Below are 247,837 nucleotides of genomic sequence, written 5' to 3' on the forward strand. Positions count from 1 at the left end.
TGACTAACTGCTTTAACAAACAGAGCATCTTGTCCGGCTGGCGTGCCTCAGTGGTTGAGCATCGACCTATGAACCAGGAGGTCACGGTTCGATTCCCAATCAGGGCACATGCCCAGGTCGCAGGCTCAATCCCCAGTGGGGGGCATGCAGGAGGCAGCCGATCAATGATTCTCTCTCATCATTGGTGTTTCAATCTCTCTCTCCCTCTCCCTTCCTCTCTGAAATCAATAAAAATATGTTTTTTTAAAAAACAGAGCATCTTGGTAACTTTACACAATGACATTTATTTCTTGTTTGAGTCACAGTTCAGCATAGGTTGATGGTGCTGGAAGGACTCTCAGTTCTACACAGCCATTCAGGAACCCAGGACCTGTCTTCTTGTGTTTCCTCTCTCTTCTAGGTTCTTTGAGTTCCCTTTATTTATGTTGCAGGTGGAAAGGAAAGGAGAGAGACATACATGAGAGGGTTTGATGGGGGCAGGTCTAAAAGAGGCACATAACACTTCCACTTTTATTCCACTGGCCAGAACACGGACAAGAAGACTGGGAAATGCAGTCTAGCCGTGTGCCCCACGAAGAGAAGAAAACACAGAGATTGGAAAGGATACATGGGCACTGCCACAGGCAGAGTGTGTGTTTCCAGCGTCTAGCACCACACCTGTTAATATAGATACGTCATAAGTACTTGTGGAACGAATGAGTGAATGAAATATTCCTTGACGCTGCAGTGCCTTGTTTAGGATAAGGCCTGAGAATTATGCATGAAGGAACATTTGTGTCATCCAGGTGCATCTTCTCCTGAATCTTGGAAGCACTAATTTCATGATAGAGACTCACCAATGTAGGAACCAAGGCAAGAAATGGATGTTGATGCTTTACTCTGGCTGGTTTCCTAATACTGAGGTGATGGCATGTAGCTTTTTTCTTATCCTGAAATTTGTAAGACTGTAAAATTTAAAAGAACAAATTGAAAGTGTACTTAAAGTGGTGCCTGAGTCTCCAAGTCTTTACACATGTGTGTGGGCATACACACATATGTATTGTATCAATTAGTATAAGTACTATTCAACCAAGTTAGCAGTTACCAAATTTAAGCACTTCTACATGAAATATGTTAAAAGTAAGTAATATAGTAGAAAATTCATACAACATAATTTTCACTGCTATGTATGATATGAAGTAAGCACACTGAATTGAAACGCTAAAAAGACTTGTGTTCTAGCCCTAGCCAGTTTGGCTCAGTGGATAGAGCGTCGGCCTGTGGACCAGAGGGTCCTGGGTTCAGTTCCAGTCAAGGGCACATACTTTGGTTGCAGGCTCCTCTCCGGCCCAGGCCCTGGTCAGGGCTGTGCAGGAGGCAGCCAATCAATGTGTTTCTCTCACATCGATGCTTCTCTCTGTCTTTCCCTCTGTCTTCTACTCTCCCTAAAAATCAGTGGAAAAATATCCTCGGGTGAGGATTAACGAAAACAAAACAATAAAACAAAGACTTGGGTTCTAGTCTTCATTCTGTTATTAATCATTTCAATTTCTCTGGATTTAATTCCTTTAGTTCCCTACCAGCTATGAAATTTTAGAATTCTCTAATTCTCTATCATAACATATATGTTAGAGGTATCTTTTATTTTTCTCTACCTATTAGTCAAATCAAATCAATATAGCTCAAGCTTCTTTAATTAAACTCCAAAATATTGACCCTTATTTAACCTGAGAAACAGGAATGTGAGTCACCATACTGTACGGTATAATCTCCAAACACCAAGCATTCAGGTAGAGAAGACTAAATGGGCTCCAGGCAGCACTTAGCAGATCATTAGGGCAGCTACTCAGCTATGGAGTTAGAAACGGAATAAGAGGTGGCCTTTCTTTGCTACCTAATATCATCGTCGTTGTTTGCCAGTTGCAATTCATTAATGAGTTTCAAGACATGACCTCGCCAAGCATTCTATTTTGAAGTGAGTATGAGAGAGTTTGAATCCCTCGTTTTCACCTGGCCCTGACAGAATATTTTTAGATCATCAAGTCCACTCCCAGGAGCTTGAGACACGAATAGCCAAGTAGGAAGGTTTTAATGAAGAAGAGTGATAGGAATCTGCCTTGCAGGTCAGGTCCCTGAAGGGCCCTCAAAGCGCAGAGGAAGATCCTGGGCACCAAAACAACGGTGCCAGGACCCCCGTGCTCCTGGCTATGCCATCCTTCAAAGAAAGTTAAACAGTAAGGACCATTGCAGCAAGCGGGGAGGCCACACAGATCCCAGGGAAACCAATGGGCAAGAGGAGGGCTGGCTGTGGAGACCATGGTGGGAAGAAGGCCGGTGTGGAATAAACCAAAAGGAAACAAAGAGTGGTCCAAAGTATGAGTGGGGTTGGTGAGACTCATCCATGGGTGCAACTTGTCATTTGTGCATAGCCTACACATTTTGTCTTCAGCGTTGCCCTTAAATTGTTTTAGGGAGTACTATCTCAGCTTAATTTTAGACCATATCTATGAATTAACCTGCCGATTCAGTGAAGGGAACGCAACCCAGTTAATTCAGAGGAAAGAATAATTTACAGCACGGATATGTGATCTGTGTAAAGTCTTGCCTTTGCTTGGTTACTTTGATGTTGTGAGAGACAGTGAAAGTTCTCTCCTAGAAGCATTGTGATTAGGAACTGTTTTGATGATACTGGCTTCCTCGCTACTCAGTTCCTTTTTAAAAGAACTCTACAGAGCAGATTGACAGTACATTGTTCCCCTGTAATGCTCTGGTTCTTTAACAGAGTCGGGGTAAATTTGAAGAGAAGAAATGCAAACCAGCTTGAGGCAGCACTGCACAATTTGATCAAAACGAAATGCAAGCATCGTGGGTTCGAGTTTGGTGGTCCAAAACACTGGAATGTTTCAAAGACATCTAAAATGCAACGCCAGTGTTGTTTTATTTGGTTTGGGGTTTGCTATCCCTTTATGTTAAGCAGGAGTTTGGAAAATGGCACAAAAGACTCACTGTCTGTTTTCATGGATGCCTACATGCTAAGTAGCCAGTATTACTGATAAAGAAAAACATCAAATATACATGAATGAAGTCTCCACTCGTCTGCCTCATGAACTTAGAGGAAGCGGAGGATGAATCACATCTGACCTTTATTTAGCATCCCACCTCACAGCGGCAATTCTTTCTGAGCAAGCAGATGCTGGGCTCCAGCACTGCACACAAAACAGATGTTTACCTGGATCCTCCTCGGCAACCCATGTGACACCTGTGTTGGGTCCTTTGTGCATCTTTGAGCCTGGACCAAGGTTTGAATTGAATTGCATCCAGACCCTTAGAAAGAACCAGGAACCAAGAGCTGCCTTTCAACCCTGGAGAAATGACACACAATCATCCAGGTTTGGAGAGAGGGGAGTTAAGTTCAGAATCCACAGCTGCAAATTATACCTTTGTGATTCGGCAAAACATACCCTAATATACGATTTTAAAATGTTTTGTTTGGTTTGTTTAGCCCAGATAGCAAAATACAGTCTTGTCAGTCAAGGCAGACTTCAAACTGCCTGGGCCCGTTAGAAACGTTTCATTAATAACATGTGTTTACCATTGAGAGGGCTAGACTTCGTGTGCTAAGATTTTGTTTGTCAGTCATTCATTGGAACCCCACTGTTAATAGCATACAATGGTTTGTGGTTATGCCACAATTTAACCCAGGTTTAAAAATACAAACTAGAGCCCTGGTGGTCTAGAAGGAACAGGGAGTGAGTGAAGGTATTGGCTCAACCTGCTTTGTGGGCTGGTGGCTTGGAATGCTTTACAAACTAATCAAATTTATTGACTATGATCCTGAGGGGGGAAACAATCCCATGCTGGGGTGTGCATCCTGGTTGGACTGCAGTTTGGTGAGGTTCTGAATGTATGAAGGGGGAAACAAGGCAACTATTTGGCATTCCTTTCCCCAAAGACAAATTAGAAACAGATATCACGGAATATGAGATTTCTTTTCAACAGTCCAATAACAGAAAGAGATTTTCCTCTATAGTTTTAATTCTACTGTATGGTAAGGATAAGTAAACGGAATTAATATTGCGCTGGGCTAAACAGGCAATGCAAATTCTATTAATTCAATAGTGTGGGCAGCAAACGTTCTAAATGCAACACACAAAAAAGGATTGATTCTGAAGGTGAAAAATGATTCTTTTTACCTTCACAGGGCTGCCTGAAGGTTAGTTGGGATTAAAGACTGCAAGCTACATATGCACTTACAGCAAATACACAGCCTTATAAAATTTACTTTTTGCTCAGACCTGTGTAAAATGTTCACTTAAAATACAAAACATTGCTATCTGCAGTAATGGATAGAAAATGCCTTTGTGTTCAATAAGCCACCTCAGTTATGCAGAAGGGTACTGAACCATAAATGGTTGCTATATGCCGTGTTTATGAAATCTCATAGTCATGGAAATAACAACAGGACCCTAAACATTTGTGAAATCTTATATCACATGTGCTTAAACCCAATTTTCCAGTTGCTTACAATGTATGCGTTTGAAATATGTGTATTTCAAAATGAAACAAGGTCACATTTAGAGGAAATTTAACCCATAAGGAAATTATGGTGGGCTGCCCTTAAGTTATCTCTACACATTCCTAGAAGAGAGATCCAGTACTTTAAGAGTTTTTTAATGGTTCCAGTTAGTTTTCCTTTCTTTCTATTCCATCTTTAAAGAAAAAAAGAGTTTTATCTAGAGAGAAAAGTCTACTGCTAAAAGATCCACTTTCCAAGTTCTAAGTAGTTAGAAAATGAAGAATGAGACAACATTCGTTAAACTCACACTTTACATTTTCAAAGGTTCAAGGTGACCTTCCATTAGTCCACCAGCATAAATTGGGCACGTGCTACATATGCAGCAATCTGCTAGGCACAGAGCCAGCCATAGAGGTGAATAAAACTGCATCGACCTTTAAGGAGTTGATGATTTAGCAAAATGCACAAATATCTGCCCAGCTGGCGTGGCTCAGTGGTTGAGTGTCAACCTATGAACCAGGAGGTCACAGTTCGATTCCTGGTCAGGGGCACATACCTGGGTTGTGGGCTGGATCCCCTGTAGGGGACATGCAGAAGGCAGCCAATCAATGATTTTCTCTCATCATTGATGTTTCTATCTCTCTCTCCCTCTCCCTTCCTCTCTGAAATCTATTTTTTTTAAAAAAATTTAATGCACTAATACTTAACGGTTCATAAACAAATTGTATAATGTCTGAGGAATAATATTTCAATCTCTTATTTCTACTTATCTGTACTTCTTGGAGGTGTTTCCGGTGACAATTTTGCTTGTTTATTCATTTTGACTAGGGCTTTGTGCTCAACAAAGATTTCTGTAATTAATTATGATGAAAACATAAAAGGCGCACAAAAGCATTTAGGATGACTGGGAGTAGCACAGAGAATAGAACAGGCAGCACACGTAAACAATGAGCCTGAGGCCTGCTCAAGGCAAAAAACAGCTGAACAAGCCTGGACATTCAGAATGAAGGAGAATTTCTAGAAATTGTGTCCTCTGCTTAAACCCTGACCAGATCACGATGCAGTCAGCTTTAATCCTAACTCCTCGCTGGTCCACTAAATAGCATTTTGAGGTTGTAAAATGTTTAATAATATGACAAGAATTTATTTGGTTTTATGAGGGAAATATTCATTTCACCAAATCACTTTAAAGGTTTTTTTAAAAAAAAATATGCCCTATTTATGAGATTTCACATAGTAAATGCCATTTTCCATGGACTATGTCCATTCATTAATGCTATTGCATAGAGAGCTGTAATCTGCTTTGTTTGTTGTTTAAACATGAATGTTGGCTATAAACCAATGCTAAGCATTAAAATAATACTATCTCATGTCCTGATTTTCTTTAACTTAAAATATCACTGATTATAGAACTTAACAACTGAGGGCCTGAAAAAAATCTTATAGATATAATTTTGGACTTAAAATAGTACATCTTACTGTGCTATCAAAAACTAAAATTAATTTTCTGATTTATTATTTTCAGAAGACTAACAGTTTCCTGAAGGAGTCTGTGACTAGTATCAACTTGACAATGGAAAATGCAGTCTAGTGCCCTTACTGTTCTAACCATCTTTGCTAAGATATTCCCATTGCTTAAATCTTTAGATGGGAATACTCTGATGGGAATACAGTTTCAAAACTCTGCCCATTTTTCCCAGGACTCCCAGGAGGTAGGGGGTGGGGGTGCAACTGCTGCTTTTCCAACATTATGATTGGATACAGCAAGTTGCACAAAGATGACATGTGAGTTCTGGGAGTTTGATACACGGCCCAGTAATGCTGGGAATCCTAACCCCTCTTATATCAATGACATTATACCACCTCTTTTTAAAGCTTAACATAATACTATTGTTGCTTTATAATTTTTTCTCATTAAATTCAGAACTTCTGTTCATCAAAACACATTAAGAGAAGAAAAGGGCAACCCACAGAGTAGAAATATATATATATATATATATATCTCACAAAGAATTATTTTCTAGCTAGACTATAAAAAAACAAACAAACTCCTACAACTCAGTAGGAAGAATGCAGAAAACTCAATAGAGAAATAGGTTAAAAGACTTGAATAGGCACTTCATAAAAGAGAATATCCAAATGGCCACTAGACAAATGGAAATATTCTCAAGTTTATTAGTCATCAAGAAAATGCAAATTAAACCACACTTTAATATCACTAAAAACCCACCAGGCTGGCTAAAACAATAAAGACAAAAATTCTAAGTATTGGCAAACATATGAAGCAACTCACATCTTTATACACTGCTGGTAGCACTGTGAACTGGATACAACGACTTTGTAAAACTGTTTAGTGGTATCCCAAATTCTTCTCTAAGTATATATATATTTCTCAACAAATATACATACTAATTGTTTTTAAAGACTTAACTGGAATATTCCTACCAGTACTCTTTGTAATAGCCCCAAACCAAACTGGATACTATCTAGATGTCTATCAGCTGTAGAGTATATAAATAAATTGTGGCATGTTTACTCAATGGAATTTTTATACAGCATTGAGAAGGAATGGTGTACATGCAACAATTGGGTAAATCTTGCAAAAAAATATTCAGTGAAAGAAGTGGGACACAAGAGTACCCACTGTAGGATTCCATTTGCATGAATTATATAAAGAGATAACGCTGAACTATGTGCTAGAAGTCAGGATAGTGTTTTATCTCATGACTGGAAAAGAACATGGAGGGTTTCTGGGGTGCTGGTTATATTTGTTTATTTTATCTGGGTGCTAGTTTCATAGGTCTGTCTGTTCTGTTTGTGAAAAATTCATTAGGTGTACACTTAAAATAAATACACAATTTGCCCGGCTGGCGTGGCTCAATGGTTGAGCGTCAACCTATGAACCAGGAGATCACAGTTCGATTTCTGGTCAGGGTGCATGCCCAGGTTGCAGGGTAAATGCCCAGTGTGCAGCCATCACACTGGGAGGCAGCTGATCAATGATTATGTCTCACCATTGATGTTTCTCTCCCTCTCTCCCTTCCCTTCCTCTCTGAGATCAATAAAAAATATTTTAAATAAATAACTAAATAAATACCACAATTTAACATACATATTTTAGAGCAATAAGTTGTTGTTTTTTTAAAGCATTGTCTGTTCAGGTCTATTGCTTAGGAAAACAGCTGTGATATAGCTTTCATTTCATCAAAGTAATAATCATGAAAGGTGAATTTGATTATAGCTGACAAAATCAAACATTGATTTCTGGCTCATTTCTTCTTTAACCAGCTTTTTTCTTTGCTTCCTGTTTTCCTTCCTTCCTGTTTTCCTTCCTTACTTCCTCCCTTCTTTCCTTCCTATTTTATTTGTTTACTTAGGGAAAGAGCAATATTAAACAAATTTTGTCTAATCCTGGAAAACAACATTGTACCAACTCTCCTACCTAGATTAATTCAATTAGTTAATCATTCATATACTAGCTGCTGTTTCAAGCCAGGGAGGAAACGCAGGTTAATGCTTGTGATGAGGGGTATGACAAAGAAGCAGAGCTGCAATAGAAATTTTTCTGCGTCTCTACAACTAATAAGGAGAATACCTTTGTTCCATAAAGAGCCCCTGACATCTTAACACAAGGAATCTACCAAATTAATGCTTTCTTTCTCAATGAACCTAATTAATCCACACAAAGATGAATAATACTTCCTTTCACCGAAAGGCAAGGCATGGGTATCAGAAAATTAATATATACTTCTTTTCAAGGTTAGCAACAGAAGTTGCAGCAAAGCAAATGTGCAGAGCACCTCCTACACTATCATTATAGCCTGACTACCAGGTTCTGGGGGCCCTGTAAAGGGGGGCTCCCAAACAGCTGAGTCCAGGGACGCCAATGTCACGGGAAAGCACACATGTGTCCTTAATTCCTGGAAGCACCAGGCATAATATCATGGAAACAAGAATCGGTTTGGCCAGATTAGAGATGGAGAGGGGGAGCGGGGAGTGACCAGTTGTTCTAAAAGGAGATATGCTTTGTTGATTCACACTAGTGGTCACCTCCATCCTGGACCCCTCCTTTACAATTCTTGCCATGTCTACACATTTAAGAATTTTGGTTTGGAGAAGCCAGAAGTTTATGGCTATGAACCACAGTCTGAAGGTAGGCCTCCTTCCCATATTGCTCTATCTGTGCTCATTATTCATTCATTATTTACTTTCATTTAATTTAATTTAATTAAGCTCTGGGCAGGCTGTTGTACTTTGGAGAATTGTTAGAGAAAGTGGAATCAGCGGGTTATTCTTTTCTTCTCAGACAAACCTTCATGGTTTGTTCTCCATTTGCCCTGTGACTTGACCATGGCCAAAGCATTTCTGCATTCGTTGGCACACTGAATTGGTTTGATTTAGTACAAACGCGTAGCGAAAGGCCCCACTAGGCTTCCATTGGGACAAATCTGTCTTAGCACACGAACTGGATCCTAAATAAAGTGCGCGTTGCCTTACGTGCCATTTTGAGAGTACGGTCCCCCCTTCTTGTAGAATGTATTCATTATCACAGTGCATACACATAGTCCCAAATTTGTCTCTTTGACTTAGTAGTTTGAGAGTAATACCCACAAGTCATTGCTCGCTCTCTAGTAACTCCTCAGCTTCCGAGAGCAGAACTCAGTGCTTCCTGCCTTCAAGAGAGTAACTAGTCACGCTCCAGAGTCCAGTCACCACAGATTAGTAAACACTTAACTATTGATTCACACTAGCAGTCACCTACATCCTGGTTGCCTGGTTGCAAATTCCTCTCTCACAGTGGCAATAGCTTTATCATATGAGTAGCACGTCAAGAAGTGTTTAAAGTCCTTTTGACTAGATTTTATCATCACTCATTCACGTTACTTTCTTGGAGTTAAATCAGGTCTTTCTTTCTCCTTGGACCTACAATTCCTATCTCCAGGTCTCCTGTATCTCAGAAACATTTTAGTAATTTCACTTTTAAAACACTAATTAAAACAGATTGAATTGTAATCTTGGGCCCTCGGTGACGAAAACAAAACATCCAAGATTGTTATCATAATGAGTCTATTTGGATACTGAAAATTCAAAAGAGGACCAGACATCTCTGCCATCACAGCAGGAACCTGTTCTCTTTATTAAAAAATAGGAGGGGGCGGGGGAGGAGGCTGTTTTCTAGAGAAGAGCTTATGTTAGCACAGCCTGGAAAGCCCTGCCCCGCTGCCTCCCTCTCTCCGGTCCCAACAGCACCCTTTGAGTTCTCCCCCTTTTCTCAGCATCTTGCTTCAAGTCAATCCGCGCGAAGATGCTTTCAGGAACATCTGCACTCTCTCATGCGGGAAGACAAGCAGAGCGGATATCCTGCAGAGGAAATGCCAGTAAACATTAACACACCAGGAAAGCCCTTTGTTGGGGAATCTGCAGACACTCCTCAGGACTAAGGAAGTCCACAAATAGTCCTCAGTCCATGCAGCGAGCTGCCGAAACTCCATAAAACTTCCCATTGCTTTTTAAATCTCCAAATGTCAACCTCTGGTGTGTTGGGGCAGGGCCTAGATTTCATGGTGCAAGTAAAAAATAAACATTTGCATCAAATTTTCATTCCAAAAACACCTTCTGATTCCTCATGATTCTTGGACGACGGTACAGTTGACTGAGAAAGCACTCTATACCTTGTACTTTGTATGTATTTAATAAAAATCAATGGATTTTAGAAGTGTCCTTAGTGATTATCTAGCCTAGTCACATTGCACTTTTGATAAAGTAGGCAAACTAAAAAGCAAAAACATCTTAATGGGCATCAATGTAGGAGCCTACCTATTGCATTTGAATTTCTGTAAAATACTGGCTGTGGGAAGTATATTGGACTTATTCAATAAGAAATCAAAGTGTAATTTCTTGATCCATAGTTGAAAAGATGTGTCTTTTACATTGAGGCTGTTTCTATTTAGATTAGTGTAACTATTATATGGAGAGATTAATACATTAGTGTAACTATTATATGAAGAGACATTCAAAGAACCTATTAAAAAAAGATTTTTTAAAAAAGATTCGCAATTTGTTTGGTTCTTTTTATCTAAGCAGTCGCTTTTCACTCTCAGTTAAAATTAGCACAGAACATTCTTCAGGACAACCCCTGCATTCCTAACATAATTCCCCAAAGGGCCTTGGTTGGAGGCCCCTGTCCTCATGCTAGGGCATTTTATTCATAATATTACTCGTGATCATAGCTAATTATTTCTTGGATACAGTGCTCAAATCTTTACACACATTTTCTCATTTAATCCTCACACCACTGCTTCAAGGTATCTATTATTATTTCTGTCTTCTAGATAAAGAAATTGAAGCTCATAGTGTGAGCAAGCTGGCCAAAGTCACAATGTCCAGGGCAACAACAGGCTGGTTTCACTCCGAAGCAAGTTCTCTTCATTTAGATGCTGTTTATTCGCTCATGGCTCAGTGCCATATCAGATTGACTTACGACCTTCATTCTTCCAAGGTATCTTGTAAGACTTTGGAAAAAACCACTGTACATTAGGACCTTGATTAATGCAGAAACATCCCCTTAGAGCAGTGGTTCTCAACCTTGGCTGCACATTAGAATCACCTGGGAATCTTTTTAAAATCCTGATTTCTGGGCCTCATCCTCTGGAAATTGTGTTTCTTTGTTATGGGGTGGGGCCACAACATTAGTAACAAAGAAACAGAATTTTCTTCACCCCATAACAAAGAAACAGAATTTCCAGAGAATGAGGCCCAGAAATCAGGATTTTAAAAAGATTCCCAGGTGATTCTAATGTGCAGCCAAGGTTGAGAACCACTGCCTTAGAGTATTAACTTGGATTTAACAAATTCCAATTGCTTCCTGCTCACAGGAGAAACCTGTATATATTCTGTACTGTCCTATTTAGTGATATTTATCTAATTATAGATTCTAAAAAAAATGTCTTTCAAAATAAACTACATTTTAAAATGATCTTTCATTCCTTTAAGTAATTAGGATCACATCCCATATTCAATCATCCACATGGTAGTATTAGCACACTCCAGTTTTTCTTCTTTCCTTTCTTTCTCTTGCCCTCCCCCACCCTGCCCTCTGCATTTTTTTACCTACCTTCAGAGCCTTTTGAAGAAGAAAGATGGTAGTTACTCCAAATACTAAAATTTGTTCTTTGTAGTTATCATATGATTTTTCTTGAAAGGAAATGGACACTCTTCGATTTGCCTTCAGATTCTCTGGTAGAATTTCCATGTCAGTTCTAAGCTATCTATTTTGTTGCCTCAAGTTTCCCAAAAGAACTAAGTTATGTACCAAATACAGGTTAAAAAGAATATTAATATTGACTGATATTTGATTAACACTTTGTAGTTTATAAAACTTTTACAAATACTGTCATTTAATCCCACAGCAATTTTCTGTGAAAGAAAACAAACTTGTGTGTCTTTTTAAAGAACAGTTTTTTAAAACACTTTTTAAAAATTGATTTAAGAGAGAGGGAGAGAGAGAGAAATCAGTGATGAGAGAGAATCATCAATAGGCTGTCTCCAGCATGCACCCCACTGGGGATCAAGCCTGGAAACTCAGGCATGTACCCTGATTGGGAATTAAACCGTGACCTCCTGGTTCATAGGTCAATGCTCAGCCCCTGAGTCACATAGGCCAGGCAACAAGCTTGTATTAAACATTTATTTTGAGCTACACATTATGTTACTGCTTTACATTTAAACTCTCCCTTAATCTTCACAACAGTCCTTCAAAGCACATGTTATTTCCATTTCACAGGTAACTGAGGAAATTAAGGTGTAAAGAGATTAAGCATCTTGTCCAGTCTGACACTGCTTTAGGATTCTAGTTGAGACTATTGACACCCAAAATCCAGTGCCTGCTCCTGCATCTGACATCCCAGTCCACTGGGGTGGTTCCCAGCGTCATCCCAAAGGACATGATCAAAACCGTGGGAGCCTCAGCGTCTAACATAGATCTCACTCTATGGTAACAATTTTCATCTAGGAGAAGAGGAAGAGAAGCTGACGCGTTTTTATCCAAATCACCATTATGCCTCTACATTCTCTTCTTTAAAGTTTCATCCCTGAACTTCTCAACTATAAACAAGTAAATAAATTCCTTTCTGGCTTTCCCCTGGATGTCCATGGGAAGGTAAAGAGCTGGTGAGGGAATCAGGCCTCTTGTTTCCAGATATATGAAGAGTGTTTATTCCATCCCAAAATGTTTCTCAAACCCCTGGATAACTCAACAGTATCAAGTTCAATGTGCATCACTGTTCAGATTCTGCTAAGGACCTAGTATAACATAAATTTGATGTTTTCTTTAATAGAAGGACATTCCACTTTGCAGATTTAGACAAAGGAGGATGGGTGAGTGAGGTGTCACAGAGAGATAAATGGTACCTGGGTGGGATGAACTTTAAAACCTCTCAAGAAAAAAGATTTTTCTCACTTAATACTCTTAAGACAGATTTTATAAACAATACATAACTGATTCTATTTTTGTGTCAATTTATAATTTCATGCACATACACACATGCACATATGTGTGTGATTGTGTATATGTACTTCATTATTAAATGAAATTACCTTTATGATAATAAGAAAAATAGTCCCATTTATCTGAAGCATAATTAGAATGAAATAAAGTTAATAAGTGTTTGATATGTGGGTCTGAATCACTTTATGAATAAATACAAATGCAAATCCAAGTTTCTAGTAGACTTTGGAATACACAGTCTGTAAAATTCCATAAAAGGGCCAATTTTCAGATATATCTCCAATATTAGAATTCCTATATAAATATTTCCTCTAAGTTAACAACTATTTGGTGGCAATAGTTTTTAGGTCATCATTTACAACATTCTGTTGTTTAGCATTTAACTAAACTTTTCATACAACAGGTTCCCAACAACCTGTTTCCCAATGTCTCTTCTAAGATACAGAGGAATAGGTGACTTTTATTTACAACTTAATAAATAACTCAGTGATGTGAAGTGTTTTAAGTACAGCAATGCGCTACCTTAAACAAAGCAGTGAAAACATATAACTGACTGTATCTACTTGTTTTCATTTCTTTTGAGGTTTAGATTTCCTTTGCCTACCTATCTGATTTAACTTAAAAAACACACACACACACAACTCTATGGAAAGTGGGAACCTTGACTACTTCAAAGTTAACCAAGGTCAAAGTCAAATAGAGTCCACTGAATAAGGAGCAAGTCCAAATGCAAAACGTGTCACATTGATATTGGCTTGAAATCTCTTAGTTTATGGCTTGTACTAAAGTCTTTACCTTGGATTTGTCAGGTATCTAAGCACCGGGAATTGTTATGGAAAAGAATGATTTGCTTTGTTTCTTCGGAAGACAGATTCAAACACAGGCTCAGCTACATGGCCAGGTAACTCATTATCTATTGGTGTTTGAAACATTGAAAAGATGAGTCTACTCACCTATTGTGTCTTTGCCCTTGGCTTATGTTGAATTCTTTGACCTAACAAATGACACCTTCCACACGCTGTATCTTGTTTAATTACAGCAACCTCATCTTATAACATAAATACACCTCCCTAAAGCATGAGCATTGAAATTATTATATACTAGAGGCCCGATGCACAAAATTCATGCAAGTGGCTCAGCCATTGCAGCCCCAGCTTCATCCGGAAGGTCGTCCGGAAGGACGTCCAGAAGGTCGTCAGGCTGTCAGGCCTAATTAGCATATTATGCTTTTATTATTATAGATTTCTTTCTCTGCTTGATGAACCCTTTGGAGTGAGATCGTTTCTTTGAATATTTGCAGGATTCCAATCTAGTTTTTTAATCTTCCCTGCCTCTCCCTAATTTTAGGGTCTGGGATCTTGGCTTCTGTTGAATTCTAAAAATGCAGAATTATTATTCACATACGAAAAGGTAGTGTGGCCTGTTATTCAGAAGATGCAATGGGTGTTCTTGAATGTTCTGCTTCACTGAAGCCCTCATACACCACACATGTTACCAGGAAAGGCGCGGCGTTTTTTCCTTGAAATGGTCCATGCTGTTTCATTTGAAACGGTGTGTGCTGCTGCTGGGTGTTCTGTGGTTCTGTCTCAACAACTTCACTCAGAACTCACATTCACCGGGTATCGGCCAATAAGGCTCTTTGGTATCAGAGGAGGAAATAAATCACATTCTCCAGAAACACCCATCTGTTTTGAATAGTCCCATAGATAGATGGCTGCCTGTTCCAGGGAATATTTAATGTTAGAAAAAAAACTAGTCCAAACAGTTTACTCCCCTTAAGACGAAGCAGCAAGCAGTCTTCCCGTAACTGCTTCAAAACTGCCTAGAGAGGGGCCAGAAACATCCCTCTGTGACTCAAAGTAAGACCATAGAAAAATTACTAATAATTTTTATGACTTTGGTGACCTCTAGTGATCAAAACTGAGAACAAACTTACCACATTTTGTTTGTTTTGTTTTGTTTTTCTAGAAGAGAGGAATCTTCCAAAGTCAGAAATTATAGACTTGTTTAGGTAATTTTCTACCCAGCTTCTAAATGACTGTAATTGAATTCTCTTATTAATAAACACCAATGTAGTATCATAGTAGAATATTCAATAAGCAAAAGAAGGACAAAATATCATTATTTTAGAGTATACTCTTTCAGGTCTTGTTTTCATGCACTTACATGCAGGTGCCCAACATGACAAAAAGTATTTCTCCACAAAAAAAATCACCCAGGACACTTATTTTTGCTACTTGTACTTTTAATAGCATATTAAACTAATACACTATTTTGCAACTTGTACTTTTTAACAGTATATTGTGAGTATCTTTTCATGTTCTTCTACCATATTATTTTAACTGGCCATTTACTATTTCATTATAGTTTATTTTAAACATTTCCCTGTCATTGGCTGTTGAGATTGTTTTTACTTTTTTCTATTATCCTTGAAGCTACATCTTTAAGCCCTTCCGGTATGATGGCATTAAGATAAAGTCTTAGAAATAAAATTTCAGGTTCAAAAAATATGCACAACAATTTGGTTTTCAATACATAGTCTCAAATTCCCGAGTAATTCTGGAAGAGAGAGATGTTCACCTAGACACATTTATAGTGTCGTCCAAAGGGAGCATGGGGTGAGCTGGGAGCTCTGTGACAAGCTGTGTACACAGTCAAACCTCAATGCTCTCGAAGGGCCAGTGGCTGAAGAGGGAACCAAGAATAATCCAAAATGTTGTGCATGAGCTGCATGACAGCCCTTGTCCACTAATTCCAGGTTATGCCGCTTGAAAAAAAATATAAATTTATAGGGAGCTATCAGAGGCCAAGGAGCTCTGTTTTGTAAACACATGTAGCTATATGGTTCCCCCATCAGCAGCTAGTACCAATCTTACATAAAGTATCCATTCACTAGCTATCAGCTGAAGGTCGTATACGGAGAGTGTTTGTTGAAGACAATTTTATTTTTATGGCTTCTGCATTCAACAGAAAAATATGCAGTTCTCTTTTTCTTCTTTTTATAAGATAAATAATGCGCAGGTAAAGTTTGCAATGTAGGGATAAGCAGGGCCATCTGTTTTCGCAGTTATCAGAGTAAGGGTAGCACATTCTGAAATGCTTTCCGACTGTATACATTAATTTCCTGGCTATGCTGCTTTCTGGGTTCACGCTGTCTAACAGATGTACTGTATTCAGCAACCACTCTGCACACTCAGCCCCCTCCCAGGAAGATGTATTAAATCAATGCTGGCTATCATGAGACTGTCATTTTTTAAAAACATGTCCACATACCCTTTGTTTCTTAATACCAAATACAGAAAGTAAAAATCAGTCATCTTTTGGGTTTATTAAAACTAAGGAAAGATGGAAGGGATGAGTGACATGAGCTAAATAGATTGAAAGAGCCCGGCCGACGTGGTTCAGTGGTTGAGCACTGACCTATGAACCAGGGGGTCACGGTTTGATTCCAGGTCAGAGCACATAACCCAGCTGCAGGCTCCCTCCCCAGTAAGGTGTGCAGGAGGCAGCTGATCAATGATTCTCATCATTGATGTTTCTATCTCTCTCTCCCTCCCTCTCCCTTCCTTTCTGAAACCAATAAAAATATATATCTTTAAAAAAAAAAGATTGAAAGACACTGCAATGCATGCATGCCGGGTCTTTGCAGTTGGGGCATCATTTGGTGACTTCGAAGAATGTGTCACAAGGTTCAGACCCTTGCCTTGCTCTCAAGTCACACACTCAAGGCACTGCTGGCCTCTATAGCTCCAATAGACACTGGGGCATTGCCCCAAAGTGAGGTGGCTAAAGCAGAAGCACGGCCTCCAGAAAGAGAGGGGCTGCCCAGCCTGGCTCCTTCGCCTTCCCCCAGCACAAAGACCCAGATGCCACAGCTACCCAGGCTCGGGTTGCAGCAGTTCTCAACCTGTGGGTCGTGACCCCTTTGGTGGTCAAACGACCCTTTCACAGGGGTCGCCTACTACCATTCTGCATATCAGATATTTACATTACAATTCATAACAGTAGCAACATTACAGTTATGAAGTAGCAACGAAAATAATTTTATGGTTGGGCCACAACATGAGGAACTGTATTTAAAGGGCCAGAAGGTTGAGAACCACTGGTTAGGCAGCCGTGGGCAAACTACGCCCCGCGGGCCGGATCCGGTCCGTTTGAAATGAATAAAACTAAAAAAAAAAAAGACCGTACCCTTTTATGTAATGATGTTTACTTTGAATTTATATTAGTTCACACAAACACTCCATCCATGCTTTTGTTCCGGCCCTCCGGTCCAGTTTAAGAACCCATTGTGGCCCTCGAGTCAAAAAGTTTGCCCACCCCTGGGTTAGAGGATGCAGGCTGAAGCTGTGCATCCTGGTCCTCAGGTGTGGCATCAACTCAGATGGTGAACCCCGGGCTACTTCTCTCTGCTTCGTGCCTTCTATTGTCTTAGGTAGGATTATGTGGTTGCAAGCAAAATGAATCAATGCTAGCTAACGGGGGCCAAAAGATAAAAATGAATAAATAAATAAATAAATCTATAGTAATAAAAGTGTAATATGCTAGTTAGACTGTACGTCCTTCCAGATGACCTTCGGGACAAAGTCGGGGCTGCGAGGGAAGCCCGGGTCCCAGGTGCCAGAGGGAAGCCGGTGCCTGCAGCAGGGGAAGGAAGGCCTACTCCTGCACGAATTTCGTGCATTGGGCCTCTAGTAAATAAATAAAGTAGCTTGAGGGATCCAGGAAAGGGGTTTTAAAGGACTGTCTCTCCAGGGGCTGGTTAAGAAGAACCAGCTCAAACCATGTTTTGTGTTTGAGTCCCTCCACATTAAATCCCCTGTGGCAGATGCATGGGTATCTCTTCAGCCCTGCTCACCCAGGGCAAAGACTGTGTAGAGAATCAAAGTCATATTTCTTTACTAAATGAGACATTTATGTTGTACTTCCATGTTCTCCCCAGATAAATAATGACGTCCATTAGGTGTCTCTTTTTTTAATGTATTTTATTGATTTTTTACAGAGAGGAAGGGAGAGGAACAGAGAGTTAGAAACACTGATGAGAGAGAAACATCAATCAGCTGCCTCCTGAAGATGTGCCCGCAACCAAGGTACATGCCCTTGACCGGAATTGAACCTGGCACTCTTCAGTCCGCAGGCCAATGCTCTATCCACTGAGCCAAACTGGTTAGGGCTAGGTGTCTCTTTTTAAGAAATAACTATAAGGTTATGTCTAGGTTCTCATTTTTTACTAGCTATGGCCTTTTACAGAATCATCATAATACAGCATGTCTCCGCCCAAAAATGCATATATACTTTAACAGTTGATAGCTCAATTTTGAAAATGAAATGTATTTTGATAAACACTGCCTTTATAATTATTCAAAGAGTGTGTATACTTTTGGGGGGACACTCTATATATAAAATTTAAACAAATAAATCCCTCAGTTCTCTGTATTACATTCCAGAACGCTTGTTTACCTTATTAGGGCATAGTATTTTCTTTCATATTCTTTTAAACTCTATCTCACATCTGTCACAATTTTTTATTGAAGGCAGTGCATTAGAAACATCACCATAAGACTCATTTAGGGAATCACACCAGCTAATAGAATGTGAGTCTAGTAACAGAAATTAATTGGGTATTTGAAAATGCCTTCTTCCATCATTATTTATTCTGAGAGCTTCTGTCCTATAAAGACAGACATCAAAAAATTTCCAGTAATGTCTTATATTCCCCTCTATGCTCAGGATCTGCGTGGAATGCCCAATAAAAAGGATGCCAGCCTTCTGTGCTGTCACATTCGATGGGGAGAAAAACAACCCTGGTGATTTGGCTGAACCACATAAACGAGAAACAGATTTGTGCAATATAAGTTAGTTCCAAGCCACAGAAGGCCAGCACCATCCTTTGGCATATTTTTTAAGGCTAAAGGGGTAATTGAATCCCTTATCCACTAGACAGATAGTAAAACATACACACACACACACACACACACACACACACACACACACACGCGCACGCGCGCGCGCGCGCACATACACACATAGCAAGGTTTGTCTGGAAGAGACAGTGCAGGCTCACATCTCACTTATGGAGTGCCATGGCAGGACCAAGGGGCATACTGGATTGTGCTAAACATCCCCACATGATTAGCCATGCACAAAAGGGCCCTTTAGTCATTTGATGCCAAATGATCTGCAATGACTTAGGGAGCACAGTCACCACACTCTTCGCTCTTGTCATGGAGACTTGTAAAGCTGCCTGTCTTGGTTCCTGGCCAGTTCAGCTCAGCCTCAGTCTTTGCTTCATGCTGTTAATGATCCCCTAATTAGACACATCAAGGCCCATCCTAATTAAGACTCTTTTGGTTACAATATCCCAAACCCACTTCAAAATAGCTTCATAGGACAAGAGATTTAATGAAAAGGCACAGGGTACCTCATGGATTCCAGGCATCTAAAAGGGTGGGAACCCAGGCAGTTCCACGGAGCTCAGGAATTTTTTGTTGAGATTCACCCAAGAACTCCATCATTTGTAGAGTTTAACTCCTAGTTCCCCATCATCTGTATTTCTCAATAAAGCATTCCCCAGATAGGCTCAGATTGTATCAGGTATCCATGTAGGAGCTAATCAGGCATGGTCAAAATTAATGGTCACATAACATAGGTCTACTGTGGGCCACCTCTGAAAAGGAGAGAGACACTCTAAGAAAAGGTGAATTCCAGGCAAAAGGTATCTACACTAATAAAAGACAAACATGCAAATTGGCCATACCATTGCTACACCTTAAGCCATGCCCACCAGCCAATCAGAGTGACTATATGCAAATTAACCCAACCAAGATGGCAGACAGCAGCCACTGAGCTGGAGCAAGCAGGAGGCTTGGTTGCCCCAATGATGGAGGAAGCCAAGCTTCCCAACTACCGCAGCAGCTCTGAGCTCCACTCAAAGCAACAAAGTTTCAATTATAGAAGGTAAATAAACCCCAGATACCTGCTTTCAGCCAGCTGTGACCACGGAGCTGGAGCGAACAGGAGGCTTCCCTCCCGCCTGCCATGGCCGGCTCTGAGCTCCTCTCAAGGCTACAAAATTTCAATTATAGAAGGTAAATAAATCCCAGAATAAAAAAAAGAAAAAAGGAAAAAAGGAGAGGCTGTGAGCTTCCGTCGCTGGGGGGCTTGGCCAGCCTGAAAATGGCCCTCAGCCCCTCACCCAGGCTAGCCAAACCTCCATGGGGTGAGGATCCCCACTGGGGAGGGGGCTTGACCAGGCTGCAAACAGCCATCAGCCCCTCACCCAGACTTGCCAGGCACCCAGTGGGGACCCCCCACCCTGAAGGGGGTGTGACCAGCCTGCAAACACCCATCAGCCCCTCACCTAGACTGGCCAGGCACCCCAGCGGGACCCCCACCTGATCCGGGATACCCTTCAGGGCAAACCAGCCAGCCCCCACCTGTGCACCAGGCCTCAATCCTATATAATAAAAGGGTAATATGCAATTGACCCTAATAGCAGAACAACTGGAATGACTGGTCACTATGACACACAATGACCACCAGGGGGCAGACGCTCAATGCAGGAGCTGCTCCCTGGTGGTCAGTACACTCCCACAGGGGAAGCTCTGCTCAGCCACAAGCCAGGCTGACGGCTGCCAGTACAATGGTGGTGGTGAGAGCCTCTCCTGCCTTCTCAGAAGCACTAAGGATATCAGACTGCAGCTTAGGTCTGCTCCCCGCTGGCAAGTGGACATCCCCCAAGGGCTGCCAGGCTGCCAGAGGGATGTCTGACTGCCAGCTTGGGCCCAATCCCCCAGGGAGTGGGCCTAAGCCAGCAGGTGGACATCCTCCGAGGGGTCACAGACTGCAAGAGGGCATAGGCTGGGTTGAGGGACCCCTCCCCCCGAGTGCACAAATTTTTGTGCACCAGGCTACTAGTCTTTAATAAGGCTCCAGATGGATGCTTCAGGAACCTACAACTTACCAGTAGTTGAGACAATAGACTTGGGTCTCCTCTGAGTCTCCAGTTCCCAGGGTGAGGCTAGACATATTCTGGGGCTTGTCCATCAAGCTTGAAGACAGTATTGACCTGCCCTTGTCTCCTGTCCATCACTATCTCCTATGTATAGGCTCACAACTGCCTCATCTCTATCTCCAGTCCAGATACCTCTTCTAAGTGCCAAGTTCAATCTTCCATCTTCCTACTTTACCTCTCCACTGGAATCTTCCAGAGAAATCTCAGATTCAACAAATCCTTCTGAAACTCGTGATCTTCAACAGCGTTAGAAGTTAGAGTAGCTGTTACCTCTATGCAGGATAGGTATTGACTGGGAAGGAGCAAGAAAGAAATTACTGGCAGTGTTAAAAATGTTCTGCATACTGATCTGAGTGGTGGTTACACACACACACACACACACACACACGTGTGTGTGTGTGTATATGCATGTGGTGTGTGCAACTGACTCAACAAGTTGCACACTTAAAATGTGTGTACATTACATCTCAATAAAAACTAAATATAAGAAATTACTATAGATTAGTCCCTTATCTTTTACTGATATCTACCTAAATTGGATTTGCAAACCCAATGCAGAAAGGAGCCAGACAGAAAGTATAAATGAATGTGGCCAGTTATATTCTTGTTCTCAATTATTCACTGCCCTTCCCATAAGTGCTTTCTATATTCTCACCGTGGCCATATGACTTGCAGGACTTCCCTTTGGAGGAAGTAGACTTCCTTGCCCCACTGATGTCAGCTTGGCCCATGATTTGCTTTGGCCAATAGAATGTGAACAGAAACAACATTTACCATGTGTGAGCAGAAGCACGAAGCCTTGGCTCCGTGTGACCATTTTTCTTTTCCCTCTGCAGCAAGGACAGCATATTCCAAACGGGGGCTGCTCCTTCATTCAGGACCCCGAAACCTATATCCACCACGGGCAATGGCATTTAAGCACTGTAAGACACTGTAAGTTGCTGTAAGACACTGCGGTTTTTAGGTTTTAGGAGAGTTTAATGTAATCTCAGCTGACTGCTGCAGACATCGGGTGGAAGATTTAGCTTATTCAAGAAAGCCGCAAGGGACAGCCGGTCTTCAGCTCCAGTGACCGTCATTATGTGGGAACCCAAGCTCTCTTCACAGGTCTTCGTGTTGTTTAAGAGGGACTAGATTTCAATTAAATACCCCCTGATTTTTAATTAATATACACGTTTTTAAAATATTGGCAACTAAATAAACATGTTTTTAAAAACCACTTGGGGAAAAATGATGGTGATCCTGAACATATGTTTCAGTAAGAATCTAAAGAAGATAGAGGAAATGCCTGAAGCAGAAACCTGTCATCTGATGTGTTTTGTTTTGTTTTCTGTTGTATTTTCAGGCCTCACAGTTTTCTTTCCATTATGCAGATACGCCACTAGAGGTCACTGTAGAGTTCTGCATCCACACCCTGTGTGTAACCTGACTTCCAATTTCTACACTGAGAACCCCACAGGTTTTGAATAAATTAAGCCTGAAACATCGCTGGAAGCAGAAATGACAAAACTGAAGCTGTCTTACTTCGGGCACATCATGAGAAGACAGGGTTCTTTGGAAGAAACAATAATGCCCGGCAAAACAGAAGGCAGCAGGAAGAGGAAGACGAAATATAAGGTAAATTGGCTCCATCGAACAGTGATGGCGAACCTATGACACAGGTGTCAGAGGTGACACGCGAGCTCATTTTTTGGTTGATTTTTCTTTGTTAAATGGCATTTAAATATATAAAATAAGTATCAAAAATATAAGTCTTTGTTTTACTATGGTTGCAAATATCAAAAAATTTCTATATGTGACACGGCACCAGAGTTAAGTTAGGGTTTTTCAAAATGCTGACACGCCGAGCTCAAAAGGTTCGCCATCACTGCCCTAGAAGAAGGCGTAGGTGTGAGTCTGCAGGAGCTGAGCAGGGCTGTTGAGACAGGACATGGTGAACATCACTCATCACAAAGTCGCCAGGAACTGGAGCCGACTCAACAGTGTGTAATACCGACCATGAGGTCCAAATGTCTGCCTGAGGGAAACCCCAAACCCATATTCGACCCCAGGTCAGTCCCCACTTGCCTCGTTAGTAGATCTGACTAGCCCTTCTAGGTGACCAAGAGCAACGCGCCCATTCCTTTCCTGTGGCCTCGCGTTCATGAAGGTGGCTACTGAGTCATCTGGCTGCCAGCACAGATGGCAAGTTGCTAACTGCCCCTCGGCCTCTGTAGGGCATTCCGCCTGTTGCTGAAACAGACCAAGGAAGACAGGACCCGCACATACAAGGACCAGGACCATGCAGGACAGTCAGTGAACGAGTGCATGTGGCTGCCACAGGAGTCCCAAGAAGGATTCAGGAAGTGATTCCGTAGGAAAGCAGGGGCCACGGGAAGAATGTGTGCTCACAGTCCAGTCACTCCAGGCGGAAGCAGGCATTCAAGCTGGGTTTTAGGCTGATTTTCCTTCTCTCCCTCCTGCCTTAGCAAGATACCTCCATTCCAGCGTAACCTGACACTGAGCAGATCAGCCTCCGCTCCCCTCCCAAGACTGCCCAAGAGAAGTTGCTTTCCTCTATATTGAAATATTCATTTGTCATTTATTGACCTGACAAATATTTATTGTTAACTGCGCCCCAAGCACTCGCGGCCAAGTAAGATAGTCACCAGCAGGGCGCGCTCACTTAGAACTTACAGTCCAGTGGGGACTCAAAGATGAGTGCAATGCAGTGCGACAAGTGCTATGATGAGGGAAGAACAGGGTGCAATGTGAGTACAGAGCAGGGGTCCCTGATGAAGACGTAGGAAGTCAGGGAAGGCCTCCTGAGAAGTTATTAAATTGAGACCCTAAGCAGAATGGAAGTAGCCATATAAGAAGAGAATAAGAGTGTTTTAGGCAGAGATAGCACAGCCTGAAAGAAAAAATAATCAAATAGGTATTTATTTTTGTATAGACAGTTTTGTATTTTGCTGCTTTCCACTTACCTATTTTATCCTGAGTCACCATATCATTAACTATTATTGAAAACATGATTTTTTTAAATATATTTTTATTGATTTCAGAGAGGAAGAGATAGAGAGAGAGAGAGAGAAACATCAATGATGAAGGAGAATCATTGGTCCTGCACGCCCCCTACTGGGGATCGAGCTGAGGCATGTGCCCTTGACCAGAATCAAACCCGGGACCCTTCACTCCACAGGCCGATGCTCTATCCACTGAGCCAAACCAGCTAGGGCAAAAACATGATTTTAATGGCTGCCTGATGGTCCATTGGGAGGATAGTGACTAATTTATTTACCCATTTTCAAAGGGAAATAACATTTTTAAGGCTCATGCTAATTGCTCACCCCTTATCAATATAAAATCATGTAAAATGATTATATTCATATCCACAAAATCTCCTTTACTTGGCTGTCTGTTGAGAACAATTTCTGAACCCAACTGATTGACATCCACCCACAACAACACTGAATTTAAGCAAAGTATTGGTTCAATTTAACTATTTGTAAATTTGGCTGCACTGTTTTGCATAAATTGTCAGGGTCTTAAGAGGGGCTCAAGGCTTCTGGGGCTTTAAGATCCTCCCACCCTCCCTCAGAGTCCCTGTGCCCCTCAGTCTTAATCTCCCCCAATCTCAGCTCCCCATCTCCTCCTCAGCCTCAGGCACCTCCTCTTAGGATGTTAGTTGATATTTACCTCCATCCTTTCCCCTAAGTGATTTTTCAGTCTGTGACTCAATTTCCAAAGTTGCAAACATCATTTCATAATTTTTAAAAACCATATTTCAGGGTAAAAATGTAAATACAACATATTTGACAACTTTCACAAACACTCTTAAGGAAGTAGGACAATTCAGGTGAAGGGTCCACTCCCCTTCTTTTGAGCTGTTTCAGATCTAATTCCTGTTGCTTTTGGTCTGTCTGCCTTTAAAACTGATCTTCCTCAGCTGGCCCTGCCCCTCATTTTAACCCTCTTTGCAACAAGGGCTTTGGTTTGCCTGTTTGTTTTCGGTGTTGAGCACTTGAATTTATTGTTTGGGCATTAACTTACCCTTGCCCGGTGGGGCATGTTTTAGAGAGAAAGTCTCACTGGTTGTGCACCTATTTGGGCAGCTGTTCAGTTCAAACTCTGTTTTGAATCAGAGATTTCCTGTGTCTCCTGTATTCTTCTGTAGCTGTGTAGCCTGTCGTGAGAGTTTGTTCAAACCTCAGAGCACTCAAATAATCACTGAAGTTCTCAAATTCATTTATTCTACAGGTAAAGAGTCCCTTTCCTCCTGGCACCCAAGAATCTCCACATTAAACATGTACAGGTTGCTAACTCCCTAACAGTCACCACAGCCTGCTGGTGTCCTGGCTTCAGGCCTCCACAGTCCAGTTCTTGTTTGTCCAGTGGGGCGGCTCCTGCCTTCTGCTACCTTGCCATGCCCACTTCATTTATGTAAAGTAAAATGAACATGGAGCAGCCAGTTCCTCGAAGTGGGAGATTTTACTTAACACTTTAATAATCCCAATTCAGCACATACCCACGCACCTTTATTGACAGGCGTTTGACAACTTTGCATAATTTAAAATGCCACCCCAGCCTATCAGCGATGCCGGCGGGAAGGTGGGCCTGGCAGATAACAGGGTGCAGGCTGGGGCTGGAGGCTGACACTCCACCGTCCCAGCTGCTCCTCGTGCCCTGACTTCTGTGAGCCAGCTCATGATCTCAGGATGTACGAAAAAATAATAATTGCATTACTCTTGTCAGGTAAGTGGAATTTTTTTTTTAGCCTAAGGCTGTTATATTGGATATAAGGTTATAGATTAAAATATAAACTATCCCACTTTAGTTCTGTCTTATTCAAATGAATAAATAAATGAGTACCATCTCAGATCCCAGTTTGCTGGAGGGATTTTATTGGGACTCGGCTGTCAAAGTGGAGGAAATAGCATGAGGGAGCCAGTAACTGTGGCCGGAGCACCGTTTTCCAGTGTGAGACGCGTGCTTTGATTCTCAGCCTCGCTGGGTTAAAAGAATTCTATCAACGAGTATGAGAACTATTTCTGTGCAAATACATTAGTTGCTTTGTTTACGTTTTAATGAGGTGAACTTCTAAATAAAAGAGTCATTAATGAGGACGAGGATAGATACCTGGTCCTCCATTTTTAACAAGTTTCCCAGAATATTATAATTTCCTCCTCCTCCTGTCAGAAAGGTACAAGCCACACGCATGGACTCAGTAACTACAGGCGTCACTCTGTGGGTCCGTTACTGAGGTGTGAGGTGGAAAAAAGAAATAACAACTGTCTTGGCTTGGGTGTTACTCGGTTTGGGGACACAACTAAATCAATTTATTAAAATAAAGAAATCCACATGATCTCACTCATTTGTGGATTATAGGGAACAACATAGACTGATGAAAAGGGACAGACCCAAAGACTGAGAAACAGCGATCAGGCTATCAATCCCCAGAAGGAAAGTAGGGGAGGGCGGGGGTAAGGGGAAGAGATCAACCAAAGGACTTGTATACATGTATATAAGCCAAACCAATGGACATGGACAACAGGGGGATGAGAGCATGAGTTTGTGTGTGTGGGGGGGGGGGAGGTTGGGGGTTAATGGGGGGGGATGTGGACACATTTGTAATACCTTAACTAATAATAAAAAAAAGGAAAAATAAAATAAAATAAAGAAATAATGTAAGGGTAAATTCTCATTATTTTTGGCCTCTTCCTGAGAATGTTATGGTGATCATCTTCTCGAAAGGCAGTGTTTGTGTGTTAGAAATACTAGCGCCCAGCCCATAGAGAAGGAGAAGCAGTGATATTTAGCCCAACAGACATTTCTCTAACTGGAGTCAGAGCAAGAAGCAGGTGCCTCCTGGGCACCCTGTGGGAGGCAGGGAAGAGAGCCAGCATTTGCTAAGGGACTTCAGGGGGGGAAATTGTGTAACAGTCAAAGCGCTGACCTGAGGGTCAGGGGGAACTGGGTTCAAATCTGGTTCCACGTCTGAAAGGTTGGAGAACAATGAAGTCAGATTGCTTACCTCTTTTTGTTTCAACACCCTCATCTATGAAACGTAGACAGTGTTAGTATCTGCTCCATAGTAATCACGTGAGGACTTTGAGAAAGTAACCAATGTACTGCCTCCAGTGCCTAGCACATAATAAAGTACTAAATACGTATGTAAGAACGATAATAATTATAGACCAGGGAACAAACCTAGATATGTAGTGGTGATTTCTGAGAAGAGGAAAACCAAAGACTAATGAAGTTGCTCCAAAGTTTTTTAAGAAGCAAAGTGTGAAAACATTCCTCTTGAAAAAAACAAATGGAGGGTACAGGGTGTGATATTTAAATATATGCAAATATTTGTAGAGTTTTACAAGAAGAGAGGAGAGGTCTCCTTTGTGTTGTCCCAGAGGGCCAGGTAGGGTCACTCCAAGTAGACACCACCCTTTCCTTTGGGTGGGGCCCAAGATCTGGAAAAACTGGATGCATCTTCAAGCTGCCCCCAATTCAGGAAGGATGCCTGGAAAAGAAGTAAATTCTGCATGTCTACACCTGCTCAAGCAGACAGTGGAGTCATGCCTTAAATGATACTTCACGGGAGCTCAGCGAGGCCACATGACTCGGAAGGCTCCCTTGGCCTTCAAGGCTAGCGCTCTTACAATCTTTGCATCTTCCGAAGCCCTTCACGGAAAGTCTCTTAATGTGACTACTTTACAGAATCACAGACAGGTATGGAAACAGCCCCCCTTGACTCTTTAGTTGAAGAGGAAACCTAAAAAATGTGAGGAAGGGTAAACATCATTGGCAAGGGAAAAAGAAAGGATGGTTTTGCTTTCTCCAGTAATCTTAAGGCTAAAGCCAGTATTTCTAACCTCAAGTATCATCTGCCTCATGGAGAGTTAGTTTTTTGCAAATGATTTTCTTTCCAATCATTCCCTCATTGGTTCATTCAGTAATTCTATGTCAGGTGCCCAACACTGAGGCCAGAGTAGTAAGATGAATGAGCTCCCGGGAAGGGTACATTCAGTGAGGGGGACGGAGGAAACAGTGGCAAGGTCCACAGACAATTAGCAGAACAAGCAAACTGTTAAAATAACTGACGACAAAAAATAAGACAAAGAAAATGAAACCAGGTAAGGTCGTAAACATAAGCAGAGGCTGCTTTGGAAATGGGGAGCAGGAAGTTTTTCTCCAGGAGGTGACATTTGTGCTGAGAGGTGAACAGTGAGAAAAAGCCAACCTTGCAAAAGCTGGGGAAACGGCACTGGAAGGTAGAGGGCGGAAGTTCTGAGATAGGAGAGAACTTAGTGTGTTCAAGGGAAGGCCAAGCTTTTGTTTGAAAATCAGCTTCTGATGCTAAGAATTTGAGAATACAGTATTATATCACTTCAACTAAGAAATTATACCCTAAGCCAGCACCCTCTAAAGTTTCCTGATTTTACTTTAAAAATCATGCAAAATTTGAATTCTAGGTCATAATATGCTGATTTAATTGGAAAATCCAAAGGGACAGGTATTATCACTCCTGAATTATTCGTTGGCATAGCCCCAGAATCTAGCCCAGCTCATGACCTGTAGTAGAATATTGGTTGAACCAGCAAGGAAGGAAGTAGAGGGAGGGAAGAGAAGGCAAAAAGAGAATGTTGTTTTTATGTAGGAAGAGAATGATCACCTGTGCATCTGATTACACACACCGCAGGCACACCAGTGTGAATGACAAGCGCGTGCTACGGATGACCTAAAGAAACAAGGCAGCTCTTTTTCTTCAGTGACCCAAGAAACGCGCCTTTCTGCCCATTTAATTCTTTAGGAAAGAGTTCTAAGTCGGATTTCAGGGACCACAAGACTTTATACATTTTTTAAAATTAAAACTTGGGTCTTCATTTCTGTATCCCACACATTGCTAGGCACACAGAAGGCACTCAATAAATAATAGTGGCACAAATGACAAATAACCAGAATTTTGCTGTGGACTACTTTAATTGTGCAAAATCAATGAGCCTCCATGGGCCTCAGTTTCCTTATGTACATTAAATAAAGCACAGAATAGATGGCATCTAAAATCCTTTTCATCTCTAAACTTCAATGAGTCCTCAAAGGTCAGCCTGAGAGGACTGGAGTCTGGTTCTCACACCTATACATCCCTTTAGCTTGGTGTGAAATTGGGTTTTTGGAAAGAAATAGTCATTCTACTATGAATTTCTTTGAAGGAGGAATCCTAAGAGAGGGAAAAGAATGGATGGTATCTTGAAGTTAACTTACACTAATTTTAAATTGCAAAATTAGCATACTTGTGATAAATTTCTTTCTACTTTGTTTTCTGGAGGATTATTGAAAACATCAATGAACCTACTTGGGAAGCACATTTTAAGTAATTTTCCCAACTTGTCGTTATAGGTTATATTTTGACATCAACTGCCACCTCTGCACCTCCGACGGACAGCGTTGATCAAACATCAGTGGGTAATAGATTTCCCAAGTTTTAATTTTAAACCTACAAGTGGGTAATAGATTTCCAGCCTTTATCATCATATCCATACATTTAATAAGTACCTATCTGTGTAGTTTTCTGTGATAAATGAACTAAACTAAAACTAAAGAAAAACTCAGAAAAGAAACATCCCAGGGCTATCTCTGGGTGTGGAGAATGTGTTTTTTTTCTGCTTTTTAATACTTTCTAAATTTTCTGCCAGGAGAGTCATAATTTGTAATCAGGACAAGTTTAAAATATTTTTACAAGTGAACTGAACAAATACAATCTCTGCTTTCTAAGAGGTCTCCTTCTTAGAAAGAATGCCAACAAACATTGGTGGAGGAAAACCAAGATACCAGCGTTCATTTCATCACGGTTTACTGCTACTCGAACACTTGGTTATGGTGTATGCTGAAACTGATTTCAGGGATTTGGTAGAGAAAAGAGCAACAACTGACGGTGAACATGTGATAACCCACCATTAATATGTATCCCATCTTCTGTTTTTTTATATGGCTTGTTCCTGGTATAATTTCCCAAGTCCCCAAAGACCATGCTTCAGTAGCTAAGAGTATCGGAAAAGTGACCACATATAGGACCTTTAGTCACTTCAGTCACTGGGAGACTTCTATCACATCGTGGGAGTCAGGCAGTGTTCGAGCCCATCCCTCTCCCAGAAAAGTTAATGAGTTCAAAAGCATTGTAAGCCCCAAAGCATTAAATGTGGTAGTTCTCTCAGCCCCCTAGCACCCCCAGTGCACAGAGCAGGAGGAGGGGTCTGACCCTCAGGGCGTGGAGGACCTGCTCCCCTTGACATTTTAGGTCAGACTCCAACTCAGCAGTTTGCTTTGAAGGTCCGACGCAAAAGGGTCTGGGTTTCTCCCCACTGAGGTGTGCATAAATCCACAGAGGTGTTCTTAAATTTCATCAGTGAATTAGGTAGAACAAGAAAAACAAATGCTCTTGCCTCGGGGAAGGGAAGTTTAGATCCCTGGTAGTAAATGCGAAGGGATCAAGTTAAAGGTGATCGGCTGAGTTTCTTCCAGTCCAATCTGAAAGGAGACCTCTTGCCCAAGCTGGTTTGATTCAATGGATAGAACTTTGGCCTGTGGACTGAAGGGTCCTGGGGGTCAAATCCGGTCAAGGGCACTTGCCTGGGTTGCAGGCTCAGTCCCCAGTAGGGGACAGCTGATCAATGATTCTCTCTCATCATTGATGTTTCTGTTTCTCTCTCCCTCTCCCTTCCTCTCTTAAATCAATAAAAAAATATTTTTAAAAAGTTTAATATGAAGCAGAAACAGCCTATGTAATCAAAAGCATGACAGGGGTTAAGTAAACCATGATTTATGCATCAAATGTAACATTATGAAGCCATTAAAATGTTTTACAAGTGTTTCCCCTAATATGGACAAAAATGCTCTTTGAATGAGGAAAAGGCAGGTTTCAGAATATGACACAGAGTAATTTTTAAGTATATATTTATAAACATATCTAGAAAAAGTATCTGAAAGATTTGCACAAAAATGTCAACAGTGCAGATTTCTGGAGAGCAGAGTGGGGGATGAATTGTTATCCTCTCCTGGGGAAGGAAGTAAAAAATATTGGTTAAGGACGAGGGCCCTACAGTCAAACCTCCTGGGTTGGCATCTAGCTTCACTGCCCACTGACTATATTTTTAAATTGTGTGAATCTCTGTTTTTCTGTCTGTGCAATGGGGATAATACCTACTCCGTATTGAAGTTATCAGGATAAAATGAAATAATCTATGTAAAGAGCTTGGCATGGTGCCTGGTACATAGAAAATATTCAGTAAGAACTATTAACATCGTCAAATTCTCATTTTTCTTTAATGAAGATGTGAAAACAAAATAAATGCCATGACCCTCTCTTTACGTATGGTCTTTTGGAAGTACAGAACTCCTTTTCTTTATTACTGGATAAATGTTTGTGTCACTGGATTCACAGCGCCTAAGGACATAGGTGGTACAAAGGTAAAGTGGAAAATCTGTAATTGGAATGGAAACTGCCATAAGTTACGGTAACAGGAGGTTAAGAGTACAAAGGCCAAATGTGACCCATAAAGAGCTCTCCTTTCTTTTTCTTTTAATATATTTTTATTGATTTCAGAGAGGAAGGGAGAGGGAGAGAGAGATAGAAACATCAATGATGAGAGGGAGAGAGAGATAGAAACATCAATGATGAGAGAGAATCATTGATCGGCTACTCCTGCACGCCCCCTACTGGGGATCGAGGCTACAATCCAGCCATGTGCCCTGACAGGGAAATGAACCATGACCTCCTGGTTCATAGGTCAATGCTCAACCACTGAGCTATGCTGGCTGGGCCAGGAACACTTTTTAAGCTTGTGTTTCCTTTCTTTAGGAATGTCTGTTAATCCTATTAGTTTCTCTTCATGTGAATGTATTTTTATTCTTTAATATGTTGAAATGATGATTCATATCAATGAACATTATGATATTGCATTACTTCCATCCTGGCATAAACCACTCCAGTGATGGCGAGCCTATGACACGTGTGTCAGAGGTGACACGCGAACTCATTTTTCTGGTTGATTTTTCTTTGTTAAATGGCATTTAAATATATAAGATAAATATCAAAAATATAAATCTTTGTTTTACTATGGTTGCAAATATCAAAGACGTTCTATATGTGACACAGCACCAGAGTTAAGTTAGGGTTTTTCAAAATGCTGACACTCCGAGCTCAAAAGGTTCTCCATCACTGCACTAAGCTATTGCAGAATACTCTTTTAATATTGTACTGCACTTAATATTTGTGTTAAGAATTTTATATCTATATTTGTGATACATAAAATTTTTCTGCAATCTATTTGTGTATATACATGTGCATTGGCTACCAAAAAGCTAAATAAATGTTTGCCCACTTTATTTTTTAAAATGTATTAATCACTACTACTACATGCCAATTTTAAGCATGGAAGATATTTTGAAGAAGTAGCCATCTGTTCCAATTATAGTAGAAAAGATGTTTAAAAACGCACACACACACACAAGAATAAGTGAAAAAGCCCTAGCCAGTTTGGCTCAATGGATAGACTGTCTCAGGTGACTGAAGGTTTGATTCTGGTCAAGGGCATGTACCTTGGTGCAGGTTCCCGGGCCCTGGTCGGGGTGCATGCAGGAGGCAACCAATCAATGTGTCTCTCTCACATTGATGTTTCTCTCTGTCTCTCTCTCTCCCTTCTACTCTCTCTAAAAAATCAATGGAAAAATATCCTTGGGTGAGGATTAACCAAATAGTAATAATAATAGAATAGGTAAAACAAATATTTTCTTTGTGTATACATGAATATAATACACTATATTACTGCATTTCTTTTCCCAAATTTTTATTTGGAAATATTTTAAACCCATGGGGAAAAGTCAACAAAGACTAGGTTCAAATGTTATCACACCAAACACTTAATCCATTAGAAAGTTCCATTGTTCTAAATTTTAAGTGGCTACTTTAGCTTATTAAAACCTTTCCAAGAATGCACAGTGAATGACAACAGATGGACATATGATTCTATTATCACACCTTGACCTGGGCTGAGTTTTTCAGCCTTTGGTTCAACAGCAAAACTGAATGTTTTCCTTAAAATATTACTTCACAGCCCTCGCTGGATTGCTCAGTGGTTAAAGCATCAGCCTGTGGACTGAAGAGTCCCAGGTTCAATTCCGGTCGAGGGCACATGCCTGGGTTTCAGACTCGATCCCCAGTAGGGGGCATGCAGGAGGCAGCCAATCGATGATTCTCTCTCATCATTGATGTTTCTATCTCTCTCTCTCCCTCTCCTTTCCTCTCTGAAACCATTAAAAATATATTTTAAAAAAATATTACTTCCAGCAATAGCCTTCTCCAAACACTCTCTGGAACAGGCAAGACCCCCATTCACACATGCATTCTGTGTAACACAGTACAGTTCAGTAGAAAAAAGCACTGACTGAGAATCAGCAGATGTGAGTTCTTGCCCCAGGTTTTACCACAAATTAACCGTGCAGAACTTCCACAAATAAATTCATCTATCAGGTTTCACGATCATCACAATGCCCAAAACTATAACACTCAGAATATTAGGTTTCTGACTTGGAAACCATTGAAGTCAAATATTTCATAGGCAGGGTGTATCCTTGTAAGAGTTTGTTTTTGCAAGATAACACTTCTATCAACTGCAAGTCAGGAGGGAACCAAAACCAAGCCAGCTGCTGCATGAACTGACTTATCACTTTGTAACAGGAGCCCAGGTACTGGAAGTTTTGGCACAGAGCAAAATGCAGGGTCCTCGCCCAACATTGCATTTTACTGCTGTTCTTTCTAATAACATCCCGCATTAGAAGTGCCCACTGCTGGGGTGAGCGGGGGTTTCATGGGTAGAGCATGGAGCAGCATGTTGGGAGGCTAGCCTCCTATTCCCAATTATATCCCTTGTGTTCTGGGCCCACAAGTCGCCCAACCTCCTTGGTGCAAGAGGAGCAGTGGCAGGGCCCTCCCCCAACACACAGACCTCCCAGGCTGGTGGAGTGTTCCAGAGCAACTGCGAGGTCAGGGCGGTGAGGATGAGAGGAAAGAGGTGAATGTTTTGAAAAAATTTAAATGTTAATGCAAATGTAAACTGTAAACCATGCACATTTGGAATATTTCCTATTCTGGGTGGTATAGTCATTCATTCATCCATTCGTTCATTCATTCATTCCACCCTTCCCAAACTTAAAATGTTGGTATTCAGTTCAGGTCACAAATACGTACTTTGTACAAAGCACCACAGCAAATGGCATTTTGGTGTCTAGGGAATGAAAACAGATTTTTAAACTAGGGGTCTGAGGCCTTGCCCAACCTTCCCTTCTATTTTATTTTACACTAATTTTCCACGTGAACATTAAACTCTTGTCAACCTGAGAGGTTTGCCTCCCTTTTCCTGCACACTGCCCCCTGGCCTCCGCTTGAACGCACACGTCCTCTCCCTTCTCCCTGTTAGCCCAGCCCATGCCCTTTCTTTACCTCAATTCCCCCTCCTCCCCATTTCCACTTAAAACTCTACCCTCCCTTCAAGGTCCAGCCAGTTGCAAATAGCATAGAGTAAGTTGTCCGGCGCCCAGAGCAGCTTAGGAAATGTGAAGTGCTGCCCCACAGCCCACCTGTTGCTGGGTAGCCAGATGCTGGACACATCTGCTATCATACCTCAAGGTCAACATACCTCTCTTGGAGAGAGAGGTGGCATTTTTCAGGTATAGAATGGATGTGTTAGAAGTGGTGAAGGGAGTAAGAAAATGACCCACATGTCAATAGCGCTAGGGCAGAAAACAGTTTCTCTTAGTAGCAAGAGGACACTGAGGGCTAAGAGATGTGATGTAAATAGCACAATAAATTGGTGTGAAAAAATCGTCAAAATGAAAACTACCTAATCGTTAAAATTCTAGAACCTCTCAAGAAATTTACTTGTCTTGTTTTGTGTACAACGCACCCGAGTGTTCACCAGTCGGTGAGCTAAAACATCAAAGGCATCTTGCTGACAAGATCTCAGTCAGGCAGCGATCTGGGAGGCGGGAAGAACAGTGGGACTCAGCAGAACTAGGTCACTGTTGCTGTCCTTACCAGCTGTGCTAACCTGAGCTAATCATTTAATTTGGATGGCATCAGATTTCTTATTTGTATGGTAAGGAAGTTGGATTTAAAGTTCCAAGTGTCCTTTTAATATAAAACATAAAAATGCATTGTGAATGAAATAGGACAATACTTAAATTAACCTGTAATCTAAAAACAATGCAAACAGACAGTGAAAGCTGATCTAGATACAGAAAGCTATGGGCTCAGAGCACAGGAGAGGAGAGAGAGAGAGAGAGAGAGAGAGAGAGAGAGAGAGAGAGAGAGAGAGAGAGAAAGGGTTGACCCTTCACATAATCTAGTCCTTAAGAGGTTTAGGCAAACCACACCTGTTGTTTAATGATTACAAGTTCATTTGGATCTTTTCTACCAAGTAGACCCAACTAAGGAGTCTATTGTAAAAAGCCCTGTTTAAAATCCACTTATTCAAGAGAAATTTCACAGCTTTGCATAACTATATCCACAGATGTCTGTTAGCTGATAAGGGCCTGGGAAACCTGGGAGGCCCAGATAGCTCTGAGCGCTCTGGCTATGAACGGTAGTATTAGAACTCTCTTGGTGGCTGTTGGGGGTACATATTGTGGAATTTTCATTTCCTTACCTTGAAATTTGAAAGTAGCTTAAGTCCCTGAGGAGTATAAAGAAAGAAAAGAAGTGTGGGTAAGGAACCTTAGAACTGATTTACCTCCTATGAGGCCAGAAGAAAATTGAATTTAAAGTGTCTTTGTTTTAATTTTTACCGAGGAAATAGGACTGTATCTGGGAAATGGAGCAAGGGAGGCACGGAACAGACAATTTCCCTGAGTTTTGTAAAATGCTATGCATGTGGGAGAGACATGGGATAAATCTGTCTTTTGTGATGTGCTCTGTGCTCTACGCCATCACCTCACTCTTAATGCCTTTCTCAACTTCTATTTCACACAGCTGGGACTCCCTTACCAGTTGAACATACTCCTGCTAATCAAAGACCAACGGAACTTCCAGTTACAACACGTAAAGCCACCCCACAAGGTTTGTCCATATTTTTAAATAGTTGCCCTGGAGTTATTGTTATGACACAACACTATTTCATGGGACCTGTTGGTGCGAGAAAACAGTGGCTAAGTCTAAGAAACGGAAGCTAATAACTAGACAGTCCCTAAACTTCCAAAAGGTCTCACTTCTGGACTATCTCACAGAAACAATACTTTGGGTTAAAGGCATGAAGCCACCCAGCAAAAGAACCTGAAGGATGCCTGTGTCTGTGAAATGGGGCCACATGGAGGGAGCCAAAGATGTGGGGGAGAGGAGGGGATGTGGGGGAGAGGAGGGGCTGTGGGGGAGAGGAGGGATTGTGGGGGAGAGGAGGGGCTGTGGGGGAGAAGAGGGATTGTGGGGGAGAGGAGGGATTGTGGGGGAGAAGAGGGATTGTGGGGGAGAGGAGGGGCTGTGGGGGAGAGGAGGGGCTGTGGGGGAGAGGAGGGGCTGTGGGGGAGAAGAGGGATTGTGGGGGAGAGGAGGGATTGTGGGGGAGAAGAGGGATTGTGGGGGAGAGGAGGGATTGTGGGGGAGAGGAGGGGCTGTGGGGGAGAGGAGGGGCTGTGGGGGAGAGGAGGGGTTGTGGGGGAGAGGAGGGATTGTGGGGGAGAGGAGGGATTGTGGGGGAGAGGAGGGGTTGTGGGGGAGAGGAGGGGCTGTGGGGGAGAGGAGGGGTTGTGGGGGAGAGGAGGGGCTGTGGGGGAGAGGAGGGGTTGTGGGGGAGAAGAGGGATTGTGGGGGAGAGGAGGGATTGTGGGGGAGAGGAGGGATTGTGGGGGAGAGGAGGGGCTGTGGGGGAGAGGAGGGGCTGTGGGGGAGAGGAGGGATTGTGGGGGAGAAGAGGGATTGTGGGGGAGAGGAGGGATTGTGGGGGAGAGGAGGGGTTGTGGGGGAGAGGAGGGGCTGTGGTGGAGAGGAGGGGTTGTGGGGGAGAGGAGGGGCTGTGGGGGAGAGGAGGGGTTGTGGGGGAGAGGAGGGGCTGTGGGGGAGAGGAGGGGTTGTGGGGGAGAGGAGGGGCTGTGGGGGAGAGGAGGGATTGTGGGGGAGAGGAGGGATTGTGGGGGAGAGGAGGGATTGTGGGGGAGAGGAGGGGCTGTGGGGGAGAGGAGGGGCTGTGGGGGAGAGGAGGGGCTGTGGGGGAGAGGAGGGATTGTGGGGGAGAGGAGGGGCTGTGGGGGAGAGGAGGGATTGTGGTGGAGAGGAGGGATTGTGGGGGAGAAGAGGGATTGTGGGGGAGAGGAGGGATTGTGGGGGAGAGGAGGGGCTGTGGGGGAGAGGAGGGATTGTGGGGGAGAGGAGGGACTGTGGGGGAGAAGAGGGATTGTGGGGGAGAGGAGGGATTGTGGGGGAGAAGAGGGATTGTGGGGGAGAGGAGGGGTTGTGGGGGAGAGGAGGGGCTGTGGGGGAGAGGAGGGATTGTGGGGGAGAAGAGGGATTGTGGGGGAGAGGAGGGATTGTGGGGGAGAGGAGGGGCTGTGGGGGAGAGGAGGGATTGTGGGGGAGAGGAGGGGCTGTGGGGGAGAGGGGGGGCTGTGGGGGAGAGGGGGGATTGTGGGGGAGAGGAGGGGCTGTGGGGGAGAGGAGGGATTGTGGGGGAGAGGAGGGGCTGTGGGGGAGAGGGGGCGCTGTGGGGGAGAGGGGGGATTGTGGGGGAGAGGAGGGATTGTGGGGGAGAGGAGGGGTTGTGGGGGAGAGGAGGGATTGTGGGGGAGAGGAGGGGATTGTGGGGGAGAGGAGGGATTGTGGGGGAGAGGAGGGGCTGTGGGGGAGAGGGGGGGTTGTGGGGGAGAGGAGGGGCTGTGGGGGAGAGGGGGGGCTGTGGGGGAGAGGAGGGGCTGTGGGGGAGAGGAGGGGCTGTGGGGGAGAGGAGGGGCTGTGGTGAATCCGCGTCTGCCTAGGCTGTGCGCGCTGCTGACCATGGGAGACTCTTCCCCAAGGGGTCTCTGTCCCCTAAATTTTTTAATGGGGCCCATCATAGTTATCTCGTGGTGTTTCTCTGAAGATGAAGAAGGTGTGTGTAAAATTGCTCAGCGCGGAGTCTGACACATAGAAGTGCCTAATCACCATCACTATGAGCCAAGCTGGTTGCTGAGATAAGGGTGGTTTGGTGGCTTCCACTCTCCGGCGATTTCTCTGGGGAGAAGATGACTTTGCAAGAGCAGGTTGAATGAAAGAGGGTCCTTGTAGATGGGTTCGAAGCAGGACGCTCCAGGTTTAAAATCAAGCCCCAGAGAAGACTTACAGTGGCTACGGGATCGTTGGCTAATAGAATCACCGAGAAAATAGAGCAAGATCAATGGAAGAAGCACATTTTAACAGTGACCAAGAGAGGAAAATTATGCTAAGGGCTTGGAACTAATTATTGGGCTTCTGAGTCTAATTAAACAACCCAGTTTTCAAACGTGAAGTCGATGTGGTGGTGTCAAACCAGAACACATTTCAAGGCCAACTGCGGACAGTTGTGAATCCGATAAATAACAGCCGGCGCGGTGGGCGTTGTGCTGAGAGTGTTCATGCACTCCCTGATTTGATCCCTGTAGGAACCCAAAGAGATAGGTGTTACAGTCTTCATTTGCTCAAGAGAAAACTAAAGCACAAAGAGATGACATAACAGGTCCAAGGCCGTCCAGCCAGTGGGAGGCTGAAACCCCATCTGTTCTTCGCCAGAGCTCGTCCACCACCACAGCTGTACCTGCCACAGAGAAGACAAGCCCCCCTTAACCTTTGTAAATGACTGCTCCAGAGTGAGCGGACATACCGAGACCTGGGCGGTGTGACGTGATACAGAGCAATATGTTATTGGTAACACTTAAATGCAGGAAAATCGTGTGGTTGTAGTAGGAAGAGGGCTTCATGACATAAAGTGGTATTTGGAGACAGCAGAAAAAGAAATGTAAACTGTGGACTGATAAGGGGGAGGTAACTGGCGAAGCATTAGGGCAACTGTGCTGGGAACTTCTGCAGACAAAGCATTTAGGGGGACTGTGGACAGAAGCTCAGAGGAGACACAACAGGAGTTTGGATTCAACTAGTGGCTGTGGCATAAATCTGGAAAATAGATAGCAATGTACCTCTTTTGGGTTCGACTGAAGTCCATGTGGGGTGATGGCTCAATGCATCTCCTTTCTGCTCACCATTTTTACATTTAAAATAAAATTTTTTTATTGTTTTATTTTTACATTATTTTTATCCTCACCCGAGGATGTGTTTTTATTGATTTGAGAGAGAAAACATCAATCAGTTGCCTCTCGTTCAAGTCCCACATGGGAATTGCACCCGTCACCTTTTGGCTTACGGGACGACACTCCAACCAACCGAGCCACCTGGCCAGGGCTATTTTTACTTTTTTTTTATGCCCTGTTTCTTGTGGAAATCAATAGATAGTTCTTTCAGTATTTTGTAATACTCTGCACTTCAATCAATAAGACTGCTTGCTAATTTCTGACCCTTGAAAGCTTGTTGGGTAGTTGAAAGTAGATATGGGATTATTAATAGTAAGACAGTATCTCATAAGTTTTAGCAGCTGTTGAAATTTGAACAATAGCTCCCTAAACACAATTTTTTTAAAAAAGAAATCCACTAAATAATCTAATTCCAAAATGGTATATTTTAGACATGGTAACGTATGCATTCTGACTTATTTTGAAATTTTGTCTTTTTAGGAAAAAATGCACAAATTAAGCACAAGTTCTCAGAACCAGGTATGTTAATATTTACATGGTCTAACAATCTGTCCAGTTTAGTTATGTGTTGCTAGTTCCAAATGCCTAAGAAAATAAGAAGCGTCACATTTAAAAACAAAAGCATATGTTATTAATCTTAATTACACGATATTGTAAAGGCAAACAAAATATGCTCTTTTTAAAATTAAAATAGGCATGTCTTATTTTCTTAAACATTTTGGAAATAGCAATACATAACTTGATAATTTTTTTTCTATTTTTATATATACTTTCATTGATTTCAGAGAGGAAGGGAGAGGGAGAGAATCATTGATCGGCTGCCTCCTGCACGCCCCCTACTGGGGATCGAGCCCACCACCCAGGCATATTCCCTTGACTGGAATTGAATCTGGGACCTTTCAGTCCGCAGGCCGATGCTCTATCCACTGAGAAAACTGGCTAGCGCAACAATAATTTTTCTTTTAAGTTAGACCTTTTTAGCTTTCTAACCACCGTAGTTACTAGAGAAAAGTCTCTTTAAGAGCTTATAAAACAATTGAACTTCTCTTATCCCTACCATGAAGAAAGCAAAGAGTAATAAGTCACGTCACTAATTGACCCCTTATCAAGCATAAATACAGACCCTTCATGTCTCAATCTCTGTTCATGTCTGGCCCTATGCTACCACTGTGGGGCTGTCTTCCACACCCTCTCCTCCTGGGGACTGACACTTTCTCCCTCAGCAGCTGCTGTGGATCTGACATTAGTCATTTATGTGCTTACTTACTAGTCTGCATTTCTGAGCTGCCCTTCACGCGTGACCTGTGTCCAAACCTCACACACACACACACACACACACACACACAACGAATTGTGGAACTGAATCACTATTGCATTACAGCTAGGTGGACAGAAAGGCTGGGCTTTTACTTTGTTTTCTTTTAATCAATAATAAGACTTTTAAGTGTAAATTAGCCAAATAAATAAGCCATTCACCTATACGTTTTGCCTTCTACTTACTTAACTTGGAATCTCTACAAATATGCTATGAATGTGCGGGAGTACCACTAGCGTAAACTTTATTTTCTTCCCAGCATGTAAGATTTGAAAAAATCTTCTTAGTGAGTATGTTATAGAGCATGCATAAGGGTAATGTAGAAGGAACAGAAGCTTGGAATCTAGGTGACCCGAACTATGGTCACATTCCTTCTAACTAGTTGTCTCACCTAGGACAAGTAACTTAAACTCACTGGGCTTCCTTTCTTCATTTGCAAACTGCTTATACCAGTTTCCTCCCAAAGTTCTGATTCTATGATCTGTCCAATACCCCTTTCTATGTCAAGACATTATTTTCTCTCATCACTTTGAGCCTGTGAAACACTTCATGGTTTTTCCCATCTCGGGGCAGAACATCCACACAGCTGCCTGTGCGGCCTGTGAAGAGCCCTGGATTTGGAGTTGGGACCCTGGGGTCTTGGTTCTGTCAGATGTGTGACCTTGGACAAAAGACTTTACTATTCACAGGTTCAGTTCATCACGTGGTTACTTCGGAAAATCTTGTTTTTTAAACGATAAAATATATTAATGTTTCTGTAATTGATATGCGGTCATTTATGTCACAGTTTTATAATTTTCTGCTCTCTTTTTCTCCCATAGTGGCAATAGTCATTATTTTGGGGGTGTTGGCTGGTGTCATTGGAACTATACTCCTTTTTGCTTATGTTATTGGCAAACTAACTAAGGTGAGAATTTAGTTTGGCTATTGATGCTATTGGGTTTTTTGGTTTATTGGTTTTAGAGAGAAGGAAAGGGAGGGGGAGAGGGAGAGGGAGACAGAGAGAAAGGAGAGAGAAATACCGATGTGAGAAACAAACATCAATTGGCCTCCTCCCAAAGGCCCGACTGGGGATGGAACACACAAGTTGATTTGGAGCATTGTCCAGTACACCAAAAGGGGGATTCCCAGTCAGGGCACGTATCCGGGTTTCAGGTTCAATCCCTAGTTGGAACACCTGCGGGAGGTGGCTGATCGATGTTGTCTCTCTCTCTCTCTCTCTCTCTCTCTCTCTCTCTCTCTCTCTCTCCTCTCTCTCACTCTTCCTCTCTCTAGAATCAATTTTTTAAATAAATAAATGATGTTTAAAAGGCTTGTTTGGTGGGGTAACAACACTGCGCTGGGGAAGCTATAGCAAGATTGATGGTAACTCTACACTAAATTCCTTTGCCCTTTCCTTTTTTTAACTACCTCTTTTATGTGACTTAATCACCTAACGTTATGCTTGATTGTCATTACTCCATGTAAATGGATCTTCTCTAAAGAACACTTTCTTAACAAAAGTGCCGGGGTCCAGCCCCGGGAGTCCAGGGGTTCCCAAAGGTGTGGGCGGAGTCGGCGGAGAATGTTTTACACGGAGACAGCGTTCAGAGCTCTCTAGCGCTCTTCAGTCTCCGTGGATCTTCCTTTGCCTGGCTGAGGCCACAGAGAAAGATCCCGAGGCAAGCTGAGCCTTTATTTTATAGTCAGAGGTAAACATAGTTACACTGTTCTTTTGAGTTTCACCTGCTTTTGTTCTTGCTCTTGCTGCACTTCCCTCAGCCCATGAGCTTCCCAGGTAAGATCTAGGGAGCGTCATAAGGTCAAGCCTAATTATGCTAAGAGGACTGTGCCCTCTAAGCTGGGACTTGTTTGTGACTTTGCCCACAGGTCAGTCCGAGGTTTAACCTATAGCGGCTCCCCACACAAAAGTAAAGCAATGGAGTGTTTGAACTAATATGAGAGACTCTGGGAAGATTGAATACGGGCAGTCCTCTCTTGTCTGCAGAATAAATATTACAGAGATTTTCTTCTTGTGTTTGAGCATATGTGACAAACTACGTTTTTGTCTTCTCTTAGTTGATCTAAAATCTGAAAGAATCAATGAAATGCTTAGTTGACAAAATTCAGACAAAATCTTCTACATGCGTATAGTAAAATTGGGTCATGGTCAGTATGACTAAGAGATTTTTATCTCTCTATAATATTTCCATTTTAGCTTTTCATTATAGCAGGGAAGTAAGGCAGTCAATGTTTGAAGTAATAATTCAGCTATGGAAATGACAAATAGTATTTTACTATTTAGAAGTACAAATACAAGTTTATAAAAGTTTGTAAGTATCTATGAAATAATAACCTTTCTAAAAAGAAGGGGGAAAAAAGACTCTACAAAGTGAATTACAAAGAGAACAACTTTAGCCAAAAAATTTTTTCATCTGAGATCTTTTTCTTTATAGTGTCTTAAGTTTAGGAAATGTTGACATGAATATTTTTCTGCCTTTTACTTATAGAAACGTTCACTTAATGTGCAATCTACATTCTCACATGACCCAGATGCTCCTTTAAGTTCTGTAGAAACAGGAAATCCAGGTTGGTGTGACTATTCTTATTGCCTATTGCCTTTTGCCTGTGGGGAAGGGAAATAAATTAATGAATTACGTCTTTCTGATTTGGGAAGGGTGTGTTGAATTGGGATTCATTTACCAGTGTATTCTACTAGAGGCCCAGTGCACGAAATTCATTCATAGGGCGGCGGGGGGCGGGGGGGGGCAGGGAGGTTGTCCCTCAGCCTGGCCTGTGCCCTCTTGCAATCTGGGACCCCTCAGATAGGGTCCCTAGGCCTGGCTGGTGATCAGGGCCTATCAGGGCTTTCCTTCCCCCAGCTGCCAGCAGCTGGCCCAACCCCTGCCACTGCCACTGCTTGCCATCTATGTGGTGCCGCCGCCCCCACCCCCTCCACCACTGGTCACCTCTCTCTGCTCACGACAAGCATGGGGTGCGATCGCTTGGCTGGCCTGGGCCTCACTCTGAGGGAAATCGCTGGCCAGCCCCGCCCACCCATCACAGCACCGCTGGCCAGGTAACCTGGGCCTCCCTCTTTGGGGTGATCGATCACCCAGAAGAGGGAGGCCCAGCCCACCTGGCTAGAGCTCCACAATGGATCTCCCCACAGAGGTGGCCTGGGCCTCCCTCTTTGGAGCGATCTCAGAGCCAGCCTCATCTCCCACCCACCCCCACCACCCCCCGGTCGATTGCCCTGCAGGCCGGTGGCCTGGGCCTCCCTCTGCAGGGCGATCGGTTGCAGAGAGAGAGAGAGAGAGAGAGAGAGAGAGAGAGAGAGAGAGAGAGAAACATTAATGTGAGAGAGAGAAACATCGATGTGAGAGAGAGACATCAATTGGTTGCCTCCCGAACAGGCCCCTACCAGGCTGGGGAACCTGCAACCGAGGTACATGCCCTTGACCAGAAATCAAACCCTTGAGCGTTCAGTCCAATGCTCTAACCACTGAGGAAACTTGCCAGAGCATAAAGGATCTTTTTTTAAAAAAAGCAACACAAATACTGTAAGTCAAGCATGTCAAACTTATTCCGGCGGGCCACGTGTTTGACATGCTTGCTGTAAGTTACGCAAAAACAAAATTCTTCAGTCCACTTATTTTCCGAACTATAAAGTTATATCAAGGAGACCTTGCAATAGGTATGGTTTAACAGCCCCTGATCTGGAGCCAGACCTGGATTTGAGTCCATATTTTAACAGTTACAACCTTAAGCAAGCTACTCATAGGGAGATAATGATAGTTAACACAAAGATAATTTAATAGGGACGAAATGATAGTGTCAATCATGTAAAACTGCATGAGAAATACATGAGCTACAGCATCTAGAAAAGTTATGGCCATAGTCGTTTTCATTTTCACTCACAGTTGCAAAGTAAATACACAACATGTGGAGAACTCTGGGTACAGGTTGTTCGTTGTATGGAATACTATTTCCCCACGCAGTGTTGTCTTTTAAAAGAGTGTTTATTGCCAGCCTTAAAAAATGGGAGATTCTTACATTAAAGAACACCCTTACAGAAAACAATGTGAAGCCTCCATACCAGCATGGTAGCAATTCATAAGAGCTGAGTCGTGGCTGCTGTCTCGAATATTTATTAAAATACCAAGTCAGTTTCATGTATTTCATTCATAGTGGCCTCTTAGTTGACCTCATGAATTAAATATCTAGTGCCTGTTAAACTTTGCCCGAAGCATAAACCCAAGTGGCATCTATTCTGGGAGATGTCCACCAAGAACAAGTCTCTGTGGAATGGGCTTCAGCGCTCAAAGGAAAGGATCTGATTCTGCATTGATAGAAGGTTTTCCTATGATTATCATACATCCTGACAGAACCAAGGTCCTGTAAATGTTCAGCTTCTAGTTTTAACCGGGACCAAGCCCCTACCTTCAAAGGACTACCTAGGTTTTCTAGATTTTGGGAATCATAAAAAAAAAAAAAAGTTTTTTATTGACTTCAGAGAGGAAGGGAGAGGGAGAGAGATACAAACAGCAATGATGAGAAGAGAATTATTGATTGGCTGCCTCCTGTACACCTCCCATTGGAGATCAAGCCCGAAACCTGAGCATGTGCCCTGACCAGGAATCAAACCGCAACCTCCTGGTTCATAGGTTGATGCTCAACCACTGAGCCACACCAGCCAGGCTCACCTTAACTTTTTGAAGTTACACATATGTAATTCAACTCACTTATCACTTACTGCCTTCCCACTATATTCTGCCCCTGCACAGGTCTATGTTAGTTTCTCATCTCTGTGAAAGTAGAAGCAGAGCAATTATGTTTGTTTCTTACCTAACGCATTTAGAATAGATTTTCTAAGAAATTCTGTATCTTTGCACATAACTCTAGTAAAGCTAGTCTGAAAGGAAATTTCTTTCATTTCCAAACAGTTTTATGTAAGAACAACACTGTAAGAATGTAGAATTCTGAAATTTATTTTATGCATTAATTTTCTGTTGTATTTAAATATAAACTATGTCTCATACTAATGGGTTTTTTCCCTTCTATAATTCTTCTACAGAAATATAATCAATGAGAATCTGCTCAACAAGCCAAATTTTGGAAGAACTAAAGGACATGAGACTTCAGTCAAGTGAAAAGTTAACATGTAAACTGGACACGCTAATAAATTGTATACATTCCTAAATTGTACAATTTCAGGATGAAAATTTCATCATAATGAGCCCTGTGACTCAATGATGGAAAATGCCTCTACTTGTCAATATTTCAAAATGAAGAACAAATAGTTTATTTCAAATAGTTGCTTTTGTGTGTTAACATAATTTTTATAGTTAATTGACTTGGAATTCTATTCTATTGTATTTTAATAATTGTGCTGTCAAGTGAAAAGCTTGTAATATAGGTAAAATCTAAGTTCTTTTTGCATTCTAAACTTCTGAATCTATTTTCATTTTAAATAAAATCCTACCATTTCCTTCATTACTGAATAAGCAAAATATGCTAATACACTAATGGCAATGATATCTTTAGTCCCAATAATAAAGTGTGTACTTGGAAATAAATGCCTTGCATACATACATACATATATACATGCAGACACATGTGCATAGGCTTAGGCATAGACATAGATATATAAAATGACACTTACATTCATCCTTTAATGCATAAATCAATACAAAAAGTTTTTCCCATTAAAAATAGTAAAATGTTACATATATATAAACGGCTCATTTATATATGTCTGATGTTACAGCGTTAACTACTCCAGGCCACTCTCTGATGCATTCATTGTGTTCCACTGGAAGGGTTACTTATCTAAATGGTCAGAGAATCTTGAGAAAGAAAAGAATTAATGACTTTTCTTTGCAAAAGAAACTTAACTCTGTAAATGCAACAAGATGTGCGAACTTGACATGCAGGTGAATATTTTAATAGGTTTCTGTTGCATCCTTTTTTAGTGTTCTCAGATAAATTCTTTAATCCATCCAGTCCTAGATTTTGAAAATTGGCTTAAATAATCTAAAAGAAATTTCTAGATATGAAACTCAGGCTTTGTGCCTATACTGCTGTCACTCATTTATAGTGAAACACAAATAGCAGTATAAAAACAAAAAAGTACCTTCCTGTGATATTCTACTTCCGCATTAGTAAAAATCCATGTGGCTTTCCATTGCTGTGCGATAATAAGGAATATTATGTACATATCTGACCTGCCAACTTAAATTTATTTTTTAATAAATTAAAAATTTAAATCTTAACCTGCTTGTATGTTCAGAGAATGTTCTTATACTAAGTTGTCTTTTTAAAATAAAGAATAAAAACAGCACAATTCTGTTGGTATATATTGTTGGTATATTTTTAAAGTAGTTTTAACAGTATTATTGTGTATATCTAATCACATGGATGACCCAAGCACTAAAACAATGTACTTTTTAAAATGTGCGTTTTTCAACAAAAATAAAATGTTGAACCAAAAGAGAACATGAGACTAACCTTGTCTCTGAAGTAACTTACAAGTCAAAAACAGGAGGATTCAAGTGACTGTGCCGTCTAAACAAGAGCAAGAGAATTCAGAGAAGCAAGAATTGTTTCAACTTCCTTGAACTTTTTCAGTTAATTTCTGTGTACTTCTGTCTATGGACTTCTCACATTTGAATTTAAAGTTTGTGGGAAGAGCCCAGCCTGTGTAGCTCAGTGTAGCCTCGACCCATGAACTAAAAAGTCACGGGTTCAGTTCCCCCTTAAGGCACATGCCTGGGTTGCAGGCTTGATCCCCAGTGTAGGGCATGTTGGAGGCATAATGGATGTTTCTATCTCTCTATTCCTCTCTTTTCTCTCTCTCTAACATCACTAGAAACATATTTTTAAAAAAGAAGATTAAAAATAAAATAAAGTTTGTGGGAAGAAATGACCTTTGTTCTCTTAATAATTTATAATTAAATTAGCATTATATTATAGTAAAAAAATCCGACCTATAAAGCTAACAGGATCCCATGACAGGTTCATACTGAATTTCTTAAAATGTGGGACTGGAGTGGGAGATGGGAGTGAAGCTGATTAGAAAATTTTATCCTTCAGGCCTGGGTGTCTGCTTCTGTGTAAGCAAAAGGCCTAACCTAGGGAGAAAATGAAGGGGGGGAAGTGAGAGGCACTGAAGGGAGGCTATGGGAAGCCAAGGGAGGACCTGGGAAAGGGGTATTTTAGTGATATTAACATACAGTAACTGAATAAGAGCCTTCTGGTTTATTCCAGGCCTTTATCTTATCAAATGTAGCAAATTTCTCACAAGAAACTTAAGGGCCAAATCATTTACGTAAAAATCAATATAAAATTCCACCTCATATTATGCACATGCCTGTACCATTGGTGTTACCTAACAGTGACACTTGGGGATATTAATGGGGTCTACCCAGCTTTTGACAGGGAAGCAAAAGAAGAACCCGTTCGATAGAATATATTTTAAAGGACACAGGAGACATAACTAAAGTTATTTTTCATTGTATCCTATGAGTCTTGTTCATTCGATATAAAACCACTAGAGACCTGGTGCATGAAATTCATGCACTGGGGCAGCGGGGGTGGTGGGGGGGAGCCCTCAGCCCAGCCTACGCCCTCTCACCGTCCAGGAGCCCTCGGGGGACATCCTTAGCACAGTCAGGACATCCTTAGCACTGCCACAGAGCCTCTCCCGCCACTGCTGCTGCACTCACCAGCCCTGAGCCCAACTCAGGGCTTCTGGCTGAGCAGTGCTCCCCCTGTGGGAGTGCACTGACCACCAGGGGCAGCTCCTGTACTGAGCATCTGCCCCCTGGTGGTCAGTGCACATCATAGTGGCCGGTTGTTCCACTGTTCAGTCAATTTGCATATTAGCCTTTAATTATATAAGATTAGACAGATAGAAATACGTATTAATATAGTAAAAACATCTCTTAATGAAAACAAAAAAGAGGTCCCCAAAGTGCAGGACAGGGTCGAGGGAGACATGAAAGAACAAGCTAAAAATGCTTCAGCCTCCACACCTACTATCTCCTCCAGCTCTGGGTGAGCTGAGTGTTTGTCACAATCATCAGTCCTCACAGATCCCACAGCCTCTAGGAGACAAAAACAAAACAGAAAAAAACATGTCAGAGTCACATGCCACGACTTTGATGCAAGGAAGTATGATGAGATAAAATCAGTTGGAATTTTATTCATTTTTCTACTTTTGGAAGAACCTTTCGAAGTGCAAAGCCTAGTGCATGGAGAACAACCAACACTTTTACATTCTGGGCAGAAGTCTTCACAGTTCTCATCTATCAGATTCTCTCATTTCTATGAACCAATGACTGATGTATGTTTCTGCTGAACTCCCCAAATCTGTAAGTTTTCCAAGTCTGTACTCCAAGTGGTTACTACTAATTCTCAGAACTGTCATGAAAGATGAAATCCAATATTATTTCTGATTTAAAATACAAGCAGCAGGGATGAGGGTGCCGCCATTGGTCATGTGACCTTCTTTTTCATTTATTTATTTTTTTTAATGAAACCTTGAGAGAGCAATGCTGTCATCTATTCCAATGACTTGTATAGTATTTCATAATTTTATTAGGAAATTCTAGGAAAACCCTATTTTTCAGCATCCAAAATATTGGCTGCTTTTGACTAATCTTAATAATGTTTCCTTTCGGTCTTTATGAGTTTTTTCATTCTTCTGAAACATTTGCAATCACTAATTTTGTATCTGAAAATAAGAAAGCATAGATGCCAAACTCATGAGCACACTTTATCTGATCTGACTTTTCCCTTACATCAACATGACGTCAGACTTACATATTTTCTTTCAGGTTCAATGACCTATGATTGTGTAATAGTGGTTCCAGTTCGAAATTTAGGTGAATCTTCCACTTGCAATATTGAGAAGGTGTTTCTGTGGTGGGCAGTTAGGCAGACTTGAGCAGAGCAAAAACCATGGGCCAGTTTACAGAAGGTTCCCTGGACAGAAAGTCCTGGACACAACGGGCAGAAATGGTAGAGCAAGTTTTGAAGAGAAGATTTGTTTTTTGGTGTATGTGTGTGTGTGTTTAAATATATATTTTATTCATTTCAGAGAGGAAGGGAAAGGGAGAGAGAGAGAGATAGAAACATCAATGAGAATTATTGATTGGCTGTCTCCTACACGCCCCCTACTGGGGATGGAACTCTAAACCTGGACATTGTGCCTGTGACTGGAATCTAACCCGGGACCCTTCAGTGCACAGGCCGACTCTCTAGCCACTGAGCCAAACCAGCTAGGGCTTTTGGTGAGTTTTTAATTTATTCATCTTTATTGTTGTTGTTGTTAATCCTCACCTGAGGATAATTTTCTATTGATTTTTAGAGAGTAGAAGGGAGGAGGAGAGACAGAGAGAGAGAGAGATACATTGATTTGTTGCCTCCCACATGCACCTGACCAGAGCTAGGGATCTAGCCTGCAACCGAGGCATGTGCCCTTGATCAAAATTGAACCCAGGACCCTTCAGTCCACAGGCTGACTCTCTATCCACTGAGCCAAACCAGCTAGGGTGAGATAAGTATTGTTAATCAGGACCTCCCCCCAAGGCACCCTTTCCTCCCCTAGATTGTCTCAGGTTTTGTCGGCCAGATTCTCCCCCTGACCTTTTCTCCCCTGGCATATTATCCTTCCTCTTAGACCCTCCTTCTCCATGCTCCCGACCCTTAGAGAAAATGGAAAAAAGCCCCATCTGAATTTCATGCAAGGACAGATGACAGGACAGGCCCAATGCAGTTAAGCCCCCTCCAAGGGGATAAAAGGATCCCTAGCCTACACCCCAGGGCAGCTCAAAGATCTGCCTGCCTACTGGAGACTTCCTTTTAGGGTTGAGTGTCGTCCCATGCACCAAAAGGTCACTGGTTCAATTCCTAGTCAGAGCACATGCCCGGGTTGGGAGCTCAATTCCTAGTAGGGGCATGCAGGAGGCAGCCGATCAATGATTCTCATCAGTGTTTCCATCTCTCCCTTCTCTTTCCCCTCGCTCTAAAATCAATAAAAACATACTTTTTAAAAAAAGTTATGCTTTAGTCAGGGAGAAACTAATTACTTTTTAATAATACTAAGGTTTAAAAGCTAATACCAAATATCTCATGTCATCTTCTAGGATAGAGCACAGCCAAAGGCTCGAGTCAGAAAACTTAACAATGTGGATATTGATGCTCAATTAGCCACAAACCACAAGGAGGCACTGCCTCTAGCGAACCAGCCAGGACCTGATGGTTTCAGCCAGGCTTCTGCTGCCCTCTTCCAAATTTATATCCCACAACTTACATTTAAATTTTATATATATAATTTTATTGATTTCAGAGAGGAAGGAAGAGGGAAAGGGAGAAAGAGATAGAAACATCTAGGGATGGAGCCCACAGCTGGGCATGTGCCCTGACCAGGAATTGAACCATAACCTCCTGGTTCATAGATGATGCTCAACCACTGAGCCACACTGGCTGGGCAGATTTATAAATTTGAGAGTAGGAAAACAACAAGTCATGATCAAAAGCTCTGTAACGGTCCATTTAAAGGAAAATGATAACCAACAGGTATACTGAGGTGTGCTAACCATGTGCACCTCAAACTTCCGTGTGACTGAAGAATTAATTACCTGAAAGCTTAGGACATGAATTGTGGGGTCCCACCCACAGAGATCCTGATACAGTAGATTGGAGCATGATCTGAGAATTCGTATTTTTACAGGCTTTCGATGCTGTCTCGGCTGCTGGTCCTCGGGCACACCCTGGAGTAACACTGCTCTAATATAACCAAGATGTACTCGAGAGAGCATAGGGCTTGGGCCCGGGAATGGAAAATACTGGTGGCCAAGAAGCCAAGTTAAGACCAGGTTGTCAGAAGGAACCACGGAGAGGCTGACCACAAGAATGTCACCCACCCTGCCCTCCTTACTGAAAAACGCAGAGGTAGCTGATTTTATCTCCCTTTCTAACTGTCTGCTTCCTTGCCGATGTTGAAACCACTGGCCCGCATGTGAAGATGATCAAGGCTTGACCGCCACATGACCTTCAGAGGGTGGTGGTAATGAGTCGGTGGCCATCTTCCCTCCACAGTGCAGGCACAAACATAGTTACCAGGCAAGACAGCTGGAAAAGGAAGTCACTGGGCCCTGAGATGGAAATTCCACAATCTCTGACTTTTTCAGAAAGCCCACCTCTGTGCGCAAGCCCATTTTGTCCCCCGTTTATAAAAGCAGCCAAGCAGAGCCAGCCTTCGCGCCAGCACAGTGGACCTTCCTTTCCTCTGTGCTCCCTCCTTTGTGCGAGGACATAAGCTTAATAAAATCTGTTTGGAAATTTCTCTGGGGCTTCTCCTCCATTTTTATCTTGGGGATGTTATATTGTAAATCAGCGAGCTAAACAGAGGATGCCTTAATTAATCAGTAAGCCAAATTTGGAGTCTTTTATTACACTAGCGGTCTCAGAGGAATTGTCTCTCAAAGTCTGAGCAAAAAGCACGGAGGAAATTTTCCCTTTATACTTTCCCAGTGTCTCTGTCCCCCAAATATGGGTTTTCTGGACCTTTTGCAGGCTTTACAAAGAGCCCTATGTGCCGGGGTGGAGGCAGTGAGACTATATCTCAAGGCCTGGCCAGTGCCAGTATTGATAACTCTGTCTGGGGGTTGTATGGTTTATGGCCTTTCCCAAATGGGAGCAGTGCGGAAGTAAACAGGTCCTGCAGGACCAGAAAAGTGAGCTCATTCTCCCTAGTATTCAAGCAAGCAAGCATGCTTACAGAAGCCAAGAATAGCTGGGTTAATTCACAGAACAAAGAACTATCTATGCTTAGTGAAAAATTCAAACAGCAGTTTTTACAAAGCAGAGGTTACTATGCTTCAGGGAACCCAAGAACCCCAGCGCCAGGTAGCATAGTGACTTCAATACTACCAACAGCAGGTTCCCAAATAACGTTTGCTATAACACTGTGCATGAAAAGGGGCCACATGCTAACTGGATATGCTCAGGGAAGGCCTGCATGGTGGGCTTGCAAACTCAGGGGCCTAAAGTAACCACAAAGGATGGTCTGAAATTAAAACTTTTTAACTAAAAGCAGTTTATGGCAGGTCGTCATGTCCTAGGCTAGAATCTTCCATGACAAAGGTCAGTCTTTACCTTGACTGAGCTTGTCTATTGTCTTTTGCACCTAAGATAACTTACGTTGGAATGGCAGGGAAACTCCTTTTTCCAAACCCCTCAGGGCACCACCAATGCACTAGGGCAGACCCTATAAGTCCTCCCAGTTATTGTTATCATGTTAACTGTTGACTGTTAACTATCCTGTACCCGTCTATGTAAAAGATGTATGTGTCTATCATTTTACTTTTCTTAAATATGTTTTTTTAATTGATTCTTAGAGAGAGAGAGGGAGAGAGAGAGACATTGATAAGTTGCCTCCCATATGCTCCCCAACCGGGGATTGAGCCCGCAACCCAAGATCTTTCAGTGCACAGGACAACGCTCACCTGAGTCACACCAGCCAGGGCCATTTTACTTTTCATCCAATTCCAGAGGTTTTCCAATTCCCGCCTTCCTAATCTATCACCAATGGATTTCATGTAAATCACTTGAGTCTTCTCTTTTGATTGTAATGGTGAAAATTGAGAGTGGGGAAGGACATGTAATGAGAACAGAGCCACAGTTGTCTAATAATTATTCACCTTACTAACTATAGGTAAGTTTTCTTACAGGCCCTGGGAAACTGGAGGATGAAACAGCCTATAAAAGATAAGACACCTCAGAGCCCAGATGGGTCCGTTACTCAGAAAAGAAATACATTTTGAGAGGAGACCAAGGACAGGACACGCTTTGATTTGGTCGCTGCACCTGGACCCTGACCCCCTCCAGGAGTTTTTCTCAGGAACGCTGGCCATTCTCCAGTCCCAGGAACGGGCTGAGCTGTTTGTAACATCATAGAAGGTTAGCCACCTTGTTATCGGACTTAGAGCTCCTGAAGGCCGGACTGCAGACTCTACCCTTGCCTTTCCATGTTACACTTGTAGCTCGCAACTGCACGTAGCTATCTTCTCCCTCGTGTGTCTATAACCAGCCAACTGGCAAGGGGGGTCAGAGCAGATTTTTGTGGGTTACCAACTGCTCTCCCATACTGCTGGCAGTATTGGAATAAGCACTCATATATGATTCAACCCTGTCTCTGCTGAATTGGCTCAAGTGGTGACAGGCAGCCCGGACCCATTGGTTATCCGGTTTCAACCAGAGAAACCCCTGGTAAGCTATCTGCATATCCAATATTCAAGATAAAAACATTTTCTCTGAAATACTATTGAATAATCTTCCTAACTCTACACTTTAAAATAAAATCCATGTGACTGGGAGGTCACCTTAATCTGAAGGTATGTTAAATAGCTTTTTAAGTTTAATTTTACTTTCTTGGGCAACATGTTTTAAAACAGTGCTTTTCACATGGATCACCTTTGAGGATCTTATTAAAATGCAGATTCTAATTCAGCAGTTCTGGGAGGAGGCCTTAAATTCTGCTTTTCTAACTAGCTCCCCGGTGAAGGCTTTGAGCTTATAGGTGAAGGCCTGGAGCTTACTGTGATCTCAATTTTCAAACTACATCAGACTTAGAGTAACAGGTTTTTCAAGTAAAACATGCAGTGCTCAGTGATGCGAGACAGCCGAAAGAAAGTGGTTCCAGGCAAGAGTAAGAGACCTGCGTGTCCATGGTGAGGACATTAGAATGTTTCTGTTGGGAACACCACCAGGTGTTAGACTGGTGGGGTCAGACCGGACCTGGGTTCAGCAACCTTGTTACTACTTGAGTTCTGGCTAGGAAAGAATTCAAAGCCAAGACTCAAACTATAAGACAACATTTATTTAGAAAATCACAGAGGTGGAAGAAGTAGGTGATGGGGGAAAAAATGGGTTTAGGAAACAAGTTACAGAAGCAAAAGGAGGGCCCTTATAGTTTAGAAGTGAGAGAGGTAAAGGTGATGAGCCTGAGGGGGTCGGGAGGGGAGGAGGAAGGAAAAGATGTGGGCTCCCAGGAGGGAGAGTGAGCCATGTCCCCTTTCCTACGGGTTTTAAGGGTGGAGTTTTTAAGGGAGGACACTGGGGAAATCTCAATAAAATGTTCAACAGTTTTCCAGGTGTGTCCTTTCAGGGTTGTGGTCTCCACTGGCTGATTGGCCAGCACCAGGGCAGGGGGTCATTATTCAATGCAGTTGGCCATTGCGTTATCTGGTTTTGAAGCTTTTCTGGGCCTAGAGCTGAAATACAACTGAGGCCTACCTAGATGTTATCTCTATGGAGGAAAGGTCAGGGGTCATGATCAGTGATGTGAAAGGTAGGATAGTCCAAATGGCAAGACCAGCAATGTGCTAGGGGAGGAAAGGTCACCCTGGGGATGACGTCCCATCCTACACCTGTCCATTGCTAGGCACGTAGGGCTTTTCACTCTGGTGATCTTTTGTACCTGGCCCACCGTCTTTGCTCTGCTCATGTCTGTCTAACTGCCTACCACATTTATGCTGTTGAGGTTCACCGGTGATGGGTGACTGCCTAACCTTGAGCAGATTCTCAACCTTGGCTGCATAAATCTGAATGTGGGGCCTATGCACTGTTTTGGGTAGATACATTGAAATAGGTTACATCATTATTATATTTAAAAGAGCTGCCTGCCCCTTTCTTTAAAATGGCAATAGGGCCCTAGCTGGTTTGGCTCAGTGGATAGAGTGTCAGCCTGCGGGCCGGGGGTCCCAGATTCGATTCCGGGCAAGGGCACATGCCCAGGGTTGCAGGCTCAATCCCCAGTGGGGGGTGTGCAGGAGGCAGCAAGTCAATGATTCTCTCTCATCATTGATGTTTCTATTTCTTTCCCTCTCCCTTCCTCTCTAAAATCAATAAAAATTAAAAATGGCAATAGGAACGTGTTCAATGCCTGGAGCAAGTGCAATATTTTCAACTTGATTCAACTTCCTCATCCTTTTTCAACTTGAGATTGTTACTGGAAGGGGACCTGGTCCTGAACGGGTCTACCTCAGGCCAGTGGGTAGCGTGTGAGTTCTGGACTTCGTGCAGGAAGGATGACACACGTCCAGGAGAATTTTAGAGGACGTTTATTAAAGCTGGAGGCAGTAAAACAAGAAAGGGCTGGGGAAATGAGCCTAGGCTGGGCTGCTTTGGCTAAGAAGTCATAAAAAAGGGGGCCTTGGGGACAGGTTCAAGTGGTTTGCCTGGGATGAACTGCCACTGCCCTTTGCTGTCCTGGTTGCAAGCCTCCTGGGGTCCCTTAGAATTGAGGAGATGTGTGCCTGTGGGAGGAAAAAAGTAGGGGGGAGGGTGCGGGTGGCGGGGAGGAGAGAAGGCTCCAGTGTGCTCCTGGCAGGGAGAGAGCAAGGTGGGACCTTTGTTTTGAGGGGTTTTAAAGTTTTAAAGGCTGGGTGTTTAGGGGAGGATCTCAATAGAATATGAGGTTTATTCTCTTAACTTCATCTGTCCTTGGGTAGGGTTGGCAAATGGCACTAATTAGATTCCTGCTGTCTCCCTGAGTAGGGTAATTTAAACTATTTACCCTCACTTACTCTTACATGTCCCCGGTTTAGGGAAGATAGGATTTAATAGATGGCTGCAAACTGCTTGCATCTAGATTTTCTATATGGCTGCAAACTGCTGTTTAACCGTCTCAGTTTCCCTATTCTGCTTGTCTTGGCTTACTAGCCTGGCTCAAGATTGCTCACTGAATTAACTTTTTTTTTTTTTTTAAGATAATGTTTTTATTGATTTTAGAGAGAGGGAGAGAAACATCAATGATGAGAGAGAATCATTGATTGGCTGCCCCCTGCATGCCTCCTACTGGGGATTGAGCCTGCAACCCAGGCATGTATCCTGACCAGGAACTGAACCATGATCTCCTGGTTCATGGATCAATGCTCAACCACTGAGCAACACTGGCTGGGCTGAATTAACATTTTTAAGATTACATAAACAATATTATAAAGCATAATTCTATTTGAGAAAAATATTTGAAACCTATCAACAGATAGGCTAATTAGCAAAGTGTTAAATACTAAATATTGACCAGTTTACTTTTTTGCTATGATATATCTACATGTAACAAGGTATTGTGTCTCCTTTAAGGAAGACCAACATTTAGAGGTGCATATCAATGCAACTACCCTAAATTAGGACTGTTTCATTCAGATTTCCAAGGTAAATATAACTTTTAATACATTGTAATAAGTATAAGCGCTGCTATAAAATTAGGCACACTTCATCTACTATATGTTAAGTACCCTAAATAAGTTTGCTATTGGAAATGTTGGCAGCAGCGAGAACGGCGCCAGATATTAGACCAGGGGAATCAGATGGGACCTTGGTTCAGAACCTCAATACTTGAGTTCTGCCTAGGAAAGAATTCAGAGCCAAGACTCAAACTATAAGAGCACATTTATTTAGAAAATCACAGGCAGAGGGGGATGGGCAGAGGTGGAAGAGGATATAGGGGGGAAAAAGAAAAGCTGACTGAAATTTAAAAACAAGAAAAAAATTCACAGAAGTAGAAGGGAGAAGTAGAAGCAGGCTCAGGAAACAAGTTATAGAGGCAAAGGGGCCTTTGGAGCACAGGAGGAAGATAAAGTTATCCCTTCTGGAAGTAGGGGGAACAATGAAGAAGGGAAAAGTGCGGGAACATCCTAAGGGCTTTTAAGGGCAGGGGATTTTAGGGGAAGATCTAGGGGAGAATCCTATATAATAAAAGGCTAATATTCAAATCGACTGAGCGGCAGACTGACCGGTCACTATGATGCACTGACCACCAGGGGGCAGACGGTCAATGCAGGAGCTGCCCCCTGGTGGTCAGTGCACTCCCACAGGGGGAGCACCGCTCAGCCAGAAGCCGGGCTCATGGCTGGCGAGCTCAGTGGTAGTGGCAGGAGCCTCTTCTGCCTCTGCGGCAGCACTAAGGATGTCCAACTGCCGGCTTAGGCCTGCTCTGGGACTGCGAGAGGGTGCAGGCTGGGCTGAGGGAACCCCCCATCCCCGAGTGCACGAATTTTGTGCATCAGGCCTCTAGTCTTAATATTCATCCGCTTTCCAGGTGTGTCCTTGGGGGTGGGGGTCATTATGCAATGCAGCTAGTCCTGAGGTAGCCTGTTGTTGCTTGTCTGGTTTTGCTGCTTTTCTGGGCCTGGAGCTGACAACACAACTGAGGCCGAGATGTATTTGATGTGTCAGAACCTCCATGTCCTGGAGGCTTAATGCTTAGACTATTCTGCAGCCCCTTTGTTCGTTCCCCCTCTAAGTGGGGGTGGGGGTGGGGGTGTCCTAACGCATATGACTAGAAACATGCCATAGTTGGAAAAAGCAGGGAAGAATTCAAACCACATGACCAGCGCTATGGAATCTCAAGGGCTCAAAACTGCATGACCACAGATACACTAGGGAAGGTATGGTAATGTTACCCTGGGGGTGAGGTCCTTCATTTCCCAGTTTTGCCTGTTGCTAGACACCTGCAGCTTTCCATGATAACCTTCTGTACCCTGCCTTTCCTCTTTGCTCTGATCTTGTCTGCCTCCACAGAAAAATCTCCATTATCATTTCTTCAAGGTTTCAATGTTAATATTTAAAATATTAACGTTGAAAATGATTACATTTTATCAGGATCTCAATAAAATATAATCTTCCTAATGATATAGATAGCCTTACTCAGGTATTAAATGTAACATTCTGAATAACAAAACAACTCTAATCTTGTTCACCTATGTAAGCACCAGCTTCTAGGTTGGCCTCAGACACCATTCTACGTTTAAAGCTTCTTCTTCAACGGAAATTGGGGGAAAAAATGGAAATATACTTTCAACTTTTAGTCTATCTTCTCCAACATAGTTCCTGTTTAAATTACGGTCTAACCATGCTTCCTTCCTTTAACAGTATATATAAAAAACATGGCTTTACTTTATTCTAGGTAAACATACAGTAGCAACAGCCAAATTAACTTGTGAAACACCAGTCTCACAAATTGGCTGAACTGATACACTAAATTTGAGTATTGTTTCTTCCACACTATTTTCAAGCGTTTCCCTTTCTTTTGTATGAGTCCACATGTTCTTAGGGGCTGGCACTATATATTTGATTCATTTTGCATTTCTACTGTCTATTCCCCCACCCCCACCCCAGCTTTAGACCACTTCTCTTCCTTTAGAAAACATCCCTTGTGTGTCCCCTGTAACATTTCCTCAGGCTTTTATTTTTCCTATTTCTTCCAAAACGAGGTCACCACTCTTAGTAGCTCCTTCCATGAAAAAGAGTAAGCTTTCCTCAAATTTTCCACACATTAGATCAGGGGTCCTCAAACATTTTAAACAGGGGGCCAGTTCACTGTCCCTCAGACCGTTGGAGGGCCAGACTATAGTTTAAAAAAAAAACAAAACTATGAACAAATTCCTATGCACACTGCACATATCTTATTTTGAAGTAAAAAAACAAAACGGGAACAAATACAATATTTGTATTTGCATGTGGCCCGCGGGCCCTAGTTTGAGGACCCCTGCATTAGATCTATGACTATTATTTTAAGAATCCAAGGTAGTATAGAAATCACTTTGGGGGGAGCACAAAATAAATTCAAATTACTCTACATTTGTCATAAACATTGTTTTGTTCAACACACAGAAATTTTACAGGAAGAAGTCTAAGTAAAGGGAAAAGATAATGTCCTAAGGAAATAAGTGAATAAAAATCAACTCAGAAAAGATAAAGAAATGGAAAGAAAAGACCACTTAAGGATTATAAAAGTTATATTTATTCACGATGCTACATTTATTGCATTCCCTTAGAAAAATGGAGAACTGTTTATGTACCCAATTTGTACATATAAAACTTTATACAAATTATGTGTAGCACATAAAGGCTTCTGGTACAGCTAAAATCCTGACACTACAATTTGGGTAATCCTGCTGCAGGGTCTCCAGTTTGTCAAGTCCGTCCATAGAAAATTAAAAACTGGAATTACAGTCAGTCTTGCTGTTCACATGTAGAAATTATTTTAAAATATAATAAAATAAAATTTTCAATTCTCTAAAACTCAAAAAAGGTAAACTGGAAGGGGATACATTTTGTTACCAATTTCAGTTTAACAGCATGACAAATTCACAACCTTATTTTGGCTGGGAAAATAATCACCTTAGTTTTTTGACATTATTTTTCTAAGTTGTGGCTGCTTTAGAAGGTAATTAGTCAAAATTTCACCAAACAATTAAAAAAAATAATATTCCTCTTATAAAATGGTAACACCTAAGGAACCAGAAGATACTAAATGTCTTTGGCTATACAACTAAAAGGCCATTTCCCAAAAGAATGGGGCATATTCACCTCACAACCAACTACAGAAACAGAAAGCATAACAGAAATATGCATAGAATATAATGATAATTTTTCTTGCCTTTTTCTCCCATTCTACCCATATAATAAGCAAGGAGAATTTATACAATCTTTCCAGATGAGACTAAATAGCACTACAAAGATGATACCCAAATTTCTGCAAAGGCAAAGTGAATTAAAACAATTACAGAACTAAGTGAAAACTGAAGGGACAAATGTCATTTGCAATTTTTTTTTTGTTTGCTTTTTTTAAGCCCTGTGAGTGTAGAAACTATAGCTGACAAACAAATAGGCACAATCTTCACATATGGAACTATAATAGAAAAATAAATCAAATGAAACATTTATTAATAAATGAAGCCTATTTTATTATTTCAAGTGTTAATGATAAAAAAATTTCAGCACAGCTGTTGCATTTAAAAAAGTGAAACTACATACTATGTTTTTAGCTCAATAAACAGATGAACCTGATGTCTTTGAATGACATAACAATTGAGCATTGTACAGTACATCTTATGAAGACCCGTAAATTAAAGAACTACTGGTTTAAAGTTAGTGATTATGAAACAAATGTGTATTCATAGTTTCAGCTTCTTTTTTCTTCCTCGACCATCAGGTGCTCCATCCATTTTACGTTTCTGTGTCTATAAACAAAACAGAAGGATTATTTTTCATCACAAGACTAATGTTAATGTTAAGTGTATTAACAGACACACTATAGCATTTTACTAATAACTGCTACATAGTAATAGGTATTAGATGCTCTTACCCAGAATCTTATCTACTCATATTACTAACAAATAAAAAAAATTTTAATGCTAATAATAAAATAACTAACTCACAGGTAAATCGATACACCAAATATCTAAAATGCCCTCTTACCAAAAGAAAGCAGGAATAAAAAGTATTTTGTGAGATTATGTATATATCAGATATTATCCAGAAACATTTATTTATTCATGATTTTATAAACTAACAAGATGGCTTCTTTACCTTAAAAGTTTTACTTTCACATTGCTAAGATATCAATCACTAGAACAATAAATCAAGTTCATAGTGAAGTTGTAAAGCCATTGCTTTCTTACTATTTCTTTTTTTTTTTTTAAGTTAATGGAAACAAGTCTTTATTAAGTAACTTTTAATATCAGAAAAATAAAACGCTTATAATTCTCTTTACAGCAAATATATAATATCAGTGCTTTGGCCATTTTAAGTTAATCCTAATATTTCTTTAAACACTCTAAATTATGACTTGTATTCCCCAAGGTCATGTGTACACTCCTGGCATTCATACTTTGCAGATTTCCACAAATCCCCCATATTTATGAACTATCATATCATAATGTGATTTCACCCACAATGCAATCAAGTTTAATTTATACTTTAAGTGACCAAGGCTATATTATTTACTGAAACCAAAACAAAAGGAACCTAATATCAATGATAGCCAAGTAGTGCACATATTCTTAAAAAGAAAAAAATTAAGTGCTCAAATCTATATATATATATAAAAGGTTAATATGCAAAGTGCCCTTGCGGGAGTTCAGCCTGGAGTGCTATCCTTCACTATGACCTACACTGACCACCAGGGGGTGGCATGGAATGAAGGGAGGTCCAGCCGGCCACCAGCAGCCAAGGAAGGGAGGCCCCAGTTGGCAGCCAGCAGCCAGAAGGCCCCAATTGGCCCTGATCATCAGCCAGGCCTAGGGACCCTACCGTGCATAAATTTCGTGCACTGGGCCTCTAGTATTTACATATTTGTGACTACTTACTGAAGGCTTTGGTCCTCTTTTCTTTTTCTCTGCCTTCTCCTTTTCTTCTAGTTCCATGTTTTCTCTTTCAATCAAGGTTATTAAGGTGTTACACCTCCTTTGGAGCTCCTGAGTGCAAACACAAATTTACACAGTATTTGTATTTTTCATTATACGTTTCATGATTATAGTTAAAGAATGTTTAAATAGAGTAATATAAAGTCACTTACACCCCTGCAATAAATATAAGGATAAAAACGTATTTGTAAATATTTTTATTATTTAAAGCCAAACTACTGTGATTCTTTATAAACCCTTCATTCACTTCAGAATTAACAGTGAAAATGATTATCTCATAATATATGCAACACTGCTACTAAGAGTCTATGCCTGAGAACTGTCATTTATGTCCAAACTTAGGTAATAGTGTGCATATTTGAGGGTCAAAAAATCAACTAGAGCCTTAGCCAGTTTTGCTCAGTGGATAGTGTCAGCCTGTGGACTGAAGGGTCCTGGGTTTGATTTCAGTCAAGGGCACATGCCCGGGTTGTGGGCTCGGTCCCCAGTGGGGGATGTGCAGGAGGCAGGCAATCAATGAGTCTCTCATTACTGATGTTCCTATCTATCTCCTTCTCCCTTCCTCCCTGAAATAAAAATGTATTTTTAAAAATCAACTATAACTTTAGTAACAGGTGCATATAATCTTTGCCTTAAAAGCGTTATCAGTACCACATGCCATCCTTCCCAATTTTGAAATTATAGGCAATGAAGTTTACGATGAGCTCTACCTCATCTCTCTCTAGTAACCTATATAGCCTCCAGAGAAGATTTTAGAGTATAGTGTAGAAGTAGATAACCCTCCCCCCACAAAAAACAGGAGTCTACTTGTTGCTGGCTAGCAGCTCCCTTCCTTCCTGAGCAAAAATTATTTTCTTATAGTGATACTATTACACAATCACAGCAAAATCATTTTAAGATACTGTTTTATAGAATACACCATACAAGGTTTAGAAATATTTGCAATAGCATAGAGCTAGGAGGCAGAACACTGCATTTCCCTTAACAGGGGCACTGTGAGGCACATATGCCAGGATGTGTTACAGATGTGCTGCAGTATGAATTCTCTTGGCTCTTAGGAAAGGATTACACCTCAACTGTTTATCATAACGGGCCATACATATTATTAATTTTTATGTGTGACTCAACATAAAACATGATAGAAAGTTAATACACAGTTTTACACCATGGCATTGCAATGGTAAATCGATGTGACCCTATGTGTCTTGTTTTACTCAGCACAAAACCGTGCTTCCTTATGAACTATATAAGTAGTTCCTACTTGAAAGGGCATATGGTAGAGGAGTTAGCAACTGAATCTATAACCTCTAACTACATTTATAATGCATTTGTACCTCAGCATTTCCCAAATTAGGGTTTCACAAAACAGCAACCCCTCTGGATGTTTACTGGGGGGAAAAATTCTTCAGTCGTCAAACATGAAAAGATTGCCCACTATCCCACATCTTGAAGAGTGACAGTACGTTTTAAATATACCTAAGGAAATTGTATTATAAATATAAAGATGTTTAAACTTTGTTTATCCCAATATTTCCCAAACTTAAAACGTTTGGGCATGTTAGTATCTATAATAGTAAAGGATAGGACCAATAAACTCAAGTTATAGATGGTACTGGGATTTTAATGATTTAACCTATGACACCAACAATATTTTAACAAAATTTACCTCAAAGAAGCAGTGGAAGCACAATTTTCTCTAAGAAAAGAAGCTACCTTAGTTAGAGAATAGTAACCGCTTGCGCATTACACAAGACCCAAGCACTCACCATTGCAGTTCTGGATTTAAGAAACCAGTCAAATCTGAATTGAGGAGAGTTGCGAATACACTGTCGCAGTTCATCATAAACATTTTCTTTGTCGAATCCAAGCTTATGAAGCATGCAGATCAGAAAACGATCCTCTTCTTCAGTATAGTTTTTTCCTTTGTTAGTACCATATGATATTCTCAGCTGATGAAAAGGTGCTTTGTACCGTCCAATCTAGCAAAGTCAGATTTTACATTATATAAAATCTAAATCCTATATAATCTGTATTTCAAACTCAGCTTTAGTAAAATTAGCTACACTATATTTCAAATCAGAATTTTCTACCCATAACACCTCAATTGCATTATATCCTCTTTGTCCTAAAACAATTTTAGTCTTTACTGTTCTGAAGGAAAGAGCTGATTGCCTCAGACCCAGATACAGTAAGTGAAATCTGAGGTAAATTCAGTTGAGAGAATACCTGTAACATTTCAATGTTTTTCTCTGAAGAAAACTCTAATTTTAAATCATCATTCTTTTCTTTGTTAAAGGTTATTTTAATTTTTATACAGATAGGAGTTACTACCACATTTATTAATGTGCCAAGTACCTTTGTATCAAGTGCTTTTTTGATACTAATTCTTCTTTGAATTCTTGCCTCTCCCCTTTCAATCTGAGCCATAATTTTTTCTATGTCCTGGAGCTCATTGCACCTTTCCCAAAACACAGCTGTAAAATAAAAGTTGGACAGATGAGATGGGTGGGAGGGAGAGAAATCTAACTTGTTAGTATTAATGCTCTTATTTTATTTGCTAAGAAATGTTTCCAGTTCTCCCAAATATAATACTGGACAATAAATAGGTATTTATAATTTCTCAGTTTCCTTAACTGTAAAAACAAATAAAGAGATAAATTGGATGATTTAAATATCTCCCAATTCTTCAATTTCTGCTACTCTGAAATTCTAAGCAGACTCATCACAGCCCAACTACACATATACACTTGACAATCCAACTGACTTTAAGAAACAGGTGTTTAACACTTGAGAAGTTATGGAGAGAGATAAAGTATTAATGCCAACATATTTTTCAGCAACCTATTCTTACTTTCTTGGCTATAGCTATTTAGCTAGGGTAAAAAAATAAACAATTGTGTCATTTTAAAGAAGGGAACATTTTCTAACTCAGTTTTAAGAAGTTGAGGCAAAATTTAGCTTATCAAAACACAGTAATTCAGAGTAAGAAAATCTGAACTTTCCAGCAGCTCTCCAAAAGCCTGAGAACATTCTTATACCGATTAAAGTAAGAGTTACCTGAATATTCAATAACTTCTTCTGGAGTTTTTCCTTCTACTTCTCTTGCTATATTTTCAATATCATCACGACCCCACTTCTCATTAGCTTTGATAAACTGGTTAAAATCTCTCTTATTCCAATTGGTAAATCCCTTCAAAGCAACAGAAACAATATTTAATCACAGCACAATGAACTTAGAAAAGATGCTATTACATTTTATCAATGCTTGTAAGTATTACAGAAAATACTAAATTTTGCTTGTTCCTCATCTTTTTGTTGTTGTTGTTAATCCTCACCCGAGGATATTTTTCCCATTGCTTTTTAGAGAGGGTGGAAGGGAGGGAGGAGGAGAGAGTTAGGAACATCAATGTGGGAGAGACACATCGATTGGTTGCCTCCTGCATGCATACACTGACCAGGCTTGGGATCTAACCTGCAACCCAGGTATGTGCCCTTGACCAGGAATCTAACCTGTGACCCCTTGGTGCCGAGAGTGGGTGCTCTAGACATTCAGCCCCACCACCACCACCACACCCCCTGGCCAGGGTTCTAGTTTATCTTTTTTTAAATTAAATATTTTTCAGTGGTAACTTTTCATGTACACATATATTGCACAAATACTCAATCTAACTGGAAGAGAGTAAGAAATGCTGCATGTAAAGGTGACATTTTCACTGAGCTCTGACAGATAAGGAGTTCGCCAGGAAGAATAAACATAGCTTAAAGAGCAGAGACATAAGAAAAGGGAAAACGAAGCTTTAATGTTAGATTAAGGCCAGATTCTGAAAGACTTTTATTGAACTCTAAGGGATGATAAGCAAAAAGCACCAAGCAAAGATGTATAACTGACAATTATAACTTAGTAGCAATGTGGAAGATTCACAAGGAAAGATGAGAACACTAGAAGAAAGGTAATCAAAAGGACACCCACTTAACCAAGGCTGGTGCAAATCTATCACCTTCTCAACTGCCTTAACTAGTGACAATCAAAATACAGCCTTAACCCATATGCCCATGTTTTATCATCTTCAATTGCTCCACTTTGAAACAAAAACTTGTACTCTTTTGTTCAGGAAGTTTTTCTGTATTTTAGTTGCAATTATAGTTTGGTCCTAGGAGCATGTCCATGCAGCATCCACTTACTCCGCCACCATTTTTAATCCCCAAAACTTGTACTCCTTTGTATACCCCAACACAGTACCTTACAAAACAACAGTCACTAAATTTTGTATTGATTGAAGACTATACCTGTGTTAGAAGCTTCTCTTTTTCTTCTAACTCTTCATCATTAAGGGGTTCAGCTTCATCAATTTTAAGCTGTTCTTCTTTTTGTGCCTGTGCTGCATTTGGTAGGTCAGGATTTCGAGGTACCTAAAAAAGTGTATTTTCCTATGTCACCAATCAGTAAAATTTACAAAAAATGTGATGGACTAATTAACCCTTAAACTAAATGACATTTCACAAATTTTAATCCAACCATGCAAGAAAACGTACCAAGAGCTTCTATTTATTTTATTAAGTTAAAAACAAACCAGATTAGTTATGAACAAAGTGTGATTTGCTATTACCTTGTACCCAATAGTTTTTCTGTAATACAGAATCTCTTTTTCCAATAATTCAAATAAACGTGGAGGAAAGAACTGGAAATCCTGAACATTGGGTTGTTTTGGAGGTCGAGGAGCCTAGAGAAAAAGAAAATTATATTGTCCGTAAAGAATAAACTATTTTGCTTTAAATCTATCTCTAATCATCTTTAGTCCATAAACCATGGCAACCAATTTTTTAAGCAAGAAAATTCATATTTCAATACAACTGAAATAACAATCATTTAAATGCAGATCCACAATCAATTTTAAGAAAACTTTTAGCAATTAAAAACTGACTGAGGCACACTATAAGAAATCACACAAAATGTAAATTCCCTGGGAAATTTGGTAAGAATAAAAGAGCCCAGCCAGTGTGGCTCAGTGGTTGAGCCTTGACCTGTGAACCAAGAGGTCAGGGTTCAATTCCCAGTCAGGGCACATGCCTGGGTTGCAGGCTCAGTTCCCAGTAGGGAGCATGCAGGAGGCAGCTGATCCATGACTCTCTCCCATCATTGATGCTTCTATCTCTCCCTCTCCCTTTCTCTCTGAAAGCAATAAAAACATACTTAAAAAAAGAAGAGGAGAAAAAAATGATTCACATTTCCAGTATCAAAGTTTTTTTGCTCTGTCAACTCACCTTGGGTGCTTTAGGTTCACTCACACGAAGAGCTTCCCTGAAATAGGCATCAACGGCATAGTTGGCTTTTCTTTCTCGTTTAGGTGGTTCAATCCACTCTGTGAATGCAATCTAGCAGATGAGAAACAATTCAAATCACAGACTTTTATTATATCTAGTTGCATATCTTACAGAAATGCTAGTTACATTGTGTACATCATTTAGGCCAGCGGTCGCCAACCTTTCGGACCTCGTGGACCACCAGTGGTCCGTGGACCACCGATTGGCGACCGCTGATTTAGATTACTGCTTGCAAATGGAAAGACATTCATAAAATCCTGGACTACAAGCTCTACTAGAACAGGGACTGCGATACTTTGTTCAACACTGTTATCAACACGTAGTATAATGTCTAGTGAAGAGCACAGGCTATTCAGTAAGTATTTTTTGACCAAATTAATAATTCTATTCAGTGTGTGTGTGTGTGTGTGTGGGGGGGGGGGCGCTACAAAATGTATACTACAACTCAAATTAGGAGAAAAATGTAGATACATGTTTAGCCTAGACAATATTCAGAGGATATCATGTCTAAATGTTAATAAATTTACAACTAACATTGAAAATTCCAAGTTTCAAGTAAAAAAAGCCTTCGAGTCAGCAAAGCCTCTGTGTAAGTACCTTTTGTTTTTCTCTATAGTCCTCCCCTTCGAAGTTATAAACACTCGACTCCGTGTCCATTGTGAAGTTCCTAAGGGAGCTCTCACCCATCTTGGAGAGTTTCTCATTCATCTCTGCAGTCTAAGAACAAAAGAAACACCTTTTAGTTTAAGAATTTAAAAAGCAGAACTATGGTCAAGTGGGTTAGGCTTCACAGTACACAAAAGCTTTTATGGAAATAACACTATAATTCACATAACAATTCTTTCCTCAGTTTGGGTTTAAAATATTTCACATATCGCAAAGATTATCATTTAATCTATATCTCACCTTTTTTGCACCTCTTTCCAAAATACCATCAATATCCTCATCAGTAATCTCACTTTCCTTTGAAGCAAATACATGTGTTGCCCCATGTCTAATCATTTGAAGCATTTCATCTTTCCCAATTTTGTTCAGATTCTGATCCACAAGTCTTCCTGAAAAAAGATTATGTTGTATAATGTTAACTGAACTTTATTTTACTGGAAACCTGAAATTTTAAATGTCAGATCTAATAGTGTGTCATTTTGCTTCAAATATCAGTCATTTCATATGTCACATATACTTTTCATTTTTATATAAAATTTAAAGCCAAATTTTCACTTGGTAAGCTTTGAAATGTTTCTAAACCTATTTATGTATTATGTGATGAAACCTGTTTTATATTCAATAAAATATATTCTTGTATTGGGTGAATAATAGTAATTTGAGATATGTAAAATTGAAATTATTAGCAATGTTAATAAAAAAAAATCAAGAGATGAAAACATTATAGAAGTTTCTGAAAGCAGAAAGATGTTAATACTAAACCTCCCAAATCAACTTTTCCTATTCAGAATGGTGGAGTACAAAAAAACCTTCAAATCTCCAAATTTTATGTAAGGACCAAAATATACAACATCAATTTCTGAAAACTCCCTAATCTTAAGAACTGAAACTGTTGAAAGTTTATCTTGATGACAGAGAAAAATAAACATCAGAAAAGTAATTATTAAGATTTCCAACTGGCAAGAATTTTGCCAACTATATAATTTGTGTTTTCAAAAATATAGCATATCAAAGCAAAACAAAATACTACATAGAATTGTTTTCAACCTCAAGGGCAACTCACATATACTTATACAAATTAATATACAAGTTGTAATAAGTAGCTAAAGATCCAAGTCCCCCAGTGGATGCCTAAAATCACAGATAGTACCGAACCCTACATATACTGTATTTTTTCTTATACATACAAACCTATGATAAAGTTTAATTTATAAATAAGGCACAGTAAGAAATTAACAATAGCTATTTTTTTTTAATATATATTTTATTCATTTTTTACAGAGAGGAAGGGAGAGGGAGAGTTAGAAACATCGATGAGAGAGAAACATCGATCAGCTGCCTCCTGCACACCCCCTACTGGGGATGTGCCGGCAACCAAGTACATGCCCTTGACCAGAATCGAACCTGGGACCCTTGAGTCCCCAGGCCGACGCTCTATCCACTGAGCCAAACTGGCCAGGGCAACAATAGCTATTAATAAAGAACAATTAGAATATATTTATAATAGAAGTTGTGTGAATGTGGTCTCTCTCTGATAACCGAGACAGCTACCAAGTGACTAATGGGCAGGTAGCCTATACAGCAAGCATGTCAAACTCAAAGGCTAACACGGGCCAAATAAACGAGGTATGTGGCCCACAGGAGAGTTTGATATGCTTGCTATACAGCATAGATACATTGGACAAAGGAATCATTCATGTCCCAAGTGGGACGGAAGCAGGAGATTTCATTATGCTACATTATGAACCAGCACACAATTTAAAAGTTATGAACTGTGTTTTTTGTTTTCTTTTTTTTTTTTTCTAAAAATAGCCCTTAAGCATTTTTAGACTGTGGTTGACTATGGATAACAAAACCACACAAAGCAAAACTGTGGATAAGAGGGAGCTATTGTATCCACAGAGCATTTTTCTTTGGGTTAAAACCCATCACACTGCTGTCAAAACTGTCCTTAGGCTTATGTAAACTACTTCCTTGTGAGGGAGCTTTTCAGACATACAGGGCTTTCGGGGGTTCTCATCTTATGTCCTTAAGTCCACAAGACAGTAACAGAGGCATGCACCTGAGTAACAAAGCTACTGGCACAAAATCTGCCCCAGTAAATAACTTTAAAAAATAAGCTGAAAAACTCAAACAGATTTTCTAAGTAAAGGAATTAATATTATTTTAATATAAAACAAACAAACATGTTTCATAGGTGAGAGTAATTGAGAACAAGAGCCACATGGCAGGTGTTTTCTAAACACATGGATAACTGTGAGGGGAAAAAACAACTAATCATTACATCACCCATGAGAAACTTCACTCTTTCGCAAGTCCCTTTAAGTTCCCAGAGATTTTCCTGATTATACACTTCACTCTAATAGTTAATATAGTTCCTGAACCCATGTCTGAGTCACTTTCTAGCTGTACTGGTATAAAACAGTGGACAAGTGACTTGCTCTTACCTGATGCTAACCTCAATCTGGCATGAAGACTAAAGGACATAATGGATGTAAAGACTGTTTGGCACAAAGCAAGATTCAATGTTAAACTATTATTAACAAAAACAACTAGAAATAATCAATCATTTACTGTCTTCAGGTATTCAGACGTGTGACCAACACTATGGCTGGCATTATGAGACAGATAGCAAAGAAATGTGACATTTATATGGAAATTAGAGACTGGTTGACAAAACCAAGATACATACATTATCAGTGAACATGGTAACAGTGTACCTCTCAGTTTTTCAGACAGAAAAAATATGCTCATGATGCATTATGAGAAGGAAAATAACTAATGTCAGTTTAAAGTTATGGAGAATTTTTTTTTCTCCATTTTGGTTCGTAGGTCAACGCTCAACCACTGAGTCATGCTGGCCAGGCTTTTCTCCATGTCTCATCATCAACAATAGCTTTATGAAAACATAAATCTCTTCCTTAAAAGCTGATCTACAGTAAGAACTTGAAATTTCCTTCAATTAATTCAAAATAAAATTCCACTTTCCTCTAGTCCTATTTCCATAAATGTTTATTCCATTTCTCCCTCTCACTAAATTATAAGCTCCTTGAAAGTAAGAACATTGGTCAGTTTCATTCACCAGTGTATTGTCAGCACTAAGAACAGTGCCTGGCATCTGCTGGGAGCTCAACAAATAGCTGCAGACTAGACAGAGTATTAAAAATCAGTTTGAGTTTCATTTTTATTCTTCAGTATCCCTCAGAATCATCAATGGAGTGCTTAGTATATGTAAATCATAATCACCATAGCTCTGTTCAATATGCACCACACTGAATGCTAAGTACATTATCCCCTTTAATCCTTAAAAATCCTAAATAGTAGTTACCTTTATCCTGATTTACTAGATGAAAAAACAGGCTCAGATGGTATAAAAGAACTGCTAACTGGCAGTCAATATTCAAATGTAAACCTTTCTGAGCCCGAATATATCCCGTTAGCAAAACTAAAGCTTACTATCTCTGGCTGCTAGCTTGAGTCAATAGTTGTTTAGTAACAGGAATCTCCTTCAACATCCATCAATACAACTTGGGTAAATTTTTTTTAGGTCTAAGGCTCACCTTGTTGAATGACTATTGAATCCAGTCTGAGTTTCATCTCAGCACGTTCCACTATTCTTTCTTCTACAGTGTTATCAGTTATAAAGCGGAACACTCTGACAGTCTTGGTTTGTCCAATTCTATGTGCTCGGTCCTAGGCAAATTACCATATATTTTGAATAAGGTAAAAATTCACATAAATAACATTTGAAAAATGTGTGTATACTAAGAAACGGAATTTAAATATTCAAGCAAAAACTTTTAAAAATTATTAACAAAAAACTATACTAAAGATAGATTCACAGTATGTTACTAGTACATTTCTTAAATTCTCAAAGTTTCTTAGTTTCAATCAAATTAACTGGTTATCTCACAAGGAAAACTTTTAGAAGGTATGGAACACATCATAGCTGCTGAATCTGTGAGAACTATCAGATTAGTTTTACTAAATTATACTGAGATAAAATACACATAATGTCTCAAGGCAATAAGTAACTATAGTTTTTAAGTTTGATAGTTTATTAAAAATCTTTTTCAAAATGTGTTTCTACCTAAGTCAAATATAAATTTACACTGCTATGAACTCTACAAACAATATAAAAATCCCAGTCTGGTAAGTTCAACAAACCACATTCCTATCAAACACCCCCATCTTATTGCTTCATCTTCCTAGCCACCCTTATGAAGAATATAGGATGGAAGTGACTAACACCAGAGATGTAACAGTTGGGTCTATGTTCACCAATATCATGGGTCAAGTCTCTAGCAATATCAGTCTTAAGAATTTGTTAAGTTTTCTATTTAATCTACAGATCATAAACTTTCTCAAAAAAGAAGCATCTTCCTGATCTGGCCAAGGTATTCCCACATATGGGCCTAAATTTTAAGCATCTAATGTGGCAGGAAGTTTATAGTTCACAAAACCCATTTCCTGTCCTTCTAGAACACAACTACATGATCATTTAGCGATTCCCTTGCAGTCAAGTATGCTATTTGACTAGTTCTGGCTAAGGAATATCTGACCCATAAAAAATTTTCCTCAGCGCTCTCTCTCTCTTCCCCCTTCTGCCACCAGAATGCAGAGCACAAAGCAGGACTCCAAGGTCCTAAGATATGGCAAAGCTGTAAGATGGAAATACAGATGGTCCCAGACTTACACTGGTTTGATGATTTTCCGACTTTACGATGGTGTCACACCAGTAGAAACCGGGTAGGCTAAACTATAACGTTTGGCAGGTTAAATGCCTTTTCAACTTACAGTATTTTAAACTTAATGATGAGATTATGTCCCAAGAGCATAACTCCATTGTAAGTCAAAGAGCATGTGTATATTGATATAGATGGAAGAGCAACTGTAAAGTATCACTAAACTATCAGGTCAGAGGAAAATAACATTCTAATTGGTTAAATCACTGGCATTTGTAGATTATTATATTGCTTTAACTAAAAAATCTGTAAGTACAAAATAATAAATTTATCTCTTACCATGGCCTGGAGATCTACTTGGGGATTCCAATCTGAATCATACAAAATTACTACATCAGCAGTAGCAAGATTGATGCCAAGACCACCAGCACGTGTGCTTAACATGAAAACAAACTTTGTGCTGTTTGGTTCATTATATGCATTGATGGAGTCCTATACACATAAAAGAAAAGAAATGTCAGACAATTGTTTTATCTGATATTTATTTTTTATCTCCCCTTTCTGGATTTTACTCACTTGTCTCTCATCATGGGGTGTCTGCCCATCCAATCTGCAGTACTCATAATTTCTCCACATGCAGTAATCTTCCAAAATGTCCAAAACCCTTGTCATCTGACTGAAGATTAGTACACGTGAACCTATTGAATATAATAGCACATTATCATAAAAAAAAAAAACCACCTCTTTAAAAATTTAAAGCTAACCAATTACTCCTTAAATCTAAGTTACCTACTTAGTTACAAGAAAAATTACATTATTTATTAACCGAGTCAGTCACTCCTCACATTTTCCCCATTATGACATATATAGAAAAGGGCAACATTTGTACAGCACACTAAGGTAAATAGGAAAGGGTACATGTGTCTACCCTGGAAGGTCTTGCCATCCCAAAGGCTGAATCATTCATTACCTTTTAGTCACACATATAGGGTGGGACAAAAGTTGTTAGTGAATTGGCTTTTAAATATCCTACACTTCAACTTTAGGAAATGCCAGAATAGTCTTTTCTGTAGTGCTAATTTTAGCATTCGAACTTTTAAAAAGTTTTCATCACTTTTTATTTTTTAAACTGATTTTGAGAGAGGAAGGGAGGAAACATTGATGTGAGAGTGAAACATCGATTGACTGTTTTTGATAGTCATTATCATATAGTCATCTATTGGTATAACTGTCATTCTTATCAAAATACACAGAGAAAGCCCAGCCAGTGTGGCTCAGTTGTTTGAGCATCATGACACCCACCAAGAGGTGGCTGATTTGATTCCCAGTCAGGGCACATGCCCGAGTTGTACATGCAGGAAGCAGCTGATGGATGATGTTTCTCTCATAGATGTTTCTATCCCCCCCACCCCACCCCCCTTCCTCTCTCTCTCTAAAACCAATAAAAACATATATTTAAAAAAATAGAGAGAAGGACTTGTATGCATGCACATAAGCATAACCAATGGACGCAAGGCACTGGGAGGGGGGTAAGGGCATGTGCAGGGGGGTCAGTTGGGGGAAGGTCAATTGGGGAAAAAAAAGGAGACATATGTACTACTATTTGTAATACTTTAAACAATAAAAAAAAATAGAGAAACAAATGGAGAAATCTGAAATCTGACAGGAGACAAGCAGGTACAATATAGATAAAAACAAGTTTTGCCATGAGTTTATAATTTAAAGCTGGATCTATACTAAGTTAGCTCTAAATTCATGTAATTTAAATACACCTGTACACATACCACATACTCATTTTGATGTTGTAAGTAAAATTGGACCCATATACATAATATTTAAGTAAGTAATTGAAAAACAATACCACAAACACACCATCACTGTCTACCCAAGTATCTAGGAACTGTGTATAGGTGGGGAGAGCATTCTTAGCATTTTATAACAAAAAGTTGGTATTTCTGGGAAAACATATATAAAATGAGAACTCTTCCCCCCAAATCCAGAAGTATGGTTGCCCTAACTCCTGATACTTTCTAAACAACTTAAAGCCTATAATTTGGGAGAAGATGGAGCTCAAATAATGAATAGAAGTTTTTAAATATTCTACACTTCAACTTTAGGAAATCCCATCTTTTCATGTAGTGCTCTTTATTAACATTCGAACTTTAAAAAAATTTTCGTTACTTCTTTTAAAAAAAAAACCTGATTTTTAGAGAAAGGAAGGGAGGGAAGAGAGAAACATCGATATGAGAGTGAAACATCGATATAAAGTGAAACATTGATTGGCTGCCTCCTGCATGCCACCTACCGGGGATCGAAGTGGCAACCCAACTATAAGCCATGACCTGAAATCGAACTGGCAACCTTTCAGTGCATGGGATGATGCCCAACCGAGCCACTCTGGCCAGGGCAGGACTCATTACTTCTTATTATGATACAGGTAACACAGATACCTTGTTCTTTTAGTTTAGGAAGCAGCTTGTCTAGCACTACCATCTTGCCACTGTTGGTGACCAAATGCATATCTGTTGTATAAGGTGGACCAGGCTCCGCTCCATCGAAGAGGTATGGGTGATTACAGCACTTCCTCAACTGCATCAGGATGTTCAATAACCTCATTTTGTCCATTTTCCCTGCAGAGTTCAGAATGTCTATATCCTTCATTAATATCCGAGTATACCTATTGGGAGAAAAATATATTGAGAGGGCTCATATACTCCCTCATCAGTTCCTGCCACTTTACACACTCAATCACCTTCCCTACTTCAATCCAAAAAAAAAAAAAAAAAGCTGTAAAAAACAACCCATCAACTTCTAAAGTGTGGTTAGGAATTGACCATATATAATCTCTTTCTCTTTTCCTGTTTTTCTCTATTGCCCTCAGTGTTCTTATGTCCACACTTGTGCCTTGGGCATTGAGGCCCAAAATAGTATAAATTCATCTCCTTGGGATAAACTAAAACAGTATAATACCACATTTAAAAAATAATTAATAAGCATAACTTAAACCCTAAGTTTAAAAATGGTTTTAATTTTCAATCTTTTCTAAGAGAAGAATGTCATATCCATTGTAGGCAGTATAGCATTTGGGTACGAACACTAACTGAGGAGGGAGGAAGAATCATCAGAGTAAGGCATGACGATGAGCATAAGAGGAATACAACATGATTTAAATATAAATAAAAGTACATGGGAGAGGTCATACAAGCTACAGCCACAGGCCAGATTGTAAAAAGCCTTGAATACACACTAAGTATTTAGACATTATCCTGCAGGACAGAGCAATCTGTCTGAATACCAAAGTTTCAGGACCTTGAAACCTCAACAAAGTAAGTTGAATAACCTACGCAATCTATGCTTAACAACTCCAATTATGGGGCACAAAATATTATTAAAGGCAGTCCTTTCCATCACAGTTCTAAGATAGTTTATCAGTATGTTTAGCTAAGAAAGATCTTTCGTCCCTTAGCACAGACTCATGTTTTAGTTCTGTACTTTAGTGTCACACAAGATAAGCCTAGTATCTTTGCTACCTTATAAAAGCCTTTCAAAAGTTTTGAGGATATTTAAGGTGGTCTACCATAGTTCTATGGTGGTTCTTTTCCATTAACACATCCATTTCTTTAAATTACAGCCTTTCATTATGTTTCCCAACTACTCCAGCCCCTTGTAAATACTGATCAATATTAAGTACAGAATTGAATATACCTGAGATGTGGTGTAACCAGTAAAGAACAAGGTGGCTAATTATTTCCTGCCCTTAAACACTACACTTATATTAATACTAGAGGCCTAGTGCACAGGTGGGATCCCTCAGGGTGGCCTGCAGGGACTGGCCGAAACCCACAGCCCAATGCTGCCTGCAAGCTCCTACCTGCTGCCCTCACTCATCCCGGCCCCACTGCACCTGCCGCGGGCTCGCACTCAATCAGTCCCAATCAGGAGAGGCTTGTGCCGCTGTAGCAGCAGCGCTCGCCAGCCACGAGCCCAGCGTCTGGCACCCTCCTGAGGGGAGTAGCCTGTGGGATTGGGCCGAAACCAGCTCTTTGACATCCCCCGAAGGGCCCTGGATTGCGAGAGGGCGCAGGCCAGGCTGAGGGCCCCACCAGTGAAAAATTGGGGATGGGGAGGGACTGTGGGAGGGCTCCAGGGCATTTCCAGCCCATCTCGCTCAGTCCTCATCAGCCGACCCAAGCAGCAAGCTAACCTACCAGTCAGAGCGTCTGCACATCATAGCAACTGGTCGACCAGTAGACTGTCTGCCACCCTAGTGGTCAGTGCACATCATAGCATATCACTAGCATATTACGCTTTGATTGGTTGAACAGTCAACTGGTCACCAGACAACCGACACTAAGCATATTAGACTTTTATTATATAGGATGTGTTTAGGTTACAGTATTTTTTTGTGCAGCTAACTCACATTGTTGGTTCAAGTTGAGCTTTCTATCACACACACAAATTAATACTAAGTTAAAGGTTTCTAGCCTTTTGGATTTCATACATCTATAAAACTTGGGGTGGGTGGCCCTGACCAGTTTGGCTCAGTGGTTAGAGCGACGGCCTGCGGACTGAGGGGTCCCAGGTTTGATTCCGGTCAAGGGCATGTACCTTGGTTTCCGGCACATCCCCAGTAGGGGAGTGTGCAGGAGGCAGCTGAATCGTTTCTCTATCGATGTTTCTAACTCTCTATCCCTCTCCTTTTCCCTTCCTCTCTCTAAAAAAATCAATAAAACATATTTAAAAAAACCAAAACAAAACTTGGGGGGGTGGGGGAGGAAAAGCAGCTTACAAGGTTTTCAAGATTTTTATTTTGTCCTATGTAGGTGTTTTAAAAAATAGCCACCATGTATCATCACCATAATTTCACAAAAAGACATTTTATCCTGCCTAAAATAAGACATCAACAAAGAATGGAATCTTTTAAATTAAATAAATGTAGCTTTATGGAATAAAATAAAGAACTGCATTTTTCTCATATCTATACAAATAATCTGCAACTTCAAAGACTAGCACCAATCCCTGACCCAGAATCTACAATTTACTGTTAATTATGTGTCTCATGTTTGTGCAACCAAAGCATCCTCTTTAAAAAAACTCAAGTAGAGGACTTTATATTGTATCCGTTTAATAAATCCCAAGTTTGATTTTCAGATTCATAAACTTCCCATCCTGATTCCATCATCCAATAGTTCTAAGACTTTGTATCATACATTTGATTGGCAAGCCCTGTGTTATATGACCAGAAAACTCTTCATGCTGAGTTCAATCCAGCCAACAGAAATTCCTGGAAGTTATAAATTGGGAAAACAAAATACAAATGAAAATTAGTGAAAAATCAATAGTGATATCACATACCATTCCCTTTGCATTTTGCTGAGACCCACATAGATTTTCACTTCCTTTTTGGGGGGCAAACTCTTTTCAACATCAGCCTTAATTCGACGAAGGAGGAATGGACGCAAAACCTTAAAAGAATAAAAAACAACAACAGATGATCTTATCTGTAACCAAAGTACTTAATTTCAGGATCTCAAAACTGCCATTAAGTGCATGGGAAAGAAACTTATCTGTTTAAATATCAAGTGAGTTTTAGGACTTCTCCCTTCCAAATATATAAAAATTTATTAATGATTTCCTGAAGGTTAATACAATATCCTTATTTAATATATGTAATGAGTATATCTTGTTATAGTGTTATAAATTACTAAAAATAATAATCTTTAAAGATAATGTTTTCAACATTCACTGTGTTTCAGGTTAGAACTAGTTACTTGCATAAAGATTGTCTAATATTACTTAAGAAATAGCAAGATCCACATTAAGATGTCTTTACAGTTACAGTTTTTAAAACCTTCCCAGTCACTATCCCCCCTTTCATCCCAAAGGGTAAGCAATATTTTTATACTTTTTAGCATAGTAGATTGGTTTTGTCTGTTATTTTTAACTTTATATACAGATTCATTTATATCTAGTTTGTTTTACTCAACATCATGCTTACAGACACATCCATGTTGTATGTAACTCATTTTCATAAACTGTCAAATATGAAACTAAAGAAACCCTGTTATTTGTATCTTCCCTTGTTCTATTTATACTGGCTTATCAAAACACTATGTTCCCCACTGGCCCTCTTCCAGAACTGTCCATGTAAATGCAGCAGGATGAATCCACGTAAAACCAGCAAAGAAACCACTCAACCAACCCATAAATTCTGGAGTTATTAAATATATGCTTATTAAGGTTTTCTGGGGGTGGGATGTTTAGGGGACACCCCCCCCCCACCCCCAGTGCACGAATGTCATGCACTGGACCTCTAGTCTATTTAATAAAGCAAAGTATACATATATACTCCATAATCCTTCAAATAGGTAAATCTAAATTGAGGTCTTAACATGTTTAAAACAAAGGTACATAGGAGATTATCACCTTTAAATATCTAACAAAATGAATTTAAGTGCACAAGAATTTTAAAGTACCATATCATTAATTTATATAGTAACTGAACATTCATACTTAATTTTCCCCACTGTTCAAATATCCACTATGAGCCAGGCGGATACAAAGAATATAAGTTGTACACTTTAAACTAATATTACATTGTATGCTAACTATACTTTACTTTAAAAAAAAAAAGAAAGAAAGAAAGACAGCTGGCCAGCATCAGCTTAGTGACTGAACAACGACCTATGAACCAGGAGGTCACGGTTCAATTTACTGTCAGGGCACATGGCCTGGTTGTGGGCTTGATCCCCAGTGTGGGGCATGCAGATGGCAGCCAATCAATGATTCTTTCTCATCATTGATGTTTCTATCTCTCTCTCCCTCTCCCTTCCTCTCTGAAATCAATAAGATGATATGTATGTAAAAAAAAACAAACAAATATGACATGTTTTCTGCCTTTTTGTTTACAATGCATCAGGGAAAACACTTGTAAATTAGTCATTTCAATACCCTGTGCAAAGTCCTAATATGTTAGAATGCCAAAATTATCAAAGATGGAATATACAGGCGTCTCTTGGCTGGCCTCAGCTTTGGTATTCTTAACAGAGGTGATTTAATCAATGAATCTTAAGCTAGGTTCTAATCAAAAAGGCAGGAAAGGGGATACCAGATGTAACTGGAAAATAAGCAGACAGAGAGACTGGAATTAGCATGTTTACAGAAAACTGACATGAGTTCAGAAATTCTAGCAAATTAAAGCTTGACATAAGAAATGAAATAACTGAAACACCAATCAGAAAGGATATATGCACCCATATGTTCACAGCAGCACAATTCAAAATAGCTAAGATCTGGAAACAGCCTAAGTGCCCATCAGTAGATGAATGGATTAGAAAACTGTGGTACATCTACACGATGGAATACTATGCTGCTGTAAAAAAGAAGGAACTCTTACCATTTGCAACGGCATGGATGGAACTGGAGAGCATTATGCTAAGTGAAATAAGCCAGTCAACGAAGGAAAAATACCACATGATCTCACTCATTCATGGATAATAGACACCATTATAAACTTTTGAACAATAATAGATACAGAGGCAGAGCTGCCTCAGATTGTCAAACTGCATCAGGAAGGCCGGGGAGGGTGGGAAGGCAGGAGGGGGGTAAGAGATCAACCGAAGGACTTGTATGCATGCATATAAGCATAACCAATGGACATAAGACACTGGGGGGTAGGGCAGGCCAGGGGATTGTCAAGGGCGTGGGGAAAAAAAAAAGGACACATATGTAATACCTTTTGTAATACTTTAAGCAATAAAAAAAATTAAAAAAAAAGAAGTGAAATAATTAGACTTAGCAAGGGGGGGGGGGGTGTGTGGAATATAACACCTTATAAGATACATAAATGCCTAACCACTACACTGTACACCTGAATGTCAACTGTAATTTAAAAATTTTTTTTAAAGATGTGAAATAAAAGTTGGAGAAATGTTAGATCATGTAAAGGGAGTTGAGGGGGATTATGTCCCTCTAAGCCAGCGGTTCTCAACCTGTGGGTCGCGGCCCCTTTAGGGGTCGAATGACCCTTTCACAGGGGTCGCCTAAGACCATCGGAAAACACATATATAATTTACATATTGTTTTTGTGATTAATCACTATGCTTTAATTATGTTCAATTTGTAACAATAAAATTGGGGGTCACCACAACATGAGAAACTGTGTTAAAGGGTCAAGGCATTAGGAAGGTTGAAAACCATTGATCTAGAAGGTATTATACTAAGTCAGATAGAGAAAGACTAAGAACATACGATTTCATATACATGTGGAATCTAAATAACAAAATATAAACAAACAAAACAGAAACAGACTAATAGTTACAGAGAACAAACCAAGGGTTGCCAGAGAGGAGGGTGGGGCTGAGTGAAAAAGGTGAAGGGATTACAAACTACAAATTGGTTGTTACAAAATAATCATGGGGATGTAAAGTACAGCATGGAGAATATAGACAATCCTATATAATAAAAGCATAGTATGCAAACTGTCCGCTTGACCGGAGTTCTTCTGGGAGTTCGACCAGGGGGCAGACTGGCCAGGGGAAAGGAGGGAGCATTTGGCCAGCAGCCGGCAGCCAATAGGGACCTACCAGTAGGGCCTCTAGTAATATAATAACTATGTATGGTGTCAGATGGATACTGGATTTATTGGGGTAATCACTTCGTAAATTGTGTAATTGTCTAACCCAGTGGTTCTCAACCTGTGGGTCGCGACCCCTTTGGGGGTCGAATGACCCTTTCACAGGGGTCGCCTAAGACCATCGGAAAACACCTATATAATTACATATTGCTTTTGTGATTAATCACTATGCTTTAATTATGTTCAATTTGTAACTATGAAAATACATCCTGCATTTCAGATATTTACATTACGATTCATAACAGTAGCAAAATTACAGTTATGAAGTAGCAACGAAAAAAATTTTATGGTTGGGTCACAACATGAGGAACTGTATTAAAGGGTCGCGGCATTCGAAAGGTTGAGAACCACTGCTCTAAGCCTTAGAGGGACATATGTAATGGAACATATGTAAGGGAATATATGTAACGTGTACAGACATTTTTGTTTGTCACAAATGGGAGCTTGCTTACTGGTATCTCTGGTAGAAGTGTCAGGATGCCATTACACAGGAAAATCAGCTTCCTCCTCCCCCAAAGAATTATCCTGACTTGGAATGTCAATAGAAGTTGATTATATACCTTGCTTACAAGGTCTGGCTTTATCCTGTTGGCCAGGATTTCTTTATCTGGGGGTCTATTAGATAAATTTTTCTATCTACCAGCTTTTACTTGTGAATCTTCATAGCAAGGAAAACTCTGCTCACAATGCACCATTAGCAATTGCTTATACACAGTCATTGGATTTAAGAACTGAACGGATGGAGCTTTAAGCCTTTCAGAATGAAACCTGATATAGATTCTTCTACAGAATGTAAATGGAATTAACCTTTGAAAACTTGTCTATGTTAATCTTTATGAAACTCTTCTTTTCCCCCACTGTACTTCTTTTTAACCCTAAGGGATTACTTTTTCCAATCACTAATCCAGGATTGCATCCAAGGTCCTAACACTAAAAATGCCATACATGACTCCTTCCCCCATTATAAGATCAAATCATTAAGTAGCAGGATTCAAACAGACCGGATTCTAAAGCCACTATATTTTGTTAACAGAGAAGTAATCCACTAATTTAAATCTCTATCATTATTCCCATTTAGAAATGTGTCTTAATCATACTGTAAATACTTACCATGTGAAGCCTCTCAACTAGCTTTTGATCCCCAAGGCAATTGTTTGTATCAAACCAGGAATCAAAGTCCTAGATTAACAAACAAAACATATGCTAAAATCAGAGGTAATAATACAAATATCCTATTATGCTAGCTATAGCACTGATTTCTAGAACTGTTTAATATTTGAGTTGTGAACCACAAAAATCATTTCGTTTTAATCCCCTAGTTTTCATAGGTGCACTATTGTTAGCAAATAATTTTATAACTAGTTTGAAAATCGTATTATTTCCAAACATTTTTTTAAAAAAATCAAGATGACAATTTTCAGTGAAAACAGTTGGAAAGCAAGTATAAAAATAACTAGAAAATTAATATTCTTGAAATATAACCTGTTTCAGAAAAGCTTAAAAATTAAAATCACGCTCTAGCCGGTCTGGCTCAGTGGATAGAGCGTCGGCCTGTGGACTGAAGGGTCCCAGGTTCAATTCTGGCCAAGGGCGTATGCCCAGGTTGCAGGCTCCAACCCCAGTGGGGGCCGTTGCAGGAGGCAGCCAATCAATGATTCTCTCTCATTGATGTTTCTAGCTCTCTCTCCCTCTCCCTTCCTCTCTGAAATCAATAAAGAAATATATTTTAAAAAAAAACTAAAATCACTTTAGAGTTTGTTCTCTAAGACCACACAGACTGTGGTAGGCAGTTAGAGGAGCAGAGCAAGGACGATGGGCCAGGTACAAAAGGTGACCAGGGTGAAAACCCCTGGGTGCCTAGCAAAGGGCAATTATAGGGTGGGACCTCACCCCCAGGGTGATCTTTCTTCCCCTAGCACATTCCTGGTCATGGGATTGGCACTCTGACCTTTTTCCCTAGAGATAACATCTAGGCCTTAGTTGTATTTCAGCTCCAGGCACAGAAAAGCAGCAAAACCAGACAAGCAACACCGTGGCCAAGGATGACCTCAGGAACAGCTGCACCGAATAATGACCCCCTGCCCTGGTGCCTACCCTGAAAGGATAGACTTGGAAAGCTGCTGAATATTCATTCTATTGAGCTCTTCCCCTGTCACCTCCCCTAAAACCCTTAGGAGTGCTGAAAAGCAGGCCAATTCTATTACAAGAAAATGTATAACATTTAAATAAAAGTATTAGTCCAACCAGAGAACAATTAGAAATACTTACATCAGCTGAATTAAAGACATCTGGCAACAAAAAATTAAGAAGTGACCAGAGCTCATGCAAGTTGTTTTGAAGAGGTGTTCCAGTTAGTAATAGTCGATTTGTAGTCTTGAATTCCCTCACTATTTCAGACAACTAAAAGAACCAAGATCATCATTAGTATATTCTGCATGTTGATCACATAATGGCACAAATAATTTTCATATCTAAATATCAAATTACCTTAGATTTTTCATTTTTGATCCTGTGAGCTTCATCTATAACTAAGTACCTCCAATTAAATTTTTTGAAAACAGACTTCTCTTTGATAAGCATTTCATAAGATGTTACACATACATCCCATTCTCCCGGTAATAAAACGTCTCTGACAAAAGCAGCCTGTGTAGCAAGACCAAAAAAAAAAAAAAAAAAAAAACATCATGCAGAAATAAACTATATATCAAATTTGTTGGTGACTAATAATCTAATACACAAAAGTGGTGGGAATATTAAAAAGGGCTAGTTATCTATATTATGCATGGTTTCTTATCACTAAAGTTAATTTCATTAGTCATTTAAGTGTTGAAGCCATTTAGTAAAAAATAACTGACAATATTAATCAGGGCAAAATTCAACAGACTAACTCTTAAAATGTTTTCTTTCTCAGATTCCACTAGGTCCTGAAGTTCTTAGAAGACAGGTTTAGGAAAAAGGGGGATGGGTCTGACATACTGAAAGACAGTGGACTAAAGGATAGTCTGCAGTAAGCATTTTCATGCCTTTCATGTTTATGGACTGTAGTAAGACATTGTATTACTATTCTCATCTTACAAGTAAGGAAAGTGAAGCAAACAGTGGTTAAACAATTGGGCTCCAAAACTTAAAAACCAATTTGGTAACTTAAAATACTCAAAGTATCTCTAAAGGGAGGAAAAAATATCAAGAATCATCACTGATAACCAAAAAAAGTGAAAACAAAATTAAGCATATAATCTTTCAGTACAGGTTGAGTAAATTTTTAAATCTAAGGTTTATGTTTTTAACAATATTATTTCCATTTCTTCTAAAAGGATGTCAAATTGATAAACATTTTAACTTTATTTCGATAGCTATCATACCAACTCACCAAATTACTATAATTAACTTAGTCCATTTTAAAAAATTACTATTTTATGACTATTAACATTATATGCTCCAATCCAAAAAACTGACTCCTTACACTTCCAACCACCTCACACACTTATCTTCTTTTAAAAACAAGAAAATGTTTCTAGAATGAGAACACAGCCTTTGATTTTATACAACCACCCCCAAAAGAAGGAAAAACAAACTATATTCTCATAGCTCTCTATAGTCTATAAATCCTTTTCCCCAATATGATTCTTAACCCCCAAGGCAATACTACATTTGTAAATTACTAATATTTGTAAAGACCAAGTTTATTATGGACCTCTGCTCTTTTATCCCTCCTCTGCACCAAACCTAAATTCTTTTAATATCAAAAATACTAGAAACTTACTCTTTGTTCTTTATCTCCTATTAAACAAACAGATCTAAGTGTTGGTACCCATCTCTTGAATTCACTCATCCAGTTGTGTAATGTAGACTTAGGAACCAAAACCATGTGAGGGCCAGGAATGTTTCTATAGTGTTTCATGTATCCAAGAAGAGAAATTGTTTGAAGAGTCTTTCCCAAGCCCTGAAAGATTTCAGAATAACCACAAAGTAATTAAAAACAACAAAAAAAACAGACTTCCATATTTATGCTGACATATTCATTTAAAAGAAAAGCTATGTTTTTAATAGCTAACAAATGACAAAGATTTGATATGTGTCACGTTTATGATTGTTGTGTCATTTAAATCTTTACAAGTCTGTGAAGGAGGTCACCAAACAGAGCTACGGAAACCCATTTCTTTTGACTCCATACCTTCTCCAAACAATTGAATGTTTTATCACTATAGGTATATGGAAATGTTTTTAAACATTCACTACATAACTAGTAAGTAAACAAGAGATAAAACGTTTTATGAGACAGAACTGCACAAACTGCCCCCTGAAAAAAATATTTATTGATGATAAATTAAACATTCAATGACCTCAGTTGTTTCCTATAGAAGTGGGGGAAAATGGCAAAATCATTACATTACAAAAGTCAACCAAAAGCATGTTTCTCAAAATGTATTTTTTAAATGTATTACTTTCATAGATAATGAATAATTCCTCACAATTGAAATATAGATTCCACTTTATGAACAAAAGCAAGCTGCTTATATCAGTTTGTCAGAGAATTAGTTTGCTAACAGTTCTAGATTGTAATAAAAAAAAACCCTATGTTATACTGTCTTCACTTTTACAAACATAATGGTATAAATTTTAAATTGCAAAATAACACCTTCTAAAAAACTACCAAACACATACCATTTCATCTGCAAGGATACCATTGATTCCATTCTCATACAAAGAAATGAGCCAATTTAATCCCCGGACTTGATAATCTCTCAGTTTACCCCACTTTACATCTAAAAACAAAAGAAAAAACAAATACATATTTTAAAGACAAGAAATATAGGTAGGCAGTACCCTTCATCTGATACTCAGAGGTTTAACTTGGGCCTACATGTCTTTACTCTTTCTTTACTAGATTTTAGAATGGGAAATTTGAAAAGTTCCAATTTTGCAAGTCCCTGGAGGCAGTGACTGTGGTCTTGAGTGAAGTAGGAATAGGTGGATAGGAAAGATAACCAGATGTAGGAAACATGACTGTAGACACAATACCCACCAAACACTCGGGTTCCTGTGCTACCCATTTTTTGGTCCTGGAGGCTCTTATTTCCTTTTTTAATGTCATCACAAATGTTTCTAACCAAGTGTTTTTACCTTTCATGATGATCCAAATAGAGGTTCTCAGAGGATTTTATTTTCCTAACTAAGGGAAAATAGAAAATAAGAAGACTGCTTTTCCTTTATCCTTTTAAGTTACTTTTCCAATAGTTCCTACAAAGGGATACTATCGCCCTGGCTGGGTGGCTCATTTGTTTGGAGTGTCATCTCACACACCAAAAGGTTGCAGGTTCAATCCCCAGTCAGGGCACATATGGGAGGCAACCGATTAATGTTTCTCTCACATCAATGAAATCTCTCTCTCTCTCTCTCTCTCTCTCTCTCTCCCCCCCCCCCCCCCAACCTTCCTCTCGCTCTAAAATCAATAAACATATCCTCAGGTGAGGATAAAAAAAAAAAGAGAGAGACGATCTCTCTTTCAGGGTTTACTACATATCCCTCCCCCCCTCCCCTATTACCAAGTACTGTATATACATCCCAATCACCTGATTTTTTTAAAGTTAGTACATTCAGTATCCCCATCCTCTTTCAAAAAACACTACTTCAGGATGAAAAGCTAACCAATGTTGGGAAAAATAGTTACATATAGGAATGTGAGAAAGAAATAACCCAAATAATTCAACTTCCTTCCCCCTTGTACCATACAACTGTCTCTGGCCTCTAGCATCATGAAAAGAAATGAAACTGGGTACTCTATAAACCCCCCTTAAAAAGTGAAAGTACACACTACACAAATTGCTGAATTTCTAACCAGATTTTGTCTTGCCTCAAGTTCAATTTCCAAAGAATTCAAGTTAACAGCAATAAAAAAACAAATCCCAACAGCATGTCATATATGTATGTATGTGTGTGTGTGTGTATATGTGTGTGTGTATATATATATTTATATTTATATATTTATATATAAATATAAAAACTATTTCTAGCGTTACATATTCATTAAGGCAACAATTAACACAATGGCATTTTATGCCCCTTTGAAATTAGCACCTCTATCACAATATACTATCATTTCCATTAAAAAAAATCTGAAGTTTATTTCACAACCAGTGAAATAAATTTCAAAAGACTACTAAACATTCCCTTTATAAATTACAGCCAAGATAAATCCAAAACATTAACCAAAGGATGTCTCAAAGGGGATTTTTCACCCTAGCCAGTTTGGCTCTGTGGAGAGCATTGGCCTGAGGACTAAAGGGTCCCAGGTTTGATTCAGGTCAAGGGTATGTACCTTGGCCCTGGTCGGGGCACGTGCAGTAAGCAACCAATTGATGTGTCTCTCACATCAATGTTTCTCTCTCTCTTCCCCTCCTTTCCACTCTCTCTAAAAATCAATGGAAAAATATTCTCAGGTGAGAATTAACAACAAAAAAAGGGGGGTGAGGGAGTTTTCTAAAAATCAAGTAATTAAGTTCATAATACATACATGAAGGAGAGTCTTCAAATCGAGTACAAACATTAGTTGCTTTGGAGCTTTCTGTTAATAGTTCTTCATCCTCCTCTTGCTCAGTTCTACGGTGTCGATAACTATTAAGTTTAAAATAAAACCAAGTGTTATCAGTTTTGGCTGTAATTTTAACTAGCTGCAACTATTTCAACGTTAACAGTTTAGTTGACTGACCAAAATCCCATAATGGTAATTAAAAATAGTATTTAAGTGAACAATCGAAATAGTAAATTTAAACTGGAAATGTTTTACAAGGTCTTCTAAAATATAGAATTGTTTAAACAAAGTAGTACCCTAAGTTAACCAGAACCAATAAACTTAAATGTGATCATTTATTTTCAAGGAAATATGCAGTCAGTTAAACCTCATAATTTGTATTTCAAAGTTACCTTTTTATGTATTTTTATCAGAAAAAAAGTTCCAGAAATCACATTTTTAAAACTACTATTTTCACCAAAAGCTGCAGAATATGCAGAATAGACACATAGGAACTTAAGCAATGACTCTTAACCATAGGTTTATCAGAATTACGCAAAGCTTTTTGATTACACAACCCCAGATTCAATATCCCAAGAGTCAGATACTAGTACATCCCTTTACAAACTAATTTTCTTAAGTCATAATAATGCCAGATGTCTTAATCCCGAAAGGGCTTAAGAAATAAAGTAAATTTTAGGTTAGCAAAACTAGTTACTCTCCAATTCTGAAGCATACAATTTTACACCTTTATACTTCCAAATGTTCTCACTTAAACTAGAAAATAGCAGATTATGCCACTATTATGACCTTTAAATCTAATTTATAGCTTAATTTCTACCAAGGGAAGAAAAGGAATCTATTAACTGAGGTGCTCTTTCACTAATAACCCTAACAAGTAGACCAAGCTAAACAATTTTGTATTTACTATAGAATATCTAGACCTCATCTTAATAGAAGTGTTTTTCATGACACCATATTGACTACCCTATTACATATCCACTATAGTTCATATTTCTAGAGGATGAGACCGATGCCATTTAAACAGCTGCAAACTTAAGTCTGAAGCAATTTAAACACATCTGAAGTATAATGTTCTCTCTTATGAAATTTCATAAATATTAAAATAGCATTCTAGTTGTATACAATGGATAAGGAACAAAATATATTGGATGAGTGGAAAATCCAAATAAAATGAGGTCTTATGCTTATGTTTTCGATGATAATCCCTTTAAGACAGAGATTATACTTCCCATGCTTCTGTAAATTGTGTAGTAAGTTTAAGATGGTTGATAACAGTTTGTAATTTCCTCTTTTAGATTACTTATCACATTTCATTTTTCACACAACCATTTAGGGCAGTAGTTCTCAACCTTCCTAATGCCTCGACCCTTTAATACAGTTCCTCATGTTGTGGTGACCCCCAATTTCATTGTTACAAATTGAACATAATTAAAGCATAGTGATTAATCACAAAAACAATATGTAATTACATATGTGTTTTCTGATGGTCTTAGGTAACCCCTGTGAAAGGGTCGTTTGACCCCCCCAAAGGGGTCGCAACCCACAGGTTGAGAACCGCTGATCTAGGGAGTTGAGACTGCCTTATATCTATTAATTATTACTCATTAAACATCTTAGTTATCCAACTAGCACAAAAATTCTAAAGCAGAATTAATAAATTCAACATAAAAGAGTTATTTCACACTTTGAACAATATCTTAACATGTCAATTGTGTAAAGACAACTAAGTATGTAACAAAAATTTTAAACAAATTGCTGTGGCAAAAATCATCATAATAGTCCACAGATCAGCAGAGACTTAACCTCTGCATTTGTTTCCTCTCCAAGGAAAGCATAAATAGCATAAAATTTGAATTCCCTACTCAATATAGTTGTTGCAATCCACAAACTGTATAATGCTATAAAAAAATAAGGCATTATAAAGATATATTTATTTATTTATACATGTATGAATACATCCTGCCCAAACCAATGGGGGCCAAATAAATAACAGAATTAAAACAATTTTTTCAATGAAATGATTTTAAGCTTCTAATAAAGATTATAAAAATAAATCTGAGTCCAACTATGAAGTATAAACCATTACTCACTCGCCAACTGATAGCAAATTCTGTTTCTCATCCTTTTTGATTCGTGGGCGCCCTGGCTTCATCTTTAACGGTGAGGTTGGAGTCTTCTGAGCAGCAGGCTGAATGAAATGTGCAAACAGCTCTGTCTGCTTTAATAAATACTCAAATCTATTTGCTCTGTCAGTTTGCTGCAAAAAATTTTGAGACACATTTTGTTAGATTAATATAAATTACTTCAGAAATCAAAGTTTTAACATGTCTCCATACAATGAACACAGCAATAAAAAGGAACAAGCTACCGATACATGCAACAACATAGATTAGTTTCAGAAGCTTTATGCTATATAAAAGAAACCAATCACATATGACTGACTATACATACTGTATGACTCTACTTTTATAAAATTCTAACTAATGATAGAACGCAGATCTGAAGTAGCAAGGGGAAGAGGGCAGGAGCAAACTTTTTTGAGATGATGGAACTGTTTTACATCATAATTGTAGTGGTGGTTAAATGACTACGAATGTGTACCAAAACTTGAATTAAGAACTTAAAATTGTTGTGTAAAAATTATACTCCAACAGAGCTGACCAAAAATAGCAAATGCAAATTTAGAAGACATAATGTAATATAAGTTAATTTATCCAAAAGTGGAGAAAAATGCATTGGTCATTAATCAGTTAGGCTGTGCCAATTTTAAATAGGTATCAAGCATGGAAAGCACCTATTCAGTTCATTAATTATCCATTAACCCAATGCAGGTTTAATACTATTTCTTCCTTTCATATCTAACATCTGTCATTTTCAACAGTCCCTAGTATCACACCAAGAATGAAATAATTTGAACAGAAAAATTTAAGATCCTTGAAATCAAGTTTTTACAAAAATAAACAATGAAATCTAAAGTCATTAGGCAACAGACCCTTTGCAGACACACTAGTATTTTGGTTTTAAAAAGGGGAAACAAGAGCCCTAGCAGGTTTGGCTCAGTGGATGCATCTGCCTGTGGACTGAAGGGTCCCGGGTTCAATTCCTATCAAGGGCACATGGCCAGGTTGCAGGCTCAATCCCCAGTGGGAGTCATGCAGGAGGCAGCTGATCAATGATTCTCTCTTATCACTGACCTTTCTATTTCCCTCCCTCTCCCTTCCTTCTCTGAAATCAATAAAAATACATTTAAAAAAAATAATAACAATAAAAAGGGGAAACAAGAGCAACAAATAGAGAAACCAGTTATTTTTTAAATATCAGTTTTACAATGAATTTTACAAAGACCTTTTACCTAGGCAAGCAAACACCAGAGGCATCCATATACCACTGCATTGTAAAAGCTATGTAATTTTTTAAAAAATCACACCAATATAAAAACTGAAGGCCAGCCCTAACTGGTTTGGCTCAGTGGATAGAGCATCGGTCTGCGGACTGAAGGGTCCCAGGTTCGATTCCGGTCAAGGGCATGTACCTTGGTTGCGGGCACATCCACAGTAGGGAGTGTGCAGGAGGCAACTGATCGATATTTCTCTCTCTCATCAATGTTTCTAACTCTCTATCCCTCTCCCTTTCTCTCTGTAAAAAATCAATAAAATATATTTAAAAACAAAACAAAAAACTGAAGGCCAATTTGCTACCAGCAAGGCACATGGTGAGAATGTTTCGTTAAGTCAAAAAATGACAGTCTTCTTAATTCATATATAATCGAAGAAAAGCCAAGAACATGCAACTAGAAGATACTGGGTCTAAAAAAAGACTATCCAATTGTTGCAATTATTTGAAATCAAGAGAAATACGCTCTGGAAATAAATTTAGATAGGTTAAAACGTAGCCATTTTAAGGTAAAAACTATTCTACATTCTTCAAATCACTGAGTAAGTATTCTTCACTTCTTTCACATTATCATCTTACGTAGCTGTTCAACAAATACTTCTATCAGAAAAGGTACTTTGTCTCTTTATGAAGTTTTCATTATAAGTCTAATATCAAAAACAAACATAATAGGTAAATTATGTTAAATTGTCAGAAAGTAATAAATGCTCAGGGGTAAAATGGTTGGAGGCATTTGGGCTACAAATAAATATGGCAGATGAAAACCAATGATAAGGATAAAAAATATCTAGGAAGAAATGTTCAGAAAGCAATGAACAAAAGAAAAGTCAAGTAAATAGGATATCATCAAAGAAAAAAGGGTCTCTCTGGCAAGTAAAAAATCTGAGGCATGGTCAATAATGTGAAAGTCAAGTGAGATCAGGGAGAATGAAGCTAAAATTAAGCCACAGAATTGGCAATTAGAATCACTAACACAGTGTTAATAGCAAAATCTAAATTGTGACAGTTAAAGGAATGAATGGAAAAAGCAGAGCTGGCAACTATCTCTTTTTCTGTAAATAAGTTTGACAACAAATAAAGGAGATGGGACAGTTACAGGTACACACACATTTAAATTTAAAGCTTTTTGTAAATACTGGTTAAATGACATACAACAAAAGTTTCCTAGAGGATATGAAATGTGAGCTGGGTCTTTCAAGGATTCAATTATAACATCATGTCCTCCTTTGTAAAGATCCCATGCATACTGAATGCTATGAGCAAGGAGCTTATATTATTCACTTTAATAACAATTTCTCTGGTCTTTAACTCATCTCACTGATGCTAAATTTTAAAATAAAGGGGGTTTTAACACAATCCATATAATTACATAGTATTATGTGAATTCACGTAAGACTTCTATATTTGCTCTATATAGGCAAATAAGATACAGGTTAAAGAATCCCATGTTATACATTTCAATTGGCTATCTATGCCTAAATTAAATAGAACAGAAGTTTGGTATAGTCAATCACCTAATAAAAAGTTATTATTATAGACTCTATTCATATAACCTAGAACATACCATTTTTTCTTCATAGGTTGGATCTGGTTCTTGGATTTCTTTTTGCTTTCCAGGAGATGCATCATCAAATACTTCCTGGTAGGAGGGAAAAATCATGGATTGTTTTTCAAGAATAGTCAACACACCATTTTTAGACTGATTTCTGCCCAAAACACATTATAAGTAACATATTCTTATCCCAGATAATTAAATGGCTATCACTAACCTTATAGAAAACCTTGATGAAATGTAACACCAAAATGATACAACCTATATATTAACCCACGTATGTAAACAGCATGGCTACTGACAATAAAACAGATTATTATCTACAACATCCTAGAACAAAATTATCTTCAGCAAATCTATTTCTTTTTCTAATAAAAATTATGAGATCAAATTAAACAGTATAAAAAGTGAAGAAAATGTTTCTTTTTACAGTCAAACCTCAATTCTCGAACATCTCCCATCCTGAACAATTCCTTCTCAACTTGACAACCCTTTCATGCTTATACCTGTATGACGTCACGCATCTCTCAGGCAAAAAAAAAAGGAGAGAATTCTCGAGTATGCGTCAATTTATTGCTGTGAATATTTTTGTGGGGTTTTTTTTTTGCTTTTGTTGCTGATTATTAAGTTTTCATTTTTTACTGTACATTTCCTTTTTGTTAAATTTTCAATTACATTTCATGTCCTTTTTGTTTTAAAGTATTATTTATAGATCAAACAGTACAGTAGACATGTAGTGTATATAAGAAAGGTTACAAAAGGGAATCATTTGGGGGTCCAGAACGGATTAATTCCATTTACATTATTTCTAATGGGAAAAAAATGCTTCAGTTTTCAAACAGCCTTCTGTAATGAATTAAATTCGAGAAACAAGGTTCCACTGTAATCACAAAATTGCAGTATCAACTATGCTACAATACAAACGTACACCTGGGAAGTAGTAGTATTTAGTCAACCTGATTTCTATCTTTCGGAATATTGCAAAAAATTTTTCATGTTGCTTAAGTTGAATACAGTCTGATTCCTAAATTGGTAATAAATGTGTTACTCTTGCAAATTTATTCTTCCTGGTATTAAAAATGCCACAAACCACATAAAAAAAACAATACAGTACTAACTCCTACACTGCAAAGTTCTAATCATCTATTTAAAAAACAACATAAGGTCCAGCCCATGTAGCTCAGTGGTTGAGCATCCACCTATGAACCACTGTTGAATTCCCGGTCAGAGCACAAGCCTGGGTTGCGGGCTCAATGCCCAGCAGGCAGCATGCAATAGGCAGTAGATGGATGTGATGTTTCTTATAGATGTTTCTCCTTCCCCCCTCTCTCTAAAACGCAATAAAAGCCTATTTAAAAACAAAAATAAAAAATATTTCTGTGACAGTCAGCTTTGTCAAAAAAAAAAAAAAAAACCCACAACAAACCTGCTTTATATTCTATGTTCAAACACGAAAAGGGCATTAAAATTTTTTTCAACTGTGAAACATTATTGTCAGGAATTATAACACATTTATGCTCAAACCTGGTTTTTACCAGTAAACCTCAATGATTTCTAAATTCAGTTTAAAAAAAAATACTGAAGGTACATTTATTTTAAAAAATCACACTATAATATGAAAAAAACAATTAGTGAAAAACTAATAAAACATAAAATTAGTAATATTCCTATACTGAGAAGTTTGAAATAACTAAGTCATTCTTCAGTAAATAAAACTGTCAACTATCTTTTTTAAAAGAATATGACAGGACACATGTTGGAAAAGGGTCAGTTTCAGAGCCAGACCTAGGTTCTATGACAGGTTCTACTTTCCCATTGGGCAAAGAAAAGTATCGCTGACTTCATATGGTTATCAGATCAATATTCATACTAACTTTAACTCAATTTTAAAAACAGCAACTGAACAAAATATTTATTTTAGGCTTTAAATTACTATTTTCTGATGTTTAAATAATATCTCTAGTGAGAAATTGGTTGTTATTCCAAAATTTGAATGACAGATCCTCTTGAGAAGCTAATGGAGACTATGAACATCACTTTGTAAAGAACTGTTCATTTAGATACACTATTTCAGTGTCACAGATTTTCAACCCCCATTACGCCAGGGAGCAGATTAAACAGCCCTGGTGATCCAAAAGAACCATTTAAAACCTTAAGGGGGAAAAAATAGGCATCAGTAGATAGGAATTTGAGGCAAATTTCAAATCACTTAAAAGTACAGAATATCAGGTGTCCTATTCCCCTAAAACCTAACAAACCACTCAAAGTTCTCTTTAAAATAACACAGCCCTAGCCAGTCTGGCTTAGTGGACAGAGCGGGGGCCCGCGGACCAAAGGGTGCCGGTTTGATTCTGGTCAAGGGCACGCAACTGGGTGGCAGGCTCTGCCCTGGCCTGGGCCCCCGTCAGGGCGCGTGCAGGACACAACCAGTCAATGTGTTTCTCTTCCACTCTCTCTAAAAACCAATGAAAAAATATCCTCGGGTGAGGATGAACAAAACAAACAAAAACTAGTAACACAATGTTACTTCACCCCAAACTAGGCCTTCGGTGGCCAAATAAACTACTGCGCCAAAGGCTCCAATGGTAAACGGCGCTACGGGTTCCTTACTGTGTCAACTCTGCGTCAAGGTTCATTTCGAGAGCAGCATTACCTTCCTGCTGCCTATCCAAGGATGGAAGGACCCCAGAAACCTTTGGGCCTAACGCCTGCACAGACTGAAGGCCAAGAATAAAATCTGGAAGAAGCACTTTGTTCCCAGACATCGCAAACCTTGGAGCACACCCAAGAGACCCGCCTGGCGCTCCCTCATCTGTCCACCCCCTCCCCCCGCCCGCAGGACTCTCACCATCCCCCGGCCAACACCAGCCCAGAAGGCAGGCTCGGCAGCGAGCTGTACCAACCCCTCGCCCCCCAACCCGCCCCCCAAAAAGGCCAAGGCCCCAAAGGAGGAACAGAGCTGGATTGAAAGCCAACCCACCGACCCTGACCTACTAATTCATTCACCCACCCATCCACTCCCCCCTCACATTAGGGGGGGACGAGGGGGTCCAAGACACAGCTGCCACCGCCGGGTCGTTCCCCTCCCCAGGGGCACGGTGCCTGGGAGGGGCCACCATTCCCTCCGCCAGGGCAGCTGCGCCTCGCTCATCCCCACTGCGCACTCGGCCATCCAGCTCTCGCCATTGTTTTCTCCCCGGAACAGATACCGCCCCCGCAAGAACCGGGATTAAGAGGAGGAGGCCCGAGTCCGACGATGCGCAGCTTTTAAATGCACCCCCTCCTCCCCCCGCCCCCCGCGTCTATCCCTCACTTGGAAGGGGACGCTCTCTCGCCCTTCCCCCAAGTTCAGTGAAACTAAAACCCTGGTTCCGAGATGGGGAGGGGATTATGGGAGTCTGGGGCAAACAAACGGGAAGGTCCCGCTCCGCCTCAGTAACCAAGAACATCTGTTTCCTAAGAGTCTTGGAAGATGTGGCAAGGTTCGCTTAAAAAAAATGTGCGGCGCCAAAAAGCCACAGTCCGCCTGGAAAGGTTAAGCACAGAAGGTGGAAGCATCATCTCGGGTCCAAAGGCCCGAGGCCGAGTTTGGGTGCCGAGGGGTCCGACCGCTAAAATGCGCGCAGGGCACCAGCTCCTCCTCTCCCACTGCGCGCCCTCCCCGGGCCGCACTCTCACCTCCATCTCCGAGTCCGCGGGGCCGGCGCCGGCCGCCGAGGGAGCCGCCTGGGCCGCGATGCCCTCGGGGCCGCCTTTGTTGCTGTTGCCGCTCCCGCTGCTGGCGGCCGAGGCTGCGGGCTTGGAAGGCGCGCTCTCGGGAGGCGGGGGTGGCGGAGGCTCGGCCGCGGACGACATGATGTTCCGTCTGCGTCACCCGCAGCCGCTGGGAGCCAGGCGCCGCAGGGATGAGGAGGCCTAGGCCGGGGCGGCTACGTCGCAAAGGACTGACGGGAGGGACGAGCAGGCTACCCCGATGCCCCGAGAGCCGGGATCCGCGGTCAGCCTGAGCCGAGCACAGCTCCCCTCGTCCGCCGCTTCCGCCGGGCTGAGGTTCGGCCGGTGCTGACCTCACGGCGGGAATCACGTCGACGGGAGTGGGCGGGGCCACCGGGTCACGGAGGTCAGGAAAGGCGGGCTGGTTTCCTGGAGGGTGGAGAGTTGAGGGAAAGGGAAAAGAAAGCTAAAGAAAGGCCGAGGCGAGGAAAGAGACTCGCCGCTTCGTCTTCTTGGGTCGCTATCATCGATCTCGCCAGGATCCAGGACACTTATCTACGCCACTGACTTTCAACCCTCGCGAGATTGATAGTTGGCGAAGTGGCTGGGTTTCGGATGCGCATGCGTATTCTCCACGCCTTCCTCGTGGTCACGCCCCCTCCGGAGTGGGCGGGGCCTCGGTGCGGAGCGTGATGGCTTAGGTTTAGGTTTGTGTGTGGGATCCGTGGGCTGGACGCGAGCGCAGGCTTACACGTGTTCTTACCCGCCCAGTGTCTTCCGTCGCGGTGTCTTCTTGTCCCTGCGTCGCTCGCTGAGAACGTGCCCAGCTCCTGTGCCGCCTAATGAAACTTGGATGACTGCGCTGGCCTTAACCCCAATCCTGCCTCCCCCTACCGGCGTGACGTCACGGCGTGACGACATTATGGTTATCCCAAGTGACGGTTCAGTTTTTTGTTGGGGAGGAAAAAGTACCAATTAGTGTGATTTTTTATTTTTAGTTTTCACGTTATTTATGTCAGGCATATCTAAATACATTCTATTTCCCCTCCATACACACTTAGATGATATTTCCTCTTAAATTTATACGCTAAAAGTAAGCAAATTAAGTGCAGGCTACCTTAAGTGTATGAGTAACCAATAGATAAGGAAGAGAGACCATGGTTCATATCTTTTCCTCAACCATGAAATATTAAATAAAAATTTACGTTCTTCTCAAGAAATGTTAACAGATAATCAACATTAATTATTTGCACAGCCTAATGACCTTGTGCACCTTAGATTCCAGTGCAGACTTCAGAACTTATTATCTGTGTGAATGCAGATGTTTTATAACTTATTTGAAATCAGTTTTCTCATCTTTTTATTATTACAAGCATACCTCAAATATATTGTGGGTTCAGTCCAGAGAGGCACCATACAGTGATTATTGCAATAAAGTGAGTCACACAAATTTTTGGGTTTCCCAGTGCATATAAAAGTTATGCTTACGTTGTACTGGTGTACTGTAGTCTATTAAACACATTGCGTACCGCATAGAAATCTCTTAAGACATAGGCCAGGGACCGCACGTTTTTGGGCAAACTGCACGTTATTTAAATCATCATAATGCACTTTAGGTGTTGTTTTTCAATAATTATAACATTTTTATTTACAAAAACAATTAAAAGTTCCTATTACTTTTTTAACATATGGTACTGCTTAAAACATTTTCCTCTATGAAGAGGGACCAAATAAAATTTACATAAGTATCTAGATTCGCTCCTATTTTCATGGGCGTGAAAAACAAGAACTCTCGTGAGTGGTCCTTAACGGATGGCGCGCGAAACACGAGAAAACTGAGCGGTACAAAATGTGTTAAGTCTGAAATAGTACTATGTCTAAAAAAAAAAAATTTCATGCCTTAATTGTGAATTGCTTTTTTTAAAAAAATGCTAACCATCATCTGAGCCTTAACCGAGTCAATCTTTTTACCAGTAGAGGGTCTTGTCTCAATATTGATGGCTGTTAACTGACCAGAGGGGTGACACTGAAGGTTGGGGTGGCTCTGGCAATTTCTTAAAATAAGCCATCAATGAAGTTTTCCCATCAACTGACTCTTCCTTTCAGGAATGATTGCATGTGATGCTTTTTGATAGCATTTTTCCCACAGTAGAACTTTTTTCAAAGAACTTTCAATCTCAAACCCTGCTGCTGTTTTATCAACTAAGTTTATGTAATATTCATGTAATATTCATTATTATAAATGTAATAATAGTGAAAAAGTGAAATATTGTGAGAATTACCAAACTGTGACACCGAGGCCTGAAGTGAGTAAATGATGTTGGAAAAATGGCACTGAAAAACTTTCTCCACACAGGCTTGCCACAAACCCTCAATTAAAAATTCAAAATAAAAACGCAGTGTCTGTAAAGCACAATAAAGTGAAGTGCAATAAACATATGCCTGTATATTATCCCAACTTTATGTTGGATAATATTCTTTTTTTAAAAAAATATATATTTTATTGATTTTTTACAGAGAGGAAGGGAGAGAGATAGAGAGTTAGAAACATCGATGAGAGAGAAACATCGATCAGCTGCCTCCTGCACATCTCCTACTGGGGATATGCCCGCAACCCAGGTACATGCCCTTGACCAGAATCGAACCTGGGACCTTTCAGTCCGCAGGCGACGCTCTATCCACTGAGCCAAACCGGTTCTGGCTGGATAATATTCTTTTTTTCTTTTCTTTTTTTTATTGCTTAAAGTATTACAAAGGGTATTACATATGTGTCCTTTTTTTTCCCCATGCCCTTGACAATCCCCTGGCCTCCCTTACCCCCCAGTGTCTTATGTCCATTAGTTATGCTTATATGCATGCATACAAGTCCTTCGGTTGATCTCTTCCCCCCCTACCTCCTGCCCCGCAACCCTCCCCGGCCTTCCTGCTGTAGTTTGACAATCTGTTTGAGGCAGCTCTGCCTCTGTATCTATTTTTGTTCATAAGTTTATAATGGTCTTTATTATCCATGAGTGAGTGAGATCATGTGGTGTTTTTCCTTCATTGACTGGCTTATTTCACTTAGCATAATGCTCTCCAGTTCCATCCATGCCGTTGCAAATGGTAAGAGTTCCTTCTTTTTTACAGCAGCATAGTATTCCATCGTGTAGATGTACCACAGTTTTCTAATCCATTCATCTACTGATGGGCACTTAGGCTGTTTCCAGATCTTAGCTATGGTGAATTGTGCTGCTATGAACATATGGGTGCATATGTGTTGGATAATATTCTTATAATAATGTCATAAGAATTATATAAGATAGTGCATGTAGCGTGTTTACTATGGCACCCAACATATAGTGAGCTCTGGATTCAAGTGTTAAATATTCTTGTCATGAAGAATCATAAGCATAAAGGTTAGAGAGCAGTGGGAGGAAGGGGAATCCGATGGTTTTTGAATAAGGAGGAAGGGTAAAGGGGAATAGTGTCAAGAAAACACTGCCAGGGATTAGTGTTTTAAGCATGATCTCAGAAATAGAATGTTACAATGTTCTATCTCAAATATGCAAATACTTACATTTATATCTAGAATTCCTTTCCTTAGATTTAGTGTGCTAGAACAAACAGCATGTGCCGTACTGAATAAGTACAAATGGGGGCGGGGGGGAGATTGCCAGGGGACAAAAGATGCCAAAGAACCAGAACTGTCTCAGCATTTTGTCCTTGAATAGTAACAGGAAGGAGTGAAGTTAATCAAGGACAGAGTAGGAGTGCTGGGCCTCTTCATTGCATGCTTATTTTATTTTGTGAAAGCCTAGGAAAGTAAAGGCTGGCTATTACATTGCAACAATAAAGCAGTATTGATTTGTATCTAAGAATGGGACTGTCCAACACTGGATATCGATGATCACATCTATATATCTTTTTCAGAATTCTCCTAGGTAGGTTATTTGCCATGTAAGGGGATTTCAATTAAAGAAAAACATTATTCTCGTAATAAATAAGTAAGGCTTAAATACATTCCCTTCATAATTGGCCACCAACTGACATCATTGGACGAGTTAGTATCTGTTGAAAAAAAATATATATATAGTCACTTAGAATTGCCTTTCCTTACTCTTTATAACTTAAAAGTTCAAGTTCTCTGTGCATTTCCTTCTGGCTTTTAAAAAACATTTTCTTCTTTGGTTCTTAGGCTAAATACTCCTAGGAACCCAAATATTATGATCTGAAGTTAAATTTTAACTATCACCAACTCTGAAATATTTTCAAAAGAATTAACCATAGCCAAAGCTATGATTAAGAAATTTGGGTTTGCCTTTGTTCAACGGATTGAAATTAAGAAGATGCAAAAGGTATACCTCAAACCTTATTCAAAAGAAAGCAGGAGTGGCTACATCATTATCAGATAAAGTAGACTTCAAAGAAAATTAAAGAGGAACATTCTATAATGATGAAAGTGTCAATCCACCAAGAAAACATAAAATTTCAAAATGTGCATGCACCAAACAACAGAGCTGCAAAATATGTGAAGCAAAAACTGGCAGCCCAGCCTGCTCAGTGATTGAGCCTCGACCTAGGAAATCTCTAGGCCCAGGTGGTTTCACAGGAGAATTCTACCGAGTATTTCTACACAATTCTACATCAATTATATACAATCTCCTCTAGAAAATAGAAGAGGTTACTGTTTCCAATTCATTTTATGAAGCTACTATAAACCTGATGTCAAACCAAACAAAGATACTATAAAAATTGGCAGATCAATATTCTTGAAAAATATAGATGCAAAATTCTTAAAGTATTAGCAAATACAATTACACAATATGTAAAAAGAATTATGTACCCTGATCAAATAGGATTTATTCCAGAGATGCAAGACTGATTCAATACTTGAAAATCAACTTTATTTGCCATACTAACAGGTTAGAGAAGAAAACACATGCTTTTATTAATCAATGTAGAAGAAGCATTTAATAAAAAAAATTTTTAAATATATTTTTATTGATTTCAGAGAGGGAGAGAGAGCTAGAAACATCAATGATGAGATGAGAGAGAATTATTGATCGGCTGCCTCCTGCACGTCCCCTAATGGGGATTGAGCCTGCAACCTGGACATGTGCCCTGACTGGTAATTGAACTGTGACCTCCTGGTTCATAGGTGGATACACAACCATAGCCACACCAGCCAGGTGCCCTACATTATTCCTAATGAGACTACTTTTTCCCTAAGGTCAGACACAGGCAAGGATTCTGCTCACACCACTGATACTCAACACAGTGCAAGAAAGAAAAAACTCATTTGCAGATGGCATGCTTATTTACATAGAAAATTCCAAGAAATTTCCTTGGTCTTGTAACTGAGTTCTGCAAGGTTTCAGGATACAAGATAAACATTGAAAAATCAACTGTATTTCTTAAAACTAGCAATAAACATGTGGATTCAATGAAAAGTAGGCTTTTCAACAAGTGGTCCTGGAAAAACATATGTTTAAACAAACAAACAAAGAATCTTGCTAAGTCTCATGCTTTGTACAAAAAGCAACTCAAAATTAATAATAGATTTAATGTAAAACAGAAAACTATAAAAATTTTAGAAAAAAGGGAGACAATGCTAAGGATCTAGGGCTAGATAATAGAGTTGCCCTTTGACACACACACACAAACATGATTACAGAAAAAATTGATAAACAGTATCACAAAATTAAAATTTTTTCTCTGTGAGAGACTGTCAAGAAGGCAAAGAGACAAACTATAGAGTGGGATAAAATGCTTACAAAATATCAGAGAAAGGATGAGTATCTAGAATATAAAAAATTCAACAGGAAAAACAGCCTATTTAGAATGTGGGGAAAAGAAATAGACATTTCACATATATATATAAAAGAATATATATACAGATATCAAATAGCACATGAAAAAATGTGTAACTTCATTAGTCATAAAAGAAATGCAAATTAAAACCACAATGAGATATATCACTTTACACCTAACAGAATAACTAAAATAGAAAATAATGACAACACCAAATGCTGGTGAAGATACGAGAAACTAAATCACTCATACATTGCTGATGGAGATGTGGCGCAAAGGAATTTGTAGACCAAAAAACCCCAAGAGTCCTAGCTAGTTTGGCTCAGTGGATGGAGCGTCAGCCTGGGGACTGAACGGTCCCGGGTTTGATTCTGGTCAAGGGCACATGCCTGGGTTGCGGGCTCGATCTCCAGTGTCAGGAGGCAGCCAATTAATGATTCTTTCTCAACATTGATGTCTCTCTCTCTCTCTCTCTCTCTCTCTCTCTCTCTCTCTCTCTCTCTCCTTCCCTCCCTCCCTCTCTCCCTTCCTCTCTGAAATCAATAAAAATATATTAAAAACAAACAAACCCTGAGAATGGCTGCTTTAGGGAAAAAACTGGTATTCTCCCTGAAAAGCAAAAGCACACACACAGTTGTATTTTTCTGAAACTATTGCTCCTAAGTATAGTCTCCTAAGTATCATTTGTATTAATAGTAACTTTTAACCAAAGGAACTTGATTTCACAGAACACTAGGGGGTGGATAATTGTGAACTGTCATGCACTGGCATTTTTGCAGATTAGCAAAGCTCATGAATACACATAATTTCTACAGCTGTACACATCCTTAATAAGGTGTCTCAAAGTGGCAAAATACGCACATTCATGAACAGATCCAAAGAAATAGCCTCTTTGTAGCATTTAAAATACAAACCAAAAGCATATAAACTGAAAATTCTATTTAGTAATCAATGTTTCAGTGTCATTTCTTACTTAGAAATGACTTAGGCATCCACTGACTATCTGGGAATTAATTTAATGTAAGTCCAAAATTACCTAAAGAAATGAGCAAGTTAGCACATGTCATAAAATGTAACTACTATTGAAAATCAGAATAATGATTCAGTTTATCTAAACATTAATTTATGCCCTAGCTGGTTTGGTTCAGTGGATAGAGCGTTGGCCTGCAGACCAAGTGGTCCTGGGTTCGATTCCGGTTAAGGGCATGTACCTTGGTTTCAGGCTCCTTCTCAGCCCGGGCTCATGCAGGAGGCAACCAGTCGATGTGTTTATGTTTTTCTCTGTCTTTCCCTCTCTCTTCCACTCTCCCTAAAAGTCAATGGAAAAATATCCTTAGGTGAGGAATAACAAAAATAAATTAAAAAACACTAATTTATATTTTTTATAATCTTAAACATTAACTGGCAGCAATATTAACTTATTTGATCAATAAACCAATCTACACTAATAAAAGAGAAACATGCAAATTGGTGTCACTCCGCTACCCTTCACATTGGCTAATCAGAGCGATATGTAAATTAACTGCCAGCCAAGATGGCGGCCGGCAGCCAGGCAGCTTGAAGCGAACATGAGGCTTGCTTGCTTCAGTGACGTAGGAAGCTAACGTTCCCCGCCTGCCACTGCCGGCCTCTGAGCTTGCAGTTTGAAACATTGTTACAAATATAGAAGCTAAACAAAACCCCAGAAACCTCCTTTCAGCCAGCCAGGATCTCAGAGCTGGAGTTGAAACAGTGTTTCGATTATAGAACCCAAACAAACCAGATACCTGCTTTCAGCAGACGAGGCCTAAGAGCTGGAGCCAAGCCTCAGAGCTAAAGCTGGCCCAGAATAAAAAAAAAGAAAAAAAGGAGTGGTTGGGAGCTTCAGTCACCTGCCAGCCTGAAAACAGCCCTCAGCACCTCACCCAGACTGTCCAGGCACCCCAGTGGGGACCCCCACCCTGAAGGGTGTGTGACCAGCTGTAAACAGCCATAATCCCCTCACCCAGGCTGGCCAAGCACCCCAGTGGGGACCCCCACCCTGATCCAGGACACCCTTCAGGGCAAACCAGCCAGCCCTCACCCGTGCACCAGGCCTCTATCCTATATAGTAAAAGGGTAATATGCCTCCCAGCACTGGCATCAGCGTGACAGGGGAAGGCGCCCCAACCCCCTGATCAGCCCTCCTCTGTGCCTGATAGGGGGGAGCTCCCCAACCCCCTGATTGCCCTGTGGCTCTGTGTGTGACAGTCTGCGGTGCCCCAACCCCCTGATCGGCCCTGCTCTGTGTGTGACAGGGTGCGGCGCCCCAACCGCCCCCCCCCCCTCACCGCCACGGGCCCTGCTCTGTGTGTGACGGGGTAGAGCCATAACCTCCCCATCGGCCCTGCCCTGAGTGTGACAGGGTGCGGCGCCCCAACCTCCAGATCTGCCCTGCTCTGTGTGTGACAGGGGGCGGTGCCCCAACTCCCCTATCGGCCCTCCTCTGTGAGTGACAGGGGGGAGCTCCCCAACCCCCTGATGGGCCCTGCTCTGTGCGTGACAGGGAGGAGCTCCCCAACCCCCTGATCGACCCTGCTCTGTGCGTGACAGGGTACGGAGCCCCAATCCCCCTGATGGGCCCTGCTCTGTGAGTGACAGGGGGCAGCGCCCCAACCCCCTCATTGGCCCTGCTCTGTGTGTGACAGGGGGTGGTGCCGCAACCTGCCCATCGACCCTGCCTTGAGTGTGACAGGGGGCGGTGCCCAAACCCCCAATCAGCCCTACCCTGAGCGTGACTGAGGGTGGCATCACAACCACCCAATCCGCCCTGCTCTGTGCATGACAGAGGCGGCGCCCCAACTCCCCAATAAGCCCTGCTCTGAGCCCGACCAGGGGCTGCACCTAGGGATTGGGCCTGCCCTCTGCCACCCGGGAGCAGGCCTAAGCCAGCAGGTCGTTATCTCCCAAGGGGTCCCAGACTGCGAGAGGGCACAGGCTGGACTGAGGGACCCCCCCCCCCTTCCCCCTGAGTACACAAATTTTTGTGCACCGGGCCTCTAGTTATTTATAATAGCAAGAGTGGAAATGTCTACCAAATGTCTACCAATGTGCATCCCTACAGTGGAATATTATCCTCCTATATAATAAAACCCTAATATGCAAATTGACCAAACAGCAGAATGACCATTCGCTATGTTGCGCACTGACAACCAGGGGGCAGACACTCAATGCAGGAGCTTCCCCCTGGTGGTCAGTGTGCTCCCACAGGAAGCTGGGCTCATGGCTGGTGAACGCAGCAGGGATGGCAGGAGCCTCTCCCACCTCCGTGGCAGTTGGACATCCCCCGTGGGGTCCTGAACTGTGAAAGGGTGCAGGCTGGGCTGAGGGATCCCCACCCCCAGTGCATGAATGTCATGCACCAGACCTCTAGTTCAGTTATAAAAAGGAATGAAATACTGAAACATGCTACAACACAAATGAATCTTGCACACATTAAGCTAAGTGAAAAGAAGTAATTCACAAACAATAAAACCTCATATGATTCCATTTATATTAAATTTCTAGAAAAGGGAAATCTATAGAGACAAAAGTAGACTGTAATTCCATGAAAGAATACTCATATGAATTTACTCACTTTTTTTTGCCAGGATTTACAAACTTGCACATTCAGTTTTATACACAAGAGGGCGATGTCCACCAAATAACAAATTTGTTCATAGCTGCTGGAAATATGCAAACAAAACCTCAGGGGGAAAAGTATAAAAAGCAATTGACATTGCCCTAGCCTAGCAGGTTTGGCTCAGTGGATAGAGAGTCAGCCTGAGGACGAAAGGTTTCCAGGTTTGATTTGGTCATGTACCTCTGCTACAGGCTCCTCCCCTGCCTGGGCCCTGGTCAGGATGCGTGCAGGAGGCAACCATCCCATGTACATCGATATTTCTCTCTGTCTTTCCCTCTCCTTTCCACTCTCTCTAAAAATCAATGGAAAAATTTCCTCAGGTGAGGATTAAAACACACACACACACGGAATTGACATTTACAAGTCTATATATATGATTTGGCTTATGAATGCACAAGATCTGGAAGGACAAACGACATGGGCATGGATGAGAGGGATACTTTTTGTAATGTAATATTTTATGCTTTTTATGTTTTGAGAAATGTTATGTAGAAAAAACGTTATAATGAAATTTATTTTGTGCTTATTTAGACTAATATAAATTTGATAAGAGGGATGTGGAGAACATATACAAAATATAAAGAGATTATTAAAAAATGTTTTTAGCCAAAACCGGTTTGGCTCAGTGGATAGAGCGTCGGCCTGCGGACTAAAAGGTCCTGGGTTCGATTCCGGTCAAGGGCATGTACCTGGGTTGCGGGCACATCCCCAGTAGGAGATGTGCAGGAGGCGGCTGATCGATGTTTCTCTTTCATCGATGTTTCTAACTCTCTATCTCTCTCCCTTCCTCTCTGTAAAAAATCAATAAAATATATTTAAAAAAATGTTTTTAAAAATGGTTGCTAATGCATACTACTAGTTTTTTAAAAACATATTCTAATGAGCTCAAGGATTTCCCCATGTATTATTATTATTATTGATTTCAGAGAGAAAGGGAGAGAGAGAGAGAGAAACATCAATGATGAGAATCACCAATCGGCTGCCTTCTGCATGCCCCCTACTGGAAATCAAGTCTGCAACCTGGGCATGTGCCCTGACTGGGAATTGAACCGTGAAGTCCTGGTTCATGGGTTGATGTTCAACCACTGAGAAACGCCAGCTGGGCTTTGCATGTTTGGTTTTTTTTTGTTTTTTTCTTATTGATTAAGATATTACATATGTGTCCTTATCCCCACATTACCCTCTACCCCCCCCCCCCCCCCGCTCATGCCCTCACCCCCCCCGTTGTCCGTGTCCATTGGTTAGGCCTATATGCTTGCATATAAGTCCTTTGGTTGATCTTTCCCCCTTACCCCTACCCTCCCCTACCTTCCCTCCAAGGCCCGACAGTCCAATCAATGCCTCTCCGTCTCTGGATCAGTCCTTGTTCATCAGTTTATGTTGTTCATTATATTCCACAAATGAGTGAGATCCTGTGGTATTTATCCGCTCTCCACTTCCATCCATGCTGTGGCAAATGGTAAGAGTTCCTTTTTCTTCTTCCTCTTCTTAAAGAATACCTTTCAGCATTTCATATAATGCTGGTTTGGTGGTGATGAACTCCTTTAGCTTTTTCTTATCCGTGAAGCTCTTTATCTGACCTTCTATTCTGAATGATAGCTTTGCTGGATAAAGTAATCTTGGTTGCAGGTTCTTGCTATTCATCTCTTTGAATATTTCTTGCCACTCTCTTCTGGCCTGCATGGTTTCTGTTGAGAAATCAGCTGACAGTCGGATGGGTACTCCCTTGTAGGTAACTGACTGTCTTTCTCTTGCTGCTTTTAAGATTCTCTCTTTATCTTTTGCTCTTGGCATTTTAATTATGATGTGTCTTGGTGTGGTCCTCTTTGGATTCCTTTTGTTTGGGGTTCTCTGCGCTTCCTGGACTTGTAAGTCCATTTCTTTCACCAGGTAGGGGAAGTTTTCTGTCATTATTTCTTCAAAAAGGTTTTCAATATCTTGCCCTCTTTCTCCTTCTGGTACCCCTATAATTCTGATGTTGGTACGCTTGAAGTTGTCCCAGAGGTTCCTTACACTATCTTCATATTTTTGGAATCTCTTTTCTTTTTTCTTTTTCGGTTGGGTATTTTTTGTTTCTTTGTATTTCAAATCTTTGACTTGATTCTTGGGATCCTCTTGTCTGCTGTTGGATCTCTGTAAATTATTCTTTATTTCAGTCAGTGTATGCGTAATTTCTAGTTGGTCCTTTTTCATGTCCTCCATGGTCTCACTATACTTATTGAAGGATTCATTAAATTTATCGGTGGTTTCCATAAAATTCTTGAAAAACCTTATAAACGTGGCCTTGAACTCTATATCCAGTCATTTGCCTTCCTCCATTTCTGCCATTTGTGACCTGTTTCTTTGTCTCCGCATTTTGGCTGCTTCCCTGTGTTGATAGAGTGGCCCTGCGCGTCAGGTGTCCTGTAGGGCCCAGTGGCTCAGCCTCCCCAGTTACCTGAGGTGGACACTCTTGGTGCACTCTTGGTGCCTTGGTTGTTGTAGGATCACTGGGAGGAATTGACCTCCAGGCCAATTGGCTGTGAGAATCAGCTGTGTCTGAAGTGGGAGAACTTCTGTGCTGAAGACACCCTTCTGGGGCAAGACTTGCTTCAGTGGGGCTTTGGTGCTCACTGAGTCTGCTCCCTGAGTGTGTCCCTTATGGATCTGAGGAGTTGCAATCTGGATGGTCCCCCTCTGACCACTGGGTACAGTGGCTCCTGGATCTAAGGTGGTGCTAATTCAGCCTCTGCCTGAGGCCACACAGCAGGAGCTACGAAGAGGCTCAGCTGTGAAGCAATGCAAGCCGCTGCGGGGCCTTGGGCCTTCTCTTGGAAGTTCCGGGTCTGCCTGGCTCGGCTGCAGTTAGGTACATTCACATGCAAAAGCCTCTGCCGCAGCCTGGGTGGGGCGGGGTCTCAGGGAGTCAAAGGGCGGAGCAAGCAGCTATGGCTGATTCTCCGCCCAGCCCTAAGGAGTCGCGCGTCTCAGTGACCCGATAATTGCTGCAAGCACCTCTGAGGGAAAGCCGCCCTCAAGTTCGCCCGCTGCCCGACAGTCCAGCTTCTCCCCGTATGAGTCCTGGGTCCCCAGAGTCTTCCCGGAACCGGAGTTCAGAGCAGTCGGGAGCTTGTGATTCAAAAAGACAGCCGCGTCCTCAGGTGCCACCCCCTTCCCACGCGCGCGAGCCGCCGTACCTCTGCACTTCACCTCTGCAGCTCCTCTGGCTCTCAGCGTGCTTTTCTTTCCTTCTAGTTGTAGAATTTACACTCAGCCAGGCTTCCTGTTGTTCTGGATGATGTCCGCTCTGTCCTTTGCAGTATTTTTCAATTGTTGTGGGAGGCGGCAATTTCCCGGTGTTTATCTATGCCGCCATCTTAGTTTTCTGCATGTTTGGTTTTTATAAACAATGCTACCATGGACATTCTTGTGTATGTCTCTTTGTACACACAAGCATGCATATCAGCTGGGACAATACACAGGAATATAATTATTGGGCCATAGGGTATGTATATGTGCAACTTTCATAAGAAATGAGTCAAACTACTTGTATCAGTTTGAACTCCCACTAGCATTGTATGAAAATACCTGTTGTCAACGCCTGTATTGGCAGTCTTTTTAATTTTAATCATTTTGGTGGATATACAGTATTATGACATTGTGATTTTAATTTGCATTTCCCTATTATGAGGAATATGGAACCATTTCATATATGAGCCTTTTTAATGTATTTTTGGTGAGAATTCTGTTCATTTCTGACTCCTCTTTTCCTTTTTGGATTACTGCATTTTTAAAATTGATCTATAGGAGTTCTAGATATAGTTAGATTACAATAGGCCTTTGTCAGTTAAATGGGTTGCAAATATAACCCAGAATGTTTTGATTTGACTCTCTTAATGGTGTCTATTGATGAATAGATATTCTTTTTTTTAAAAAAAAATATTTTATTGATTTATTTTTACAGAGAGGAAGGGAGAGGGATAGAGAGTTGGAAACATCGATGAGAGAGAAACATCGATCAGCTGCCTCCTGCACACCCCCTACTGGGGATGTGCCCGCAACCAAGGTACATGCCCTTGACCGGAATCGAACCTGGGACCTTTCAGTCCGCAGGCCGATGCTCTATCCACTGAGCCAAACCGGTTAGGACGATGAATAGATATTCTTAATTTTTATTTAATCCAATCCAATCTATCAATAATTTCTTTTTTGACTCATTCTTTTTTTTGGTACTCTTTAAGAAATCTCCTCTTACTCCAAATCATGATAAAATTATCCTATATTAGTTGTGTTCTTTGCCTTCCACAATGTCTACAAGTTACAGGGAATTGATATTTGTTTATGATGTGAGCTAGAAGTTAGTCCTTTTATTTATTTATATGTATATCCAGTTGGTCCACAATTTATTGAAAATAACATTATTTTCCCACAGGTTGCAGAGCAACCTTGCCATAAATCACGTGTCCATATGTGTGCTGCGCATTACCTTCCTGCTTGTGGAAAATATTTTCTTCTTCATTGAATTGGTTCTAGGGACCCAGATATTATGATCCTAAGTTAAAATGTACTGCCACCACCCCTGAAACATTTTCAGAAGAATTAGCTGTAGCAATGCACTTGCTCGATTAAAGGTTGAGAAATCTGGATGTGCCTTTGCTCAAAAGACTGGAATTAAGAAGATGAAAGATATACCTTAAACATTATTGGAAAGAAAGGAGTGGCTACATCATTATCAGATAAAATAGACTTCAGACCAAAGAAAATGTGGAGATGCTCTAAATAAACCAAGTGAAGGAGGATTGGATCTCCCAAATACTTGGTCTCCCTTTCGTTCCAGAGGTTTCTCCTCATGGAGAAACACACTTGAAGATTATTGGTCTATATTATGAATGGCTATATACATATGCATGTACAATTTAACCAATTCTCCATTGTTGGATATGCTTCTAATCCCTTGGAGATAAATTTTTGTGAACACCTTTGACTAATGCTTTAGGGTTAAACCCTTGAAATGCAATTGCTGGATTAAAGGTTAAGTACAGTTTAAAAAGTTGTACCAACTGATGGTCCCCCTGGTAATATATGATAGTGTTCTACTCGCCACACCTGTATTGGATATGATCACTGAGTATTTTTAAGTATTTGAAGGAATATTATGCAGTCTTTAAAAAGATGACAATTCAGATCCTTAACACCTGGGGAAATATTTATGACAGTAGTCAATGCAAATAGCAGGATCCAATTACAGTCAAAGATAGGGAAGTAACAGTTTGTGGGCATTTTTTCCTCTTTCGAAATTTTCTTTAATTACCGTTTTACAACATGGGAATAAGAAAAATATTCCAGAATGCAAGAGGGCTGGGCCCTGTGTCAGTTCTCAAACAGACTTAAGCCCCTCTAAACAAAGAGGAATATAGAGAATTAAGGAATTTGCAATCCCCGATGGGTGTGAAGGGTCTTTAGGAGTGATTCTCGGAACAATGCCACAGTACTGCCAAAGATGGAGACACTCAGGAATCCAGTTCAGGAAGCCACCACCCCAATGGCTGAACCCAGGATCACATTTTCATAGCAATGGGAAGATGCAGAATATACCACCTCACTTCATAATGCTCAGCTCTGCCTGTGTGATATAGCTGGCTTCAAAGATGCTACCAGTGATCTTTCCTGGTTATTCATGTCCTTGTAAGTTTGCTTCCACAAGGACTTACAAGGACCCATTAGAGTACAGCGGAAATGAGTGTGTGGCTTGTAGGACCCACTAGAATACAGCAGAGATGACAGTGTGTGGCTTCTAAGCCCGAGTCATAAAAGGCATTACAGCTCTGCTGAGCCTCTGGGATCACTAGCTTTGGGGGAAGCCAGACGCCATGCTGTGAGGATACTCAAGCATCTCCGTGAAGAACCCACATGAAGGGGAACACAGGCTTTCTGCCATGTGAGCGGACCACTGTGGAAACAGAGCCTTCAGCCCCAAGATGACTACGGTCTCAGCTGATTTGTCATTTCGTTAGAGTCTCACCAAGATACTCCGTAATTACTGACCATGGCAACTGTGAGAATAGATCACCATTGTTTTTTTAAGCCATTACATTTTGGCTTGTTACACAGCATTAGATACATACAATATTTATAACCTTCCATCCAATAGTCTCCATATTCTGCTTTTCTTCTCTTTTTTACACTCCTCATAAAACAACTAAGTTAATAGCAAACTAATAAATAAATTGTTCATATTATTCTCTTTTCAGATGCCTTCCTTTTTCCTTCTTGTCTATTCTCCAAAGTCCTGCTCAATCTCTATGACATATTTAATTTATTTCTTATTTTTCAATTACAGTTTACTTTAAAAAAAATTGATTTCAAAGAAACGAAGGGAGAAGGGGAGATAGAAACATCAATGAGAGAGAATCATTGATTGGCTGCCTCCTGCATGCCCTCTACTGGGTATTGAGCCCGCAACCTAGGCATGTGCCCTGACAGGGAATCGAACTGTGACATCCTGGTTCATAGGTGGATGCTTAACCACTGAACCATGCCAACCGGGTTTGACTATGATTCTTTGACAGTCTTTTCTTCAGTAGTTATTTTATTTTATTATTTATATATTTATTTTCCTTCAGTAGTTTATTGCTGTTACATCAGAAGTAATACCCCATATCATTTGTTTTTATTTACACATATTATTTGTAAAGATAAAAGATGATGTTTCTTCTGTGTTTTCCATAGCACCTTGCATGATGCCACATATGTAGCAGTTATTCTAGTCAAACGACTTAATTTTTAATAAGCCACCATCTACTAGCATAAAAATCTGAAACAGTGCTTTCTTCTCAGTCAATGCTTAAATACAATGCTCTATACTCACACACACACACTCCTAGTACCTTTATGCAATTCTCTAAAATGCGCACAGTAGCTTATATGGTACTGATAGAAAAAAAAAGGAAGATGTATAAACCAGAATGTAGATCAAAACCATCTTTTATAGCTTACTAAGCAATACCCTCTGTGGGTTACATAGCTTACATTATTCAAGTTTGAATTTTGATTTTTGAAAACAGAGCTGTGTTTTGGTACTCAAATCTGTGTGAAATTTTAGTTTTTCCAAGTAAGAAATAAAAGGTAGACAACATCAAACATGTAAGAGATAAAAGACTTCTGACTTATAACTGTCACATGATTAAACCAGTGGTTTTCAACCGAGGCCTGGCCCAAACACAGCTTCCTGGAGGTGCTCAGAGTTATTAAAAGGGTTTGACTCAAATTTTGTTTTTATAAGTATGCTAGAGGCCCAGTGCATGAAATTCGTGCATGGATAGGGTCTCTAGGCCTGGCCAGTGATCAGGGATGATAGGGGCCTTCTGGCTGCTGTCTGGGGCCTTCTGCCAGCTGGGGCCTTCCTTTGTTCCATGCCACCTCCTGGTGGTCAGCACACGTCATAGCGAGCGATCAAACTCCTGGTCTAACTCCCAAGGGGACACTTTGTATATTAGCCTTTTATATATCTAGATATTTTAAAAATGTAATAAAAATGTACATCCTAATTCGTTACATACCCCAAGTTTTCCATACTGGAGACTGCTTATGTATTAACTTCTCCTACCAGGATAATTTATTTTGGTATCAACCTTGGAATACACCTTTAAGAACATTCTGATAAGTATGCTTAGAACCTGTTATTATTTGCACTTACATACGTTTGTGTGAATCAAAGTTTTGACAGCATGCAAATAAAACAAGGGATAGAAACTGCTGAAGCTTTTCACCAGCTATCGATAACCCCAATTTCATATCTGTGTTATTCAGAAATGGACTAAAATAAATGAACATAAATGTGAACTTCAAACGCATTTATACTGATGAAATAAACTTTTCAGGCTTTCAGTATTGGGGGTACACAAAATTTTATTTAAAAAAGATTCTAGGCTAAAAATGTTTGGAAAAGAGTGCTCCACAAGAAACTGCCTTTTAATGTAATTTGTTAATACAATGTTCAATGTCTGAGACAAACTTAAGACATTTCAATTCTTAAATTCTTCTGCACAATGGGAACATTTCTACAAATCAGAGTGCTACAGATCTTCAAAAATGGTAACTTGTAATAAAAAATTACACTAAAAAATTCATAACTGCTTAGACTCTGTCGATAGGCAGCTTTAAATAAGATTTCTATTTTTTAATTAATGTGTACAGTGTTTTAATCTAAAAATATGGCCCTCCTCCACATGACACAATTTCCTATCATCACACACCAAACTGCATTGTGTTCAGGCACATTTCAGTGATTTTAGATTTTATGTTGTGGTTTTAGTATGAAACAGCTTGCGCACGCCAAACTCAAACAATCTCTTTATTTAAAAATCCACCTCAAAATTCACTTCTGGGTTTTAGCCTTTGTTTGAAAAAGAAGCAAACATTTGAAAGCATCAACTGTTACTAATCTACAATTCATCATCTTGTTATGCACATTTTTAGTTTGTGGATCAGGGAAACAAACCCATTATATTGATTAGGCACAGAACTATGGCCAGAGGCCAGATATCAGGGCACATCTGTGTACTCAGGCAACAGAGGTCTGAATGGAGGGGGTCTTGCCTCAGCCATGGGCACTGCAATCTCTATGCCCCCTCTAACAACTGTTAGTAGATCTTAAATCAATACATAAGAGATTGTATGTCATTTAGTTAAAAAACAAACAAACAACTCTCCTTTCTAAATTATATAGCAAAGCCAAGACAGATACAAATAATTGCAGCTTCACTATAATTTGTGGTCTTGATATCATGTATAGGTGAGACAGAATTATATGATTCCTCTGGTGGTTTCAGAAATCTGGTTGAAAGAGGTCGATGACTATAAGATTTCACATTATAGCAAGACTCCAATATTTCTTGAACTGGGACAGTGAATATAAATCACAGTACAAAATCCTTATTTTTTTTTTTAACTGGAAAAGCAATAGGTGCTACATATGAGAATCACTTACATAACATCTTTTTTTTAATGCAGGTATAAAATATTAATTGCATAGGAATTTAAATATAAGGCTAAGAAGAATATTAAGTAAAGTTAAAAATCATAGAAAGGGCACTATGGTGTCAAAAGATAGAATTTCATTCTTAGAGTAATAAATCTGAATTACTGTCTAATTAAAAAAAATCACAGTATGTTGCTATAACTAACAGTGAATGTCAACTATGTCATTAATTCCAAATTGGAAATCAGGACTAACAAGAGCAAACTAAAGCTCACTGTCTAAACCTGACTGGTGTATTAGCACATCAGTGCCTGGTACGTACCTGATTAGTTACATAAACTACAATTTGCAAATAATACAAAGTTTAATACATGTTAACAAGTGTGAGAGCACATCATCACCTCATGCCATCAGTGATCTGTAGGCTTGCTTGGTAGTGTAATTATTCAGTCTTTCCGAGATACAAGATCCCACCCGGCAGAATCTTCACTCAGTGAACTAAGAACACTGTAATTAACAAAATATAATAAAGTTCTACACTGAGAACTAACTGTACATGAACCAGAGAACCAGTCTTAATAGTAGTATACATATTATCCTTAGCATTTGAGAAAGCAATGAATGATGAGTCCAACTGTACTCTGTAGTTTAATGACTACCACCTGCAGTTTCAGGTAGAAAGGTAAATTGTGAATCTACTTTCTCATCTTAGCATTACACTGAAGTTTAAAGAGAAATTTACAAACCTACAAGTAGCTTAGTTAACTTAGTATCGCCATCTAGAGTAGTGTGAGGAAAAACAAACACTTCCCAAGGAATTATGTTAAGGTACATTTGCGAATACCCCAATCAATGTTTTAAATGAAAAAGTGCATAAATACAGTAATACTACAAGTGTGTTAACTATGGAACCAATTTTTTTCTGGGAGCTAAACAATACTATTTCCCTACATTTTTTTTTTTTTTTACAGGTTATGAACTGTTCAGATACCATAAAGCACCAGTGACAGTGTAAATTGCTTGGTTATGTCTGAAAGGTCCTTTGACTTCAACTAGAGTAAACTCCAGGATCTACCTGGAGTTTAAGTGTCAAGTTGTCTTCAAACAGGATTTATCTTTACAATTCCGTTCTCTTTTGTTCAGACACAGCAGAGCAATATATTCATTTCACACTCTTGGTTGGTGTGTCGGATTCTGTGGACTGTCTCCCATCTGTCCAGGCTTCTCGGGTGCTCTTCAGAGCTAGGGTCTTCTGTTGGTCAACTACAACATAATCCACTCTCTCATCTGCTACATTGCTTCCTGAGCCGCTGATCTTTTGCTAGAAAAATGCAAATTAAAAAAAACTCATAAATTTCCACATAGAAAGGAGTGCTTCTGAGTGAAATTTGGTCTTAAGCCCTGGCTGGTGTGTCTCAGTGGTTAGAGTGTCAGCTTGCGCACTGAAAGGTTGTGGTTTCAATTCCCAGTCAAGGGCACATACCTGTGTTGCAGGTTCAATCCCCGGCCTCAGTCTGGGTGTGTGTTGGAGGCAGTCAATCGATGTGTCTCTGTCACATCGAAATCTCTCTCTCTGTGTCTCTCTCTCTCTCCCCCGTCTCTAAAAAAATCAATGGAAAAATATCCTCAGGTGAGGATTAACAATAATAACAAAAAATTCAGTCTTAAAACACAGATAAACATGCAGAATAAATAACTCTTGAAATTCTATTTGATCACACACACAAAAATATCACCTCAATTTAACAATGTTGTCTCTCTCTCTTAACTGTACATTGTTTTTCCTTCCATTTAAAGTTATCATCTATAATAATAAAAGCGTAACATGCTAATTAGACTGGACATTCTTCTGGACAAGCCCGGGTTCTGAGTGCCTGCCAGTAGCCAGAGGGAAGCCCGGGTCCCAGGTGCCGGAGGGAAGCCGGTGCTGGCAGCCGGGGGAAGAAAGGCCTACTCTTGCACAAATTTCGTGCACTGGGCCTCTAGTATATAGTAAGAATTCAAACTAATGCTCCCCATCACAGATGAAATTCTTATAAAGTAGGAATAGCAGACACCTGGTTCATCTTAAGACACACAATTTGCTTCTAGAACCCTTTAGCCTTTAGCTTAAGCTTAACTTTTTCAAGTTCTGAGAACATGTTTCAGTGCTTACTTTCAGAAGTGAAGAAAAGTCTTTTTGAAAAGCAGTATTTTCAAGAATGACAAACTACACAGGCAGATGGGCTGGCTCTCTTACTCCTAAAATACAACTAAATACTAGCTAACTTAAAACAAAAATAATAATATTATTTTTTTAAAAAATATATTTTTATTGATTTCAGAGAGGAAGGGAGAGTGAGAGAAAGAAATAGAAACATCAATGATGAGAGAGAATCATTGATGGGCTGCCTCCTGCACGCCCCCCACTGGGGACTGAGCCTGCAATCTAGGCATTTGCCCTTGACCAGAATCGAACTCGGGACCCTTCAGTCCATAGGCCAGCCATGGGCAAACTACGGCCCGCGGGCCGGATCCAGCCCGTTTGAAATGAATAAAACTAAAAAAAAAAAAAAAAAAAAAGACTGTACCCTTTTATGTAATGATGTTTACTTTGAATTTATATTAGTTCACACAAACACTCCATCCATGCTTTTGTTCCGGCCCTCGGTCCAGTTTAAGAACCCATTGTGGCCCTCGAGTCAAAAAGTTTGCCCACCCCTGCCGTAGGCTGATGCTCTATCCCCTGAGCCAAACCAGTTAGGGCCAAAAACAATTATTAATGCATTGTTGGGCTTGCTAGACAATAAGGAAAATACCCAGGGTGTGAGGGAAGCAGAGGCAGCAGAGGTCTGCTAAATGGTAAAGGCAGTGCTGTCTTTAGGATGGATGTCAATCTCTGCAAGGTTAGGAGGTGCTGGGTGGGAGGGCATGCTGAACCAGGTCTATTCTGTTAAGTTCGGGAGCCCTGAAGGGAACTGGCTTGGTCCTAGCATGGGAGCACCACGGCTTCCTAGCAGAGGCCAATGCAAGATTCCCACAGATAGCCTCAGCAAAATGAATTCACAATGTATAAAACACACAAGGGGCCCTAGCCGGTTTGGTTCAGTGGATAGAGCATTGGCTTGCGGACCGAAGGGTCTTAGGTTCGATTCCAGTCAAGGGCACCTATTTCAGTTGCAGGTTCCTCCCAGGCCTGGGGCCTGGTCAGGGCTTGTGCAGGAGGCAACCAATAGATGTGTTTCTCTCACATTGATGTTTCTCTCAGTCTTTCCCTCTCTCTTCCATTCTCTAAAAAGCAATGAAAAAACATCCTCGGGTGAGGATTAAAAAAAATAAAAATAAAACACACAAGGAAACAAGCCATCAGGAGTGTGAGTTAGCAAAAACAATAAGCACACAGATTCAGACCCCCAAGAACTTCAGATATTGAAATTATTACATAAACATTATAAAATATATATGTGTGAAATGCTCAAAGGAATTTAAAAATAAAAAAAGAGAAAATATGAAAGAGGGATAAGAGGTACAAAAGATAGAATGAGAAGTTCTAACTAATGAATAATCAGAAACCTCAAAGAAGAGAATTGGTACAGTTTTTCATATGGAAAATAATGCAGTAACTAATAAATAATAATAATACAAGAATAAGCTCTATGTTTCACGTATTCACAACCGTAAACCGACTTCCCCCCACCCTGTATTTACAGAATGAGCTTTCACTTACTTTACGAGGTGGTGTGGATTTCCCAGAATCTAAATCTAGATCGAGGTATTCCACTTGTTTGTCTCCTTTGGGCTTGATCATAGGGCTGCTTCCTCCATCAAGACTGCTACTGCCAAAAAGATTCTGAAAGGACAATACAACAAAATCAACTGCCAAACATTCAGGAGACATATTGGTTTTCTCACTTTCCATCTACTAAAGCCTAAATATTTATTCCAAGAGGACATAGCTGGAAAAATATCTGCTTAGAAAACTAAATAACTTTTTAGGATCGGGGAAAAATAAGTAATGTCTCAAAAAACTGATCAAAACTTACTTTAGAATAAGCTAAAAGTAGTGTCAAAAGTCAAACTTGGTTCAAACCAAGACTGGGATGTCAAGCTACTATAAGTTTTGATAGCTCAGCCTGAATATTATTAAAATGACATATGTATTCAATTACATATTTATTTATTTTAAAATATATTTTTATTGATTTCAGGGAGGGAGGAAGAGGGATAGAGGGATAGAAACATCAACGATGAACGAGAATCATCAATCGGCTGCCTCCTGCATGCCCCCTACTGGGGACTGAGCCTGCAACCCAGGCATGTGCCCTTGACTGGAATTGAACCCAGGACGCTTCAGTCCTCAGGTCGATGCTCTATTCACTGAGCCAAATCAGCTAGGGCTCAATTATATTTTTAAACTACAGGATCCGTATGCACCTTGCCTTCAAATTAAATTTTTTAAGAAAGTTCTATATTTTATTTAAAGGCTTTCACACTGAAATTAGTTTAGAATAAGTATGTTAATGAAAGCTTCTAGAACAGTGGTTCTCAACCTTCCTAATGCCGTGACCCTTTAATACAGTTCCTCATGTTGTGGTGACCCCCAATTTCATTGTTACAAATTGAACATAATTAAAGTATGGTGATTAATCACAAAAACAATATGTAATTATATATGTGTTTTCTGATGGTCTTAGGCGACCCCTAAGGGGTCGTGATCCACAGGTTGAGAACCGCTGTTCTAGAATAATGACCCTATTGGCAAACTGTATTTTATTTCTACCATCTAGAATTTTTACCACTTAATTTCCTGTCTTCTCTTGGTCTTATCCCTTCCATCCTAATAGGATTTGTACAAGAGTAGGACTAGTCTCTAAAAAAAATAAATAAATAAAGAAGGGAGATAGTGGACAGCAATTTTTGCTAAGGTTAAACAGAGTAAGCTGTGATTTAGGGCAAAGACAATTGCTAGGAAAACAGTTTACCCCTCATTTGTAAGCAGGGCTGCTGACAGGCCATGTGCAATGTTTTTGTGAATTAGAAAAAGATGCTCTCCTTCCTCTGGGGTGTCAAGGCTCTGTGCCAGGCCCTGCCGCGGGTGGACGGGACATGGTCTGGGTTGCTCCATAGCTCGTGAGTTCAGCCTTTTGTACACACTACACACTGTAGGCAGGGTGATTATGCAGTAACCAATCTGCACCACCCAATGTGATGGCTCTATTAGCAGGAACAGATTTTTAAACCAAATTTATCAACTATTCCTAATACAACATGCAGGGGACAAAAAAATAAGCAAGTTTTGGTACTCGGTACAAACAGCCATTTTCCTCCTGCCTTTTTCCCCTAATTCATAAAGAAACTGATTTTTTCCTCTAAGTGAGGTGATATTTCATTCTAACATAAAAAATCAAGCAGGTGTGTGTATGTGTGAAAATTTTTTTGTATTCAAATGTGACCAGTGGAAGAACCTGTACCTGGAATTTCCCTAATTGGAAACACCTAGAATTCACAGTATCACAAGGCTATGAAAGGACCCAAGAGTTTATTTGATGTACACGTTTAATGTCAGTGAGTTGTTCCCAAAAAGAATTTCTCAGAATTGCTAGGTAAACTGTTTTCTAATTATTACTAGAACTGGAAATTTTTTCATCTTGAAGTATTGTTAAAATTTATGCCCCTATTTGCTCCTGATCTAATCTCAATTGGGAACAGCCTGTCACTGTGTTCTAGCCTTTTGCCCAGTGTTTTCTCAAAACAGTTTAGAAAAACCCTAAGATTCTAGGAGTTATTATGAGTGTTCTGCGAATTAGAATAAAATAAAAACAACTTTGTTTTCCTAAAATTATTTTAAAAGTTTGCAAAATTATTGAACATATTTTTGTTGTTATTGTTACATAACAATATTTGTCTTTAGTAATGATGTATTTGTCATTCAAATTTCAGGAGTCACATTAAGGGCTCAATTCACGAATGCTTGACTTTGGATCTGTGTATAAATGAATAGGCAGAATCCAGTATAAAGTATTTTCTTGGATAGTTTCAAAAATCAAGTACATCCTATAAAAATTACAACTGGAAGCCTTTTAAAATTAATTTTATTTCTACTTTTTAGATATTGGTATTACACTTCGACCCTCTACTGGTTTTAGACTTTAGCATAGTATTTTTAAAAAGCATCAACAAACTGTCTTTTATCCTTTTTCCTTAGGTATAAAGCAAGATGTAAGGATAAGACTGACAGACTGGGAGAAATAAGAGAGAAGTTAAGATGAGACTTTACATACCGAGTCTTCACCAGATAGGTTTGGGTTCATGGGTACATAATTCTCTTCACTATCGTGTGAGTCGCTGCTTGAGGTTGTGCTATGCACTGAACCCGGTCGGGGAGACATGGGAAACCTAGAGGAACTAATTACAAAAATTATCATTACAAACACAAACCCTGACAAAGTTTCTAATATCACTTCCAAAATAAAATGAGTGACAGTTTCTATTCTTTCAGAAATTCCCATTTAAGTTTATAATAATCTATTTACACATTTATTATAATAAAAGGCTAATATGCAAATTGAATGAACGGTGGAACGACGGGTCGCTATGATGTGCACTGACCACCATGGGACAGGCACTCAATGCAGGAGCTGCCTCCTGGTAGTCAGTGTGCTCTCACAGGGGGAGTGCCACTCAGCCAGAAGCCCTGAGCCAGGCTCCAGCTAGCGAGTGCAACAGTGGTGGTGGGAGCCTCTCCTGCCTCCGTGTCAGTCGGACATCCCCCGAGGGTTCCCAGACTGTGAGAGAGCACAGGCTGGTCTGAGGGACACCACCCTCCCCCCCACCCTGCCGCCAAGTGCACAAATTTCGTGCACTGGGCCTCTAGTTTATTATAATCCAATTTTAGCACACATTCAAACGCACAACCAATATTTATAGCTACATTGCAAATGTATAATTTGGGCACCAAATGATCTGTGCAAAACAAAGAAAAAGGTATTGTTAGGGATTTGGAGGATAACTAGAAAGTCAAAAGATATAAAAAGAAAAGATTTATGAATTCCCATTGAAAATAACTATGTATACCAAGACACATGAACACATATTCAACACAGGTTGGTAACTTCATGTATTCATTTCTTTATATACATTTAAATGAATCTTAATTAAATAAGTTCCTACCATAGAAACTACCATATTTTCCATATCACTTAGTTCTTAGAAATTTCTAGCCTCATGAACCCTTTACACTCTTAAAAACTATTGTGAACTCCAAGGAACTTTTGTTTATATGGGTTCTAACTATTGATATTTACCATATTACAAGAAATATAAAAATTTTTAAACATAAGAGTAGACAAATACACATTCTATTTGCTGTCACACAATCTCATCTAATATTATGCAGCCTCTGGAAAACTCCAGTGTACACTCATGAGAGAAGAAGAGTGGAAAAAGCAATTGACATCTCAGTATCTTAATGAAAACAGTTTTGATTTCACAGAACCCCCAAAAGGAAGCTTCCCAGACCGTCCTTTGAAAACCACTGTTCCAGGTACTGTATTTTCCATTATAATGAACAATCAAGCTATATATTTAAATAAGACTTACTCTCGAGCAAAACTTCTAGTGATGGGAGACCTAACTGGGGCTTGTAATTCTTCCCATTCTGGCAAAGGTTTTATTTCTAAAGGTGCTGGCTTGGCTGGAATAAAAGAGAGAAAAAGAGATTTTTAGTATGCAGAAATTTGGAAAACAAAACCAGATCCTCTCCCTATATATTTATACATTATAGACAGAGTACATCTAAGACCAACTAGTTTCACAGATGAAACAATGTTCGTGGATGTTTATATGATTTGCCCAAGATTACACAGCTAAACAATTAGTGACAAAGTTAATCAGGTAATGTTTCATGATTGTTGACTGAAAGCCTAAAGCTCTATTGCAAACATGTTGCTTAATTTAAATATTTTATGAAGATAAACTAAATGATAACAAAAGAGAGTAATGTGATGCAATTCTTTCACAGTTACTTGATTTATACTTTTCATGATTTCCTTATTTTATTTTTACCTAATTTTATCCTTAAATATGGACATTTAATCATCTATGTAAAAATGTTCCAATTCTTCAATATTAAAGTATCAGTTATATAACTATACAATAAAATAATGTATGAAAAGCATTAAATACAAAATTTTGTTAAAATAAAAAACAAACAAAAAAATGAATGACTAAATTTTCTAAATTAGTTCATGCTCAGTCTCTGGAAACAAAGAAAACAAAGCAATAATTATATCTTTAGACTCAAATTCAGCTCTGAGAAAAGGCCATAATCAAGTAATTACCTCTACCAAATTAAGTAAAAATAAATAAATGCTAATATTCTTATTTGTTTTATTTATAAATGGTCTTTGCTTATTTACCTCATTATTGTAGTGACAACAGCTATGCTAGTATAAACCACAGAGCTCTCGGCCCTTCACATCAAGACTGAAACACTTCAGAAATTAATTAAATGAGCAGAAGAACTAAAATAATATTATTTGTTAATGTTAATTATATTTTAGGAAACTATTTAAATATACTAGATAAGTATTAGTCACCTTTCCTCCTGCCATTCTAAATTAAAAATTTTTATTTTTCCAGGTTTCCTTCTAGTCTTTGTCCATATATGTGTACTTTTAGCCAACTATGTTATAATTACCATCAAACAATAAAATAAGTGGTCATTTTAAAGGGCTAGGTAGATTCACTGGTGCTCAAAACGAAGTTTTAACTCAAATACAAAAAACTCAATGTGATTTTCTAAAGACTAGATTGATTTAAGTTCAAGTTAAAATAATTTTGCTCATCTATACACTTACAATGGACATGTACAGAATACTGTGCTGACTGAAAGTATTTCTTTAACTCTTATATTTCCCTTTTTTTGAAACCCAAAGGTTAATAGCAGTTTAGTTGTCAAATTCTAAGTCATGGCATAAAACAATTAATCCATGGGAATGAGTTTGCATTCTAGCTCAGAACAGAAAACATACATTATATATAAACATAGGAGATGATTGGAATTCACAAGCAGCTCACAAGCTTAAAGAAAACAATGTATGGAAGCCTAAAGGGTTAAAAGAATGCAAAAGGACAAGACTGATTATCACATATTATCAAATGTTTAACATGCTGCTGTTAATGGCATAACAAGGAGACTCATTTTATATTACGGGAAGTATTCATTAGAAATAACATGCTGGGAAGCTTTATTTACAAAAGCAGTGGGATTTAAGGCTCTATCTTTACTTTTCACAAAATAATTAAATTCCCAACGCCCCATCCAGCATGCGGTGCTAAAGTACATACCCTTTCTTCTCGTAGCAAAGTCACGTATGCTTTGTGAATCAGTTCGCTCTAAACCATGGGGTTTGGGTCTTAAAATTTTAGGACTTTGACCTAATTGGTAAAAAGAAGACTCTCTTAATATGTTATTTTTTAATGGGAAAAAAAATGGACTCTGTAAAAAAGCAACAGAGCCCTGAGCAGAAATGTTACATCTCAAAAGCATAAACAAAAGTTCCTTGGTGGAGATATTTCAATCTAGCTATGCATCACTCACGCTCAATCCACTGGAAAAGAGAAAGCTGCATGCAACAATATAATATGCGAAGTGTTACAACAGGTGGCGGGGTTTAGTGGGATAAGTGGCCCAGTTAGTTATCTTTATTTGTGGGAAGGAGGAAAAAGGCGTTCCAAGTCAGCTCTTCTAACATGCCTTAGAAAACTGGGTCAAATAAAAAACATTTTAAATCCCTCAGTCTGATCTCAAGTATGTCTTTTCTTTAAAGTTTGGTGTCCTAATAAAGTACTGAGGCTACCTCCTTCCTCAATATTAATCTGGTGGAGGTACTTTCAAAAGTCTAATCTGACCATTCCTTCCCCTCCGGACCAAACAAACCCCTTGTGGGTCTGTTTGTGGACCCACAAACAGTGGACGCTGCAGTGCTTGCTAACCCAAGACCAACATTTGCTTCCCCGGGACACTCAGTGGTGTCTGGTGACATCATTTTGCACGGATCAGATGTCTACACTCTGGAGCTGCCGAGGGTCTAGCTTCAATGTAAGGATTTAAAAACACAAATTCGTTCGCCATTTTCTTTCCCTGTAATCTCTGGCACAGACAAGTAATGATGAAAAACCTGGAAAAGGCAGGGTCAATACCCAGCAGTTGGCTTCATCCTTTTTCCCACATGAAGCCTGGATGTCAGAGTAGCAGTATCATTTGAATAAGTTACCTAAACTACTCTATTCTCAATGGTACCAAATTTTCTTTTTTTCATGGCTTTTACAAAGCTGAGTTGACATCTATTAGATGGCAAAATAAGAATCGATGATATCTGCACCTTATCTACCCAAACCTAAAAGTTTCTTAAAATGTGATTGCCTAGAGCCCAGCTGGTGTGGCTCAGTGCTTGTCAACCTATGAACCAGGGCACATGCCTGGGTTGCGCGGGCTTGATCCCCAGAGTAGGGGATGTGCAGGAGGCAACCAATCAATGAATCTCTCATCACTGATGTTTCTATTTCTCTCTCCCTTTCCTTTCCTCTCTGAAATGAATAATATACTTTTAAAAATGTGATTATCTAGATTATAAAACATGAACATTCTCTAATTAACCAATTTTCTGAGTTATGCAATTAATACCCTGAGTTAATTCAGAAATGACGCAGGCCTACTTTAAGATGTGAGTGCTAACATTCTGGGCCATGATCCTACCCCTAATACTGACCTATCCAGGGCCCATGCTGGCCGGGCACTTTTCTAAAACAAAAGGGCATGTCAGCTTTTTATACTTCTCCAAAAGAGTGTATTTCCATAAGAAAATACATTTACTTTAGAGCTGAAAGGCCTTTACAGCCCAAACCCAGCTTCTTCATTTTAGGGATGAGATATCCTTGAAGATGAAAAGAGGTTAAGTGACTTGCTCAGGTCACACCATGCTCCTGTACGATCCCATTTTGTTGTACCTCTCTATCCTTTTGGGAAATAGAGAATCTTAGAAAATCAGTGTTTAGAGTTTCATTTTGAACTCCTCAGTTGCTTGAGATCTTACATCGACTTGAATGCCACAGATGGTGGATATGTGAGTGGGGTGATGTTTAAAAATTACAAATTGCTTTTAGAGCTACTTTTGGTTTGTTGGTGCTTACTCAGTGTGTTCTCTGCCCGCCTCCTTTTCTAAGAGACCCGCTTTCATTAGCTCGCAGCTTCTGCCTGATTTTTCACTGTGGTTTATCTAACAGTGGGTCATTCCTTACATCTCTCAACTTTCACCCTTGGCATCTTACCTATACCTGTGGTTAAATAATCAAGGTCACATGACTTCTAACTCTACCTAGTTCTGATCTACGTACTTCCACACTTCAGCTGTCTGACAGGTCACCTCCAATTATCCTTCCAACATTTGACACTGAGGGCATCATCTCTCCTCCAAACCAATGCCATCTCTCAAGTACTCTCAAGGGTACTCCTTGGTTTTTTTAATAGAAAAATATGGTATTGAGTGAGATTTTTAAAGTGCCTTTAAAACATTTACATGTATTTTCTCAGCATCCAGAGCTTAAGATTGATTTTAGGAGAAAAGTTGCAATGTGGATAGGGTGTACTGAACTGTGCTGAGTCGCTGAGACATTTTGTTAGCTTTATTTCTCTCTATCCTTCCAAACTCAATAAAAGTCACGCCCCATGGTGTAAATATGCTTGTCTTGTAATGTCTTCTTCTCCTTCTAGGCAAATACTTGAATGCTTTTCTGACTGTTGAAGAAAGGTGTGAAAATAAAGTGTAAGAAATAAGAAAGGCAAAAATGAACCAATCTGAAGATAGACTGATTCTCAAATTCGGAGTGTAAACAGAGGAACTCATTTGAGCCTCAACTTTTAAATCCAAGGCAGTTATGACTTGGCTTTAGCTGGACGAGGTTGGAACAAAAAAAGGGACTTTTTTTTTTTTTTTTTCATTTGGCAAAAAGTGCCAACTACTGCTGAAATTCCTATTGTGCTTATCTCCCCCAGACTGTCAATCTCTGGATCATGTGTTTCTTCCTTATTTGGAGCACAGTTTGGTAAACCTTAATCTCTGGCTCAGATCTCTGCTCCAGATCCTAATCCACATATCTACAAAACCACCCGCATGGATGGTCTGCAGGCGTTGGCACTACATGTTCAGAAAGGAATTTATCCTTTGACTCACCCACCACCAACCTGCTTCGCTTCCTATACTCCTGGTTCCCACAGCAGATCTCTCAGATTCCACTTTCTCACCTCTCTATATCAGGTTTACTTTATACTTATACTGACAATGTAATTGTTTGTTTTCATTCACCCAAGAATTTAAAAAAAGATCTGAAAGTCTGAAGTCCTTCCTTCCTTTACTAATGTGCACATCAGTTACCCGCTTTTTGGGGAGCGGAACTCACACTGTGCGGCTAAATGACCCCCCCCCCATACTGCACGTGCCCTCAAACTTTAAAAATCACTGTAAGTGCCCACGTTGAGGGAGCACTGAGAGCCAGGAAAGGCCTTTCTTATTTGATCATCTCTAAATAAAGGCTTCAAGAACCCTGGACTTGGAAAACGAAGGCAAAGCACTCTCTGAGAAAGATGCTGAAAAAGGTATAATTTTAAAATACAATAACAATATTTTCTATCAGATCATTCAATCTTAGAATGAGCTTTCTAGAGGCCAGCCTGATTATATTACTCGCCTGTATAAAACCCTTTCATGAGGTGCTCAGAATAAAGCCCAAACTCATTAGCGTGGATCATAATACTCTCAGGATCAGGCACCTGCAAGGCATTTGGCATCCATTCCTCCATTCTTACTTTCCTCCCTCCCTCCCACCCACGACTGTGCCAGCCCCATCTCCCCTCTTTTTAAAGGATCTGGGCATGCTGTTTATTCTGACTAGAAGATCCTCTGCCACCCTCCCCTCCTCTACCATCATTTAATTGCCACTCACCCACTCAGACTATCCTCAGGGGAGCTTAGCTAATAGTGCCAAGAGCTTACCTCAACCACAGCCCCTTCCATGCTAATTATGATAATGTGTTTACTTTTCTCCCTCCTCCACTGAAGGTGAGCTTCTTCAGGGAAGCCATCTTTCCTTCCCCGACAAGACCTAGCAGAGGGCATGGGTAAGCTGGTAGGCACTGAAACCTATCATATTTAAAAAGCTGTGGTGTGTAATCTGATCAATGTCATAATTTTTTGTTTGTCCTTTAAGAGGTAAAAAAGAGTGAATGAATGTTTTAAAAGTTGGTCATCCCCAAATACGGTCACGGCAGTCACATGAGGTCATTTCAAATAAGCAGATGCCATCTTTTTGCAAAATCCATGAACTTTCAAATATTATTTTAATAGGTACTGCCTCTATATGCATTCAACTCAACGTGGAATTATTTATGCTCCTCTGAACTTTTACAGATTATGCTATTTCCAGTAGGCATCTCAAATTTCAGGAAAGAAAACTAATTTACGTTATTATTCTCTGCTAATTCCAAAAAGTAATCAAGGTAGAATATGAAAAACTTTCCCACTTGTTTTAATGGTCTCACTGTATAGAGAATAATAATAATTATACTGGAAGGTCCAGAATGTTTAGGGGGGAAAAACCCCACATGTAAAGGCGATGCCGTAAAAATACACTCCATTTTCACTCCCTTTACATTGTAACACCAAACAGAAACCTAACTGAAAGTCAAACTTTAACACTTGTTTATTAAAATCTAGTTATTTTGGCCAGTGTCATTCATCCATCATCCATTTGTTATAGCATAAAAGCCATTTTGAGAAAGCATGCTAATTTTTAATTACATTCAAAAACTTCTTTAGAAAATGTCTTGAAAAAATGTTTAGAGCAAATGTATCACTGTGCCCAGAAAAGACCCACCCAAGGAAGCTCCTCACGATGCTTCCTGCACCAAAGTGACGAACGAGCCAGACCTGATGGCACTTTAACCAAACTCATGTACCAAAACACCAGAAGTAACTAACCTTGCACCACTTTTTCCAAACCAATACCATAGCGAACGGTCAGAACCACTGCAGAGAGCCATGAATGGACAAAGCCAAACAAAACAAAATAAAAAAGACAGCATCTGAGGCTCAAACAGCTGCTCCATCATGTTAGAAGGAGACTGAATCGGGGAGGGGGTCTGGACAAGTGCTGTGATTAAATATGGTAGATTTATGCAAAGACTGACTTTAAGAGAAGCTACGATAGACATCTTACAGAAATTTCTCAAACTTTGCAATAGCTTTTCTATGAAAATATAAACATTTCAGTGAAAACAATCAAAACATAATTTGTGCTGCATTTCCAAGGACTCATCTGCTTTCCTAATATTTAATAGAACACATGGAATGATGTATTTTCCTCTAGTAATATACATAAAACTTGGTTCAAAACAAATACTATCATGACAGAAATGGTACGGGTAAAAATATAGCTACCACAGGCTAGGGGATTGGCGAAGGATCCATGAAAATACATTAAACATATGAGTTTAGAATATCTCTGTATTTCTGCAGCTTCAGTTACTCAGAAGTATTTGAAAAACTCATCTGCACTACAAACTACAGCAGCTGACATCTATAATTGGGGGTATAAATAAGACTAGAATGTCACTCATTTATTATAGACCCTTCCAAAGATACTCCAGAAACTGGCAATACTGGATGTTGAACCAGGCTCTGAAACTAATCAAGCCATGTTTGATAGAATTAGGTTTGTTTATTATTATGTTTAGTTAATAAGAGATACTAGAATAATAGATTGAGTCATGTATCTGATGTCACAGAATGAAAAATTTACAACAGACTCATCTGATGCTATGATAATGAAAAGAATTTCATGACCAAATAAGACATTTGTTTTACAATTTGAGTTCTGAAGAATAAACTTTGCTTCAACATCTAAATTTAGGTTTAAAATGTGTTTTTCTTGAATAGTTAAAACTTTCTAAAGTAGGTTGACAATGTTTGTCCTGCAATATTAAATACCTTCTCACGCATCCTCTCTTGTATCATATTTACTGAAAAAGTAGGACAGTACTAAAGAAAAGCAAAAATATTTTCTTATTTATTCATTATTTTTGTTAATCCTCCCCCAAGGATATTTTTCCAATGATTTTTAGAGAGAGTAGAAGGGAGGGGAAGAGCCACAGAGAGAGAAACATCAATGTGAAAGAGACACATCAATTGGTTGCCTTCCACATGTGCCCTGACCAGGGCCAGGGATCCAGCCTGCAACCAAGGTATGTGTCCTTCGCCGGAATTGAACCTGGGACCCTTCAGTCCACAGGCTGATTCTCTATCCACTGAGCCAAACAGGCTAGGTCAACATTTTCTTTATTACTATGATTTTAGAAACTATTATTTTGCAAAACCCATTCTCCTTGATTTTGCCAAAAACTATGTGGGTATTTATTCTGGGTGCCTTCTCAGTTCATTTTGCATCTAAGAAAAGATACCAAATAAATATTCTGGCCCATGCGCTCGGAACTGTATCTCAACAGTTCAGCTAATTTTATAAAAGACTGAACACAATCTCCAGAAGTCACCCAAAACCTGCTTTGCTCTGTTCTAATGTGAAGTCACTTTATGGAGGTCAATTACTCTGCCATGTGCTAGAATATACTGTCACTATCCACACAGGGAGGTGAAAATATACAAATATGTTATATATATAACATATCAGATATAGTATACTAGTACATGCCATATTATTATGATATACTGTCTATTATAATATGGGGTACACAAGCTCTGTTAGATCTCGATGATACTAAAAGCATTATTTCACAACTTTTCTAACATATAAGTAAGGATCTTTTCTGATTCTGCATTAAGCTTACCACATAGAATTATTAACTGTGAAATCGACCAGGAATTGTCAAACTGCATTCCGCACAGCCCGAGGGGAAGAAGGAACAGGCAGCGGAGTAAAACAGGTGGGAGTCGGAGCCTGAACCTTATCACCTGTACCACCTCCACATTTATGGAAGACCTCAAGATATACAACTGTGGCGTTTGTCATTAAAAAGTGTGGCTCTGCTGCTACCATGCACTAACTACAGAAAAATAAGAAAAGAACCAGTGTAGCATTAAAATGAATATTTCATAATTGCAAAGAGTTCACGACACTTGTAATTTTAACCCTTCAGCGACCTTGAGCTCAATGATAAATGTACGCATGTCCAAAAATGCTTTCACACATTGCAGGCAAAGAAGAAAACGACCAATAGTGTCTACATAAATTTAAAGACAAATGAGGGCAAAGAGTAACAGAAGGAAAAATTATTAAATAAAAAGCCAGTGGTGCTCACACTCTTTGTAAGGTAACCGTCCGGATCATGGCCCTGCTTCTGGGGCTGTCTGGGTGGCATGGATGCTAAACGTGGCCATCTTCCCAGCGGTTGGACCAAAGGTGGACCCGGGACCCAACAGCAGCCAAACTGTGGCCTGGCCTACAATCTACCACGTGGCTTCGTGTGAACGACAAGAGAGAGCAACCTCTCCGAGTGACCTGAAGTGCGTAAATAATGAAGGAGGCAATTAGCAGATGTGGCAGCTGCAGGGGCATGTAAAAAGGGGCCGCGAGGCAGAATCCAGGCCAGCGAGGGGGCACTGTAGGCCAGAGCTCTGGGAGAGCAGAAAACCAAGTCAGGTAGAGGATACAGAGCAGAGGAACACAAAGAAGGAAAGAATGTGAGAGAGAACAAAGCAGACGCAAAGACTTCCCACAGGACAGACATGCAGAGAGCAGGACAAAGTGCCAGTGCCCTAGGGGTGCCTCAGCTCCCAATCACGTTCTCACTTCAGCACAGGAGTTTCCTCACTTACAGCAAAAGGAAACAAAACTCACGTTCAAGTTACTCTGAGTGAGAGTCTGTCTCCCTTCTCCACAACTGGTACTTAATTAGAATTAATATTAATGATCTAAGCCCAGGCTAATGAGAAATTTACACAGACATGACATACTCTTAAAAAGCTACGTATAGCTTAGCCGGTTTGGCTCAGTGGATAAAGCGCTGGCCTGTAGACTGAGGGTCCCGGGTTAGATTCCAGTCAAGGGCACATGCCCGGGTTGTGGGCTCTATCCCCAGTGTGAGGCATGCCGGAGGCAGCCAATCAATGATTCTCTCTCATTACTGATGTTTCTATCTCGTTCTCCCTCTTCCTTCCTCTCTGAAATCAATAAAAATATATTAAAAAAAGAAAAAGATAAAAGCTATGTATAGCACATGAGACTTTTCAAATGTGCTGAATACTCCAGAAGTCGTGCCACTGGTCACAGCAGATTTAATAACTTACTCAGTGGTCCAGATTAAGTCACATTAACAGCAATGCTGCAACACAGCTAGCTGTGAGGGTCTTAACCACTCAAACCCAAATTGTAAACCTTTAGTACATATCACCCATTTGGCTGAAAAGTTTATTTTCCATGGAGTTCTTGACAAACCACGCTACTTGAGAATTAATGTTACTTATGAAGGCCAGTACGAAAGAAAAGACTAGAAGCATTTATTTATACCCCAGCAAGGAAGAATAATTTTTAAGAAGTTGTTATACAACAGAATGGAAAGATTATACAAGCAATCTCACTGTCAGGCACATTAATTATCTCAAGTTTGATTTGATACTATATACTCTGGTTTGATCTGCAATGTTTTGTTCGTTTAAAATAATTAAATTAGTTCTTAGAACTTAAAAGTCAAAAGATAATACACATTAAATGTGAAATTTCTGGTTTCTCCTGATACATCAGAAGATTTGCATGTACGGGTCTATATTATTTTCACAAGTCAACAAAGGATTGTGGTCCAGGAGCAGTTAGTTACTCCAATTAGGGCACTCGAGTTTTTCCTAATTCTCTCCTCCTCTTCCCTGCCAATCCTTGTGAGTGCTTTAGTTTGTAACCTGTGCTGTCGAGACAGGAGATTTAAAAATCGCATGGAGGCATCAACATATAATATAATAATTATTCATCTATAACAGCAATATCGCTTAAACAAGTTAATAACTAAGGTAATAGGAAATACTTCAGAATTTCTAGTCCCAGTCCTGTTCTGGATTTAATGACAGTTCAAGGCAGAGCTAGCCCCTTCTGCTATGCCCTGCTCTGCTTACCTTTTCGGTCCGGCTTGAGGTTCCTATCCACGGGGGGTGGTTCACAGTCTGCAACGGGGACGGGCCTTCTGGGAGGGGTCTTTGGGCTGGACCTGAAGCCCATATGAGCAGGAGGAGGAACTTGCATTCCAAATGAAGAGAAATCAAACGTCCCTGGGGTCATGGGCACATAATTTGCTTCCTGAATGGGTTCTGTAAAACTGCTGGAATGCTGTCTCGGCGGAGAGTTGGGATTCATCGGTACGTAATTCTCATCCAGCTCTTCACTTGATACACTTCCCACTGTCAATACATTTTTGATTTTCTAAAACACACATACATTTCTTTTAATAAACAAAAACTGCTGTCAAACAGGAAAACATAATTGTACGTCATACCTATTCCTACAGATCTGAAGGGGCTTTTATTTCATGATCTCATTTAGTCTCAGGGAACTAAACATCAAGATTTTTGACAATGAAATATACACTCGATCATGCCAAGGTCAGTTATACTTACAAAGTGGTTATGGAAGCCTTCAAGGGAACTAGATCTATCACTTGGAAATGTTCGTGGAATATCATAGCAGTCTTGAGAACTAGCATCTAAAATAAAGAACAAACTATAAACATTTCTTCCCACATTTGCCAGCTCTCAGGGTAGTCAGGAATGACCTATTCTTTCTCTCTCTCTTTAAACACACACACATGCAGGTACATATGCACACAGGCTTTAAAAAGGATGCTCACAGAATAGTATCTTGAATTGGTACGTTAGAAAATGCAGGCACTCGGTCACATGCTAACCAGTACCAGTATTTGATTATGACGGTGAGTGACTGTCTAAGACTGGGGTCGTGGTGGGTTATCCAAAAATGGAGAAAGATATACTTCTATTTTCTTACCTTTTCACCACCTTGGGCTTCAATTATATCTCACTAACTTACACCAAGATTACCCAAACACTTCAAGGGAATTAGATGCATTAAATCTTTATCTTCTGTAAGACAGCTGGATAACTCCACCATAGTTTTTAGGGTGTGAGAATTTTACACTTTGACTTTCTATTTTTAGGATATTAAGAAGCTTAGGGTATAACCCAGACTCAATTTTTCTCCTCTCAAGGTCTGTAACTTCTGGAAGGCTCAAGGAGACAGAGCAGGAATAAGTGAAGTGACGAGGAATAAGGAGAGAGAAGATTCAGAGCTTTAAAAATAAAAAACAGCAAACAAAAATCAGAGTTGCTTGATTGGGACTGATGATTACCTGCTAGACACAACGTAAACACTGCTTATCTAGCAAGGAAGGAAATGGAGCCCAATCGATGTGACACATAGAAGTGGCCCTAAGGGCACAAATACAGGAAAGGGTATGAGTCTCGGAAGCTGTGTGGCTGGCCCATTTCCTGTTCCTCTGCCCCATCAGGGCCTATCCTTCCATGATATATAGCAAGAGGGAGAGAGGGGTGCAGACTTCCTGAGGTGGGAAAGAACTGCTAAGGCTATACTTCTTCAGGGATGAAAACCTCCAACTCTTTGTCCCTTCTGGCAGAACACACACACAGGCACACATCTCTCTCTCTCTCTCCTGGGAATCTACTGAGACCCTGGTATCTTTGCTACATGAGTGGGTAACTCCAGGACTGAAGAAATAAACGACTATCATTTGGTATCTTATTATGCTTAACAGAACAAATATTCAGCCTGGCAGGCGTGGCTCAGTGGTTGAGCATCGACTTATGAACCAGGAGGTCACAGGTTCAATTCCCAATCAGGGCACATGCCCAGGTTGTGGGCTCGATCCCCAGTGTGGGGCATGCAGGAGGCAGCCCATCCATGATTCTCTCTCATCATCGATGTTTCTCTCTCATCATCGATGTTTCTCTCTCCCTCTCCCTTCCTCTCTGAAATCAGTAAGAATGTATTTTTTTTTTTTTAAAAAAAGAACCAATATTCAGAACAACATGTTTTCCATCATGAACCTCTAATAGAGTAGAAGCCAAGGAGCACTGACCTTTCCGCAGTTTGTTCAAATCCACGGTGGAGATGGTGTTACTGCGCGAGGGCGGCATCCCTGCGGTGGGAACACAGTAGCTACTGTCGGTGTCCGAGGCCGTGCGTGTGATGCTGCCCGTTTCCACAGGAGATCGGTCGTGAGCCGGGTGTGGTTTCGGTGGCCGGGGGGGAGGGATATCTGGAATAGTGTCTAGCTTTGACGTCTGTCCCAAGGTTCCTTCCGGAAATGTTCGTGGAATCTGGTAAGTATTACCAGGTGTTGGAGGAATGTCATAGCTAATAGACACGTGCCTCATTTGAGTCTCTATACTCGAAGTCCCAGAGGGGGTATTAAACACGTAGAGTTCTCCATCGGCCTCGGTACTCGATGGAGACGCCTTTGGTAGAACGTCGTGGGAGTAACTCCTGGGCAGGTTGTAGAGGCTGGAGTCCACAGAAACAGACACGGCGCGAGGCGGCGGGGAGTCATACATGATTGGCTGCTGGAAGAAGCCGTTCACCCCGTGTTTGCTCTGGGAGGAAGCAGGGTTTTTATGAGCAGGGACATTATCATTGCAGTCTGTTTCAGAAGAGGTGGATTTTGCCGAATCAGCATGTGTTCTAAATAAAAATTGTTAATGACAGAAAATAAAACAGGGTGAGGACATAAGACTGCTTTTTAATAAATATATTAACAGCTTAGCAATCAAAATTCATGGCTTTTTTCATGAGATTTTTTTTTTTTTGGTGTGATCCATGAGATTGAAAGCACAAATGCTGCTCATTTTTATGATTATACACCAGACAACAAAACCGCCACCACAAAACCACCAAAGGCATTCTTCCTAATTTCTGTCCTGGACCTGCCCACACCCCTAACTCCACCTATTAAATCCACACATAAAACCACAATCCCTGAAGTACTGGAATTAGAAAGGTAAATGATTAAGGCACAGACACAAGGAAAAAAAGCATTTCCTCTGAAGAGCATGCAAAAACGTGGTGCCAACACAACTTATCAAGGTGATCCCATTTCTCTTTAGCCCACCTGTGGCTTATCTATTGTTCTGTACCACTGGAAGTCTAATGATTACCTGGCATTGAATAAATTCAGTGTGATCTATGGGGGGTGGGGGGTGGGGGTGGAGGGGGCAACTTGAAAGGCTTGGTATATCTTCCTTTCTACTAATTTTCTTTAACAAGCATTTAGCCAATACTGTAAAGAGGATCAAAACACAAGTCACAGAGTGAGCCAGTTCCAAACTAATTAATCTTGAGGAATCTCATTAGAGTATATTTTATGCTTTGGGTACATTTTCAGTCTCTGCATTTTGCCGTATCACAAAACGTGGGTAGAAGGCAAAATGAAGCTACGATCTGGATACCAGCCCACTCCGTAATGTTAGGATCCCTAAGCTACCTATGCATGCTGTCTGAAGTCCTGTAGGAACTTAAACTTACTAATTTTAAAAATGAACTTGTCAGAGATTTTTAAGGGCTTTTCTTCCTTGACATTTTAGTAACACCTGGCTCTACGTACTCTTTATGTTTTGGCATTCTCCTCTGCTGCTATAAAGAACCCATGTTGTGATATCCTAATTTTCCTTGTCCCTCACTGATCATCCCCTTGTTCATTGACAGGTTCCTTCTTCCTGTCTCTCTGCCTAGGAATGGCCAACAAAATTCAATCCTCTCATTCGTGAGCACACCCACCATTAAAAAGTCCTCCTATCTCCTACCGTCACCTTCCAGCGAATGCTGACAACTTCCATCTATGAGTCCCGTATTTTCCAACTGTTCATATTTCTACTTGGTTATTCCAGTAGCTTATGTGTATCAAACAAAACACAACTTTGACTGCCCTTTCCGATTTACCGTTAAAAGAAATGTCCTCATTCAGGTTCTCTAGGCTCAAAACCCAATCAGCTTTGATTCATTCTCTTTGATCACCACCATCACTCAGTTACGAAGTCTTTCTTCCTAACCAAGTGTCAATCCCTTGCCCTATTTTTACTGTCACCAACCAAGTTCAGGTCTCTGCTAAGTTCTATACTTCTGAACCCTCCTAAGTAAACTTCTGTACCCTAGATTCTTTTTCTTCCAATCTATGCATGGGATCATACTGCTATGCTGTGGTAAGATCAATATTTTCAGCCCTAGACAGTTTGGAAAGAGCACTGGCCTGTAGACTGATGGGGCCCGGGTTTGATTCTGGTCAAGGGCATGTACCTCGACTGCAGGCTCCTCCCCGGCGTGGGCCCTGGTCGGAGCGCGTGCAGGAGGCAACCAATCGATGTGTTTCTCTCACATTGCAATATTACTCTCTTTCCTCTTTCTTCCACTCTCTCTAAAAGTCAATGGAAAAATAACCTCAGGTGAGGATTAAAAATATATTTTTTTAAAACATGGTTTTCATATCACTTATACACTTAGAGAAAATCCTGTTTAAGATCTCTATGGGTGTGGGAACTACAAAAAGCCCACAAACTACTCCCCTTAGCATTGAGGCTTACTAATAACCTGGCTCCACCTTTTATGTCCTATTTTATGTCCTACTATTCCGCAAACCAAAGCCTTTACTCCAGCAGGCTCTCCTCCTCATCTTCAACCCAGCACTCTCATTTTCACCTCTCCTATCCCTCAAGCATTTTTATGCAAATTACTAATGATAGCCTCCCTTTCTCTTACCAACCAGGTGTGGCTCAAATTCTACTCCTCCCTGGGAAGGAATTTCCAACATATTTACACATTTTCTAAAAATGTGCTCTGTCAGTGAATTCAAACATGTGAGTTATAAGATGCCAGAAGCACAATGAGCAATAAACTTCCTACCTTTGACTAGCTTATAGTTTAGGGGAGAGTGAATAAAAATATCAATCTATTTCCAATTCTATGATAAAACAGAGATATGAAGGTACAACCAGGATGCTATAAAGACCCACAGTGGCATTTAATCCAGCCGTGGAATTTGGGGAAATGTTTCCTACATATGTCTGACTGAGACTTGCAGTCTGAACAAGGATTTGCAATTCTCCTATCTTGCCTCCATCTATAAATGCTTAAAATATTTACATGTTTTGACTTTTTCACAGGTTTACTTGTAAACTGTGAAGGTGACTGTACCTGAGGGGGCTGTAACGTATGTAATTAGTTTGTACCTTCAGAGCATTTAACAAAATGGTGGGCACATAAATATTTGTTAACTGTCATTTTTGCAAAAAAAGTCGATGCAAAATATATTTGAGCATAATTTTGATCACAACAGGAAAGCTGTGATAACAGTGAGATCAATGAAAGATTTTATATAAAAAGAAAATGTACTGAAAACTGTCACTTAACCGTTGGCTTTTTAAAAAGTTGATACTGAAAAATAATTGTGACTCTCCGTAAAATAAAATCTTAGTTAGTAGCATTGGTAACAAAGTTGCAAGTGTGTAATTTTAAACACTCACGGCAAACAAGCAAAAATCAAGTTAGAATTTGGTATTATTAACTAGTGTTGATTTACAAATTATTTTATTTTCTCTTACAGGTAAAATCCCATTACAACAAATATATAGAAATGCATCTTGTGAGTGTTTGATTCCATTATCTCAGGGAATAGGTCACAGAAATGAATTTGTGGATCTTAAAGATTCTATATAAATTTTTTTAAACAAGTGCTTTGTGTATTTCTAGCCCAGTCACTGTCTACATGAAAAAAAAAAATCTTTTTGTTATAAACAATAATGCTTAGTATCCAATAACCCTGTTTAAAAATCTTTCACATCTACTATGCAATTTATGTCCACATTTATACTACAAATTCAGATAATAAATATACCCAGTATCATTAATTGTCACAGCTGTTAATGGCACTGACAGGCCTCCTGATCATTATTTTTCAGCTCCAACACTTACCATGACCTCAAGCCTTCCAATTACTCAATACCAAATTAAAATATCTTACAGCTCAGAAGAGAGGGGTCTTGGAGCAGGGATGGAGATGACGGGAAAAGCAGGATTTGGGAAGGTCTTTATGATACCTCTGGTCAAGCACCGAAATCCACATACTTCTTTCTACTTAAAATTTGTAAAGTGAAGGCTTGGGTAAGCTCCACTTCACTGCTAGGTAGGAAAATCCACCTTTCATAGCTTTTAGCAATATATTTGATTTCATCCAATTTCACTAAAGCTCAATTAGTGTTTTCCGTAGGTTTTGCTATATTGGGATTTTACCTGTATGATTTCTCACACAGATCCAAAGCAACCACAACACACTCACTGCAATGGAATCGTTTTGCTTTCAAAATCTTCTAGTAGTAGGTATTCCTCTCCTTCTTCAGAAACAAAAGATGACCCTTGGCTGGTTTATAATCACATAAGAAATGGAGCAAGATCACCATTTTAAATCAGTGAAATCTGTTAAGCAAGTAATACTGTGAGTCTGTAACAAAGACTGTGAAACGGGAGACAGGTTTCCCAAAGAGCTTCCGGTGTAAGTGTTCCTTGCCAAAGATGCTAGAGAACGTGTTTCTTCAACAAAACCTCATGAATAACAGAGATCATTCGTGGAGGAATATAAACTTGAAATATATGCATAAAATAGAAACCTATATGGATGGTTTCTTTTAAACCTTAAAAAAGTTTACAGGTAAGATTCCTAAATGAGTGTGCACGCTCATACACACACACACACACACACACACACACACACACACACACACACACAGAGGCAGGCATATGTGGTTTACCTGGTGGGTTCAAGCGTCTTGCTTTGACAGTTGATTAGCAAGAGGTAGTCTTGAGGATCCTCCTGGATGCCAAGAGTCTCCATATGCGGTGGCAGGTTAATGAGCTGATATGGAGGAGGCTGGGCACCAGAGGACGGGTTCACCTGGGCGGACGGTGGTGTTGTAATGACAGCCGACGGTAAATCCACTTGTAAGGAGCTGCCAGGGGGCTTCACAGGATCTGCGACACCAAAGTAGGGCTGTCATTCTCTATCCCATGTTAAGAATTTTTTTCTAGAGCAAAGCCACTTGAAAGTTTGGAGGTAAGTTGTTTAAATACATGGAAATAGGCTAAACCAGTGGTCAGCAAACTCATTAGTCAACAGAGCCAAATATCAACAGTACAACGATTGAAATTTCTTTTGACAGCCAAATTTTTTAAACTTAAACTATATAGGTAGGTACACTGTTATTAACTTAATTAGGGTACTCCTAAGGCTTAGGAAGAGCCACACTCAAGGGGCCAAGAGCCGCATGAGGCTCGCGAGCCACAGTTTGCCGACCACGGGCATGATCCTGTCAGTTAAAACAAATACGACCACCTAAATGACAACATTTATACAGAAGATAACTGTTTCATATTAAAGAGATCTGAAGAGCAGGGATCTGTCTTCCAGAGGCTGTAAAAGAGCCATGGTTAACCTTGCCTTGAACAGTCTTTAGCTTTGAGGCTCCTGGAAAGGAAGATGATCTACCATATTCTACCATCTTTAGCACAAAAGGCAGATTTTTTCCATGATGATAAAGTGCTTCTTACGCCAAGCCAACCTTCCCAGGTGGCCATGTTATTACGTGGCGCCTACAGGTCCATGGTGCTGTGGGTACCAGGGTCAGCTCTTGGCCTCATCTTTATTCTGCTGCTCATCTTTCTACTTCTCAGCCGACTAGGGAGAACTAGTTCTACCTGGGGGATTCACGTTCAGGGAAAGAGCTTTTCTTTAAGGCATCCCCCCTTCCCTCAACTCATCATCTCATTTGCCATTTATTGGATTTCTGTAGGATTTTCATGCAAAAGGTGTCAGCAAGTAAAGAAGTAATTTATTAAGCACTTAACTAAGGGCCAGGAACTAGAAAGAAACTTCCATTATGTTCATTAGCAAGCTCATGAAAGAAAAGACCTTCCAACAGCCACAAAAAGCAAGCCCAACCCTCCCACACGACATGATGAGCAACGTTCTTTAAAAGGAAAGGGACACTGCCCTATCACTTTGGCTCAGAAAATGCACTATTTTCCAAGTTTCGTCTTCAGGATTGTTTTACTCATGTCAATCTGACCATTTACTCAGCTCTTCATATTTTAATGTAAGCACTGCATTGTCTTAATATTCTATAAATAAAATTTCTGGCCAAAGTTAATCAACTGACCTAAAAAAGAAACTTCTGTTTTATAAAAACATGTCATTTGCCCCCATTCGACTCTACAAGTAGTTGAATGGACCATGTTTGTTGCTTTTTGCCTCACCTAGGTTTCTAACTTACTGCTCTTTCCAAGTAATGTTGGGATCAAGTTTCTGAGAACCAAATATCAGTTTCGGGTTTGCTTATGTGTGTAAAATTATTTTCTGAGTTATTTCTTAATTTAGAAGGCATGAAGAGTATAATCAGCATTCATTAAAGGGCCAATAAGCTGTTGGAGCAAACTCCTAATAGAATTTCACTTGGAAAATGAATGAACACCGCTAAGGAAAGTCTCCACCAGCTTTCAGTGGAGAGAATTAGATTGGTATGTGAGGAGAACCGCAAATAAGAAATTGGTCTGCAACTGTCCCTAGCTTAACGCACAGTTTTATCCTATTTGAAACCCTACTGACATCACAGAAGTTGGGTTGTCCTGATAATGCCTCTAAATATTCAAAAGAATGTACATGTTTTTCTAATCAAATGGCTCAAGAGCTGAAACCCAGGGAAGCAATTCTACTCTTTCTTACTGGTAATGAGAATATTTCAAAGTTGATGCCATAGGTCCGTGGATTTTGTGACACTAACATGCTGTATCTGAGCATGTGGTAATAAAACTGTGGTGTTGGGGGATGAGGACACATTTGTAATACCTTAACTAATAATAATAATAAAAAAAAATTAAAAAAATAAAACTGTGGTGTTGCTCATGTCCCTGTTGGACCAGAGGAGATCCTTTTCTCTGAAGATGGGTGACATTTGCTAATTGAATATGCTATGGGTTTCTATTGCAAAAGTGTTATCTTGATGCTCATAATTAAAGGTAAATAGGTCAAGGTTACTCGGTTTCTATTGATTACTGACTTATCTGGTCTGTTGAAATTTTTTTTTCCTGTAAAGAGAAGCACTTTGAATAGATCTATGTCTACATAACTTAGCAAATAAGAGCCCACAAAGAGTATGCATTATTATTAATGCTAAAATAATCTTCTCACTTCTGAACAGACCATTTTTTTATGAAAGAATATTTTATAAATGTAAATTTCACAAATGGATACAAACAAGAAACAGCAGTAGTTGCAATTTCCAGTGAAGCAACCTGCAGTTTCCTCAGTTTATTTAGTCAAATATTGAAGACCTCTAATCAAAGCCCAATCTATTTAACGTGTTTGAAGTAGAAATTTTTTTTATCTTATTTGTCATGACCATCTCCTTCACAGACTGTGAAAACTTCCTTGGAGACATTGAAACTAAACCTTTAGGAAGTGGTGATAAATGCCTAATTCTTATCCCAGAGGTGTCATGACATCAGAATCACTTGTGGGGTATTTTAGAAATCTAGGTGCCTGGGCTCCATCTCAGGAGACTCAATGAATCAAGATCTCAGGGGCAGTAGTTTGAAAATGTATAATAAAACAAAATAAATTCTCTGGTTGACTTGGTCCCCAGGAAAATGCAAATTAAAACTACTGTGAGAGACCACTACACATTCCCTAGAATGGCTAAAATTAATGACTGACAATACCAAGCGTTGTTAGAATGCAGACTAACTGAAAGTCTCCTACACTGCTGGTAGAAAAGCAATTAATACAATAATTTTGGAAAACTAAAGCTACTAAATCTTCTAACACTAAATGTGTATATATATATCTCCTATGATGTAGCAATTCCACTCATGGGTACGTACCCCAAAAACTAAGTATCATGTCCATCAAAAGACATGTGTAAGAATGTTCACAACAACTTTACTTATATTAACTAAAAGCTATAAACAACCCAAATGTCTATCAACATTCAAATTGGTCAAAAGTTTGTTATACAGCCGCACAGTGCAATGCTACATAGGATGAAGAACTGCTACATGCCACGGGGATGAATCCCACAGACTTAAGATTGGGAAAAACAAGCCAGACTCAAAGGTTTTATTTATATGAACTTCAACTCTAGGCAAAACTAATCTATGGTTATAAATGCAAAACAATGGTTATCCTTGGGCTTCTTTTTTTTTTTTGGGGGGGGGGGTGGTTATTAGGAAGAAGCATGAGAAAACCTTTGGGGACTAGAAATTTCCATTTCTTGATCTGAGTTTGCCAATTACACAGATTTCTATGTATAGATATAGATGCATATATAAAACTATATTGAACTGTACACTTAAGTTCTGTGCTTTTCATAGTAGTAAGTGATACCCAAATACAAAGTGAATAAAAAGAAATTTAAAAGTTTCCTAATTAAGAATCGGGAGAGGAAGCATATGTGTAGTCTTATGTGTTAGTTTAACCTACTTTCATTATTATTATTTTTTTTTACATATTTTCTGTTATTACTTTCAGGTGTACAACACTGTAGTCAGACAATCACTAACCTACTTTCCCAAAAAGAAGAAAATCAAACCGAGAATCACACTATTTTTTTTTTTTAAGCCACTATTATCTGGGCATTTTGGGCAAAGTATCTCAACTGATAAGAGGCAACTTTCTTATGGTGCATCCTAAAATTAGAGCAGGAGCCTTTGCGCCAAGTTAGTTAGCTGCATACAACCCTTAGGCTGTGTTTCCCGGCACTTGTTCAGCATATTTACCAGCTTCCAAGTCGGTGTAGAAACAAAAATAAATCTGCCCATTTCCAAGAAAAACAAAAGAAATTAGTTTCTATCCTCAAATCTACTAAATAAAAGCCACTCATAGGAACCACACACAGTTCAACCAGCTTAGAATTCAAAAACAGATTCAGCATGCCAGCATTCTGAGTATTCAATAATAGCAGTGGTCACCTGGGGCAGCGGAAATAACATGGTAACGATATTTTGAGAGGTTCCTGGAATCAAAACACAGGTCAGAGTTTTCCCCTTTCCTTTTGTTTTCAGGAGAAAATTAGTTATTCTCCTAGGGACTGGGGATAGTTATTTTCTCAGACTACAATATCTAAGCAGAGTCTATTTCTTCCCATGTCTAGCCTGAAACTAGTATAATTAAATATCATTTTGTGTTATCAGTTTTAAGGCATGAGTGGAGGCATCTTCAACTCTCAAGGAGACAGATGTAGGTAAAAACAAAAACACCTACTTAGTGATGGGGGGGGGGTGCATCTATTTGGAAGCAAGAGAATATAAAGCAAGTAGTAATGGCATTGATATTTACCTGATCATATTAAACTGTATGAATGTGAGCATAAAGAATAATAGCAGTTCTTGGAGGTTTATTTTGATACAAATCTTTAAGTGTGTAGATGTTTTTAAAACCTAGGTTTTAGAACCTAGCAAAGTCAGCTACTCCAAAGGAATAAGGAAATTCAGTGGTTGATTTTAAAACCTTATAGCGTGAAATATTTTTGTGGCTCCTTGATACTACACAATGAAGAACTGTTCCTCTTTTACTGATTTCTTCCAAGAAACTCATGTCTTCAACATCATAGAGTCAGACATTTCTTTTGTTGTTGTTGCTAATGCTCACCCGAGGATATTTTTCCATTGATTTTTAGAGAGAGTGGAAGGGAGGAGATACAGAAACAATGTGAGAGAGTCAGATCGATTGGTTGCCTCCCAGGGCCGTGCCCTGACCGGGAATTGAACCAGCAACCTTTAGGTGCACAGGATGATACCCAACCAACTGAGCCACACCAGCCAAGGTGAGCATTAGAAATTCTTATTTGGGGGGGTTCTCAACACTACTTACCCCTAAATGAGCTTCCAAAAGTTAGACACTCATAGTCCTTAACTGAAAAATGTAGCTCCTCTAAGAGGGGCATCTCATTTCTTTTGTTAAATATATTTAGGAGAATTACAAAGAAAACAAAGAGAGATGGAAGAACACCTCCTCAGTCTTTCAGATCAGTCAAATCTATTAAAAAAAATAAGGCAACCAATGGGGATAGAAGTCTGCCTTTATGTCCCCCCAATAAATTCTAAATTGGAAGGCAGCAGGCAAAAAGAACATCGGCAAGAAGATTATACAATGACTTAAATTATTTTAACTAAAAGTCCATCACATGACAAAACTAATGTGGTATCCAAATCCAGTAATTGTCATTACAGAGTGGTTGTTAAGTAACCATTAAATAAAAAGCTATCTCATTTGTGCCTTTAACTTTAACATCCTCCACTGCACTCAAATATAGACTGTATATGCAAACAAGACAGGAAAGGAGTTTAACTCGAGTTAGAACTAATACCCCTGGCCTACTTAAAATGTGAACATATTTAGTAACTTCACAAAAACAACTGAAGCCTTAACTCCCCACATGAAGCCCTGTCTTGAGGCTTTTAATCAGAGCTCTGGTGAAGAGCTCTCGTTCATGAGCCGCCTCCTGTCTAAACGGGATGCCTCCTTCCCTCTCTCTGCACTGCTCCCTTGGGCATTCTGCAATCCTGACCAAGGGGTTTCCCCAACCCCGCTGGGCCAATTCCAGCCCCGGAAGGCCCTTCTCTTGGCCTGCTTACTGGCCAGAGAGGAAACAGCATGCTGACCTAAGCTAATTAGAGATGATTACTGTTTCAATGAAACCCCAAACTTGATGTTGATTGTTAATAGAATTTTTCCACCCCTCAATGAATCTCCAGCACTCCTAAATATAGATATTTGGAAATGCACACTTCTGAACTTGAGTATACATGTGAAGACAATAGGATTAAAGACATTATTCCTGATTCTCGGCTCTGCAAACCTTACATAGGTTCTTAGTGTTTGTTTAACAAGGAAGAGAAGTGGACAGGGGATACGTGGTCAGGACAGCCATATACACGCACCTGGAGAGGAATTCCACTTGTAAAACTCTTCCTGAGGCCTCTTCCGAGGACAAGCACCCCAAACCTCAGCTCCTCATGCAACTCTCCCCTGGCCTTTTGGAGTCAAGGAGAATTCCATTCCTCCTCTTTCTAGCTCCTAAGACTGGAGGGTTCTGCACCCCTCCCTTCACTTACGTAGAAATACTACTTCCTCCAAAAGTCCTGTGTTTTCCTCTGAGCTTTCTTCACTACCTCTTTTCTGAATCTTAAGCCCCCTCTTACCTCTGTGGTAAGTAAACTCATTGTACTTTTTCATCATGTTTTGTGATTAATTATCATTTGCTTTTCATAGTTATTGACACCTGCCGTGGCAACATAGTTTTAAAAATAACTAAAGAATTACATTGAGCCACATGAAAATGCTGCTTTTAACTGGTCAAAAATATCAGCAATGTTATAAGTTCAAAGTAATATTCATATAGGAATGTTATAAGTTCAAAGTAATATTCATACAGGAACTCAAGAAAGGGTCTGAAATAGTATGTCTTCTTGTCACCTTCTTCTTCAGGACAATTATTTAGACACTGCCCCACAATGGTTAAATTTCTCTTTCTAAAACCTATAAAAAGTTGCAGCCCAGTCTGATGAAAGGGTTCAGTTGCTTTTTCCAAACGTTATTACTATTATAAAAAAATCCCAAATATTATATCGTGTAACTGAAATAACAAATAATTTCATAACCGTTCTAAAAATGCAATAATAAAGGAAAGAGGTTGAATAGGAGAATCTTGAACTTACCTTCTTCTGTAGGATTAAACCCACAGATGTCGCAAATACAGCGAACCCACTTATTCATCTCTTCCTCGCTGTCTGCTACCAAGTAGAAAATCCGGTCAATGGTGTTGATATCAAAAATGTAGCTGTTTTCAAACTCTTTTTTGTTAAATGTCAACCCAGCATCAACTTGCTGACATAAATTTAAATCAATAATGCGGATAGGCTTCTTGGCATGATCATTTTTGTAATATTCCAAGACGTCTGGATCTCCAGTCAAACGGCCACTGCGTAACACAAACCATCTCCTCTTCCACGCCTAGAAACAAAACAAAATATACACCTCGTGTTAACTTGAGAAAGTTTTTAAGAAGATGCGCATTTATCAAATCAATTTTACAAAGGCATTGTCTAGAGAAAGTCACATACAATGTTTTCTCTGTTTCCATAGACTTATCTACCACTCCAGTGGAGTTTACTGATGCCCAAATTAACTTAATAATGTGTATCCATACATGTTTATTACTTTCTATTAGGGCTCCTAATAGAATATGAGAAGATATTGATTGATATTAAAAGATATCACACCAATATGTGATATCAAGTCAACAAAACAAGGAAGATTTAGGTATTACTAACTAAAAAAGAAGTGGCTTCAACAAATGATGCTAGAAAAACAGATATCCACATGCAAAATATTGGGCTTAGAGTCTTGTCTTACATCATATAAAAATTAACTCAAAATGGATCAAAGACTTAAATGTAAAAGCTAAAGCTATAAAACATGGCAAAAGCTTCATGACATTAGATTTGGCAATAACTTCTTGGATATGACACTGTGAGCACAGGAAACAGAAGAAAAAATAAGAGTAAACTGATCTACTTCAAAATTTATAAGTTTTACATGTTGAAGGATATGATCAACAGAGTAAAAAGGCAACTCAAAGAACCAGAGAACATATTTTCAAATCATATATCTGATAAGAGATTAATGTCCGGAATACATAAAGAACACCTATAACTCATTAACAATAAAAATAAGCCACCCAATTAAAAAACGGGCAAAGTGTTTCAACAGACTCTCAAAGAAGACACACAATTGGCCAATACATGAAAAGATGTTCAATATCACTATCATTAGAGAAATGCAAATCAAAACCATAAAGAGATACCACTTCATACATATTAGAATAACTACTATCGAAAAAGCAGAAATGTTTTGTATTCCTGGTAGAAATATAAAACAGCCTAACTGCTGTAAAAAACAGTATGGCAGGTCCTCAAAAAATTCCAGTTATAGATCTATAACCAAATGAATTGCAATCAAAGTCTCAAACAGGTATTTGTACACCTATATTCATAGCAGCATTATTCACAACAGTCAAACACTGGAAGCAACCCAAGTGTCTACTGATGAAATAAATACAAATATATATATATATATATATATATATATATATATATATATATATATGAATATTTTTCAGCCTTAAAAGGGAAGAAAATTGTGGCACAAGCTAGATAACATGATAACATGGATGAACCTTGAGATGTTATGGTAAGTGAAATAAATCAGTCACAAAAGGACAAAAATTGTAAGGTTCCACTTATATGAGGTACCTATAGTAACCAAATTCATAAAGACAGAAAGCCAGGGGTTGTGGGGAGAGGAGGAGGAAGAGTTAGTGCTTAATGGGTAGAGTTTCAGTTTGGGATGATGAAGACGTTCTGAAGATGGATGGTAGCAATGGCTGCACATCAATGTGAATGTACTTAATGCACTTAAAAATGGTTAAAATTGTAAATTTTGCTATGTATATCTTACAATTTTTTTAAAGCAGCAATTTTTTATGTGTTAACATCATGCCATAAAGAGTACACACAAAGGTGCTTCTTCAAAACACTTCATATTTTAGGCGATAGGTCTCTCTCTGTCTGTGTGTGTCTGTGTGTGTGTGTGGGGGGGGGGGGCTCAGGTAAGAAGTAGGGAGGATAAAAATGGGTGTAGAAATGTTTCTGGCCCTGACCGGTGTGGCTTAGTGGATAGAGCGTCGGCCTGTGGACCAAAGGGTCCCAGGTTCGATTCCGGTCAAGGGCATGTACCTCGGTTGCGGGCGCATCCCCAGTGGGGAGTGTGCAGGAGGCAGCTGATGGATGTTTCTCTCTCATCCATGTTTCTAGCTCTCTGTCCCTCTTTCTTCCTCTCTGTAAAAAATCAATAAAATATATTAAAAAAAAAAAGAAATGTTTCTGGTTTTTTACCTGGAAAGTAAGCAAATAAAGTAAACAAATAAGTGGACTGTGTCTTCCCTTTGGCTAGGCTGCTGTTCAGACTACATGGATAAGAGCTGTATTTTTCATATCCTCGCCTGAGGATATATTTTAAAATTGATTTTAGAAAGAGAGGAGAGAGAGAGAGAGAGAGAGAGAGAGAGAGAGAGAGAGATATGAGAGCGAAACATTGATCAGTTGCCTCCTGCACGCACCCTGACTGGGGATGGAACCCACAATGCAGGCATGTGCCCCAACCAGGAATCCAACCTGGGAATCCAACCTGCAACCTTGGAAAAAGACAAAAAGAGAAAAGAAGGGAATGTGTCCTTTTGCTATGGCTTATGTGTCACTCTTTTGTCTTCTGGTTAACTGTCGCTTCCCATTCATTTCATTGCCTATCTGTTGAAAAGATATCCTTAAAATATATAAGGCCCCTGGAAACGAAAACAAACTGCCAAGAAATGAGTAGCAATGAATCGAGGTGCACCAGACAGATTGGGCTAGTGATTACAGACGCCTGAGTAGACATTATATAAGAGAGGAACTCTTTACAGCAGGAAATTACAGCATTAAAACACAGAATTTAGCCAAGAAGCACCTGCCACTTATTTATTTATTTTTAACATGGTCCAAATGGGAATGTTTGTCTCGGTCACAAAATGAGTCACTCTCATTGAATCTGGCACAGATTAAACTGGGAAACAAAAGCAATTACATAAACTACACACTTTAATAAGGCAGATACAAAGGTTCTCTGGATTACGGTACAAAGCACAATTTAGCCACAGAATAAAGCTGGATGCTGGATGAGAGGACTGACATCAGCACCCTTGCTAATCACAGCACAAAAGCTTCTCTATGTTTTGTCAGAGCACAAAATGGGTCCACATAAATCGGTCTTTGTTATCCGAAAATATCTGGGATTCTTACAGTTTGCCCTATTTTTATCCTTGCTGCCTTGGTAGCCCCAGAGGAAACTGTACATTGCCTCACCAGGGCTGCAGAGCAGTAACGGACAAAAGGGGACACGTTTTCTAGAAACTTTCAAAATCAAGCCCTCAGTGCAATTTTCCACAAAATTCATGTGGAAAAAAAAAAATCTTTGTAACTACTGGACTCCCATTACTTATGTGTCACTCTTGAGAGGAACTGTGCAAAAATGTTTGCGGTCATTTTCTATATGTAATAGTCACTGCGATTTTAAGTAAGCCCTCATCAGCTAGAGTGCATTTTAAAAGCACCATACTCTGACACCAGTGCCTCATCTCAGGACTTCAGGATTGACGTTGGCTACGGCATTAACATCAAAAGAGAAGAGCACGCATAGTCCACGGATCCCAGTGAAAATATACCTAGATCAGGCTGCCACACTAAATAAATATCTATAATGTTTGGAGTATATGCACTGCAACTTACACATTCCCTAAGCTCAGCGGGTACTAGTGTCTGTAGGGTAAAACCTAGCTCTTGGGCAGGTCACAGGGGCCCTAAGTCTTCCCTACCTCTTCCAACCTCACTTCTTGCCTCTCTGTCTTCCACCCACATGGGAAAGGCCTGCAGTTCCCCTAACACTCAGCTTCTTTTTTGCCTCTGGCCCTGACACCTGCTCCCCCTCGGCACATAATCCAGCCCCTGGATTCAGCTCAACCTCCTCGGGGCACCGTTCCTGGGCGGACCCCTCCAAGCTCTCCTTCATTTCTGCCTTGTTCCTAGTTTACGGAGTTTGACACCCCTAAAAAGAGGACTGGATCCGTGTCTCTTCACCTTTCATCTTCCTTTTCCCCCTTGCCTAGCCCCCAGTAGCTACTCAGTCTGCTGAGCACGCCAACCAAAGAGGCGAGGGTAGAGCTCTCACACTAGCCAGGCTTTGTGGGGTACTGACACGCTGCCACCAGCCCAGCCGGTTTGCAACTGAGCTGACAAGAATTGTCAGGCAAGGCAGAGGGGTACAAACCATAAGTTAATAATAATAATAAAAAACCTCTACAGATATGAAGGCTATTTTTAAACTTCATTAAAAAACATTTCTTTTAAATACTTTCTGCATTGCCCTAACCGGTTGGGCTCAGTGAATAGAGCGTCAGCCTGTGGACTCAAAGGTCCCAGGTTCAATTCCGGTCGAGGGCATGTACCTTGGTTGCGGGCACATCCCGAGTGGGGAGTGTGCAGGAGGCAGCTGATCGATGTTTCTCTCATCGATGTTTCTGGCTCTCTATCCCTCTCCCTTCCTCTCTGTGAAAAACCAATAAAATATATTAAAATAAAGAAATACATACATACATACATACTTTCTGCATTTAAGCAAATTGTATATATTAAATTTGAAAATAGACCTGTCACACTGAATCGAGGTCTTAAGATAGGTTTATCACACACCCTATAGAGAATAGATATGTACATACATATCGACAAGGAAGTACAGATGGAGTCCTATCCTCCCTACCCAGAGGTTCCCTAATGGTAAAAACAAACAAACAAACAAACAAACAAACAAACAAATAAATTCAATCTGCATTAGTCTCAAGCCATTATCTGCAATAATATTAACATATTCACAAAATGTGCCTAGCTTGCCTAAATGGCAAATGGGCTCAGTCATAAAGAAAACTTGTAACAGCTACATACTTGTTTTCTGAGTTCTCTGTGGCATAACTGATAGAGAACATGCCTGGTGTATCGCTAGCCAAGGCCCCTTAATATCTTCCCTGTACCTTTACTGTTAGAGCTAATTACTGAGAAAATAGCGAGTATATGGGTGGGCAAAAGAGAAGAGATCAGGGTGGTCCAGTGATTCCCAACCCTAACTGAACATAACAAATATCTAGAGAACTTGGAAAAAAAAAAATTGATGCCCGGGGCCTTACCTGGGGGCTTAAGCCCTGACCCCAGGCATAGGTAGTTTTAAATGCTGAACAGGTAATTCTAATGTGCCACCAAGACTGAGAACCACCATCCAATCAATAGACAGAATTAGATTGCTCCTTAAAATAGAATTTTAAAAAATAGATCAGAGGTCCTTTTCAGCACATATCTAATTCCTTATCTTCTCTTGCCTTCAGCTCTTCCCAATGTGGTTTATATCCCCCTCCCTGTTTTTGTCCACAATATTTATCCCATTAGCGAATGTTTAAACTCCTTTCTACTATTGGAAACCTCATCCAGTCTTCAATATTCTGTCCAAACCTTCTCTTTTCCTTGCCACACCTTCCCTCTGGGCTCCTGGCAACCCACCAGCTACTGCCCTGAAATGCCTCTTGCATTGCTACGGAACAGTTTGGAGCCATCTGTTATTTTTACTAAATACATTTACCAAAGTTCCAAACGCTTGTGAATTATTTTCCCAACTAGACTTCAAGTTCCTTGAAAGTCGAGACCGTTCCTTACATTTTTTTTTGTATCTGTGACAGCGCTTCACACAGTGTGAAGCCCTCAAAGCCTGGGTGGAATGCTTTTAAAGTTTTCTGTTCATCCGAATGGCCATGGAAAGCCAGTGATCTTACATGAAAGGATCTCCGGGAAAAGAAAATGAAGTCTAGAGTTGTTATTAGGATAAAGTTCAAACTCCTTTCACAGGATGGCATACAAGGTTCTCAGAACCATACTTACCTGCCTCACGTCTCCATCTCTCACCTCCACTGCAGCAAACACCCACATGGTTTCTTCCTTTCTCCATGGCTTTATATTTTGTTGTTTTATTTTGAATCTAACCCATCCTCTCTCTCATCCAATGAGCTCCTACTCACTCTTTAAGACCTAGCCCAAGGACTCGTCTTTGAAGCATCCCCCCCTTAATTGCCCCCCTCCAAGTTAAGGCACCTACCTGCTGCTACTCCTCTGAGCTCTCAGCACACAGGTTCCCGGTAGCTTGTTAGCAATCTATTCCCTTACGCACTTCAGAAAGAACTCTGATGACTACTACACGTAGGTCTTCAGTTGCCAAACCCTATATAGTAGAGTTTGAGCTGATAATCTGAAGGAGAACAGCATTTTCTACATTCTTGAGCCAACAGCCCTTCCATTATGAAACATCAGCACTGTAATCTTAATAACCCTACATTATCCCAGAGAACTGGGGGGAAAAGGACAGTGGGACTTTCTTATTTTCAAATCTCTTCAATGGTATTTCACAACTGATATTTCAGGAAAGAAGATCATTACTGTGAATTCTTTGGTAGAATTCAAAATGTATGTGTCATCTCAGAAATTTGAAGAATGTTAGGGTTGAAGATATTATGTTTCTTTATACTTGTTTTCTGAGTTCTCTCTGGTGTCACTGATGGAGCTCATGCCTGGTGTAAAACTTGCCAAGGCCCCTTAATCTCTCCCCTATATCTTTACTGGAAGAGCTAATCACTAAAGAAATAGCCAGTATTTGTGTGGGCAAAGAGAGGTCAGGGTGGTCCAGTGATTTTCAACCCTAACTGTATATCTGGAGAACTTTTTAAGACAAGATGCCAAGGGACTCACCTGAGATCCACTATAAGCCTAGTCCGGGGGTTTAGCCTTGGCCCAGGCATAGGTAGTTTTAAATGCTCCATAGGTAATTCTAAGGTGTCACCAAGACTGAGAACAACTATCCAATCAATAGACAAAATTAGACTGCTAGATGAAAATGCTATTTTTTAAAAAAATATATTTTATTGATTTTTCACAGAGAGGAAGGGAGAGAGATAGAGAGCTAGAAACATCGATGAGAGAGAAACATCCATCAGCTGCCTCCTGCACACCTCCCACTGGGGATGTGCCTGCAACCAAGGTACATGCCCTTGACCGGAATCGAACCTGGGACCCTTCAGTCCGCAGGTCAACACTCTATCCACTGAGCCAAACCAGTCAGGGTGAAAAATGCTAATTTTTAGTAAGATAGATTTTAATGTAAATTCCATCAGCAGGGTAAGCTTAAATTTAAATAAAGTATGAGACATCTATATAATAATAACAAATTGATACAAAACCTTTAAAAACCAAGACTATATATATGACAAATGCCCACAAGCTAATTATTGAATAAGAAAAAAAGCATGTTGTGGAATTGTGCGTGTATAATTTCCTCTGTCTGAGTGATTGTGTTTTTGTATACACACAACAAACACAAACTATGCTTAGAGGACACGTTTGGAAGGAGACATACCAGGAATGTTAACTGTGGTAATTCCAGGAACAGGAATGGTAGGTCAGATGTTTCATATTTTTATTATATATACATATATATACATTTTATAGTCTGAGTTTTCAAGAACTTCCATTTATTACTCTTGTTGTTTTTTGTTGTTTTTTTTTAAATCACATGTTTAAAAGCTTACTAATATACCTAGACTTGGTGGATGTGGCTCAGGGGTTAGAGCATTGGCCCTGCACCAAGGGGAAAGGATTTGGTTCCATTCCCAGTGAAGCTCAGGTACATAGGTTGCAGGTTTAATCCCAGCCCAGGTCGGATTTTGGAGTGCATGTGGGAGGCAACCAATCGCTGTGCCGCTCACGCTCACACTGACCCCCCCCCGCCCCTCTCCCTTTCCTTCCCTCCCTTCCACTCTCTAAAAATCAATGGGAAAAAATCCTCCAGTGAGGATTCACAAAAACAAAAGCGCATGCCTAGAAATGCTCTAAAAAAGAAAGTGTTTTTTTTTTTTTAAATCTAGAAATGATGTACACAAAACAAAAACGTTCATATACATATGGAAATGCACCCTCTCTTCTTACTCTGCAACTAATGAATGAATTTAACCTTTCTTTTAAATATAGAATTCCAGGATACATCTGGAAGGAGTCTCAGTCAGGAAATAGCTTAGACAAATAAAGTAGAACGACTTTGTTTTTAAAGACTTGAAATTTTGAGGGTTAAAAAAAAAAAAGGAAAGTTGGGAACACTTAAAATAGAGGAACAAATTTCTCCTCTTCTTCCCATAAAGTCTGGTGGTTATACTATACGTACTATTTTAATTTTCTTTACAAAGCATGTCAGTAAATGGTAACATACGTAGCTATTTAAATATCTAAAATAAGCACTCTGTGAATTACCTATTAAAAATATTAAATTTCCATAATAATACTATCAGGGTAAATACTATAAAGAAAAACAAATTAACCATGCAGCAGGGACAAAAGAAAACCATTTGCTTTCAAACACTTGAGTTGTTTTCCAGGAAGCACCATCTTTTCTCATAGAGCAAAATAAGGAAAAAACAGGCTCGGTGGAAGTTTCCACTCCACCGGCTCTATCATTATGATCATCTGTTCCAAACACACACACAAGCCTAAAATTTCCTGTTTTCAAACGATTGTCACCATTTTCTAGCCTAGTGTTATCTGTGCTAACTTTAGCTTAGTAATATAAACAAAAGAATACACCAAAAATAATGCAGAACAATGCCTAGATGGAAGCTAACAACTGATTCACAGACCTTTTCAATAGGAGTTTACATACATGGCCCGGACAAAAACAAACTAGCTGCACCTGAAACGATTTCATTAACAGCAAACCTAACCAAAACATCCAATTCAACAGAAATGTCATCGCAGCTGGGGGAAAACATGTGGGAATTTTAAATGATGATTTAATAGTGCATATAATTTACTTGTTGAAATCATTGCTAAACTGATGCCCACCCCAAAGCTCCGTCCGCCTAAGTCCTGCAGAAACCAAACAAAAAAGTAATGACAAACACTCCTTAGCATGTAGTATACACAGAGTACATAGTTCTTACACCTTTTCTGGGTCATAGAACTGCTTTGAAAATCTGATAAAAGCAATGAAACTTTTTCTTGGAAAAAAGGCACGGTTTTGAAATTGTACGCAGTTTCAGGGGATCACAGGACTCCTACGGCACACGGTAAGAACAGTTGAAACAGACTATACTTAATACTTCTTTCTGCAAAGAACAGTGTGGTTTGAGACCTTGGACCCCCAACCAGGGAAATGTAGTTACTAAAAGTCCATAGGAAAGTAGGTCGCTCTCAATAGAGCATTATGGGGCACGTATACGTTTACTTGTAAATACTAGTTCCTATCTCATCAGAATTACCGACTGCCAGGGCTATGGAGACACTCTCTTAATTCCAGGGTTTTAAGTGCGTTCACCCTGCCCAGGACGAGGCTGCAGGGAGGCAGGAGCCCAGCTTGCACTGTCCTGTGTGACTGGGAACGGAGACCTACGGGTGATGCACAGCTGAGGCTGTACTGGGAAGAAAGACCACCTGCCTTGTGTTTCATCTGATATCACCCTATCCTTCCTACCACGTGCAGTTAAGAGTCAGTGAGCTCACATCAGGGTGTGGCCAGAGGAAAATGGAGTCAGGGGGTCCACTCTATCTTTTGGAATCGGAGCCAGCTTGCCTCTGGCCTAGAGAAAAGGAGAGTTAGAGTCACATGCAACCTGGCCAGTTAAGAGATTGGGAGCCACTGCTAGTGATAGACAAGTATGAGCCTGGCCCTATCTTCTGTATATCTCCCTAAGAACCTGTGGAAGCAGAGGTAGAATAAATGTCCAGGCAGACTCCCACCCATCTAGAGGGAAACAGTACAGGTACAATAAAGGGCTGTGAGCATTACTGAGAGCATTCTTATGCAGGCCCAGGGTCATTGAGCCATTAATTCCTCTTCTAGGAATCCCACCTAAGGAAATAATGTAAAATGCAGCTAAACATGTAGGCTTCAACATACTCAGCTCAGTGTTTATACTACAGTAAATATGGACACAATCTAAACATTCACAGTAGGTAGGCAGTGCAACCATCCCAGTTTTCCCAGTGTCCTGATTTTAGCACTGAGAGTTCCCCATCATGAGAAACCCCTTAGCCCTGGGCAAACCAGGATTGAATAAATAAATTATGATACATCTCCACAAGGGAGTCTTACTTACAGTCATTAAAACTACACTTTTTTTTTTTTTTAAATCCTCACCCAAGGATATTTTTCCATTGGTTTTTAGAGAGAGTGGAAGAGAGAGGGAAAGACAGAAATATCACTGTGACAGAAACACATTGATTGGTTGCCTCCTGCAAGACGGGGAGGAGCCTGCAACTGAGGTATGTTCCCTTGATCAGAATCAAACCTGGGACCCTTCAGTCTGCAGGCCGACACTATCCACTGAGCCAAACCGGCTAGGGCAAAAAACACACATTTGAATGGTATTTAAAAAATATCCCTCTTTCCCGTAGGTCTCCATGGTTTGCAAAATTTCCAAAATACTGAGATCTTGGTAATGAACTAATCTTCCATTTGGAGTTAAATGGAATCTGGTGTGGAGGAATACTGGCTATATACCTTATTTTCTATCTTTTCTGGCTCTCCTGTCCGCTGTGCCAGATAGCGCTGACTGCTCAGGTATCCACAGCACCTTGTGCACACCTCCATCCAGGCATTCCCCTCCTGTATGTCAGTCAATCCTTCATATAGTTGCTTTCCTCCCCGAGATACCCTGTCTTATTCCATTTTTGGTGCTGAGTATAGTGTAGAGCCTGCAAAAGGACTTGGCTGCTTAAAAGGCATGTGTGTTATTTGAATAAATGAACAACTTAATGACTCCTGGTGACCCTGATGATGTGGTCTCTGTTCTTCACTAACTTAGTATTTAATACTATAAATGGATGAGACACCAAACCAACAGTGGAGCTTCTTACTGCTGTAAGAATTCAGCCATAAACCCTGCCAAATCTCCAACTCCACAAGGCTCCGTCAACAAAAAGTGAAACTTAAGGATCAAGTCAATATGATATCATGCCGATCTATATATATATAAAAGCCTAAGCGACCATCCAGCCGGTAGCTATGATGTGCAATGACCACCTGGGGGCAGACGCTCAACACACAGGCATGGAAAGATGAATCTCAGAGGGAAGTGGGGAGGGCGGGAAGAGATTAACCAAATATCTTATATGCATGCTAGAGGCCTGGTGCATGAATTCGTGCACTGGTGGGGTCCCTCAGCCTGGCCTGCAGGGATCGGGCCTCTAGTATGCTAATATTAGGAACCTACAACTTCAGACAGTACCTATAGTACTATGAGAATGTCTACATATTTTAGTTATATAACATTATGTGAGCATATTTATTTATATATACATAGTGATATATTCTCTGTATGTCTATGTAGATTCTGAGACAGAAAGATATTCCACATTGTTTTGTGTGTGTGTATGTGTAAGGCCACTCCAGTCTCTGAGGGTAGAACGTAATACCATTGGAGAGAATAAGGGCAAATGCCATGTGTTATGAACTATGGTATCAGCGTAAATGTTTAACTAAAGAACAAGGTGTGAGAAGTTTACTTAAACATTGTTGTTTTAAGTGATAGGAAACCGATATCATATCTCAAATTAAAGTCACACAATTTTCTAGCACAGATGCAAATTCCAATTCTAACTGCAGTTTGAAAGCAGTACTGTCCAACAGAACATTCTTGATGATGAAAGTGGCTGTGCTGATCATCACAGTAACCACTAGCCACATGTGGCTATAGAGAACTTGAAAAGTGGCTGGAATCAATTGTCCAATTTAATTTAATTTTGTCATGTGTGGCTAGAGCTATCATCTGAACAGTATAGTTTTAAAGGCCACTTATTTGAATTGAGGGAAAAGCAATACTAATCCCTGAAGAACTGTAGTTCTAAATGACAATAAAACAAAATAAAATTAATGTTTAAATTCTGTAGTGCTACTATAAGCTGATGTGTCTGAGATGCTAACAATTACATGAACCTATTTCCTGATTTACTATGTTCCACAAACTTACTTTGCCCCAAAAAAACATGTCACATGGGTTGTTGTTGTTATTATTATTTTTTGGGGGGGGAAAAAAATGCTTGCTTAAATAGAGATTTAAAAAACACACACATAACACTAATAACAATCTGGATTTTTTAAAATAAAAATTTATCGCCCTGACTGGTTTGGCTCAGTGGATAGAGCATCGTCCTGCGGACTGAAAGGTCCCAGGTTCGATTCCAGTCAAGGGCATGTACCTTGGTGGTGGGCACATCCCCAGTGGGAGCTGTGCAGCAGGCAGCTGATTGATGTTTCTAACTTTCTATCCTTCTCCCTTCCTCTCTGTAAAAAAAATCAATAAAATATATTTTTTAAAAAATTTATCTTTCATAAAACCTACAAATTTCTAAACTCTATTTGTTGTTCAGTTATCTAATCCAAAAGAATTCTAGGGTAGAAATAGTGTTTTAAGTTTCTGGCAAAACATATAAAGACATTCTCATCTTATCCTCTAAGTTTCTTATTGAGCAGTCACAATTTACAATAAATTAAAACAACGATACATGGAAATCTGGGTCACATTTCAAAAACAACACTTACACATTAGGAACTAAAGGAAAAGCACCGAAGTGCTACAAAAAGAAATTTCAAATTTCCATAAGTACATTTCCATAATTACATAATTATATGCAATAAGCCAAAATAATGCCTAAGTACAGTAATTTTCTTCTCAACATAAAACTCAGTGTAAAGCTTCTAGAACAAAAGATATGTGGCAATAAAAGGTTTCCTTTAAAACAAAACAAAACAAAACAAAACATACTTCCAATGAGATAAATTTTGCATTCTAAAGTCACTGACTACAGAACACATTAAGTTCAAGATGCAAGGAAGAAGAACCTCATCCAAAGAGAAGAACTGAGTACAAAGCTGAACCTGATACAAAAATTACTCCGCCGATATGACATCAAGAAGATCTCTGATGCGAAAAGGGAAGCCTTAGCTCAAGTACTGCTGCTAATGACCTCCCGACCCCTCCATGAAAAACATGATTCTTTGGGGGGGGGGGGGGAATGCTTTTTCATCCATGTAATATACAGATAATAATCTCATCCTCCAAGAAAAGCTGTTGTCCATTTACCCCTTTTTGTTCTCAGCACATGGAGTGCTATCTTGCCCATTCTATGGTGTGTCTGCCCTAACCTGAGGCCAACTTTCCACCTCCCTCTATGGCACCCAAGCCTCATAATCTTTGACCCACAGGAAGCAGATACAGTGGACTAAAGATAACAGCGACTGTAAGGACTTGTGTATGCATAATTTAATGCTTGGGGACTAGGAGATTAGGGTTGTGGGGATGGGGAGAGAAAATGACTATTTCTGCCAGAGGAATAACAGTGCCATTTGGCAGAAACCAACTCATCTTGAACTCCAAAAAACACTGTTATCCAAGTCATACCATCCATAAAGGCTAAAAGGACTATGTACAGGATATGGGATAACAGATATGTAGATACACCACATGCAGTTGACACTGATCACTTACACACTTATCTGCATTACTCAGGCTAGAAACCCTGTGAGACAATCAGTCATTCAGGGTGCTGGCCTCTGAGGTAACAGACAACTGACTGTGTCTGACTTGCCAACTTGGACATTCACTAAAGTCTGTGAAAGCTAAAAATAACCACACAAACATGTTTACGGCACTTTAAAAATACAGGATCCACACTGTCTTCTAAATATAAACCGTGAGTTCGGAGGACAGGGATTGGCTTTGGGTTTTTCAGAAGCGTCATCAGGACATCCCACACCTGACCTCAGAAATCCACATTTCAGTGTTTTACTTTAAATACACAGTTGGTGGTATTTAACTACAGTGAGGAAGGGGTGGATTTGGAATGGGGAAGGCGAGCAGGAAAGGAACAGATGGTACCCTTCCCCCATTTAATAAGAGGGCTTCCAGAATACCGCAAACCCCTAACTCTTTGTGGTGGGACCAGACCTTCCTCAAAGTCTGAAAGGGGATATCCTGTCTGTGTTTTCCACTCCACACATCCACTTCCCAGTGTAGCTGTCCCTTTCCCTTTCCTCACTCTCAAACCTGTAGACACTGCTACAACAGATAACTGCAGACAGGAAGTCAAGTGGGACATGTACATAGATGTAACTTCCCCACATCCCAACTGCTACATGAGTGTATGCATTTTGAAAACAATAATTTGTTATCCTGTTCCTGCAGAGTGAGATAAATCTAAATCAAACAAGGGAAAACTTTTCAACTAAAAACTATAATGCTCATATCAATTGGAACTCTTGGGGCACTTGTACTAAGACCATTAGGAGTTCAAGTGAGTATTTTATCAGCATTAAAAAAAATGTCTATGTTGTCTCTTGTAAGTATGTACAATTATTATTATGTTTTTAAGTTTTCTTGATTTTCAGAGAGAGGAAAGGAGAGAGAGAGAAAAACATCAGTTGCCTCTCCCATGCACCCTGCAACTTGGGTGTGTGCCCTGACTGGGAATCAAACCCACAACCTTACGGTGCATGGGATGATGCTCTAACCAACGGAGCCACTTCAGTCAGGGGAAATTGACTTTTGGATAGGACTGGTTTAAATTTTACCCTCTGCCTTTAATTCTAAATCTTGAACATGCAGCAGCTGTTAAAAACATAACAGAAAGGCCCTGGCCAGTTTGGCTCAGTGGATGGAGTGGCAGCCTGTGGACTGAAGGGTTCTGGGTCAAGGGAACATGCCGGAGTTGCGGGCTCGATCCCCACTGGGGGGTGTGCAGGAGGCAGCCGATTGGTGAGTCTCTCTCATCACTGATGTTTCTGTCTCTCTCTCCCTTCCTTTCTGAAATCAACAAAAATCTATAATAATAAAAGCATAATATGCAAATCGACTGAACAGCCGAACAACGGAATGACTGCCAGGACGTCTTTCTGGACAACCTTCCGGACAAAGCCGGGGCTGTGAGGGACGAGGCAACCAGGGCTGCAAAGGCCTATTCTTGCACGAATTTCATGCATAGGGTCTCTAGTAACTAACTAACTAACTAAACAAACAAACAAACATAACAGAAAGAAACCTGCACCAACAGATTTACCCCTATAGTTGTATGTCATAAACATCAAAAGTCTGTGCCTCTTAATTTATAGTATTGTGATAAAATCTGTATTTCTGGAGGTTATTCAATATATGCAAGTGAAGTATTCTCCAGAATAAAATCATGTACGTCTTATGGGCATTTTCTTAACAAATTTATTTTTTAATAAACTACTAAGAGCAAATTCAACTGAAAAATCATGGAAAAATTGTATATAATCCCACTACCATAAAGAATAGTTTTTAATATCTTCATCTAATTTTTATTCATACACATACATACTTTTAAATGTATCTTTGGTTTCACGAGCCACACTTCTAACTTTCTGAGATTTAAAATTCTCAGATTTAAAATTTTAATTCATTAATATTTCACAGTGTGACTTTTTCTAAGTATTGTTTATCAGCTAAAATTACACAAATAAAGATGAAGACCTCACTTTTATGTTTTCTGAAACACAATTAAGAAGGTACATTTGGCCCTGGCTGGTTTGGCTCAGTGGATGGATGGAGTGTTGGCCTGCGGACTGAAGGGTCCCAGGCTCGAGTCCAGCCAGGGGCATGTACCTTGGTTGTGGGCACATCCCCAGTGGGAGGTGTGCAGGAGGCAGCTGATCGATGTTTCTCTCTCATCAATGTTTCTAACTCTCTATCCCTCTCCCTTCCTCTCTGTAAAAAACCAATATATTTTTTTTAAAAAAGAAGGTACATTTGATGATTGTAAAAACACAAGACATTTATTCACCATGGAATTTCTTACATAGCACAGTATCCCAGATATATTCTAGCAATTAAGATATTTAATTAACTCAAAGACTGTCCTGTGTATGCAGCTGATGCTCTAAGCAAAAAATGACTGAAGCAAGTACAGCAGTCTCCACCTTGTCCGTGGTCTTATTTGCCATGGTTTCAGTTACCCATAGTCAATCATGGTCTGAAAAATATTACATGGAAAGTTCCAGAAATAAAAAATTCATACATTTTAAATTGCATGCTTTTCTGAGTAGTGTGATGAAATCTTGAACCATCCTACTCTGTCCTGCCTAGGATGTGAGTCATCCCTTTGTCCAGAGTCTCCATGCTGTATCTGTCTCCTCCCATTAGTCACTTAGTAACTGTCTTGGTCATCAGATGGTATCACAATGCCTATACTCAAATAACCCTATCTTACTTAATAATGTCCCCTAAACACAAAAGAGATGCTAGCAATTCTGATATGCCAGAGATAAGCCATGAAGTACTTCCTTTAAGTGAAAAGATATGTATGTATATAAAAAAGGATGGAACATATCCCCTGAAGATAAGGGGAACTACTGTGTATATAATCCTCTCAACAGAAATACTTGTTTAGCAATAACTGTAATCTAACACTATATAAAATAATTTATTAAATCTATAAAGAATTTATTCCAGAAAAAAAAATCATTTGATATTCCAACTTATGTTAGGCATTGTAACCTGAAGACATTCTTAGAATAAATATCTCTACTTTTTGGCCACTTAAGTATTTATGCCTTCAAAATTAAAATATTAGGCAATCTATTGATAGATTATCTACAATGAACACATGATGGTTTGTTCCAAAAATAAAGAGAAAGTTGAAGAGAAACAAAATAACTCAAGTTAAAATTTGACTACGCTTTTAAAAAGAAATAAAAACAAAAGCACCACTTCATTGAATAACTGACCATGAAAAGGCAAAGCAATGAGATATTCATTTAAAGAATAAGATTATATAATCCAAGGCTGACTGAGATAAATGACTTTTTGGTAACTAGATCCAATTCTTGGTGGAGCACAAAGACAATAAAAATCACATCTTTAGAGACTTCTGGACAAGATGGAAGAGTAAGGAAACACTGTACTCGCCTCCTTTGAGAACCACCTGATAACTAAGGATATAAAGAAGAAGCCACATAGAGACTAGTAGGAGAGGTGGAGCTGGAAATAGGCTGGTTCCACACACATGTGTGGTGGTAAAGAATCAGAAGGGATGTCTTGGCTGCAGAGAAGTAAGAGATCCCAGCTGAGAAGCCAGCGATCCCAGCTCCACACTGGGCTCCCCAGGCATCCCTCTTAAAGGGCCCATGTATTGCTGACAGATTCACTTGCTCTGAGCTCCAGCACTGAGCAACTGCTCCTAAGACCAGGGACATACGGGGAAGAACTGAACTGTCTGGCTTCAGGTGGTGGGCACCACATCTGAGTCTCCATCAAACTTGCCCCACCTTGGTGATTCCCTGAGAACTAGTCCCACCCAACTTGTGCACAGGCCCTAACCTCTTTCAGCAGCTATTACTCACAAGTGGCTGACCATGGCGTACCCTGTGGTCTTCCCTAAGATCTCTGAACAAGCAGCAGCTGGCCTCAGGGTGCCCTGTAGTTCTTGCAAAGCAGCTCCAAGCCCAGCATTAGTAGCAGCCAACCTTGGTTTGTAGTATAGCCACTCCCAGGCACATTGAAGCCCAGCATAGGCAGCTACCCACCACAGATTCATTGTAGCTCCTACTAGGTGGTCTGGGTAGGGCACAGACAGTGGCTGCCCTGGGCCTGCAAAAGAGTCCCTCCAAGAAGAGGCCCCAGAATCAACACACCTGGTGACCGGTTTCAGACCATATCAGAGCACCACCCAATGAGTTTCACCAAAGGGCGGAGTAAGCAGACAAGAGACCTGCTACAGTGAATCCCAATCTGTGGGGTCAGCCCACACACAACTCATCCGTTGTAGTCATGACCAATCCTCAAAGCCAGCCAGCCTGAGAGTTAATTCCACTCACAGACATGCCAACAGCAATCAAGGCTCAACTATGACTATAGGGCACAAACAACACACGACCGTGGAGTGCTGGCTCAGGTGGCCAGGAGACTGCACTATTAGGTCCCACAGGACAGCTACAATATATGGTAAGGCCACCCTGCCAAGTCTGGGAGATGTAGCAGATCTATCTAATAGATAGAAACAAATACAGAGAGGCTGCCAAAATTAGGAGACAAAGAAACATGTTCCAAATGAAAACAAAACAAAACAAATTTAAAAAACAGAACAAAACTCCAGAAAAAGAACTAAACAAAATGGAAATAATCAATTTAACAGATACAGAGTTCAAAACATTGATTCTAAGGATGCTCAATGAACTTGGGGGAAGAATAGATGAACTCACTGAAAACTTTAACAAAGACATAGAAAACATAAAAATAGAGATAGAAAACATAAAAAAGAACCAGTTAGAAATGAAGAATACAGTAACCAAAATGAAGGCTACATTAAAGGGAATGAACAGTATAATAGATAAAGCAGAGGATTAAATCAGTGATTTGGAAGATAAGGCAGTAGAAATCACTGAATCAGGACATAAATAAAATAAAATAAAATAAATAGGATAGTTTAAGGGACCTCTAGGACAACATCAAACATACCAACATTGGCACCATAAGGGTATCAAAGGGAGAAGAAAGAGGGAGTAAGGATTGAAAACATATTTGAAAAATAATGATGAAAAACTTCCCTTACCTGATGAAAGAAATAGATATACAAGTCCAGGAAGCCAGAGTCCCAAACAAGATGAACCCAAGGAGGACCATACCAAGACATGTCATAATTAAAATACCAAAGGTTAAAGACAAACCAGTATTACAAGACATGTTAAACTTTAACAGTTAAAGGAATGAAGGAGAAAAAGGAGGAAGAGGAAGAGGAGGAAAAAAACCATAACAACAGAACTATAATAGCAATAACTAGATAACTATCAATAATTACTTTAAATGTAAATGAACTAAATGCTTTATATAAGACACAGAGTGGCTAAATGAATAAGAAAACAAAACCTCAGTGTCCATCAATGGATGACTGAATAAAGAAAATGTGGTAAATACATACAATGAAATACAACTCAGCCTTAAAAAAAGGATGATTATCTTACCATTTGCAACATGGATGAACCTAGAGGATATTATGCCAAGAGAAATAAGTCAGACAGAGACAAATACCATACAATTTCATTTTTGGAACCTAAAGAACAAACAAACAAACAAAAGAGAAACAAACTCATAGATACAAAGAATAAACTGATGGTTGCCAGGTGGGAGGGTGGTTGGGGGACTAGATGAAAAAGGTAAAGGGATTAAGAAGAACAAATTGACAGTTACAAAATAGTCACAAGAATATACAGTACTTGCCCTAACTGGTTTGGCTCAGTGTACAGAGCATCAGCCTGCGGACTGAAGGGTCCCAGGTTCGATTCCAGTCAAGGGCATGTACGTTGGTTGTGGGCACATCCCCAGTAGAAGGTGTGCAGGAGGCAGCTGATCGATGTTTCTCTCTCATCGATGTTTCTAACTCTCTATCCTTCTCCCTTCCTCTCTGTAAAAAAATCAGTAAAATATATTTTTAAAAAAGAATATAAAGTTCAGCATAGAGACTATATTTGATGATATTGTAATAACTGTGTATGATATCAGGGGGTACTAGACTTATTGGGGGGATCACTTCGTAAGTTACATAAATGTCTAACCACTATGCTGTACACATGAAAGTGATGTAATACAAAGTGTCAACTATAATTGAAAAATGAAGAAAAAAATTAAAACAAAACAAAAAAACACATCTTTAGCTAGCCTCCCAGATTAAGGGAGAGGCTAGTTCACTCACTTCCAATTGAAGTCCCTAAGCCAACCCTATATGACATTTTAATCTTCATGAGCAGTCTGAAAAGAATAATCAGAAATAAAAACTATCCAGCATTGTAGCATTAAGAATCCCTTCTGGTTCCTTTTAGCCTAGTCTTTCACCAAATGGCTTAGAGGGCAACTATAACTAATCATTTGTTTATACTCAATTGTTTAGGGTCTTTCTCTTCAAGGCTCTGTTCTCAAAACTTAACACACACAATGCTTGGCAAAAAGTAGAGACTCAGCCAGTAGTGACTGAGAGAGTGGAGGAATGACTCAGTCTTGATGCACAGTGTAAGGTGAACCCTATGGGGATCAGCATTACAGTCATCCACAAACAATTACTAAGTAAGTGTTTATTATTAAGCGGTTTGATGGTGGAAACATGCCAGAAAAGCAAAAGAAATATTGTGACAATTAACTGAAAAATTACCATTAAATCAGTATAAGTGTTTACGCTTTAGATGTAGAAATAAGCATACTAAAAACTACGTTAGGTGCTATTATACGAACTACAACTAAATAGAAAAACTTTTCCACAAGGTATGCAAAAGGAGCAGCAAACACAAGGCATAAAGTTAAGTAAATGCATTGATGTGGTTTTCCTTTCATCTCCATTCTTTTGTCTGCCCCCTAGTGGAGTCCTTATGAATATAGAAAACATAAGATAGGCAGGCACTATAAAAATCAGGAAAAACAAATAAAAAGAACAGAACAGAACACAAAGCACAGAGAGCTAACTTTGGACTTGTATAAAGCAGTCACTCAAGAACAGAAAAGTTAACTTATGAATTCCTATTTAACACTTTTGTCCCAAAGACAAAACTTTGTATCAACTTAGGTTCACCAATTCCTTGTGCACCTTTGGACTTTTAATCATTGCCTTTTAAGGAAAAGTATGCACCTCTAGATTGCATCTAGGTAGTATATGCCTTTCTTAATATTTAAGCAGACAAATAATTTACTGACTGCTAGTAAGCTGACATGGTCTGGCCACTTTATTTTTGGTTTTCAGATGTATGTATAGCAAAAACAAAATTATTTCCATGAAGAAGATTCTGGAAATCTATGGATTAATTTCCACAATACTCCAAGTCAAGGAACAGGTAAAGTGAAACGGAGACAGTGGTTCAGTGATGGCAGGCGTGGCTGAGTGACTCCTCTCAGAAGGCATGCTTATCTCCATGGGAATCTTTCTGTCTAGAAAGGGGTGTGGGTTTTGTCTATGATCTCATCATCAGCAACAGCCGACTCTCTAAACCGGCTTCCCATTTTAAACTACAGTTTTGCACCAACATGCACAGTTCTTTAAATATGAAGATGACAGACATGGCTACTGTGACTTATGTAAACAACCAATCACGTGACACCCCTCCCCTTGTGACTGGTGACACACATTTGCAAGACAGTCAGCCAGGGTTATACAAACTATACTACCTGAATCAGACATTAGAAAATTATCCCTGAAGGAGAAATATAAGCATTAGGCATAGTTTCTGGATTTTCAGTGACCCAGTGGTTTCGTTTCTTAACTTCTAGGGCAATCAGAATGCATAGTAAGTCATAATTATTGCAAACAAAATGATTTCTAGAGGGGCAATTCTAGATTTTCTCTCCCATGTTTAAGGACTTAAACGTATAAAACTCCTCCTGTATTGGCAGGAATTCTGTTTCCCAGAACTGTATAAAAATCAAATGACAGAACCCATACCAAAAAAAAAAAAAAAAGTTGAGATGAAAAGAGGGACTAAGATAAATAGAATTTACTTAATTACTATTTTTAACACCATTTGTGGAAGTGCATTAGTATGATAATTCTGGCAGGTTCTAAAAGCAGTGAGCTTCCAGTGATTTATGACTACACTTTACATGTATGCAGTATCAGCTTAAAACACCTTCAGCAACTTTTTCATGGAGGAAACAGAATAAACTAAATCAAGGGAGATAAAGTGTTCACCGGTTTATTTTAACAAGAAAATGCTCAGGATATAGGAACACAGGATTTAAAGTTTTCTGTTCTCAGACTATTGTGAGTACTGTGAACGGTGGGAGGGATAGGAGACAGTTGACAACCAGCTTCCTCTGTTCATTTATCTATTCCCTTTGGACAAAACGGTCAGCCAACGGAAGTATCAAGGAAGACAGAATAAAATTCTTGTGCTTTTAATGTTTCCCCCCAATGTCTGTCGTTGCTCAGATCTCTACTAGAAAAGCAAGGAAGGGCAAATTTCAATCAAGGGCCTCAAAAGATTTATTGCAATCATCAAGGTTCATATGTCAGGAAGAAGGAAGGTGGGGGGAATTTCCCTGACACTATACTTAGATATGGATTATTGGGTTAATTTTTATCTCTTGTCTGTTGTACTGCCAGATTATTTATAGAGGGTAAAAGTGGCTCAAATAATTAACTTTCTTATTTACTATATTTAAACAATGATATCACTGAGTTTTAAATACACTAACATCATGATATAATTCTTAAAGCATGCGTATACATCTAATTTAATGTTTTGGAATCTGTTCAAATTATTCATTAAATTGAGTAACAAAGGAACAAAACAATGAAGAGGCAGCTGTTTCATCAGTATATCTGATTTAGAGCATGTAGTGTATTTATAGTTAAATAGAGCGAAACAGGCTACTCAAGAAAGAATTGTTTCTACTCCCAAAAAACGATATTTTAAAAATTAGTGTTACATCGTTACTAAAGACTTAAGATTATGCAGGCAACACTGACTTTTCTTGTGTGCTATGACATTAAACTTAAGCATTAATCACCATTTGTAATCACACCTATTATGTGTGTTTAGCATCCTATCTCTCCAAGGAGACCAAAAGCATTTTCAGGACAGAGATTCTCTCTGTTTGAGTCACTCTGGCCCACCAAGCTCCCAGCCCATTAGATGAAATAACAGGTGCTGAATAAAAGTATTTATATGAAAATACTATTAAATTCATACCCGCAGGAAGTTAAAACATCAAATTGTACCGAGCGTATAGGCAACACAATAAACCTACCCTGGGTATCCCTGCTCCTGGTTCCACTCCAAAGAGAAGCAAGCCCTGGTTTGGGCTCCTCTTGGTGGTTTATCCTCTCCCCTACCCCCACCCCTGCACCCCAGCCCCACCCATTCTCTCTGTTTGGGGAGAGATGAATGTATTCCCTCTCTCCTGGCTTTAACTCCCAGTTTCCAGCAGTGGCTGCCAATTTCCTGACCACAGCACCCTTGGTCGTCACTCCTCCACTGTTCCAGGGATCACTGGTCTAGTGTACACAGTTTTTAAAATTACCTTTTAAAATTTCCTCCAGTCACTCCAGCCCTAAAGGTGTAAGGACCCTAATCTAAACCCAGCCCAAAGCACCATACGTAGTATCTTCATTAAAATCAGCATTTCCTACCAGGACACTAAAAAGGACACCTCACATTTCCAAATTCTATGCTTATATTTGACATCATTTTTAGACATTAATTATTGACGTTCAGCCTTAACGGTCGGCTGACTTTCCCCAATGCCTCTCCCTCCTTCCTCCCAAGGCAGTGACACCACCAGTCCCTCAACCAGAGGGACTTCAAGCCACATAGTTAAGCTGCTGTTTTAGTTGGCCAGCCACAGAGTGGCTGCAGGCAACACTGACTTTTCTTGTGTGTTATTTTTCATTCTTTCCCTTCATCTTCCCTCACACCCTTCCACTGGCCACTTTTCATCTGTTGTGCAGATACTTTTACACTGTCAAGGTTAATAACATTTACATTCTGTTCTATAACCACCTCAATTTTCTATGTTTTTCTTTTACCCTAAAGGTTGAGTCTAAGAGCCTAAAACCAATCAAGGGAATGAATATACAGTAGGTCCTCGGTTACGTCTATGGCGCGACGTAACGTGATTTTCGCCGTTAAGTCGGAACCCACCTACATAAGCACCTATGCCACTCACATGGAGCACTGCTAGGCACAGCAGTAATGAAGTGAAACAGTAAAAAAAATTCAAAAGAAAGATAACGATTCCTGACCTTTACTTGTGGTAAATAAATAATAAAAAACATAAAGCACATATGTACATACGTTGAAATGACGGAACTTTTTTTTTTTTTTTATAAATAAATAGGAGATGGCAATGTAACCACGAAATGACATACGTCGAGTCTGAGGTAACCCGAGGACTGTCTGTACACTATCACGACCATGGATGTGTTGTTCCCTACAGTCCCAAGTAGAGGCTAGGATTGCATTTACATCTGTATTTGTCCAGTGTCAGGACCCCCTACCTCCCAGGTCACATGAGGATGAATGGATTCCATTTTCTATCTCATCAATTACCTTGATTAGACTGTCAACTTTTCCCAAGCCTCCTATTTTATCCTTCCTTCCCCCTTTTCTAGGTGCCCTCTTCTGGGTCCCACCCTGCCCCGCCCTTCCCCTTTCCTAGGAATGGGTGCTGACAGGCCTGGTTCAGGCTTTCACCCATTCATCTCCTACACTGCTTTCCCAGGGTGGGCCCACCAACCCTGCGTGCCATGCCTTCCTCTATCTTAGTTTACCCCTCATTCTGTTACATCCACATCCTAAGAAAGAGAACATGGAAGGCGTGCTTTAAAGTAGGCAGGGGAGAGGTTAATTATGTTTTAGAATTCATTTCTATTCGAAAGAACATTGTTTTTAAAAATTAGTATTTATTATGCTATTCTCTTAGAATAAAGGGAACAATATTTTTTAAAGCCCTCTCAAAAATGTCGAGTTCCCCAAAAGGCCTTAACTGTATGAGTCATGTGCACCTAAGAATATTACTGTTTACCATTTAATTTAGTATGAATCCATGAGTGGATTTCATGTTCAATTTCCCTTTTATGCACTCAATTGCGTATTTATTAAACAGAATTCATTCTTAAAATATTCTTCTTAGCATAAAGGCATCTAAAATTATATCAACTGGCAAAGCTATATGCACCTGGGGAAGATATTTCAGTGGAAATAACGAGTAGCTATATTTCATTCATTCTTTCACTCATTCATTCATTCGCTCCTCCAAAAACGTTTATCGAGCACCTACATGTGCCACTGTTCTAGCTGCTGGAGGAATAGTAAGTAGTTCAAGAAACAAAAATTCAGCAACCTCAGCACACTTAAATTCTAGTGGAGGAAAACTAAACCAGTAAAAGCGCCATGTGCGGCCATTACTTCGGTCCCTGGACAACACCAAATGCCAGTCCTGGAACATTCATCTCTAGTCTAATGTACATAAACAGAATAAACAACTCAAGTGAAAAAAAGAGAACAAATTATACTTCATTACACTTTCTGGTTTTTAAAACATTTTCTACATTTTGTAAACAACTATGTCTATTCTTCCCCTACTTAAAAGAGCACGTGGAGCAAACAAAGAGGTGTTGAAGAAGATAAAGGTATTTAGGGATCAACACATGGTTTGTGATGGTTAAGGCAAGTGGCTAAAGGTAAGAAAATTATTTGACCTAAAAAAAAATATACAAAAGAAGATGGTTTTGTAGATATACTACGTGACAGGTTTTCTTAGGAAACATATCTTACACACAACATGTGTCCAACGAACACTGGATGCCGAAAAATTATTTCTGCAAAGGAAAATAATCACACAAAAGGAGCCATGCTTTCTTTCAAATGGAAGCAATTTTATTGGACACAGTAACTGAGGCGGGCTCCAGGGGAAGGAGAGATGCTCACACTGGACATTCTGGAGTAACCTCCAGCCTCCCTTTCGATCTACATCTTTCTCCTGCTCTGCTGACTTTCTTATTCTTGTTTCCTCTTCCTCTCTCTCTGACCATTATCCCTCTTCTATGTCTCTCGTTTCCACTTTATTTCTTCTTGCACTTTATCATAAGTACACCACAGAATTTGCTTTTTTTAGTGTCACATTTAATGTCTTTTTCTTAATTTATCTTTATCATTTCCTTTTATACTTTCAAACATGTTTTTTTTTTTACATTTGAGTATAGGTCTGTCTTGACTTTTCCCAGTAAAGCAGGCACTATTGAAAAGAAAACGGGCCTTCAATCTTGACGAAAGAAACAGAAAATAGTCTTTGATAAGTTGGAAGTCCACCTGTTTGTTGAAAGTGAGGACTAGTTCAAATGGTCTTTCAAAACTTTCAACCACCATAATCATTATAATCATTAACATTTATTGAGTACTCACTAAGTACCAAGCATTGTTCTAAGCACTTTATATATTATCAAAGTTCTCACCACAGCCCTATGAGGTAGGCCCTGTAATTATGACCATTTATAGATGAGAAAATGGGTCACAGAGAGATTAAGTAATTTGCCCAAGGTCATACTAGAACGTGGTAAAGACAAGATCTGAACCAATGCAGTCTGGCCCTAAAACCAGTGCCCTTAACCACTTAACATTGTATTATCTGTCTATGACAGGGGGTGGCAAACTTTTTTGTAAAGGGCCAGATAAGAAATATTTTAGGTCTTTCAGGCTATAGTGGTCTCCATCTCATATTCTTCTTGTCATTGTTGTTACAATATTTTTAAAATGTAAATAACTGTCTTAGACATAACCAGGTCTACAGGCTATAGTCTGCTGACTGCTAGGCTATGATTTTATTACTTAATATGAGTCAGTCCCACTATGTTTCATTTAGACAAACTGAGATAGAAGCAAAAGCGAAAGATGATAGGTGGATTTACAGTCCATAGTCCAGCCGTGGGCAAACTACGGCCCGCGGGCCGGATCCGGCCCGTTTGAAATGAATAAAACTATTGGAAAAAAAGACCGTACCCTTTTATGTAATGATGTTTACTTTGAATTTATATTAGTTCACACAAACACTCCATCCATGCTTTTGTTCCAGCCCTCCGGTCCAGTTTAAGAACCCATTGTGGCCCTCGAGTCAAAAAGTTTGCCCACCCCTGCCATAGTCTATGAGCACCCAAGAGCTCTTTGTTGTGTGGAAACAGTGAAGAAAACGCAAACATCAAACCAAAGAATTGTAGGTGCTTTGTGGACATGCACAGGCATAAAGTTTATAGATAGGACCCAGGTATAATTATCACAAATGTAAATTAATAAAAAAAAAACACACCAAAAATCTAAGTGAACTTCAGCAACCTAGTATTTCACACATATAGAAAACTCTAGATTTTCATGTTCCTTACATTATCAGTGGACAGAATTACTATCGTAACCTGCTCACTGATGTCTAAAAACAGCATCTCCATATTAAAGAAATGCTTTATTTTCAATGTCCTTCATTAATATGAATTCATTGTTGCATTACCAAAATATTCATTATCTTCAATGTCAGAAACCAAAGGAGAGAAGCTAATGAATTACTGGCTTAAGACCTCTGTGGAACTTGGAAATCATGGAAATGTGAACTTTCGATCTGTATTCTTCCTGGTCCTCTGGCCAGGTCCTACTCACATCAAATCTGAACAAGTCATCACCACTTACCACCTGAACTTCTTGAAGTTTTCATAGGCTCAGTGTATTTCACAGCTTAATTTTCTTCTAAGAATCAAAAGCTCTGTTTCAACAATGCCTTGATCATTTTGATAAACCCAATCAGAAAATAAGAAGTGAAGCACTTTATTTTGGCTTTTGACTCCACAAGTCAAACAGCTCAATCTACAATCCCATCTCTTAGGCAATTTACTCCTTACAGGTAAACATTTAGACGACATTTGGTTCAGAGTATATATTGTTAACTATGATTTTTGATGTGGGGAAAAAATCAAAATTGAGAAACAGACTCACTTCTACTTTCTTTCCTATCAACTTTGGACCACCTGTTTAAAATAAATGCAGCTATTTTCAGCAGTTAGGCAATGGGTTACTTATAAAAACCAAAACAAATGCCTGCTCTTTAAGATCACCCCGTTATCAAACATATGAGCATGACTTGCATACAAACAAGTCCAGTATATATTCCTCGCCAAGCCTGAAATTGTAAATTTTTTCAAATACTATGGAGCAACTCAGGACATCATTTCATTCCCTCTTATTGTTTCTTAGCAATTGCTAAATACAGAAGAATACAGTGACTGTGAGGAGTAATTTTATAAGCGGCTAAAAATATTTCCTGTAACCCTAGATCTATACCCCCAACTTGGATGTCCTTAAGAATTTGTGCACTTCTCCTGTGGAGAAAAGTTGCTTACTTAATAGTTAATTTTTACCTGGGGTACATCTACATGCAGGGACTCGTGTATTTAGCCTTTGTTTTTTCTTTGGCCATGGTGTCAAGTCAGAGATAGTCTCAATAAGTATTTATATAATTTTTTCCTTTCTATAGCACAAAGCATGTCTTTCAAAGAGAAAATTCAAGGTGGATATTACCCTGTACAATTCCCCTCTCCTCTGTCTTCTTTTCTGTGCTTGGAAACAAAAACCTTGCTTCTAGAAAAGTTTCTTTAGAAGCTAGTGTACTTTGTCCTCACCAGGTCAGATAAGGGGTTAAGTTTAATTTACAGAGCAGGTGGCCTGAGAAGCAGGAAGAGCATAGCTAATCAGGGTCGTTCCCACCCCTTCTACTGCTTCTTGCCACCCTTTCTATTCTCCCTCAGGGCTTACTTAGATTTGTGATTCAATATTTAAGGGGCCCCTTTCCTCCCAAAATAATTAACAACTTACTGGAGACACAACTTCTGAGTTGCAGCTGCTCTTTAATTCCTCTACCCCTAGAACAAGGACATTTAAACCCTCACTTGAACTACTGTTTTCTAATAAGTGAATAATGGTTGCATTAACTAAGCATGGTGCTGCAGACCCTTAGATGCTCACTGAAATCTATTCTTCCCATCTTCCACAGTGAAGGCTTTGTAACTGGGTACATGGCGTCCAGCTAGAAACCCCACTTCCCAGCCTCTCTCATAGACAGATGTGGCCAAGTGACTTAATTCTCCCCAAAGGAAAGTGAGTGGCAGGAATGGATACCTTTCCTGGGCCTAGGCCTAAAGACATGGGCATGATGCCTCTGGACTCTTTTCTTCCCCTCAAGCTGGGACACAGAAGTGCCCATGACCTTGCTTTGACTAATATGGACTCTTCAATGTTGAAAGGGTGGAATAACAAAGTAGACGGAACCTGGGTCCCTGAATTTCTGCAAGGCGCATGACTGCCTTGCAAGCTTAGAATGCTTGCCTTGTTAGAGTAAATGAAGCTGTATCTCCCTTAATTTACTGCATTTTGGGGTCACTGTTCCAGCAGTATAGACTCTTTATCGTAATCGGTCCAAGCACTACACGTAGCAATGTTCTGGATGCCTTACATTGAATTATCTCATTAATGTGCCTCTATTCCCATTTTCCAGAATCAGAAACACAGATTTGGAGGACAGAGTTTTTTCCCAGGGACAAAGAATGGCAAAACAATTCTTCAATTCAGATTTGGGTGATGCAAAGTTCAAAGGCCGATCACAGGCGGTGTTTCTTAGAAGGAAGCCTAATCACTTTGCAATTGTACAATCTCACCCTAATTGAGATTTTTCTTCTGTGTTATTGCTTATCTACCTAGGGTAGAAATTATGAGCTCAAATTAAGGGATATAAATTATATTTGGCTTGTTCATAAATAGCCTTAATCTGTTTATTGAAGATCTAAATTTGTATAAATACCCCCAAACTTCAAAGGAATAAAAGACAGTGGGCCAAGTTGAAACAGCCTTCTGGATGAAACTTTTTACTCCCTTTCCAAAATTCTATTATGTTACACAAAGCCTAGGTCTGTACCTCAATCAAGCACTGTAAGAAACAGGATTAATTCAAAAGGAACTCATTTTGGCTGTGTTTCATATTATGTTTATTATGAATGGGCCAAGAAACATTTACACAACCTTGGGGTTTTCCTTTCAGTAATATGAGGCCACACACCTTTACTCCTCCCAAACGTTTAAAACTCACACGCGGAGAGCTGCCAGGGTGCAGTACTGGGGTGCTTGACAGGGTGAAGGGGGATGGAAACATGAGCTTCTTTTGTCTTCACATTTCACCCCTTAAAGAAATCATTTTGCTTAAGAATCCATTTACTCTTCCAGAAACCTCTTATAATGAAGTGCCAGAGTCCATTTACTTATTCATTCAACAAACACGAACTGAGCATTTACTGTTGGTTGAGTACTATGCCAGACACTGGACACAGAACAGTATGCACAAGCAGAGGTAAGGAACAGGGGCAAAGCAGTGACTTTCACATAATGGTATTGGTTTTTATCCTACCTTACGCTTGAATAAAAACTCCCGAACTGCCTTGCTCTTTAATAACTGCAAAACACATAGACTGCAAGGAAAGAAAACCTTTCCTTTCTGTGCTTACCTGTCAGACAGCCCTCTCTCAGGGGAGTGGGGAGGAGGGAGCTATAAGCACTCTATGTTCCCAACATCAGCTAGTGAACTCAAAGGTGAAGCTTTACAACTCCTGTCTAGGTAGCATCTCTCCTTCCAGTCCTTTCAGAAGCTGTGAATATTCAGTTAAAACTCATGCGCATCCATCTGCTTCCCAACATCGTCGCCAACTTCGCTAGGTATTAATTAACAGGAGATGAGTGAACATCGGGAATCCTTTGCCAGCATAAGCAAGTATTTCATTATTTAGATTGGTCTCCTCATTGTATGCTTGGTAAAAAAGAACTTGGCACTCCATCGGGTAACTTTTCTATAAAAATAAAAGCTCTTCTTACATTTGATTACCGACTGTGGACAGACGAAGCTGTGAAAATACCACCTTTGTGAGTATAATGTGAGTAATTTTAGATGGATCTTCTAGGTCAGCGATTTTCAACCTTTTTCATCTCTTGGCGCACATAAACTAATTACTTAAATATTGTATTTGTTGCCGCTCTGAAAAAAAATAGAATTTTTTTGATTCATTCTCACCGGACAGCTATTGTGTCGGCAGTTGTCATTCTTTTATTTGACAATCTAAGGGAAAAGAGGTCAGTGCCCCCAAGTGCCAGGTATTGCATGTTTTAAACATTCTTGCAGCACACCCGTGTGCCTCGTTTGCCACACCGGTTGAAAATCACTGTTCTGGGTAGTTAGTGATGTCTCTGGCAATCAGTAGCTTTTAGAAAATGCTCCAATCCTGGCTTTTCTGCAGGTGGCCCATCTCTGCACTCCAGGAGTTCCGCTCAGATGCCCCTACTTATGCCCCACAAAAGTGCTGATTTCTGACTCAGTCTTGGTTTTTCAAGGAACTGTTTATTTATTAAATTTATTGTGGTGACATTGGTCAATGTGAGCATATAGGTTACAGGTGTGGGTTTCTATGTTACAAGATCTATATATTGCACTGTGTGCCCACCACCCAAAATCAAATCTCCTGTACAAGGAACTGTTTAAAATTTCCAAATTGAACTGTATTCAAAAACTGCTTCAGATCTTAAGAAAGTATTTTTAAATGTAGTGTGCTTTCACTAAAAACTAGCTACAAAATGCTCTGGGTGAAGCCTTTACATGACACACTCATTTTCAGCACAATTACCAGCACTCTATTTTCACTTGCCCTTAAATTCCTCCAGGTCGTAAATTACATTTTTAGTTGAGAGGCATTCATTTGTGGATGGCGATGGTTGTAGACAGCATCATGGTAACACTGGCCAACACTTACTAGATGAAAGCGTAGGCTGAGCAGCTCAGTCAGATCTGGACCCGGCCTCCAAGACCTCACAGTCTCCACAAGACTGGAAACAGGCACAGAACAGCTCTAACACCACAGAAAGCCAGCGGGGCCACACAGAATACAAACAACACCCTGTAAGCATTCAAGAGGGGAGAGCTAATCCTTAGGTTGGGAGAAGGGGACGAGGTGGAAGAGGAAATACAAATGTGGGCAGTACCAAAAGGAAGCCAGCGTCCCCAGGTGCCCTGCTGTGGATGTGTCTATCCTGTGCCTGTGCAGTCCTGGGTCCCCAAAGCCTTGACAGAGGGAGGCTCAGGAGACACTGGAGCAAATGCACGGAGACAGCAAAGTGCTGAGAGGACAGGTGTTTCTGTGAGGCAGGAGCCCAGCGTGTGTGTCAGACCGTGCAGGGAAACAGAAGTGAGGAGGGAGAAGCCCAGGAGGGGCAGCCCCAGGAGCTGGGCCTTTACTGAGTAGGTCACAGGAATGCACTGAGTCCTCTGAGGGCAGTTACAGGAGGTTACCCTGGAGGGTCTGGAGGAGGCTGAGGCTCTGGGCAGGGAGACCAGTGAGAAGGCCATCAGCTAAGAGCCTTTGGTCACAGTGGGACTGCAGCAAGTGTCAAAGCAAGACAGCGCGGGCTGCAGGACGGTGAACCACTTCCACTGTGGTGCTCAGTAAGCTGCTTTCTAACTCCCCCTCCTCCAGCTCCACCAGGCCACTGCATGCCTGGCTCCTCAAATCTTCCCTTCAACACGATTCTTCAACAATTGCTCGCACACCAACTCACTCTCCCATGGGGCACTAGTCTTTAAAGGGACAACCTCCTAAGGCTGCATTTCCCAGGCAGCAAGTGACTAACCTGCTCACCAGGTCCCTGATGGTGGCAGAGACTACCTGTTGCTCCCCTGATATTCATTTCCCCATTTTTCTCTAGGCAAACTTCTGGAAAGGGAAAGAGAGCAACTACCTTAGGCTTTGCAGACAATATGGTCTCTGTCACAACCACTCAACTCCGCCCACTGTGAGAGCAGCCACAGACAATTCCTAAGTGAGTGGTCGTGTCCCAATACAATTTTACTCACAATGACAGGCTGATTGTCGCTCAGACTCCTGTTCTATAGTAACAGAAACTTCCACAGGGTGTCTGGCTTGCTAAAGATGACAATTTCCAGCCTTCCTGACAGCTAGCTGTGGTTAGTGACTGTTCTGATGAAGAGAAGGTGAGTGAAAAGGGCCGTAGGACTTCCTGACAACCCCCCTCCTCTGAGATGAAAAGAGATCATGGTGAGTCACCTTAGACCAGCGGTTCTCAACCTGTGGGTTGCGACCCCTTTGGGGGTTGAACAACCCTTTCACGGGGGTCGTCTAAAACCATTGGAAAACACATATATAATTACAGATTGTTTTTGTGATTAATCACTAGGCTTTCATGATGCTCAATTTGTAACAATGAAATTGGGGGTCACCACAACATGAGGAACTGTATTAAAGGGTCACGGCATTAGGAAGGTTGAGAACCACTGACTTAAGACTGTGAAGGTGGGACAACACCCTCAGGATGGCCATAGAAACAAGATGGAAGGGACCTGTCCATTGGGGCCCTGTCCTAGTTGGGGGCCAGATGGACTGTTGTGAGACAGGGAGAGAGAGAGAGAGAGAGAGAAAAGAAAGCCCCCAACACTTCTGCTTAGGTCAATATATTTTGGGGGACCTTTTTATAAAGCTTTGCATTTTCCAGTTTATCTCAGTGCATGCAGCTGTATTCATAATGGGAAAGCACTTTGTTGTAGGGCTATCCAATGATCGAAGATCAATCACAAACCCACACTGTGGTCAGATGACTGGGCACGAATCTATCTTCATCGCGGGAACTAACATCTGAAAGCTTATTCTGTGCCATGCACTTATAAAGTACAGCTCTCACTTATCTTGAAAGCAGTTATTATGATGATCATTTTTTACAGATGAGGCCCAGAGAGATCAATGTGCCCCAAGTCACCCTGCTCCTAAGTAGCTGCCCAGGTGTATTAACTGGGGGATATATGACTCTCAAACACGTTCTTCCCCCCAAATCAGCTCCCTCGTGTCAAGGACAAGCCACAGTAGTCAATTCTAGGGTGAAACTTCGAGATGGCTCTGTGACTCCAGATGGCTCTGCGCTTTTCAAACTGAAAAGCGCCACAGAGAACCACTGATTGACGGCTCCATTTGGTTTAATTACTACTCCCTTCTAAAAGCCAAGTAAACCAAAGTGACACAAGGTTAAATGACTTACCCAGATTCCTTTGAAAGGCTCTGAGAATGCCAGAAAGTGCATTTCATGAGACAGCCACAGGGGCTGCCAACTCGGCCCCAGCCTGGCCTCCTCCTCCTCCTCCTCCTCCACTGCCCATTAGAAGTTCAATGCCTGGACACCTGCTACTCCAGGCTGAACAGAGCCTGCAAAGCAGTTTCAAACTAATGCCAGCAGAGGCGAAGAGCTTAGCTTCTTTTCTCTCCAGGAAAGGGTGAGCCGTGCCACCAACATTTGCTGTTTACTCCAGGCTGTCAGGTGTAGCATCCGTCTCTGCTGGGAGCTTGGCACCCATCAGGGGACCATCTGGCTCCGTCTCCCTGACCGCATGGCCTCTCCTGTCCTGCCTGGAGCCTCCAGCCTGGAGGCTCAAGGAAAGTCGAGTTCACCCCGAAATTACAGCACCTGATCATGACAGGTACACCCCAAATTCAGTTGTGAAAAGTTTAATCTACTTCAAAATTAATTTGATTTCTTTAAATAGTAAGCTGATTTTTGAAAACTTCATTTGTTGAATCTGCTATAAATGGCTAATTAAAAATTAATTATAATTAGTGGCTGCTATACCAAAGACTGTAGTATATTTAAAGAAAGTGTTCTGTTACAGAAACATAGCAAAGAACAGATAAGTCTACCTGGAGTAAAGCATGAAATTAACATGTTCTCTGTTGATATTAAAATTAGGAAGGAAGACCTCACTCCCAAAATGGTCTTTTTATTTGGAACATCTGTAAGTATTTCCAGAACCAAACCATAATGGATGCCAAACTATGCAGCCATTTAAAATCATATTGTCAAAGAATAAACTGTGATATGGAAAATGTTCTCACATACACTGTTTTGCTAAAAAAAAAAAAAAGTTTCAAAAAGTTTCGTAGACATTCTTATAAAGGAATGACAATGTATCTATATAAATATGCATAGAAAATTAGTCTGGAAATAAGTATGTTAACATTTCAACAGCAGTATTCCTCTGAGTGGTAAAATTACAAGTGACTTTTCTTCCCAGCATTTTCAAAATGTTCTATAACATATCATAAAAGTATGTTTTTAAAAGCACTAGACTCTATAAAGACCATCATGACACCAAAGGCAGTTTTCTCCTTTCACTGTGTTCTGTAAGAGGATGTAGAATGTGGTTTGGGAAATGGTGCAAGCTACTTTATGTCCAAATCATATAAAAATCTCAGACACTCATATTAAACGGCTCAAGTCTCAGTGTCTGACGGGGCACATTTCAGAAAGATCAGAGAGGTACCATAACATATGGAGAAGCAGAGCCACTGGGGAGAGGGTCCGGACTCACTACAACACACAGCTATTATCCACGTTTTCTCTTCACTAAATTGACATTAAATGGAGTGGGGAGTGTGCAGAGCACTCAAACATCTGTGACATATCATTATGGACAAATATTTCCAGGAATTCTAATTCACAATTACTGCTTTCAAACTGATAAAAGAGCAAGAAAGAAAAACAACAACTGTTAAATTAAAAAGAAATATATGCATGTCACAATTTAGCAATGGCTAAAATCAACTAGAAATCAGTTATTTCACAACGAGATTTCTAAATCCATAAAAAACCCACAATTAGAGAGAGTGAGAATAAAGTCCAAAACCGCACTAAGTATAACCTACCACCAGTCACAAGTCACAACAGGGTCCGAGGCCATGTATTTATTTGCAGATACCAGGGGGAAAAATCGTAATGGCTCAAGCTAACATATCACTGGCCCAAGTTTCACACTAATGGTCATATGATCCCTCAAGTACTGTTTCTCAGACAAACAGTCTCTTCTTTTATAAAGCCAACAGCTTGTAAAAAGGCCTAAGTTAATCAAGCTCCTTTACTTTTTAAATGATGGAACCTCTTAACAGAGGAAAACAGACCTTTGAAAGAAATATTTCAGGAAAAGGTGAAGCTAGGGAGTTTCAGGAAAATGTGTGATAAAATTCCATTGCTTTTCCAAAACAACAAAAACTAGTTTCCCCAGCCTCTAATACAAAAGCAGAGCAGAAAATCAAAGTGTGTTCTCAAATTACACCATTCCTAAGGGAAACACACTTCACTTGCTAGTTCAATGAATAACTCCATAGGGTTATTTTATTTACAGAGGAAAAAAGACAATATAGACTAAATAATCCCCAAGTGTGTGTGTATGTGGGGGGAGGGGGGTGTTGTGTGGGGGGGTACCCTACAGAAATATACAGTTTCATGGAGAAAACTTACCTGCCTTAAATAAATATTTAGTTAACTGAAGAAAAGCTTTTCAACGATGAAACAACACTGGAGAAAGACATAACAAAACAGCATTCATCTGTTTACCAGAGAGCAAGCAAAATGACAGTCCAAAGAGATAAAGGTTGTAGGGTAAGAGAAGAAAAACAGTGCTAAGATACAGAGTAAGATTCTGATCTATTAGCATCAATGTGACGAAGAAAAACGAACACACCTTTCACGCAGGCTGCCTACAAGGACAGCGTCCCCGTACCTCTGCCTTCCATCATCCTGTTCATGACCAGAGTCTAGGAAAGTAATAGATATGCCCACAGAAACGCTGGCCTGGCCTGCACCCAAGTCAGTGACTTCAACTGCTCCACATTAATAACAAAAGCTGTACAGAGTGGACAGGCAGGGAGAGAGGAAGAGATGAAAGACTGCTGCAGACTTCTAAGAGCAAATCTATCTCCTGTGAAAGAAACTGGCCGAGCACTGTTCAGAAACAACAGCCTCCTCGATGGAAAAAAAATCAGTTCTCTTTACAAAGCCTACAGTTTTTCCAGGCCAATTAAAAACAATTATTGATTGATTTTTAGAGAGAGAGGAAAAGAGAGAAAAACATCGATTAGTTGCCTCCGGTACATGCCCTCACTGGGGACTGAATCCGCAACCTAGGTATGTGCCCTGACCGGAATTGAACCCCCAATCTTTGGTGTACGGGATAATACTCCAACCAACTGAGCCAGCTGGCCAGGGCCACGCCATGTTTTTAAAGTTTGCATTAAATTCTAACAAAAAGGGTTTTCACTGAAATGGACTGTAGTTAACACAGAGTGTATGTGCCAGGAACCGTCCTGAGCACTTTATACAAATTGAAACAGAGGTTCTCCAACAACCTGAAGAGATAAGTGCTATTTGCCTCAGTTTACAGTTAAGGAAACTGAGGTACTGAACATGTAAGTTAGTTTTCCAAGATCACGGGGCTAGTACAGTTAAACCCAGAATAACCCACATTGAATCCTGCTAGTGCACACAGCCCCATCCGACTAAACCTTAGGGAGGCCTCAGTCGCTGCTACTCCCAGGGCTACATTTTGGGGCTACTCCCTGGATTGGAGGGGAAGGGCAGAAAGCTACCTTGCATTGAGTCCTTGTTTTATATCAGCCCCTTCATAAAAGATAAATGCTCTCATTTATCATGTGACATCAGCATTATGATGATTATTCCCATTTTACAGATGAAAAACGAAGACTATGTAAAGGGTTAGTACCCTGCTGAATGCTAGTGAGAGGTATCTGAACCTACATCTGTTTTTAAGAGTCCATGTTCCTGCCCTTGAAGAAAGCATCCTACCACCCCAGTCACAGGCTCATCCCCTACATGGGCAACCCATCCAACAGCCGGAGATGACTTCCCATATTTGAGCTGCCTGACCAACTGGAAAGAACACGGGCAGTGAGGGAAGAAAGGTCCGTGAAATTCCAACACAACAGCAAAAAAACAAAGCAAACAAAAAAAGAAGCCCCCACTCTCAAACCATCGAAATGTCCCAATTAGGTAACGGAAAGCATATTTGGTGTATACAAGCTCAGTACAGCTGCGGAAAATTATGAGCTGTAAATACAACCGTGTATTTCTGATGTACATAAACTAAGCTTCTGTTAATCATACTATGTTTTAAATGCACTGGAGGAACTCACTATTAAAAAGAATTCTGTGGTCCAATCCCTTTGTAAAGTCAAAAGTTCTTTTACAATAATCACCCTCTATTGTACTTTCTAAGATTCTGAATATCCAAAGGCAGGTATATTCTAATTTACAAACCTAATGAGGTAAATATTAATCCAAATGATCTTAGACAGGCTTGGGATCTAGTTCTGCCTCAAAATTGAAGAAATGGACCATTACACATTTTCAGACTCTTTTTTCTAGCCTGTGGGTCAAATTGCTAAGTTGCCTATCATATCAACAAATAAATTAGTGTCTACTACATCTTGGCCAATAATTTATTGAAATAAAAAGAGTAAAAGGGATCAAAAGCCTGGTGATGAAAAAAGAAAAAAAGGATCATGAAACTAGGACTCACAAAATGAACAGACATAAGGCTTTAGGATTCAATCTCTTCATTTGATGGATAAGAAAACTAAGCCCCAAGAAGTACACAATCTTTTCTAAGTCTTAACAAGAATCAGTGGAAGAAACAACACTAGAACCCATGCACTAATATGCAATTCGGTGTGTGCTCCATGGTCCAGAATTGGCTCCCTCTAATGACTAAGATAACACAGTACTGTAAGCTCTAAAAGAGCTGGAACTGTGTCATATTTCCTGTTTCTAAGATCCTACAAACTGCCTTGCTTAATAAATATTACTTCTTCTCCCTGTGTTGGGAGGAAGAAGTCAGAGGTGGTGTAGTATGCTACCCCCTACTTCATTTCGGGTCTTTTTAGCAGATTTTAGGATCTCAGCACATAGCTGTGCAAGATCAGTGCCAAATTTACACAAGGAAAGAGGGGGCACAAGAAACAAGACCCAGATGTAGTGTCTTAAGGACCTGCTATGAAAGGACTCAAGATTGGAAGGCACAGACACTTGCAAAACACTCACCTGTCTAGGTTAAGACTCCTCTGCTCTAAAAGGAATACGTTGTACTTCCTGACCGCTAAGGAGGCCTCTTCCAATATTAAATGTCATTATTCCGTTTAGTCCTTAAATGTATAACTTTTACACACACACACAAATATTTTAGTAAGCCCCTTTCAATCTGCCTGTTTGGTGGGTTACTGTGAATCTTAGGGGTAGACAAGTAGTCCCCACCCCACCTGCCCCAATGAATGAGGCAGGGAATGGGAAAGCTTTTCTCCTCGGTGGCCACTGAATCCTCATTTCCTTTCCTAACACGTTTACCAGAAAAGATCCTCGGGTCTGGGGGATTAGGCCCACTGTACTTCTAGTTTTACTCTTGGATCAGGGCCCAAGGCTGGGCCTATCACATCAAAAATACTGCTGCCGGGCTGCGCTCTCCCCAGACAGGCTGCGTTCCCCCAAGACAGGCTGCCTCTGTTTGGTATCTGGTGAGACCTTGAGCAGAAGAGGGCCCCTTGTCAGGGTCGGCCAGGACTGTGGAGCTGGTCTGAGGCCAGAGGCACAGGTCAGAGAGAGGCCAGGGCCACTGGGAGGCCAGCCTGGAGTGTGAGCCCTGGTGTGTAATCTAAAACTCGAGGAGGTGGTTGAGAAAGAAATACTCAGACAAGGAAAGAACAGAAGGGATTTGGAGACTAGAAAAATCAGACCATGAGTGAGAGGAGAGTGAGAGATTACCTTGGAAATTCCAACCGTCTCAAAAAAGCAAATGTTACTGTCTTCCAAGTGAGTCAAAATAGCATGCATATATTATGTCTGTGAGCTAAGTGGGACTTTATTAATTGCTGTTAAGCATAAAGAGTTTTGCTACTAATACCTATGTGTCAAGAAAAAGAAAGGCCATGACAGAATTCTCATATATTAAAGAAGGAACCGGAACATACACTATATATGTGTATAGAACTCCACAGATTACAAATCACCTTCATGTGCATCTTCTGCTCTGATTCTCAAAACAACTTCATGACATTTGAAGAAACTGAGGCTTGAGAGGTTGATGCAATTGTCCAAGATGCTCAAACTGCTAATAGCACCTGTTTAGGTCTGCCTGGGGCCCTTCAACCCCACCCCCACGTCTTAAAACTACTTTCCCTACAACGCCGCCTCCCTTTAAAAGAAATCAAATTTATTCCTTATTCATTTTTTAAATTCAATTTTATTTAATCTCTAGCATTGAAACAAGTTGCAAGTTGAATATCATTAAACAGTGTTTGGATAGGCTGCTCACCACTGTCCCTTGTAGAGCAAAGCAAGTTAGCATTTGATGGGTTAAATACATTTTGAGGGCCAGTCTGGAAACTTTACTACCACATATGCTACACTATTGTTTCCATAGGCAGCTCTGTTCCAAGTTCCAATCAATTGACTTAAAAGAGATCTTTTGAAACACATGAACATTGGCCTAAAAATAATTACCACTGCAAACTTAAGGAATTTCTTGGATTTCACTTTTCTTTTTCATTTCATTTAAATATATACAGAGACACACAGAGCCTGTTTTCACTGAGCTGCACGGACAGTATGAAAAGCTAAGCATTTCAGTGTAACAGAAGAAATTTCATAAAACTCCCACATGTTATGATTGTGGATAACATAAAGAAGTGGGAAAGTCCCCTTCAGGCCCTACACTCTGCCAAGACATCTGACATGCCCATGTCTGCCAGGACTCCACAGTTAGTCAAGTTCAGAACCCACTTTTAGATAAATCAGCATAATATTGTAATGATTTAGAAAGCGTGTCTTACCAGAATAATTAACTTTTTGAGGCCCTTCAGATCTGTTTTCAGAAAAATGTCTCCCGGCCAAGGGATTTCAAATACTAAAAGCAGAATGGCATGTTTTCAGTTATGAATTTTCAACGAACCATCCACATACATGGTTGAAAGTTGTGTCACTGAGAATTGAGGTGCCAGGTTTAAGAAGATAAAAATTCCAGCTCATATTTGCAGAGATAAATAAGAGAAGAGTTGTGATCACTGTGGCTATTAAAGGACATTGGTGACCAGAACGTAGTCCTGACAATAATCTGCCAGTTGGGTTTCCCCCTACCTCAAAGAGCAGGTATTGTGTACACCCGGTGGCTCAGTAGCCTGCCATTTTCACTTGTGCCCTCACTCAGGACAGTCCTTCCAGGATATTCTTGAAAAAGACAGACTAAGAATGATAGGGATCAAAACAAAAGGCAGCCACCACGCATGAGGAACTCTGAATGGCCTAATTTCAATCCCAAAGCGTCTCAGTCTGCCGATCCTCTATAATTTTTGATGAAGGACAACATAAACCTGTTTAAAGCTGTTTGAAATCAAAAGGTACAAAGTGTGAGAACCAAATTCCCTCAGTTATTGAGATGAGTCTTAAAATAACCATAAGCAGCTAATATTTAATTTGGTGTTCTTACCTCTCAGTGAGAATTCTCAGTAAGATATAAAATGCCTTTATAAAACATAACCTACAGTAGAAATATCAGGTAGGCCATTATCTCGATTATCTAGATATCAAAAGCTAGTCATTTTTTTTTTTAAAAAGGCAAATTATTTTTCTTTAAATACTCTTTTCTGTTTCTTTTTTAGACCCAAGCACTTAAAATAGTCTAATGTGAGGCCGCTACAGCTCTGCAGGGCTGGGCCAGAAATCCAGCCATGTGCTACTCAGTTTGCTCTAATCTTTGAAGTCTGAAAAACAGGTAACACATTTATTAAATTCTTTTTTTAGTGGTGCTAGCCTTTACCTTTTCTGTGATACAATCCTCAGCCCCCCTTATCTGTTTCCATAAGCCTGTTTTCTTATTTTGAGTTGCTTGAAAGTAGACTTGCCCAATCTGTGAACAAACTTAAAATAGAGAAGCCTACAGTCCAAAATCAACACTACCTCAAATACCTGTATTTTTTCTTTTTTGTATTCACTAATCCCCCCGGGTCATAGTTTCTTCAGGTACAAAATGGTGGTGTGTGTTGGAGTGGAAGTGGGCAAGAAGCACCAGGAGAAGCAACATGCTCCAAGATCTCTAACTTCCCTTCCAACCCCCAAATTCTATCATTTGCTGGTTTCTCTGGTCTGCCTCTATCCCAGACATGAACTCCTGTAGAGCAAGGGTTCTTAAAGAGGCGGGAGGGCGGCTATTTTGCCCCCTAGACATTTGCCAATGTTGGAGACACTTGTGGTTATCACAGCGGGGGGTGAGCTGTGCTACTGGCATCTACTGGTAGAAACTGAGGATGCTGTTAACTAAACATACTACAATTCACAGGCAGCCCCATTACAAAGGATCGTCCTGGTCAGCACTGCCAATAGTGCTGAGGTTGCGAAGTCCTGCTGTAGGGCAGTGGTCGGCAAACCGCGGCTCGCGAGCCACATGCGGCTCTTTGGCCCCTTGAGTGTGGCTCTTCCACAAAATACCATGTGCGGGCGCTCACGTACAGTGCGATTGAAACTTCGTGGCCCATGCACAGAAGTCGATTTTCGGAAAGGAGAGAGACGAAACAAGTATACAAGACAAGTGTGGGTGGGAGAGTTAGAAGGGGTCGACCTCAGCGAATGTACCTCAATCAGATTGAGGACGTTTTTAGCAAAGGCCAGCTTAGGAGTACCTGAATTAAGTTAATAACAATGTACCTACCTATATAGTTTAAGTTTAAAAAATTTGGCTCTCAAAAGAAATTTCAATCGTTGTACTGTTGATATTTGGCTCTGTTGACTAATGAGTTTGCCGACCACTGCTGTAGGGTAACAAGCCTGGGAAACTAAATCATATGTCATATTCAGAAAACTGTGGAGGCCATTTCCTAAAATATTTACTCCCTTTCCTTTTCCTAGACAGGCAGTTCAAACACTTCAGTTCCTAAAAGGGAAGCAGAAAGCAACAGGATTTATTCATGGTTCCCTTTCTTGCACTACCTCCGTTTTTCTCTTATCCATACTGCTGAATGATCAATAGTGGAATGCAAGATGAATGAGCCATGGTCCCTGCCTTCCAGGTGCTACCATCTAGTGAAGGAGACAGAAAAATCAAAGTGATCAAAACTTGGATAGAGAAAGATACAATGCAGTTTGTAAAAAGTCCACAGGTTCTTTAAAAGACCCATTAGATATCAAAACTTCATTTATTCGGCAGATATCACCAAGAAGCCTTCACTAGCAAGTTTTGACATAGATCAATCCCACTAGAAATTGTTCCTGAGCCATGCATATCATCTCTGTCCTTCTAAGGCAGTGGTTCTCAACCTTCTGGCCCTTTAAATATAGTTCCTCATGTTGTGACCCAACCATAAAATTATTTTCCTTGCTACTTCATAACTGTAATGTTACTACTGTTATGAATCGTAATGTAAATATCTGATATGCAGGATGGTCTTAGGCGACTCCTGTGAAAGGGTCGTTCGACTGACAAAGGGGTCGCAACCCACAGGTAGAGAACCGCTGTTCTAAGGTATTATGTAATCAGATGTCCCTCCAAGAAGACAACAGTATCCAAAGGATTATTGGGTTTTCTGGTCCTGCAAGTCACTGGATTCTTTTTTTTAGGGAGAGGTTAGTAAAGAAGGCCCAGATGGCAGAGCAATGACTGCACAGTGGGAACCACCTGCTTTCTAGGATATTCTGGGATGTAGCCAAGGGAACCGTACAAGTTTTCTTCTGAACCAAGATACTTTTGAGAATGAGTTATACCGGGACAACAGTACAAAATCAAGACAAGTGCTCACCAAAGCCATCACAGCTATGGCAGCACTTCTGAAGTAACAGCAGGTGGACAATGAGGCCCACATGAACCTGGGAATAGCTGTAGGTACCAAACATAAATATGACTTCAACTTTTTCAGTTAACTAAAAAGCTGTTATAATCCAAAGGAAAGAAACTTGATACTCAGTATAGAACCAACACGGAACACACCCAAGCAAGTGCCAAATCTGAAAAGCCTGAACATGCTCTGTTTACGAACCTCACGTATGAGATTCCCACAGCCGTGGGCAGGTGGGAGTCAGAACAACTGTTAAACAGCTTCTGGTCTTTTAAGTTTAGCTGATATGCTGACCCTCCTAAGACACCGATCCTCCAATCAGCACACACACATTTCTGCAACCTGCAGCCAACGCAAACCCTCAGTTAAAAGTCATTTGACTTTACAGGGTTGTCATGTTTAACCACATCCTGGTCCATGGACACTTGTCTGTACCAAGTCAAGAGACGGCCTCCGTAATGCTTCCCTTTCAAGTTACACTATCGGCAAGATGTATGGGGTCATGGGCATTTGAGCGGAGCCAAGATGTTAGACATTTAATCTAGAGAATCCTAGAAAACAGGATACCAACCTCTTGAAAACAAAAATATTTCCAGGAAGAATGAAGTCAATACTGTCCTTTTTCCAACTCATAAATAAGGAGGTCTCTAAAGAAAACACTACAATCAGACAGGGAGCTTGCAGATGAAAAAGCAAACCAAAATCATGTGCTAATGCTTTGGGCAACTACCGAAGGCTAGATGCAGGAGTTCAGTGCCTGCATGTGTGTTAGGAGGCTGGAGGGGCCCGGGAAGACCTCAGGTACAGCCAGCAGCAGTGGCAACACAGCCATTCTCTCACCTTCTTTTGAGCTTATGAGAAGCAAGAGGAAAATCCTGAGGAAGATGACACAGCTTTCACAAAAGTCAGAAGGCCAGTTTGTGCAACTTCTATTTTAGCTCAGTGTTCTAGATTTGATCAAGAAAGAGATTTAAAACTGGAAATGGTAGCCCATCCTAAAAAGAGGGAACAAAGGTCACTTTTAAATTTTAGCCACATCTCATCCTCAGGAACCAAGGGGATGATAACTGACACGCTCTCTACACATGAAGGTGGAGGTTCCATAGAAGAAAGGGATACATACAAAACGGGTCAGCTAGGAGCAATTCAAACAAAATCCTACCTTGCAGTTTTCAAGTCCATGGTCTATTAAGGCTTGGGGGAAGGAGGGAGCAGCAATGGCTTATTGTATTTTCCAATTTCATGTCAATGACCCTAACATGTTTTTTGATAAGCCTGGTATCAGAGAAATGACATAAATAGAACATATCGCCATCCCAACACTGTCTGGATGAAATGAAGAAATGTGAGATGGATGACATAGTTTAAGTGTGCCCAGTTTTTTTGAAAGGCCATCCTCTAAGAGTATTAATTAGTAAGTGGCTGTAATCTGAAGGAAAGGTCTGGTGTCATTATTTTTTTTTTTTAGTTGATGATTATAATAATCACATAGATGAAGTTTGAGAATATGCTTATTAATTTTGTAAATGACACAAAGTTAGATGAAAGACAATGTTTAAAAGAATCTTACTGTAGAATGTAGAATTCTGCACGGACAGCAGTGAGATGGCATTCTAATAGAGACAGATTTTTGAGTCCCATATTTAAATATAAGCATCAGCTGTACAAAGAGAAATGCTGGAGACCTGGTTTAACAGTACTCTAGAGTGAGAATTAACACAGCTATTAAAAAGTGCAATCTTCAGCTGCATTACTAAAATTAAATAACCAGATCAAGGGAAGAAACAGTCCACTAGGCATTACCCAGGTTGAAACCACACCTGAAGAAACGAGTTAAGTTCTGAGAGCAGCATTTTAAGAGAAAATTAATTATTTCAGAAAGATCAGGTCGATTAAGAGCATAGAAATCACTCCACAAGAGAAACTGTTGAAGATTTGGCCTACAGAACACTCTGTGGGGGATGGGATGGCTTTTTTCAATATTTACAAGGCCATAATGGGGACATCCCCCGATGAAACATCCCCTGTCAATGTCCCTCTAGAATGTAAATGCAATACTCCAGTGTTAGCTGGACAATAGGAAGCAGAGAAACATGACCTCCCTAGTGGTGGGCATTCTACTTGAACAGCCTAAAATGGAATTAGGCCTTTTGGCAACTGCATTACACAGATGACTCATAATGAACTTAGACCAAGCTAAAACCATCGTTTTCTCTTATGAAGATAGTCAAAGCTGTTGGTCTCAACAATTATCACCCTGGACATCATACTATATATTTGTTTGTTCAATGTCTGTCTCTCCCCACTAGACTGGAAGCTCCATGAATGCAACAGTTTTATCTTGTTCACAGCTGACTATCTAGCACCAAGAAGTCCTGATCCATAGCAGACATTCAGTAAATACATACTGAATAAACACATGACCATTAAACAACAACAAAAAGGCTATACCAGAGATAACAGCTAAAGGGAAAAAGAGTAGCCTTTTTTTATATGGCTCCAAAAGAGAGAACTGGTAGCCACTACAAGTTAGAGGAAGCCCAATATCATTGCAAGAAAAACCTTCCCAATATTAGAGCTGTTCAAAACAGAACAAGCTGCTTCTTGAAGACTGTTCTCCTTAACTAAAATATTAAATTAGATATTGGATGAACTAGGTAACCAAGTATTTTTGAGGCTCAATGATTCTTCATAGAAACGAGTTCTGTAGTAGCAATGGGGATGACAGGGATGTCCCATTCAACACAGGAATCTCTTTCACAGCATCCATACTGGACAGTTTCCACAACCCACTCCAGATCCACGCTCCACCTAGTTCCATTCTGCTCTGAGCTTGGGGAGGCTGAACTGTTAAGGACTGCACCAAACTCTCACTCTTTGGTTTTTGATTGGGTTTGGCTGTAGGGAATATAGGGCAAGGAGCCTAGGATCAAGTGACTGATCCCCTGGCTGCACCCCTATGTGTTCTCAATAGGTGGTCATTCCCCTTGAATGAAGACCTCAGCTTCTGCAAGGCAGCCATTTCTACACAGCCCTCTCTTTCTTGGCATTTGGTAACGAAATGGGAAAGGCAACTCCTTTCTCCTCTTCAGCTGTAGGTACTGGCCCTTGCCCACCCCTCTTACTTGCCCCTATATGCTCAGTAGACTCTATATATATTGGTAAGTAGTCTTTTTACTAAATGTTCCTCAAAATACCCAACTTGAGTGTTGCCACCTGCTTCCCACCAGGCCCCTGACCAATGCCCCATCTAAGCGGGTACTCACCCAGTTTCTGCTCGAACACTTCCAGGTCAGGGAGGGAGCACCCTAGGTTTTAGAGAGCTCTGTTGCGCAGCTGTAATGGTTACATGTGTCTCCTTCATATCCAGCCAACTCTATCATTCTTATTCATAAGTTTTAGTGCGACTATGACAATAACACTAGGCCTTTCGCTTATTTGAAGCCAGTTTTCAAAACCAGCCACGCGAGTGACAGACATGCAGCCCGTGCAGTTTACAGTTAGTCTTGTGTCTCAGCACAACGGCTCAAGCAGCTGGACTTCCTGTGCTTCCGTAAGAGCAGTTCCCGGTTTAGCAAGCAATTTGGCTTCACATCCAATCATTTCTTCAGAAACAGGAAGCAATGTCAGGTTATCTCGCAACAATATCAGATTTTGGACACCAACGGCAGTAATCAGGAAATCATGTCTATGTTATGTGCTTTCTCCAGATGCGAGTTTGTGGAAGAACAAACAACACCAAACTTCTCTTTTCCATCTTTTATTATGGAGGCTGACCTTTTGTGGAAAGTACTAGAGCAATAGGGTATTTTCACTGTGCATTGATTTTTATCTCATAAAACATTAAAAGAATGTATCATGTTGGAAAATACTGTTTTCTCATTGCCATCACAGTGGTATAGAATGAATAAAAATGCTTGGTAAGGGTCAGTATTTCTTTATATGGCCTAGGGACATAGCAAGCAGTAAGCAAACAAAGATCGGGTGTGAAAAGTAGACATAAAGCCAGATGAATTTAGACAAAGGAAAGCAAAGACTTTATAAATTATTACATAAAGAGAAACAAAACCTTGAGAACTGCACAAAATATGAAGAAAAATTTCCATAGAAATCTACTGCCAAGAAAAACTATTTATGGACTATAATTAAAATATTTTAATTGCATATTTTTATAGAAATTTGTCATATCTTTGGTAACTTAGGTGAGAATGGAGACGATAAAAGTGGAAGTCATAAGACTTTTATAATTCCTACTGCAACAGATTTTCAAACTGTTTAAATATCTAAGTTTTAGACAATCACAAGATGATGGAGTAGCATCATCTACTCCAAAACAGCACAGTCCTGTTTGGGGGACAACTGTTAGAGAAAAAACAGAAACTAAGAGAACCCCAAGTATTTGGTGCTTACCTCTTCCAACACTGGGCAGCTGTCCTGACCTTTCTCTCATATTTGACCATATAAATTAGCACTAGAATATAAGAAATTCTTTGTCATGCTAGCAGAACCCCTGTTCACTTTTTTTTTTCTTCAAAAAATAGGGCTTACCAGTACTTCTTTCTTCCTTCTCAAAGCCCTGTGGATGTGACTGAAAACACTAGCCCAGAATCAAAGTCCATGCTGCAGCCAAGAGGAGCACTCTGTGAAGGGCCCATCGCCAGAACTTAAAGACCCTCATCCGAATTTGCAACTCTACCTCGGACTTAAGGCTGGTCCAAATAGCTCCAAAAAAGATGAGAGCTGTACCCTCAAGCCCTTGCTCTTAGAGGGGAACTTATTATAGTCTGTTTTATTAAGGCTTCAGTGTAACTGACATTTATTCTTCTGGAAGAGAAAGGGAAAAAAGCAAACATTTGCTGACATATCCAAATATGACACATCCAATATAAAAGTGAAAAGCAATTGCCCTGGGCTCTCCTACAAAGAGGCACTCTCCAAACACTCTCTCACTCTCTCTCTCTTAAACTTGGGACTTCTTGGTATATTTATAAAGAAATACTACAGAAGTTTCTTTCTAGAAACATTGAAAATTTCCCCGTCCTGCTATCGAATACTTGGTCCAGTTCAGCAAACATTTATTAAGTTCAAACTATGTGCCAAACACTAGGTCACTGCACTAATAACAAGCAGATAGTTGTTGTTTTTTTCAAAAAAATGGAGTTATTTTTCCTTAATTCCTAAGACAGTGTTTTGGCATCCAACTAGATATAAATTACAGCCTTAGCCTTATGACAGCTAGGTGATCTCCGATGATTTCATTCATTACTTTAAAAACTCTTTATTGATTTTTTGGCTATTTGCAAAGCTACTTCTGATAGCAACAGAAATGTCCCTGTCTCATGTATTCAAAAATGAAATGAGAGATAACCAAAAGCAGAAGTTGAAAGTGTGGAAAGACAAAGAACTGTGAGAATCTGAAGGAAGACACTGCTTATTCCTCAAGGGACCAAGGGAAAAATTCAGAAAGTTGCATTGAAAGGTGTGGCACATGCACAAAGAGAGATAAGAGAAAGAAGCCTGGGAAAATTATGAAGGGCCTTGAACACTGTAAAGTTTTTAAATCAAAAATAAATTTAATCCATTTTGGATAAACAAATTGTAATATAGCCATAAAATGGAATGGCAATAACAAGGAATTAGGTTCTATATGCCACAACATGGAAGAACTTTAAAAACATAACAAGTGAGCGAAGCCAGACACAAAAGGCTACATATTCCATTATATGAAATATACAGAATAGGCAAATCCATATAGACAGAAAGTACACTTAGGGATTGCCTAAGGCTGGTAGGGGACTGTTTAGGCGATATGAGGAGTGACGGCTAATGCATTTGGGGCTTCTTTTGGGAGTGATAAAAATGCTCTGGAATTAGATAGTGGTGATGGATGCACAGTTCTGTGAATATACTGAAAACCACTGAACTGTACACTACAAAAGGGTGAACTTTATAGTGTGTGATTTATAGCTCAATAAAACTATTATAAAAATAAAATTAATTCTTTTTAATGTTTATAAAGAATTTGAATAGCTAGCCTAGTGTCCTACACATATTTTTCACTTAGACATATGTATTAACTATGTATAGAGAATACCACATATGTACAGAACATAGGACCAAAAAGCAGGCTGACATCTTTTTTAAGAGTTTAAGATTCATTGCCTTAGAACTGTCCTAAGAGAAATGAATCTGTAAAAAAAAAAAAAAAAAAGAATCTGCTCTCTTCTTAACCCCCCAAACAGGTTCACTTCAAGTATTAAAAATAAATGACAAATAAGCAGAAGTCATGTAAATCTTAATATTTGAACACAAAATAAAGTCATTAGTATAAGTGATTAGTGTTCTTTATATGGTATCAAGTTTAATTTTCAAATGGCTTTAAAAAAAACACACAAAAAAACCCTGAGGCTATATGCCATTGTATATGTTTTCTAAGATGATGTAAAAATCAATAATCACAAATTTTCAGATACTGGGTTTTGTTTTGTGTTGGTGGTTCATTTACCTGTTCTTAATTACACAAAGTGGACCTGATATTAATATTTAATTTATTGTATCTTCTACTAAGAAAGGGTCGAAGACTTAAGAAAACTAACAGTATTTTCTTCTGGGTTATATTTACCATAAATTTCTGATTTTGCTATACACATGAACTTAGAAAAATTCAAGTATAAGCAAAACTTGGTTCATCACAAGCAAAAATATAGCTTAAGTAAATGTTCACTTTAAGAGTAAAAACAAATGAAACTGAAAAATGTAATACAACTAACTGCTCATAAAACCTTAAGAAGCTCACCAATTTTGCACCATGTGCCCATATGTGAGGCAAAATAGAAGGAAAATGCCTCCCAATGTGCAGATCTGTGGATTGTGGTGTCCTTAGCTTTCTAAATCCAAATATTGATGTCTCTGTCACCAATGAAATTATTAGCATTTATCGTGTACCTATTATGTGCCAGTTATCAAGCCTTCCCCTCATTTTAAATTTGATTCATTACTTTACAATAATGTGATTTTCTCCTAAAAATGGAAACTTTAGTTTAAAACAATGGGAGGGGCAGGTGCGGGTAAAGGGGGTCAATGGGAAAAAAACAAAGAGGATGTCTGTAATACTTTCAAAAATAAAGATAAATAAAATTAAAAAACAAAACAAAACAATCTTCCAATAAACTTGCCAAAGTATCTCTACTTCTAATTTCTATAATAGTGAAACAATAATAAGTATGGACTAAACCAAGTTAATATGATAGTCCAGTTTGTTTGAATAACTCAAGATTCTTGCCAACTCTAGCTCATAAGCTCTTTTTGTCAGTGGAAGCACTGTGATGGATACCTGCATGAGTTATCATTCTATATTAAACAGAACAGTAAGAATACTTACAGGATCACCAAAGCAAATTACTGAATAATTTATGAACTATTCTTTCACTGCAGCTGAACTACTTCTCAGATGTGGGTTTTCAATTTCCCATAATTATGGGGAGCTAATTCCAGCTAAAGATCGATTTTTATATTGAAAGAAACTGCTAAAATGATGAGTAAGAAACCAACAAGGCAATAAAATATGCAGTTTATTGGGAGTTATTGTAAAGAAAAATAACACTCTAAAGTGTATTTACAAATTCTTATTTAAGTACAAATTCAGGGGTTATCCTGTTATCCTGATCACTAAATGTAATTTTAGAAGCTAGACATAGTACCTGTTTCTCTCCAGGTCCTGGGAGGAAACAGCCATTAATCTGCTTGACAGAAACAGTTAATGTATAACTTGAATTACAGCCTTTATTAAAAATGGAAGCGATCCAACTACCAGGTAACTTTTCCAAGTTTCAGGGCAGAACAAGACTATTTCCACACAACCTAAGTCAAAACTCAGAAAGTGCAGGAAAGGCTTTTTATTCCAGGGAGTTCTAAGTATATTTCATAAATGTCTGTAGAATTTTTTATATAAACATCCAGATTGCCCATATTCCAACTCCCAGAAAGTAGGTTTTGTTCATCAAGTATTTATTAAGACACATGGGTAAATAATTTGGGGGAGAAAAAGGGCGCCTCACTGAAATGTTTTCACTGATCTGAAGAAATATTGTGCACGTGCATGTGTGTGTGATGATGGCAGTGACACATACTTGCTGTAAAAAAGTTGGAAAATTACAGAAAAGCATGCAGAAAACAAACAAACAAAATTATTTGTTAATCCAACACCCATGTTATATTACCTTTGTGGAATATTTTCCTTTCAAAGTAATAGCCCCTATCACTCCATATTTATGTCTCGTTCATGATGTGTCTGACTTCATTCTTTTTATGATAAAAAGCCACAATAAAAGTAAATGGTTGTACACACAATACAATATACAGATGATGTATTATAAAATTGTACACTTGAAACCTATATAATTCTATTAACCAGTCACCCCAATAAATTCAATTTTTAAGTTTTTAAGTAAATGGTTGTTCCTGGATTATGCATTCTTAATTAAAAAAACACAAAAACAAACAAACAAAAAAACAGAGCAAATTTAGAATTACTTTAAAGTGGTAAAAAAAAAAGGTGAGGTTGTTGCTATTATTACTCATGAATGTGAATATGCCTCTTGTAATCTCTAAAAATACATTGTATAGCAGAACCATATATAACAAGGAAAATGAGCAAATGAATAGAGCAATTCAGAACCAGAGAATTACTGAATTTCAGAACTAGAAGTGACCTTGTGTACTATATGAGTCCGATTCCTACTTAACTAGGAACCTGACTGTGACCTCGCCAAGATAGAGACCCTATTTTATTCACGTGCGAATCCTTCCATGAACCCCAGCATATGCCAGGCATTCTATAAATACATTTGAAATAAGATACCATGTTTGTTGGATGAATGAAATTCATTTTAATGTAATAGTTTACAATTTCAGAAGGAAAGATTCCTGGCTCTGCTCCTTCTACAAAGAAACGGCTTATTGTTCATTTATATATTGGTAATGAATAAAAGCCTGAACGGAAGATCATGCAATGGCAATCCCCAACTAATGGAAAGGTCGTAATCCAAAAGTTTGTATGCAAGTAGACTTATTTGAACTCAGAACGCATTTTCCCATAGAAACAATGTTGTACATAATGGTTCACTTCTCTGGCCAGCCCACAAAAGCTTCCTTAAGTATATAGTTCCAACAGACTAACCACCATGCAGAAACTGCACCGTGGGACTATGTGTCTAGCACCCCATTATGGCAAACATCTTCTTGCTGTTGCCCAGGAAGCAGGCTCCCAGGAAGCAGGTTAGAGAATGGGGGGATGAGTAAGAGATCAGACCATGTAAAGTTGTCAAGAATGATACAGGGAAAAATAACAGCTTACTCCCTCTACTGGCCTCCATTCCTCACTCATTCACCAAGCAAGCATATTTTGAGGTCTACAGATTAGGCCCTGTACTGAGCACTGCGGGACACAGCAGAGACAAAAATCACCATGATTTTTCTCCTTCTGGAGCTTATTGTCCAACAAGGAAGACAGACATTGAAGGGTTAGAAAGAAGAATGCGGCGAGGGTGAGTGGGAGTCGGGGAGAGAGGTTTCATGAGCAGAAAAGGAAAAGAATATTAGAAATGTCAGGCCACATTTCCCCCTCCACTTGCATTCATTTCATCATTGAGGTGAAAGGCGATGAGTGACAGAAACCAATAACTAAAAAGCAGATGCATGGAGAGCTTACCTGTTCATCTTCCCTACTCCCATTCCAGTGCCAACTAATGCAGGGCAGCGATGACTGGCATTGATGCGGAGTGGGGGCGTGCACTAGCAAACCCTGTGACTACAGCAATGAGGAGAAAGGACTGAGAGGAATCCCATCATCCCCAGAAGAGAGGAGAAATCATGCTGTGAGCAGGAGTAGGCAGCACACGGCTGCAACTCAATCACAGAAAGCCATCCTGCTCCAGCCCAGCCAAGAAAGGCTGCTCTGGACATACAACCTCATAGGTTTCAAAATCTGTTCTGACACCCCTCCAGTTTCCCACATAATCTATCTATCCATCTGTCTATATCTATATATAAATACTAGTAAAAGGCTAGGTGACCAACCGTCCGTCCATCTGACAGGCCGGCTGGTACATATGACACATAATGACAACTTAAAAATAAACGTTGACTCGCGCATACACAATACAGTGGGGCCTTGACTTACGAGTGTCCCGACTAACGAGTTTTTCGAGATATGAGCCGTCTCTCGGCCAATTTTTTGCTTTGAGTTGCGAGCTAAAATTCGGGTTACGAGCCAGCTTCAGATACCCCACCGCTAGTTGGCGCAGCGAACATCACAGTGAACGCCACAACATCAGCCCAGCATCACGTGTCTCACTCGTTCACTTTTTGATTTGACATATGAGTAATTTGAGTTATGAGCTCCATCACGGAACGAATTAAACTCGTAAGTCAAGGTCCCACTGTACCTATAAAGCTCTTGTTGGTGCCAATCGCACACGTTTTAATTTTATACTACTTGAGGGCCAGTGCATGAAATTCGTGCATGGGGAGGGGTCCCCTCAGCCCAGCCTGCACCCTCTCCAATCTGGGACCCCTCGGGGGAATCCCGGGGATTGGTCCTAAACCAGCAGTCGGACATCCCTCTCACAATCCTGGACCACTGGCTCCTAATTGCTCTCCTGCCTGCCTGCCTGGTCGCCCCTAACTGACACCCCCTGCCGACCTGATTGCCCCTCACTGCCTCTGCATGGCGGCCTGATCGCCCTAACTGCCTGCCCGGCTGGCCTGGTCACCCCTAACTGCCCCCCGCTGCCAGCCTGGTCACCCCTTACTGGCCCTCCCTGCTGGCCTAGTTGCCCCCAACAGCCCCCCTCTGCCTGCCTGGTCATCCCTAACTGCCCCCCCCCCTTGCTGGTCTGGTCATCCCCAACTGCCCCCTCTGCTGGCCTGGTCATCCCTCATAGCCCACCTGCCAGCCTGGTCACCCCACGCAGCCTGCTGTTCAGTCATTTGGTCGTCCCTCACTAACCCCCCTTCTGGCCTGGTCGAGGCAGCCATCTTGTGAGGGTGTGAGGGTTAATTTGCATATTACCACTTTATTATATAGGATATTATATATACTATTTTGACATGTAATTTAACGTAATAACCGCATTAATCTTTCTTCTAATTAATTTCCTTTCAATGTGCACGAATCCATGGACCGGGCCACTAGTTTCCTATAATCTATCCAGGAATACTTTTACTCCCATGCCTATGTACTTGGAAGAGGGAGAAGGAGAAATTAAACTGTAAATAGCCACATCTTAATCACTCATACTTTCTGAAGTTTAATTACAAGGATACTTTAAGATGACATTAGGCTCTTTGATTTGCATAAAGACAAATAGGTTAGAAGATTTCACAAGGAGAGTGGAAGATTAGCTTCCATGTGGGTAGACATAAAATAACCGACCGAGTGGGGATCAATCTAAGTCTTTTTTGAGGGACAATGGCATCAAAACCAGCAAATGTAACTCCAGAATGGGAAGAAACACTCTAATCCATCTTGACTGTTCACTGTATGGGGTGGCCCTCCAAACCAAAGCATCATTAAAAAAGGAATTAAGCCCAGATGGCATGGCTCAGTGGTTTAGTGACAACCTATGAACCAAGAGGTCATGGTTCAATTCCCCCTCAGGGCACATGCCTGGGTTGTGGGCTTGATTCCCAGGGGAAGACAGCTGATCAATGATTCTCTCTCATCAATGATGTTTCTATCTTTTTCTCCCTCTCATCTCCGCTCTAAATTCAATATGTATATTTTGAAAAAGAATTAAAAATGTTAAAAACAAATAGACAAATTGTATGTATCCATTTAATATGTAAACCTAAAATACTGGTGGTGCTCTATCACTGCACTTCGTGGTAGATTTATAGAAGGGAAAGATTCAGAGAACATTCTTTTAAATTGCAAAGGGCCACCGTAACTCCCTGCTTGGCCAGGCCACTCCAGTGGCCATTTTTCCGTCCCATCTTATTGTGATTCCCACAGCACCTCACTCCCAACACACCTTCTTTCTTACACTATGATCTCTGGCTCCCCTAAGAGGGCCCTACTATAGATCTCCTCCTACCAAGTAAAAATCACTCTGTGTCTTTTGCTGTTTCCTCTTCTTGTAAAAACATCTTAGGAAAGTTTATTTTTTAATAAGAGAACATTTATTTATAAAACCACAGAGGTAGAAGAAGTAATTCGTAGAAGAAATAGGCTGAGGATGTAAGTTATAGAGGTAAAGGAAGGACCCTTGGAGCTTGGGAGTGAGGAAGCTCATGGTAATGCAATGGCAGTCCCCAGGTAATAGAAAGGTCATAATCCACAAGTTTGTATGCAAGTAGACCGTGAGCTAACTAACTGGTCCTTAATAAATTCCCTTTCTGATGAAATTAGCCAAAGGTTTCTGTTGCTTACAGCTGAGAATCCTGACTCATCTACCAAGTCAGGTAACATTTTATTACTTTTGGTCAAAGGCCACGGTAAGATTTACAGTGCAAACAAATACAGCAAAATCCTCCCAGTAAGTCAGAGAGTCAGAGAGAGCTGCCAAGGTGTCATTGAGCATTTCTGAAATCATTTCTTAACAAGAACAATAGGATGGCTACATCACTGTGCTGTTTTAATAGTAGTATTCTAGCATGATTTCTTTCTTTCCCATCAGACTGAGAAATGCAGAACACTAACTATCCCCTAAAAAGCATTCAGTTACTTTCTTGCTTAAGAGGTCTAATTGTTCCCTTCAGAAAATTTGAGTTTTTATCTCCCTTCTTAATTATTCCCAAAGGAACTGTAATGTCTTTCCATTAAGCTGGTTCAGTCAGCAGCATCACCTTGTGTTAGCCTGATAGAGAAATCTTAAATATACATATCCTTGGGGAAAAGACCAGATAGGAATTGAAAAATGTAACTTTTAAAAGTGGAAATAAGTACTCATACTTTATCTTTAGTTAGAATTGATATTTCCTTTATAATAATCTAACTTCATTCACCTTGGGTAATGCATTTAATTTCCCCTAGTCACTATAACTAAACTGTATAGAAGTATATATCAAATTTTCCTTTTGCCCTATTATCATTAACTTTTACCTCTGTACTTTAAAAAATATTTTCAGTAAGACCAAATGGCTGCAGAAATCCCTTGAAAAACAAAACTTTGGCACACGAGAGAATTCTTACTAACCATAAGCAGAAGGATTCTGAGAAAAAATCAACTCACAAGAAAACTTTTTTTAGTATGATGGCAAGGGTTTGGGAAAAGGGAACTTACAGGAAAGAGTCTGTGTTGCCAGTTATTCATTCACTTAAAATTTTTTGTTTGCTATTTTTGCAATATCCAAGTAGAATTCCTTGTCCTAAACCTAATTTCATTTTCCATTTTGTCCTCTAAAGGTCTCACAATCTTCTGATTATAAACTCCAATAGTTCAGGGGTTAGCCCAGGACGAACTGCCACTGCCCACTGCTCCCTGGTTGTGAGTCTCCTTGGGGTCCCTTAGAGTTTAGGAGATGCGTGCCTGTGGGTGAAGAAGGGGAAGGGAAAAGGCGTGGGTGTGCTCCTAGGAGGGAGAGCTTGAAGGCCATAACATTTTATGCAACATTCATAAAAGAGCCATTTCCTCGTCTACCCTCTAAAGTCATTATTAACCCAAGATACTAAAATAAATAAATAAATAAATAAATAAATAAATAAAGCAGGCTACAACCTGCCTGACCTACAGAAATGACAATCTCTTTTAAGATATTTCAAACTAATAGTGACTCGTGGGGAAAAAGTAGGTTGTTGCTAAACTGAGATCTTCTAAGTGAAGGTTCCCCAGGTTTTTTTGCTCAAAGAGAAGCCCTGAGACTGAACAAGTGAGAGATGGTAGAGTACCACATGGCAGTAGGAGATGATGGCCATCACTCTAGGTTGACCAAGCAACCCTGGACACTGGGAACCCTGCAAATCTCAGAGGCCGATATGGTGGGGGGAGGCTTTCCAGGAAAGGCTTCCACACCCACCATTAGATTCAATTCCCAGCTGGGGGCCTGACGAAAAGTGAATCTTGAAGGACATACTCAACACTGAAGGGGACACACAGCCCTACAGAGGGTTCCGCACACCCTCCATGAAGTTAGACAGACCAGAATAAGGATGCTTTGGAAAAGTCAATAACCCAGGAACTGGGGATGAGTTAAGGCACCGCCTATCAGCTTAACCTGGTACCGTGCAGCTAACAGAAATGCTCATCGCAAAGCAGGTGGAAACATTCTCTCGTTATACACCGGGGTAGGAGGGGAACTGGATTCATCTAGTTACCTTTGTCCTTCACTGTTCTCATGTTGGGCACAGACAGATGAAAATGGTTCAGTTTGCTGATTTCTGAGTATGTACAGAACTCACTAACAGAGAGTTAACATCTACTTTTAGTATCAAACATTCTCAGTATCAGACGTAGCATGCTGATATCATCTGGACAAAGGAGTGGTCCTCCTGCCAGGCATTACTACAGTTTCACGTTTATTTCCTGTTACTCAGAGAAAAGGGAAATGACCCCAAAACGGGCCCTGGGACACCTGACAGCTGGGGCCCTGTTACATCATTCCTCAAGTGCTGTTTAAGTTCTAATGCCACTTAAATGTTATCACACATTGACTCCGCTCTGCAGTTTATAACAAACCTAGCAAACAGGACAAGCCAGTCTGGATTGAATAATATGGAAATAAGCCAGATAGCTAGGGAGCCAGCTGACAGGCAGACAAGCCGGAACAATGGTACAATGAGTTAAACCTCACTACACCTACAGGCAGCCTCTTCATTCACTCTACTCTCCTAGCACTTTATGAATAAACTAGGGAGACTACAAAAACCAATAAAGAAGTTCTTATTATGCATATTTCCACAAGTACCAACTTACTAAGTCACTAAAGTTCATTAAAAGGGACACAAAAGTCAATATTTACATTTCATTTAGTTTTTCTTTACTCTGGTATACCTATTGAATAACTCATATTTGGACCTAAAAATATTAATGCATTATAAAGAGGTTATCAGTAATTAGTATCATCTTCCCACACAAACATGCTATCAGCTTAAATATGGGCCGAGTGCCAGAATTCAAGTTTTACTAGTGTGGTTGTATGACTTGAATAAGTTGTTTCAGTTTCCTGCATGTACTTGTTTGAGAAACAGATTTCATATCTACCACCCTCAGAAATGTTGAAGATGTACTAAATAGTGAAACTGGTCAACATTTTGTAAATATTCCTATAATACAATAAACTGATACAACAGAGAAGCTCCACAAATACAATATTTAACATTTTATAATAAAAATGAAAAATACTATAATGGTATCAAAGCTATTCATTAACCCTACAATGCTTCATGAATTACGTGATTATAATCACCTATAAATTTTTTCTTATATACAGGCTGCTATGAATTAACTGGGGGAAAAAGTTATGAAGAATCTGTTGTAGTTAGTTAAGAGTAGATAATGATTGTGTAAATATAATAATCACACATAAAATTACAAGTTAATCAGTGAAGTTGAACAAAAGCTAGCTGAAATGTAATAACTTCAGTCTAGAAAGTTAAAAGCATATATACTTATATACGCATGTGATTAGCATATAAAATATAAGTATATGCTCATTACAATGCCTGTTAAAAAATTTAGGGCTTGGTTTAATATACCAGAGTTCTTTCTTAGGTTCGCATTTAAAAATAAGTTTTTAACAGCTATGATCAAATTTGTTCTTTCCTGGTTTTGATACTCCCATTTTTCTGATTAAAAAAAAAAAGTCAGTCTTAAGAACTACCTTTAAAGACACAAAGAAAAAAACAAAGCTCCAATGGGGAGGGCGGGGGAGAGGAGACCCTCTTTTGGCATCTTATTAAATGCATATTTAACATCATTTCAAAATCTTCGATAGGAGGAGTGAGACTTGGTATCATCAAGCTGTATCTTTCCATTCCAAAAACTAAGCATGAGAAGGGGTTGCAAACCAGACTAAACTATGGAAACTACTTCAGGGTGGCAAGCTCCCAAGGCTTCCACAGATTCTAGATTCAAATGCCACCTCATTACATTTCTGCCACCCCTACCCACCCCTCACTGCAATAGGTAAGTGGGGGCAGGGGGACCAAGGTGCATGGTTTTTTAGAAAGTTCCCTGGTGATTCTGATATTCCCCTGACTTGCCTTCGAAGGAGAACTAGAGAACCAAGCATATGCACTGCCTCTTCTTCTCACTCTTAAAACCCGATTAACACCAGAATATTTGAGAACCCCTGGTTTCTAATGGCTACTCCTTTCACTAGCTTTAGGATCTAAAGTTGTGGGTTTCATCCAGGCAGGTGTCAATGCAAAGTTAAAAGAATATTCCTGACAGATGCAAAGATAGGCCACAAAACTAGAACCTTGTAAAGAGCATTTCTACAGAGTTGAGCCAGGCTGGCATCTTTATGATCTGAGCATCTACTAGGTAGGAGTTGACTCTACAGGCACCCTAGTTTAGCCTGTCTGTCCTGTTCCAACCATTTGTGTTCACAAGATAGGCTTGCAGAAGAGGTTCCCTAGCTAGGCTCACAGAAAGAGCTTCAGGACTAATTCTGCAAAGACAAAAAACCGGCTGCGTAGGAACTCACACTCACCCAGGAGAGATTACCAAAAGCTGTTTTGGAGACAAGTCTTCTGGTACATATTCTAAAAAACACCAAAAGGTGGTGAAAAGGGAAGGTCCGAGACTTCTGCAGAATTTTTTAAAATGTTGTTGGGAAAGTAAGGAAAATATCCTAACTAGGATCTTTTAAAATGCTTTCCCTCCAAGAAGAAAAAGTAAGTATTTTATAAGCTCAAATCTCTACACTCCTCTCAGAAATTCCCACTGCTCACTGGCAGGCCTCCTCATAGCCTAGCTTACTTGGCAAATATTCAAATACCATTATTCAAAGTATGTTAATAAAGTGAACAGGGTGCTCCCATCACATAACCCCACCCTCCCTTTCTTTGTGTGAACTGAACCTGTGCAGGTTAAAACAGGTGCAGGTTAAAGCACTTGCTAAGTGAGATTACTGACTGTTGGCTCAAACACTGTCAATTTTAAATAAGCATTTACGGGAGAATGGCTTTGCTCAAATGTATGCTGTCTTCAAAAATGAATGTTGTGATGGTCAAGTCACTCCCACTCCCATATTACTCTATTGGTGTAAAAACATCAGCATTGGTGATTTACATTTTTAAGTACTATATTCAAAGTACCTTAAAAATTCCAAGCCCCTTTACAAGTATTCTTTTAAAAATAATTCCCCAGTGAAATATTTTTCAGTCTACAAATGAGCAGTAGAAGCAGTAGTTATACATTGTGTAGACAATGATAACTGGAATCAAAAGCAGAACTCGGATATCCAATCACTTCACGCAACTATTCAACAATTATCTCTTTAGCACAATGTCAAGTATTTCTTTGGTGAACCACAAAGAAATCACAAAGCAACTAGTTACTCATTTTTGGAACATAGTCTAAAAATTTCCCACAAAATCAGACTATTTTAAAATTTTCCTTCCTCTCTCTGCCTGCCTCCCCCCAAAAGCATTTACTTATTTCTTCATCCACAAAGACATTCCACACATAGTCTGAATTTTAAAACTCAGGCTCTGCAGCTTCACTTTCAGTGGAACAGAAAGTGCTGGTCCCAAAAAAAACCTCAACGTCTCCCAATTCCTAAATATCTTCCACTTCCTAAATTAGCCCCCCGATTACCAGACCTTATGTAGGAAATCAGGATCCAGTATCTTAAGTTTAAAAGTTAAAGGGAGATTGGAAGGAAGGTATAAATGGGACTGCATGCTTACCCAGGGTGACTCATTCTCATATGCTCAAGATTAAACTGAGCACTGAACCTAAGATCAGGAAAGAATTTTTCCTCGGGGCCAGAAAGGGGTGTGGGATTTCCAAATGTGCACTAAAGTAAGATCTTCTGTGTGGATCAGGTGAGCCAATCCCACATAATTAACTTCCTACTACAGGGCCGAAGCAAAAACAGGTGCGGTGCATACCTTCCCAATAGGTGTTGGTAAATTTCATGTTATGTGCTTTTATCCACAATTAAAAATAAAAAAGAGAGGGACTGGCGTGAACTTACCATACTGCCATTGCTCTGAGGAGCAGTTAGAATGTTTTATAATGTCAGGTGTCTGAATTTTAGAAATTACACCAACCCACTGAAGAAGGAGGTGGGTATGGCAGATTGGGAATGGCATAGGGCTAGGCGGCAGGCAGCTTGCGTTCACATCCACATCTGCCTGCTGAAAACATCTGGTCCTGGACTCAGGGTATTTCCAAGGCCTCAATTCCCTAGGGCCTCATTTTGCTATTAAAAATAGGAGCAGTAAAAAAACTAAATAAAAAAAGAACAGGAACAGTAAAGAAAGTTTTTCTCTTTTCATTCATTTAAGAAAAACTGGCCTTTATCTTCCTTAAGTCCGTGGTTGGCAAACTGCGGCTCGCGAGCCACATGCGGCTCTTGGGCTCCTTGAGTGTGGCTCTTCCTAAGCCTTAGGAGTACCCTAATTAAGTTAATAACAATGTACCTACCTAAATAGTTTAAGTTTAAAAAATGTGGCTCTCAAAAGAAATTTCAATCGTTGTACTGTTGATATTTGGCTCTGTTGACTAATGAGTGTGCCAACCACTGCCTTAAGTCATTTTCTTTTCAACTATTTCCATAAAAATCTCGAAAGTTATGAAAATTTATTCTGCTTTGAAAATATATGGTTTAGAAACACAACAGATTCTGTTTGAAAACAGACATGGATGCTTTCAAGGTTAGAACCTTTTTTGAAAGATGAAAATATTTTAATATCCATGATACAATTTCCCTTAGTAAAAAACATGGGTTTCTCAACATACAACTATTTCTCCAACTTGGGGATAAAAACCACATTTGCTAAAAAATTTAGTATGCAGACAACCTATCATAAAAGACTATCTTTTAGTTGTTTAAAAATCACTGAAATAAGTAGTAGGGAGATATTAAACATTTATATGTTCTGAACATTAAAAATTATATCTTGAAACACAGGAATAATCAAAGTACCAAAATCTATGCATTTTAAGTGAACCTGTGTCTATTTGCTATTCAAATATAAGTAAAAATACAATTATTATAAAGCTAAATATGCGTATTAACTTTAATGATAAACCTTACATAATTATTAAGTAAACATTTCCCTTTATTAACTTATGCAAAGAGCAATAAATCTGCTCATCTATTTTATAATTTTTTTCTGTATGTTAAACCCAAACCAGAATATGTTAAGTTAAAATATTCCCACCGAAAATTTATAAGCTACATTTCTTATGCTGCACTTGGATGACTACTTAACGTACGGTTCTCCGTCAAAGCATTTATACTTGTTGTTAGCCAATATAAATATTCATTGGAAACATCTACCACCATGTTAAACAACATATGGGTTAGAATAAATTGTAGAAAATAACTAGAAATATTAAGAATAAAAGAGGATTACCAAATGTATGATTTAAAAAACATATGCAAGCAAGAAAATAAGGTTACCGGAAATGAAGGGAGTTAATCGTGAGCCTAGCCTTCATTCTTTGTTCAGGATAGAAGTCACAGGAATCTAGCCATTCCTGGTTGCCAGAGTAATGGTTGCAGCTGGTTCTGGGTCTCCACCACCATCAGCAACAGCCCTTCTATTATTCACTTCAGGAGCGAAGTGATCTACTAACCAAATGCACTTGGACTGTCAGTGTAATAAGAGGGTGTGGTAGAGACTTCATATAATAACAATAATGAAGGACTTCGGGTCAAGATGGCAGAGTAGGGAAAAAACAGATAAAGAGCTTCCCAGACAAGAAAAAGCTAAAGGAGTTCATCACTATCAAACCAGTATTACAAGAAATGTTGTCCAGCTTGCGTGGCTCAGAGTTGAGTACTGACCTATGAACCAGGAGGTCACAGTTTGATTCCTGGTCAGGGCACATGCTTGGGTTGTGGGCTTGATCCCCACCCAATGTGGAGTGTGCAGGAGGCAGCTGATCAATGCTTCTCTCTCATCATGGATGTTTCTGTCTCTTTCTCCCTCTCCCTTCCTCTCTGAAATCAATAAAAACACATTTAAATAAATAAAAAATGAAAAAAGAAATGTTAAAGGAACTTGTTTAAGGGAGAAAATATTTTAAAATATGAATAATAAAATGACAACTACATACCATTGATAATTACTTTAAATATAAATGAATAAAATACTGCAGTCAAAATATTTAGGGTAGCTAAATCGATAAAACAAGACCCTTATATATGCTGTCTACAAGAGACCCACTTCGATCAAAAGATACACAGCCTGAAAGTAAAGGGATGGAAAAAGATACTTCACGTAAATGAAAAGCAAACAAAACAAAAGGCTGGGGTAGCAATACTTATATCAGACAAAATCAACTTTAAAACAAAAGTTGTAACAAGAGACAAAAAAGGAACTAGCAATTTCACTTGTGGGTATGTATTCCAAGAAACCCAATTCGAAAGACATGTACATTCTTACATTCAATGTAGCAAGAAGTGGTGGCAACCTAAGGGTCCACTGATAGAGGAATGGATAAAGAAGAGGTGGTACATATATAAAATGGAACATTACTGAACTATAAAAGAGAATAAAATCTTGCCACTTGCATCAACATGGATTGACCTAGAGAAAGTAATCTAAGTGAAATAAGTGAGACAGAGAAAGACAAATACCATATGATTTCACTTATATGTGGAAACCAAGAAACAAAATAAAGGAACAAGCAAAACAGAAACAAACTCACAGAATCAGAGAACACTTTGATGGCTCCCAGATGGGAGGAGGAGCTGGGGGGATGGGGAAAATAGGGAAGGGATTAAGATGTGCAAACTGTCAGTTATAAAAACAGTCACAGGGCTGTAAAGTACAGCATATGGGGTATAGTCAATAATATTTAAATAACTATGTGTGGTGTCAGATGGGTACTAGACTTACTGGGGTGATCACTTCGTAAGTTATATAAATACTAATCACTATGTTGTACACCTGAAACTAATATAAAAATGTACATCAACTGTAATTAAGAAATAAAGTTATAAAAAATAATATCAATAATGATACTCACCACTTACCAAGGAGATAGGAAGATCCTATAAGAGCTTGTGGGCAGATGGGCGTAGCATAGTATCTAAGAGGCTGAAGTAAAAGAAATGGAGAAGGGAGAGAGCATGGAGAATTGCAAATAGGAAGGGAGGAAGGAAAGATTAGCAAACTAGTGATGAAATGGTCTGCAGAATAATCTAGGTTCCTCGCATGGAAAAGGAACACTTCGACGAAGAGACACAGCAGGTTAGTGAATGATCTAATGAAAGCTAATGATAGTCATTTTTATAAGAAACTCTCCAAATCCCTCTTACTTTAGGCAAGGAGTGTGTCAAGAACTTTCTGCAAGGTAACCGAAAGAAACCGTAAAGTACCACTAAGGAAATAATATGTCGAAAAATATGATAGCTTTCTAGAAACAACGTTCAGTGGATAGTTGGATATAAAACCCTTTACTTTAGTCCCCTGCTGGAATTAAATAACCATTCCTTCTTGGTTCCATGTCTTGACCAATTTTCTAAACTAGAGTCTGTTTTGCCTGTCTCTTTTGCTTTCTTTCTCTAAAGTGGATTTTAAAATCAAAGTCTAGGCTAAAAGAGATAGATAAAGAAGAGGTGGTATATATATATAAAACTAGAGACCCGGTGCATGCATTCGCAATCCAGGACCCCTCGGGGGATGTCGGACTGCCGGTTTCAGCCCCATCCCTGCAGGCCAGGCTGAGGAACAAATCTGTGCATCAGGCCTCTAGTATGCTTATAAGATCTTTGGTTAATCTCTTCCTGCCCTCCCTCCTCCCCGCTTCCCTCGGAGATTCATCAGTCTGTTCCATGTTTCCATGCCTGTGTGTTGAGCGTCTGCCCCCTGGTGGTCAGTGCACATCATAGCTACTGGTCAAATGGTCAAACAGACAGTCGCTTAGGCTTTTATATATCTAGATGGGATATTACTGAGCCATAAAAGAGAACAAAATCTTGCCATCTGCAACAACATGGATTGACCTAGAGGAAGTTATGCTAAGTAAAATAAGTGAGACAGAGAAAGGGGGGAAGTAGGAAAGGGGGTGCAGAGAAGTTCTTTAGTCAAATACAACTACTTTGGTGCTCTTACAAATCAAAAACATCTCAACTAACCAAAAATTTGGGCCAACCAGACGTGTAATATAAAGACAATGGGGAAAGAATGTTTAAAATCATAACTAATCCAGGAAATCGGGACTATATTTCAATAATATGCTTTCAGATCCAATAGCCAGAAATCTGGTAAAGAGCTAATCAACCCCCTTTCATTTCTCCTCTCCATTTTTTAAGTCAATCATAAGCTCAATCCAAGAACACACACTCTTTTTAAAATCAATACCTACATAATACCTTCCTTGATTTAATAAAGCCGATTGACTTTCTTCCCATTAGTTAGGTACTTTCTCATAGTCTAAACTTTCTAAAAATTCCCTTTTACTTTTGTCATCCTCTAAATATGCCATTAGGAGACAGTTTGATCTAAATCACTGCTAGAAAACATTAAGCACATATCTTGTTAATCATTATAGCATATTTCCCATATCTCACAGAAGAGAGGCTAAATTACTTTCTGAATTTTGGTTCTAATCTCCCTCTTCCACTCTTTGTATGAATCTGCTTCTATTGGATTTTCTTCCTTCTCTCTTTTTCCCTCCACACTCAACTCAGGATTTCTCCAAGTATAATTTAAGGACCACCTACATCAGAAATCAGCAGGGGTGTGGATTAGAAAATGTAATTTCTGGGCTTCTACCAAGACTTACTAAAAATATCAGAAGGTGGGTAAGGCTCATGAACCTTCTTTTTACGTACAGATTAGGGACTAGAGTCAATAGTATTGTAATAACTTTGTACAGTGACAGCTGGTTACTAGATTTATTGCAGTGATCACTTCAAAGGGTAATCAATGTTGAATAACTATGTGCACACCAGAAACTCATTTACTATTGCATGCCAAGTATACTTTAATTTTTAAAAAGATAAGTGAATGAGAAGAACTGGAGGGGGGGTGGGGGGGGGCAGGATCTTCATTTTAGAAGTTACCCAGGTGATTGTTATACACACTGAAATTTGAGGACTACTGACCCAAAACCTTGACTCTCCTCCCCAAACCAAAGGACACAGGGACTCTGCCAAGCTGTAAATAAGTACCATCAGAACATCTGAACGGTGGTTCTCTCTTCACTTTCCTTTTAAAACAAAGATAGAAGAAGCAAGAAAGCATAGAGAGTAGTACATCAGGAACTGAATGTGAAACATCAGCATAAATGCAGACCCGTCAGCCCTGCTCTGTGGCTACTGCCAATTACAGTAGCCAGCCCTGCAGGAGGAGCGAGTACATGTAATTTATAAAAAGTAAACAAGCTGGGCGGCCTGTGAACAATGAATGGTGATATTCAAGCCAAGAGGTAATAAAAAACATAAGAAATGACTCAGCACCCCCTCCCCACCCAGACAACAACTGGTTGTACTCCAGCTAGAATTAGCAAGGGCAAGATGAGTACGTGGGTAACGATTTAAACGACAACAGACGGGCTGAGAGAGATTTCGTCGATCATCCAAGCCCGTGTGAACGGGTCACACAGCACTAAGCTCTGGTGTTTAAAAAACTCAGCCACCTTGATGACTGCTTTCCGCACCTTCACTGAAGTCAGAAAAGCAAATGTTCGGTTCCAGTGTCACAACACAATCCTGCGCCTGGATTATGGCTTTCAAAGGCAACACAGGGAAAGAAACTAAATACACAGTACAGATACAGGAACCAAGCGTTAGGAAGGATCCCCCTCCAGAAATGTTCTGCAACTTCAGCACCGTCGACACTCTGCCCTGGTAATTGTTTGTTGTGCGGGCAGTCCTGTGCGCTGTGGCAGGTTTAGTAGCCTCCCTGACCTCTACCCACTAACAACCAGTAGTACCCCTATTTGTGACAACTAAAAATGCCTCCAGACATTGCCAAATGTCCCCAGTAGGGGCAAAATCACCTCCCCACTCCCATTAAAAAACACAGAGCGTGGACACAGACAATGGGGTGGGGAGGGTCTGGGTCTGGTTTGTGTGGGGTGGGGAGCGGGAAGGGGGGTGGAGAGGACAGGAAAGGGCTGGAAGAGGTTAATTGGGGGGGGGGGAGAAGGAGGACCTATGTAATACTTTCAACAATAAAGATTAAAAAAACAACGCAGAAACATCATCAACAGCTCATAGAACGTATTTTTCACATCATGATTTTTGCTTACATATATATATATATATATGTGTATATATATAAAACACCTTTTATCACCCTATTTTCCATCACCAGGGACTAAAATGCAAAATCTTACTATTGTTTTAGTAAGCTACCCAAGCCATTACAGAAATGCCACATTACAAAATAACTGAGTGGGCTCCTCACCCTTCCTGGTCACAATCAACCAGTTGACTCTCCAAAGCATTCATGTCCATTTAACAGGAGGCACAGCGCTAGTGCCCATGAGGCTTACAGGAGCCCACAAAAAAATGTGTTAATATTAATTTCTTTTAAAATCAGTATTAATAATGAATACAGAGTCTCCAAAATTTATGATGGCTTAACTCTGAATGTCTCAACTTTATGATGGTGCAAAAGCTACCCACCTTCAGTAAAAACAATACTTCAAACTTTTTTTCCCATTTTTACTTTTGGCACTTTATTGAAAAACATCTTTTATCAGTAAATGTGTTTGCTATGCCAGCAAGCAAAACTAAGAAGAAATATTTTTCTTTTCTTTTCTTTATTCTGAAGTTTTACATATGTCTCCTTTTTAGTATTTCAAATTTTGAGCTTTTCCCAGACTAGCGATAATCACTAAAATACACTCTCATGATGCTGGACAGCGACAGCGAGCGCAGCAACCCGGCAACCAGGTGGTCCGCAGGGTGAACACCCCACGCTCTGCAGGGGACTGCGCTGCCAGTGATTCTGGATATTGTGTTCTGAGCACGTTTCAGGTACGCTAGGCCAAGCTATGGTGTTCTGTAGGTTAGATGAATTAAATACATTTTCAACATACAATTATTTTCAACCTGACTTATTATGCACCTGTATAATAATAATAAAGATATAATAATAAAAGCAGCTTGGAATATATTCACCTTCATACTGGTGCAGCTGCAAAATATAATGTTTATTCTATCGTTTTAGAGGGGTTGGAGGGCCGTGAAGGCAAAAGTACCAGAGGTTGGAAAATCTCACAATGTGGCTCCGCCATCTCACGGGGAAAAAAGCAATTAAAAGCAGCAAGTATAATCAGGTGTGACAGGGGCTGTGCTGAGAATCAGAGGAGGACAATACAGATGCTCCGGCCCACTGTGTGTATGTGTGAGATTGAAGGTGGTGGCGGGAGTTCAGGGGAGGCTCGGTGGGCCTTCTTGGGGGCAAAGGAATGCTGCAGAACAGCTTCAAACTGAGGAATGGTATTATCAGACTTGTGTTCAGAAAGGCCAATCTGGATGCCTTGATAAGGGCAGGCTGGGGGCCGAGGGGTGGCAAGAATGAAAGTAGGAAGATCAACTGGCTATTGCAACAATCCAGAAAAAAAGGCAAAAATAGCTTTGGCAACAGAAGGGTCAGTAAGCATAGAGATATTTGGGAGGTAAACTGACGGAATCTGGTCACTGAGTGTGGAGAATGAGGAAGGGACAATAAAGAAAACCTTCTGGCTGAAGCCACAAGACAAGAGATGGTGGTGCGACTGAGAGAGGGAGGACTGAGCGGACCAGGTTTAGGGGACAGGCTGGGAAGGCCCGCTGTGGACATGCTGACTGAGTTGCTGTAGGCTCTCTAAGCAGTTACACGGATCTCAGCAGATCCATAGACATGGAGTGAGAAAAGGGATGAGACAGAATCTTCGAATCATCAGCCTATACAGTATAAATTCAGAGGCATTTCAGATCCAGAGATGGGCTTTAAAGGTTAGAAAATGTGCAAGGTTATAATAACATCTGCATCCAAGTTTGTAAGGGTTCTGCAGAAACTGTGTGCCCAGAGCTTTTATCAAGTTTTCAGAGTTCGTGAACTCACAACAGATGAAGAACCACTAACAGTGTGAGACGGGAGAAGAGACCATCCAGGGAGACCACCAGAGCCCGTAGGAACGCCAACATTAAGGAAACCAGAGCCCGGCATCAGGAAGGCACAGGAAAGAGCACATTTTGAGAAGAGGGGTTGGTCATTTCTATCAGGAGTTTCATAAAAAAAAAATAAGAACCAAAAAGCTCAAGTCTAGCTCTGTTCGATTTGGCAACAAGAGTGGTGGAGAAGGACTCCGGTTATATTCTATTATGAAATGAGTGGCAGGTGAGGAAGAAGGGACAGCCAAGTGCACAAAACTCACTCAAGAGTCTGGCTGGAAAAAAGGAGAAATAGAGTCTCCCTCCAGCCGCATCTTTGAAAACTGAATCCATCTTTTAAGGTCCTGGTGAAATCTCTCTTACCACCTTCGTTAAGCCTTCAGAGAGTCCCTGAATTCACCTCCCGCTGCTGAATTCTTCTGGAGCTTTGTCTCAGACACTCCTGATCATAATATAATTTGCAGCACTGAATGCATCCTCAGTCCCTAGTAGCATATAAACTCCTGAAGCGTGGAGACAGTGCCCTCTTGGTCTTCTTCTTCTGAATTCTTCTCCATAGACATCCCCTCAGTGACTGAAGGATCCGACCTGAGCGGTGAGACTTGCGGCCCTGCACTGTATGATCTCGGGCAAATCAATTAGTCTCCCAAAGGCCAAGTTTCATTCCCTGTGAAATGAGGAGGCTGGACTCAACCAGGGAAGGAGGAGATATGTAAAACTGGAAAAGATATTCAATATAGCTATTGTTTTGGTGATACAAATCATAGAAAGTAAAACTGGATTAAAAGTCAAAAGACACTCAGCCCTAGTTGGTTTGGCTCAGTGGATCGCGTGTGGGCCTGCGGACCGAAGGGTCTCAGGTTCGACTCTGTTCAAGGGTATGTACCTTGGTTGCAGGCTCCTCCCTGGCCAGGCCCTGGTTGGGGCATGTGCAGGAGGCAACCAATCAATGTGTTTCTCTCACATAGATATTTCTGTCTACTCCCTCACTTCCACTCTCTCTAAATATCAATGAAAAAGCATCTTCAGGTCAGGATTAAAAAATAATAAATTATAAAAAATTTTTAAAAAAGGGCATTCAAACAGTACCTTAGAGAGAAATGGGTTACAAAAGATTGAGAATCATTGGACAACATGATTTATGCTTTTAGGTTTAAAGTTCTACAATTATCTGGTCATATGGTTCAAGAGACTGTGCCAGGTATCCTGTGGTACATTTTAGACACAGAGGACAAATGCCATCTTTGTCCTCTGGAAATGAATGTCCTATTACAAACACCAAAGGATGATAAATGAAGCCCCAATTTTCTTTGTAAACAAAGCATATACACTTTCTACTTCGTAATCTGTGGGTCTTTATAAAAGTCATCTACAAAAATATTTTTAAAAACATTGCTTTTCCCATTTTGACTATTTGTTTAAATGAAGATATAGAAAAAAAAATACTATTCAACAGCACCAATTTAATTTTGTGCCACTTTCTTTGGAAATAAATGACCTATATATCCAGTGAAGGTTACTCAGAAAGCTTTGGCTGTATGTAACAGCATCACTAAGAACAAATTAGCTTCCCAAATATTTTGCATTCTTACTAGTTCAGTATTTCCTTTTACCTTTTCTCAGCACTTCAAGCATTTAAACCTGAAATTGTCCGGGAGAACGTGTAAAATCCAATACTCTTCCACAACTTCAGGGTCAATTATAACTTTAACACAGAGAAGGGGGTTCAGATAATACCTCCCTAAGTGAAATGAGGGGATCATTCCTCATCAAGCTCAACTAACAGCACTGGAATTCAAAACACAGAAGGTATCCTTTTACCAAGTGTTTCTCTTCCCAAAGTCTCTACCCAGAGTCAACTTAAGATTAAAGCACTTCTCTCCTGCCAATCAAATGGGTCATCCCTCCAACCAGAAGCGCTTTCATCTTGGCTACTGGGAGACTCTGGCCAAGGCACTGATGGGAATGTGTGATGGGCTGGAGCTGAGAGAAAACAAACCAGGTACTTAATTCTTTAATCAGGTAGTCATCTCAGGGAGGAGTTCTGCTCGTCAGAAAGTGCCCTAACCACATTTCCCAATACAGTAGTAACTTAAAACTGAATTTCAGGAGAGAAAAACAATCTACATGCCTGTGGAACATGATTATTCCTAGTCTCGATTACCACATTACCGGGCTAGAGATGCCTCCCCCTTTTAGAGAAAAGGTGAAAGAATGTGTGTGTCAAGATTCTGACACACGTACTATGTGATGCTGGTGGCCAGGCTTATGTTACAAAGAAGACGTGGAAACAGAGGAAAAGAGCCAGAGGGTAGGGATCCAGGGGACAAAGAATGCTTTTACCTTTAACCCACTTTAAAAAGTTAGCAATTAGAATTTTATAGCAATTAGCTAACTGGTGCATTAAATAATAAAGATGACAACAAAAACAGATTGAATTCTCAGCCTTCTCCTGATGCTATTGTCCTACATTTTCACTTCACGAAAGTGAACGTCTTAACTAACATTGCACTCACCTGCCTATTTCGTGTGTACTAGCTGAACAATAATGACAACTATGCAATGCAACCAAGCAACGTGAGCGTTAAAAAGCCTTGATGTTAACAGACATGTCCTGCCCTCAGCAGACTACATGTCTTCCTGTCGCTTTTCTCTTCAAATATAAAATGGAATTCTGATGTTTTCCTTATTATGTGTCATGTTCGTAAAGAAGAACATATAAATACTGTTTTCAAAAACATTTAAACTACATGAGTCAAAACAAAGCAAAAGAAATAAAAAAGGGAAAAGAAAAACAATGAACAGGATAGTTAAAGCAAGGTTTAGTATTTTTCTTCCTATAAAAATAATGACCTAAAATTTTTTACATTTAAAAGAAATGTTTGGACTCTCAGCATATTGTTTTTAATTCATGGAACAATGTAGCCATGTTTGTTTTTTTTCCTTTGGGACATTGTTTTGTTTTGTTTTTAACACACAGGGAATTACCTAGGCCAAGTATGAATTCAAAGTAAAAAGCCGGGAGAAAAAAAAAAAAAAAAAAAACGCCACCGTAAGAAAAACTCATGGTAAATTCAGCATTCTTTCCAATACGTAAAAATAAAACTCAGCTCAGAAATATGATAAAAATGTCTGAAACGTGCACTCAGGAAAGAACAATTAAATGGTAGAAAAAAATTAAGATAACTCACATTTCCTCTTCTAGAAGCTCTTTTCTTTGCAACTCACAGCTTCATGTGCAGTTTGCATATAGTAGCTCTGCTAAAAAAACCACATGGAAAATTTCTGCTCCAGATAACACTGCAGGACGGGGCTTGGCAGCTACAAGTCGTAATCAGAATGCTTCGAGAGCTAATGTAACAGAGATAACGACCTCACATGCATTTCAGTGCACAGGCTCAACTGTTTTTTTATATAGCCGGCTGTGTTCAACTTCATACGCATTCAGCGATGAGAATTTTTCTCTTCGGGTAGGGGGGAACTTTGCTCCTATGAGTAAAACAATTGCTTAAAATATAAAAGAGTCTCCCCCTCCCCCAGGTAAGGCATTCTCGTGTTATATACATACAAGCCTGGAATGGCCACAAACTTCCAGTTCATGGAGTGACTTTTCCCAGTAATTCCACAGGCTTCCATCCCAACGACAATTCATATTATGGTTCCTCAGCCACTAGGTTGGCAACTGAAGAGGCTACTTATTTAATGGATGTAGAAATCAGTACAAAGAGCCACTTTCCCCCAGGAGTAATCGAAAGAAGAAAAGAACGCTAACGTTATTTGTGCTTGTAGCAGAAGGGGGGGCGGGGGGGAGGGAACCTGGGACTTGATAAGTTTCCTTTTTTTCTAGTGGACAGAGATAAAAGGAGTCACGAAAATGTGGTGACTGCAATTCAAGTTCAAATGGCAAATTCAAATGGAGCTCTAACTTCGTGGAAATTAGCCACCGTGTTAATGCAAGGAATGTGAAATGAGAGAAACCCCTCCATCCACAGTCAGCTGGGGGTTTAATGTGATCCAATGGGGTTATTCTCTTTCCTCCAGCACTAGCTGGCACTCCCACAGCTGGGCTAAGATGGCTTCCAAAGTCCAAAATAAGAGGCTAGCCCAAGGCGGGCGCTGGCCCTCCTGCTGGAACTCAGAAGCAAATGAATCAAAGGCTCTTTTATTCTCCCTCCCACCAGAACATGCTCCCTCTCTGTTGCAAACTAAACGCTTGCCAGAATGAATTATTTAGCTCAAAACAGACATAAAGAAATCTTAACTAACACATGTCCCTTGGAATGTTAATGAGTTCAGGTGACCAAACACGGTGCTTTGTTTGTTTCCAGTCGAGACATAAAATTCACTTGCGGTCCGGATCCCATCAGGAGCATTAGGTCACCACAGCAGAAACAGAAACTTCTGGAACCACAAGTACAGCCCTGTCCAAACTCCATGTACGAACCTGAGGGGTCCTGAAGCCGTTCTCCTCATGAGCGTATCTGATCTCAACACAAATTCTTCATTCTTCCTTGAAAATCAGACTTTGCTTATGATTTTGCCATTTCTACCAGCAGTATCTCAATTCTTCCTAGAACTGAGCCTGAAATTCATTTCTGAAGTTTCCCTGGCAGCCTCCCACCCCCTGCCCCCTCAGTCTGAACTGTTAAGCAATTATTATCTGTATCGTTTCATTTGGCGGTTAATCATATATGGCTTTATAACATGTCTTATAAAACGATTTATATGTACGTGCATTAATTACAGTTTGTCTTCAAAACAGATTAGAAACTCCTTAAGGGCAGGGAGTGGGCCTTTCCCTCCATTGTATTCCACACACGGCACAGTGCAAAAGCTCCAGAAATACTTGTTCATTTATTTATTCAGTCAACAGAGATTTGTTGAGCTTACCTGGTGCTCAGCACCCAGCACAGAAACTGCTTGCCTGGTGCTCAGTGAGCCTGCATTTCTATTAAGCAAAACACCCAGAGTCCCCAAAGAACCTCTGCTTGAGCAGTTCCTAATAGAGTTACCAAACTATTTAAAAGGAACAATAAATAATATTTATTTCCCCAAAAGGCCTATTGAGAAGCTCCTCATCTGCCTCTATCTCCCAAGGAAATGTCTGACAAGATGAATGTAAAACCTGCAAGAGTTTAACAAGCGTGCTCAAACTACGGCCCGCGCCCACATGCGGCCCCCCGAAAACATTTATCCGGCCCGCCGGGTGTTTTTGCCGCCGCTGCCTGTCCTGCTTAGCAGCCGACTCGTCCCGGGCCCGCAAGTGCGCATGTGTGGAATGTCTGAGGGACAGTGAACTGGCCCCCTGTTCAAAAAGTTTGAGGACCTCTGGTTTAGAATGTAGATCAATTACCGACCCCTCCCCATTTTATAGAACAGGAAACTGAGGATTAGATGGGGCAAAAGATCACCTGGGCAGTGGCAAAGTCAAGTTAAATTCTGGGTCCTGATACTCAGTAAGGGGTTTCTTACATGGTAGCACAGTTTACCCAAAACCGTTGAAAATAAAGTCTACCCGTTGCCTCCTTTCTCCTGTATTAATACCTGTAAGAAAATTAGAGTGCCGGCACTCAATGTTTTGAATCTATCACCTCTTAAAATTCCTCAATCTGCAAACTGTCAAGACCTCATCTATATTCTTCATGTTGACTCCAAAAGGTGGAATTTTATTTAGCCTGAAAAGTGCTTTGTTATTATATTTCCTTCAGATTTTTAAAGCAGACTTATAATAACAAAACACTGAAAGAACCAATTCAGCTGTCAGCCAGATTATCCTAGTCTCTCGCCATATTATGTTTTGTTCAAAGATGATCTTTTTTAAAAATTTAAAAACAAATTTTTAGAACAGCAGAACGCTAAAGCTACCTTCCAAATGGATACACCTTCCTCACGGTAATTTTGAATCCCAAAGGACAAGCAGACTTAGGAACTCAGCCAGTTTCACAAGGCGTTTTGCACAATGAAAGCATGAGCTATCATTAACTATCATAAAGGCTTAATGCAATTGGTAGTTGTTGATCTTTGTTAACAGAAACAATGTTCCGGCCACAATGGAAAAGGTAAAAACAACACATTTGGAATTTTAATGGAATGTTTACGAACGTGGGGATTGCAAGAAAAAAAATTTTCTTCAACAGAATAATTTTGTCCCTCACTCACTGTAAGCAAAAGTTTCAGAATCCATTGACTGCTTCTGTTAATCGCCAAAAGGGGCAGGAGGAGCTTCCAGACATCTTGGTTGTAGTGACACTACCGAACAGAGACTTAATGCTTAGCACAGGTCCCAGGTTGTCCTTGAACAAGGAGATGTTGCTACTCTGGCTGCCCATGCACCCTCTCCGTGTAAGATGTCAGGTGCCCAAACAGAGGAAGAGGCTATTTCTGTTTCTAGGCCCATTTCCAGTACTGGGGCGAGAGGAGATATGTTTTGGAAGACCAGACAAGAACCATCCTCTTAAATGACAGTGAAGAGCAGCAGAAGCCAAGCTCAGTGCAGATTATATACCCGAGAACTGGCTGAGTTCTTGCTACCAGGCTGGCTGGCAGCTAACAGGCCACCTTGTCCAGGCCTCAGAAGCAGGTTCTCCTGCTGAGATTGCACACCTGCCCAATGCTGACAGCTGGGCCATGGAGGAGTCCACACGTGGTGTCCAGGCTTAAGGCAGGCCAGAGGGCAGCTCCTCCTGCAGAGAGATGGTGATAGCCAGCTGGCGTGAATCAGTCCTTTGTTTCCAGACTTACATTTTATCTCAGCTAAAATTTCAAGTTCTGACGAAAAGTCCATCATTATTTCAAGTGGCTGGTTTGTCTTTATTTATTTTATTTATGACTTTTTTTTAAAAAAAAAAGTACGTTTTTATTGATTTCAGAGGGAAAGGAAGAAGGAGAGATAGAAATATCAATGATGAGAGAGAACCATGGATCAGCTGCCTCCTGCACGCCCCCTACTGGGGGTCAAGCCCACCATCCAGGCATATGCCCTGACTGGGAATCAAACTATGACCTCCTGGTTCATGGGTCCATGCTTAATCACTGAGTTATACCAGCCAGGCAAATGGCTGATTTGCCTTTAAATAATTCTTTAAAGATCTGAGCATGTCTGTTGAATGCATACTACCAAGAGTTTGTTTTCTGTATCCCTTAGTGGTGGTGATCTGTATATGATTCCACTCAGGTCCTTAAAAGTAAAAAAGCAGCTGTTTAATATATAATGCAGGACAAAAACAACACAGTAGCAGCAAAACTGAAAAAAAAAAAAGCATGTAAAATTTCACCTCCATTTTAATAAACTTTGAAAAATTCAGAGAGAATAAAACACATATAAGAGATTCTTGCCCTTTTTCAAATGAAGACAGAAAAGGTTACAAAGAGACAAAAAGGCTAAGGAATCCATAAGGACTCCAGGCTTTCTCTCACTTCCTTTTATGCCACTTTCACTTAGTTTAGGAAATTCAAGAAAAGCTTCCTTATCAGTTGAACACACCAGTATGCAAAAACAATGTTGCTTGAGTGTCAACAGTGAACATAAAATGAAGTTGTAAATGGAATGCATTGGGGCCATAACTTGAGATGACTTTAAAGATAAAACTGTCACGTAACAGCCCTTTCTCGGATCATCTTAATGTTGGGACTGCCCTATAAACAACAAGACAACTGTCAAAGTCCCATGGGCCAAACGTTTCCCAAAAGGATCAATACTCAAACTCCCTGAAGTCTCATTTAACAATTACAGTACCATGCATCCTAGTATCTTTTCACAGCAAATCCATTCATTAAAAACCATTATCAAACCCCAGCTGGATAGCTCAGTTGGTTGGAGCTTTGTTCAGGACACCAAAAGGTTGCAGGTTTGATTCCAGGTCAGCGCACATACCTAGGTTGTGGGTTCAATCCCAGCAATCAATCGTGTTTCTCTCTCACATATCTCTTCCCACCCATCACTCCTCAAAATCAATAAACATATCATTGGCTGAGGAGTAAAAAAAAAAAACCCAAAACATTATTAAGCAACTGTTTACTTGTTCGGTAGCCAACAAGGTTTCCTTCTAACCAGAAAACAAAGATTTCACACGAAAAGAAAACAAGCATAGGAAATGCATAAATGCGCGCCTATATCTGTGAGGATCAAAGCTGCTTTAGCAAAAGCAATCTAAACTGGATACCAAAGCCAAAAGATCCATAATCTGAGATTTTCAAAATATTCTGGGCAACAAACTTGACAGCTAAAATACACACATAAGCTTCATTTTAACTTGTAACACCCTAGTCACCCTCTTGGACCCCTCGATTCTGACAACCAGCCTACCCACTGTCTTCCTTGGGCCATCTCCAGGTACTTCGCTAGTGTGAAAAGTAAACACTACTAGCCCCAGCCGGTTTGGCTCAGTGGATAGAGCATCAGCCTGTGGACTGAAAGGTCCCAGGTTTGATTCCAGTCAAGGGCACATGCCCCCGGTTCGGGGTGCCGACTCGATCCCCAGTAGGGGGCGTGCAGGAGGCAGCCGATCAATGATTCTCTGTCATCATTGATGTTTCTTTCTCCCTCTCCCTTCCTCTATGAAATCAATAAAATACGTTTAAAAAAAAAAAAAAAGAAAGAAAGAAAACACTAATATTCCACCAGTCAAGAAAAACTCAGCCTCCCTCCAGCTGTTAGGCAGACTGTTCCCCCTGTTGAAAACACAATTTAGGGAGCCCACTGTCTCTAAAGTATTCCCAGGGTTTCAGACTACACTGAGCTTTTTCCTCCAAACATCTATTAAAAAAACAACAACAGCACTCAGCTTGGGCACACAGTCAAGAATCACTCTGCGTGGTCTGCTCACTATACTGGTCTCATCTTCCCGTAGACTCGGAAAGCCACTTGAAGGGTCTTGCTCCTCTAGCAAATGCTCGCCTGTGCCACACTCCACCTCTTCCTTGCATTCTGAGCTCATATTCACATGGACTCCTAGAAAATTATCATCTGAAAGGACCTTTAGAGATGGTCTAATCTGAATTAAACAATCAATCAGGCAGATCCAGGTTCAAATTCTGCCTCTGGCACATTCTAGTCATGTAGACTGTTTTCTTATCTGTAAAACAGAAATAGAGCTCCCTCAGAACTGTTGGAATGATCAAATGAAATAATAACTTTTAAAAATTTTGGACTTTCCTTTTTTGGGGGGGTTCCTGTGAAGACAATCTTTCTGGACGATTTTCTTCCTGGTTTATATTACATTGAACTGCAAGCCCAAGAGGCAGGCTTTACTTTTACTGTGTTTCCTAGTCTGATGGTGCCTAGTCCAGTGCACAGCATCTTTTGAGAGAGCCATCGACCAACCATGTGAAAGAATGCATCAAACTTCTATTATCACTACCAATTTCAGCAAACGTATAGTTCGTTAGTTCCCCCAAGAACCCACTCATTTCGTCGTAGGTGTTTCCTAAATGTGCCTTCTCAAAACAAATACATCTCTTTATCTCTCTACTCCCTCTTCTTGCACGGGATGGGGGTGGGGGATACTCACTGCCTCTCTTACATTTTTGGAATAAAGTTAGACTCTCTACCAGGATATTAAGGCAAACTGTGACAGGTGACAGGTGAAGAGACAGAATTTAGAAGGACTCAAAATATCTGGAGAACTTTCTTAGGATGTGTGGCATCAAGTCCTTAAATGAGAATTACGTGTCTATAACAAATCCTGGCAGAGCATAAGAAACTCACTGGCCAGTTGTCAGTATTGCACTTCACCCCGTTTTGTGCAAGCAAGCAGTTACTAAAAGGATTAACTTCATTCTGATACTGGGTATAGACATCCTTCAACAAGGAGCACGTTCCTTTAGAAGTGTTGGCCCCTTGGTAGTAAATTTATAATTAAGGGGGCATAAATTCTGATTCTGAAATGTATTTTACTAGGAAAATTTTGCTCCATATGCCAGGGCAAAAGTGCCATTTCTTTCCTTTGCAAGGGGGTGTGGAGGGTGGAGAGCAGCGACCAAAGAAACAAGGAGGGAGGAGATCCCAGACCCCTGAAGAAGACACAGATTTCCACCAAAGTAGGTTGGTTCTTTCAAGGAATATTTTTCCTAACAGTTAAAACGGTTTAACACATAATCGGCATCTTGTACCAATTACACAAACACCATTTGAGCAACTCCGGTGGCCTGGGAAAAGACCACAGAAATCCTTACGAGCCTCAGCTGTCCCTCCTGCGGGGCTCGACAGCGTGCCCCAGGCGCCCAAACACCAGCCACCAGGCTCCCCCCAGCGCCTTCCTCCCGCAGCAAACTGCCAAGGCGCTTGGGCCAAACTCCAAAGTCGCTGGATTCAAACCGCGAAAATGTGAACCCTGCTAAGCAAACGGTAGGGCGCGTAATCACTTCTCATTCTTTCTCCTTTTGCAGATTTGAGATACTTGTGTCTAATGCTAACTTCCCAGGTCCACAGCCCTCTTCCCGGAACCCACATCAGGAGAAAGCAAGAGGGTGTGCGGACCAGAAAGCTGGTGACTTATGACACCCTCTGCGGTTTTCCTGCTGCGGGGAATGTAGGACACAACAGCCCCACGGCGATCCCATTGCAAATGTAAAGGAAGGAGAACGCTCCTGCTAACAGAAGTCATAAAAGTCAGCGGGCGTCTAGCTGGAAATCCCGGGCCCTCTTCTGGGCCGCTGGGGCCCGCAAAGCAAGGCGCCTGGAACCCGGACGAAGAGAGTTACCCAGCAAAGTGGAGGTCTGGGCGTGAGTGTACAGATCGGTCCCAAGGGGGCCGAGGGGAAGGAGACGGGGACTAACCAGCCCCGCGCGCGGCCAGCGGCAGCCACGGCGAGGGGCCGGGCAGAGGGGCCGACGCTGAGGCTCGCGCAGCCCCTGGGGCTCTACTTACATAACGCTTCAACTTTTTCTCCGGGGGGGACTTGCGGAGCCATCCCGAGCAGACCACTTCGCCGCCGCTCATGGTGCGCGCTCCTCGGGCTCCGGCCCGGGCAGCCGAGGGGCAGGCTGGCGCGCTCCAGACACAGCCGACGCCGGCGGGCAGAGCGGCGCTGGGGACCTCGCGCTCCGGCTTTGCACCCCAGTCCGACGGGGTGGGCGGGGTGGGCTGGCTTCGCGGCGCGGCTCCGCGTCCGAGCCTCTTCTCCGCAGGTCGGCGGACGGGAACAGAAGCGGGCTGTGCCCCCGGGGCCGACACCTCGGGGCCGGGGCCGCCGCCCGTCCAGGGCACTTCGGCCTCCCTTCAGTGCGTCCGCCTCGCCGCCAGGCGCCCGGTCCCGCCGGCCCTTAGCAGCGATCGGGCTCCGCGGGACTCTGCCCCGGCGCCGAGCCGGGGCCTCGGTCCCCCTGCGCTCCGCCCCCTAAGGAGCACCTCCCCAGAGCGTTTTCCGAAGCGGACACTACGCTGCACGCGCGCACACCGACACACGCACGCTCTCACACACACACTCTCACACGCACACAATGCCCAGCGCGGCGCCCACTCCGGCTCTCCCGCTCTCGGTTTCGGGTGCGCCCCGGGCGATCCTATTCCTCCCCCTCCCCGGGGGAGGGTGGGTCACTTCCCCGCACACCCGGGAAGCCGGGAGGAAAGGGGAAGCCGCGAGGGTCCCGTGGACAGCGGGCACAGGGCAGGTCCCGGGTCCGCGGCGAAGCGCGGGGCGTCGCCGGGCGGCGGGCGCTGGGCAGGGAGCGGGTCCCGCCGAAGGGTGGGTTCGCGCTCGCGGCCGCGGAGGAGGGCGGGGAGCGGCGGAGGAACGAGGCGCTCGGCTGCTCGGCTCCGGGGATGGGTCCCACTGTCCCGCGCCCTCGCGCTCCTCCCGCGCCGCCTCCCCCACCCGGGGCGCGCGGCAGGTTCTGAGCCGCCCGGCCCCCGGCCCGATCCCTCCCTCTCCCGGCCTCTGGGTTCCCTCTTCCTCCCTTTCCTCCTCCCCTTCCCACGTTCGGGCCGGCTCCGGTGTCAGCCCAGACTTTCTCTGAAACTCCGCCCGAGCGCTCCCAGCCAAAACAACAAGGGCTGGGGAGGAGGCGCCTGGCGGAGGAGGGAGCGAGCGAGGGAGGGAGCCGGCGCCCTCGCGGCACCCTGGGATTTGTAGTTCGGGAAGCTGGAGCGGGGTCCTCGGCCGCGGGGCGGCGGCGGCGGCTGAGCCCCCCGCCGGATCCTCGGGGGAAGGCGGCCGAGGCCGAGGCGAGCGCATCGCGGCCCAGGCTTGGGCGCTGGGTGGAGTGAGGAACGTTAGCATGTTCTGTCGGGTTTGCAGTCTTGGAGCGTAGGGTTTGTTCGGAGTCTGTGCTGTGCACGAGATCTGAAGTTTGCGGAGTTTTCTCTACTTGACAGCCTGCAAGGCAAGCCGGCCTTGATGGAGGCTGCCCCGGAAACCGGAGGGCAGGAACCGGGAGGGCAGGGCGCGGGGATGAACGCCATTGATACCGGCCTGGAGGGGCGAACCCCCCGGGCTCGAGTTGGATGGTCCCCGGAGCAGCCCTGCCAGTGTGCTGGGAACGCACGGGATATGGTGGGGCCAAAGGATTTGCTCCGAGTCTGTCTTTGGGACAGTTGAAAGCCTCACGCTGTCTCTTTGTTCCCAGTTTCTTCTGCTGGACTGTATTTGTTTAAAAATCGACTCCTGAGATGTTGGACTAGAAAAGGGAAACTTACTGGATGTTCTATGTGCCTACTTGTGTGTGTTTTACAATGATGGTACCTGATCCTGGGTTTAACACGATTCTGTAACAGAAATAGCTTTTCAAACGTATTTATGAAAGACAAAGCCCTAAAAGAAAATGTAGAAGGTAATATAATAGATAAAACTGCTATAAGTATTAGGAAATAAATGAATATTTCTGGAAACAATTATCTTAGGCATTTTCTTATTAACACGTTCATATCCAGGAGTTCCTCTGAGTTTGAAAATGTACAATTATAGCAGGAAATTAGATGCTGGGGGTGGTGTCATACAAAGGTCCCTGAGCTACCTGAGATAACATTCCGATGGTGACATAGGATAGTAAGCAAATATAAGCTCTACAATGTAGTACAGATTGTGAAAAATATGCCCTGGGGAAATAAACACAGTAAATTGAAAGAATAAAGAAGTAGGACTAGGTCAGATAGAAAAGAGGGAAGTATTCCTCGAAGAGGCATTTAGCCAGATATTTGAAAGATGTAAGGGAGGAGAAGCAGACTTGTGTTGAGGAAGAATAAAAGGCATAACCACAAGGATGACTGCAAAAGAAAGAAGAAGCAAGGGGGTTTGTTGTAAAGGCTTTTTAGAAAACAAGTGAGGGTAATTTTTATGGGAGCTGATAAACCAAAGCAATTCTTTTTAAGTAGGTGAATACAAATTTGCCACAAGTTGTCCAAATGAAAATATGCCATCAAATTTGTTTGGGTTTTTTTGCTTATTATCCCATAAGTAATGTGTCAGCACACTGAATCAAAAGTATTTATAATTAGCATTAGTAAGATTAGTCCATTGTTGGGTAGTTCACTGTTGGCTTTCAAAAATTTACCACTCTCTCACTCCTGCTATAAAATTCATTTCAATGAAAAATTGTAATATATCTTATATGTTTAGCTTTTGGAAGTTCCAATATATATTTTTAATATTTCAAATAAGCGATTCAATCATCTCATTTCTATATAAGAAATCTTTAAGTATTTTTCCCATTGACTGTTGTTTCAGATTAGTATTTCTAGAGCTCTAATAAAAGTTGAGGAGAGGTTGAAAATAGATATGTTTCTATGTATGTATTTTAGAAAGGAAATTTGCATTATTTTTACATTACATGCCATTTTAGATTTTATACCTTTATACTGTAAAAAGATGCTAGTGCCCGGCTGGTGTGGCTCAGTGGTTGCCCATCAACCTATGAACTTGGAGGTCACGGTTCAATTGCAGTCAGGGCATATGTCCAGACTGCGGGCTCAATTCCCAGTGTGGGGCGTGCAGGAGGCAGCTGATCAATGATTCTCTCTCATCATTGATGTTTCTATCTCTCCCTCTCACTTCCTCTCTGAAATCAATACAAAATATGTATATATTTTTAAAAGGTATGCTGGAAAAACCTATTAAATATAAGTACCTTAAATTTCATTTATACAACAAATATTTATGGAATGTCCTAGGATGATCAAGTCCCTGAAGACCCCTGATACTGTAGGGAGGAAAAACCCGACCTGTTCTGGGACTACTCTGTCCTGCAGAAAAACACCATACAGGTGATTAACCCCTTAACTTTCACAATACAGTGAATAAGTAATGTGAAAGAAAACAGAGTCTAATTTGGCTGTATACCAGGAAGGAGAATGGACAGGTTGGGAAAGATTTCCTTTGGGAAAGATTTTATATTGAGGTCCTCAGGATGAGTAGAAGTTGGCCTGGCCAAATAGTGGAGAAGAGTATTTCAGATAGAAGAGAAACTATGCAAGTCCTCAGGCTGGAAGTGAAACCCAAAATGTGGGATGTTGAGTCCTAATGAAGTCACGGACTAAAACAGCCGGATCGAGGTTTATTGGGAGAAGCCAGTCCTGGAAAAGGTGTAGCTGGATTTCCGGAGCAGCCCAGTGTCCAGAACTTCCTTTTCCTGTTACAGTCAATAGTAGTTCAGCATCCAAGCTAATTGAAGTCCACTATGTGTGGAGGTCCATATGGCCATAAGCCATATGAGCAGCGTTCCCATACCACAGGAAGAAACATCAGGTACCCAGTGCAGGTAGGAGAGAAGAGAGAGGGCAAAAGGAAGCGCTAGCCTTTTAATTCAGGGAGTGGAGACAGCTCCTGATTGGTTATCTGCATGCTGTCTGTCTTAGCAATATCCAAACATTTTAAAGTTCATTTCTCTTCCCTAACCAGTTTGGCTGAGTGGATAGAGCGTCATCCTGAAGGATCCAAGGTTCGATTCCGGTCAAGAGCAGCTGATCGATGTTCCTCTCTCATTGATGTTTCAAACTCTCTATCCCTCTCCCTTCCTCTCTTTAAAAAAATCAATAAAATATATTTTAAAATAAAATAAAGTTCATGTCTCTTATGTGCACCCTTTCTTCCCTGCCTAGTTGGGGTGTCTTAGTAACTCCACCTAGTTGGGTTCTTGGGTTTCACTTTCCCTTCCGGTGATCCCTCCCCTATCTGCCTAGCTTTCTTCTGTCTCCTCAGGAGGAGCAACCAAGTACTGAATGAAGGCAGCAGTGAGGCGAGTGAGAGGGCCACTGGGTGACAGGCAGAGGTTCTAGAGGCAGAATGTGCCAGGGAAAGAATGTGCAGATCCATGGAGATAATCTCAGAGTTCAGACATTTCCTTAGCGCAAATGGCCATGTTATCTCCAGTGACTTTCAAATACTCACCCATATGGCCTTAACATTTACCTCTAGCATCCCACTTTATATATCTTCTAACTTGATCTTTCAAATTCTTCCTAAGTAATCTTTCTTCTCAACAGCTTTTGTAGCCTGTTGATGCCTCCATTTTCTCATGATCCATCAGACCTCTTCTTTCTTTATTCTCCCTCTTATCCAGTTTAAATTTTATGGTCCACACTTTTACTACATGCTCCCAATTCACAAAACCCCAACTCTGAATGAACCCCACTCCATGTTCGTCTGCATCCCTGCAGCCAAGTGATGTTGGAACAAGTTATACAAAAGGATGCGTGATCCACTAAATATTCATGTTTAATGACCTCAAATAGATCCTCAGCTATCTACAGGGGCAGATCTTGGTTTTCTGGAGCTTATATGGTTTGGGGAGTCCTTTTAAAGAAAAAGAATATTCAATCTCAAATATAAAATTAGGGTGAATATGTATTTAGAATGAGAAAATAACAAGTTACTGGAGCCTTGGAGATATCTGGACAGTCTACTTTATCTGGACAGTCTACTCTCTGCAATAACTTTCTTTTTTTAAATAACAGCTTTATTGAGATTAAATTCACATATAAAATTCACATTTTTCAAGTGCACAATTTCGTGGTTTTTAGTATATTTACAAAATTCTTCATCTTCAACACTAGTTAATATCAGAATATTTCATTGTCCCAAATAGAAACCCCATTTGCATTTGTAGTCACTCCCCAACTCCCCATCCCCCTCTGCCCCCAACAACCACTAATTTTTCTGTTTCTATGGGATTTGCCTCTTTTGATCACTTCATATAAATGGAATCATACAGTTTGTGACCTTTTGTGATTGCTTTTTTTTCACTTTTTGTCAAGGTTTATTCATGTTGTGGCATGTATCAGTACTTCATTTCTAGTGTTAAAGAATATTCCATTGTGTGGATATATCACATTTTGTTTATTCATCTATCAGTTGATGAACATTTGGATTGTTTTGACTTTCTGGCTATTATGAATAACTAGTGGTCTGGTGCACGAAATTCATACATATTAAAAGGGAATTAATTAGAGGAAATATTTTAATATTGCTATTTTCCCTTTCTCTATAATAGAAGTGTCAGAGATGAAAGAAAATTAGTAAAGTGTATATGAAAATCTTCCTCCTGTTAGAGTCTGGGGTGCGCCACGAGACCCAGAGTCAAGTCCCCACCCACACGTGTGCACCTCGAAATCGCGCGAGACCCAGACCCAGCCAGCCCCACCCCCACTGGGTGAGATCCAGACCCAGCCGGCCCCCCCATCAAGCCCCACCAGGCAGGATACAGCCTCAGGTCCCCCGTCAAGCCCCGCTGGGTGGGGGGCGCAGCCTCAGGTCCCCTGGCCCGGCGCTGGGGTGGGCACAGCCATCTTGTGATGACATGATGGAGTGAAGATCAATTTGCATATTACATCTTTATTATATAGGATGCTTACAATAACCCTCAAACCTCCAGATTTCTCAAATTTTCAAACTCTCCACCTTCCCCATCAACTGATCATCTTTCTTATAGCTTTACCAGAAAACCAACGTGCTCAAATGGGAACTCCTTTGACCTTTAGCCTTCAAACATCAAACCTGCAAACCTACATACTATCTTCACTCCTTCTCTCCCTCCTTCCTACAGCAAATAGAGGACATTGCTTTCCTCCTATGAAAGGCCAATCACTCCACCTATGCTTTAGATTTCATCCCATTGCACCTTATCAAGAACCTTACCCTTGCCCTGGCCAGTTTAGCTCAGTGGCTAGAGCAACAGCCTGTGGACTGAAGGGTCCAAGGTTTGATTCTGGTCAAGGGCATATGCCCGGGTTGCAGACTCAATCCCCAGTGGGGGGTCTGCAAAAGGCAGCCGATCAATGATTCTCTCTCATCATTGATGTTTCTCTCCCTCCCTCTCCCTTCCTCTTTGAAATCAATAATATATATATATATATATATATATATATATATATATGAACCTTACCCTACAAATGATCTCTTATCTCTATGCCTACTCTACGCTCAATGTAATTGTTTCCATCACCTTTATGTGTGTGTGTTCCAATAAAACTTTATTTATAAAAAGTGATGAGCCAGATTTGGCTAAGGGCTATAGTTTGCCAAATTTTGGTTTACACCACCATAATCTGATTGGGTGTAATTCACAAATGCACCACATTTTAAAAAAATGGAAGCGAACCATTGTGATGCCTTTTAAAGTAGCTGTTGTGAGGAGGAATCTCATATGAAGTTGCTGATAACATGCAGTTGCAGATTATTTAATTCTTCCCTAATGGTAGCATTATTCTTCTAAATAAACTACCAAATAATGAAAATGAAAGTTGGCTGCATTGTATATGACAAAAGGATTCTAGGCAACAGGTTACAGTTCTTTTCAGTTTTAATTTAAAATAAATTAAATGATCCATAACATTTTAAACATATACCTCTATTGTTAAAAGTATCATTTTCAACGTATGCTCATCTCTTCTGCTAAAACAAACCATGTGAAAAACTCCTGCCATTTATATTCCTTTTCAGCTTTTTACTGTTCTTTCACATCCAGACCATAGTTTCTATTCCTAGTTCATCTTCCATCCCTTCTCCATCTGTCTCATTCTGGAAACCATCCCAATTTCTCTCTATACTTGCCAAGGTCAGAACTCCCTGTACTTTGCCCAGGCGGTACGGCTCAGTGTTTGAGCGTGGACCCAGGAAGCAAGAGGTCACTGGGTGGGTTTTGGGCTCGATCCACAGTAGGGATCCTGCAGGAAGCAGCTGATGGATGTTTCTCTCATATCAATGTTTCTTTTTCTTTTTAAAAAAAAACATATTTTTTAATTGATTTCAGAGTGAAAGGGAGAGGGAGAGAGAGAGAGAGAGAAACATCAAGGATGAGAGAGAATCATTGATCTGCTGCCTCCTGCACGCCCCACACTGGGGATCAAGCCCCTCAACCTGGGCATGTGCCCTGACTGGGAATTGAACCGTGATCTCCTGGTTCATAGGTCGATGCTCAACCACTGAGCCACACCAGCCGGGCTCTCCCATCGATGTTTCTCTCTCTCTAGCCCTCTCCCTTTCTCTCTCTGAAAAAATCAATAAAAACCTTTTTTTAAAAAACGGTCTTCCTCTTGGTCTCTTAGACGTTGTGGAATGCTGAACCTGAGCCTGCAGCTTCCTCGGCCGGCTCTTCCTTCACTGGCCTTAGCATTCTGAGGCCTAGCCCACCTCTCTTCTCATTCTGTACTTTCTCACATACAGTGAGATCTTGACTCTGTCTATATATAGACACTTCACTAATTTCTATCCCCAGCCTAGTTCTCTCTCCTGAGCAACTAACTTATAAATCCAATTGCCCTCTTTTTATGCCACTTGGTTCTATAGAATCAACAAAATTAGAATCATGCTCCCCTCCCCAGCTCTCAGATCAGAGCTCTGGAGATCCCCACTCAAGTGGTCCCTTCAAGTCTTCAGCGGAATATTGCTCAGCAGAAGCAGGTGAAGAAACTACTTAAAAATGGGGAAAGAGCCACTGGGAAGGATTACAAGGACAAATCACTGGAGAATCACACAGGGTAGAACAGTTCCTGTTCTCCCAGCCAGAATGAAAAGCATCATCATTCACAAAGCACTATAAAGTACTTTTGTCTCAATAGTGTGACAAAATTAGCCCTAGACTAAATGCTGTTGTGGTCTTTCCTAAGAAAACTTAACAGCAACACCCAAAAGGATCAAGCTGTTTCCAAGTAACTTAACCATTTCCTAAACAGGAGCTCAGTATATTTATAGGGAAACAAAAATACCCAATGCCCAGCAAAATAAAATGTGCAATGTTTGACACCCAATCAGAAATTTAAAGGGAACAGGTAAGTATGACCCAAAATGAGGAGAAAAATCAATTGAAGCCAGCCCAGAAATGACACAGATGAGAAAATTAGTTAACAAAATTAGAACAGTTGTTTTAACTATATATCCCATGTTCAAAAAACTAGAGGAATGACTAGAGGAAGCAGAGATATGAAAAATATTACAAAGATCTAAATGAAACTTCTAGAGATGAAAAAAACAAGGAATGACATGAAAAAATACTATATGCAATTAACAACAAATTAGGCAGTGCAGAAGAAAAGATTACTGAATTTGAACATATAACAATATGAAACAGAGAGCAAAAGATTGAAAATAATGAACAGAGCATCAATAAAAATGTGCTCACTTTTAGTGGCCCAATATTCATGTAACTGTACCCAATAAATGGCTTACATTGCAACTTAAAAAAAGTATTCATGTAACTGGAATCTCCAAAGGAGGGGTGGGGCATAGAAAAATATTTGAAGGGATAATAGCCAAAAGTTATCCAAATTAGTTGCAACTATAAATCTATACATTCAAGAAACAACATTACTAGGTTAAGATATACTGAGCTCATAAATCATAAGACAATATCATTAAGTTGTCAGTTTTCCCTCAGTTTGATCTATAAATTCAACACAATTCCAATCAATTCTTAAGCAAGCTTTTTTTTAAAAAAATTGGTAAATTAATTCTAAAAGTTATATGGAAATGCATGCAAAGGACTTAAGCTAACTAAAAACAACAAAGTTAAATAACTTATATGATCTGACTTCAAGAGGTATATAAAGCCACAATAATAAAGACAGTGTAGTATTGATATCAAGATAGACAAATGGATTGATGGAACAGAATAGAGAGTCCAGAAATAGACTCACACTTATATGGTCAATTGATTTTTGACAGAGGTGCACAGGCAATTCGAAGAAGAAAGAATGGTCTTTTCAATAATTGATGCCAAAGCAATTGGATATCAAAACTCTAAAACAAGACAAAACAAAACAAAAACAAAAAAACAACTTCTTTGCACACTGCAGCATAGGCACGAATGCACTCACAATGGATCATAGACCTACATGTAAAACCCAATAGAAATAAAACTTCTGGAAGAAAACAGGAGAGAATCTATGTGACTCTGACTTAGGTAAAGATCTTTTAAATATGACACCCAAAGTATAACCCATGAAAGAAAAAAATAAAGATAAATTGGACTTTATCAAAATTAAGACTCTACTGTTTGAAAGGCACTGTTGGGGGGTGAAAAGAGAAGCCACAAAGTGGGAGGCCATATTTCCAAATAAAATTTTTGATATAGGACTTGTATCCAGGTAATATGAAGAACTATCAGAACACAATAATAGGAAAATAACCTAATTAAAATGGGAAGAAGAATTGTACAAGTGAACATTAATGATTTGTTCATATTTCTGCATTTATGTTATACTTCAATTTTTAAAAAGCTTATTTATGCCCTAACTGGTTTGGCTCAGTGGATGGAGCGTCGGCCTGCGGACTGAAGGGTCCCAGGTTCGATTCTGGTCAAGGGCATGTGCCTTGGTTGCAGGCACATCCCCAGTAGGGGGTGTGCAGGAGGCAGCTGATCGATGTTTCTCTCTCATCGATGTTTCTAACTTTCTATCCCTCTCCCTTCCTCTCTGTAAAAATAAATCAATAAAATATGTTTAAAAAGCTTATTTATTATAAAAAAACAATTATATATACATTTGTCATGGTGCAGAATTTTGTGACATCTTGGCTCTGTTTCAGAATAAAGTCTCCGCCACTTTTATTTTGGGAGATGAATCCTTTTCCAGGTGGTAAAAAAATTTTCTCAGAAGTTTCTCAGAAAGCTGTTTATTATTTTTATAAGTGAAGGATGTGCCTATTTTAGCTTCAAAGACATCAGCAACCTCTTCCAGACAGGAAATTGCTAGGGAAATGAAACTAGATTGTTCAGAATGTTAAAGCAGTTAGATTCTAATGCTGTGGTGCCTTGGTGTGCTAGCCAATTCGCCTGATCCGCCCAAGTGTTTCTTCCCTTCTCAAGCCCACCAGTGTGGATTCTTTGGTCAGAGTTGCATTCTTTAATGCTATTGTCTCTGGTGATACCACTTGACATATGGGAAAACAATGGATAAGCTGTTCCAAGCCAATTGGATTCACTCTTAAAGAATTTGAGACAGAGACTCTAATTGGTTAGTGATGGGCCATGGAGCTGGGAGGTCTTAAAGTTCTCCTATAAGGAGAAATGAGATGTCTGCTGAGGGAAAGAGAGCTGAATGTTCAGAAAATACCAGAAAGGCAGAGAGACAATACTGGTTTCAACCTCTGGAATTCTTGCCCTTGGGATCCATGAGATCCCATGCATTAAATAAAAACTTCCCTTTTTATTTTGTTGTTTAAAAATATTTTTATTGATTTTAGAGAGAAAGGGAGAGGGAGAGAGAGATAGAAACATCAATGATGAGAGAGAATCATTGATCGACTCCCTCCTGCACGCCCCACACTGGGGATCGAGCCTGTAACGCAGGCATGTGCCCTGACCAGGAATCAAACCGTAACCTCCGGGTTCATAGATTGATGCTCAACCACTGAGCCACACTGGCCGGGTGAAACCTCCCTTTTAATTTAATGTAACCTGGGTGGTTTCTACTCTTTGCACCCAAATAATTCCTGTCTTAAAAAAAAAAAAAAAAGGCAAGTAAAAAAATTGAAGTAAAAATCTGGGTTACAGTGGAAGAAGGGAAGAATCCTATCATGTAGAATCTTAGGTTTGCAATAAAACTTTGAAGTTTTCAAACCAAACTTTTCCCCCATTTCAAAATTTTATTTTGTGAGTTAGCCACTTTATCTTTGCTTGACCATTTCAAATCTTTTTTCCCTCCTCCCTGCTTTTCTTCTTTTCTTCCCTCAACAAATTATTAGCCAGGCACTGTTCTGGATGCTTAGGATTAAGCAAACCAGACAGAAAAATCAAAGACAAAATCCTCTGCCTTCATGGAGCTTATATTCAAGTACGGAGAAACAGATAATAGAAAAGAGCATAAGTAGTTTATATAGTATGTTAGAAGGTGATAAGTCCTCTGAGCAAAAAAGAAAGTGAGTAGGGTAAGGATAGTGGAGAGTAACAGTGGTGATGGGGTAGGGGAAATGCAAATTAAAACAGGGTGGGCCTCACTGAGAGCATGCCATTTGCAGAGACTTAAGGAGGTGATGGAATTTAAGGAACTGAGGAATCAGACTGAGTTGGAGGGAAAGTTGTAGGAGATGATGAGGGGAAGTATAACAGGGCCAGTTCATGTGGAGCCTCGTAGGCCAATACAAGGAGTGTAGCCATTACGCTCAGTGAGCTGGGGAGCCATCGTGAGGTTCTGAGCAGAGAGACATACTGTGACTTATGTTTTACCACAACTGGCTCCTAGCATGAGAACAGATTACAGAAGGGAAAGGAAGGATAGATTCAGGGACCTTGTGATTATCCCACACCATTGAGTCAAAAATCTGTGTTCTTGTCAATTTCATACATTATTCTAAACTCAGTCTAAAGTATTTGAAAACTTAATTACTTTTGCTCTTGAAAAATGCTTTATTGGACTATAAAACTAGCCGTATATGTTCCTGGTAGAATAGTTGAAAAATACAGGAAAAAGTAAGAACCATCCATTATACCATCTCTAAAGAAACACATTTTCAGTTTTATATAGCATTCTAATGTTTTTATTATACATACATTTACATATTTTAATACCCTTCTCCAACAATTCTTTAGCTATTTGAAGGCAGATATTCGTATTTTCTCCTCTGAGTATTTTATTTTCTAGGCCAGGGTTTCTTATTTAGGGATTCATGGGTATATTCCAAGATTTTAGGAACCTCTTGAAAACATAAACAGAATTGTGTGGTTTTGTGTAAAGAAAAACATAAATTTCACCCAGCCAAAATCCCTCAGTGGTTGAGCGTTGACCTATGAACCAGGTCAGGGCACATGCCCAGGTTGCAGGCTCAATCCCCAGTAGGAGGCATACAGGAGGCAGCTGATCAATGATTCTCTCTCATCATTGATGTTTCTATCTCTCTCCATCTCCCTTCCTCTCTAAAATCAATAAAAATATATTAAAAAATAAAATAAAAGGGTTCTAGCAAAAAAAAAATTATAAAAAAAGAAAAACATAAGTTTCCCCAACTTTTCAAAGGGGCCTGTGACATCAAAGAAAGTTAAGAAACTGACACAAAACTTTTTTGGGTACTTATTTGCACAGAATGATTCATTAATCATTTCCATCTTAATTCATAGGGGTGGATTTCTAGCAGCCATATTTGCCTAAACTTCTCCATTCACTCGGTCACTGTTGATAGGGATGGTAGGCACTTGACCCATTCTACACTAAGCAGATTTCTTTCTACCGGGGACCTGGATCTGGGATCATGAGAAAGCCAGTTTCTGTCAAGTGGACTAGGGGTTAGAGAAAGCTGACGCACATAGAGAGAATAATGAAGAAGAAGGAAGAAGCAGAGAGCCAGTATATATATCCCAGTGACAGTCCATGTCCTCGCTCTAACCCTTGGATCCTGAGGCACTCCTGTTTCCAGGGGTGATATTCAAGATTTTTAAAGCCAGTACTCTATATGAGTTCACTCATATGTGCAATCAAATGAACAAGATAAACTAACAAAGAAAATAGAAACAGACTCATAGGTAGAGAACAAATTGACAGCTGTCAGAGGGGCTGGGGGTTGTGGGGCTGGGTGTAAAAGGTGAAAGGATTAAGGAAAACAAACAAACCCAAAACTCATAGACACAGGCAATCGCACAGTGATTACCAGAAGGAATGGGGGGGGGGGGAGGAGGTAGAAGAGGATCAAGGGGGGATAAGTGGTGGTAGAAGGAGACTTGACTTGGGGTGCAATATACAGATGATGTATTATAGAATTGTACACCTGAAACCTATATAATTTTATTAACCAATGTCACCTCAAAAAATTTAAAAAATAAATAAATATTTTAAGATATATTATTAAAAAACAAATCAATAAAGCCAGCACTCTATGAGAACCAATAAATCAGAGCAGATGCCAGAGATAAACAACTAGTTCAGCCAAACCTACGCATCTCATCTGAATGGCTTCCCTGTCTATATCATTAGGATCATAACCCCCTCCTTGCCTAAACTAGCTGAGTTTTCTGTTGAACCAAAGGAGCTTCAATTGCTCTGGCTAAACAGTTGTCCCAACAATGTTAACGATGCCCCAACACTCCCTGTGCAGTGGTGAGCCCCGATCTCTTCATCTTCGTCTGCTTTCCCCTGAATTGCCTGTGGTTGTGAATGACCCTCTTCTAGAATGGGGAGGTCACAACTGAGGAGTCAGCTGTTGCCTGACCCATTGAAGGTGAGTCCACTGAGATTATTGCCTTGCGTGATTTGGATAGGATCCTATTAATGCAGCCCACAAGAGGATTAGCTTTTAAGGCAGCTAAGTCACATCACACTGAACTTATGATCAACAAAACCACCCCAGTCTTTTCACATAAAATAGTCAAACCATTTCTTTCCATCACCTGTATCTTTGAGGTGGTATTTGGAACCCAAACGTAGGGCTATTAAATCTCATTCTGTTGATTTTGAATCAGCGTTCCAACCTCTTAAGAGCTTTGAGATCATAGTAGCCATCTCTCCTAGCTTTGTGTCACCCACAGATGCAAAAACTTCGCTCAATTGCACCCTAGCATGATTAGGCTTGTCTGAAACCCAGTCTGGGGGCATACTCAGTCAGTGACTGGTGTCTCAACTGGGTATTAGATGTTGCCTAATCTCTAGAAGGCTGGACTGTGGTCAGACAGCTGAGCTGGCAAAGGTATTTTTGTGAGAGGCACTGCGATGGGTTTTAGGAGGTGTCAGAAATCTGCAGCCAGGGACAAGCTGAATTGGAAACCAAATGGAATAACACATATTGGAAACAATTATAAGTATGAGTTGCAATAATCCAGCAGGGAAGGATGGGGAGCCCAGTTATGCTGATAGAGGTCTCAGCCCAGAACTGCTGTTGTCTATGTGAGTGAATGACCTTCGTTGCCTCATTGGCCACACTGACTTGGCCCTTTCCCTCACCTCGGCATTCCTCCAAGTTGTTTGATAAAAACACTGACCAGGACAGCATCAAAGACAAAACCACTGAGACCTGGATATTGCTAGACCTAGAAATCTACAAAGAGCTGAGGGTGAGCAACATGAGAGAAAAGGAGATGCTGAATCTAAATAGGAGCGAGAATCCAAGGTTCAAGTCTGAGAAGTGGGCACAGGAGACCCTGAGAGTCTTTTGCTGTAATGGAGACGCTGAGTGCCAGCTCTTTCACCTCAGACTTTCAACACCCTCACCCCCCAGCTCCTGGTTTAAAATGGATGGTTTCCTGAACTCAATGGCTGTGTTCATCGTTATTTTGCACAAATTGTAGCTGATGATTTAGTCACATGTTTCACTGCAGGTTCTCTTTTCTTTCTTTTTATGAAATGTTAAATCCAGAGATTTCCTCATTGAAAAACATTGATGTATTTTTCTGGAAATACTTACATCTTTGAATTCCTGGATAAGTGATTAATTATTTTCAGATTGTGAGTTGCCTAACAAAAAGTTAAAGCTGGCAATGAGCAAAGAATAAAACAAAAACCATAGTTATTATCTCATTACAATTGTGAGCCATTTGGGTTTAATAAAAAGGACATTAATATGTTTAAAATGTGTACACTACTGTGATTTCCAAAAAATGGTATTGCTTTCTAGTATAGTTTTGATTATTTCAAAAGGTTTTTAATGCAATTATTAAACAAAGACATTATATTTTGTAGTGGATTAGAAAACTATTATAACCTGTTCATATGCTCTCAGAATTTCTTTTTAAATATTTTTCTGAGCCCTAACCGGTTTGGCTCAGTGGATAGAGCGTCAGCCTGCGGACTCAAGGGTCCCGGGTTCGATTCTTGTCAGGGGCATGTACCTTGGTTGCGGACACATCCCCAGTACGGAGTGTGCAGGAGGCAGCTGATCAATGTTTCTCTCTCATTGATGTTTCTAACTCTCTATCCCTCTCCCTTTCTCTCTGTAAAAAAAAAATCAATAAAATATATTTTAAAAAATAAATATTTTTCTGAGGTCATTTAAACTTAAGCACTAATATATTCCAAAAATGACCCTTAAAAAAAAATCTTGGCATTTAGATGCCTGAATACCAATAGGATAGAAAGATAGAGAACAGTCAACAAAGACGCCTCCTCTGGTGCCTCTAAGAGAAGTAGGGTCTCTGAGGCCTATTGGAGATGGCTGTCACCGCAAAGAGCAATGGCCTCCGTCCACTGTAAAAATTTGTAACAGAGACCTTAACCAGGACAGAAATTGGCAGGCCTGGGGGAGGAGCTTGGACCTGTGGGAGTTCCCATGCTCTGTCATCACCAGGGTCCTACAGGAAGAACTCTATGCTTTCAGCCTGGCTCTAAGGTTGTAACAGCCCCTTCCCTTGACTGTCTCTTCCCCTCTATAAAGTGCTTCCTCCATCTTTGTTCAGTTTGTTCGCAAGGCTTGCCATGGCTGCACGTACCAGACTGCAATCCTTTCTTGTTCCCAAATAAAAATCTTTTTTGGTGACAGAATACCTAGTTGTCTTTTGTTTTGTGGTTGATACCATAATGAAGGCACAACCAGGAGAAGGTGAGATGTGGCCCTGAGAAACCCATTCACCAGCCCCTGTTCGTACAGCAAACAGTGGGCCTTCTCGGTCCTAGCTATCCTTTTTTTTCTCCACAGTGGGATGAAGTGTGTTGTGTCCGCACCCCCCCCCCCCCCCCCCCCCAGTTCCCATATGCTATGTGCAGTAACATAGAGTTTAGGACATTACCAGTTGGCTTGCAAGGGTGGGGAAACTTTTTTCTGCCCAGGGCCATTTGGGTATTTATAGCATCATTCGAAGGCCATACAAAATTATCACCTTAAAAATTAGCCTGCTAGATCTGGTCAGGCATTTCATTAACTCACTCCTAATGCCTCGGCAGGGCCAGACCAAATGATTTCATGGGCCTTACACGGCCCACAGGCTGGACGTTCCCCACCCCTGACCTAGAGGCATCTATTTCTTTTGTAGACTCCAGTTTGAGAATTGGAATTTCCTTCTAGGAAACAGGACTTACTCAGTTACTCGTTTGCATTTCTTGTAATAGACACCCCTGTGTGAGGCTATACTAAAAGGAAATTCTGTGAAAGCTCTGCCATCAAGAAGCTTATAGTCTAGTAGGGTTAATCTCCAGTTTGTCTAAGTTGTTGGGAAAGGATCCATCTGTTCCTGGAATCATCTGGTCATGTGGCATCCACTGTTTTAGTTGTTTTTTTTTTACATAGAGTGCCACTAAGATGTCCTTCATTCCTAAAAGATCTGCATAGGCCCTTTGGGTCCTTCAGTGTGTGTGGGGGTGGGGGAGTGAGCAGTGTATCTGACAGTTTCTTATATGGGTAATTGGATGGAAGATAAAATAATGCCACTAACTGAAATAGGGAATATTTTAAACCATGCAAGATTAAACTAAAACTAAGTTATTTACTACAAAATTTTATGCACTGAGAGGATCAAGGAAGTGGATATAATGCGCAATGTTTTCTAAAGGCAGAATAACCCCTCCTTTTTGTTTTCTCAAGAGAATGAACAACGGTGCAAGGCAGCATCATTGTCTCTTATCATCATCATCAACAACAACGTCAACATCAACTAAAATGGTGGCCGAGACAACAGACCTACCAGAAAATAGAAGAGAGGATGCTGAGCAAAACTGGCAGAGAAAGAATCCCAGGTGTTTGCCAAGTTAGCTGATGCTTCTGGTCCTTTGTAGTCATTCACCCTCCGATGAGTCGGGCTCATTTTTGCCTCATCCAGGGACCAGCTGAAGAGGGTGGAGCAGGTAAGAGTTGAGGCTACAGAGTGAGGTAGACCTTGACTTCAGTCCTGGCTGAGTGACCCTGGGTAAGTTATCTAATCTCTCTGACCCTCAGTTTATTCATCGATACCGCAGTTCAGAATATCTCCCTCACAACTGTTAGAATAGTATATGAATCTTCTTTAAAATAGGCATTTTGTAAATGTAACTGCCTTTTCCCGCCTCCCTTCAGGAGGAGAGTGACATAGTCAAAGCCCCACCCTGAAGGCACCAGTTCTCAGACCCAGGTTTCCTTGTCCAGGGTTTATTTTACAATATTTGCCTTACAGGCATTAAAAAAATCACGTGTTCAAGTTTTATTCTCTAAAATGTTGAACACCTCTGTCAAATCAGGGTCTTCCTTTCGTCCCGGTCCTCTTCCTTTTCTGTCTGTAGAAATAACCTGTTTGGGCCAAAGAGATCCTGGCTGGTCTCCTAGATTCAGCTCTTTTTGGCCCTTCAGTTTAACCCCTTTTTTCCTCTCTGGACCTCAGAACCTCAAGTCCTTTACAGCTCTAAGCCCACATGAAGATTAAATTAGAAAACAAAGGTTCTTGTTCCAGAGAACAAAGTGCCTGTCAAAATCCGTTTTCCTCTTCTTCCTCAGTAAGAGAACTCCATAGTAGTTCCCTCTCCCCCGTTACCTGCATTTTGCGTTCTGGGGTTCAGATACCTACAGTCAACCAGGGCCCAAAGATATTCCGTGGGAAATTCCAGAAATAAACAATTCATAAGTTTTAAATTTCACGCCGTTTTGAGTAAGACACTGTAGACACTTCCTACCATTAGTCATTTACTAACCTTCCTCGACTATCCTGGTATCACAGTGCCTGTGTTCAGTTCACCCTTATTTTACTTAATGGCCCCCACGTGCTATAGTAGTGATGCTGGCAATCAGGATCTCCCAAAGAGAAACCATAAAGTGCTTCCTTAAGTGAAAAGGTGAGTACAGTATCATTAGCTATTTTGACAGAGAGACCACAATTCACATAACTTTTATTATACCATCTATATATATAAAAAGCCAGCAACCTTAATGGCCATAATGACTGTAATGACCAGTTGCTATGACACCCACTGTGGCCGGCGAACCACCAATCAGGGGGTGGGGCTGGCTGCCCAACCTTACGGCTTCTCCTCCCTGCTGGCCTGCCCCTGATGAAACTCTTTCACCCCCATTAAGAGTGGGCCGGCTGGCCAAACATCCCCTCCCTTCCCCCTGGCCAGCCCCGACCCTGATCAGCCTGCCCCACCCCAATAGGAGATGGGGCCAACCAGCCAATCTCCTGCAGCCTCTCCGCCTGCCCAGCCTCACTCCAGATCAGCCCCCTACCCCGATCAGGGGCAGGGCTGGCTGGCCAACCATCCATGGCCCCTCCCCCAGGCCACTGGCCCCCGATCAGCATTCCCCACCCCATTCGGGCTCAGGGCTGGCTGGCCCACCGCCCATAGCCCCTCCCCATGGCCAGCCCTGCCCCCAGCCGGCCCCCCAACCTTAATCGGGGGTGGGGCCTGCCAGCCAATTACCCACGGCCCCTTGGGCAAACAGCATATACAGTATATGATTTAGTACTATCCATGGTTTCAGGCATCCACTGGGGATCTTGGATTGTATTCCACTGAGATAACGGGGTGCTACTGTAATTTTATCTGGAAAAGCAAAGTACCCAGATAAAAGCTACTTTCCCAACCCACCTTGCAGTTAGGTGTGGCCATATGATTATATTCTGTTTAGTGAAATGTAAACAGGAGGTTTTAGTTGAGATTCTTCTGGGAAGATTTCTAAACGAGATGGGTAGCTGTCTGATTCAGATGTAATGGCTGGAGCTCCATCTTATATTATGAACTGAACTTGAGGAAAGAAGCAACATGATAAAGAGGCCTGAGCAAAGAGGAATAAGGATCCTGAGTCCCTTAGACTGTGAGTCATAATACCTTTCCTGGCTACCCATTGCTTTTCAGAGAAAGAAATGGGGGAGAAGGGAGAGAGAGAATGAGAAAGAGAGAGGGAGAAAAAATATTCTATTTTGTTTAAACTGTGGTATTTCAAATTCCTATTATTAGCAACCAAATGTAGTTCCTGGCAATAGCTTGCAGATGCCACTCTCCCTCCTTCCAATCAGAAAGCTGATCTTTTTTACAACTAACTAGAGGTCCGGTGCATGAAATTCATGCATTGCCGGGGGGGGGGGGGGGGGGGGATTGCGGGGGTGGACTGATTCCCTCAACCTGGCCTGCGCCCTCTCACAGTCCGGGAGCCCTCGGGGATGTCTGACTAACGGCGGGAACGGGCCTAAGCCATCAGTCAGACATCCTTAACTCTGCGGAGGAGGCAGGAGAGGCTCCTGCCACCGCCTCTGCACTTGCCAGCTGTGAGCCTGACTTCTAGCTGATCAGTGCTCCCTATGGGAGCACACTGACCACCAGGGGGCAGCTCCTGCATTGAGTGTCTGCCCCTTGGTGGTCAGTGCGCATCATAGCAACCAGTAGTTCCGCCGTTGGGCTGAAACCGGCTCTCTGACACCCCCAGGGGTCCAGGATTGCCAGAGGGCACAGGCCAGGCCAAGGGACCCCACTGGTGCATGATTGGGGCCGGGGAGGGATGCAGGAGGTTGGCCAGCCGGGGAGGGACCGAAGGAGGGTTCCAGGGTGTGTCCAGCCCATCTTGCTCAGTCCCAATTGGCTGGACCCCAGCAGCAAGCTAACCTACTGGTCAGAGCGTCTGCCCCCTGGTGGTCAGTGCATGTCATAGCAACTGGTTGACCAGTTCACTGTCTGCGCCCTGGTGGTCAGTGGACGTCATGGTGACTGGTCAACAGGTCGACTGCCCTCTGGTGGTCAGTGCATGTCATAGCGAGTGGTTGAGCGGGCTTAGCATATCATTAGCATATTACACTTTGATTTGTTGAACGGATGACCGAATGGCCGGACACTTAGCATATTAGGCTTTTATTATATAGGATAGGTAACTTATGGCCTTAGTGGGTTTGCCTCAGTGGCTAGAGCATTGGCCTGCAGACAAATGGTCCTGGGTTCCATTCCAGTCAAGGGCACATACCTTGGTTGCAGGCTCTGCTGCAGCCCAATCGAAGTGTTTCTCTCGCATTGATGCTTCTCTCTGTCTTTCCCTCTCTCTTCTACTCTCCCTAAAAATCAATGGAAAAATATCCTTGGGTGAGGATTAACCAAAATTTTTTTAAAAAAATAGGTAATTTATGGAAGAATTAGGTAGACCTCTGCTAAGCACTTTACATCAACTCATGTAATTCTTAGAGTAATCTTATGAGTTAACCATTATTATTTTCATTTTACAGATGAAGAAACTGAGGCTATGTAACTTGCCCAAGGTTATATAGCCAATAAGTGGTAGAGCTGTGATTCAAATCCAATTCTGTCTGCCTCTAGAACTCATACTTTATTTTTTTTTTAGCCTGGCCGGGGAGGAGCCTGCAACCAAGGTATGTGCCCTTGACCAGAATCGAACCCAGGGACCTTTGGTCCACAGGCCGACGCTCTGTCACTGAGCCAAACCAGCTAGGGCTAGAGGTGATGCTTTTTTATCTCCATACCAGGGTATGCTAGCTGCTGTTACCCTGATTTAATATTTATCAGTAGTCCAAATCATAATATTGTTTGCTCTGTCTCAATGCACTTTTACTTAGAAAAGAAAAATAAAACACCTTTTTTTTAGGGAGGACGTGAGTATTTCAGTAGG

At 40.4% G+C, this 247,837-nt stretch overlaps 3 protein-coding genes and 1 long non-coding RNA gene across 5 annotated transcripts; 2 read left to right on the forward strand and 2 right to left on the reverse strand.

Moving 5' to 3' along the window:
* Window positions 1-25,611: 25,611 nt before the first annotated feature.
* LOC308519972 (glycophorin-A-like) lies at window positions 25,612-46,940 on the forward strand. The gene is made up of 7 exons (XM_081092349.1): window positions 25,612-25,749; window positions 29,392-29,457; window positions 36,017-36,103; window positions 39,772-39,810; window positions 41,428-41,513; window positions 43,096-43,174; window positions 45,663-46,940. Exons 1-7 carry the CDS (start codon window positions 25,713-25,715, stop codon window positions 45,668-45,670), a joined length of 402 nt encoding a protein of 133 aa, XP_080948475.1. The 5' UTR covers window positions 25,612-25,712; the 3' UTR covers window positions 45,671-46,940.
* A 12,436-nt stretch (window positions 46,941-59,376) lies between these two features.
* Window positions 59,377-96,916, reverse strand: SMARCA5 (SNF2 related chromatin remodeling ATPase 5). Its single transcript, XM_081091171.1, has 24 exons — window positions 96,273-96,916; window positions 92,607-92,681; window positions 89,740-89,906; window positions 87,629-87,729; window positions 85,780-85,880; window positions 84,878-85,057; window positions 83,602-83,757; window positions 83,383-83,514; window positions 82,225-82,293; window positions 77,835-77,944; window positions 74,930-75,156; window positions 73,056-73,177; window positions 72,819-72,971; window positions 71,355-71,487; window positions 68,035-68,183; window positions 67,726-67,845; window positions 67,069-67,179; window positions 66,414-66,527; window positions 66,094-66,216; window positions 64,864-64,996; window positions 64,162-64,280; window positions 63,573-63,785; window positions 61,750-61,857; window positions 59,377-60,621 (listed from the first exon to the last, which is right to left on the reverse strand). The coding sequence occupies exons 1-24, from the start codon at window positions 96,447-96,449 to the stop codon at window positions 60,556-60,558; spliced, it is 3,159 nt and encodes a 1,052-aa protein (XP_080947297.1). The 5' UTR covers window positions 96,450-96,916; the 3' UTR covers window positions 59,377-60,555.
* A 16,693-nt stretch (window positions 96,917-113,609) lies between these two features.
* GAB1 (GRB2 associated binding protein 1) lies at window positions 113,610-227,474 on the reverse strand. 2 transcript variants are annotated; one of them, XM_081091010.1, is made up of 11 exons: window positions 226,855-227,474; window positions 146,513-146,807; window positions 139,555-139,774; window positions 134,841-135,442; window positions 133,348-133,433; window positions 132,850-133,153; window positions 124,025-124,114; window positions 122,276-122,369; window positions 120,958-121,081; window positions 118,404-118,526; window positions 113,610-116,018 (listed from the first exon to the last, which is right to left on the reverse strand). In XM_081091010.1, exons 1-11 carry the CDS (start codon window positions 226,924-226,926, stop codon window positions 115,860-115,862), a joined length of 2,169 nt encoding a protein of 722 aa, XP_080947136.1. In that variant the 5' UTR covers window positions 226,927-227,474; the 3' UTR covers window positions 113,610-115,859. The 2 variants fall into 2 exon arrangements, with proteins under 2 accessions (XP_080947136.1, XP_080947137.1); XM_081091011.1 differs by lacking the exon at window positions 124,025-124,114.
* Window positions 227,475-228,072: 598 nt separating this feature from the next.
* LOC308520484 lies at window positions 228,073-230,937 on the forward strand. The gene is made up of 3 exons (XR_013996094.1): window positions 228,073-228,308; window positions 230,092-230,184; window positions 230,819-230,937. It is a non-coding gene; the product is annotated as an uncharacterized lncRNA (long non-coding RNA).
* Window positions 230,938-247,837: the final 16,900 nt, after the last annotated feature.

The sequence above is a fragment of the Myotis nattereri genome (assembly GCF_964212035.1).
Source record: "Myotis nattereri genome assembly, chromosome: 5".
Taxonomy (NCBI): Eukaryota; Metazoa; Chordata; class Mammalia; order Chiroptera; family Vespertilionidae; genus Myotis; species Myotis nattereri.

Bases quoted from the DNA above. Each gene is read 5' to 3' on its own strand.
- GAB1 (XM_081091010.1), bottom strand. From the start codon at position 226,926: ATGAGCGGCGGCGAAGTGGTCTGCTCGGGATGGCTCCGCAAGTCCCCC. The intron at 133,154-133,347 runs GTAAGTATAACT...TGTGTGTTTTAG, and splicing joins AAGGCTTCCATAACCACTTT to AAAATCAAAAATGTATTGAC. The intron at 116,019-118,403 runs GTAAGTGAAAGC...GCATTTTTCTAG, and splicing joins AATCCACACCACCTCGTAAA to CAAAAGATCAGCGGCTCAGG.
- LOC308519972 (XM_081092349.1), top strand. From the start codon at position 25,713: ATGTACGAAAAAATAATAATTGCATTACTCTTGTCAG. The intron at 25,750-29,391 runs GTAAGTGGAATT...TTGTCGTTATAG, and splicing joins AATTGCATTACTCTTGTCAG to GTTATATTTTGACATCAACT. The intron at 39,811-41,427 runs GTATGTTAATAT...TTTCTCCCATAG, and splicing joins GCACAAGTTCTCAGAACCAG to TGGCAATAGTCATTATTTTG.
- SMARCA5 (XM_081091171.1), bottom strand. From the start codon at position 96,449: ATGTCGTCCGCGGCCGAGCCTCCGCCACCCCCGCCTCCCGAGAGCGCG. The intron at 85,058-85,779 runs GTATGTGTTTGG...GAAATCTTTCAG, and splicing joins GTATCCTTGCAGATGAAATG to GGCTTGGGAAAGACTCTTCA. The intron at 75,157-77,834 runs GTATGTGATATC...TTCTCCCAATAG, and splicing joins AGCAAAATGCAAAGGGAATG to GTATACTCGGATATTAATGA.